This window comes from Rhynchophorus ferrugineus, unplaced genomic scaffold (assembly GCF_030347505.1).
Source record: "Rhynchophorus ferrugineus isolate W39M unplaced genomic scaffold, kcgeb_rfMv2 rfM4, whole genome shotgun sequence".
In the NCBI taxonomy this organism is placed as follows: domain Eukaryota; kingdom Metazoa; phylum Arthropoda; class Insecta; order Coleoptera; family Curculionidae; genus Rhynchophorus; species Rhynchophorus ferrugineus.
The window spans coordinates 49,782,967-50,038,826 of record NW_027472583.1 but is presented as its reverse complement, the minus strand read 5'-3'; the positions used below and the strand labels follow the sequence as shown (position 1 = coordinate 50,038,826).

At 32.5% G+C, this 255,860-nt stretch overlaps 10 protein-coding genes, 3 long non-coding RNA genes and 1 other non-coding gene across 32 annotated transcripts; 5 read left to right on the top strand and 9 right to left on the bottom strand.

Moving 5' to 3' along the window:
• Positions 1–28,240: 28,240 nt before the first annotated feature.
• Positions 28,241–35,353, bottom strand: LOC143196393 (uncharacterized). Of its 2 annotated transcripts, none has more exons than XM_076404052.1 (10): positions 35,261–35,353; positions 35,131–35,182; positions 34,943–35,055; positions 31,828–34,889; positions 30,645–30,883; positions 29,803–30,074; positions 29,535–29,747; positions 28,927–29,069; positions 28,657–28,864; positions 28,241–28,604 (listed from the first exon to the last, which is right to left on the bottom strand). In XM_076404052.1, exons 1-10 carry the CDS (start codon positions 35,275–35,277, stop codon positions 28,352–28,354), a joined length of 4,572 nt encoding a protein of 1,523 aa, XP_076260167.1. In that variant the 5' UTR covers positions 35,278–35,353; the 3' UTR covers positions 28,241–28,351. The 2 variants fall into 2 exon arrangements, with proteins under 2 accessions (XP_076260167.1, XP_076260168.1); XM_076404053.1 differs by having other exon boundaries at positions 30,777–30,883.
• A 3,170-nt stretch (positions 35,354–38,523) lies between these two features.
• LOC143196491 (NPC intracellular cholesterol transporter 1 homolog 1b) lies at positions 38,524–50,867 on the top strand. 2 transcript variants are annotated; one of them, XM_076404204.1, is made up of 24 exons: positions 38,524–38,666; positions 40,745–40,978; positions 41,068–41,259; positions 41,464–41,614; positions 41,671–41,797; positions 43,430–43,628; positions 43,691–43,777; positions 43,832–44,049; positions 44,107–44,208; positions 44,268–44,461; positions 44,516–44,692; positions 44,747–44,948; positions 45,004–45,197; positions 48,106–48,209; positions 48,281–48,408; positions 48,467–48,576; positions 48,641–48,779; positions 48,924–49,087; positions 49,150–49,405; positions 49,457–49,638; positions 49,774–50,005; positions 50,067–50,180; positions 50,234–50,396; positions 50,448–50,867. In XM_076404204.1, the coding sequence occupies exons 1-24, from the start codon at positions 38,663–38,665 to the stop codon at positions 50,474–50,476; spliced, it is 3,702 nt and encodes a 1,233-aa protein (XP_076260319.1). In that variant the 5' UTR covers positions 38,524–38,662; the 3' UTR covers positions 50,477–50,867. The 2 variants fall into 2 exon arrangements, with proteins under 2 accessions (XP_076260319.1, XP_076260320.1); XM_076404205.1 differs by lacking the exons at positions 38,524–38,666; positions 40,745–40,978; positions 41,068–41,259; positions 41,464–41,614; positions 41,671–41,797 and adding an exon at positions 42,644–42,798.
• Positions 50,626–147,728, top strand: Fak (protein tyrosine kinase 2 Fak). 11 transcript variants are annotated; one of them, XM_076404197.1, is made up of 15 exons: positions 50,626–50,812; positions 82,885–83,011; positions 123,366–123,521; positions 130,630–130,797; positions 132,677–133,307; positions 133,366–133,401; positions 134,252–134,371; positions 134,432–134,611; positions 135,648–136,058; positions 136,163–136,495; positions 137,651–138,402; positions 141,383–141,538; positions 143,589–143,858; positions 145,002–145,333; positions 146,456–147,728. In XM_076404197.1, exons 2-15 carry the CDS (start codon positions 82,952–82,954, stop codon positions 146,754–146,756), a joined length of 3,906 nt encoding a protein of 1,301 aa, XP_076260312.1. In that variant the 5' UTR covers positions 50,626–50,812; positions 82,885–82,951; the 3' UTR covers positions 146,757–147,728. The 11 variants fall into 11 exon arrangements, with proteins under 11 accessions (XP_076260312.1, XP_076260318.1, XP_076260313.1 ...); XM_076404196.1 differs by lacking the exon at positions 50,626–50,812 and adding an exon at positions 52,758–52,913; XM_076404195.1 differs by lacking the exon at positions 50,626–50,812 and adding an exon at positions 63,399–63,637.
• On the top strand, positions 90,170–96,659 carry LOC143196495 (uncharacterized). Its single transcript, XR_013005755.1, has 3 exons — positions 90,170–90,298; positions 90,437–90,527; positions 96,526–96,659. It is a non-coding gene; the product is annotated as an uncharacterized LOC143196495 (long non-coding RNA).
• A 2,686-nt stretch (positions 147,729–150,414) lies between the features above and the next one.
• On the bottom strand, positions 150,415–155,756 carry LOC143196494 (PX domain-containing protein kinase-like protein). 3 transcript variants are annotated; one of them, XM_076404210.1, is made up of 11 exons: positions 155,671–155,756; positions 155,216–155,523; positions 154,916–155,104; positions 154,763–154,859; positions 152,630–152,856; positions 152,332–152,575; positions 152,037–152,279; positions 151,364–151,656; positions 151,177–151,306; positions 150,907–151,119; positions 150,415–150,702 (listed from the first exon to the last, which is right to left on the bottom strand). In XM_076404210.1, the coding sequence occupies exons 2-10, from the start codon at positions 155,315–155,317 to the stop codon at positions 150,908–150,910; spliced, it is 1,737 nt and encodes a 578-aa protein (XP_076260325.1). In that variant the 5' UTR covers positions 155,318–155,523; positions 155,671–155,756; the 3' UTR covers positions 150,415–150,702; position 150,907. The 3 variants fall into 3 exon arrangements, with proteins under 3 accessions (XP_076260325.1, XP_076260324.1, XP_076260326.1); XM_076404209.1 differs by having other exon boundaries at positions 150,415–151,119; XM_076404211.1 differs by lacking the exon at positions 155,671–155,756 and having other exon boundaries at positions 150,415–151,119; positions 154,763–154,794; positions 155,216–155,440.
• Positions 155,757–156,002: 246 nt separating this feature from the next.
• LOC143196493 (integrin alpha-4) lies at positions 156,003–191,360 on the bottom strand. Of its 2 annotated transcripts, none has more exons than XM_076404207.1 (20): positions 191,065–191,360; positions 179,815–179,936; positions 172,354–172,454; positions 172,176–172,290; positions 169,399–169,472; positions 166,908–167,049; positions 164,434–164,549; positions 164,048–164,381; positions 161,984–162,166; positions 161,751–161,918; positions 161,288–161,696; positions 158,211–158,412; positions 157,993–158,159; positions 157,864–157,930; positions 157,659–157,812; positions 157,379–157,606; positions 156,504–156,582; positions 156,298–156,427; positions 156,194–156,244; positions 156,003–156,134 (listed from the first exon to the last, which is right to left on the bottom strand). In XM_076404207.1, the coding sequence occupies exons 1-20, from the start codon at positions 191,235–191,237 to the stop codon at positions 156,018–156,020; spliced, it is 3,132 nt and encodes a 1,043-aa protein (XP_076260322.1). In that variant the 5' UTR covers positions 191,238–191,360; the 3' UTR covers positions 156,003–156,017. The 2 variants fall into 2 exon arrangements, with proteins under 2 accessions (XP_076260322.1, XP_076260321.1); XM_076404206.1 differs by having other exon boundaries at positions 156,003–156,137; positions 191,065–191,358.
• Positions 191,361–192,754: 1,394 nt separating this feature from the next.
• LOC143196113 (DDB1- and CUL4-associated factor 5) lies at positions 192,755–198,764 on the top strand. The gene is made up of 11 exons (XM_076403721.1): positions 192,755–193,026; positions 193,408–193,588; positions 193,647–193,786; positions 193,909–194,038; positions 194,103–194,377; positions 196,092–196,229; positions 196,293–196,390; positions 196,454–196,544; positions 196,599–196,926; positions 196,988–197,364; positions 198,011–198,764. The coding sequence occupies exons 1-11, from the start codon at positions 192,831–192,833 to the stop codon at positions 198,400–198,402; spliced, it is 2,346 nt and encodes a 781-aa protein (XP_076259836.1). The 5' UTR covers positions 192,755–192,830; the 3' UTR covers positions 198,403–198,764.
• Positions 198,765–203,965: 5,201 nt separating this feature from the next.
• LOC143196762 (U6 spliceosomal RNA) lies at positions 203,966–204,073 on the bottom strand. The gene has a single exon (XR_013005830.1). It is a non-coding gene; the product is annotated as a U6 spliceosomal RNA (small nuclear RNA).
• A 103-nt stretch (positions 204,074–204,176) lies between these two features.
• LOC143196038 (uncharacterized) lies at positions 204,177–211,045 on the bottom strand. Of its 3 annotated transcripts, none has more exons than XM_076403625.1 (11): positions 210,787–211,045; positions 210,647–210,689; positions 210,471–210,559; positions 210,333–210,415; positions 209,954–210,078; positions 209,577–209,894; positions 209,232–209,393; positions 205,061–205,990; positions 204,719–204,820; positions 204,549–204,650; positions 204,177–204,483 (listed from the first exon to the last, which is right to left on the bottom strand). In XM_076403625.1, exons 2-11 carry the CDS (start codon positions 210,668–210,670, stop codon positions 204,469–204,471), a joined length of 1,950 nt encoding a protein of 649 aa, XP_076259740.1. In that variant the 5' UTR covers positions 210,671–210,689; positions 210,787–211,045; the 3' UTR covers positions 204,177–204,468. The 3 variants fall into 3 exon arrangements, with proteins under 3 accessions (XP_076259740.1, XP_076259742.1, XP_076259741.1); XM_076403627.1 differs by having other exon boundaries at positions 210,647–210,706; positions 210,787–211,035; XM_076403626.1 differs by lacking the exon at positions 210,787–211,045 and having other exon boundaries at positions 210,647–210,780.
• Positions 211,046–211,613: 568 nt separating this feature from the next.
• Adss (Adenylosuccinate synthetase) lies at positions 211,614–218,911 on the top strand. The gene is made up of 10 exons (XM_076404190.1): positions 211,614–211,898; positions 213,568–213,670; positions 215,915–216,017; positions 216,072–216,254; positions 216,927–217,132; positions 217,195–217,349; positions 217,463–217,631; positions 217,689–217,771; positions 218,340–218,460; positions 218,525–218,911. The coding sequence occupies exons 1-10, from the start codon at positions 211,752–211,754 to the stop codon at positions 218,575–218,577; spliced, it is 1,323 nt and encodes a 440-aa protein (XP_076260305.1). The 5' UTR covers positions 211,614–211,751; the 3' UTR covers positions 218,578–218,911.
• A 380-nt stretch (positions 218,912–219,291) lies between these two features.
• On the bottom strand, positions 219,292–229,524 carry LOC143196488 (odorant receptor Or2). The gene is made up of 7 exons (XM_076404191.1): positions 229,304–229,524; positions 224,357–224,515; positions 221,154–221,558; positions 221,004–221,103; positions 220,819–220,920; positions 219,540–219,695; positions 219,292–219,477 (listed from the first exon to the last, which is right to left on the bottom strand). The coding sequence occupies exons 1-7, from the start codon at positions 229,513–229,515 to the stop codon at positions 219,427–219,429; spliced, it is 1,185 nt and encodes a 394-aa protein (XP_076260306.1). The 5' UTR covers positions 229,516–229,524; the 3' UTR covers positions 219,292–219,426.
• A 2,599-nt stretch (positions 229,525–232,123) lies between these two features.
• Positions 232,124–235,155, bottom strand: LOC143195772 (homeobox protein MSX-1). The gene is made up of 2 exons (XM_076403215.1): positions 234,691–235,155; positions 232,124–232,720 (listed from the first exon to the last, which is right to left on the bottom strand). Exons 1-2 carry the CDS (start codon positions 234,905–234,907, stop codon positions 232,257–232,259), a joined length of 681 nt encoding a protein of 226 aa, XP_076259330.1. The 5' UTR covers positions 234,908–235,155; the 3' UTR covers positions 232,124–232,256.
• Positions 235,156–243,940: 8,785 nt separating this feature from the next.
• Positions 243,941–245,754, bottom strand: LOC143195411 (uncharacterized). Of its 2 annotated transcripts, none has more exons than XR_013005528.1 (3): positions 245,257–245,754; positions 244,143–245,202; positions 243,941–244,102 (listed from the first exon to the last, which is right to left on the bottom strand). It is a non-coding gene; the product is annotated as an uncharacterized LOC143195411 (long non-coding RNA). The 2 variants fall into 2 exon arrangements; XR_013005529.1 differs by having other exon boundaries at positions 243,941–244,083.
• An 8,756-nt stretch (positions 245,755–254,510) lies between these two features.
• On the bottom strand, positions 254,511–255,039 carry LOC143196699 (uncharacterized). Its single transcript, XR_013005791.1, has 3 exons — positions 254,901–255,039; positions 254,736–254,844; positions 254,511–254,641 (listed from the first exon to the last, which is right to left on the bottom strand). It is a non-coding gene; the product is annotated as an uncharacterized LOC143196699 (long non-coding RNA).
• Positions 255,040–255,860: the final 821 nt, after the last annotated feature.

The following is a 255,860-nucleotide window of genomic DNA, read 5'->3' as shown; positions in this document are numbered from 1 at the left end:
GCGTTTTCAAAAAACTTGAGCTGAGTTGTTCTTTGTGGAATGATTGAGATATGAAGTGCTTGATTTCTGGAGTGTCAGTTTCCCCATGATTTAGATTTTTTCTGACAAACCGTAGAGCATTTAAGATTCTCCTGAGGAGCTTATTTTCGAAAACTTCAAGCTGTTTCATCTGATTGGGTGTAACAAACTTGAAGTAGACTAGATCCGTAGAGGAGTAAGGGCCGAAATAACATTTTGTAAAATAAACATTTGATAGGGATGGGAATTCTGCTAGAAGGGCATATCAGAGAAGATAGTAGGTTTGCTATGGCCGAACCTTTCTGAATTGCTTTCTGTATTTGGAAATGTCAACCGAACCGTCGGTCGAAGTGGAGACCTAGGTGCGTGACTTGTGATGTCGATCTTAAATTGCGAGACGCGCAGTGCGTAACGCTTCTTATGGAAAATGATTGCCTGGGTTTTCGGGGAGTTGATTTGCAACCTCGAACTTGAATTGTAACCTTGAAAACCTTGAATTGTAACCTCGAACTTGGAGGCCGTGAAGAAAGCAGTGTCGACAGAATAAAATGCGACGTCAATGTGCTCATTTCTCGGCACATCTGAAAAAAAAAGAGTTTAAATAAGGATGGGTCCAGCGTGGAACCTTGATGTACGCCAGCGTCGATTTGTTTTCGACTGGAAAGTGATTTCCTAATCTTGACCTTGAAAGACCTGTCCGATAGATAGGACTTGATGAGAGTGGTTAGGTCTTCTGGGAGACTTAACCGCACGCATTTTGCGATCTGACCGTCGAGCCAGACCTTGTCGAAGACTTTAGTTAGGTCCAGGATGACTGCTCCAAGATTTTTACGTTGGTCAAGGGCGTGATGGATATATGCGGCCAGACGGGAGCTTTCTTAATTGGGTAATCGATATTCCGTCGAAATCTGAAAAAAAGGAATAGTAAAGCGCGAAGAGATATGCACGTTTATATCATTTTTATTGTTTTCCGCTCTGGTTTCTACTGCATAAGTGGAGAGTATATATCCTCCCGATTATAAAAAGAAAAACTGACAAAGTTAAAAGACTTTATTTACATTACATTTATTAATTACAAATACAGACGGGTATACAGGATTAGTGACGATAACCTTCACACAGTCAAATTGGCTGTGTTCTTCGAAGACTCAGAGCTAGATTAGACGGATATATCGCATTTTATCCCCTATCGTTCCCCCCTTGAGGACCGAGACCTTACCGAGAAAGTAAGCTGGTTTAATAGTCCTTCTCGCAACCGGACCAGTAGTTATTTTCAGGAGGGGTTATTTTCAGTTTACTTTCAATGATAATTTTCTTGTACCGGTAAAAATATGCATCCAAAAATTGCCTGAAATTCACCTTTCCAATGTTAACACATTCCGTCTGATATTTGGCGTCGGCACTCTTTTTATCTTATTCGGTCCCAAATATGCCTGTCATCTCATACCTAATTTTTCAGGCTTTTAGATGATCGATAACTTAGTTTATCTAAAGGTTCCGAACCAATGTACATGTGTTTCCAGTTTATTTCGTTGTCGTAAATAAATCTGACAATAAACTATAGTCTATTCAAAGTTGGTGCGAACATACGTCATCTAAATTTATTACGTCAAAACGTCGCAATGTTGCCGTATCAACTCTGAGTTTTAGTTCATTTTGGCTTTGATATATAACAAAATTCTAATTTAAATAATGAAATAAAAATGTTATCACATATATACAGTTTATTTTAACATTATAGTACATAATTATAATGCATATATTATTGAATAATTTAAACTACAGTTAATTATACAGCCACAAAGATTTATAGGTCAGAGTTGCTTTATATATATTGTTATGTTGTATATTATATTTACATTTAACACCTTTCCGCACCACCCATGAGGTAGAGTTCTAGGCGCGTTTTTTATGTAGCGGTATCCCCGCGGAGGTCTAATGTACCTAATTAACAATAGTATATCAAATTAATGTATTTTATTTTCATTAATGAGCATATTTACCATTTTACGTTTAGTTTTTGTTTCCTTCTATGGCGTGTTTCCTTGTCCAGTCATTTTAATATCACTGTATTTTTTATTCCTTCTGCTACTACCTGTGTACACCGTTCTTGATAAAATTAATCACTGAATTCTCCTTAATGCATTTGCCATATCTGTAAAACAGTAGGTATATTTTCTCTTCTCGCAAATTTGAACCAAATACTCATGTATATTCTGAACAATTACAACACATATCTAATGGACATAAATCTTTCAAACTCTAGAATACTATTTCCTACAATTAGAGTATATTAATTATATACTCACCTTTAATTGTCTCCACTCTCATCACCCTGTCTCAAAAATTGGCAGCATTGAATCATATCATCTTCAGAAAGTTTCACTCAAGTGAATAATTAAGCTGTTAATTTTTAATCTATCGAACGTTTGTTCACGATTCCATCATTTCTCAATTTCTTCTTTAATGTGTCTGATCAAGGTCATTCAAAACGAAGTCTTAACCTTTCCTGTTTGCAGCTGTTACGCTGTATACATGTTATGACTAATAAAACCTAATTAATTGTTATTTCCAGGTTTACCTTTTTCGATCAACTTTAGTTGTCTTAACACAATTTTTGTTATCATCTTGCCATGAGAGACCGTTGGGCATATTGGTCTCAGTCTGAAATATCCTCATCTAAATACAAAATTTGAAATAATCAATTTTTTGATTTTATTATATGCCTTTGAAAATGGTATTCTTTTAAAAGCAATACCTGGAAGTTCCATTGGAACTCTTCGATAATTTTCAGACTAACAGTTTTCTCTGAAATAATTGTATTAAATTATCTTTACATTGACAAAAATACTCACTGTTTTTATACATTTCGTATATTTGATATCTGGTATTGCTAACATCAAGCTGATCTTAATTCGTCACCCGCTTCGTATGAGGACGGTTTCTTTTTGGTGAATCCAAGATTGTTTTTCATTTTTTGAGATATTTCAGTGACCATATCCATACTAATATTCGGTGAAAACACGCGAAATTTTTTTTAATAAAACCACAATAAATTATTTTTTAACAGTAAAAGTACCTCTCTGAGGAATTTTATGCCAAGTGGGGGCCTCCATTATCTCGTTCCTGTTCGAAGTAAATGATTAGAGGCAATTAGACAATCTGTTCTGTCTGGCATTATCATTTTAATCAGAGTAATAATAAGGAGCTATTTGAAATTTATCAAAACAAGCAAAACATTAAGACAACTTTGCCGGTTTATAACCTCTTATCACTATTGTTTTAAAGAATTTTGCATACGTTTGACAATCGGACGACTTTCCGGCTAGTTTATTTACGTGTTCGAACTTATCATACAACATTGTATATCTTTTTAAGTAGAATAAAATGAGAAGGAATATATTGTCTTATTCTAAAACTAATTTACAAATTGCGGCAGGTAATACATTTAACAAATTGATGATGTATGTTCACAGCAACTTTGGATATACTATAATTTCTACAGCATACAATATTGGGATGTTGAACATGTTCTCCTAAAATGTATAAATTCTTCAGGCATCTTACAGTGGTACCATAAGCTGTATGCGAGTGAGAAATGAGTGATCTTGACTTGACGATATTTATCAACGAGCTATTAAGCTTATTAGGAACTGATTCAATTTGTCCATTTAATGATTCCAAATTACCAGGGTGCTATGCACATAGCTAGAACCAGGTAGAAGGTAGGAGGTTTCAGTAAGGTATTGGATAGTGCATTGATCTCATTAATTATATCTCGGGCGCTTTATATGTGGTTCTGAAAAACAAAATAGTGTTGAATAGATTAGGTAATTTGAGTAGGTATATTGTGGATAAATTACAATATTATTTTTTAGAAATAAAAGAATTAACACGCTATCTAAACGAAAAATACATTTTGGTGTCCAATTCCATCATCAAACCAAATGCTTCGAATCCCATACCACAAATTTGTTACAAAAGAGTTGGAGTTGTGTTAGATGGAGATTGCAAAGGAGCATCGCATGTGCTATATCAAGTAAACATTATAGAAGTTTGAAAGTATTACTTTTGGAATTAAGTTTTGTAAAATATATGGGTATATGTAAATAACGAAGTAACTAAATAGGTATAATGAAAGGGATATGACTAGATGAGATGTACAAAAAACGGTTGAAGTAAAATAAGTAAAATAATAGTAAATTCAAGTAAAAAGTGTAGAAGGAACAAAAAGTTTATTGAAGATTTTTTATAGTAAAATATTAATGAATATTATGAAGATAAATATTAAGGTATATTAAAACCACAAGCAGACAAAGATTATTGACTATAGAAAACAACTGTCGGGTGTTATACATAAGCAGTTGCAGATAAAATAAATAAGCAAATGCATAATTTAAAAATACACAACACGTTAATTAAAAATACATAAAATATTAAAAACACAGAATTAGAAAGAAAAGGAAACCAGAAGCTATTAGTTGAAAAGTTGGTGGATTTTGAGTTGTTATGGTCAAGTACCATTATGATAGCAAATGGATCAACGCAAAACGAAACACAATGAAAGTTATTTGTATATATGTTTGTGAAGTTAAGGTGGTGCAAAGTTTATGATCATTAGTTTAAAATCTAGTTGTGGTAAATCTGATTAAAGCTGATTAACAATTAAGCAAATATATGTACTTTTGGAAATACACAAAATATTCCTAATATTTTAAATAATTCAAGCCATCACGGCCCTATAAGTATCGTGCGACTCATTAACATCAAATTAAACACAAAATAAATTATTTAGGAAAGCCGCCTCTATTCCCATACGTCACACATTATAATTCAAGGTCGAAATATCATTAGAAAAGCATCAGATTTAATAAACCATGAACCACCAAAAAGTAAACACAAGCCACCATACAACAATACATTTCAACACCAAACTCTTGCTTTACAAGTGTTCTTTATGTGGTGTTACTCTTGCGAATACTTTGAAGAGTGTGGCGGCTAACTTGGAACTTCAGAGGCATTATAGTACAGGCTAAAGGACCATATTTGCATATACTTAATAAAGATTTCTAGTCATTACCAACAAGCTAGTATATAAACGGTCTAAAGTTTAATAAAGGAAGTACAATTTTACGGGAATTAATATATTTTGAAGTAGGTCTAAAAGACAATCCGTTAAATAAATTGTTAACTTGGTAAAGATCAACGGATGAATCATATGAAGAACATGTTTTAAATATTCCGTATATTTATGAATAAACTGCAATATTTAGTTCCTAAATTTATATTATCTGTAGGGCTGTTTTAAAACCCAGGGCGTAAAATAAAATTTATATTTAGAAAAACAATATAAAATAATCAAACATCTGAAATATATAAAAATAGAGATCAAAATAAATGATATAACAACTACTTATTCAATAAATGGCAAAATAAATAATGCAAATCAGCGTGCTAGATCTTGATATTCGAGGTGGTCGGGTGATAATTCTGCAAACATAATAAAACGTACCTGAGTAACCAATTTTTAATGACAAGGGTGAAATATAATTGACATATTACGTAGATAGATGCTTCTATTGTCAGGTAATTAACATATAATGGTAATGGCAGTTATAATAATGGTATGGATAAACGAATATATCGCCAAATACTGGTAACGGATGGTATTGATAATCTCAAATAAAGGCGAAGACAATGGTAGGCAGTAAATGATAGATTAACCAGGACGGTTAGCAATAATCTTAGTCCATAGTAGGCAATAATTGACGGACAATCATTATGAAAACAGACAATAACGGTAACTGATAGCAATATTAAACTATGCGTCAGATAGTCAATGAACCATATATTATGGATCTATATAGCCAACAAATAACATATAATGGACGATAACGATATTAGCGATAATTGATAGCAATGATAAACTGTGCTTGGACGAAGTATGACATGTGCAAACGGTACGAAGGAAAAGTGCGCGGCGTACCAGCTTATATCCTAATACTAACAATAATGACGTGTAATGAAATCAAGGGGTAACGCCCAAGATCTGCTGTCACTAAGATTAATAGACGTCGTTAGGATTAAGCTAAATTTTTAAAATAAATCAACAAATAAATAAATGAACAGTACCATTACTAGTGCAGTCACTTCTCCAGCTCCAGCTATGATGGACGTGCAATGCGTACAAGAGCCAGCAGAAACCAATTTCGGTGGCCTTTATGTATACTTCAAGTTATCCATAGATCATAACTACGCATCAGTAAATTTAGCCACTTTGACGTTAGTTTCTGGATCATAAAATTGTTATAATTTATATTTGCAGTTGCAACCATAAAACTATTATATTTCATTTGCCTTAATCTAAGAATTATGGAGAATATGCGACGGGTCAAAGAAATAATAAAATAGAGTAGAATAAAAGATATAACGATGGATATAGATGAATAATTAAAAAAGTAGAGCATAATGAATAGAGAATAATAAGTATAAAATACTAAATAGAGAATTATAAATTAGCAATAATAAATGGAATATAATAAATAGAATATGAGAAATGAACGCTAATAAATATAAAATAATAATTAGAACATAATAAATTGAGATTTAATAAATAATAAATGATAAATAAAAGGAGAAAACTGGAATACCCAGTGAACAAACTCACCATTTGATGAAACTCAGCTTGGACGGCACAAAACACAATAGAAACGTCTTTAGAAACGAACTTTTATGAAGTTGTAACGTCCCTAGGACGTGATCACATCTGGTAAATACAACCCCCAAGGAAACTCTACACTGTTGCCATTCGTGATAATTATTTTTGTTGATAAGTGTTCACAATGGTGATGTTGAATCATATAATTAAAAGGAAGCGGCAATCCCGCCCAGTTCCGTTTTATGTTATCGTTCAAACCTTTTTTTTTAAATACGTGAACTAGCCAAAAATTAAAAGGTCTAAAATATCGAACTACGAGATGAAATTCTAAGTACCATAGATTGTTAAATTTTCTGTTAATTGTATAAACTAATTATTAAATAAACTATTAATTTGGAACGATTTATGATTTCCTTGAATGCTATGTGTCTGTATCTGTATTTCAGGGAAAATTCGATAAAATATAAACAAAGAAAACTCGGTTTTACATATCTAACAAGCAAATTTTAGAAAAAATATGTTATCGAGGAAAAAGTAATTTGAGTTTTTTTTTAATAAAATACTTTTAATAAAGCTTAATATAGCTTTTTGCGCGATTTAGGATTGTGTAACTTCCTTTGCCACTTATATTCAAATTTACTTGCCTTTTATTTAAAACCTTGAAAGGATCTCAATATATGCTCAATATAATCTCAATAATACAACAATGTAATACAAGAAAAATAACAAAAAAGGTATCAATTAAAATAATACGTGTTAGAGTTTGTAGTTTTTATGGTTAAATTAACTTTAAAAAAACATGAATAAAACTGAAATTCCTTTTTCGCAAACACATTATTTGAGAGAAGAAATAAAAAGAATTACATGATTTATTTATTTTAGTGTGGCCTTGACAGAAACTTCGACCTGAAATACCATTGGCTTATATTTACATCGCACTCTAATTATTCTGTTCTTTTTAATGGAGTTAACATAAATATTGATGTAAATATCAGGGTGGCATATCCTACACTTGCGAGCCTTGGCAGCGATGCTGAATTTATTATCGATGATGTTTACAATCCTGCATTTAACAGAGGTGGCACTTTGATTAAGGAGGTTGTTGGTCAATATGATGGATCCAAGTATCAAGTCAAACAACAAACGAATAAGTTTTGGGATAGGCGAAATTTAACAGGGATTACGTTTAGGACTATGACTGTGGTATGTTTATAGTATTCTAGATGTAGTGATTTATTTAGTTTATTATTCCTTGGTTTGGTTTGGTGAATGAATTATTGCTACTACAGTTATTTATTATGATTTTAACACAATGTTATCATTACACAATAACGGTGGATACACGCCTGAAAATTCAGGGCGAATGAACACAGAAAATTCAAAATACCCATAAGCAGAACTGCATTCAAAGTTGTATTGCTTAGTTCCAGTTTTTGACGCATAACTTTCAGCGCTTGGCGACGAACGGAATTTCGTCTCAGGAGCCGCGAATTGGGCCAAGAAATTTGAGCCACAGTGGGAAAACTGGCGGTATTACGAATTACATAGGTTTTATTTTCTATAAAATAACCCTGTCCTTTCCTTATAATTTAATTATTACTACAAAGATTTTTTTGAAACATTATAAAAAACATTTATATTATATAAAAATATAATATATATATAATAATATTATATATAAATATATATAAAAATTAAAATATTTATATTTTCATTGAAAGAATCTTGTTATGAAAATTGAAATAGTAGTTAACTTACTACATTTCTATTTTACAATTACATAAAAATAAAATATGTCTTAAAAATATGAGCTATTTTTTCCTTATTTTTCATTGAATTGAAGGCAATTACATTTATAAAAAAAGATTTTCTATTCTTTACACATATTGATACCCTTAGAAGCACAAAACAAAGTCAAATAATATAGAAAAACTATTTCACAACTGGTGAGGGAAAATATATAGATAAGACGTTAACGTAACGACGTAACGTAATCATATTTTTGCCTCAATAAAATTTCCTATAAGATGTCATTGACTCCAATGGATGCTCCCGCGTGTACTCTTAAATTAAATTGACGAACTAGGGTGTTTTGAACTGGCTCAGAATCTTTCAGAAACCTCACTTGTACTTTCAAGTGAAAATCAATCATTTGTAGAGTACCGGTTTGTCGATTAGTGTATTTCTGATGAACCAGTGAGCTTTCAGGATCATCCGCAGTATAATATTCTGTGGCATGGAATATGTGGTAGATACTTTAGCTGGACTGATGTGACGAAGCTATATCAAACTTAGAACACGTACAATTACCCTGATCTGGCCTAGAACTTTTTATGTTTATGAACTAATGTTTTGGATGCACTGAAGACACCACTTTACTTATAAATTCAGAGACAGATGTGATGAGCAACACCATTTCGTTTGCATATCGCTAGTTGAATCTATACGGACTATTGAACAGTAGAAGTGTAAACCAAGATACGTGACGTTCTGAAGAAAAATGATGGAGAATTTCAATCAATCATCTTGAATATTTGAATGTCCCTCTTCCGACTGAAGACGATTGCTCAAGTTTTGTTTTGACCAGAAGTCTCCACAATGCGAGCCATTTGACCGTGTCACTTAGACAACTGTCGGCTAACAAAATAGTACATCACCTTATTCCTCATCGGGAAGTCAACCATATAGAGATTGAATAGGGTCCAATGGAGAGGCCTGTAGGATCCCCGCCCTTGGTTCCTTCTCGGTTGATAATAATGAATTAGCCTTGACTTGAAACGACCTGTTTTTCAGGTAAAGCTTGACTAATGTAATTAAATCGCGAGATATTAACAGTTCAATTGCTTTTTAAAGTAGATCTTTGTAGCAGACCTTATCGATAGCCTTGGTAAGATAAACTGCTCGTTTGGTAAAATCTCTTGATCTTTGAAAGCCTGTAGGAGAGCATGGAGGATCGCTTTTTCAGCAATTTTTCCTGGGAGGCTTAAACAACTAATTAACCTGAAGTCTGTATGGGATGATTTCGCTATCCTTAGAGATTACAATGATGATATGATTTGAATATATAGGTAGTAATGATTATATTTTAATCTTCCCAGAAATATTTTTCATTTCATTTTATTTGAAATGAACAATTTTATGCCCATTTATATTTTACAATTACTAAATGGTTTATAAAAGTAACTTTAAATAATCTAATAAATTATACTCCTAAACCGCCTTAAACGAATCTTACATACTTTCCAAATTTAAAGGTACACATTTAGTACCAATAGTAAAGAAAGCCCTTGAAATTTAACAATTTATAAATAAACTTCGTTGCGTCGCAACAGCATCAACTATTCGGGTGGTTTGAAGCTGTGGGACAACAGATAAAATATGAATTCAACACATCATTCATTGATCACTTTCAGAAATATAAAGCCATAAAAAATTAATACTAAGTGGAATTATTGGCTCGACTGACTGAATGAGGGAATAATGAAACATCCTTAAACAAAAAAGAAAACTTAAATTGTTCTACAAATGAGTCTAACGAACTGGAGTAGCACTGAACTGAAAGTATCAATCTTGAAGGAGAATATCTTAATGTATAAAAGTGAATTTTGCCCATAATTGAATTTTCTTGTTTTATTAATTATGACAAAGACCAAAATTATTCTGGAACTTATTCTTTCGAAAAGTCTTGAGCTTTTTCTCGATTTAAATTCAAGTATGGTTGTAAAGAGGCATCTGTGGATGCCTCGTTATTGATCAGTAAGTAGAAGCAAAAGTAACAAGATACATTTTTTAAAAAAAAATTGTTTGTTTTCTTTTTTATATTTGGATACCACTACTTATTATGCTAGATAAAAATTTCCAAATATATAACCTATAAAATAAGGGTTATATGTAATTTAGGGCTATTCGGTTATTAATACGTGAACCGGTGTTAAAGTAATCCATATAAACTTTGCCCCTATAAATGTTTCAAAACACGTGGATTATTTTATGATATAATAAGTAAATAATAAGTCAAGTCATAATGTTCAAGTAAATTTTAGTTCGATTATTAACGATTAGTTTTGGATTTAATTTTAAATATTCTATTGGATTGTACTGAATTAACGGCTTTATCATTTTCTAAATATATGGACTTAAGTTATCTCTTGAACACTGACATTGAAACGTTATTTTTAATTTATATTATTTTACCAAATGTTTTCTATGTTTTTTAATATATGAAAAAATCATTCATTATATTTTAAATTTTAATGAATGAATGAGAAATCTTTGGTACACATTTTTTTAATATTTTGATATGATTAAGTAAAACGTTTACCTAAGATGGCTGTGACAATAATTGTATAGCAAATGTATAAAAAATACATTATATTATTGTGACCAAACTTTCAACAACGCCTATTATTTGAGTGTATTTTTTGCTATTTGTCTCAACTGGTCAGAATAATGGGTACAGAACTTTTTTACCATTAATGCGACTTTTCATAAAGCATTGGTTTATATAAAATGGATCAACATATCAAACAGTAACTTCAGATTGCGAAAAATAACCATAATACCAAAACTCGCTGATTAGTTAAGAAAATGTAGAGTGAGCATATAAGATCGCGAGAAACTGGGATTATATGCATATACTCTCCAACCTCACCCTGTTGGCTAGTGTAATACCTTACCTATTCTAAGTACAAGGGAAATAAAAGACCTATAAACTTAAAAAGAAATTTTTAATCCATTAAATTAAATTATACTGTTCAGAAACTTAATGATAATTTTCGGAAATTCGACTGCATGAGTATGCAGACACACACAGGTATTTAAGATGCCGTACTTCGAAAATTAAGCCCTGGAAGCATTTCTCCAATCAACTCATACTTGGAGGATAGATCCTTACAAGTAAAGATCGGCGATGCAGTCTCCTCTTTGCAACATATCTCTGCAGGAATCACGCAAATTTTCGCGACTGCGAACGCTATTTGCAAAGTCAATGACGTGTACAGCCTACTATTCCCACTCCTCTGCAGAAAAAGCAAACTCCCAATCCGAGAGATACCTTGCATTACTCCAAATGTTCTAATCTAAAAATGTCCGCGCATTACTCGATGCCTCATGGCTTATGAGTAACGCGACCACGCATCCCGTTCGTAAACAGCTTCACGAACATACTCAGTGTGAGGTTCTCCTTTGGCGCCTTACAACACGAAAATAAGCTGATCAATTCCGTACCCATCCATCAACCTTGGTGGTTAAACCAAATACAGCAATTCCAGTCTGGGTATAGTGTATCCCAGGGTCTCTGTCTCCTACAAAACCTAATTTTCCTGAACCCGAAGCGACATCAGCAAAATTCTATTTGATCCTAGTTGGCCATCTTGCAAAAAGAAAACAAAATAAAAACAAGCTCTAGAAGCATTCTGTATGGGAAGCTACTTCGTATATACTCTCATTAACATGAACATGAACAGAACTAGAATCCGAACAAGTAATTCAGGATTTTCAGATATAAGCGCTGCAAAACGTTAGAATTACATAATTATGAATACGGTCGTTCTACGTACTTTTTTTTCATTTTGCGAATCGAGATAATCACGCGAGGCCTAGTGAATACGGCTACGAATTGTTGCTTCCCAAAAATTTACGAATACGTAATGAATACGATCATTAATCCTTCCTTTAATCGCTATATCCCGTCATCTTCATGGTTATTTTAGAATTCTTAGCATTCATAAGAGTAAACATCAAAAACTAGTCACTAAAAAGCATTAAGTATTCACCGAAAGTTATATTTAAGATTTTCAGGTTTTTGTTGCTCGTTCAACCAATCTTATAACAAAATTTGATGATGTGTATTTTTTCAAAGCATTAAAAGTACTTGAAATTTTGATTGATAAAGCATTTTTCCACAGTTTCACGAGGGTAATTGGAACGGAACTCCAGAAGAATACTTGGAGAGTAACGAGCATAAGGAGAAGAACACTTATAGTAGATTTCATGGACGATTGATGAGTTATTGTACAAAACACTATGGGTATAGGTAAATATAATGTTACTAATAATTAGTAATTAGTAAATTATCTTTTTCATTTTTTCATTGGATGCTTGATTTCAATTAATGAATTGTAAAGTATTGAAGGCCTTATAGTTGGTTCTGTTCTGTTCTGACATCCAAGTAAGACATATTCAAAGTCTAAATAAAACATTAAATGGGACAAATTAAGTTATTTGTAATATTTAAATAAGTCATATAATCGTCCTAATATTCAATCAATTTGCCAGGATAACAAATTCCTTCAACATGTTTTGATAACAATACCAGTATACCGAAAAGTGATCACCGCTTTTTTACTGGTTACATTTTGTCTATGTTTCAGGAAATTTATAGTTGCCATCCCTAAAAAACTCTTTGTCCTTTGAGCAAAACCATTCATCAAGCCATTTTCTCACCTCTTCAAAATTAGGGAAGTTCTGCTCTGCAAGCGCGTGTCCCATTAATGCTAAAAGATGATAGTCGAACGGGGCAAGATCGATAATATTTCCCATCCAAGTGCTTTCCTTGACGGGTTTTGCTTTATGAGACGGCGTATTATCGTGCTGTAAAATCATTTCACCGTCTGTTCGGGCCCATTCTGGACGTTTTTCGATCAATGCATGGTTTAAAATGATTATTTGTTGTTGGTAACGATCACTGTTAATTTTTTCGTCAGGTTTCAATAGTTTGTAAAACACCACGCCACTCTGGTCTCACCAAACATAGAGCATTGTCTTGCGACCAAAACTATTTGGCCTTGGATCAGCTTCGCCAGGTGATCAGACTTCCGATCATACCTTTGAAGCAATATTTGACAGACGATTCGATTTTCCATTTGTCTGCCATTCAATTGATGTAGCACCCATTTCCCCATCTTTTAAATTTTCTCCATTGCTCGTAATCGGTCTAGTTGTTTCTTGGGCTACATTTTAAAACTTCTGCTTCAATTGTTTTTGAGTTTGGATTGGGTCCTCATCAAATAACTCTTTCAGTTTTGCATCTTCAAACTTTTTCGGTCTACCAAAACGTTCTTAGCTTTGCACATCGAAATCGCTACTTTTGAATTTTTGATACCACGCCTCGCGTCATTTTGAAGTTAGAGCATGGTTACCGTAAGTTTCTACCAGCAAACGATAACTTTTGGTGTTTTTTTTTATTTGATTAAAGAAGAATAGTATTACGTGTCGCAAATGCACTTTTCAGGTACGAAACTTGACATTTTTAAAGAGGTATAAATCTATGATGGTGTTACCTTCGCAAAATATAACATGACTAGCTTTGAAGCTTGATGTCAGTATTGACTTTCCGGTATAGCTGGTAAATTAATACTGTACAACTTTTTAAGAATTCGACTTTTTAAACTTATTTTGGGTGTATGAACCAAATCAGTTTCAAAATCCATTGCCATTCCTAACCAGAATGCTTTCTAAAATGTCTCTATTTGATTATCAAAAAATAATAATAATAAAAACTGCTAGCAAAAGGAGAAATTGAAAAATTTTAAATGAAGAATTTAAAAAAGCGTAAAAAATCATTTTAATAACTTCAAAGTCATGGATTAGTATAGGAAAACCTAGCAGCCCGAACATTGATACACCACTTCATAGAATGTTCAGCTATTAGTGCATATATTGTTGAGCTGCACTGTACAAATGTTTGTATAAACTTAAGTAATAAAATAATTAAACCGTTGGTAATTCACTAAAATTGATGTTTTGTTACTTGTTTATAACTTACAATCACAAATATCTTTAAGGCATTGTTAAAATAAATTAAAGCATTGGATAGGGATATTAAAAAGTGTATTAAGTGTATATAAACCAGAAATTTTATTTTTCATTATTCCTTTTTTTTAGAAAAAGCAATTTAATAATGATTAAAAGATGAAAATTATTTATTTCTAATCTATATAAAAAAACGTAGATTTCTGTTTAACTTACTTAATAACCTCATAGGCTAAATATATCATGGCTCACTGATTACGGATATAAATCTATCAATGGCGTTATGGTTGGACTTAGTGGAGAGTTGCAAAAAGGTACAATCGATTTCGGATTATCCGCCTTGTCCGCTAGAATGGATAGAGTTAGAGCAATGACGCTAGGCCGACATACATGGAAACTAAGGTAAGATAAAGTTATGTTTGAATGTTTTTATTTATTATAATTCCCACTGTTCATTTTTCTTTTCTATAGCAATTCCTATACTTGTATCATATACAAACAAACAATTTTAAAAATCTAGTTATCTGTTATGTTTCTAGATTGTAAGTTAAATTTGAAGGATTAAGTAGACGGATGGATAACGTAAGTTATGTTATTACCACATAAAATATTTCTGTACCTATGTTCCGATATAAATTCAGCTCGATTTAGTTTAAATAACAACCCAATCAAGCTCTTTTTGCGAAACATATGTAGAGTAAAATTTCAGTTAGGGTTTAACTTTTTAACACTTAGTGGTTCTGCTCAATGAACAATAAGTATTTCTTATGATATTATGGTATTCTGTCCATTTGTCAACATTGGATCTAGTTTCGATTGAGTTCGCGCATGGTGGCAGCACTGCGCTCTTATAACTGCTGTCAGCACTCAACTGGAACTATTTTTTGTGCTGTTATTTTGATTCGAAACGTATGAAAATACTGAGACAACGTTGCAAAGTGATTCAAAATAACATTTATTTTCTATCCTATTTGCATAAATTAAGATTTAGACGAGTGTATTTAATTAAAAATTAAAAACTAATAGAGAAAAATATTTGTAAGAAAACATTTTAATTGCTATTGCAATAATAATATAATTATTATGGTGAAGATAGGGGTTTCGTTACGTCCAAGAAACAGTGGAGCAGACTTCTTTCTCTTCGCCGACTTTTTCAATTATGTCAAATACAATACAAATTCAGTGTCACAGCTAGGATGGCAAAGTCAGAACGCCAAATAGCCGGTATAACACTAGTGACAAATATTTCATTCGAATAAAATAGCAGCTATTGAAAATAGTACTGAAAATAGAAATATGTGGTAATCAAAAATAAATAAATAAACAATCTTTACAAAACTTGTCTTGTCCAAATTTATCTCATTACCTTATAGAAAATAAAAATAAATATTTAATCGGTATGAAATTGTGTAATTATATAGTATATTTTTTCAGATCAGCATTCATTTTTAAGAACCCAAAATCAAAAAATTCATTTGAATTGTTCATTCGACCCATGACATTCAAAGTATGGATAGTTCTGGTACTATCTCTGTTATTAGCTACTTTCATCACCAGAACATGTAGCACATTCGACTACAGTGTTAACGACATTTCGTGGACAGTATCTTGTTTATCCATTATAGCTAGTTTGAGTCAACAAGGTGGGAAACATAAGAACAAAGCGTATGAATAAAATACAACAACGATTTGTGTTCTCCAAGGTCTCTTGATAGTTCCAAGACGAACACCAGCCAGAATATGTGTTTTGTCGACACTGCTGTTGACCACAATGGTATACCTCTTCTATTCCGGCTGTTTGGTCTCATCACTGTTAAATGTACCACTTTTAACGGTAAAAACTATACAAGATCTTCTAGACCTTGATTTAAAAATTGCATTGGAAAACGTTACGCTCAATAAAGAGTATTTCAAGGTATTTAAGCCAGTTTTGAAGCTAATCTCCCAATTAATGGAATCTACAGTTTGCAGACGATGACGCTTCGAAGGAGATGTATCGTCAATGGATCCATGGTAGGGAAAATAGTGCCTACATGAACCCAACTGATGGGTTGGAGTTAGCAAAAGCGGGAACGCTAGCTTTTCACGTCGAAATAGATAAAGCTTATACTTTCTTAAGAGAGAACTGTGATGACGAGGAGGTATGCGAATTTAAGGAAGTTCAACTTTTTAGGCCGAGAAATATGTATGCTACGTATCCTAAACATTCACCTTTTCGTGATATGATTGATGTTTGGTAAGTATTTTTATGCATAAACCATGTTGTCCAGCTAGTACCATGCGGTCTTTTACTAGTGCCGCTTTTTATTTAGGAATTTTGACCGTGAATGGTGAGATGAGTAGAATTAGCGGAGTGAAACGTTGTAGGGCAGAACTGTTACGAATCACTTATGATTCGGGGCGGGACAGAATTAATAACACCGCTTTGGAACAAAAAAGAAAATATTTTTATCGTTAGTCTTATATATTTTTGAACATACTAGATGCGAATTATAGCGCACTCTACTAGTTGTTCTTCTTTTCTACATCGGCTCTTGTTTCGACATAAATTATATATCTAACAGGAACCTCACACTGAGCATATGGGTGTTGGCCACCGAGAAAAATATCGATATTTCAATATTTAAAAAAATATCGATACATTAAACCGTTAAATTAAAATTAAGTACCAATTCAGGTTTATTAAAAATAATTAAATAGTTTTTATTGAAATTGACTATCGACTATTTAATAACTGACTACTTTTTACTATCGACTGTTTCAGTCGCTAATTTCGGTCAGACTGATTTTGTTACTATTTACTATCGACTATTTCAGACCTACTTTTAGTTACTATTTTAGGTTCTACTTGTTTCATTCAACTGATTTTTAACGTTCTGGCTCTGTCGTCCTAGCCGCGACCTTGACAAAAATGTACCCAATTTATGCTTACATGGATTTATATGTAATATATGTAGATTTGTGATTTTTTTGGCAGTTTGCTTGTAAATAACAATGTATTGTGTATTAATATTATAACATTTTAGAACGATATTTTTCAAGATTGTTAATGTGATAGGGTAAAAAGGTTAAAATTGGGAATGATAAATAGTAAAATATTTTGACTGTTTTTATGGCAATAATAGGTAATATTTCGATTACTCTCTCGATGTTTGTTAAATATTTCCGTTCAATAATAAATAAAGCATTTATATTATTTCATTCAGATCATTTTTAATTATGTCATGAATTAGTTTTTTTCCTATTTTTTAAATATATGTTATTAGTATAGGCAATTTTTATATAGTATTTGTGGTTATTGTACATCTTTAGTTTTTAGATTTTGTTTTATGTTCTATTGTATTGTTTATATTTGTTATAGTATATTATTTAAAAATAGCAATTAACACATTAAAATACAATAAAAGATTTGTGGGGTATATTCCATCCCATAGAAAAATTCCATTCCTTTCTACAGATCCACAGAACATTAAAATATAAAAGTAATTTTACTTCGTTTAAAATTAAATTATAAGTTACATATTATGTATTATTATTGTTATAGTATTCAGTAATTATTTTTTTCCTTTACTTTTTTAAAGTTAGTTCGTGAGGGAATTTATACATCTCTAAATATAAAAGGAAAATATAAAATTAGAGTTGGGAACTATCGACTGAAAACAGTCGGAACAGTCGATAGTCGCAAAACAGTCCATAGTCAAAAAAACAGCGACTGAAAATAGTAATTACTATTTTCACCCATATGGAAGGTTCGACTGTTTTTTTTTTTTCGTGATGTCAGACGAAGATGTACGAATCCTTGTCTGTATAAATTATGAGATAGGAAAGGACAGAGATAATTGCTCTAAACAGTTAATTTTAAATATGTTTATATTTTCCAACGTTTATATTACCCTACGAGAGAGAGATGAATATATATTCATTCACGTGGTAACTTTAAAAAAGAAAAGGAAAAAAAATAATAATTTCTATTAACATGTAATAAATAATATAATTTTAAAGGAAGTAAGATTACTTTTATACTGAATATTCTGTGGATTTGTAAAAAGGAATGGAATAATAACACCACTATTTTTAAATAACATAGTATAATAAATATAAATAGTACAATAGAACGTAAACAAAACCTAAAAACTAAAGATGTTCAACAACCATAAATACTAAATAAAATGTAAACGTATACCTAATTGAGAAATCTAATCCATGACGAACCCAAAATAATTGTACAATAACTACCAGACCCTTTTTAAATAAAAGTTTTATTTATTTTTGAACGCAAATATGATTAAATTACTCAGGAATATTATCATGTTCAACTTTTCTCCTTTGGGCAGATTTCTTCGATCTTTAGTTATTTGCCCCCAGATTTTGAAAAAACTCGTTCCGAGGGGACAGATGTTGCAGGTATACAGGAATATTTTACACGTAACTGATATAATGCACGTAGTGTCATTTTATGGGCTCGCCAAAAATCCAGTGGGTTTTCTAAACACCCAATAATTGGCATTTCCAAATACTGCTTAATCTGTAATGTTGCTGCAGTACTTGGAGTAATTACTTCTTTCATTCTAGCTATTTTTTTTTATCAAAATATCTTTAGATGTCAATACATTCTTGGTCAGTAGTTGTGTTTTGAATTTCGATTTGTGGGACTATATTTGTATATTTCAATATTTATTGGCAATACCAAATCCTGCTTTTTTAAATCTAGGATTTAAAATTTTCCGCATATCGTGTTTATTTCTAAAATTGCCAGTCTCTTATTGATGACATCTAATAGACAATTTTGAAAAATTTTTCCCCATTCACAGTCCTCTTATTAACGGTATAATTAAAGACATCGTGGGATATCTTTTACCAAATAACTCGGTGGTCATTATTTCAAGAGGCTTTAAAAGTTGAACACATTTTGTTAAGATAGTCCATTCGTCAACAAATAAAAACTGCGGTGGTCTTCTTAATAGCCATCAAAATAAACAGTTGTTGAATATTAAAGTAGAATTTTACTATCAGAAAATGTATTTATTACAAATATTTAATATACTTTATTCACCTCTTTACTGTTAATATTTGTAAAAGAAATTTAACAATTGTTACTCCAAAAACTTCTTCAAATCTTTTGGAGTGGACCTAAAGTGTAGTGAATACGTGTTTACGTGACCAGACAAAAGGACTGCATCTCATTTTTATTAGTATTTAAAATAATTTCATCTTATTTTACAACAGTCCTTTTGAAATTCATTTATTGTATTTATAGTAAAAAACTAGTGCTAAAATAACGTAAGTGAAAAATGAAGTGCGTGAAATAAACAATGTATTTATTTTATTTTTTTTATCCTCTGGAAGTAAATTAAATAAAATATTAAAAATTAAAAAATGGCAAACAATAGCGATTCAACCAAATCACCTGCACACTTTGATATAAGATTAGAACAAACAGCAATAACGCAAACTCCACCATCAGAATGGACTACAGTCGTTAACAAAAAACGATTGAGAAGTCCAGAAGAAGAAATCGCGAGGAAACAAACAAGAATCAGTGACTATTGGTTGCAGAAACCGATAGAGACAAAAAACAGTTTTAGCAACCTGTCGGAAGAAATTGAAGAGAACATACAACCAAGCCCTGAAAAAGTTGTTCCCAAACCACCACCAATAACAGTCTATAAGGTACGAATAATAAAAAACATCCATGATTTATTAAAAACCATTACTACGAACTACACAATTAAAACAGTGAGCTATGAAACAATTAAAATCCAATTGTTCGAAGCGGATCACTTTAAAGTTCTTATAAAAGAATTAGATGAAAGAAACACCCAATACCATACATTCAGGCCAAAATCCGAGAGAACATTTAAATTCGTATTAAAAGGATTACATCACGGGACGGACTTTAACACCATCAAGGTAGCACTAGCTGAAAAAGGCCACGAGGTCGTAAATATTCACAATATACGACATCACACGACAAAAAAACCTCTGCCTATGTTTTATATAGACATAAAACCTAATGGAAACAATAAGGCGGTGTATGAAATCACCAAATTGGAAAATAATATTATTAAATGCGAACCACCACATATAAAAAGAAATATACCACAATGCACAAGGTGTCAAGCGCACGGGCACACAAAGACTTACTGTCGCAAATCATATAGATGCGTAAAATGTGCAGGAGAACATAAGACAGGAGATTGTACTCGTAAAGTTCGCTATGAAAAAGTGAAATGTGTCAACTGTAACGGAAATCATCCAGCGAACTACAAGGGTTGCGCAGTTCACAAGCAACTACAGCAGAAACTCTATCCTGCCTTAAGGGAAAAAAGGCATCAACAAAAACAATCCACTACTACCAATCTACCACTACCCACCAGAACAAGTCAACCAGACATAACTTATGCCCAAATAGTTGAAAATGGTTCAGCACAAAAACGAGAGACAATACCTCAACCTACTGAAACTAGCAACATCTCAAGATTAGAAAATATGATGGCCAAACTAATGGATCAAATGAGTACGATGCTTGGTCTACTCACAACCGTCGTAAGCAAACTTGCCTAATGCCTGAAACCAATAGCTACAAAATCGCCGTCTGGAATGCCAATGAGCTCCAACAACATGCCAGGGAACTAAAAATGTTCGTAATTGAACAAAATATTGACGTTATGATGGTTTCCGAAACACACTTTACGGACAAAAATTATTTGAAAGTTCCTAAATATAAGCTTTATCATACAAATCACCCTGATGATAAAGCACATGGAGGTACAGCCATAATAATTCGAGATGATATAAAGCATTTCGAAAAAGAAAAATTCCGCAAAGACTACCTGCAAGCCACCAGTATAACCATAGAGGAAGCCCATGGACCATTAACAATTTCTGCGATTTATTGCCCACCCAAACATAACAACAAGGCAGAACAATTTCAAGAATTCTTCCGTACGCTAGGTAATAGATTTATAGCAGGAGGAGATTATAATGCAAAACATTTAATGTGGGGTTCAAGAATAATAACCTCAAAAGGTAGAGAACTGCTCAAAGCCATAAGGATAGATAACTTACAACATATCTCTACTGGTGAACCAACATATTGGCCTTCAGACAGAAATAAAAAACCAGATACAATAGATTTCTGTATTACAAAAAATATTGATCCAAAAAAGTGTCAGGCAGAATCATGTTTCGACCTGTCTTCTGATCATTCACCAATAATAGTAACAATTTCTTCAAAAATTACCATCAAAGATAAACCCCCTTCTCTGTGCAATAATAGAACTAACTGGCCCTCATTTAGAGAAAACTTAGACCAAAATATCTCTCTAAACTTACCGTTACAAACTGAAATGGATATAGAAATAGCAGCAATAAATCTTACAAAAAATATACAGAAGGCAGCATATTCCGCGACTCCCAACATTGAAACATTTCCAAGAAAAAATACACATATATCATGTACAATGCAGAAAAAGATAGCAGAAAAAAGAAGGTTACGACGAAATTGGCAACAGCAAAGGACTGAAGAGAATAAAAGAAAATTTAATAGGGCCATAAAAGAGCTGAGAGATCTAATCCAAATCGAACAGAACCAAGGCATTCAAGAATACCTAGAAAACTTGACATCAACTGAGGCTACAGACTATTCGTTGTGGAAAGCAACAAAAAAGCTTAGGAGATCCCAGCAGCATAACCCACCTATTAAAACAAGCGAAAATAATTGGGCGAGAAGCAATAAAGAGAAGGCCGACATTTTCTCAAAACACTTAAAAAATGTTTTTAAACCTTTCCAGTCTCAGCTACATAAAGATGACGAAAATAAAATTACTAGCTTTCTAGATTCGCCATTTCAAATGGATTTACCGCACGAGAAATTAACGGTCAAAAAAGTTAAACATACAATAATGAGAGAGATTAATATTAAAAAAGCTCCTGGTTATGACTTAATTACTGGCAAAATTTTAAAAGAACTATCAGAAAAGGCTATAAAACTATTAACATATATATTTAATGCTATGCTACGAATTAATTACTTCCCTAGTATCTGGAAAGTAGCTAAAATATTAATGATACTTAAACCAGGAAAAATACCAGAAGATGTGACCTCCTACCGACCTATAAGTTTATTACCAATAATCTCGAAAGTTTTCGAGAAGTTATACATAAAAAAACTAAACTATATAATAGAAAAAAGAAAAATTATTCCAGAACATCAGTTTGGCTTTCGCAATAAGCATGGGACTATAGAACAAGTGCATAGACTTGTAAACCAAATAAACGCTGACCTAAATGCCAAAAGATATTGTTCGGCTGCTTTCCTAGACATATCTCAGGCTTTTGACAAAGTATGGCATACGGGCTTGCAGGTTAAACTAAAGAAACTTCTCCCTCATCCGGACTATCAGCTACTAAAATCGTATCTCACTGACAGACACTTTATTGTAAATCAAGGCGATGAACATACCGAATTAAATCCCATATATTCAGGAGTTCCGCAAGGTAGTGTACTGGGTCCAGTACTGTATCTTCTGTATACGGCTGATCTGCCCACCACAAAAATAACTACTGTGGCAACATATGCAGACGATACAGCAATCTTAGCATCCCATGAAGATCCAGTCACAGCATCAATAAACCTACAAACCCACCTGGAGCAAATACAATTATGGTTGAAGACATGGCGCATTAAAGCCAATGAATCAAAATCCACGCATATAACGTTTACCCTGCGTAGAAGAACATGTCCACCAGTAAATATCAATCATCGCCAACTCCCCCAAGCAGACCATGTTAAATATCTTGGTATGCATTTAGATCGACGCCTAACCTGGAAGAAGCACATACTCTCTAAACGGAAACAACTAGGACTAAAATTATATCAAATGTATTGGCTCATTGGGCGCAAATCCAAGTTATCATTAGATAACAAGGTATTGCTGTATGAGTCTATACTCAAGCCCATTTGGACATATGGAATTCAACTATGGGGTACCGCTAGCAAATCCAATATATCCATCATTCAACGGTTCCAAAATAAGGTGTTGCGTGCCATTGTTGATGCTCCGTACTATATTTCAAATAAAGTGATACAACGCGATATTCCACTAGAACCTATAACGAGTGTAATCCAACGTGTTTGTGTGAAGTACTTCGAAAGAGTGTCAGTGCATCCCAATGTACTCGCTAATCAGCTAAATATGCGACGTGATAGTGAAGTGCGTAGACTAAAACGTTTAACACCATCTGATCTGATTACTGGACATATGTAGAGTTTAGAATAAGCATTAGAATAAGACTAATTAATTAAGATAATATTTTATACAGAAGATTGCTTAATGAAGTGATTTTCTACATGCCATGTATATATAATATAAACAGAAGAAATACTTATTGCCAATAGGGCAGATTGTGGACTCACGAAGAGTAATAATAAAAAAAAAAAAAAATCTTTTGGAATCGATGCAATTTCTGAAACCTTTGGAATCTAATTTTAGTTTTCAAGATTTTAGGAAAAAAGTTTTGACAAACAAAAGGCTTGGACAAAAATCGTGAAAGTTTATTAAAAAAGTATTACCTATTATATCAGCCAAAAGTACTACCTATTATGCCACTCAAAAGTATCTTACTATTTTTTATTTACAATTTTATTTGCCCTCGAAAACTAGCTTTCCAAAATGCTGCCATATTAATTTACAATATATAGTAATTCACAAGCAAACAACGAAAAAACATAAAACCACATATATTACATATAAATCTATATAAGCATAAATTCGGCGCATTACTTTCAAGGTCGCGGTTATGACGACAGAGCCACATTGTTAAAAATCAATCGATTGAACTAATAGAACCGAAAATAGTAACTAAAAGTAAACGACTGAAACAGTTGATAGTAAATAGTAATAAGATCAGTCGGACCGAAAATAGCGACTGAAAACAGTCGATAGTAAAAAGTAGACAATTACTAAACAGTCGATAGTCGATTTCAGTCGATTGTTCCCAACACTATATAAAATTAACTGCCCCGTTTACACAGTTTTGCGACTATCGACTGTTTTCAGTCAATAGTTCCCAACGCTATTTTTTATAATGTTTAAGTAATATATTTAATTTTTTTGAAAAAATATCCATATTTTATTTAAAAAAAAGTTTTTTTCTTTCAAAAAATATCGATATATCAATATTTCTGGGCATCTCTAACTGAGCATAGACTTTTTGCTCGGTGCTCCATAGAGGCAGACCAACATTTTATATAAGATTACTTTATGAGCAATTGGGAGTGTTCTATTTCCGCAAAGTGGTGGAAATAAAATGCTGTCGGATTTGAGGTGACCACTGGAACCTACGGTCGAAAGGGAAACCGTAATGATATGTGGCTTTCTAGAGACAGGGGGTAGGAACTTTTTCTATTTGAAGGTGGTACGCGCATGTAAAAATTGAACAGAGTCGGGCCTAATTGAGAACTTTTTTTTTTCTTTTTAGAGAATGGCCAGCTAGTTATGATACTTAAGTTTTGCGGGCGACAGAGGCCCTGGAATGCGACTGGGATTGTCGTATTTGGTTTAACTAATGGGGTTTATGAATGGGTCAGGGTTTGATCCGTCTGTTATCATGTTGTAAGGCACCAAGAGAGAACCTCACACTGACCCTGTTCGTGAAAATTTTCACGAACGGGATGTTTGATTCTAGATGGGTATTCGTATTCCTCGTGGATGGACACTGAGTAACACGAGGACTTTTTTGAGAGACGTACCTGCATCACACCAGTGTTCCGTAGAGGCAGATTAGGCGGACCAACATTTTGTACATAGTCTCTTTCTGGGGTATTAGAATGTTTTTCTGCAGAGGAATGGAAATAATGTATACTCCGTTGCATTACCAAATACCGTGCTTAATTTGGGCTGACCATTGGAACCTGCGATCAAATTGGAGACCAAGGTTGATACGTTCTGGAGCCAAGGGATAGAGACTTTTTCGATTTGGAGGGGGTATGCGCCGAACTTCTTGTAATGGAACAGAATAACCTAAATTTTGGTTGAGTTGAACCTGAGGTCCGGCGTCGGGACTGTAACCAGTGGTGAAGAAAGGAGAACCTTGTGGAACAACTGCGAAGATTTCTCTCCGAGGGCAATTTGATTGATTTTTGATGATTTGATTATTACTGTAAATGAATTTTTTATTGCCGCATATCCAATATAAATTGCATAACCATAGTGACAGTTTTTTAACATGATTGCTATTAATTATTCCGGAAACTTGTTACGCCTAACTAATATATAATATAATTTCAGTAAATATGACAACGAAAAATGATTAGTACAGTATATCCCCAGGCTTTTAAATTATCACTACAGAGCCGGCCTCCATAAATTATATCTCATAAACATACCGAAAGAGATACAGATTTGCAAAACTCGAACGACAAAACTTATTGTATAACTTAGTAAAGAGACCAATAATCCCAAATTTTATAACAGTGAAATAAATCATTTATACTTTTATAAACTAAGTAAGACGAATAAATTAAACAATTCATACTTTTTTTGTAGCTTGCAAAGAATCGCTGAAGCTGGTGTACTGGAAAAAGAATACCAGTTTTGGAGAGCCACAAAACCAATATGTGTGTATAGATATCACTTAAACATGGGTATGGCTGAATTCTACCCTGTATTAATTTTTGTACCATTAGGAATATTAATGAGCTTGCTCATTCTTCTGATAGAAATAATTACTTACAGATACAATATTCGATATCTGATTTTTATTAATTAGTTTATCCAGATTATCAGTAGCACTTTATTAGATATAATATTAAATGTAGTAGATATGCCATTAAATAAATGCAATATGAATATTTTTATGTACATAGTATCATTTCTATATAATCTGGGCCGGTTACAAATAGATAGCTGTCTGAGTTATAATGAAATTATGAACATAATTCTATTCTATCTTCTTATAGACATATGTATCTGTTATGTAACACAGCTCTGACTATACAGCCATGTTTTAAAATAAATTACCAGAAAGGTGAACAAGTGAGACAGCTTAGTCTGTTTTTTAGTAGATAAGAATGTGTCGTTTTGTATCGCCGTTCAATAAGTCGCTTCTTCTTTCCGTAAAATAAAACATTTTTTTTAATTACATTAATAGTATTTATTTTCTAAATCCTTTAACATTTTATAACTTATCTTCTTTGGCATTGTGTTAAACCGTGACTGAATTGCCTCATCACATGTCTCCTGAGAAACACAAAAAACCTTGTATGCTACGAGTATTCATTTCTTCCATTACCAATGAAAAATTTTAATTCTATGGTGTGTTTGTTTTGTCCCACTTTCTATGTCCATGACGAGAAGAGTACGTTTAGCATTTTATTTTACGGTACCTACAAGCAGTGTATGGGTAGACGCTCTTCTCAGGTGCTATAGATGAATTATTTTGAAAGTATTTCAGAGAAAAGGTGAATGCGCCGGGTTTTTTTAAAATTCGTAACATAGCGTGCCATGCACACACTCTTTTCACACTTTTCCATGTAAGCAGTATTATTAGGGAAATCCTAGATATTGATATATTATTAAAAAGTTCCCACTTCACATATAAATTTATTTATAATGTAAAGACTTGATAAGTAAAATCATGTAATAATCAAAAATAATTAAATGTTTCAATCCATTTTTGAAGGAAATACTGAATATCAGTTCAAGTGTTTAATTATGTAACAAAATGCCTAATTCTTCCATTGTAATTGTGGTATAGAAAAAACAAAAGCACATGTTGATGAGTTTTCACTGAATCTATAACGAACGCCCATCGCGTTTAAAGTATTCTTGCAACAGTTTCTCTTAGAGTAAATTATACTTCCACTCCTTTGTCGGGAACGTCACTTTCATAAATAGATCAAATGATAACGAAATTCTTATTAAAACAGCTCGTTGGGTTCGAGTACAAAGCCTGCGTAATTCACAATACAATAAAAACAGTAGGTTGTCTCCCTGTTGATTTCGAATGTATTATTTTAAACACTTATGAAGTTTTCTACATACAGATTCAAGTAAAATACATGACGTAGTTTAACGAAACACAGAGCATCCGAATAGAACGCAAAAGACTGCAAAACAAGTGAAAAAGTTGAAGCCTTTAAAAAGCTATCGTTTACGCCTCATTATTTCTACATTCTTAGAAAACCCTCACCTTAAGAGAATTAAATTTTCCTTCCAAACATTAGAACACCTCAAGAAGAATTAGAAATGCAAATGGTGGGCAAATTTGAGATAAACACATGTAAGGAACGACACTTGATCAATCAGGCGATGTACCCGCATCGCGATCTCTAGGCTACGCTATAAGTGGTTTCGTTTTCAGGACCACGTCACACGAATACACTTAGTTAAAGGGCTCATTTATTATTTGTTTTAATGCTTTGAGTATCGCCACTACGGGTGGTATACTATTTTGTATTAGTTTAGAATAAATCGTTGGCCAGTTTAAACCTTTTATTTTCATTATTGATCTTTTGGTGAGTTCATTATTATTAAGAATTTATCGTTTACACACATACGTGGGAAAAAGTTAATGTAGATCTTGTTAAGAGTGTTCTGTAAGCTAGATTTGATATAACTTTATGAGATTTAGCAGCATCTCCTTCCTACTGAAAATTTTAAAATTAATAAAACAGACAGTTCATAGACATATTTAAAATATGGACATAACATATAAAAATAATGAATTATTTATTTACAGACACAATAATTATATATAATATATAACCTTTGTTAGTTAAACTAACTAAACTCGCAATAACAATATATATACGATATAACATTTAATATATTACATACAAAACTTATCACAAAAAACTACAAAATTAAATTTTATATAAATAATTTCTTATTATATGGCACGCCATCGTTCACTTCCCCTTCACTTCATATTCACGTTCTTGAACATAATCTGTGTACGTTTAAAGTACTCAATAACTTTCCCGATGAAAACTCTCAAACTATGCACATTATTTTCTGTGTTCCTACCAATCTGTCTAATGTGTTCCTCGTTGACTTTACCAAATCGCGATTGCACCGTTACACTGTCCGATTGAATTTGGTACAGTGGTAACATCCTCAGATTTACACACCACCAAATAGGCGGCTTCGTACACAATATTTCGAATGAGATGCTGTAATAAGTAACATTAGCACAATATGACGAAAGAACCGTCTGTTAAATACCTGAAATCATCTTGAATCATTAACGTCGAATGATCTTTCTGTAGCATCAAAAACTCCTCATGAAATTGTTTACTGTTCTCTACGATAACGCAAATATAATCCAGTAATGACAGGATATCAAAATGTGATCCCAAATGTGACTTAAGATCATTCAGTTTTAGTTTATTCATAATGTCGTTGGTGATAAAACGAACAAGCATTGCTGATTCTACAAAACAATTTACATCTAGAACCTAGCAATTATCTTCAAATAGTTAATTAATAAAATACCTTTAACACAAGCATCACACATTAGGTCGACAACATGATTATCCTCTGGGTGAAGGCGCACAAATATAATCACCAACTCGTACACCGCTTTAAAAATATAGCAGTTGTTCTTATAAAGATCCAATTTTAGTACATTGTTTGATCTAGAATCATTTAGAATATGTGATTATATAATACCGTTAGGTAATAGGATTATTTGGATTATAGTAGTTGGTTACAACATAATGAATGATTTAATTGTAACATTAATATTAGGAATTCCAGAAAAACTAATACAAGTTGGATTCAATCAAAATATTTTCCCAAATTGTTACAAATGTTTCTCATGTTAAAACTTTTTATCCACTCATTTTCTATCGGAGTACGAATTTTCGCATTAAATTAGAGAATGAGTGTCTAAAATATTTCTAATAACTATGTTTAATCTTATTGAATTGTAGTGATTGAGTCTTTGTAATTTTTGTGGATTTCTATAAAATAAAAGTGATTTAGTCAGTGTTTAAGGTCATCTAATATAGAGCATCATTAAACCTCAAATCACAGTAATGATAATAGTTTCTATTATAATAAATCTTTATATAAGGTATAAGAAAAAATCATCACAATACCTTTCGCATAATTCAGCTACAATATCATTTAAACTCTTAGATACCGTCACTGAAGATTCGTGACAATTATCTTCATAGGTTTCACTACTATCGGAACCATGATGTGTTGAACTATCACTAAGTCTGTATATACCCGTTAAATCGTCGCTAGTAACGCCCAAGCTTCTTCTTTTATCATTCTCCTCTAGATCGAAAGATTTAATATCCAATGGGCTACAAAACACGTATACAACCTACGTTTCTAAACGTTGAGTTTTTTGGCACTTACCGATATTCTTTGAGTAAAGTCTCTAGTTTCGCGCGTACCTCTTGGCTCTCTTGTATCTTTGCCTGTACCTGCCCAAAATTGAACGGCGGAAAATCATCTTTGATCAAGATATGTTCGATGTTATTCAGGATACTTTGGGCCTTGATTGTTTCACTCATAACGTGTTCTACCAGCGGCTGGGTGACATTGGTGGTAATATTGAATTCCGGTAAATGTGTTGAATTGTTTTTTTCGTCTTCGATGCACTGGAAGGAGGGTTTTGAAAATGTTGCCTGTAAGCACAAAAAAATCCGTTTTATTTCGTGTATTTTAAAAATTATTGCAACGACCAAAAAAACTCTAGATAAAAACAATAAATTTCAGTAAACAACTGTAAAAATTGTTGCTGTTCGAACAATCCTGAATTAACATCGTATTTTTCTCAAGTGTGTTTGTTTCTCATTTTTGTCACTTACATGCAAAACAACGCACTTTTGTGTCGAGTTCCGATTTTCTTGTTCAATCAAGAAAAAAACATGGATTAATCGTGGAAACTTTTACTGACAACGTTTTTACGCAAGAGGCCCATCTACATTGAGTTGGGCAATTTTAACTATATCTCACGAACATATCAAGAAATACTTCAACAATTACGAAGATATACAAATTTAGATTGATGACTGAACCACCACCAAAAAATTCCGCTACATCTAGTATGTATTTCAACTGTTTTTTTATCTTTCGCGTTACATTTATAAACGTTTAGTATATTAGCATCAGGCATTTCAAGAAATTTTATCACAAAATAATCGTTAAAACGTGTATTTAAATTTTACGTAAATATTATAAAACTTCCAAATTACTTGTATTAGTTGCTGCGTATCCTCCATGGTGAGCGTACTATTAAAATTGAAGAAGTTCAGTCCGGAGGCGTGCATAGAAACCGAGTCCGTCACAGGTGTTGTAGTGACCATCATAGGTTCTGAGTATATTACCTTATTCGTGGGGTGTTTCGTGTAACTGACTATTTTTTCAGGATTTTCTTCGGCGGGAAGTTCCTTGATAAACGACGAATCTTCTCTAATTGAAGGCCCATCGACATCTGCAATAAAATCAAATCAATTTAACAAAAACACTGTAAACATTGCCTTAGAAAATTATTACGTTACATTTGCCGGTTACAATTAATTAAAGCGATGATGACATCGGTCAGTTGATCGCGTTGGCGGTTCATTAAGCAACTGTCGCTTGTTAATTATTGGGTTGTTTAGATACTGTCGGTTTTATTTTATACCTATTTATTTGTGACTGTTTTATAATAAAGTATTTTCGTTTATATAAGGTTCCTTTCACCCTGTATTTCTAGGCTGACAATCTTACTTTTTAGGTTAAGTTATTGTTTGTGGATTTGATTATAAAAATATGAATGAAAAAACGTCTTTTGAATGAGTTCAAAGTAAGTTATAAAACAAGAGCTCAACATCAATATCTGATGGAATGGAAAAGATAAACATATGCTACAATGCTGGTTTCAAGAATTTGTCAATGAGACTTGAAGATAAGCAAAGTCGTGAATGGAAAACAGACAAATTAGAACAAATTTTCCAAATGAAACAATTTCTAATTAACCTCTCTAGAAATTGGAACAATACTTTTTTCGGATGGATATATTATACGACAACCGATAATACTCAACTTGTTAGCTGTATCTCGAGCTGGGTAATACATCCCAATGTGACAAAAGTGTATGGTAATTGTTTTGCGATGCGGAAATGACTTGGACAACTCGACGAAATATCTAGAATTCTTCATTCAATGTCTTCGATCAAAAACTGAAAGGATAAACTACAAAAACTTGATTTAGCCACAACACTTGCCAAATCCTTAATCTCAACAATCACACGCGCAAAAGATGCCTGACGAGATTAAAATTGTCTTATATAAACCGATTTTATACTCTTCAGGAACACTACATAAAATATTTTAATCATTTAATTTCGATTAAAAATTATTATATTTGAAATACCTTAATATGTGATATATTACCTTCATATTTACTATTGAAATATGTACTGGACAAATGCTTCAATTCTGTTTCATCCAAACTAGGTAGGCTGTCCACCAAACTGCATTCTTCCTTGTAAATGCTCATTTTATTGAAATCCGCAGACATATCAGAAGTAACAAAATCGGAAGGTGCAACTTTATCTACACCCAACCTGATAGATTGGCTTGATAAATCTACCGCCGCAGAACTGTTATACCTTACTGAATCTAGAACATTTTCTATAGTCAAATTCTGATCTTTTAAAAGTAACGGTTTCTGAAATGTATTTGTACTTTGGTAGTCCAAGTCCCCAGTAATACTACCAGAAATAACACTCTTAGAAGAATTTATATTACTAGCTTGGTGATCTAGTGTGATTTCTTTTTCAGTATCCTGTTTAAATCTCTCTATTTTTTGACAGGATAGATCTATAGGTTGTTTGTGTTCATTCTTTTTTACAAATTCACTTTTATTATACTCCATGAAAGTAACTTCTGGACCTATTGCAACATGTGTATTATTAAAGCTATTTACCTTATTTGGTTTGATTATATCTTTGTCAATTTGCATATCAATGCTAGATTCCATTACTTTTGGTATACTACCAACACTGCATATATTTTGAGATTTTTTACACCCTGTAGCATTAATACTCATCGTATTATTAATGCTTTGATCAGATTCATCTACCGCAATTGGAATTTGTCTAAAAATTGCTGTTTTCTGAGGCTTTTTGAATTGGAACTCATTCATATTCATTGAAGCATTCACGCTTTGATCAGTTATATCTACTGCTATTGGTATTCCACCAAAAATTTGTACTTTATTAGGTTTTTCACTTTGAGTGTCATTTGTTTTAAGTTGAAAGGTGATATTCTGATCTGATAAATCTGTTGCAATTGGAATACCTCCAAAGACTGTAGTTTTCTGAGGTTCTTTGAATTTAACTTCACTCATATTAATTTCTGTGTTTACACTTTGATCAGTTACATCCAGTGCTATTGGAATGCCACCAATAACTTCTACTTTTTTGTTTTGATTTGCATTTGTGTCACTTTTACAGTTAATGTGCTGATTAGGCAGATTGGTTTCATTCATATTGTTTTGATCAGTTAAATCAACTGCTAGTGGTACATTACCAAAAATTGCAATTTTGTCAGATTGTCTAGTTTGAGTTTTATTCTGGATAGTGATGTTTTGATATGATTCATCTGCTGCTATTGGAACAGTTCCAAAAAGTACTGTTTTTAAAGGTTTTTTGGACAAGGTCTCACTTATGCTGTTTTGCTCATTTAGACTTTGATCAGTTATATCTACAGCTATAGGGATTCCACCAATAACTTGCATTTTAGGAGGTTTTTGGCACTGCATTTCAAATATTTCACTTTGAGAATTAAGAGTTTGATCTTTTACAATTGTAGTTGATGTAATATTACTCTCTGATGTTTTATCCACTGTTTTCTCCCGAATTCCACCCTCTTTAGTTTGCATATCAATGCCTTCGTTAGTTAAATTTGATATAAGTGAATCACTGACAACTTCTATTTTTTGAGGCTTTTGATGTTCAATTTCATATATTTCTCTTTGAGTATTAATGGTTTGATCTTTTATAGATGTAGTTGATGTAATATTACCCTTTGATGTCTTTTCTATTGTTCTCTCCTGAATTCCACTCCCTTCAGTTTGCATATCAATGCCTTGGTTAGTTAAATTTGATATAATTGAACCAGTAATAACTTCCATTTTATGAGGCTTTTGATGAATTTTATATATTTCTCTTTGATTATTAATGGTTTGATCTTCTATAAATGTAATTGATGTAATATTACCCCCTGATGCTTTATCTACTGTTCTCTGCTGAATTCCACTCTCTTCAGTTAGCATATCAATGCATTTGTTAGTTAAATTTGATATAATTGAACCACCAATAACTTCCATTTTACAAGGTTTTTGATGTTGATTTTCATATATTTCTTTTTGAATATTAATGGTTTTATCTTTTAAAAATGTAGTTGATGTAACATTACCCCCTGATGGTTTATCTACTGTTCTCTCTTGAGTTCCACTTTTGTTAGTTTGCAGATCAATGCTTTCGTTAGTTAGATCTGATGCAATTGGGATTCCACTAAAAGTGTACACATTGCTAGCATCTCCTTTGTGAGTTTGAGCACTCTGAGACTGACTTATATTTGTAACAAACTTTGAATTTATTGTACTATTAGGTACATTGAAAATACTGTTTGTTTCTTTGTTTACTCTTTCATTTGAATATGTAAGATCATTAAACATATTAACTTTAGATGAATTTACTGGAACTGCATCTCCACTAATCATTGTTTTCATGTGCTGTCTTGATTTTTTCACTGATAAAGAAGAATTGGTAATATGATTAGTATAATCCCTGGTAATTGTATCATTTCCAAAAGATTTGATATCGGCTATCTTGTTTATAGAATGAGACAATGGAATAACTGAAGTGCTATGTACTGTATAGTTCTCTTTGTTCTCCACATCCACAGGGTGTGTAATAATAGTCTTTTGTAAATTGTACTGACATGTAAATTCCATCGATTCATCCTGTAGTATTGATTGATTCAACACAGGTGCTCTTGCTATTATATTTGATGGCAAATTATAGTTGCACGTCATTTCCATTCCTGATTCATCTAAATTAGTTTTATTCATGAAATTCAGTTCAGTATTGTCACTTTGTGGAAGTATTTTCTTTTGAAGCTGACATATAATTCTCTTGTCAACTGTTTGATTTACACAAGTCAGTTCCATATCCAACAAAGTTTGCCCATAAGTGGTACTAGTTGTATTCACTATTTCTTTTGTGCCTTTTAGTGCATTATCCTCTAATGTAAATTCCATATCCATTTCACTCTGGTCAAATATGACAGTTTTATTTAAAACTTTTGACTGAATTACAGGCTCAGGCACATCATTTTGTGAGTGACTATAACATAATTCTGATTTTGCTGAATCAGCAGTACTCTCTATTTGTTCTTCATAGGTGTTATCCCATATAGTATTTTTTTCTGGGTCATCAATGAATGGTCTAAAAGGTAAATAAAATTAAAATTTCATATTTACATTATATTCTAAAATTACTTGACATAATTGCTTGCAGCAAAACTAACTCTTCTGGGAGGAGGTAAAATAGTTGTCTCCATATTCTCTTCATCTTGATCCACTGGTGCATTTGACTTTCTGACTTTCTTAAGCTATAATACAAAACATATACAGAAACCCAAATTTAAGTTTAATAAATAATATGGTGTTTTCATATAATAACTTACCGAAGAGCGTAATTTATAACGATTTCTATTTTCCATTACGCTTGATTCACAACTAAAATAAATACATAGTATAAATAAAACCAAAATATAGCACTGCACTGATAACAGGTATTTAAAATTAACGACTCACTCATTCCTGTAATCCATACTTTAAAAAAATTATATATTTTGTTTATAAAACTGATAAAATATCCGACTTTTTCAAACATTCATGACATTTGTAACGGCAAAATATTCAAACATGCATGCGTTACCTCTTTCTATTATTGAGCTAGAAAAGGATAGACACATAAATAATGTCATATTCTTCTTTTCTCTTGTATTAAAACTAGAAACGTCGACCCGCGGAGTAACTATCGATATTTTAAAACAATTTCGATATATACCAGAATAAAAATAATATAAAAAAATTTATATCGTTTCAAATAATTTTGATAATTTTTAAATATTTTTTAAACCGAACCTTTAAAATTAAGTGAGAAAATTTTAATTTTAAAAGTATGTTATATATTACATTTTTATATAATTTATTGTTTATATATATTATATATTTGATTTTTTTTAGTCACAAAAATTATCAATATATCCTAATAAAAACTACAAAATATAGAGAACTATTGCACTTTATTATTTTGTGCCAAAAATTCATATGATGTGTTAAAAATTAATTCCTCTTTATATCATACATACAATTAGAAATAAGTTAACCCAATTATTTTGTTAGTTGAGCAATTAACATCATCTAGAATTTACATTTTGTATTTAATTATTTTGAAGCAGAATTAAAATGCGTATGGGGACGGATATTAAAATGAAAATGACTATAATTCGATTAAAAGTATTCAATTTATTAATATCTGAAATAATTAATAAGTACCTCCAGTAGTAAAATATAGCAAATGAAGAAGAATGAATCAATAAATCTAATTCCTATGAGATTGAAATAAACACTTGATTCGTTTTGAGACTTTTCGGCTGAAATATTCATTGAGAAACAAACGTATGAAACTATAATTGGATAAATAATTTAATAAATTGAATTGTTCTTAAATTTTTACTATTTACTAATTTAGAATCATTTGTTGGACTGGGCCACTACTGCTTGTAGCCGTAGCCGGCTCTGAACCAATGCCCTCGACATTAAACAACTTGGAGATCATTACCAAAGACATCCGGTCTTACCGAACCTGGTTACTGAAGTGACTGGTATGGTTTTCCTTGTCGGATTTTAAATTTTCGCCTATGGATAGTCACAACCCAAATAGTTGCAAATATAAATCATCACAATGTCTCGGAGGGATTGTAGGAGGTAGGAGAGAACACTAGGAGGCCCGTCCTGTCGCTTTAGCCAAAGGTGTTATGAAATCATACGTTGCCATCTAGGGAACCAATTTTGATTACCGGAACGAAACAGTACATAACCAGAATATGTTTAAAACTATTTTGAATCATTTCACATGGTGTGTGTCATGTGGCACCATCTCGTTGAAACTATATGTATGGTTCTTATAATAATACAGCCAAAGCACATCATCAAAAATTATAATGCAACGTTGCTGCACCAAACTTAAGTTTTCGTTTATTTTGACTCTAACAACAAAATATTAATGTAAATAAAATAATGAAACAAAAACAACCTTATAAAATATATATTTCTTAACATTATAGTACATCTAATGCATGTTTACTGAAGGACTTAAAGTAAAGTTAATTAAACAACAATAGTTCGTAGGTTAGACTTGATTTATTACGTTTCTATTGACATATGACATCGGTGTCGACCAGTATCAACACAAATTTTATACACCGATTTGGTTATAATCATTTGGCTTCAGATTTCATTCTCTCTCTTTTTAACAAGTCAATTGAAAAGTCCCCGGCCTACCATAATAAAACACATTTTTTTGGCAAAATTAGTTTTTTTATTCAATATAATTCCCTTCAAGGGTGATACACTGATACACTGATAGCGACCCTCCAACTTTTCGATACCATTTTTGTCGTACGATTTTTCCTTTGCTTCAAAATAGGCCTCAGTTTCGGCGATCAACTCTTCATTCGACGAAAATTTCTTCCCAGCAAGCATTCTTTTGAGATCTGAGAACAGGAAATAGTCGCTGGGGGCCAGATCTGGAGAACAGGGTCGATGAGGAAGCAATTCGAAGCCCAATTCATGGATTTTTGCCATTGTTTCCACTGACTTGCGATACGGTGCATTGTCTTAGTGAAGCAGCACTTTCTTTTCTTCAAATGCGGCCGTTTTTTGCCGATTTCGTCCTTCAAACGATCCAATAATAGTCGCTGTTGATAGTCCTTCCTTTTTCAAGGTAGTCAATGAAAATTATTCCATGCACATTCCAAAATACAGACGCCATAACCTCGCCAGCCGACTGTTGCGTTTTCCCACGCTTTGGAGCGGATTCATCGTGTGCAGTCCACTTGCATGACTGTCCTGGACTTCGGAGTGAAATGATGGAACCATGTTTCATAAATTGTCACATATCGACGCAAAAACTCGGGTTTATTACGCTTGATCATCTTCAAACACTGCTCCGAATCATCAACTCGTGCTACTGATGCTATAATTCTCAAACTAATGATCCGACAGCTGTCAAATTTATACACGCATCTTTTGAGGGTTAGGGCTAACTAAAAAACATATGGATTTAATTCTAGTAGCGCCATATATGTGTCAGGCCGACTTTCCATTTAATCTGTTAACTCGATCAAACGAGAAAGAAAAAAGCTCCGACTTTAACAAAGAATTTACGTTTTTATAAACTAAATTTGGCAATACGTTTAACGGTATTGATGACATGCATTGGCTGTCTTATTGGAGGATCTATATGCAAAATATGTGATGTCATCCAATGGTCACTGTTAGCTTAGGCATACATTTTAGGGAACGTCATAAAAAACTGAGTCACATATTGATTGATAGTTATCATCTTAGATCAATCTACACAAAAAATTGTAAATGTAAATTTTTATTTCATGAACACCTGTGATTTATTAACAATTATTGATTAAGAGACAAGTTTCAGATAATCATGCTGATACAAATCAATAGGAATACAATGTTGCTTTGTATTATAATAGCATATTTTATTTGTATTATATATTTATATATGTACATATATATATATATATATATATATATATGTATATATATGTACATATATATATATATATTATGTTAGTGAGAAATGTGCTTTTACTTATATTAAAATTGTTTGTGTTTCTAAACACCCTATAGAATATTTTAAATGAAATGATAAGATTTCAATAAGAACAGATACTCTAGACAAGATATTTGATACGATGTTTGGGTTAATGAAATTTGGTCTTATCAAATAAATAGCTTATCATTTCGTGTCCGAAATCGTAACAAGCAATTGTTTTATGAACACCTGCACGTCTTGAGCAGACATGTTTAAAAGCGGAGGACAGAAATTATATTTGTGATAATTTTAAAGAGCATCAATAACTTACAAGGGTTATATGTATCATCAATCCAAAAGCGGTTAGAAACATGGGTAAGGTTCATATATATGTTTTATAAGATATTACAAATATTTCGTTGATTTGATTATGTGAAAAATAGATTTTCAAAAATTTGTGTTATAATTTTTTGACAATTGATATTTAACACAATTAGGTTAATTTACAAGTAACATAGAATGAGGAAATATATTGTATGACAAGCAAATTGTCAATTATGCTATATATGTTATTTCTTGGTTTAAACATTTTTTTTTCATTGTTTTAGTAAATCTAAATGAAATACTAATTATTAAGAGAGCTTCTTTTATAAATAATGTTAAAACGTGAAGTTGTATTGTAGTTGCATAACTACTGATTGTCATTAATCAAAATTAGTTCACAATTAAAAAAGATAATTCGCACTGTTAATAATTGCTTAAGAAAATGTAGTTTAATACGTGTATTTTTGTCTCAACCTCTTAAATTTTTAGTGAAATGTAAATATTAAATAATTCACATAGTAGTGAAAATCAACGAATTATTAAAGAACTTGTTTCATGTGCAGTGTCGTACCTCATGCTGATAATATTTTACCATAAAATAGCATATACTACATCCACAGCATTTTTTTGCAAGTATTTACCATTAAATTTGTATAAAATATTGCAGTGTTGGGCCTAATTGACATTTTACAATATATAATCGTTTTATATAACCAAATGATAATTCAAATTAGCACTACGCTTTCAAGAAGACACTTTTATATATATAGGTAATAATCTGAAACATATGTCATATTCGTCAATTCTTCTTTTTCAATTTTTTTTCTTTTTTGTTGCATTGACATGTTTAAATAATCCAAATATTTTTCAATCCAAGTATTTATATATATTCAACACAAAAATGTATAACTTAACAAATCTTATCTTCATTTTTCCTTCACTTTTCACGTTTTTCTGCCAAATTTCTTTCACATTTATTCACAAAATTGAAATAAAATGTAAATAAACTAATTACTAGTTTAATTTAGAATTTGAGTAATGTATAGAGTGAATTATTTGTTAGTTTTTGATTAATTGAATTTCTAAATGATTGATTTCTTCAGGAGAGTTAACATAATTTTGCTGCTAAACTTATTTTGCACATATATTGGAGATATTTATCAAACATTTTTCATTTTACTTAGTAAAACTAACATATAATATATGTATCAACATCAGGCGCGACGTTGCCAATTCAAATAACATATATTTCAAAAATAAATGAAAAACAAAAGATTTTAGAACAACGGATGTCGTTGTTTGTTAATCAATATTTGCCATTTTGCATTAACAATAGTTCGATAAAATAGCCAACGCACGTCATCAAAATTTATAATACAACGTTTTCGCACAGAATTTAAGTTTTCCTTTATTTTGACTTAGGCAACAGAATACCAATGTAAATAAAGTAATGAAACAACCGGCTTGGTTGGCACAGTGGCGACAGAATGGTCAACCTACTGTTGCGAGTCGCGAGTGTGTATCCTCCTGGGGCTTGGTCGTAAATGTTTGTTTGTGATTGTTTGATATTTGTGATTTTCCTAGGCAAGAGTGTAAAATCCAATAAGGAAAATGATCCCATTCACGCCAGTAACTAGGCTGCGTAACACCGGATGTCTTCTGGGATGATTTCTAAGTTGGTCACTCGCCAGTTGTTTGATAATGAAACATAAATAACGTTATAAAATATAATTTATTTTAACATTATAGTACATCTAATGCATTGTTATTGAAGAATTACAGATTATTAAACAATCACAATAATTTTTATGTTAGAGGAGTTTTATTATATTTACATTAACATGTGACAACGGTCTCGACCAATACAAATACCAAATCAATTTTGTGACGATCAAATTTTATTGACCGGTTCGGTTACATATTGGAACTAATCAGACCTCAGTCTCTCTCTTTTTAACTAAAGCAATACTAATTAGTAAAATGAGAAAGAAAAATACTCCGAGTTTAAAAGGGATTTTAGGTTTTTATGAACTGAACTTGGCAATACGTTTGATGACGCGCATTTGCTGTTTTATTGGAAGGATTACATATAAAGGTGGTGAATTAATAATAAGATTACTTTTTTTCAGATTACTGGAACATTCTTCTTTTTTTATGCATAATAGGAATATGCAACGCTGATAACCGCCCTGAACCAAAATGTAGTCTTTTGCATGTCTGTAACATTGACGACAAAGGTCATGGGCAAAATTGTGTTGAAGAAACCGCACCGATGCCTTTTGATAATACCACTGAGGACGCGGAGAGTACTAGATTAAAGCTGAAACAGTATTGTCCATTTTTCTTTGAAGGGGATTCTACAGGTCAGACGTTATGATGTATATTTGGTATCATCATTAGGATTTTTAAATTTGAACGAAATTTAATAATAAAATATATTTAATTTTTATAGTTCCCGTGGATTTGTGTTGTGACAATGAACAAATTGAATTTATGACTGATGGATTTTCAAATACTGCACCGTTTGCGAGATGTCCTACATGCGTAAAAAACATTCAAAAGTTTTTCTGTCTGGTGTCTTGTTCTCCTTATCAGAAATATTTAATTAAATCTTTCACTACAAAAACCAACAATGAGGGTAAAAGTACGTATCAAGTACTACTGGATTTTTGAAACCAAATCTGCAATAATTAATTTAAATACAATTTTCAAGATAAAACGCTACGTATTTAACATCTTTTCGTGGTCCTATTTTTTTTCAATAAAGTTAATTTTATGTTATTTCCTAAATTATTAAAGATGTTTTTAATGAATACGAAAGATCTTTAAAAAAAGTGAACTGTTTTAGCTTACGCGGATACGGCAACAGTAATAGCACCAAAAAATGTGATTGATGACGTTTACGATTCCTGTAGAGACGTATCATTACCAAGTACCGGAGAACCGGTATTACAAAGCGCCTGTGGAAACTACGGCGCCATTTGGTGCAATTCTCTACGGTGGGTTGTGCTAAATTTAATGCGAATATAGGATTGCTAATTTGTATTGCTTTCAGATGGTTCCTGTATATGAACGATCCCGATCAAAATCCGTTCGCGCCGTTTAAAGTATATTTTGACACGAATCCAACAACTTACACACCATTTGATGAGTTCAATGTTCTAAACTGCAGTGAGGCTTATGTATGTAAAATGTTCGGTGTGATTGAATTTACTTAGTCTATCCAATAAAACAGCCAATGCACGTCATCATAATTTATGACGTTAGCACGTCGCAATGTTGCCGCATTAATTTAAAATTTTGTTTTATAACGTCTGCCGGTTTGTAAACTTTCGGTATTATCACTAATGTTTTGAAGAATTTTGTACACATTTGACAACAGGGTCGATGCACCAACACAAATCGAATTATACCGACTGATTCACTTACATGTTCCAACGCATCAAAATGTATTCTGTCTCTTTTTGACTAGGATAAATGCGAAGGAAAAATCTGCTCCGAGTTTAAAACAAATTTTATATTTTTATGAATTGCATTTGGTAATATATTCACTGTCACCTATGACGTGCATTGGCTGTTCTATTGAAAGGACTATAGAGTATCTCCGATAAAACGTGTATTAACATGCCATCAAAATTTATAATGCAACGATGCCGCACCAAATTTAAGTTTTCTTATTTAAGGCTCTTATAAAATAACGATACAAAAATAACTAATAAATAATATTATATTTACATTGACATATAACAGTACCAACAGAAATCGAATTTTATAAACCGATTTGGTTACATATTCGAACGCATCATTCTGCCTCTTTTTAATTAAAGTCATGCCGATTAGTAAAATATTAGTAATTAGTTAGTAAACTAAATTTGGCAATACGTTCGACGGTGTTGATGACGTGCATTGGCTGTTTTATTGGAAGGGCATTATGTGTTTGTATATACATTTTGACAGTGTATAACCTTATATGCAAAATTAAGTTCACTTTGACATTAAATAATGATTCTAACCTATAAAAGGGTCATTTAATGACAGTGCCAATGTTAGATAATTTAATTTATACAAATATAATTTCCAGAATGTTAGTTGAATAAAAAGTAATTTCAGTTATTGCCCATGAATGGCTTTAACTATGGCGCGTGTTAAGGATGTCAGTCCATGGAACATACTGGATATAATGGTAGCGTCATTCGTTGACTATTAAAATGATTGACTTTCTAAAATAGAGTTTCCAAACGTCATTTTTTGCAAAAGTCGTTTTATATTTATGGTAAATATATAATGACTAAATGATACTTGGATACCATATAAATTAATGATCAGTAATTTAGTGCGTTGAGAGAAACATTGTTGAAATCTAAATGAGAAGTAGATCTTGTATAACAATGTGTGAGGAAGATAGAGAAATCCGAAGGAGCTTCACAAACGGTTGCAATGCTCGTTTTGACACCAAGGACAGTTAAAACACTAAATATGGGTGAGATTGAAAGCGAATTATTCATTTATGAGCTGCTCGAACTGGCAAATAATTAATTCAACAACAATTGATCACAAGGAAAGGTAAATGCTATCTTCCAACACGAAATTGGCCTGAAAATTTTATGCATCCACCATATAGCTCGGTTCTTGCCTCGTCTAATCGCCCTTTGATTTTCGCCTATATATTTTACAAGTTCTACAGAGACGGAATTGATTTTACCAGAAAAGTGGTAAAAGGTCATCATTAAAATTTGCACATATTCCGCCGATTAGTGTTTAAAATTTACTTTAATAAATTCGCTTGCTTTCTTCAATCAAACTATTATGTTTAGGAAGGTTCTTCGGCTTGTAGCTGTTCAGATTGCCCAGTCAATTGCCCTGCAAATACGTTTGATGAAATTGACGAGCCTTATTATATCTTCGAAAATATTAACACTACTTCATTTTGTCTAGCGATGGTGCTTCTATTTACAGCTACCTTGATGTGTATGTTATTGTTTTTAATTAGAAAAACGAACTTCTTGATGAAATGTAAGTTTACCGGGCATTATTGTATAAGATGTATAGTATAAGTTAGTTTTATTCAAATTTAGGTCAGTCAGGGCCTGAAGCCAAGAAGAAATTGTTTGGAGAAAAAATCCATAAACAATTATATGACTTATTTTATGTTTTAGGAAAAAGTTAGTAATAGTATAACTTTAATGTCATTTGATATTAATCGATTTAAATTGTAGCGATTTCTTCGCGACCTATCACCGTATTGGTCGTGAGCGCTATTATAATGGGAATCTGCTCTGTTGGTTGCATATACCTCCAAATTACTACAGACCCGATCGAGCTCTGGGCCTCCCCCTCAAGTCAGAGTCGCAAGGAGAAAGATTATTTCGATCAGTACTTTACACCATTTTATAGGACCAATCAAGTGTTCATCAAGACTTCTCATCTGAGCTCGGTAAGATTGTTTATTCGTTATGGTGATCAGGCTGAGAATAGATAGGGTTATTTCTAGTTTTCTTTTAACTCTACTTATGGAGGTAATATTTTACTTGGACCAGCGTTTCACAGTGAATTCCTACTTGAGGTGTTCAATCTCCAGAAAAAAATAGAAAATGTGAGTTTTTTATGGCCAAAAAAGTTTAATTTGAAACTTTATTTTATAAACTGTTCTAGATCACAGTAGAAGTTAATGGTAAAACCATTGGATTGAAAGATATATGTTACACTCCGTTGAGAAATCCGTTTTATGGTGAAAGAACTTTGGAACAATGTACTGTGATGTCACTATTGGGATACTTTGCTAATGACATCGACCAATATAATGAAAATATTCATAGTAGCACAGAAAAAATAATTGGGTGTTTGCAGTAAGCCAAGCCAGCGTTTATTTTAAACAAGTAAACCAACATTAATTTTTACAGGGCTCCATCCGGTCTCAATTGTTTAGCTCCGTACGGTGGTCCAATTTTACCGGGAGTTGCAATGGGTGGAGCCACACAGGAAGACTATCTGGATGCCATAGGAGTTACGTTAACTTTCATTGTCGAGAATAAGCTTGACACGTCTGAATTAGAAGCCACATATAGTTGGGAGAAAGCGTAAGATACACTGATTCAAAATAATCACAATATGCTTTGAAAACCAATTCTTAGTTTTATCGAATTCATGGAAAAATGGGATGAGAAAGAACGTCCAAGTAACATGCGAGTGGCTTTCTCCGCTGAGAGATCCATACAGGATGAGATCGAAAGGTTATCAGAGTCAGAAGTAATGACTGTGGTCATAAGCTATGTGGTGATGTTCATTTACATAGCTGTGGCCTTAGGTCGAATAGTTAACATCAAACAATTGATGGTAATGGTGACGTAGTGATTGTGAATGAATCATATGGTATTACTTATTTTTTCAGTTGGAAACTAAAATGATGCTTGGAGTGGGTGGAGTGTTCATTGTGGGATTCTCAGTCACTTCGGCCATAGGACTTTGTTCCTATTTCGGTATCAAAACGACTATGTTAACAATTGAAGTTATACCGTTCTTGGTGCTTGCTGTTGGAGTAGATAACATATTTATTATCGTCCAAACGCATCAAAGAAAGACAAGGTAAGGCAGAGCAGTATAAGTAAACTATATTTTCATTATCATTTTTAAATTAATTTATTTACTTGTGATGATCGAAATTTACTTCAACAAAACACAAAAGTACAAACAAAACTTAAAACATTCGCAGCCGATCTGGGATCAAATACTTATCCTAGAAGCCGACTACGTTTTTTCTGATTACAACAATAATATATTCCTAATAACGCTTTTAACGGGTGTCCAATCTCGATTGTAATATTTTCTGACAATTTTTTTTTGTCACGCACCAGAGCGTGATCGGCATTGAGGTCAAATTTTCTTGCCGATGGCCGCATAACGCGTGGCGAATTAAAATGGACAGGATAGAGAAATACAATGTTGATTAGAAGATATATTATAAAATAGTATAAGAAAATTATATATATATATATATATATATATATATATATATATATATATATATAATGGGAATGAATCAACTACTAAAATAAGATAAAAAAATATTCAGAAGAAAAACGAGAAAAAATAACTAAGTGAATTTTACTACAAACGAACAAAATATCTATTCAAGTAAATTGAGAAGCCAATAGAAATAAAAGACCATAAGCTGGTATAAATTTTCACTAAAACTCACAAAATAAATAAAATCTCTATTTAGAATCCAAAGAGGTCACTCGACTAATTTTTGCGCAGTCTAAACAGTAACCAGGATATCCAGGACATGCAGTGCATACATAAATAGTGTCTTTTCATTTTTGTAAATAACAATTTTTACATCGCTTTCTTATTTCCAATCCTGCTTTCTTCTCCTCTCGTATTTTCAAAACATGTTTGATGATAACCGCTCTGGAAATAGGTTTGGGCGAAACCTTTAGTAACCTTTCTATGACTGACAAAGGAAAGTCGTAAATTGGAATACGATTGCTTGAATATTTATTGTAAAGTTAGGGCACGTTTCATTTCTATTTTCCACTTTTAGGACGAGAAGGCCCTAAACATATCAATATAGTTTCCCGCCATATGCAATTTTGTAATACATATGAATCAAAAAGGAAAAATCGAAACCAAGCACGTAGATGACTCACCTATAGTCTTCAGATAATGCCGATACAACTGTACGGACACATTGCTAATGACGAACTAAACACAAGGCTTAGAAAGACCACCGCACATATAACACGCGAAAGCGTAATTGGCGTCCCAAGAAAGCTGCACATTACGCGCTAGCGCTTTATTGCCAGCGAACGTGTTAACAGTGAAATTCATCCATTTTTAGAAAGCATTAGGGAACAAAAGTCTCGCGACTATTCTGGCTCTGGATGCTGTTATCCTGCTAGTCTTCAGATCGCTCCTTATAATCCAGAACTTTTGGGAGCGTTCGTTTCTATCGACCTTTTATCCCACATTATTACATTCATAATTTGTCTGAAGCATCATATTTAAAATACTCCAAGCTTACAAGTGTCAAATTATAACAGTTCAATTGAATAGTCCCCGGTCTGATACATAGATGGCGCTACTAGATTAAATCCATATGTTTTTAGTTAGCCCTAACCCTCCAAAAATACGTGTTTAAATTTGACAGCTGTCGGATCATTGGTTTATAAATTATAGCATTTTAAGTGAACAAACTTTTGTTATTGTGAAAAAAAGTGGATAAAAAGGAATTTCGCGTGTTGATAAAATATTGCTTTTTGAAGGGAAAAAATACAGTTGAAGGAAAAAGTTGGCTTGATGCCGAGTTTCTGGACACTACCCCAGGAAAATCAACCATCAAGAATTGGTATGCTAAGTTTAGAGGTGGTGAAATGAGCACCGAAGACGATGAACACAGTGCAAGCTTGAAAAGATTGTTACCGATGAAAACATTTAAAAAATCCACAAAATGATTTTGAATTACCGTAAATTGAAATTTAATGAAATAGCAGATACTCTAAAGATATCAACTGAACGTGTACAACATATCATTCACAAATATTTGGATATGAGAAAGCTCTGTGCAAAGTGGGTGCCGCGCGAGCTCACTTTTGACCAAAAACCACGACGAGTCGATGATTCGGGGCAGTGTTTGAAGATAATCAAGTGTAATAAAACCGAGTTTTTGCGCCGATTTGTGACAATGGATGAAACATGGCTCCATCATTTCACTCCGAAGTCCAAACGACAGTCATCCGAGTGGACTGCACACGATAAACCCGCTCCAAAGCGGGGGAAAACGCAACAGTCTGCAGGCAAGGTTATGGCATCTGTATTATGGGATGCGCATGGAATAATTTTCATTGACTACCTTGAAAAAGGAAGGACCATTAACAGCGACTATTACATAGCGTTAGTGGGCCGTTAGCAGGACGAAATCGCCAAAAAGCGACCGCATTTGAAGAAAAAGAAAGTGCTGCTTCACCAAGACAATGCACCGGGTCACAAATCATTGAACTGGGCTTCGAATTACTTCCTTATCCACCGTATTCTCCAGATCTGGCCTGCAGCGACTATTTCCTGCCCTCAGATCTCAAGAATGCTTGCTGGGAAGAAATTTTCTTCGAATGAAGAGGTGATCGCCGAAACTGAGGCCTATTTTGAAGCAAAGGACAAATCGTACTACAAAAATGGTATCGAAAAGTTGAAGGTTCGCTATAATCAGTATATCACCTTTGAAGGGAATTATGTTAAATAAAAAAATAATTTTGACAAAAAAATGTGTTTTCTATGGTAGGCCGGGGATTTTTCAATTGACCTGTTAAACAATGCCCAAGTCTCGAAGCCATGCAGAAAAATTTGATCTTGGTCTTGATTCCAACATTTCCCGTCTTTTACAAGCACCATCTGCTTGGTCGACTCGGCGTATTACTTTTTATATCATTGTCCCCAATAACTCATCTCCTCGATCTAACCAGATACCGAGAATAATATTAAAATTATCATCCATTAGAATTCCAGAGAGTACAATTGAAGAAAGCATTGGTGATACTGTAGGAAAGGTAGGACCTAGTATGTTGTTAACAAGTACCTCTGAAATACTCTGCTTTGCTATAGGTAAGTGAAACATTTCAAAAGTTCAACATATATTAATTCATTTTTATTACTATAACAAATTATAACTGTAGGATCCCTTTCTTCGATGCCAGCGGTCCATACATTTGCAGCTTATGCAGCTCTGGCTGTTGCTTTCGACTTCCTCTATCAAATAACAGTATTCATCGCGTTGCTTGCGCTTGACCAAGAGAGGTATGAGGTAAGCGAATACAATGAATATATTCATCGGATAGAAATGTTCATTGCAAATGTTTTAGAGTAATAGAGCAGATATATTTTTCTGTATCAGGATAAAGACAGAAAAGAGTATTAAACCACCTTTAATACATACATTCTGGAAAGAGATGTTTACACCATTCATAATGAAGTAAACTCATCACCATAAAAAATATTAAAACGTTACTTCAAATATTTCATTTTTCAATTTCCAGACTGCCGATTCGTATAACTATCATGATAATTTTTCTTGCTAGTACCTGTTTATGCATAATGATTGTGCCATCAGTGGAATTAGGTTTAGATCAAGAACTATCCATGCCTAGGGACAGTTATGTCCTGACATATTTTCAGGTAATGTAATTTATTTCATTTCTTTGCGGTAAATAATAAAACACATTGACAACAAACACATAATTTGGATAAGAAAGTGTTGATAGTCAATTATGTACAAAATATATAATATAAATTACCATTCAAATAACGGTCTACTTGTAGTATCTCAAAGTGATGTTAGGCATAGGGGCCCCCGTATTTTGGGTTATAAAAGGTGACATCAATTACTCCAACAGTAATATTAGCAATACACTATGTGGTGGTGTAGGGTGTTTGAAAAATTCCCTATCAACCCAGCTTTATTTAGCTGCCAAATCTTCAAACGTGTAAATATATAGCAGCATGTATAGTTGGGAACTAAGACTGATCTAGTGCTTTTCTATTATAGGACATATATATCTACACAAGCCAACTCGTGGATCGACGACTTCAATGACTGGTCTGATACAGATGGTTGCTGTAAATATTTCAATTCTAACTCATCTTTCTGCCCACACACTTATTCTAATAGTCTCTGTTCATCATGTGCTTATGCAACTCTAAATATATCCAGGACAGACTACTTCAACAAATATTTGCCATATTTTTTAGGAGACAATCCAGATTTTACATGTGCAAAAGGAGGGCATGCTTCTTATTATGAAGTAAAAGAATTAACACAGTATTTTATAGATAATAACATATGCTTCTTTAAGGGTATGTCATATATTACAAATGATGAAGGGCTAGTTACAGTAGAAGCATCCAGAGTCATGTCTTACCATACTGTACTAAAAACATCGAAAGATTATATTGAAGCACTTAAGTATGCTAGATATATTGCAAAAAAACTGACTGAAGCTCTTAATTTAGAAGGAGTTGAAATATTTCCATATAGGTAAGATATATGAGGTGTTTATTTTAATAAAAATGTTTTAAATTTCATTTATTGAGTTAAACTTACTCACTCACTTCAATATTTAATAATAAATTTAGTAGCTGCACTATGAAATAACATATTATATATTTTCAGTGTGTTCTATGTGTATTATGAGCAATACTTAACAATTTGGACTGATTTATTTGAAAATTTAGGTTACTCCCTCTTAATTGTCTTCGTAGTATCCTTACTTTTAACAGGCTTCAGTTTTTTCTCAGCTACAGTTATTTTAGTAACTGTGACAATGATTATCTTACATATGTTGGGATTGATGTATATATGGAACATTACATTAAATGCTATATCACTAGTAAATCTCATTATGGTATGTATTTAACAACTACCTAAATTAATTTGTTATATTTATTGGATAATTGTGTTTTTAGAGTGTAGGTATAGCTGTTGAATTTTGTGGACATTTTGTCCATTCCTTTGAACGATCAGAAGAAATCGGATCATTAGATAGAGCTAAAGATGCTTTGGCAAATACTGGAAGCTCTGTAAATTATTATTTATTTTATTAGGTGAAACATATAACCAGTTTATGTTTCAGATATTATCAGGAATAACTCTTACGAAATTTTCTGGTATAATAGTGCTGGCGTTTTCTAGATCGCAGGTTTTCGAAATATTTTACTTTAGAATGTACTTAGGCATCGTTCTAATCGGAGCAGTACATGGATTAATATTTTTGCCAGCATTTCTAAGTTTCATAGGTAACAATAACTTGTACTACTTGAACACTCTAATGCCTTTTATTTTCTTAGGTTATGTTAAATACCCAACCAAAGACTGAGGAGTGATGATCTTCTGATAAAATCCATTAATTATATTTATATATGATGTACATAATTAATAAGAATTTTCTGCAATATTTATGTAAAACTAACCTTAATTATAATTAGTATCATAAACGAATCTATATTATCGCCCGATGAAAAAGAAGAAGAACTGCTAAGTTAAGAATTTATTTAACAGCGTCAAGTGTCAGTTTGTGTGGGATCTTGAACGGTTTTTAAGGTTCTTTTTTTATTTTAAAACATTTATTTTTAAATAAAATACTGTTATAGTGACTAGTATAGAGTGCGTAACAATGTATCGGTGTTCCTTCTTTGGATATTCTTATTTTGATGTAAGTACCATTTGTTTTCCGGTGATATTATTTGGAAATATACCTGGAAGGTTTTTGGGTTTGTTTTTATTTGCATATATTTGTTAGTGTTAGATATTTGTAATTTAAACGAAAAGCGGCATAATCATATCGTTAATAATATTATTAATGCATGTATTTTTATACATTAAATAAATAATATAAACTGTGACATCTGTTTATTTTATATTTATTTTTATATAGGAAATTTTAATTGGGTTAGTATATAGTATGGGTAAAAGTGTTTATCTTTTCGGTACGAATTAACCTTTTAATTATAGACCAATGTAATAGATCAATGTAGACTAAATAAATTGACGGTTAGTGATTTTTGACAATTATTTTCACTGATGCCTATGTAGCAGTTTATGAATTATTATGAACTGTTTACATGTGTACTTCTGAAAATTATATACAATTTGCATAACAATTATAATACCGTTGTCATAAATGACGTGTAATGTCTATTGTTTTTTTGGAAAAAGGAATTTATAATTGTATGTGGTAAATAAATGATAGAAAATAAACAACGCTTCATTATAGCTACTAGGGCAATTGAATGACTAATCAATTATCTCTTATTTAGGAGAATAGTTTATTTTAAGCAACATACGAAATATACAAAATAACAATTAATAATCATTAGATAAACTAGTTTGAGGCAATCTATTTTTATTTCATGTTGACTTGTGGAGCCATATATATATTCCATTTAGCACATTCTATATTTAAATAACTAACGTCAGGTAATAACTATACCTCCATATTCTTTTATTCCTCAGGAATTATAGAAAATCCTTAAGATCGAAAAGTTTCGCGGTTATAAACAGACAAACCTGTTGAGTGTGTTTGTGTGTGTGGTGTATTAATATATGTTTTATCAAAATGCATATTAAAACCTTTTCACATATAATAATCTCTTTAGTCTTAAATATGTTTACTTTTTAATTACCGGTATATTTTTACCTATTATCTGAAGGCGAAGTAAAATTTGATACTGCTTGTATGTTTATATTGTTTGGTAGCTTAACAATTAACATACTATTAGGTAAAATATCCAGTAAGGTCTGTCGAAGGATTTATTGATTGAGATATTGATTTACTAACATAACATGAGCTTCAGCAAATGATATTAAATGAATAGGATATTAAATAATATTTATCTACTGTTATTAAAATATGTTATTGGTTCAATAAATATTTGGTACTAAATTAGATAAAGAAAAATAGGCATTTTAATTAATTTTATAAATAGCACTGAACTTATTTTATCATAGGACATAATGATATATTTGTTTCTATAGTATTTAATGTATTGTCAATTAATTAATAAATGTTTATGTTTAAATATTAATAGATAATATGATACCTATATTTAAAATCTATTCATTCATAATATTGATATTGAATTTGTTTATATGTTAAATATTTTTTGCGGTTTTAATATTCAAAATGTTATGAATAATTGTATACTACTATTTGATGTTAAACATATGTTATAAATGATGCTGAACCAGTGATGATAGCAAGTCACATCTGTATTTTAGTTCAATATTAAGTTAGTTTAGTATTAGGTATTGTTAGTGTCAGCAAGAACATTTTTTTATCAATTATATTTCCTATGGTTAATATTGCTCAGTACCATATGGGTGTAATTTGGCGAGACCTCGAACTAGACAAGGGATAACGATAAAAAACAACCCCTTTACGTTTTAAGGGTGGTAACGTGTAACGATTAGGGTGCAATGATGGTGTACGCACGCGCACCGTTCCTCCGAAGGTTTTGATCCGTCCGTTTTGCAGCGGGCGACGCTTTCCGCACGGAATCGACTTGAAATCGTTTGTGTGTTCGAGTCCGTATGATCATGGCGACCGTTCCCAGATCGTTCATCGCGAACGGGTCGTGTTAAAAGCACGCCACCCGGACAAAACATGATCGAAAAGATTCCGGCGACGAATCGCATGTTTTGGCATTTCTGGCGCCTTCGTCCCACGATTTCCGGTCCGAACCATCGAAGCTCCAGATCCAGAAAGTGCCCATGTATCGCAAACCGGTTTACAGGATCTTTCAATACCTGGAAACGTAAGTTGCTGTTGTGCTGTGTTGTGTGGTGGGTTATGGATTGAAGTGGGCCTTGGTCAGTGGCCGACAGTAAAATAATAAGAACACCGAGTCTGCTGCGTTTTTTGTTCTCGTGGACATGGAATTTTTCCAGGAAGCGATTCCTACCATGTTTTTATTTTTATATTTTGCTTAAATTTTGTGACAAAAATTGTTAAAAGTGCACTCAAAACATTTCCCATTACTTTCTACTATTGTTTTCCACCTTTTTAGAAACTTAGCCATAACCTGTCGGTTTTAAGGACATTTACAAGGTGATCATTATTTATATTTCACATCAGAGTGAGACATCTAAGGAATTACGTAGAAAAATACTCGTTTATATGTTACTAAATTTTGTAATATGCAATGGCATCTAATATCTAGGCAATTATTTTACATTTGTCGGCAGAGAAAGTTAATTTCAAAATAACGGGTCTATTTTTCTAGTAGGTATGAAGCTGGATTACCAGAATATTTTAAAACTGCAACACTCAGCTGTGTTCTTTGACCTCTCCACGTTCATTATTGAAAAGTCTCTCTCAGTGTTACTTTCAGCTTGATACCAGTTAGTGATTATTTTGTAATGGTGTGGCAAATAAGCGAAAACTCATAGAACAATTGTGTTCTTTGGCTGCTGCTTAGAAATTCTTATGCTATTAGTAAATCAACCCTTTTTTGACTTCAAACATAGATGCTTTTCTCGAATTTGCCCATTCCAAGACTTTAACTAAGACTTTTCTTAACTTGTTAGTTTCTTGCGATTTTGCTAGTAGTTTGTAGATCATTCTCTGTCATGTTACAATTTATCTTGGAGGCGAATAGTTTCGTTTGTTTAACACAGCTCCATGACAAGTACTTGCTTCTTGGTGCATCACATTTAATCATAGTTCAATGTAAGATTTTATTAATCTTCAAAAATATATTTTCAAAGGCTTTAACATTTTTTAATATTATTGCTCAGATATTATATTTGAATACTGTAGATTTATAAATTTTAATTTGTTCTTATATTAGGTATGTTTAGTACTCAATTTACTAATTTATTTTTTGCTGTACTCACTTCAACACGCAAGCAAGACCAGCACGGGATAAATATATCAATATTTATACGTAGTTTGGGTCGTTTCAATCTTCTGACTTCCTGCGTGTTGTCCAGTAGCTGTATTACTTCCACTTTGCTGTGATTTAGTAACATTGGTTCCTTAGTTAACTTTAGTAGTTTTAATGCGAAATCTTGGATAATTTCGTAAATGGATTTAATTTCGAGCTCATCGTAGAGTTTCCTCGTGTTTTCCCATGTTGTAGTGTTGCCCCATGTCTTAGTGCAACCCTATATCTGCATTCCATAACTTCAAATAGGCTTTATAATTAATTGCTGCTCTAACGTTATGTTATGTAAAAAATGAATACATTTTCACAGTGATCAAATCAATTGCCTTGTGAATTTTGTGATTCCGTAAAGGCTACAATTTCTAATTGGTTTTTATTCGATCTATTTGCGAAAACAATACATTTTAGTCTCACTGAGGACGTTGAGACTGATAGTTCAAAAGCGTTCCATATGTTAATTATGCTACTGTATTGCCGGTCTGGTGCCTAGTTGAAGAATGACAGATGGTGAATTTTGTCTGGAGAACAAAGAAACCTCGATGGTGAACCAATTTAGGTTTGGCATTTTCAGTCAATCTTTGCGATTTTCTTCTAAAGAAACATGTGGAAACAAACAAACATTTTTGGTGAACTAATTCTTTAAGTTATCAATGATTTGGTCATATGTAAATTTCTGTATGTATTTTACAACGTGAACTATACGTTACTAAGCCGGCTCTTTTCGGTTGGAGTTTCTTTTGTTTCTTTTCGTTCTGTTAAATTAATCATGGTCTAATCATTGCCCATTGCATAATAATTTTTTATCATATCAATAATTTTTAATTACCTAATAATGACCAATAATGGAGTTCGAGCACAAGTTTTTGAGGAATTGTTGAAAAGATGTCGCCTTATGTGTTTTTTGTCAGAACAAGCTATAAAGTGTTAACATGTTGCTCTTTCAAATTTTTAATATTAATATTAAATTGGCCGAACCAAAATATTGTAGTTGTTTTGCAAAATCTAAAGTGATTTTTGTTAACTACAAAAGCAAGCTCGAACGTATTATTACTTGTTCTTTACTAAAAAAAAAACTATATAAAAAACAGTGAAAATGTTTGAGACTTATTCTGATGTAAAATCATTATAAAAAGTACTGAATAGCTCTAGTTTTAAAGATACTAGTTTTTTAAAATAATTATTGATATAATATTACTTATTATTAAAACTAAGTACCCCTTGGTGCTTACTTAGTCTCTAATAAAATGAAATAAAGGTTAGTAGAACTTTTCAGTGTTTTTACAGTTTAGTGCATTCGACTACATAAACAAGTGTCATTCAATAGTTGCAGCTTTTCAGTGTTTATGTGGGAGTGGAGTCTTTCCTTATATATTGTTGCAAATCACATAATTTCCTCTATGATAGTTGGAACTTGGGTTTCGGTATAAGTAACTCTTCCTGTAGTGTCCGGGTGCATCTACAATACGTTTTCGCACTTTTTAGATTTTGAAATACTTGTATTATGTTGATATTATTTCTTGCAGAACATTGCCATAACTGAGTCTAAATGTTCGTCTTGTCGGTCGGAATATGTGGATGTCGACGCGGTCGTTTATCGGAACACTCACTACTATTTTGTGGAAAGAATTAGTACGGAAACAGAAAACACTGGTTGAATAAAAACTTGCTTATTTCGATCTTATAATACATGTGATCAACGGGAGAATATTAAGATATTAGGTTAGGTAAAGGAAGTACGGAAGCGCTACGGAAGTTACAAGGGGTAGAGAAAGAGAGAGAGAGAGAGGCGTCGTCATGATGGTTTTTTATCGCCGGGAACCGTATGGTACCAATCCATCAGCATTGTCAACCTTTGAATTTAATGTATATGTAGTAGTGGTGGCCTAAAGGGTTGTAGCGGTCGCTACATCACTCCCCTCCTAGTGGAGCTGCCGTGGAACGTACCATGTGGTGCAGGTTTCTGAGCACACCCGAAATCACGCAATCAAATCGCCCAGAGACTACTTATGAGATGGAGATCCAACCTTAATCAGGAGTTTTATGGGATCAGACCGAAGGAGGACGTCGTTCGTCTTGAGGCGTTCCGATTTGTTTTATGGTACCTATAAGTGTGGAGCCTTACGTGTCCCGTTTCGTGATGCAAGGGTGTTCATGCGTTGATGTTATATATGATGGGCTTCTTCGGTCTTCGTCCATCGCGTTACTCTCGTGGGACAACGTCGACTATGTGATGTTGATGGGTTCCTCACGCTATCCTTCCATGAACGTATCGAGCACCTGTCGAGGGGCTATGTTAAGAGATAAACCAGTTAGCCACTGCGATTAAGTCGGGGTCACCAATTGTAGGAATGTTTGCCTTGTCGGTCGGAATGTGTGGCTGTCGACGCGACCGTTCACTCTATCGGCACTCACTAATATTTTTATGGAAGGAATTCGCACGAGAACAGAAAATACTGGTTAGAATAAAATCTTGTTGATTTCGATCTTAAATAATACATTTGGTCAACGGGAGAATGGACAGGGTATTAGGTTGGGTAAAGGAATTAGGGAAGTGGTACTGTTACAAAGGGTAGAGAAAGAGAGAGAGAGAGGCGTCGTCGCGATGATCTATTATAACCGGGAACCGTATGGTACCAAACCATCAGCATTGTCAATTTTCGAATGTAATGTAGATGTAATAGTGGTGGCCTAAAGGGTTGTAGCGGTCGCTATATGAGTTTCGGAGGTCTGTATAGATTTTAGTATCTGCTTGTGTAGCAGAAACTTATTATGTACGAATAATTTAGATCTTGTTTTAAATAGCCAATACATTTTTTGTATTTTAGTTTGAATTATTTTCTTTTTTACCCAGAGATACATGTGACGTTTTATATATCCTATATTCTACATTTTCAGATTATTGCAAATTTGTTTTCCTATATTCAGATATATGTAAACTATTAAATACTGTTTATAACTGGTGATACTGTTGTTTGAACGGCGATTTTTATAGTATTTTTTGGTGTAATTGGTGCAATATATATTGTTTAGAATATTCAATATTGTAAAGAGATATTACATATATATGCATAATTTTGAGGTGAAATTAAATTTTCCTAGTGCTCAATTTGATGCCTTCTTTGTATAGAATTAGTTCTAGTAGAATTTTAGCAGATATTTGTTATAGAATTTAGAGATTTTATTATAGAATTAGTTTAGTATTTTGATACGAATTTACGTAAGACGACCAGGATAAGTCCTAGGCGTCACATATATGTTGCAAGTCATGTTGAGCATGTTACGAGCTGATGGCTAATGGATAAAAGAATCTTCAGTGAATTTTGAGGTGCATTTTTTAAGAAGGATCTACAAACGGGATTGGTAATAAAGCAAAGCAATAATGATATATCTAAATCTTCACTGTGCTATTCGTCTAGTTCTACATTCAGATAGTTTCTACTCAATACCAACACTATGAGTTGGAAGAAGATATCAAAGTTACTATCCGGAACAAAAACAGCAGAACGCATAAATCGATAGCATCTTCTGCAGAATTATGCTAAGATCTCTTCTAGAAATAGGTTTAACAATATATAATGTAAATGTCATTAAAAACATTACGGAATAAACAAACTCTTAATAAGACTTTGACTTATTGAGTGAAGAGCAGTGTAATGGATTTTCTTTCCATTATTTAAGATTATTTTTACAGTATGCACATTTTTGTGGAATCTGAATGTTCAGGTAGTATACTGAAATCTCTAGTTATCATTGCTTGTGATAAGCAGAAGATAATGGGTTTTCGAAGATTGTTTTGATGTTGAGACTTCTTATTTAATTCGTCAATAATTTTATCAAATTACGAGGTATATCTTTACACGTTGCATTAGTAAATATTTGTTTCTTTTATCATTTTTTATGAGCTCTGTAAGTGATAGTATTGATAAGTTCTAACATGGTTTTGAATATGATTGGGACTACAAATAAATAACCGTTGTTTAGGAAAAGAAGTAATAGTACTGGTACTATTAAAGAAACAAGTAGACTTATTTGTATATACAATAATTTAGGGTCTCATGGATGTTTGTATAAAAAATATTAATTTATAATAAAAAATATAATAAAAACATTAAATCATTACTAGAATTGATTTTAAAAGGAAGTTCTGTGTTTCAATCTTAATTTTTTTAAATATATTAAGTTTAGTTTTCAAAGTTTTAGTTTGGTTTCCCTTAACTTTAGTTTTTTTAGTGGTCTTACTTAACCCACTTTTAGATTGCAATTACTGTTAATTAATCTTGCTAGATATAACTGGAATATTCGTATAAGTTTGACATTTAATGTCTTGATGCGTTATAATGTTATTGAGTTGGATATCATACATCTACAAAGGATTCATAATTTGCTATTGTGAAATAAAGTGAAAAAAAAACATTTCTTCTTTGTTAAGTCCTTTTTTTAGTTTAACATTCTTTTTTTATTATTTGTTTATTTAGTTTTGAATTATGTCTATGCACGATGTTTGTTCAAATATCGAATTTTTGGATAGAAAGATCTTTCTTTCAAAGTACCTTTTTCGAGCGTTCCTCCTTTAGGGTAAATGATGTGGCTCGATTAATGGAGGTAAAACGAAATGAAAGGGTGGTGTTTACATTATGTGACCGTTATTTATTGAAGTAATATAAAAGTACAAATGATTAAACGGATGGCAGCGGTGTTACCTGGCGACGAGGCTTGGACAGTCGATGGTGACACGTCCAAACCAAACGAAGGTCGGTTACTGAATGATGGGAAATACCCTTCAATAACGTCCCAGATAAACGTCTCGGGGTTGCCAGCTATTCGTTATCGGGTTCTAGTTGGCGCTGCTGGCACCCCGCCCGTGTTCAACACCTGGGATTATATTTCTGGGTATTTTGTAGACCGTTATTCCACGATGTAAAATTCGACATGCCTCAAGGTCGCTACAGTTTGATTAAGATTTCGGTGTAAACAATCGTTTTCTTTTGTAGCGAATTGAGGCATGTCGAATTTTACATCGTAGAATAACGGTCTACAAAATACCCAGAAATATAATCCCAGATGTTGAACACGGGCGGGGTGCCAATTGGAACCCGACACCGAATAGCTGGCGGCAACCCCGAGACGTTTATCTGGGATATTATTGAAGGGTATTTCGGTGATTCAGTGCTCAACCCTCGTTTGGTTTAGACGTGCCACCATCGACTGCCCAAGCCTCGTCTTCAGGTAACTCCGCTGCCATTCGTTTTATTTATTTGTATTTTCACATTTTTTATTTTGCCAATAAATAACGGTCACATCATGTAAACACCACTGTTTCATTTCGATTTACCTCCATTCACCGAGCCACATCATTTTACCCTACACTTTCTTCGTTTTTTTTAAATTAGCTTATCGTTTCCAAATTTTAGAAGGGTAGTGTATGTTGTATTGTATGTAGTATTGCAGATGGCTTGATAATTAATGCGGAAATGACTAAAGCATTAACAGCTGTCAGATCTATTGCTATCGTAAATCTCAACGAGCTACAGTTAGAGTTCGCGCAAAAGTTCAGGCAAATGAGGCTTTTAGAGGCTAAATAAGGATCTTTCTAGATAAATACATAGTTGTTAAGTTACTGTAAAGTGAGACTGTTCTTGCTGTACTGTTCTTGTAAGTTCTTGGGAGTTATGTCCAGAGGATGACGAATTTGTTATCGAAGGCACTTGATGATTGGAAGAATGTGGTAGGAATCAAGATTAATCATCGCTTACATTATTTCCCTTAAGCGACCGGGTTTATGTATAGGGAACCCCAAAAGAACCCTACGATCCGGACTGTCTGCCTCCTAATTTAGGATTGTTTATGTGGCTCGGTGAATGGAGGTAAAACGCATTGAAACATGGTGTGACCGTTATTTATTGACGATTTAAAAATGTAGAAATAACAATTGATAAAAGGGGATCGGAACTGGGCATACCTGATGACTAGGCTTGGGCAGTTGATGGTGGCACGTCCGAACTGAACGATAGTCAGACACTGAGTGAATGAAAGTACCCTTCAATAATCTCCCAGATAAACGTCTCGGAGTTGCCAGATATTCGATATCGTGTATTAGTTGGCGCTGCTAGCACCCCGCTCCTGCGGATTATATTTCCTGGGCATTTTGTAGACGGTTATTCCACGATGTAAAATTCGATATATCTCAAGGTCGCTAAGCTACAGTCAAGCATGCGAGAGACTTTCTCATTTACATCACTGGTCGGATTATTGCAAATGAATATCTCGACATCCACAGTGATTGAGTTATGAATAACATATTGAACAGAATACTGCCATATTCCGAGATGAGATTAAGATCATAATACACACAGCCAAAGCCAAATGATTCAGTTTTGGGTTGAGGAGCGTCAAAATATCATCAAACATCTTCCCTGGTCAGCACAATTGCCAAACTTCAACATATTTAACCGTTATGGAGAGTTTTGGATTAGGGAGTGAGTAGTAGATTTTCATTTTCAGGATTATTGAGACAATTGTCCGATCACTGGACCATTTAGAGACTCTACGGATCTATTCCACGAGGAGTTGGAGCTGTTTTCAGAGGAAACAGTGGCCCCAGTAATGGCCAGTTATTAGTAAATATTGTGTTGATATTATTTTGTCCATCCCTGTATATATATTTTATAGTAACAGAATGCCACATTTGTTCGGCCACATCTTGTAAAATAATTGAAAGGCCCCCCCCCCCCCACGTGTTATATCTACCAGTCAAAAAAGTCATAAAATATCTAACACGTTGACTGCCAACTACAAGTTATCTCGCCCTGTGTTTATTTGCCATTTGTGCACCTACGACTAAACTCGAAATATCTCAGTACTGATATCGGTAGGTGGCTTCTGGAAAAACGACAAAAATTAATACTGGCTTACATGAAGGGAAGATGTAATAAAAAACGAACAAAAAAATATAATTATAAAAATTAGTTAAAATTCAAAAAATTAAAATAATATTAAATAAAACACATTTTTTATGATAACTATGTATTAGAATTAGTTATTTTATCCCAAATTTATTAAAATTGTGGCATTCAATGTGTTAATGTACTGTAATAAAACAAAAAATATTTTATCTAAGCCCTTGTTAAATTGAAACTACAGTGTAAACAACGAGAGTGAACGGAAATTTGATATTGTTTTGGTTTTAAAATCAATTCCCTAGTCACATCGTTAGGCTTCTTGTAAATATAATTATCTGACACAGCAATGAAAAGGTTTCTATATACGCTTGCGTGTCAACAATCATCGATTGTCTATCGATACTACAAGCTGCTATCGAGTTTAGATTGCTGCAAGGAACGCGTTATTTGTTTTTTTTTATTATGCCTCTGTCGGTTTTATCAACAACACATTATTTTATGTCCTAGCAGGAACTGCCATTTAGTGGATCGATACTGTGGATATTGCTTGTGTTCTACACGCTTTCGTTATTACCAAAACAGATAAGAATATATTACTGTGATTGTGAATTAATTTCGTTTCATTTGTAATAGACGTTGTGACTTAAGGTACGGTACCTTGTATGGAGTAATTATAAATATCCATACTGTTGCTATTTATATTTTGAGCCTAATAATATAAAGATAATGATTTATTAACAAATCCATTATATTATGTTGTGTTAATATTGATAATATTACTTACAGCCATATTACGTTTAGAAGACCCTATCAATTTAAGATAGTTAAAGTAGTAAATACCTGCAATAGAATGGTCTTCACATCAATAAATTACCGATGTTCAAGCTATACCGACTAGTTCGTGCCTTGCAATATTTAAAAACATTTCTCCAACTTTTTTCTGTCTTGGAACGAAAATACAAAATTTATTTGGAGTTTTTATCGATGTATAACAGGTCAATTGAAAAGTCCTCGGCCTACCATAGTCAAACAGTTTTCTGGCAATATTTTTTTTCAAGATAATTCCGTTCAAAGGTAACACACCTGTTATAGCGACCCTCCAACTTTTGAATACCATTTTTATAGTACGATTTGACCTTTGCTTCAAAACATGCCTCAGTTTCGACGATCACCTCTTCATTCGACCAAAATTTCTTCCCAGCGAGCATTTTTTTGAGATCTGAGAGCAGGAAATAGTCGCTGGGGGCCAGATCTGGAGAATACGCTGGATGAGGAACCAATTCGAAGGCCAATTCGAAGTCGCTGTTGATGATCCTTCCTTTTTTAAGGTTGTCAATGAAAATTATTCGATGCGCATAGCAAAATACAGGCACCATCATCTTGCCAGCCGACTGTTGCGTTTTCCCACGCTTTGGAGCGGGTTCATCGTGTGCAGTCCACTCGGATGAAACTCCAACTGTCGATTGGACTTCGGAGTAAAATAATGGAGCCATGTTTCATCCACTGTCACATATCGACGCAAAAACTCGGGTTTATTATGCTTGATCATATTCAAACACTGCTCCGAATCATCAACTTGTCGTTGTTTTTGGTCAAAAGTGAGCTCACTTTTGCGTGGCACCCACTTTGCACATAGCTTTCTCGTACCCAAATATTCGTGAATGATATGATGTACATGTTCAGTTGATATCTTTAGAGTGCATGCTATTGCATTCAATTTCAATTTACCACGTCTAAACTTAGCATACCAATCCTTGTTGGTTGATTTTTCTGGGGCAGTGTCCGGAAACCGGCCCAAGTTTTTGCTTCAACTCTATTTTTTCCCTTCAAAAAGCAATATTTTATCAACACGCGAAATTCCTTTTTATCAATTTTTTTCACAATAACAAAAGTTGCTTCACTCAAGATGCCATAATTCACAAACTAATGATCCGACAGCTGTCAAATTTATACACGCATCTTTTGAGGGTTAGGGCTAACTAAAAAACATATGGATTTAATTCTAATAGCGCCATCTATGTGCCAGTCTGGGGTCTTTTCAATTGACCTGTTAGTGCTCATTTGAAATAACTTTATTTCAAACTTCAATTTTTCTTTCCTTACTTCCTTTTTTCGTAGAAATAATTTTTGTTCCGGGTAAGGTAAGTAGTTTTTTTTCATAGTGCCCGTTGCGTAAGTAACAATTCGGTGTAAGGATTCCATTGTAAGGATTATCAGGGGTGATGCTAAGAGGAAGCATGACGCTACCAAACCACTTAGTTTGTTTATTCCGGTGCGATAGGGTCGCTCGACGTCACTCAAGATAAAGTAAAGCAAATATACCTCAGTATTAGTGCGGATCATCTCAGTTTTTTTATTATTGTCGGACGGCGGTTCGATCGTTCGTTAAACTAAGCTCCCGTTAAATTAATGCAGCTGATTGTGAACCGGCATTTTGTTCATGCGGTGTTGTAATTGTTCGAGTGATCCGTGTTGACGCGTCTGGAAGCGGAAGTCCAATTGGGAACCGCGCGTTATTGAGGTCGTTAATTTGGTGCAATTTTTTCAAGGTTGTTCGTTTGTCTCCTCTTCCTCTAAGTGCTAGGGTACAGTGGACACGGCGGGTTTGATGAATTATTTTCGTTCTATGTCAAACAGGATTATAATCTGTTTAAAGCCTTGGTTGAATAATGGAGTGTTTATACGACAAATGAGGTAAATATATTTTTGCATTGTTTGTTAGGTACGTGAGTAGATGTACGTCTTTGTTCCCGCCGGTGTTTGTCGTTGGCTATCAACTTATTTTATCTTTCTGATGCCTATGAATTCCTTGTTGAAAAAACGAAAAACATACGAATAAGTTGCATTTTTTACTTCTTTAAAATACCGGAAATACTGGCCAATTACAGGGGATAAACAAAATAATATGAATTAACAATATGTTGAGTCACTATTTACTTTTAAGGCAGCTGTAATAATTCGCGGAATAGCTTTGTAGTGAATAGTTTCCCGTGGAATGTTGTCCCATTCTTGTTCCAAAACATCCGCTAAGTGCTTCAATGATGTTGGAAATAGAAATCTACTCTTTACTCTTTGTTCTAAAACTTCCCATAACGGTACAATTATGTTAAGGTATGTCAAATGTGTTGGGCAGGCAAGATGCTTGATGACATTCAGTTTAAAATGCGCTTCAAGTCAAGACTGAATCATGTCGGCTTTTGGCAGCAATAAAATAAAAATAAAATAGTAGTAGAAGGAACTTTAACGTTTTAGCGATTTTACTATAGTAGGCCGGGGACTTTTCAATTGGCCTGTTAGTATTACTCCAGTGAGTGAGTTCTGCTATCACTTTTGCCGTGATTACTCCTCTCTCTCCTCTTCGCCAACAATGTTTTATTATGTTTTGTGTATATTGTCATGAAGTCATACCGTGGATACTGTCGCTTGTGCAATGTTTAAACAAGCTCCAACGGTTTGCTCTCTTCACCGATAGCTTGTTTTAACGATCACATAACAAAGCGTGTAATGTATTGAAATATAATCTGCAAGAGTTGGCACTTAAACTGAGAAATACATAAGCGTTGTATTATTTATACGGAACCAGTGTTGCCAACATGCAACAGAATTAGGATCCATTAAAATCATCGTGGTCCGGTAGCTTGAATAGACTGCGCAGACGCGTGCGTCCCCACAGTTAGAAATGTTTGAATATTCTCAGTGTTGCCTTGGAAAATCGTGGGTGGCTCTGTGTCTTAATTATAACCAAACTTCTGATATCGGCATAGTATTAGTCTTCAAGACGTAAAATATCCTCTGTATTTTTTAAATTAAATGGTAATGTTCAAACGTTTTATAGGAGGTAAAAAGAAAAATACAGCATAATATTAAATTTTTAATTATAAATTAAAGGATATAAAACAACGAACCTTAACTATGCCATAAATATTTATTAGACTACCACATATTTGGATAATACAAATTTATTATATATAAATTAAATTTACTAACACTTCCTACTTATTTACTAATTAATTACAATACAATAAAAGTTGCAATAGAACATTTTTCCAAATAAAGGCAACTTTAATCGAAAAAGGGCTTATTCACTAATACACCCCCACCATATTTAATGAAATCAAGACTCAAGCACCTCAATGATGTTAATATTTTGTGTTTTATTTTTAGTATATTTTTTAGTACCTTTCAAGTATTTTCTTTTATTTCTTATTAGATCTGCTTTTCTTTTCTTTGATATTTTGGCAGATCACTCTTCTTTATCAACCAATCATACAGCTGTAGCAAGTACAATACTTCCCCAAATAACTACCCTTTCAGGATTAATGGTATGCTTCTGCACTTCTGCAATGCCTATAAACTGGACGATTAATTGATATTACTTAATTATATAATTCTCTATTACCTTGTCAAAATTCAATGATGAGACAGATTCTGAGATTCATATTGGCTACTTGTACTTGCCTCAATATTGAGCATTCTTAACATATATGTGTATACTGAAAAATTCTTTAAGCAATATTTTTTTCTTTATCGTCCTGTGCCTTCGGACTTTCAAAGCCTTACAAATTCTTAAAATAAAGATTAGATTGTTCAACATTTGTCTTATGGATCAGACAAAGATGCTGCCGAAATTCAGTAGTATGTATGGATACTAAAATCATTAAGTTGAGGACACAGAGAAGGCACAGGAAGATCCTTTTTGTCATCGGCTTTAGTTGCAGCGAGCTCGTAGTGAAATGCATATATCTGTTTCTTTCTCTTTCAACTAAGTATGTCTTATTGCAAACTTGATATATTAATTTACTTACACTACAAAATTTAAGTCATTTAATTAATTTATCTTATTTGTAACAACTGAAACTGAATCCTATTAAAATTCTAAAATGTTAAAGTAAATGGCCTTCTTTTTAAGTAAAAAGGAACGTCAAAATATAACCGTTTAAAAAGCCATATCAAACGCTTTAATATTTAAACAAATAAATGCCCAACGTTTAATCAGAATCAAACTTTTTCGGTCTACCAGAACGTTCTTTTTATTGCACATCGAAATCAACACTTGTAAACTTTCTAACAGCAAACGATGACTTTTATCGGTTTTTTTTCTTTTTATTAAATCACTATGAACCAAACTATGATTATGTTACTTACTTTCGCAAAATATAACAAATGTAGCTTTGAAGCTTGATGGTATTAGAATAACAGCTAATACTTATAAGCCTAGCGACATCTATTAGGAAAATCTGTAGTGACTTTCCGGTACATCTTGTATAGAGCAGCAGGTCTTGATTTTCGCAAAATTGCGACATATTTCGTCTGGCGATTGGCGTCGCCGCCATTCTTATCTTGAGTACGCTCGATAATGTATTAAATATAATTTAGGGTAAATTAGATGGCTTTGTGAATGGAGGTAAAACGAAATGAAACAGTGGTGTTTACATTATGTGACCGTTATTTATTGAAGTAATATAAAAATGTGGAAAATACAAAATAGATAAAACGGATGACAGCGGTATTACCTGGAGACGAGGCTTGGGCAGTCTAAACCAAACGATGGTCGAGTACTGAATGAATGGAAATATCCTTCAATAACATCCCAAATCAACGTCTCGGAGTTGGCAGCTATTCGTTATTGTGTTCTAGTAGGCGCTGCTAGCGCCCCGTCCGTGTTCAACGCCTGGGATTATATTTCTGGGTATTTTATAGACCGTTATTCCACTATATAAAATTCGACATGCCTCAAGGTCGCTACAATAATAAATTAATGCGATTATAAATTTTGTTCTTGTCAAAAATGCATCATATGACCCGTTATAAAAATGTACATTTTCAGTTTTATTCGAACATTTTTTACCTTCAGCCTTAAGATTTCCATAAAATTCCATGAGCTTAAGCTGCGGATTTCTTTATATCTAAGTAGAAAATTTAAATATTTAGGTTAAACAATATAAAACAGTAGAAGTACAATACACTATACAAATTCGTGTGGTTTGGTTCAGTCTTATGCTTTTCTGGGCGTTGGCTAGTGGTTGTATAGCATTCACTAGGGATATCGAAAACATTTCGATATATCGCTATTTTGGCCGATATATCTTTATCAGCCGATTTTTTTCGAAATTTTTTAAAATTGTTAAATTTTATACTAGTAAATAATTATTTATTTAATTAATGATATTTTTGAAATCCTTTAGTTTGAAAGGTTTAGTGTATTTTAGTACTTAATTTTAAAGCAATTTTGAAAATATCGGTATTCTCTTTTTCTTCTTCCGAAATGTCAATATTTTTCATGCCGGCCGACACACCTAACGTTCACGTTGTTGTGATTTATTATTTATTTTCTTTTATGTTTACGAGTCTTGAATAACTTCGTGGACCCATTTAGAATTCATCATGTAAGTTTGTCTTGGTAGCATTCGATTACTACTAGATATGATGATTTAGCGATGCCTCTAGTAAATCAACCTTTTTGATCTTAGGTTGCATAAACTAACCGGCTCAGTTGTTTAATTTCGAGTTTGATCTACTTCGTTCTTAGTCTATTATGATGTGTGATAGGTTTGTGTCATTTAACCGTAACGCAAAATTGACATGGACATATTAAGAGTTAGTAAGCTGTATTTTACAGTCTCCAGTCCGGTTTTGGTTCTCCTTGACTTTCACCTGTTAAAAGTGTAAGGCTCAAGAATGATATCTGTATATAGATTAGTCATATAAACATACAAGAGATGTCAGCGTCATGGGTCACGGGAAATTTACGTTTGATTTCTCCGAACTTATGTAAATACGTAAGGTCGTGTTTGCGCTTCATATTGAAAATTCAATAGCATTAATTTATTTATCACTCTTACAAATTAAAATAAAGTATCTGAAGCCAATTCTTTTTTTATAGTTTTTAAAAATACGAGTGTTTTGATTTTTTTCTCTGTATGTTACTTGCTACTGCGTTTTAAATTGCATCGGGTACATTTGTAACCAAATACACATTTTTCAGCAGTTGTCATTTCGTCGATGTATGAACAAAAACATTTTTCACTGAGTTGAAACTTATGACAATCATGCTCCCTCGATTTCAACATGTGAATACCGGTTTCGATGTATTAAAACTTGTGATTTTGACACCGAAGACAGCCAAAGTTCTGGACAGCCAAAACATTTAAAGACAAGGATTTTAAGGCATTACGCGGAAAAGTTATAAACGTGGATTGACTGGTACAATTGATGCGTTTTAACCAAGCACTGCGTGAAAAACGGTTATAATACGAGCAACGTTATTTATCAGCATTATAACGCTCGACCACCTGGTGCAAAATCGGTGAAAACATACTGAATGTTTGTTGAATAAATGTTTTCAAATTAAAATGGGAAGTGCTACCCCACCTGCCGTATTCTCCAGATCTTAATCCTTCTGATTATTACATGTTCCCACATATGAGCTGTGACCTATCCAATCAACGCAAAAAATGGGTTAATTTGTATATAACATCAAAATATACTATGGATGGGTAGTACTTTAGGAAAAGGGACATTAAATAGATTTTATTTTTTATTACAGTGCCAGTCTCGATATTTTGAAGTAACCCCTCTCAATATATTAATGACAAAATACATGAATTAAATTTACCTAATTTTGCAATGTTCGTGTATGTATATATGTGGTTAATCAGCCTGGGTTGATTACTAATAAACTATAAATGCGCGGTTAGTAATACGTCAGACAATATTTATATATTTCACAGTAAAAATTATTTGGTGGTTTTCTAACAATAATACAGTATAATATAAGAAAGCGACTACTGGTATTTTTATTATTTATTCTAATCTTATTCACTTATAATTTATAATTACCTTAGTGATATTTCATGACTGAGGATGAAGTTAATAACGTTGTATATGTTGATGAATATTATTCATTTAGTATTTTAGGTAACCTTAATCTGATAGCACTAGATATCTGCAGTATTTGGTGATTATCTTGAATGTTAGTCGGTATTAATCCTTTAATTGTACTGCATCCATTTTGATCTACGTTTTAACTAATATATTTGCTAAACAACTTTTATCTCTATGTGTGATGATAACGTGTAATGTTTGAATAATCGTGTACATCTTTTTCGATAAAAAGGATCTGTGCATGTTGTTGGTAAGTAATTTGCAAACTTCAATGTTTAAAATACCGTATATATGAAATACGTGTATTGAATAAGTCACCGATTATCAACTTGTAGCGACCTTGAGGCATGTCGAATTTTACATCGTGGAATAACGGTCTACAAAATACCCAAAAATATAATCCCAGGTGTTGAACACGGGCGGGGTGCCAGCAGCGCCAACTAGAACCCGATAACGAATAGCTGGCAACCCCGAGACGTTTATCTGGGACGTTATTGAAGGGTATTTCCCATCATTCAGTAACCGACCTTCGTTTGGTTTGGACGTGTCACCATCGACTGTCCAAGCCTCGTCTCCTGGTAACACCGCTGCCATTCGTTTTATCTATTTTATATTTTCCACACTTTTATATTACTTCAATAAATAACGGTCACATAATGTAAACACCACCGTTTCATTTCGTTTTACCTCCATTCACCGAGCCATCTCAATTTACCCTAAAGTGGTGACCCCGACGTGATCTATCGCAAAATTGGGTTTGGACTCGTGAATGGAGGGTACGTGCAACATGGTGTATTTTACGTGGCGGTTATATTTTTTGTTTCAACATTTTCAATATTTTTAATTCGATTCGTTTTCGTTTTTACCGTTATACCTTCAACATTACATTCATTCAAACATTTGTTCCTCATTAAATTTTATTTTAGTGCTGGAACAGTGAACCTTAAATTTCATTTCATTACTTCTAATTCATTTTTTTTAAATTTTTTTGTCCAAATTTTATTTCTTTCACAATATTTTGAACTCTTAGAGATTTTTACATCACTGATTAATCATCAGCGTCTCGGCTAAACATTGCTTTCAGCGCTGTTTAAATCATAATGTCTTCCTTCGCTCACTGTCTCCGTCATAATGCCAGACATTTTGGTTTGAAAGGCTTTGGGCAGCTTCGGTCGGATACCGTCATTATTTGTTTTTTCTGAATTACCGTAACGTATGTGACTACGGATTAGTCACAGAGGAGCTCCAGAAGCTAGGTACCGATTGCAATCACCGTAGACTCGTCATGTCTTCGCCGAGGTACCAGAATTGCCAACGTCTCATCGTCGAAGAAAATAAGCTACCACGTCGTCGAACAATCGATCCTCCCACAGCGTCGATTACGGGAGCCCTGTCCAAAAAAATAACTTGTTTTCAACGTCGTGCATGGACCACATTCAAGTGCCAAAGCGACGATGAAGCAACGGTATCTGTAGGACCGGAAGATATCATTAGCCGCACCAGATCGCAACCGTACCAACCACAACCGTTTCGATTTATCATATGTTTCAAAGCCCTTTTCACGCAGCACATTTTGTTTGGTATATAATTTTTTTTTGTATTTGATTTTTTTCATATATTTTTGCATTTTTATTTGTTTAAAATATTTGTATGTAAAATTCTGGCAGGGGAGTATTGTAGCGATCTTGAGGCATGTCGAATTTTAAATAGTGGAATAATGGTCTACAAAATACCCAGATTTTGAACACGGGCGGGGTGTCAGCAGCGCCATCTAGTACCCGATAACGAATAGCTGGCAACCCCGAGACCTTTATCTGGGATGTTATTGAAGGGTATTTCCATTGATTCAGTAACCGACCACCCTTTGGTTCAGACGTGCCACTATCGACTGCCCAAGTCTCGTCACCAGATAACACCGCTGCCATCCGTTTTATCTATTTTGTAATTTCACCTTTTTATATAAGATTAATAAATAACAGTCACATAATGTAAACACCACTGTTTCATTTCGATTTACCTCCATTCACCGTGCCATATCAATTTACCCTAAAGGTTTAATGAATATTGATATTGATATATTATTAAATCGAGTAAATGCTGCAAATAGAAAGACTGCAAAAGCATACTAGATTATTTAATTTCATGAAGATTTATATATTCAGTATCTTTTCCTTGAAAATGGTTTCCAAAAAAGTAGTTTTAAGTGTAAGAAGAGCCGAGCATTAGATGGAGTTGAGTCTGGCGAATAATTTGGATTTTGACATTTTAAAATGCTTTTTCTCGATGTATATGAGTGGTCCAAAAGTTTACGATAATAATCTGAGTTTACTGTTTCAATAGTTTAGAGATAATCTGTGAACAAAATTCCAATAAGCTAATTAATTTGGTTTCATTCAATACTTTCGCGGTCGGTTTCTAAACACAAACACGATTAGGTACTGAAGAAAAGATTCACAGACCCAAATCGTAATCAGATTTCTTTTAATGAGTTTTAAATGTTTTTTTCTTAAATTTGAAGCTTTATTATAAATAATCGGTACGATTTATTTTATCCAAAAAATTGTCCTTGGATAGCTGCTACTTGTTCCCATCTTTCAGGCAAGTTATGGATTTGATCTCGAAAGGACGATGTATCTTTTAACGCTATCCAGGAACCGGCCCATTTTTTGGTTTCTTCATAAGAAGTGAAGCACTGCTCAGACAGAAAACAGAAGTATGTTTTCACCGGTTTTGTAACATATGGTCGAGCGTTCACATTTTTTCGTCAAAAAATGCGTCAATTATAGTTGATAGTGGTCCCCACTGATGCTGTCATTGATAATAGCCGTCCAGGACGTTCTTTGTCATCACCACTTTTAAAATGTCTAAACCATTATTCACAGTCACACGATGTCGCATGGTTGCCGTAAGCTTCACAGACATTCGATGACCTTCCGCTATATTTTTCTTCAAATTGACGTAAAAAGTAAAACTTCCCACAAATATGATTTACTCGGTACAAATTACGATTTTTTTAACGCATTGAAAAAAATTTTTGTTCACACTTCGACGAAATGAGGCTTCAACATGAAGTTCGTTATAAATGTACCCGATGCGATTTAATTGCAAAGATCTGTTGTCAATCCTTTAAAATTAATTTATAGGCCTGATAATTTGACTCATATACTATTTATGTTCTTTAATTATTATGTCAACATACGCCTGTAAATCTGTTGAAATCCTAAACAAAGTACAATGTCCGAAAAATTAATCCATCTTTACTGTGATGAGAAATCTGTATACTCAGTCCGCCCTACACCACATATTGCCCGCTAGTTTGTAATATATGTTAGTTCTAAAAAGAGCATTTTATTATTTGCTTAATGGCTCGTTAAAACCTATCTCTTTCATTTCACGTCAATACGGTACGTAAAATACAAGCAAACAGTTAACTGAAAGGAAGACAGTTTAGTTTCAACAAGAGCGTGATTGTTTTTAAACAATCACATTGGTAGCTTTAGACTAGTCAGTTTTAATATTTATAAATAAAAATATGCATATAAATTTAATTTAAACACAAACAATCTTGTTTAAATATTAAATGTGTGGAATATGTTATTTTAGTTTTAGATTTTCTTGGCTCGTGTAAATTTTACTTCTTTTTTGTTGATTGAATCTCCAGATGAAGTTATTGTTTGTGTTAGTTTCACTGTTCTTTTTGAATAAAACGTTTTATGTGATAGATAATTGAAGTATCTGGCATTTGGTGCTTGCACGTGCTTATAAAATTTATAGGACGAAAACTCAACTCAAAATATCAAAGGACTTTCAGGCAGCTTAACGATGGCTGAATTAATTGTTTTCAGATGTTTACATATGATGGAAAAGTTCTAAAAGGAGGGAAAATGACTGACTCACGAATTAGCTGGCTTATTGCGACTGGCGATACAATACATATACATATTAACCGACAACATTCATGGTATAAAGACTGCTGTTCACTTAGGATCAGTAAGGTATTATCAGCAGCTAAAATTGAATGAAACTGTTCCTGTAGATGTCAGCTAATGTCAGTTGAACAAATTAAAGCATTTGGGTTGAATAAAAAAGACCAGCAAAAGCGAGTATCAGAAGTCAGTATGACAATACTCGGTCACACGTTGTAAGAGTTGGGGATTGTAAGAACACCATGTTGCAACTTGAATGATTTTAGCCCAACGCACCCACCAGATATAGCACCTTCTGATTAAGCGCATGACCTGGTAGCAAACGATTTGAAATTGCTAAAGAAGTGTGAAATGGATCAAGGACTCGATTTCTAATAAATGAAGATTTGATTAATATATATTATAGCAAATTTTCTCAATATATGGCTTTTTAAACTGAAAAAATAAAATTTAAATTAATTTTATTATGTATTTTTCTTTTTAAAGAGGAAGTGGATTATATTTTATATACTAGTTTTGAGGAATTAATTTTTTTACCTAATTAAAAGTTGAGTCAATTTTTTTTCCAATATTTTTTTGTTGTGACATAATATAATTGTATAGCAGATTTTAGGGCATTGTGCATGGATAGCCACTACTTTTTCTATAACAGCCGACTGTTGCATTTTCCCACGCTTTGGAGCGGGTTCATCGCGTGCAGTCCACTTGGATGACAGTGGATTGGACTTCGGAGTGAAATGATGGAGCCATGTTGAAACATTGTCACATATCAACGCAAAAACTCGGGTTTGTTACGCTTGATCATCTTCAAACACTGCTCCGAATCATCGACTCGTCGTTATTTTGGTCAAAAGTGAGCTCGCGTGTACCCACTTTGCACAAAGCTTTTTCATACCCAAATATTCGAGAATGATGTGATGTATACGTTCATTTGATATCTTTAGAGTGTCTGCTATTTCATTCAATTTCAATTTACGGTAATTCAAAATCATTTTGTGGGTTTTTTAACGTTTTCGTCGGTAACAACCTCTTTTGGGCGTCCACTGCGTTCACCATCTTCGCTGCTCATTTCACCACGCCTAAACTTAGCATATCAATCCTTGATGGTTGATTTTCCTGTCCGGAAACTCGGCATCAAGCCAAGTTTTTGCTTCAACTGTATTTTTTTCCTTCAAAAAGCAATATTTTATCAACCCGCGAAATTCCTTTTTATCCATTTTTTCACAATAATTCACAAACTAATGATCCGACAGCTGTCAAATTTATAAACACATCTTTTGAGGGTTAGGGCTAACTAAAAAACACGTGGATTTAATTCTAGTAGCACCATCTATGTGTCATGCCGGGGACTTTTCAATTGACCTGTTACAATAACGTTTTAATTCGGTTTTACTAGTTCGTAATGTATTACATCTTGCATAACAATCCTACCAAATGCCTAACAATACAGAAACAGTTGATTTATTAACTACTAACCTACCTGAAAGTTCTTTGAGAGTTATACACAGTTTGAGGGTTCCTTGTGTATTTTTTGATATCGGTTCAATTTTTTTGTTAAAAATATTTTATTTCATATTCGTTTTCGGAAATTCTCGTTTTATTTCCGCACAAATTAGTGAACAGTAATATAATCGTGACTAAATAAGTTTGTTCATTTTCAAGAAATGTTATATCTAGAGTTTACAGTTCATTCTGATTAAAGTAAACTGAGATATTTAAACGTGACTAATAGCGTGTGCGTTTTTATTCAGACTCATTCAAGTTATATCTTTAATCGTTTAAATGTTTCATATAATATTTATTCAGAGCCCTTCTTATCTGTGTTTTAAACGCATCACATTTTTGCATATTAAACACAACTAATGATAAAATAGCTTAATTATTATCAGTCACTCACGTTTATCCACATTTTAAACAGCAGTAATTAATTGTTTGTTTTATCTCGTTTCAAACGGTTCTTGTTGAAACTTTTAACAAACAAAATATACTACTAGCTGGCCGTTTATCATACTTGAACTGATATCTCTGTTGGTTTTGTTTATTAATAAACAATGTTAATCGTAAATAACACTAATAAGATTACATAGTGGAAGATTCTATTTTAGTTTGAATAAATATTCGTTTTATTTTTATGTTTATTCGGGATTGATATTATATTACAATTAAACGAAATTCAGGAGATTTTTACGTAGATATTTATCGAATAGTTAGTATTCCAAATGTTGTAGATTAAAACTCAACAAAGTTTACACAAATTATAATTAAATTATTATCTAATTATCTCAAAAAGATAACGTTAAGTATTCTTAAACTGTCTGATAAATAATTTTGAAGGTAATTATATTTATTATAAACCACATTTTGTATTATTTATTATCAGAATCTCACTAATAAGCTATTTCATCATTCTATTTTATCAATAAGCTCAAGTCATCATCATTTAGGAACGGGAGGACCTCAACATCAACGTGTTGATGCAACCTCCGTTCATGTCTTTGGGCATAGTCCTCGATAAAGTTATCGACAGTTTCTACCTTCAGGTACTTATACAGATTGTCATCACGAATATACCACACCAATATACCAAATCTACAATGCAACAATACCTCGCAGTAACTTGTTTTGGAATCTTTATATGGCTTTTATGTTACTTTGGTTGGTACAACCTCCAGAGTTGAACACCATAAATCCACACTGGTTTCAAGGTACTTGTCGGTAAAGCTACCATATAACCAGTACATTTAGTACAGTACAGAGTTTAACATCAAGGTTATGCCATTGTCATTGATTATTACATTGTCTGTATTTCCATATTGGACCACTTGCTGATTTATATGTACTGGCTGGTGCTTAGTTCTTTTGTTGGTGATATATTCACTGGTTTATTTTTATTCTTTTTGATTTAAAAGCCTCGATAAGGTTTGGCATGAAGGCCTTGTTCATAAATTACAGAAAATACTATCACAACAACTCACCGAACTATTAAAATCATAAATTAAAATCAGAATGTTTAGAGTCAAACAAGAAGAAGCTTACTCTACAACAAAAGAAGCTAAAGCAGGTGTACCACAAGGAAGTTTACTGGGACCAATGCTTTATATATTCTACACTTGTGATATACCACAAATGGAGAATATTACGATGGCTACATTTGCTGATGATACTAAGATTTTAGCTGTCGGAGACAATAGTGAAGAAGCCTCACGAAAATTACAACAGGCAAGTTACAATATAAATAATTCGATACAAGCTTGGAAAATAAGAATTAATGAAAGTAAATCTGTACATGTGCAGTTCACCTATAAACAGACCTTACAAGCACCAATAATATTAAATAATACTCCATTAATCATTCATATAGCAACAACGCTAAATATCTCGGAATGAATCTTGATGCAAAATTTCGCTGGAAGGAACATAAAAAGAAGAAAAGAAAAGAACTGGAATTGAAATATAAGAAAATGTACTGGCTAATTGGAAGAAAATCGCAATTATCAGTACATAATAAATTGCTATTATATAAGCAAATACTGAAACCTATATGGACATACGAAGTTCAATTATGGAGATGTTCTACAAAGAGTAACATAAATAAAATACAATTTTTTCAGAACAAAGTCCGGAGAGGTATTGTGGGCGCACCCAAATAGTATCCCAATACAATACGTAGACATCTTCTTATTAGGCTCTGAAGTATCGGTCAGTTACATATTCTTCTAGTAGATTGGTCTATAATATTGGCGATGACAATGGTAGTGACATTAGGTCTGTAAACCTGATCAATAATAGGGATCGTATGGGATGATTTGTAAGTTAGTCACTCATCAGTCGGTAGATTTAATTATTAAGACCGTGGTTCGGTGCCCACGTTAAGTAATAAGTACAGAGCGCAAAAGTTATTTTTATTATTTTTTAAACAAAGAAATACAATGAACCTTCAACGAATACGTTCTATTTAACATAATATATTCATCATATCAATCTAAAAATTATATATACAGTCTTATAATATTAGAAGAACTTAGTAATCCTAATTTTGAAATAAATAATTTTAATTTGAACTTAATAATGTATTGTTATAATATTTAAAAAACTGGAGATATAACGTAAAATATGTACCTTAATAATTGAATTTATAGATATTTATAGAAGAATTGGAGATATTTATCTTTTTATAATACCAAGAAATATATAGATTATTAATATGTTTTAGACATAAAAAATAAATAAAAATAACCTTCCAGGAATACGTAGCAGCAACATTTGCTTTTGTATTGAATTAAGGCGAAATGTAATTCGTTAAAATTTTGACACAATGGATAATTTTCACAGTCATTAATAAACTTAACCTTGGATTTGTTTAATATTGTAAAAATTATACTTGTCGTTATTAATAATGTAATTGATAATGTAGTTAAAAATTCATGTGAAATTAAAAAAAATATATGAAAAATATATTTGTTATAATTATTACTGTAATAAATAAAATAATTTGAGGTGAATAAATAAAATCAACCATGAAATATATTTTATTATTATTTAGATTGAATAGTTTTCATATTGAACAATTCATATCATATTGTTGATAATTAACAATTTAAATCAACAATTCATGGTTTCCCTTTTAATACAATAAAATAAAAACCTTTACTGAAGTTGCTTTTATTTTAATGTGTAATTTAATGAATGAAGATTAAAATTAATTTTTTTTTCAAAATTTTAGACACAAGCAAGGTCTTAAGTGCGAATATTTTGAATTATATTTTATTTATTAATGACTTATTTGGAAGAAGGAGCCAAATTTTGTCTTTATAAGTTTTTAATTTTCAAAATAATGATTTAGAATTAACATATAAAATAATATCTTGCATTAATATTTGTTTTTGTGTTGAATTAAAGTGACTAAGGTAACTTAATTCGTGTTTTAAAGGCTAGTGTATAATATTTAAAAAATATATATTCATAAAATAGTGAATAATTAATAATTATTTAAAAAAATTTAATACATTTTAAATAAATTTAAATTTTTTTCTATATATTAATAAGTAAAGCGAAAAATCGGATATTTTTTTAAGGATATTGCATACAAATCTTAGTGTGAAATTGAGCAAATATAAATTTTATGTGCGTTTATAACAAATAGCGCAATTATTTGCCATAGCACCTTCACCATTTCCTGAAAGATATTTATTAATAAAGTATGAACTGATAATATTTAATTAATACAATTATCGTCATCGACTATGTTAGTTCCCGAATTTATGTTGCCTCAGTACAAAATATAACCGTTAGACATTTGTATAAATGTTGATATTTTTAATAAATACCCTTTAAAATATTGTTCCAAATTTTTGGATAGTTTTTGTGTGTGGGGTTTCGTTATATGAAACATATTCCATTGTATAACGTCTTCTACTCTGTGTTTTTTTGGTCAAAATAACACAGTTTCATAGAATACATATTAAAAAAGTAAACGGATAATTTGAATTAACTTTAGTTTCGCTTAATGGCCTCTGTCATTTCTCCATAAATACGTTTTATTATGGAAAAGGTTAAAGCCATTTTGGTGTTTGGTAGTTGGTATCAACTGACTGTTGACAAAACATGTGAGGAATTTTTTTAACAGTGAGGTTTCAAGGCAATGAGAGATTTTAGTAATTTTATATTGAGTTTGTATCAGTATTTAGCAAATCTAACTAACCTAAACTATTTTGAACTGCTTAATTTTTATTAATATATTTTTCAAAATCAATGTTTTGTGTGAAATTAATTATTCGAATATTATAAAGCAGGATATAATAGTTAAAGACATTTTGTAAATACAAATACACAAAAACATTTACACAGATATTTTGAATAATTAAATTATATTATAAAATAAAATATATAATTGCCAAATAATTGTATCAAAAAATAAGTACAAATGTGCTTTCGTTCGCATGATAATGATCACATGGTGATGACGTATTTACAACTGCACGAGTCTTTTAAGAAGGCGTGTACGTGCTAATGTGTGTTTTAGTCATGTGAATACGCTCTATTAAATACGTTAACTATTTCACAATAATTATAGACTGCATCTTTAGGATGGGTGGATCTCTGATACTGTATACAATATATACAGAATATGTCGATATTAGGAGCTTCTGTGTATTTTGAGTCGTAATATTTGTTGGTGAAAACACGAAGCAATTATCAGAGTGAACAACTGTTTAACAACCTAAATGGCTTCAATGGCTTTGAGATTTTCCTACGTAAAATAACAGTTTTGTTTTTAGAATTATTGAGTTATTAAATGTATTCACACCTTTATTATGGAACGCTAAAATTGTATTTTCGAAATTCATTACTTTTATGGTTTAATTTGAAAGAAAAAGAAATTTGCCCCTGAAGATGACGCTACTTCATCATATCCTACTTTCTCTTTTTCGACGATCTTGATGTCATTGATAAAGGACAGCCTGGAGGCTCAACTCTCAACCCACCTCAAATTGTGTGACTGCTGATGAAAAGTGGAACTAAAATGGAAATAACGTACCTATTTTTCTCAACCTATCAAATACAATACATCATAAATTTACTCACAGTTAATGGAATAGAACAAAATCAAGAAAAAAATTATGATCAAGAACGTACAAAAATAATAAATAATAATTATTCCTGTTTTACAAAAAGAGAGTTAATTAATTGTGGTCAAATTTCAAACCATTGATTGTCGGTTACTAGTATGGATTAAATAAATTAAACTCAAATAAAGCTTACCTACACTATATATGTAATTTTCAAATATAATTTTATATTTAAAATAACATTAACCTTTAAAATAACATCTTGTAATTATTAATAATAAATTAGGTGTTTAGAATCTACATTAATATATGGGTTTTCTTAATAAGTATCAAAATAATAATTATATGAATTAAAGAAATTAAAATTAAATAATAGATAATATATATTGTAAATACTGTTGCGATAGTCGCGGGTTCGAATCCTGCTGGGACATGGTCGCACATTTATGTTTGTGATTGTTTACTACACGTGTTAGTTTGTGTCACGCCAGTAACCAGGCTGGGTAAGACCTGATGTCTTCTGGGATGATTTCCAACTTGGTCACTCGCCAGGCGGTAGGGTTAATGCCGAGGACTGTGGTTCGGAGCCCACGTTAGACTGTAGATCCAGTCCAGATAAACCCTCGTTGGTAAAAAGGAGACTTTAAGATATATGTATTTAAAAAAATTCGAATGCTTATTTATTTATGATTACCTTTTTAAAATAACATTTACCTTTAAAATAATATCCTGTATACTATTGATTTTTATATTATTTTCTTTATTAATTACATCTTACATTCGATATGCTTAGTACAATCTTAATTTACACATTAATTTATTACTACAGTTCTGTTGTACTTGCATTAATATACAAGCAACACGTGTACGGGATTACTACATCAGCATGTATTTCCCAAATTAGAATAAAACTAATCTACTTAAGATAAAATTAAAAATACACTTATACACTAAACTAGTTCGTGTGGTTTGGTTCGCTTCAATCTTCTGATTTCCTGTGTGTTGTCCAGTAGTTGTATTGCTTCCACGTTGCTGTGATTTAGCAACCTCGTTTCATATTTTAGGGCGAAACCTTGGATCATTTCGTGTATACATTTGATTCCGGGGTCCTGGTGCAGCTCTTCGTTGGTTACGTAGCGATAAGCATTGGCAATTAAACGTAGAACTTTGTTTTGGGTGCGTTGGATTATTAGTTGGTTTGATGTTTTAGTGCAATTCCATATTTGCACCCCATAGGTCAAAATAGAATTTATGATTGACTGATTAATTTATGAATGAACTATGAATTTATTATATTGTAATACTCAGAGAAATAAATCTAAACTTTTGCAATGTGCAGTAACTTTTACCTTCAAACTGTCATTATTAATTTTATAAAGACTACTAATGAATACATTAATTGTTACTATACAATATTCATGTCGATTACATAAAAAATTATGTGTTTACAACCCACAATGATCTGGTAGATCTTAATAAGTATCAAAATAATTATTTTTGTTTTACAACAGAAGCTTAATTAACTTAATGAATTGTGGTCGAATTTCAACCATTATCTGGCGATTACTTATATGTATTAATTGTAATTATTGAAAAAATATTAGGATTAACAAATAACGTTTAATTTTCACAATTCCAATGTATATCTTGATTATTTAATATTTAAAATAATATTATCCTTTAAAATAAATATCCATTTAAACTTTTAAATTTTATTTTAAAATGATAATTTTAATTTCCAACCTTTAAATGATTATCTATTAAATTGAATTAATATTTATTTTAAGATGAATTACCAATGTATTAACATAAAATCAAATAATATACACGTAATGTTGATGTACTGTATGGAATAAAGCTGGCCTTCAAGTTTGCACTCTACAGTAATTTTTACCTTTACACTGTCATTATTAATTTTATAAAGACTACCAATTAATAAATTAATTATTACTATACAATATTAGTGTCGCTTACTTAAAAAAAAATGGGAGTTTACAACCTACAATGATCTCTAGCGGATCTTAATAAGTATTAAAATAACTATTACTGTTTTACAAAAGAAGCTTAATTAACTTAATAAATTATGGTCCAATTTCAACCATTATTTGGCGATTACTTGTATGTATTAAAAAAATTAAAATTAAATTATAAATAAAAATATAATTATTATATCTATTTATAATTTAATGCTTAAAATAACATTAACATTTAAAATAATATCATGTAATTAACATTTTTTATTTTTGTTTTAAAATAAAAACATTTAAAATATATTATATTTAATTATTAGTTATTTCAAACCTTTAAATTATTTTCCATTAAATTGCATATAAATTAAATATTATAAGAAATAAAATTAACTTTCAGTTTTACAATTCCAGTAAATTTTATCTTTCCAATTCCTTTATTAATTTTATAAAAACTACCAATTAATAAATTAACTATTACAACACAATATTGATATAGAGTACATAAAATACTAGGTGTTTACAACCCACAATGATCTCTGGCAGATTTTAATAAATTATGTTTTTGGTCCAGATTCCCTTCCAGACTGTATCGTTATTTACAGGTAAAAGACACCGACCGAAACGGATCGCATTTACACGCGCCAACTTTCTAAGCCATTAGAAAATCGCCCGTCTTTCGTGGCTCATTAAGCGAGACCCTCATCGATGGAGACGACTCAAAAGATCGATAGTAAATTCGATTTTAATGATCGCGGCATATCCGATACGCCTACCAGTCGATATCCTACCTTTTTTTTTATTATTGTGAACTGTGTGTTCGGATGGTATTAGGCAACATCAGTCGCTCGTTAGACGGTGCGTCGTCGAGTTCAGTCGCCGTCTTATTCTTTGTGTGTTTGTGCGAACGCAGCACGCGCCACTCTTTTTGCGGAAGAAGAATCCGCGATAAGAAGAATTAGAACGTTATTTTTTCTCGTCGCCAACTTGAGGTCGTCTTTTATAGTGTCTTGTTGATTTTATATCATTTCGGTCTGACGCTTTTGATTAAGTGCAGTGTGTCCTACATTACGCAATCGTTGAGTGCGTGCCTGTTTGTACGACGAGATTCGAATTTCCTCGACGCGGACATGACGGTTCTTGTTCGGTACTCGACGGGTTCGGACGGGATGTCTTCACGACCATCTTTCGGCCGATAACGTTGAACGTCCTACCCGGGAAATCGGCTTCCTGTCTTTAGTTGAGCGCAGAATACCAATGAAATAGGTTCCGCGGTTACTGTCGCCGTAATCTCCTCGTAGAATACAAGCAGTGTTTACGATCATGTTGGATGTGGTGAAGCGTATCAGTATATTCGGTAATAGCAACGTTTCGGGCAATCAGAATCACGTGAAGCGTCGGAAGAAAACTCGCGAGAATGTCGTCCGTATCAGACCGAGGAGTTTGTTGTGTAACGATCCCCCCGAGAAGGGTTACAACGACTGTAACACCTGGAAATACTACAAAGAGCGCCCGAAGTCGTTTAGGTTAATTTCGTTCATTTCCTTTTTGATACGTTTGCGTGGACAGCGATAACGGGCTTGTTTTTGTTTCAGTGATGTTCCTGCGGCACCCCATGTGAGCCAGGGCTCACCTGTGCGGTGTGCCCCCTCCAAAACTAACATGGAAAGCCCGAAGAAGTCGCCGCAGAACAGTCCGGCACCAGACAAGTCGACAGTTAAGGTCAGTACTAGAAAAAAAATAATGATTATTTATGAGCAATCGATGTTCACTCGTCAACTGGGTCTTGTTTATATATCAATCTCTTTAAATGATAACAAGCAATAATACATCGGGTCATTATTTATTATTTTCAATTCTTTATCTTAATTTCTTAATATATATTATATTTTTATTGTCATCATGGGGCTATATTGATTTGAGTTTATATCCGCATTGTCTTATACATCTACGCAAATGGCCTGTACAGAAAAACATACTATTAGGCCTATAAATCATGTTGAAGCTTCACTGCTGAACTTCACATTTTTCAGTATGTGTAATTGACGTCGAAGTGTGAACAAAGCTTTTTTTCGATACGTTGAGGGTGTCTGAATTTTGGGGACGATGAAAACTGGTTTCGTCGTTTTAAAAGTGACTACTTTGACATCGAAGACAAAGAGTGATGTGAAGTGCTAACAAAATTTAAAAAGGAGGATTTGAGGGCATTTCTCAATGATGAACCGTGTAAACCGCAAGAAGAATATGCAGAATAGTTGGGAGTAACACAAGAAACTATTGGCAGTTGCATGAAGAACATAGGAATTATACAAAAGCTTGGATATTTTGTGAAGACGTTTGGTCATGTGTGTAATGCGGCTTTAACGGCAAAATCGGAAAATTTTTTTGCCCCGTATTGTCACTGGTGATGAAAGGTGGATCCATTATGATAAACCAAAGCAAAAAAAAATCATTGAAACTACATGGTCATGTATCAATATCAAAGGCAATACCGAATATCCATCATTATAAACTATGTATATATTATAAACTATACTATATTATATACACTGTATTTGGTAGCCTGGTGCCTGGTGTGGTATACTGTGAGATGTGTGTAAAATATAATCATACCAACAATGGAGATCGCTATAGACTATAATTGATGCATTTGGTTCTAGTACTGCGCGAAAAAATGGTTCGAATACGAGAAGACACAACAATGTTATTCGTCAGCGTGACAACATTTGACCACATGTTGCAAAACCAGTGAAAACGTAGTCCAAGCAGCGCTTCACTTCTACCAATACTGGGTTACCAAAAATTGTCCCAATTCATGGATAACCTCAAAAGATGCCTGGAATCTGTAAATTGCCTGAAAGTTGGGGAAAAAGTAGTGACGATGCAATAAAGTTTCAAATTAAAAAAATCTTTAAAATTAATCTATAGGCTTAATATGTTGATTAACTTTCATCTTCTAACGCATTTTTTTTCACCACGATTTCCCTGTACTGATAATTTATTTTGAATGATTTTTCTGGCTGCATTTTGAAATATACATTATGTACATTATTATATATTGATGTATTGCCTATGTTAAACGTTACTTTTCCCTCATCTTTTCAGCAGTACTTAAATTCATCCACATTTCGAAAATACCGTATTTCGATTGGCTTTTGAGTATTTGCTTAAAAATTGATATGTTATTCAACCAGGCTACGAAATTACTTTCATATGTTTTTGCTTTTTTAACTAATAATTATTTCAATCTTCGGCTCAAACAGGTCAGATGCAATTGACAGCCAATTTTCATTGTGGTTTCGATTTGAGGTTTTTGTTGAGCGTGATTTTCTTCGTCAGCTGTCTCAGAATTCAGTGACTCGAAGACACTGGATGTTTTCAGCATTTTTTTCTTTCCTTTGTTGGTTGTAGTTTGATTGTATCGAAGCCTTTTTTTTTGCCCATTTTTTTGCAATAACTTAAAAACTATTTATATATCTAGGAGAAATGGTTGGTCTTTACTTAGTGTCTATAATATTCATATTTTCACTAACACTACTGTTTTTTCTGTTAACACATTGCACTACAAGATCAAATGGTTTGATCGAATGTTTTCCTAGAATAGAGTTTCCTTCCGTGCCTGATATCTCTTTTCAATTTTATTGATTTCTTGAGTAACAGTCGGCATCTGGGAACACGATTTTGTTCTGAAAAATTTGCTAGCTCCATTTAACCAATACGTTTTATATTATTTCATACCTTTGAACTGAATTTTGCATCAAAGTTCATTCCAAGATTAGCCATTAGCGTTGTTGTTATATGGGATGACTTATTCATTCTTATACTTGTGTTTGCTGTTCGATTATAAGTAAATTCAATATGCACCGATTTGCTTTGGTTCCCTAAGTCTTTCATAGTTATTTATGTTGTTCTCGCCTGTTGCAATTCTTGGTTCTTCGTTATTGTCTCCAACGGTAAATACGCAGTTTCAATGTAGCCATGTTGAGATTTTCAATTTATGGTATATCACAATATTCTTCTGTGACATCCTGTCTGAGATGAAAGAGTTTAGGGAGTTCAGAGTGCTGATTTGGTCACATGTTTTGAAGTTTCTTGATAAGTTCCGCATGCCAAAACTTTTTGAAGGCTTGAGCTATATCTAATAATATATGTAAGCAGAATTTTATGAATTGCTATTCTCTGTACCTTATTAATTGTTAATTCTTTGATTGTTTGTTCATAAACACAAACTGATGGTACGTATTAGATTTTGAATGATTTTGTATGATTTAGAATCATACGCGCATAGTCTTATTATAGAGCTTTGGTCCTATTCCTATATAACTCAAAATTAATTCACAGTATACTGTCCTAAAATAAATCATATCAAAACCTTAATATCCCATTTGTTTTATCGGAATCCTTCAGATCGTATTATTATAGCGTGATCGCTATCATCAATCCTTTTCATATTCTGTGACTTGCGAGTATATGACTGTATATCTGGAGTAGTTCTAATTGTTTTGCAATATATTTGTCAAGTATCGCTCGTCAACTCTTATTTTACTCCTGTGGCAGATTTAACGAAAGCAATCATTAGGGTTTTTAAAACTTTGTCCCATTTTATATATTTTTTGTAAGAGCATTTAATGAAATGTTTTAATCCGTCATCCATCTACAATGAATAGTCGTTAATAAAATCAAAGCAGGTGTTATCTATTCAATATTGTCATGACAAAAAAGTAAACAACTAAAATATGGCTGGAATTATATAGTTTCTTCATACTTTCTTTCTTCTTCGTTTCTAGACATATATACCATCACGGTGACAATAATATTGTTTCAAATGTAGCAACACAGCCCGCAAAATTTAAAATTTCCCGTTGCTTTTTGTAGTCAGCTGATTCCAAGTATCAAAATTCACAACAAACAAAACACATCAAAATTTACAGAACCCAAACCAATACGTTAAACAAAATATTTTCAACAAATAAATTGAAGCGATTTTAAAAAATAAATAATGAACTCACTAAAAAGTAAAAAATAAATCAAACTTAGATAATCAAAGATTTTTAACACAAAAAAAAGGTTTTAAAATAAAACATGCATATAATAATCGTTGTAATAACTAAATAAAAATAAACAAAAACCTTATTTAAGCTATCTACTACACGTATTATTCTACTATATACACACAATTTAGCTTAATACCTACCTAAACCTATGGCTTGGTTCCCATAGAACCACTTCGGAAGTGCATTCTTTCGAATAAAAAAATATTTTGAAAATCGGTCCATAAATGACGGAGAAATCGGCGGGCGTAGATTTAAAAAAATACATACAGTCGCACATAGAACCTCCTTTCTTGAAGCCGGTTAAAAAGCAGCTTGAAGGTATACATGAATGAATGATTAAGATCAATAAAATGAATTAGAAATTTACGCTTGTTAATAATCTGTTTATGAGTAAGCTTTCTTAAGAAACCTCATGGATGATTCAGTTTTCTGTATTTGTTGATCATTCATATGTTCTTTATGCCGGAATCGATGTCTCTATTGTGCAAGTTTTCAGCTGCAAATGTTTACGAGATATAATCGAAAACTATCTATAATTACCTTCATTTTGCATTGATTTTTATGTTTTTTTTTAATCAAGAGATCTGTGTTTTCACAATAATGCTATTATATAACGCAGTAAGCATTCTTATTATTATTTCTCTACTCACTCAAACAAGTATGTCGTGTCACTAGTATACAAATATGATTCCTCCTTTTTCGGCAAATACATGATTTTTCTTCATGTTTCTTTCATGTTTTATTCATGTTTTTTTAGAGATATTTTTTTATGAAGCCTAATTGCATGTTATTGAGATAGAACTGACTATTTCAATATCAATAACTTTATGATTTTAAGTGGCAACGGCTAGTGAAGATGTCGAATGGCGTATCACTTCATCGAATCTTCTTCATGAATCTTCATTGAGGAATTCGTCTAATGCCCTATCTTATTTTCGGCATTACAACTTTCTGAAAATGTTTATTTTATTAAACTTGCATTTACAGTAAATTAATGTAGTAGTATTAGTCGGGTCTATTTAAACAATAATAATTGTTTTCTTAATTTTAAAACAGATTATAAAATCTTAATAAAGATACTAACTATATATGTTTCATGTTTAATGGTTAGGCATGTGCTGTGAAAGAGAGTATCTGAGCTTTCACTTGTTTTTGTGGGCACTCGTCCAAAACGTATACAACCTTTTCTATTTTGTATAGGAAATGTCACAATTTACTTCTACAAAGCAATATTTGCCGGAAGTTCTTTTACATTTTAAATTTTTATTGAAACGCATTGATACGTAACGATAGAAATGTGAACTTACGAAGAATAGTAACTTTAAAAAGATAATTGGTTAGGCTCAGTTAAAACAGTTTATATTAGGTTATTATATTAATATTAGGCATGTCTCTACGTAAAATAACAGTTTTAGTTTCATTTAGTATAATTGAGCATTCCGTGCTAGGGGAGCCTTCTACATCAACATTCAATCGAATAATTAGGGCAATAAAGTCTTACGGTAAATACGACGGGCTCTACAAGGTCTAGTGCTCTACGAACTGCTAAAACAGTATTAAACTATGGCTGCAGATATGTACCGATGGTAATTGAACAAATTGAACGATATATTGTTGCAAAAGGACCAGTTATAGCGATTAATATACGCAAAGTAATTCTCTTGCATGGTAACACTCGGTAATACGTTGCTAAAGTTGAGCTAAAGAGAAGTTCTGCAATATGCAAACTCTCTCAAAATGCTGATGAAGTTCGAAAGTAAATCTGTAATCGCTGCCAAACCAACATTGTTCTTTCTACAGGATATCGCCATGTTACCAGATAGATGGGAAAAGTGGAAAGTGATGAAAAATATTTTAATTGATACATGTTCTAGCAATTCTCTCAATAAATGCTTTTTTAAAGTGAGAAAATATAGCAGAATACATACAAGAACTTACAATACAATTACAATACAAAAAGAGAGAAATTACATTATAATACAAGAGAAAAACACAAAGAACTTTTTTAATGAAGATCTACGTTAAAGGCACTCCAAGTTTATTTAATTAATAATTATTTGTCTTTCTAGAATCATCTACCACAGTTATATCAATTTAAAAAGCATATTAGAAGCCAGTGACAATCAAAATATGATAGTTAATTTATACTTCAAAGATGGTAGAGTTTAACAACAACTTGATCTAATACATGATGACAAATCCATACTACAAAACATATCAAGAAATATTTAGAATTAGGTTGGGACGTTGTGGTTCCAATATTATTAAAATATAACACGCTGTCGAGTAAGTTATCGCCTTTATTGACTTTATTAGCAACACAAAAGACTAATTATCTTAAAAAACGTCAAATTGATACTGATAGAAGTAATTTGACAGCAATTTTACAACAAAGAAATATATCAAAAGAAATCACATAAATTCAATATATCTATCAATAAATCTGTTGGTACATAACGACCTTCACTGAAATGAGAAAAACAAGATTATTTACAAATAGGTCATTTAAGACAATAATAACACAGAAATGAAAGAACTTGACATTCCTATTGTATTTTGAGTTCAAGCTGATACTGCATCAAGAACGATAAATATATTGTAGAAATAAATGTTTATTTTTTAATATAAATGAATTTGCATTAAAATTTCGAATAGGTAATATAATATTATTTATTGGTATTCGTGTATAAATTGAATTCAACTTCAAAGTTGATGAAGATGATGAAGCAAATGATTGAAAATTATGAAGAAGTGGAAATTGTCAAGTTTGTGAGCAAGAAAATCAAAAGCATGTTTTCTACTGATGTTGAATTACTTAATATTATCTATGTATATTATCTATAGTGTTCTATTTACAGTAGCGGTAACAGCTTCTATTTGTTTCCTTATAGAACTTGAGAATTTTCTTCTCGATTAGTAAAATTACAGCAGAAGTAATAGATTAGACCAAGAAGGCTTACTATCTGAAATAACCATTTTATAATTAAATAAATATTTAATATAAGTTAAGTGTTATTTAAGAGTTACAATACTTCTATATTAACATGAGATTGAAGTATGTCCTCTTTTAACTACTCTCCGTGTCTCTTTACTATTCTCTTATTTTCCTGGATGACAGTCGGTATCTAAAGGTTTCAGTGTAGGTAACCATTCCTATAGAATCTGGATATATCTATATGCCAGTATCTCTTAGAACTTTTTTTCTGAAACATTTATATATGGGTTTTCGAATTTCTTAATATAACAGCAACTTATGTACTGTTGAGATAATTGAGATTTTCTTCCAATTAACCAACATTTTTTTATGTTTCAAATTCAGTTATTTTTTCTTTATAATGTGATTCACAGACCGAAATATAGAAGAAAACGAAGCAATTAACATTCATTTATTCATAGAGGCTTCTAGAATTGTATTGGGAGAACCTGCCGTCATCTTGATTACTGGGCTACCGACTAATTTCTCGATTTATTTTACTATATGACAGTATAGTACTAAGTATACTATATTAATCATCGATTCTCAATAATACGTCTAATTATTCCCAAAAGTTATTGACGCAAATAAATGGCCAATAAACAACCAGCATTGTGGAAGATTAAATTTCATAGTAGCTTTTTTTACTAGTGTTTAAATAAGTGGGCCCATTTTATTATTCTCATTTCGAACGTGTCCATTAAACCAACATAAAAACATTTACTTTGAACAGCTGCTAACCGAATATGAGTCGAAATAAAATATCGCATATGCTAGTTGACATCGTAGGGTATGGTGCTAGTTAAAAGTTTCGGTCCGTTGTGTAATTAAAACAGATCATCATTGTTTATTTAAACGTAAAAATGAGTGAATTTTGCCAAAACATAGTGGTATATTGTCAAAAGTTCGTTGGATCGCTTCATTTGTTTTTCTGTGTGATTCAGTTCGAAAATATATAAACCGTTTCTTGTTTATGATTAGGTGTGGTATTTAGATTCAAAGCAATTATTAAATTATATTAAATATTAATTCAATTATTTTAATTAAAGTTGATTTTTATATTATTTTTTATCTTCGACCTTTTTAATAGAATAAAAAAATGACTTGTGGCTGTTGTAGGTTATATGTTATTAGTCGATACAAACGATATCAAAATGGCCGGTATATATGGTGAGTGAATAGGATGTCCTACGAAAGGTCTTTATATCAGGTATGTCGGTAATTACTTCTCAGTTTTTGTAACATATTTTACGAGTCATAAGTATGCAATGTTTCATTTGATGCATATATCATTTTATTCTACTGACATTAACCTGAAATCTACTCAAATTTCATTCCGTGAATATAACAGCGTTATAACTTTATCATTTTTTATAAAATGTCAAGTGTTGAGCCTGGAAATGTGCGTTTGCAGTACGCGTTACTGTTCTTAGTCCATCAAAAAAAAGTCAGTGAAACTCATCATTTGCTGGTGTAGATATATATAGAAGAGTAAGAGTTTTTGTTGAAAACGCAACACAAACTCAAAAACATTGGGCAGAAAAGTTGAATGTGAACCGAGTCGCAATTTGTAAACGGTTAGAAGCGGTGGGAAAGACTCAAAATATGGGAAGATGGTTGCCACATGAAGTGAAGGACAGACTAAGAAAATGAAAGAGAATTAGAAAATCGAACATTCGTCAAAGAAAGGCTCCTTCAAAAAAATTAAAGGACGTCATATCTGCGTCGAATAGTAACGGTTAATGAAAAATTGATTTATTTCGGAAAACCGAAGCGAAAAAATTATGGTTAACACCTGACGAATCCGATCCATCGCTTTGGTTCCAAGACCATGCTCTGTGTCTGTCGGGACCAGGTTGGTATCGCGTGTCGTATATTAGGAGTTGTTAAAACCTTGAGAAACAGTTACACTGATTGCTACCGACAATAAATGATTAGTTGATACTGTGCATTGATCAAAAACTTCTGAAGAATAGTAACTTTAATATGATAAATTGGGCATTGGATAGATTTGTTTAAAACTCGGTGAAAACGGTTTATATTAGGTTATTATATTAATATTAGATGTAGATAAAATAGATGCCATTTTGTTTAGATATATCTTATAATCGTTAAATTCGACGGTTTTGTACATGTCTCTACGTAAAATAACAGTTTTAGTTTCATTTAGTATAATTGCTTGGGGATACTCATACTTATTCAATCGAATAATTAGGGCAATAAAGTCTTACGGTAAATATGGCAGGATCTACAAGGGCTAGCACCCTACGAACTGCTAAAACAGATGGTAATTGAACAAATTCAACGATATATTGCTGCAAAAAAACCAGCTATAGCTATTAATATATGCATAGTCATTCTCTCGCGTGACAACACTCGGTAATATGTTGCTAAAGTTGAGTTACAGCTCTAAAGAGAAGTTCTGCAATATGCTGATGAAGTTCGAAAGTAAATCCGTAATCGCTGCCAAACCAACATTGTTCTGTCGAACATTCGTCAAAGAAAGGCTCCTTCAAAAGAATTAAAGGAAGTCATATCTGCCTCGAATAGTAACGGTAAATGAATAATTGATTTATGCGAAAAATTATGGTTATCACCTGACGAATCCGATCCATCGCTTTGGTTCCAAGACCATGCTCTGTGTCTGGCGGGACCAGGTTGGTGTCACGTATCGTATATTATGAGTTGTTGAAACCTTGAGAGACAGTTAACACTGATTGCTATCGATAATAAATGATCAGTTGATACTGTGCATTAATCAAAAATATCCAAAGAAAGTGAGAAAGAGTTCTCAAAGACAAAGACTTTGCATTATGATAACTCGCTGTCTAGTGCATCAAAACCAGTCAAAGCATTGTGGAAATTTTTTGGCACCCGCCGTACTCTCCAGACCTGGCTCCATCCGGCTACCACCTTTTCGTATCGATGGAGCACGCGCTTGCAAAGCAGCATTTCGGCCATTTCGAAGATTTCTAAGTTAAAAAATGGCTCGGTAAATGGTTTAGCTCAAAGGAGAAATTGTTCTATTGGAAGGGCATCCATAAATTACTTGAGATACTAATATATACTCTGAAAATATGAATCCATCGTAAGTAGCGTGTTTTCTTAAGCGAAAAAATTGGAAAGGAATTACTTAACACACCTGGTATTTATTTGTTAGGCGCTGTGTCGTATCATTCAATAGGCTCCAACCTAATAACAAGAATTTTTAGATTTATATTGTATTAAAAATATATTCATTGCTGTATTAGACAACATTCACCAGCTATCAATTTATTCCAATGATCATTTATGTTTCTTTTCAATTTCTTTTAGTATAGAATGATTTGTTTTTGGGCCCTTTGAAGTACCTTCACTGGCAGCTGGCAATATTTGTATTTACAGTATATATAGGCAATATAAATATTCATAATAATGGATTTATGTTTCTATGTTCCATTCAGGTCACTGTCCACTAACTACTTTGTCGATCTTTTTTTGGTCCTTCGAAGCGAATACCGAGTTTGGTCGATCAGACAATTCAGCATTATTGGTGTTCACACAGCCCATAATAGTTAATTTTTCTGATCTGATGCCCACAGCATTTACTAAGCTAGCTTCTAAATGACTTTTGTCTTTTAATTTTGTTGGATCCTATGCTATCATCATATTTTCCTTCTTTCTGATAAAAGTCTTATTTTTTATATTTGGAAACTTCTTCTTGATCATTCGCTTACAGGCGCTCTTTGAAGTTGTTTCTAAATATACTAAGCTTATACCTAAATGTTGAACTTCAAAAATGGTTGTTTATTCTAAATTTTAATCAGCATATTATAGTAGTTCAATTTATAAGATGTTACTCAAAAAACAAGTTGTTTAAATTGAACCTGACATTCATTTGCCACATTATTCTTCCGATTTGGAATTTTAATATTTCCTGACAGATAATATAAAATACCAATAATACCTAAATATGGACTGGACTGAAAAGTCCTGGAAGTAATAAAGAAAACTCGTTTTTTTGTTCAAAATTGGCTTTACTCATCATCGTAATCCCCATCAAAAGCCACACAATCATTCCAGCGCCACTCTCCAACATTTCAATACCACTTTTGTAGAACGATTTATCTTTTGCCTCAAAATAGGCCTGTCGCCAATTGCTGTCCACTCAGATGACGATCGTTTTGATTCTGGAGTGAACTGACGGATCCATGTTTCACCCATTGTCACATACCGATGCAAGAAACACTGCTCAGAATCACCAACACGTTCTTCTTTTTGGTCAACAGTGAGCAAACGCGGCACCCACTTTGAACAGAGCCTTCTTATAGTAAAATACTGATGCAATGAACCAACAACACGTTCTTTTGATATCTTTACGATGTTAGCTAACTCACGCAACTTCACTTTTCAATCACAAACGATTGTAGGATTTTTTTATGTTTTCTGGTGTTACCACCTCATTTGGACGTCCACAGCGTTCTGCATCATCGGTGTCTCTGCGACCACGTTTGGAGTCAGCAAACCAATGCTTTATTGTTGTTTCTGATGGAGCGGAGTCCTTATAACACTTTTCAAACCATTGCTTCGCTTGAAAAGTATTTTTTCCCATCAAGAAGCAGTGTAAAATTAAAACACGAAATTGTTTTTTTTAGATCCATTGTTTTTAAAATAAGAAAAGTAGTGTCACTCTTAGCACTATAACTTACAAACTTATGAGTAGAATATCATGGAATTTTAGCAGCTTTCTTTGGAGCTTAGTTCTAACTGAAAAAGCGGTAAATGCAATAACTAGTGTAATGACTAGTGCTAGCGTTGGGAACTATCGACTGAAAACAGTCGAAACAGTCGATAGTCGCAAAACAGTCGTAACAGTCGATAGTCAAAAAACGTGTTAATAATAACTAAAAATACGCGACTGAAACATCGATAGTAAATAGTAACAAAATCAGTCAGGCTGAAAATAGCTAGTGAAAACAGTCGATAGTCGATTTCAGTCGATAGTTCCATCACTAACTAGTGCCATCTATGTGTTAGGCCCGAGACTTTTCAGCACATCTGAAATTACTTGAAATAATTATATCATAATATACACAATTCTTCAAACAAGCCTTAAATAAAAAAAAACTCCAAAAAAGTTATTTCACACTCCATATAAATTTTAATAAATACATTTTAGTCAATGACCAAAATTAATAATGTCTATGACGTATGATGTATCGGAACTTCCGACTCAGACAGTTTTTATTAGGACTTCAAATATGGTGTGTGACAGGATGCTAATTACTTCTCACATTACATTAATCAATATGTCAGTGTATAACAATAGGTAAAACAAAAATTATTTGATGAATAGATTTGTTAATTTTACTAAGTTTCTTAATATTTCAAGAAAGAATTTAGGAAAAAATAGCACATCGTTATTCTTCTTAACCAGATGACCTAAACATTACTCGGAAACTATATTCAGGCGCCATCGCAACCATTTGTCATTCTTTAAAAGTTATTCATTCGAAATAGTTACGATATTAACAAAACAAAACAAAATTCTAAAAAATAGTCATGTCTTAATGTATAATATGTCGTTTACGTTTATTTATTTTAGTTTCTTTCAATTAAATATTAAGATTATTGTTTCTATACTATCGAAAAATTTGTTGAATATTGAATTGCTTCGAAATATATATAATTGTTTCGCCTCCAAATTTATTCGTTGACGGCTATCAGAAATCTTTCGGAATATCGCTATCGGCATCTATAGGTCAAGCCTTGTATTTTTCAGCCGACGTATTATATACGCGAAGAATAATAAATTGACAATAAAATATGAAGAAAATGTTTACCCATAATAGAGAAAACTATAAATTACGACCGGATACCGACAACTCCCATAGCAATCAATTTTATTGTGGGTAGCAGATAGCCTACATGTCGAAAACACTCGATAGACGCGGACCATTCCCCACAAGAGGAGATAGAAAAAATCTATCGGCCAACAACTGGCCGAAAGAGAAAAATTAATTAATAAACGGAAGGTCGGTGCAGGTTGTAATAAAAGAAACAGCCGAACAATATGAATTAGCATAACGTTAACAGCAAATGTTAATAACCTTTCGCCGTTACATTCAGTAGGTAAAAGAATTTTTATCTGAACGATCGTTGTGTGTAAATATTAATTGATTGTTTTCCAAGTCTGCCTGGTCTGTGTCTATATTACACGCTTGTTATGATTAATATTCAAGGTTTAAGTTGAATTATGAGAACTGTGAATGAATTTTCAACGAGCTGGACTATGACATTTCACATTATCGATCGTCGAACTACAAGCCAACCGCTAGGCCTGATGTAAGGGCAATATATTCATTACTTAAATACTTAATTAAGCGAAATTTTTAACCGACTTCGGAAAAGGAGGATGTTCTAACAGGTCAATTGAGTCCCCGGCCTACCATAGTAAAACACATTTTTTGGCAAAATATTTTTTTTTATTCAATATAATTCCATTCAAGGGTGATACACTGATTATAGCGACCCTCCAACTTTTCGATACCATTTTTGTAGCACAATTTGTCCTTTGATTCAAAATAGTTTCGGCGATCACCTCTTCATTCGACGATAATTTCTTCCCAGCGAGCATTCTTTTGAGATCTGAGAACAGGAAATAGCCGCTGGGGGCCAGATCTGGAGAATACGGTAGATGAGGAAGCAATTCGAAGCCCAATTTATGGATGTTTGCCGTCGTTTTCACTGACTTGTGACACGGTGCATTGTCTTGGTGAAGCAGCACTTTCTTTTTCTTCAAATGCGGCCGTTTTTCGGCGATTTCGTCTTTCAAACGGCGACCTCAGTTGGTAGTGTTAATGTCGAAGATCGTGATTCCGACAAGTAGGCTCAACCCAGACAAATCCTAATTGGGGTAACCAAAAAGGTATAAATGAATATATATTCACGTGCCGTGAAGGTTAAAATAAAAACACTTTAATAAAAATGACCAAACAATAAAAAATTAGAATAAATACAGAATAGGCTTCTATTAAAAAAAAATTTTCGATCCTTCGATCGATCGATTTTAATTAGTCGGAATACTAGATTTTTCTCTAGATTTTTAGCATAAAATTTATATTGAACATTTTTTAATCACTTAAGATATTCGGAAACGTCTCCATAATACACCTACGATAGTTGGTTCGCACCTAATTTAAAAATAGATAACACAAATATTATTTTAGAATCTGGTGAAAGCTTTATTTACGGGCTGATGACCGCTGGTTTAATACGAAAAACATTATGGCGATTATGGATAAATATAGAAGAAAGAGATAAGATAATACAAGTTTCCGTGATGGTTATCAGTCAAATTTGAGGACAATCTCAAACAATGGTTTAAAGATAAGTATACGCTAGCCCAAAATATTTTTAGTTGATAGCAAAAGTTTGGTTTCTTTACATTTTATCAGCTGAGAGATAATTTATGAACGATGTGGTTGACAGAGGCAATAATATCTTGATGTTTTAATATAGCAAGCGCAATTTTTTAAGGTTTTTTTTCAAATATTAAATGTAATATACTGGTATTCCGGATTCCCATGTTAAAAGAAAAAGTTAAACATGAAAATGATTTGGCTACCAGGTACACATTCCAGTCTTCCAACTTATAACAAAATAAATATATGTATATTTAAACAGATTATTGTTTGTTGTTTGCTTAGTTATATTAAATATAAATTGATTATTATAAAAAAAATTATTAATACCTGTTTTGTCTTGTTTTGATGAAAACCTACAGACCCATAAAGCAGAATTGTCAATAATACAAGGAATTGTGAAATACCCAAATCTTTTATCTGTTATCCTATTTATTAATTGCTTACAGTTTAATAGTTCCTACTCCACCCTATATTTATGACATGAAAGTAGAAAATGGAAACAGTGTGGAAGAAGATGAATTCCAAATCCCAAGACACTGGCTTTAAATAACAATATTATCAGCAGCATAGATTGAGCTAATTAATTGGGTTAAGCGATCCTATTCAAGATCGTTTTTTATCAGAGATAATATCATTATACAAAAATCTTAATAATCGTTGGTATACCTTAGTATTTTAAAAACCAGATCAACAAAGACCCCTAAATAACATCAAAGCCAATCTGACAATACTTTGGATGGTATCTCTTTTTGGGGTAGTTAGGTCATCATTGTGTAAAAGTTTTATTGGAACTGAAGAACACCAATGAGTAGAATATTTGTAATTGTAGGAAAATCGAAATAAAAGTATTCATTGAACAAAAATTATCAGTTTGTAATGGGATGTTGCCTCATTTTTTGTAAATCATTTTTGGTCTAAAAGTCTCTTTAACGTGTAAATGCATACAAAACCTTTTTGTTTATTGCAAACGTACCCCCCATATATAATATATGTAAAAACTTTCAGGAAAGTACAGGAAATCTTCATACATACATATAGCTGACTTTTGAGTTTTTGCTTTACAAAAGTTTAATTTTTTTGTTAAAAAACATCAAGGATGCATTTAGATAAAACATTAGTCGTAAGTGAAGTGAAAGACATCGTTAAAGAATACTCATCAAAACCTTTTCTAAATTTCATTATATTTTGTTTTATATTATTTAATAACAAATGTTAACCACTTCCATCTGCTAATCACCCTATTCTACTACAGATACCTTACGATTTTCTACTTCTAATGTATAAGTTTTAAGTAGAAAATAAGGACAGTATAGTAGAATACCTCAACATTGAAAGACAATTATTTTAAAAAACAAGATAATCATCCGTATGGATATGAAATCTTCTGCAGAATTATGTGAGGATGATATAACAATTGAACTGTTGTTAACATATGCAATTAATATTTACTATTCTCTTGAAAACTACTGAACAGCTAGATCTAATAAATAAACAACTTTCTCTGTCATATGCGCTTTTTCCAACCTAAAGCTAGTAAGGATTGAAACGTTCAATGTTTTTGTTGGGCAATGTAATTCTACACTCATTATCTTTATATTGTTTATTATTATATTCGCTCGTTTCCCCGGTTTTTAATAACTTTAATTAATGTAACAGACTCGCTGGTAATTAACTCCTTTCGCACAATGGATACAATTTCAGGCCAAAAGAACTGCGGGCTTTTTAAGCTCTGGATTGGTGGTTTCCACTAGGTTGTAAATTTTCTAGATAATAACGAAATATTGAAACTAACGTTGGAAACTATCGACTAAAAACAGTCGAGACAGTCGATAATCGCAAAATAGTCGAAACAGTCGATAGTCAAAAAAATAGCGACTGAAAATAGTAATTACTATTTTCAGTCAAATGCACGGTTCGACTGTTTTTTTCCAATCGTGATGTCAGACGAAAATGTACGAATTCTTGTCTGTATAAAATGTAAGATAGGAAAGGACGGAGATAAATGCTTGGAGCAGTTAATTTTAAATGTCTTTATATTCTCCAATGGTAGTATAAGCGAGACAGAGATGTATATATATTCATTCACCAGATAACTTTAAAAAAGAAAAGGAAAAAAAAACTAATTTCTATTATCGTGTAATAAATAATATAATTTTAAACGAAGTAGGATTACTTTTATACTGAATGTTCTGGGGATGTGTAAAAAGGAATGGAATAATAACACCACAAATGTTTTATCGTGTTTTAATATATTAATTGCTATTTTTAAATAACATAGCATAATAAATATAAATAGTACAATATAACTTAAATAAAACTTAAGAACTAATGATTTTCAATAACCATAACTACTAAATAAAATGTAAACCTAATCATTGAAAAATCTAATCCATGATGAACCTAAAAATGATCGTACAATAACTACCAGATTCTTTTTAAATAAAAGTCTTATTTATTTTTGAACAGAAATATTTTTAAATTTCTGTGAATATTATCGTGTTCAACTTTTCTCCCTTTCATCGATCGTTATTTGCCCAGATTTTGAAAAAACTCGCTCGCAGGGGACAGATGTTGTGGGTATAGAAAAATATTTTACTTGTAACTGATATAATTCAGGTAGTTTCATTTTATGTGTTTGCTAAAAATCTAATGGGTTTTCTAAACGCCCAATAAGTGGAATTTCCAAATACTGCCGAATCTGTGAAGTTGCTGCAATACTTGGAGTAATTACTTCTTTCATTCTAGCCATTTTTTTATCAAAATGTCTCCAGATGTCAATACATCCTTGGTCAGTAGTTTTGTCTTGAATTTCGAATTGTGGAACTATATTTGTATTTTTTGAAGTTAGAATGGAAGATACCTCTTTTGTGATAACTTTTTGTATCGCCTCAGCTTTATTTGCAATAACAAATCTTGCTTTTTTAAATCCAGGATCTAAAAATGTGAATTTCCCGCATATCGTATTTATTTCTAAAATTGCCAGTCTTATTGGTGACATCTAATAGACAATTTTGTAATTTTTTTCCCCATTCACTTGTTAAAATCCTGGATTTGTTGGAATGTTGCAGTCCTCTTATTAACGGTATAATAAAGACATCGTTGGGATATCTTTCACCAGATAACTCGGTGGTCATTATTTCAATGGGTTTTAAAAGTTGAACACATTCTGTTAAGATAATCCATTCGTTAACAAATAAAAACTGTGGTGCTCTTCTTAATAGCCAACAAAATATGAAAGTAGAGATTTCCTATCAGAAAATGTATTTATTACAAATATTTAATATACTTTATTCACTTCTTTATCGTTAATATTTTTAAAAGAAATTTAACAACTGCTATAAAAAAATCTTTTGGATCTATACAATTTCTGAAACCCTTAAAACCTAATTTTAGTTTTCAAGATTTTAGGAAAAAAGTTTCGACAAACAAGAGGCTTGGACAAAAATCGTGAAAGTTTATCAAAAAAGTATTACCTATTATTCCAGTCCAAAGTATTACCTATTATGCCAGTCAAAAGTATCTTACTATTTATCATTTACAATTTAATTTTTTTGCCCTCGGACACTAGCGTTCCAAAATGCTGCTATATTAATTTACAATATATATAGTTATTCACAAGCAAACTACAAAAAAAACATAAAACCACATATATTACATATAAATCTATTATATAAGCATAAATTCGGCGCATTACTTTGAAGGTGGTGGCTAGGACGGAAGGCCAGAACGTTAAAAATCAGTCAGTCGAATGAACTAGTAGAACCGAAAATAGTAACTAAAAGTAAACGACTGAAACAGTCGATAGTAAATAGTAATAAAATCAGTCGGACCGAAAATAGCGACTGAAAACAGTTACTAGTAAAAACAGTCGAACCAAAAATAGCGACTGAAATAGTCGATAGTAAAAAGTAAGCAATTACTGAACAGTCGATAGTCGATATCAGTCGATTGTTCCCAACACTAATTGAAACCATGTTTTGCGGCTGCAGCAACTGTTGCTCTTTTAAAAAATTGCTTTTCGCAAGTAAGACATCAAGCACTGCAAAATAAACGTATAAAACACATAATAATTAGTTTTAATTTGCATTCGTTTTGATCACTAGAAAATTTGTTATTAGTCGACGTATGTCAAAATGAAATTTCATATGTCATATTTCTAGTTTGTCAAGTCAAAATTGAGACTTTTTGATTATTAATATTAGTAAGGTTATCGTTTGTTTTAATTTATTTTTGTTTTTTAGCTATGAAATGCCATTTGGTCTGCATTGCTCAGATATTTGTAATATTTAAGTCAGTCAGATTATTGTGTTCATTTTCCTTACACACAGCATAAGTCTCATCAATTCATCACTGGTACTTTTACTGTGGGGGAGATGAGATTTGAAAAGTCATTGTATTAGAACATAAATACATATTTTAAAATATTTTTACCAGAAGCTGTTATTCTGAAATGGACTTACGGCTTAACGTGAGCTTTAAACTCCTCTCTCTCTCTCTTGTTTTAAACTCACATCTGAGAAGTGAACAATTTAGAAACCATCCCAGAAGGCATCGGTTACTCAACCTGATTACTGGCTAACTCTGATGGTTATTCCTTCTCGGATTTTACACCCTTTCCTGCAGTCAACCAGAAATATAGACAGTCGGCTACTCGAAGGTGGTCTTAATATCTTCGTTCTATCATGACTTTTTGAGTCCAAGCTTCGAAGACTTTTTTAACACAGCTTCTGGATTATTAAACATATATTTCAAATGCTTATTAACCATTATTTAATAAAGAAATGTCGACCATTGTTTTGTTGACGGGAAGTACTGCCACCGGTGCACACAATATCTTCGGTCAAGTCTATAAATTAATTTTAAAGGTGCTATGTGTATTAAATGGCTATGGTGCTACTGTGTATGGTGCTACGATGGTGCTACTGTGTATTAAATCGCACTGGGTACATTTGTAACCAACTTCATGTTAAGGAGTGATTGACAGACTTCTCTTTTCAATATGTGTCATTTTGTCGAAGTGTGAACAAAAAATGTTTTCAGTATCTTGAAAATGTCTGAATTTTTACCGAATAAATCACATTTGTCGGAAATTTTACTTTTTTACTTCATTTTTTCAGCTTCAATTTTTGAATATAATATATATTATATTATTGCTATAGCAATAAGTCATATCAATAATTAATTCAATTTGAAGCTTTTAGCTTATACAATAAGTGCGTGAAGCTTATAGCAACCATGCTCCATGTTTTGAAGGTGGTGATTTTAACAATGAAGACAAAGTGTTCTGAACATCCAAAAAAAACATTGAATTCATTACTCGAGGAAACAACTTTGACACAACAATGTTATTATTCAGCATGACAACACTCGACCACACATTCTTGCAAAACTATTGAAAATATACTTGAAAACATTAAAATGGGAAGTACTACTCTATCCACCGTTTTCTCCAGACTTTGCTTCTTCTGATTACTTTACTTCACTTCATTTCTTATGAAGATACCAAAAATGGATCGATTGGATACCAAAATTGGAAAGATACATCGTTCTTTCGAGATGGAATACGTAAATTGCCTGAAGGGTGGAGAAGGGTAGTGGTTATCGATGGATAATACTTTGAATAAAATACATTTTTTCGTTTTTTTCACAAAAAAACTTTAAATTAAAGAAAAATCTTTTGAAACTAATGTCTAATAATTTTAAGTTTTTTTTTAAATTTTGCAGTATTTTAATGTTGTTATTTAAAAAATATATTATAGCATTCATAAATGATTTCTGTTTTTATTATCGACTTTATGCATGGAAAGCAATAAATGATATGAATAAGATCGAAAAGGAAACATATGCACAGTAGGTAAATATTAATTCTGACTGATAAAGTTGCTATATGTAATTAAACTTAATAACTAACAGGAATCAGAAAGTCGCATTACGGAATACGTATAATTAAAAGGTGACAAGAGGATGTTCCGCTTCCTGTTTACTGTAGTCTGTCAGACCAGTATGGACGGCTTGTCGAGGATTAGGGTCCCTAGATAAATAGACGATAATGGCACTTCACCAGCGCAAGTGGATGGATAAATGATAATTTCATTGCATAATATTCGTTCTATAATCTACCTAGTCTGTACGGAAATAATTTGTGATAAAGTTTTCCCATTTTGTCTTTGTTTTCTTTATCGAAAATTTATATTGTTTTATTGTAGATCGAAAAAAAAACTGTTTTATTCGGAAATATAAATCCCAATAAAAACTTATTAGCACATTATGCGAAGGTACGGCGATTGCAATTTTATATATCGCTAATTATATGATAACTAGCGACCCGCCCCGGCTTCGCGCGGCTGCAATGCTGATACTAAATTAAATACACTACGGAAAAAATATGAACGTTGTATATAAAAACATAGCGGCCCGCTCCGACTTTGCACGGGCATAAAATATATATGCCTATGTCACTCAATGAAAACATGATTAAAATCGATCCAGTATTTTTGGTTCATTCATTACTGCCCGTGGCCTGCACGCATTAAATTTGGAGTAAAACAATTCCTCTTCCCCTATACTTACTATGAAGATTTCCTGCTATCTTTGGAATATCTAAATTCATACAATTTTTATTACATTACACATTTTTAAACGCAAATTTTAAATTTGTAATATCTCCGAAAATATTTGTTTAATTTACATGCTGTAAGGAACCATATTGATCTATATTAATTGCACATTGTATTTAAGGTACTTAATTCGATAAGGATTAATGCCGTATTGCTTAAAATAGCTTCGTAAATAAGCCATTTTCTCACGTAAAAAGTAAACAATAAAAATGGTTAATGTGGGTTATCCCTAAAAGATAAACATATACCATCGCGGACTTTTTTGTAGACCTTTTTATGGTGTACAATACTGTAGTACATTAATTTGATCTAACTCGTAGGGTTAGGCAGCGTTTTTGCTAATTGCTAAATAAGCCTAAAAAAGTAGGTTAATTTACGACATCACGTTAGAAACCTCTAAAATTAGCGATGTTGCCTTAGTATATTATGCATGTATTATACGTATAAACCTTCCTCTTGAATCACTCTATCTATTGAAAAAAACCGCATCAAAATCCGTTGCGTAGTTTTAAAGATTTAAGCGCACATAGGGATATAGGGACAGAAAAGGCGACTTTGTTTTATACTATGTAGTGATGTGATCCTTTTGCTTAATATGATGTCCGCTTGTACTTTCTATACTCCAATGCGGGGTCTTTTCTTTGACGATCAAAAAATGGCAAGTAGTCGATTTCTCCCAGTAGCATGGTTTCCTTGGCCAGTAGTCTACTTCTCACCAGCATCCTCATTTCCTGGTCGATGAGCTTTCGTTGCATTAGTCCAAAATAAATTCCTAAGTCCATTACTATTGTACCTAGTTTCCCAGTTCCAATTACTGCGGCAATGTGACCTTATTCCTTTTATAGATGGGCTTGAAACCCTCCCTTGGTTCAATATGATGCGACCAATTGTTAGCCAAACTGATGTTTGCTAATGCTAGGGCCTATATTCGTTGATACAGATGCTGAAACTAGGACTGACGCTGCTATTTTAAATCTCACTAGTATGCGGTCAGAGCAAATGCAGGAGTATGATGGTATTTGGGATCATAAAATATTTTTAGCAAAAAAATTGAAACGACTTCAAAAATTAAATAAGCAATACATTAAATTTGTTTTGTTCGTAATTTGATTTTGTGTATATGTCACAAAATTTTATTATTATTTTTGTATCGTTTGGGCTCATCACCGACTTCAATCTGATCAGTTGGTAGTAGTTAAAATAATATTGTAAATAGATAAATATAAAATAAAAAATATAAAATACGTGTAATACATAGGCTAAATAAGTTTTTTGTTTAGTTTTATTTAGTTATCACAACGACAATTATGTACATATTTTATTTTGAAACGTTTTTTTTTTGTGTTACAAATCTAAATTTTATTATTTTTTTCATTTTTAGTGAGTTCCTTATTTATTTTTTGAAGTCGTTTAATTTTTTTTTGCTAAAAATATTTCATTTTGCTCTTTTTAGTGTTAGATATTTACTCAATAAACTATTAATTTACGTAATAAATTACGCAGTTATTTTATTAAATATTACAGTGGATAGCCCAATTAAAAGTGCAACCCGTAGAATAAAGAAACAATTGTAGCGACCTTGAGCATGTCGAATTTTACATCGTGGAATAGCGGTCTACAAAATACCCAGAAATATAATCCCAGATGTTGAACACGGGCGGGGTGCCAACTGGAACCCGACAACGAATAGCTGGCGGCAACCCCGAGACGTTTATCTGGGATATTATTGAAGGGTATTTCGGTCATTCAGTGCTCAACCCTCGTTTGGTTAAGACGTGCCACCATCGACTGCCCAAGCCTCGTCTTCAGGTAACTCCGCTGCCATCCGTTTTATTTATTTGTATTTTCATATTTTTTTATATTGCCAATAAATAACGGCCACATTATGTAAACACCACTGTTTCATTTCGATTTACCTCCATTCACCGAGCCACATCATTTTAACCCTAAAGTGGTGACCCCGACGTGATCTTTCGCAAAATTGGGTTTGGACTCGTGAATGGAGGGTACGTAGAAAATGGTGTATTTTACGTGACCGTTATATCTTTTTTTTGTTTCAAAATTTTAAATATTTTTAATTCGATTCCTTTTCAATTTTACATTCAAGATTCATTTTCATTTTATTCCGATTAATTTCATTATTTCCAATTAATTTTTTAAAATTTTTTTTGTCAAAATTTTTATTTCACAATCTTTTGGAATATTTTTATATCACTGCTTAATCATCAGCGTCTCGGCTAAACATTTCTTTCGGCGCTATGTTTAAATCATAATGTCTTCCTTCGCTCGCCGTCTCCGTCATAATGGCAGATATTTTGATTTAAAAGGCTTTGGGCAGCTTCGGTCGGATACCGTCGTTATTTGTTTTTTCTGAATTAACCTAACGTATGTGACTACGGATTAGTCACAGAGCAGCTCCAGAAGCTAGGTACCGATTGCAGTCACCGTAGACTCGTTATGTCTTCGCCGAAGTACCAGAATTGCTAACGTCTCGTCGCCGAAGAAAATAAGCTACCACGTCGTCGAACAGTCAATCCTCCCACAGCGTCGATTACGGGAGCCCTGTCTGAAAAATAGCTTGTTTTCAACGTCGTCAATGGACCACATTCAAGTGCCAAAGCGACGATGATGCAACGGTATCTGTAGGACCGGAAGATATCAACAGCCGTACCAGATCGCAACCGTACCAACCACAACCGTTTCGAACTATCATATTTGTCAAGCCCATTTTACACAGCACATTTTGTTTGAAATAATTTTATGTAAAATTCTGGCAGGGGAGTATTGTAGCGACCTTGAGCATGTCGAATTTTACATCGTGGAATAGCGGTCTACAAAATACCCAGAAATATAATCCCAGATGTTGAACACGGGCGGGCTGCCAACGAATAGCTGGCGGCAACCCCGAGACGTTTATCTGGGATATTATTGAAGGATATTTCGGTCATTCAGTGCTCAACCCTCGTTTGGTTAAGACGTGCCACCATCGACTGCCCAAGCCTCGTCTTCAGGTAACTCCGCTGCCATCCGTTTTATTTATTTGTATTTTCATATTTTTTTATATTGCCAATAAATAACGGCCACATTATGTAAACACCACTGTTTCATTTCGATTTACCTCCATTCACCGAGCCACATCATTTTAACCCTAAACAATTATTAGATAAAAAAGATTAAAAATAATGGACGTTTCAGGCTCCGGGGTTCGCTACCTAGTGTAAGTGATTTGATAAATTTTCTAACCAAACTAGAACAAAAAACTTTGCTACCCCCGTTAGGAATCGAAGCCGCGTCCTTCGTATGTGAGCTTAACGTTCTAACCGTTACACTATAAAAAATATAATATGGTTAGTGATTAAAAACCAAATTGAATGGCTTTTACACTAAACTACTTCCGATTTTCGTCACATCAGTTCATCAATAACATTATATACAAATATCTGATTATTTTAGATAAAAAATATATGAAAACTTTGTACATGCCTTTGAAATTTGAGGCTTTCCCTCGATTTCCCCCTTTCCCCCCATCAGATTCTTACTTGGTTCTAATGGGACCACCTCGGAAGTGCACTCTTTCGAATAAAAAAGAATTTTGAAAATCAGAGGGAGAAATCAGATCAGAGAAAGTAAGAGTTCAGTTTTTCTAAATTACAAACCAATATATGTAACCTATTTGTTGATACCCAGTTTTTAATTCATAAAAGAGTACTTTTAATTTGAACTGAATGAGAAGTTGAATAATGTCTTGCCAACAGACAGTTTTACTTTATTGTATGTGCCTACAATATTTCAAAGATTCGACCAACGAGTTTTACAGCCAACGAGTTTTACATCTGCTATGTTATTTTTTAAATTACTACATCTGCAAATATTTTTAAATGATTGTTTAAAGGATTACAACTTTCGACAATTTATGAAACACAATATCAAATGACTGCAGCTACTGTCTTGGCAGTTACCCATAATTTTAACCTAATTTTGCGACACACTGTCGATTGTTTATTTTATAAATAACACGATACATAGTTTTCTTAAGTGTTCTTTCAACATCTGCCACCTTTCTAATGGCCACTATTTCCAAAATGACCATGGACCAAACTTAGCTCGAGAAGGATCGATTACTACTCGCCTGGTGTGGCAAATTGTATCATTAAATCTAATTATTCTAATAGATGTCACAAGAAATCAGTTCGAATAAGTCTATAAGGCATTCAGAATTGGACAATTCTGTTCTTGGCAATTCTACTCTTTCCTATATAAATTATTTTTTACAAGAAAATTGGACCGACTTCAAAAAATAAATAAGGAACTCGCTAAAAATTAAAAAATACTCAAATTTGGATTTTTAACCAAAAAAAAACATTTTAAAATAAAATATGTACATAATAATCGTTGAAATAACTAAATAAAAATAAACAAAAGCCTTATTTAACCTATCTACTACATGTATTGTATATTCTACTATATACACACAATTTAGCTTAATACCTACCTATACCTATTTATCTATTTACAATATTATTTTAACTACTACCAACTAATCACTTTGAAATCGGTGCCGAGCCAAAAAAATACAAAAATAATAATATAATTTTGTGACATATACAAAAATTTAATTACCAACAAAACAAATCTAAATTAATATTACTGTTCGGATTTTTTGAAGTCGGTTCAATGTTTTTGATAAAAATATTTAATTTTTATCTTTTTAGTGTTAGATATTTACCCAATAAATTATGCAGTTATTTATTTAAAATATTACAATGAGTAGTCAAATAAAGGTGCAGCCCCTATGAGCCTCATCCTCGCCGGGTATCGAACCCGCGGCCTCCGTTTCGGAGCTAAATTAAACTTTAACCTTCTTAAAAGCAATTTAAAAATCATCAGAAACAGCCGAACATAAAACTTCCTCCTTTTTCGAAGTAGGGTAATAAAAATCGTGTTCTATCTAAAATAGAAAACACAAAATAGAAAAATAGGAAGCACAAAATTTATTTTTCATCGCATTTTTAACTCGATATACTTTCCCAAGCACTGAATCAGTCTTCAGTATCCTTCATACCCTTTTATAATGAGAATTTTCGAGTTCCTTAAAATAGCCTTCAAGCGTAGACTCAATGCCATATTTTCAAGTTAGGAAAGAGAAAATAATCCAAAGAGGCAAATCCTGATGAATAGGGTGCTTGGCGATTTTACGGCCGTTTTTGTTGAATTACCCACTCAAACATTGCAGTATATTTTCCTGATACATCAGTTGCTTTTTCTTATTCCCAATGGAGTACAAATTAGTTTCTGCGTTTATATTAAATTCTATATAATAATAAAATGAATGAATAGATTTAATGAAAGTACCATTTGACACGAACTTTCCAGTCACACAGGCAATTTGCGGGCTTCATTTCAAATAAAATGCCGGTTTTTTGAAGTATCCCGGTTAGGGTTTTCGGAAAAAAGTAAACCGTTGGAACATACACTACTCAGAAGTAACAAGGTCTGGCGAATATAGCGGTGAAGCCGTATCTTATATGTAATTAGCCAGAGAGCTAAATGAGGAAAATTATTAATTATATTTATAAAATTTTAATAGTTATTTCCTAATATACCGCTTTTATAAAATCTGAATTTTTATAGATATATGGTGGTATTTTGGGTCGGTGGCAGATAAGCCCCTGACTTATTTGGAATATGGAAAAATCTTTATAATTGGCCATTGGCTAGAAGAGAAGGTGATTGGAAGATAGAGTATGCTTTCCTTTGGCACCTAAAATAGGGCGAATCGAGGGATTCTATTCCATTCACTACGATTCACAACTGTCGCAATTCGCAATAATTCGTAATTCAGGGAAGTCTAGATATAAAGATCCAAGTTAAAGATCGCCTTGGTTCCTTTATAATTACTGCAAATAAAGTAAATAGTGCAAAATAAAAATGTTTCATTAATTCGCAAGAAACTCTAGCTGAAATCGTCAGCTGTGAGCAACCAGTGCGCAAAGTGAATCATCAATAATAAACAAATAAAATGGCTCCAAACGCAGTTTGCTGCGGGAGCTATCGAAGAAGTTCTCAAACGACGAAGAGAGAACTAATTTTTTTGTCTTATATATTATATTTATATTTTAGGTATTTTTTCAAATGAAATAAAGTTACAGTTTTTTACAGTAATGCATTCTCATTTTCATTTTTTTGGCATATCCGAATTTTTTAAAAATAGTAACACTGTGCGATAGAAAAATATATTAGAGAAGACCCACACAAATCAATATCAAGTAAATCGGTTCTGTTCAATTTTAGACATCATGTCAAAGGTCTCGAAAAAAGTAGTTTCGAGAAGAACACGTTCATAGCTTCATTTTTAGATGCCGCGTCACAAAAAGAGCTATATCTCCAGAAATAATTTAATAAATAATAATTTAAAATTCTATATTACATTGACGGCTTAAGTTAAAATATAAAAGGTTTAAAAACAAAAACGTTCGTTTCACTTTGATTATGTCTGGACATCTGGCTCATCGACTCTTTGAGGTCTAACATATTGCCTTGTTTTTTGAACAACCAGGGCCATATCAGTCGCGCAATATAACTCCTCCCTCACCCAAAGAAATGATCAAAGGGAATTGCGTGATTGTTGTCCCATCTGAACAACTTATAGTTATATTAAAATTATTTGTGAATATTGCTTGTACGTTCATCGTAACTGAGTTACTTTGTTCCACTTTTGGTACTCTGAACTACAGCATCTGTCCAAATTCCAAGAGACTATATAAGTTCACATCAACTTCAATCCGCCTTTGTTGGCCTTATACCCTCAACTGCGAATAAACCAGGGCCATATCAGTCGCGCAATATAACTCCTCTCTCACCCAAAGAGACGATCAAAGGGAATTACATGATTGTTGTCCCATCTGAACAACTTATAGTTATATTAAAATTATTTGTGAATATTGCTTGTACGTTCATCGTAACTGAGTTACTTTGTTCCACCTTCGGTACTCTGAACTACAGCATCTGTCCAAATGCCAATAGACTATGTAAGTTCACATCAACTTCAATCTTCAATGCTAGGAATCCACGGCTTAGGGGTGTTTTTCAAAGCATAGATGGTTCCTAATTATAAGAGTTTATGGCTAGGTGACTTTATATAATCTTCAGTATACCTCTTGTGACCTTTCTGTAATATTTTTTAGTAACTGTATCAAGGAATGTTTCAAATATCTATTGATTGCCAATCCAATTGCGCCAGTTATGAAATATGAAGGAGTTTAAAACTATAAAACCTTTATTTTACTTTGAAAACTATTTTATTTAAAGAAATAAAGAGACATTCTCCTGAAGAAGCATGAGAAGCACCTGGTACAAAAACGATTTTGTGTTAATCTGTTCAAGATTTCTGTTTTATTTATTTATTTTTTAAATGTGTAAATTGTAGACAGTAATTTGTCACAACATCAACAACCTAAAATCATGAACTAAATCAGGCGAATATTATGGTAAATGTATTTCACTGATTTTTTCTGACGTACATTTTTAAGTTATACGATTACTAAAAAAGAAAATTAAAAAAAAAACGCCAAAAACTGTATAAACTTTTAAGTCAAGGATGGACAGAGACTATTGTCATCTCCTGAATGGTGGTTAATGTGATATCTAATCTTTATTCTATATTTTTGATTCTGAACGTGTTCTTTCCGGTATTTATAAACCTCATTGTACTCCACAAAATGCGAAATGTGTTTGGGAAAACCGATAGTTATCTCCTGCATAATCATGCATATTCCAGGACATCTAATAATAATACAAAATTAAAAGAAAATCGTACATAACACTTAGTCCGATGACTTCTTTGGCACCACACCAAAACGTATTTCTTCGTTGCCGATATCAAAAGGCTGCACCGCTGTTGGCCTACTGCCAAATCAGCCGCATCATTAAAAATAATACCTTTGTTTACTGTGACTGCTGACTCGATAATTCCACTCGCCTGCATTGTAATAGATATTCGGCTGTCCCCAAATAATGTCAGTGTTTGTATTGCTGCATTAAGTGATTGTTATTCGAAATTAAATTACGATAGGTTATTTAATACATTGTATCGATTTCATGGCTTGAAATGCATTTTATTATTCAATGTAATATTCCTGAACTACAGTTGTTTGTATCAGTGATCTTCCTAATTTCCTAAAGTAAGATTGTCGAAATATACTTTAACGGTTCTATTCTATCGATAAACTAGAGATAGATAAAACAGCCTAGGAATCAAATACGTTGAAGTATCAAATAAGTGTAAAGGTTTGATGTTATTAGTACTTTTAATTCACTGATTAATTTTTTTATGTAAACCAAATTTTCTCGCTAGTTTTTAGATCTATCGGGCTTCTAAGTAGAAGTTCAACTTCGGAAAAAGTAAATCACAATAATCCAGTTTTTTTTATCGGCAAAGACATTATCTTTGGAAACAGATTTACTGAAGAATACATCTTGTTTGCGTAATTTTGCATTTTCTTGCTGACTTTACGAATTACTTCAATATTTTAAATTTCAAATTACAAGACATTATTTAATTTAAGACAATTTGAGACAAAAGACACCAAATATCGTCATCGAAGCACGAATCTAGAATTAGATGCGTATTAGTTATTTGAAAATTGATTTCAGGACTTTGAAAGCAACAAACATGAACTGTTTGTGAATTCCTTAATAATCAGTTTGACTCAAATATCCTGCAAATGTCTAATTAAAACTCACTGAACAGCAAAACTATTTTGCACTAAAATTTTTAACTATTTTTTGTCAAAAATATTTTTTTGACGAAGAATTTTCCTGTCATGACATACTTGGTTTTGAAATTATTAAGTAGTTTAGGATCAACATATGTTTGTTATTAATATAACAATTAATGTCAATATGTGATTTGATTCCTAATATAAAAAGAAAGATTACAACAGAATCAATGTCAGAAATCACGCGGATTATAAAAATTACGTAACTTAGTTTTTATTTGGATTTTGATGTAAGATGTATACATACAATTATAGTTCCTTACTTATCATAAGATGCTGTTTCTTTCGTTATTTTAATAAACAATTATAGTCCGAAATATTTTAGTTTACTACAAAAGCCTAAAAAGTAACTAAAATAATCGTCAGAGGCCCGCTAAAATTTTCTATATCGTTTGTTTGGCCCAACTGATAATACGTTGTGCGACTTTGTATTATATAATTTTTATAAGATTTTTATAAACTCTCCGCTAAACAGTAGGATAATTTCACTATTTACCAAACTATATTTAAATTTTATTATAATCATGTCAAATGGTCATCACGTAGAAATCTAGAAGGTGAGCCATCATTTTTGGAATGCGTGTTATTGTGACATTTGCAACGCATAGCAAAAGGAAATAGACATGATTAAGGTTAATAAAGCAGGGAATAGATAAAATAATGAATGATAATTTAAATGGTAGGAGAAATATTATGACAAATTATCTTTACTCTGCAAAGTAACACCGTATAACTGCCCTTACAAGCTCATTTCATTTCATAAATTTTCCTCCTCAATCCCTTTTTAAATGAAAGCTTTTACTGCTGACTCGCAGAGGTTAGAGCTGTTTAAGTCGGGTTGCTTTTTATCAGAAAATATGCTCGCACTGAGCCCTATAACTGATGTTTTACTTTTTTACATTGCTGATTTTAACGTATAATCTTCTAAAAACACTATATTAAAGCAGACTAAATTAACGATTATTCTGGAATTTCCATCATCCATGTATATTGTGAACAGAGCTGCAGTGTTCTTAAAAACTTTCATGAAACGTGTCCAAACGCTCAAAGACGTATCCGAAATTATCATTCTTATATTATTTCATATATTTAATCGCTGGATTGATTTTAATAAAAACTTAAGTTGTGTGTTTGTGAATTCGAGAATAGTTTAGATTCATAACCGGGCCCGGTAGATGGCGCTGCGTTAGGTTTCCAAGATTATTTATCTTTTGAACTTTGTTCGATTATAGGGATATATCACAGCAAAATCACTAATTGGGTATTATTATGCTAATCTTATAGTATTTGTTTTATTTACGAAATTAATTAGTCCATCCAAACAAAAAGCCAATCTTCCTGCAAGACAACGTCTATTGGATCTGCTAGTAGTTTTATATTTCTGATAGTTCATGCCAATAAGAAAATTGTTAAAAATTTAAGATGCTATAAGTCCTTAAGATGGTCCCAATCATTTAGGTAATATCTTAACAAAAGACAGTGTACTGTGATCAGAGCTGCGGATGAAAACAGCAGGAAGGTTGGGTAAATAGATTAACGATCAAAGTATGTTAATAAATATAATGCTGGAGTTGTTAACATTTTAATGAAAATTGGTTGAGCATGCCTGAAGGAGTGACACTTAAGATATTTTTAATGATTCACTACTAAAAATTTCTTTATTTATTTCTGCGTTTAGGAACTGTCTTTTAATAAACTGCATTTTATTTCTGCAAGTCATTTTCTTATTATTTTGCTGAATATAACGCATAACATTTATTCATGGTATGGGTTTATATCCCGCAGTCCCAAATCAGTGACGCATAAGTCATCGAAAATTCTTCATCGTAGTCGGTAATTTAAAAATGTAAATATTCGGTTCCTTTTTCACATGTTTGTAATTAAAACCACTTGCCTACGTAAAACAAATCATATTAAATCATGTGAAATGTATAAAATCATGTCAAAAATATTATCAAATATAATTTATTTTAACATTATAGTGCTTCTAAAAACTACTGTTAATTATACAGCCACAATAGTTTATAGGTTAGAATTATAACCTCTTATCACTATTGGTTTCAAGAGTTTTTCATACATCTGACAAGCGGATGACTTTGACAGGCTCATTCATTGACGTGTTCGAACTTATCAAACAGCATCGTGTCTCTTTTTAACTGTAATAAAATGAGAAGGAAAATATTATCTGATTGTAAAACGAATTTACAAATTGCGGCAGGCAATACATTAAACATTTTGATGACGTATGTTCACAGCAACTTTGGATAGACTATACGTATACGTTAACAGTGGGCACCATTTTAACTTTTCATTTCTCACACCGCTCACTCAAATTCGGAAATTAAAATACAAATTATTTCAAAATCCAACTTATTCGCAATTCTCAAAAGCTACACCTAAAATGTTTTTGAGAATTTTCATTAAACTAATAACTGGTAGAAATTTGCATTTCGGAAAATTCATCAATAAATTGGAGGAACTATTAAGTTTATTTTTATTTTGCTATTTTTTCCACTATAAAAAGGTATTTATTATAAAAAAAACTATAAAATTGTATATAATATATATCAATTAAAATATTTTCCAAACATTTTGTTGAAACTCTTCGCATCTTTCAAGCAACATGACATGTCAACATGATATCATCTCGAAAAATCTTAGAATAGATCAGAAGGCATATGACAGAACTTCCCATCCGAACCGCATCAGAGTTGCCATTCATTGCAACATTTTTCACAACTTTTGCAACGGAACTCCATTTGGATCTTCTCCACCACATGTAAACGTCTGGAAACAATTGATTCATCAACTGCTAAACTTTCTGAGAGTAATTTGAGAGTTTGATGTGAATTTTTGTCCAATAAGTCGTGCAATTACTTATCTTCGAACTTTATTGGTCCTCTGAATTGCTCTTAATCGTTGACATCAAAATTACCACTTCTAAATCGGTAAAATCAAAACTGACAATGAGAATATCACGGAACGTCATATTTCACTTGAAATTTTTTGAAAAACGAAGGAGAGCAATAAAATTTCCTGCAATAATACCAATATCTATATATATTTTTCTATAATATATTCTTTTCACGAAATATAGCATGTATATATGAAATATAAGAATATTAAAATAGTTTTTTTTTAACATTTCTGTGAAATGATATTAACGTAATTATGAACCAAATAAACACAAAGAATATTTGATTGAAAAACTTGGCAACTATAAAAGGACATGCTTGTTTTACCGTTGACTATTTGATGTATCTATTCGAGATATCTTTGGTATTTCCTTGTAGGTATACAATGGACTAGGATGTTTTTTTGACATGCGAAGGTTTTTTTTTAAACAAACGTGTCACTTACGCAACCTTGTCTTATCTATTTATATTCCGATCATATTCCACGGTTTTAATTTCAAATACATTTATGCACCAGAACAATTAACAAAGAAATGTACAGATTTGGTAATGGTCAATGTTTCGACACTAACCGTTTATTCGTCAGTGTTTGTTATGGTATACGTTTCTATTTTAGTGCCCTGTACTTGAGTTTAAAAGAATGTCTTCTAATCAGGTAGTAGAGGGTTGCCTTTTATATTTCGGAATTGTGCTAAACTAATATTGTTGGATGTTTGTTGGGAGCTATTGAGAATAATTGATAAACAATCAACAATATAATATTCGGCCTTTCAAAATCGATTAACATATTGATAGATGTTGATTTAAATAATGAGTGTGCGGCTTATCGATGCCAGAATTTATTTTGAAACAGTGTATTATTGACTATCAATACATGCTTAACAAAATAGATCATTCTCCACCACAACAAGCAACTCATTGCATAGTCATAAATTAGTAACTAATACATCCCACAATGGGTTAACCAGTATAACAGCAACCTTTAGGCGAATTTTATTCAAGATAAGTAAACAATAGATAATATAGCCCTTTTGTAGCGTTTACATGAATACCACTTAATCGTAGAATTAAAATTCTATTATTTGAGAATTAAATAATAAAATGTTTAAATGAAATGTTTTTAATGAAAAATGTTTAGTGTGCTGAAGTTTTGTCGTGGAGTATATGTTTAAAAGTCACTAGAATGGCATAAATAGGACAACACTTAGAATAATGCACTCATTATCACATCGCATCTGATATATTTATTCTGATATTATTGTTTACAATAAAAATGATTTATGATAATTTTAGTACGGGTTTTAATCAAATAAATCATCGGTCATCAGACATATAATATAGGTGCGTTTTTACCTTGTACATAATCCTTATGTAAGATGTATTTATTTATTATCATCTATTATGTATGAAATTGTGTAACGAGATGTTGCAAAATACTACTGGTATGTTTATTCCGACATATTTCAGATAAGGAACTACTATTTTGGTTTATTTATCTCAAATTTAGTATACATATATAGATAATACGATGTATTAAACACCTAAAAAGATTAATAATTGCGTAATTATACTGTAATGTACTTAAGTGCTTAATTACTAAATGTATAAAGATTTCTGATTGGTGATGTTACTAATATTTAGTACCGTTTTCGACCATTATGCTGTAAGAGGATGACTTTTTTGCAACAATATGTAACAAATGGGGCTAAAGTCCCGCTATCATTTTGTTTGCGTGCCATCTTGGTTATGTGACGTTTAGCTCAGTTTCGCTTTAACCATTGTGTTTTGTAGACGTCCAAACTTTATTATGGATAAATATACGTCACAAGAACAAGAAGAAATAGTGACAATATTTATTTAAAATAAACGTTTCATTATTGCCACTCAAGGGAAATTGCATCAGAAATATCCTAATACTCCAGTGCCTCACAAAACCACAATTTATCGTTTCATAGCAAACAGGCCTCGTTCTGGAAGAAAACGGACGTCTCGTAACGCTGATAATGTGGCTCTGGTGCGCGATAGTGTTGCAGTCTCCAAAAACATCAATTTGGAAACGTGGTTCCCACTTATAACATTTCTGCACGCAGTTTAAGATGAATTTTGAGAACTAATTTGAAAATTTTCCCGTACAATTAGTCCAAAAATTGCTACCGAGAGATCCTGATCAACGAGTTGAGTACAGTAATGCAATCCTAAGGCTGTCTGGTGGAATTGAAGATTTTTCGTCTAAATTAATAATGATCGAAGAAGCCCATTTTCTTCTTAGTGGCCACATCAATAAGCAGAACAGTCAGTTTTGCATTCACTAAAATCAACTGTATGATGTGGTATTCATGCTGGAAACATCATTGATCCCTATTTTTTTGAAAATGACCAAAGTGTTGCAGTTACTGTTACTGCTGAATGGTACCAAGACATGACAATTTTCTTGTGTCTGTAATGAAAGAGCAATGACGGACATGTGGTTTCAGAAAGATGAGGCCACAGCACACATAGCCCGTTCAACAATTCAATTATTGAATGACGTTTTTCCACGAAGACAAATTTCGCGAAGTGGCGATTTAGCATGGCCAGCCAGATCCCCGGATTTAACAGCCCCAGACTTTTTCTTATGGAGTTATTTAAAATCAAAAGTTTATGTGAATAAGCCCCAAATGATTCAACATTTTAAAGATAATATTCGTCACGAAATTGAAAAAATTCATCCTTAGACGTTGCTGGATGTCATGAAAAATGCCTTAAAAAGATCCGAAAGTTGTATAGCGAATCGCGGTCACCATTTAGCCGATATAATGTTTCAATCATAACGAAAAAAAAATGTAAGGGCCAAGTAAACTTTTTATGAAAACCCAACTTACTTATCTTGTCTTTGAGTAAAGTTGTAGGCAATTAAAATGGTAGCGAGACTTTTGCCCCATATTGTGGTTCAATTTGTTCAAATGATATCGGTACGCATCTGAAGTAATAGTTTCATTCGGTTTTGATACAACATACATACAAACTTCGAGTGTATACTCACCAGACATTCGCCTTTTGATTACCACTAGTTCAGGTTGATGCCCCATGATTTGGTCCGAAGTGTGCAAATGCTGCCATAAAAATAATATATAACAGTATTAATACACATAATACCAATTCAATTAATACATTTTTCTCATTAAATACCTTTTTAAAGTTAAAAAATTATCAGAATACATGCAAGCATCTAACAATTATAATGAATCTTCGGACACATGATGCACCGTGATGAAACTAATAGCACACATTTTCCTTGACCTATTATTTGAAAAACAGATTAACGGTAATATAATCGAGAAGGAGTATTTTACAATAATTCATTGCATAATTTCACACGCTATGAAAAATATCAATAAATCAGAGAACAAGAAAACCGGTCAGCGCAAGAATGCACATAGCTCATAACAAACGTTCGATATGTATTGTATATCTGATTTGGTGAGCAATACCTTGAGAAATAATTTTGAAATAGTTAAATAGCTTTAATTATACTGGACTTAGTTAACTATAAAAATATGATAAGTGATATTTTCTTGGCCAATGTACTAGCTTGTTCAATGAGTACAGGGCAATGAAACGGAAATAAAAAAGAGGATTAAAAGTTCTAAAAATTCTAAAAGTTCTAAAGAGTCTAGTTTACACCGCTCCATATCCTTCCTTTTGATTCAGAAACATGATGGTAGAATATTCCATCTATAGTAATGAAATCCTTTGAATTATTTTAAAAGCCGCTATCGTATATATTTTTATGTAATTTTTTTTTTGTTGGTATTAATTGTTGTTGTCAATTTATGATACAACTTGATTATGTTTTTTTGGGTGCTTGCGTATAATTTGGTCATCAATATCTATTTGCACAAATATCACGAAGTATCAGTGTAGTGACCGATCAGATCGATACAAATCTTGAATTTAACTAACTCCGTTTAATACTTTTGACAAAATTTAAGACAAAATCGAATACTGCAAACAAACTAATGGTGACGTTAAAACGCTGCATCAATATTGTGTCAACTTAGCGACAAAAAAATTTAATTGAAAAAAACTCCTTTCAGCGGATTTTTTAAATTATCAATTCCTGATAGAATGTGCTAAAAAAGTCCACTTACAAGTACTTACAAGCGAGATTTTGCACTGAGTTTGGAATATATATATATATATATATATATATATATATATATATATATATATATATATATATATATACCATATATATATGTCATATATATATATATATATATATGTTTGTCGCATACTTTCTAGACACGCTGAAGGTTTGCACTCAGATTTGCAGAGCTATTTCAGCCTTATTTGCTATCCAATTAGATCAAATTACTTATAGCCCGTCCAATAAAACAGCCAATGACGTCAGCAATGTTGCCGCATTGACTTGAAAGTTAGTTTACATTTGCCGGTTTATAACCTCCAATTATTATCACTAATGTTACATAGGCAACATAGTCCACCAGTATCAATTCAAATCGAATTTTAAAGGCTGATTCAGTTACATGTTCCTACCCATCAGATAATAATATATTTCAATATTATATTAGCAATATACATGTGATTCACTATTCAGATTGGGTGGCGCTATTTTATGACAATATCCTTACTATAGTCAGCGTCGCCATATTTAACACCAACCCGAGCATTGCTATCGTTTGCAACAGTTACCTTGATACAACCACGATTTTTCGGACAGTATATGCTTTATCTATTTTATTTATTTTTAAATTTATAGTCTTCGTAATAGACAGTATCATGCAACATTTATAAATAGATATAAAAGCAGTAGTGAAGTATACATGAGCAAATACATAAATAGATTGGTTTAGTAAGGGTAACACTGACAGAGTTATATAAAATAGTTAAAAGGACAACAGAAATATGGTAGTCAAATATCACATTGAAAGCCAAGAATATGGAGGAATCTATAGCCCGTACAATAAAACAGACAATGCACGAACATAAACATTAATACTTACCTAAAGTAAAGTCAGTGCCGAGCTACAAATTAGATTTGCTTTGTTCGTAATTTAATTTTGTGTATGTCAGAAAATTATATTATTATTTTTGTATTGTTTAGGCTCGGCACCGACTTCAAACTGATCAGCTGGTAATAGTTAAAATACGTGTATTAGATAGATTAAATAAGTTTTTTTGTTTATTTTTATTTAGTTATTACAACGATTATTATGTACATATTTTATTTTAAAAGGTTTTTGTTGTTGGCAAGTTTGATTATTTTTTACTTTTTAGTGAGTTCCTTATTTATTTTTTGAAGCTGATTCAATTTTTTTGATAAAAATATTTTATTTTCTCATTTTAATGTTAGATATTTACTCAATAAATTACGCAGTTATTTTATTAAATATTACAATGGGTAGCCCAAGTAAATTACAGCCCGTAAGAGGAAAAATAGGAATAAAGAAACAATAATTGAAAATAAGGATCGTTTCAGGCCCTTGGGTCCGCTACCTAATCTAGATGATTTGTCAAATGTTCCAATCAAACTAGAACAAAAATAGTTGCTGCCCTGTTGGGAATCCATGATCTCCGCGTATGAGCTCAACGCAAACTGATTAAAAAAGGCTTCGAACCAATCACATAAAATCAAATGTCATAATATTTACACGTAAGTAATGTTTCCAACATGCAACAAGACGTGCTATATTGCATGGAGTTATTTTATTTATATTTAGTCTATCCTCTGTATAATGTACAGTAATATAGGATGATCCTTCGTTAGGCTTAACACTAAACTTCCTAATGAGGAATACTTTCACTCATGAAGAATATTGTAACGAAGTTCGTATTCATCTTGCATATTGCAGAACGGAAATTCTGGTTTAGCGTTCCGCAAACCCACATGTTACGTCAGAGAATAATGGCATTGAAAATGCATTAGAATAAATGTGGACTGTGCTACAAAAACAAGATAACTGATTTTTTGTTATCAATATTAGATAATTTAGAATATTTTATTTCCAACAGGATGAAGCTATCAGTTCTTTTGCAAACGTTCATTGGTCGATACGCAGAAGTAGTTTGATACCGTTTTTTTTTTATAGAATTGTTTTAAAAACCAATGTTGCCCATCAATCATCCGTCGAGCTATTGATTAAATGAAATTATGAACAATTAACAGACTAAGCTGATACATAACTGAAATTGTCTTTCATGAATAAATTATTCTCTGGAATAAGCCAAAAATTATTTTAAAATATTCACAGGTGTTTCAAGAGTAAGTTGCTTAAAGCAATAGTTTTTCCAATGAAATATATACTTATTTTACATACAATATATAACGATCAAATTGGTTATTAATTTATTTAGCACTTGTTTGAATCTAGAATAATTATGACCCAACGTTTTTTTTATATATAACCTGATCGATATGCACAAGAATGCTCAAGTTTATGGGAAACCCACGTGTTTAACTTATTTGCATATACCCGATTTCTTCAGACAACCCGTCACCTCTGAAAATCCGTTATTGTGGGAGTACAAAGCATAAAAATCCATCCTCTACGTACATTTGTCCAACGGCCGAATACTTCTGCGTTCGTTACTCCAGTGAAAATCCATCATCTGTTAACGAATGTAAAAAATATTTTCGCATGACAAATAGATAAAATTAGAACAAACCCATCGCCAACGGCGTGTCCTTTCTTAGTCAAGGCTAACTATTGCGTTACTTTAATTTTTTTCTAATATTTAATGAATCAGATTTAGTGAATATACAGTGTATATAGAAAACCGACAGAAGAATACCAGATGTACCGGAAAGTCGGTACCGGTTTTTCAAACACATGTCATTTTATTCTACTGGTATTTATTACTTTTCTTATTTAATCACAAAAATGCGGCGGAAAGTCATCGTTTGTTGATAAAAACTTACGGTGTTCATGCTCTAACCGTAAAAACATGTGAGGCGTGGTTTCGAAAATGGTGATTTCGATGTGCACGACACAGAACGTTCTGGTAGACCAAAAAAGTTTGATGATGCGAAACTGCAAGAGTTTTTTAAATGTGGTCCAATAAATGATTAGCAACCAATTACTAGCAATACGGAAAATTCAAAAGATGGTAAGATAGGTGCCCCATCATCTGAATGACAGCAAAAATGGAAAATCAAAAAATCATCTGTGAAATTATATTTCTTCATTTCTGCATCGAATAGTAACGGTTGATGATAAGTGGATATATTTTGAAAACCCAAAGAGAAAGCATCTTTGTTATCCAACCAGAGTGGCGTAGTGTATTACGAACTGTTGAAACCTGCTGAAACAGTTAATAGTGATCGCTACAGACAACAAATGATCAATTTGAACCATGCATCGATCGAAAAATGTCCAGAATGGGACCGAATGCACGGAAGTGATTTTATAACACAATAACGCGGCGTCTCATAAAACAAAACTGGCCAAGGAAGTGTTGAAAGCACTTGGATAGGACATTTTATGGCACCCGCCACAATCTCCAGGCCTTATTCTGTCCGACTATCAACTTTTCGCATCAATGGAACATGCGCTTGTAGAGCGACACTTCGCCAATTTCGAAGAAGTTAGAAAATGGCTCGATGAATGGTTTTGCTCAAAGGACAAACAGTTTTTTTGGGATGGCATCCACAAATTGCCTAAAAAACGGGCAAGATGTATAGAATTGTAGCGATATTGAGGCATGTCGAATTTTACATCGTGGAATAACGGTCTACAAAATACCCAGAAATATAATCCCAGATGTTGAACACGGGCGGAGTGCCAGCAGCGCCAACTAGAACCCGATAACGAATAGCTGGCAACCCCTAGACGTTTATCTGGGATGTTATTGAGGAGTATTTCCATTCATTCAGTACTCGACCATCGTTTGGTTTAGACGTGCCACCATCGACTGTCCAAGCCTCGTCTCCAGGTAACACCGCTGCGCTAGCCTTTTTTTTATCATTTGTATTTTTACATTATTATATTACTTCAATAAATAACGGTCACATAATGTAAACACCACTGTTTCATTTCGTTTTACCTCCATTCACCGAGCCACATCTAATTTACCCTAAAGAATCAAATCACCAATACTTTGAATAAATAAAATTTTCCATTGTCTTGAAAATTATGTTATGCTAACATTCCCACTATAAATAAAATGGATGCTGTTTGTATTTTATAAATTTTTAAAATGTAATCTTACATTCTACACAAGTTTTCTAAATAACTACATTCTACACAATTATTTTTCTATATAACGTATACTCAGAATAATGGCAAACCAATGAATTAAACCATGGTACTAATTAAATTACCTTTTTTCAGGTCCATTTGCCAAATGGAGGCTTTAATGTCATTCGGTATGGAGACAGTATCGACATTAAAGGCATTATATCCACCGTGACTGAACGACTTTCGACTGGTGAAAGAGATTACAAAGGACTTTACGCTATGAGACTCACTAGACCGCCTTCCGGAGATGTAAGTACTGCTAATAAACGTTTAGAATATTTACAAAAATTCAATTAGCTTTTGGATTGGAAGTTTTTACCAATTTATGAATCACTACTGTCAACTTTCATGGACAAACCCTATTTAGCTAACTTAATGAAACCGTTAATAGTGTAAACCCTATTAACGGTTTCATTAAGTTTTAACAGCTCATAGCATACGCAACCAAGCTAATACATTAGGAGGCATGTCTATTCGGTTTTGCATGAACATGTGGTCCCCATATTTTTTTTCGCTTTATCCACTGATTGGTCATTGACAATACAATGCAAGAAATCTTTCTAATTTTGCCGTTAAAACATGTTCATTTAACACATGACCAAACACCTTGGCTGTCTCTTGGCTTCCATTTATAGGGCAGAAAATATCCAAGCTTTTGGATCATTCCTATATTCTTCAATCGAGTGGAAATGGTTTCTTGTGTTATTTTCAACAATTCTGCATATTCTTATTGCATTTTACATTTGTCATCATCGAGTAATACCTTTAAATCTTAGTCTTCAAATTTTTGTTCTTGTCCAGAACGCTCTTTGTCTTCGGTATCACAATTACCACTTTTGATTATGGTTGGGTATTTGCCGTAAATGCGATTTACTTGGTATAAATTCAGAAATTTTCAAAAAAAATTGTTCACACTTTCAAAAGTGAAACCTGTTAAGTAAGGTTTCAACATGATGTTGGTTAGAAATGTACCCGATGCCATTTAATACACAGTAACGCCATCTGTTGTAAATCCTTTAAAATTAAACAATTACTTAAAAACAAGTTTATTCAAATGCAAACGCCTACTTTCCTTACCTGTTTAGTTTTAACCTTCTAAATTAGATAAAAATGTACATTTTTTTAAATTTGGGATTTTTATGATTCCAAATAAGGATTCTCAATGTTTATAACTAGACAGTCACAAAATTTATGTTGAAAAATAAACAACAACGTATATAATCTTGCCAATATTTTCCTGTATTTTCTATGACCATTTACCTTCTCTTAGGTACCAGGTGTGCCGGTAATTATTTTTCGCTGAAAATGCGCCAGTCACAATGGATAATTAAAAAAGTATATTTATCTAAAGTATTGGCCATTTGATTCCATATATTTTGTCAGATTTCAGAACAGTTTGTGCTTTGAACTAAACCACTGTTTGTCTTCAAAATCGGTGCTGGTGTGGAGCAGTGCGTGCCCTATCGAGGCAAGAAGATGGACCTGATTGGTCTGGAAAATACTTCAGATGGTATAAAACGATGATCAATCAAGAATTTTATCCAATCTTAAAGTGTATTGTGGATGTTTTTCCATTAACATATAGTTCAAATTGATCGTTTGTTGTCGGTAGGATTAGTATTAATTGTTTCTCCAGGTTTCAACATTTTCTAATATACGACACCAACCTGATCCGAAGGGACACAGAGCATGATCTCTTGCAACGTCAACTTCTTCGCATCTTCTTCTGATTGTAACATTCCACAGTCTGACTAGCACCAGCAGTTCGTAACAGAGAACACCCTTATGGCCCACCAGACACATTAGAATACATTTCAATTGAATGCTATATTTTTCAACGATATACTGGGTTTTCAGGATCTACTCATGATTACGTTTGGAATTCACTTAGTAAATATTAGATTTTAGAGATAATCAGTGAAAATATTCATACGTTCACCTAGATTGTGTCCAGTCAGCGTCATGAAACTCACATTCCAATTTTTTAATGTGTTCCCATTTGGTTCAAATAGGCTCTTAATCTCCAAGATAGAGTGCAAAAATGAAGTAATACGACGATTGCTATTTATATTTTGAGTTTTGGAAAATACTAAGTATCGTTAGGCTCCATTTGACGTTTCCAATTGGAAGTTTGAACTTTTCAACCATAATCTTCTTCAGAGCACTTTATCATTTGGGCACAACGTGTATTGTATACAATGACTTGAAAATATTGTATCAGTGCAAAAATTCAGTTAATTCGTGAATATTTTCGTTCGATGATTTTTTACGACTTTCCACATCATTTCACACCATTACGTCATCAATAAGATTTAATTTGTTGAAGAAGAAAGTGTTATGAACATTACTTCAAGCGCATACAAAATTGCATTAATCATCATGAAGAATACTTTGAAAAACAATAAAGCCAAATCCGTTAATATATTACTATTTTCATTATTAGACTCAAAATGTAGATAGCAACCCTTATACATATAAGTAATCTGATTTCTGATCTACAATAATATAATTTGGAGTTACAATTATAGTTCAAGTTAAATCAATTAAATAATATTATATAATATTATTTAATAATTAATTATATATTTAATATTTACCTTTTTAGTGCGAATGACAACTTATGATTAATGAAAACAGAAGAAAGAATTTAGCTAGCCATGTAAAACAAATATTTATTTATTGAATAATACTGCCTTTTATTTGTCCTTGTCGATTTAGATTATGAAATTCATATGAATCGTGTTAATAATCATCTATTGTCGACAAAATAGTTATGGCATACATTTCAGATAATTATTTATTGTAATTTCGACAAACATATGAGTTACATAAAAGCGAGAAGAAAGTTTCGAAAGAAATCAATATTTAAATATTTCGTATCAGCATTATCCTCGCTTTGTAGATGGTATATATAAGTATACAGATTTGCACTTAATTAAACAACCCTTCCTCCCCTTAATTTTAACTGCTGTTAACTCCAAGAAATTGTCAACACAATCGTAGACGAGAACAAGCGATTTTCCTATCGCATACTAGAGCCCAAACAAAAGAAAGAAATCCGGCTGTATTCCAGTATCTAACCGATTTATAAAAGTATGGCATACAAAATCTGTCAATTGGTGCATAACTTTAAATATACTGAATGATAAAGCATGAGAAACTTGAGTGTGGATACATGAAGATGAGAGAATCTCTAACATGTTAAAAACAGTAAACAATATAAAAACTTATTAATTCTCCAGCCATAAGGCTTTCCTGCTATATCATGAGGAGTGCTGGAAACTTCAACATCTGTATCAGGGAAAATTATATCGGTCAACGAGTGTGTAGCATCATATTGAATGCCATGTTTGTTTTATAATATACTATTCTGTTTATAATAACTTCTCCCATAAATGTATCCACTATTACGTTGAAAAGCAGTGTAGAGACGGACTTATCGAACACGGGCAGATGTCAGTGATGTGAGTTTAATAAATCAATTTGCACGATTTTGCACAAAATTAAGAAGAAGAAGAACTAAGAACCGAAATGCATGAAAAAGATTAGCAATTTTTAGGGAACATGTTCAACTTCCAAAGGTTTCCACACTTAATACGTTCCTCCATCAGCTAGCGTAGCACAAGAATCTACGGAATCTCCTTGGAGTCTAAAACCCGCCTGTTCTTCTCGGTTTGTCTCCTCATGTGCCCCTAAGGTGTCATTTGTATGAATGACACGTGAAGCCATTGAGACAATGTTTCACCACCAGCCGTCATTTAGTCGACTCAGCGGTCTTATCTCACTTTAATTTTTATTGACGCTCGCAATTATGGCTCATCATCAGGAAATGAAGTTTCTGGAATGTTAATTACTGACAGAATTCCTAAACCATGTAGCTTGTCATAATTAAGCTGCATGAGTGCCTACCATCTGTAAGCATTGGTATAGCTATATTTTATATCGAACTGGTAGATATACTTTAGTAACATATTGAACATTGCAAACAAGATTGTTTTAAAATGCCTAAAAATGCTGAAAACTTACAAGTCGTCTATATGCCACAATTCGACTTTAACACGAAAAGTGGTCTACGCACTAATACCTTCCCAGTGCCCTTTACTTATACATTTTAGAAACTGAGACTACTAAGATTTCGAAAAATTTTTTCTAGTGCACCTGTATAACATAAACATTACCATTCAAATTTGTCTTCTGAATCAGATTCAGAACTAAATTCCAGTTTACTCATTATTTCATTATCGTTATTCATCATGTCCAGTATTAGATTATTTAGGCTTGTGTCAACTTGGATTCCAACGGAGTAATGAAGCCGCTAGTCTTTTTTTGGACACCTGAGGGACATTGATACCGTACTATTTCATATAATTCTTTCTGAAATGATAAAAACAGCATCGTATAGGAACTTATGCAAACAATTATTTCTTAGAATAATCGATAATTATTTGGCTACTGTCCTCAGTAAAGTTCCAGCAAGAAAAACGAACCTAAAAATATTTACAAGCAAGTCAATCAGACGAATATATTAATACCACTGTTTATTCATAGTATTATTCAAGGAAGCTGGCTCAAAGCTGAATTATGGACGAACAAATTCTTAAATTTATCAATTTTTTTTTATTAATTGAATCTTACACTTGATATCCTTAGTATTATCTTAATTTACAATTAATTTATATATATATATATATATATATATATATATATATATATATATATATATATATATATATATATATATATATAAGCTAAAGTTAAAAATTCAGTTAATACTTGCGTGTGGTTTGATACTTTATTTTGGGTGCGTTGAATTACTAGTTCGCTTGATGTCTTAGTGCAACCCCATATTTGGTCCAAATTGGCTTTATGTTTGACTGATAAACCAATCTCTTTGATTTTAGGTCAAGTTAAGAGTATGTTCCGACTAACCAGTACAGTTGCTTGGCTTTGAGTCTAATCTGCTCTGCTTTTTATCTAACGTGATATTTCCAATTTAACCTACCATCGAAATATATTCCGAGGTATTTAGTTGATTCTGTTTGAAGAATCGGGCATCCATCAAGTGATATAATTAGGTTTTTGTCATTTCGCCGCAACGCAAAATTAACATGGGCAGATTTGGAGCTGTTAAGCTGTATTTTCCAGTCTCTAGTCCAATTGTAGATTTTATTGACCTCTACTTGTGCTTTTTCTACAGCCTTAGACAGAAATACATCTTTTGCCATAATAACTGTGTAGTCGGCAAATGTTCCAAGGACTGTTTCTTTTGTTGTTGGGACATCAAAACACTACCCTGTTGAACTCCAGCCGAAATAGGTAATTAGGTGTTGAGAAAGCCCCCCGAAGATATGATTTCAGCAGTAGACAGTAATTCTTCGGTAGCAATTTGCTCATTTTGTTTGTTAATACCCAGTCAAAAGCTTGTGAGGCGTCCAGGAATATTACAGGGCAAATATTTTCTTCGAATGCCTTTTCAACAATCGCTGTTACTCTGTGCACTTGGTCGATAGTCCAGTAATGATTTCGAAATCCAAACTGGAAAACTGGTATTTCTATAAATAGTTTAATACGTTTTAACAGCAGTTTCTCAAATAATTTTGATATCGCAGATAGCAGCAAAATTGGTTTATAATATCCAACTTGTTCTGCCGATTTGTCAGGTATTTTCTCAATGAGAATTTTATAAGAAGTTACTTTGGACATACTGAATACAAATTTGCACCAATCTTTCTATTCGCAATCATTCTAGCTTGACCTTCGTATGTCTTATTAACTATTGTAGTTCATATACCGATCATTAACAATTAATGTATTTAAATTTCTTTCATATATTTATTTACATATGTATTGGCCCAAATCTGACCAGTAAAGTAGCCCATACGTTACTACTTATTTCATCATATACTCTTTAACTTTAAATTTTTTATTCCCCTAATTTACTATTAACCACTTGTTCAGTGTAGATTTAAACAGTTTTATACATTTATCTGTAATAACCATTATATTAAACCATAACTCCAATACCATAGCTATTTATTATTCCATATATTTTCATATATTATATATTTTATTTATTTAATAATATATTCATTTGCATTCATTATAATTTATTTACGAGTTACGAGTATAAACCTTTTTAATATTCCACATTAACCATTGCGGTTCATAGACCATTCATCCTAGAATCTCTAATACCAAGAGATTATTTAAATATTAATAACCATGCAGGAACACAAGTTAAGAATCCCACGTCATATAATTATGAATCAGAAATACTGCAATTTAAAAATATCAGGCTTATAGACCAATTTTAAAGGATTTACATCAGATGGTGCTACTATGCATTAAATTGCATCATCATTTGTAACCAGCTTCGTGCTGAAACCTCACTAGCAGGCTTCACATTTCAGTATCTGTTATTTCGCCGAAGTGTGAATAAAACATTTTTTTTCAGTGCGTCGAAAATGTTTAAATTTGTACCGACTCGTAATCGTATTTGGGGAAAGTTGGAAATCAACTATTTTACTTCTTGAGGACAAAGGCGGCTGACGATCACCGAATGCTGTGCGACGCTTAAGACAATGTTGCAGAGCCGGTGAAAACACTTGCAAATATTAAAATGGGCGCAAACTAACGCGCCGTATTATCCAGACTTTTCTCCTTTTGATGGAACTACTTGTTCCAACATATGAGTCGTGACCTGTTTGGGCGATGCTTCACTTTTTATAAAGAAAATGAGCCGATTAGTGGATATCCTCAAAAGATACATCGTTCTTTCATACTGTTCAGAGTATATTTTGAATGAAATACATTGTACCTAATATTTTCAAAGAGGGAATGTTTTATCCGATAGTTACGTATGCCCAAAGGACATTCAGAGATATAGCATCAAAAATACTTTTAATATGATCAAAGTCAGAAGATCCAGGACAATTAGTATCCCAGATTGACCTCTGATGATAAATGTATTTTGCACATATTCCTTAACTGCTACTTACACTTGACTAAATTGTGCAATTACTTTTGCTACGCATTTAATTTGCGATGTTTAAATTACATTATCTGCGAAAGTGTAAAAAATACCAACTCACAAAACCACATCACCATATCTCCTTATCTCTTTTTATGGTTAATAATGAAGAATCATAAAAGGCAAATAATTATAATTCAGAGAATACGTTGGTTTAATTTGTAGAGGATATCACAAGTTATAATAAATATAAAACAGAAATTTTTTAACGTTTATTTCTTCTAATATATAAAATAATTTAATTAAAGCTTGACTTTTAATTTAAATATCGTTTTTTTGTTGTTGTTGGATAACAATATGTCTCCAATGTTATAATTAACTTTTCAGATCTATTGGTTACATCAGGACATAACAATGCAACAGGTGTATGAAAAATACCTTAAAAAACATCCGAATGCTGAATGGCGCTACGACCTCAGAATTAGATACATCCCAACGAATCTACGAAAACTGTACGAAAAGGATAAAGTGACTTTCCACTACTATTACGACCAGGTAATAATTCATTATGTGGTCTATCTAAAGCAGCAGTGAACTCACGTCATCTGAATTTATGACGTCAAAACATATAACGTTATGACGACATTTAATTTATTTTATAATATATAAAATATGTATATATAAAATGTTATAAAATATAATATATTTTAACATTACAGTCCATCTAATGCATATATTATCAAAGGACTTAAACTACAGTTAATTTAACAGCCACAATAGTTTGTACGTTATAGTTATTCGATTATATTTACTGTTATATAACTCTTGTCTAAACCACCTATGGTATCCTCTGGAGGCTTAATCCACCTAACAAATAATTGTACACCCAAGTAATATATTTTATTTTCATTAGTGAGCATATTTATATTTTTATATACAAATCTTATTGCCTTCGTTACTGTCTTTTCTTGTCAAGTCATTTTGATATCATTGTATTTCTCCTTAATTTCTTCGTTACTACCTGTGTACATTTTTCTTGATAAAAAAAATTTAATCACTGCATTCTCCCTAATGTATTCGCCATATCTGCAAAACAGTTATTATTCATTCTCTCCTCGTACATTTTAAACATATACTCATATGTTCTGAACAAATACATACGTATCTATGCACAAAATCAATCACACTCTACAAACGATTTTATAAGCTTATCTTATATTAAGTATATACTCACCTTTAGTTGCTTCCATTCTCACCATCCTGTCCTGGTATTATTGAATCATAATCCCACCTTCAGAAAGATTCATTCATTCACTGTCATATTTTGAGCTACTAGTCAAGTCAATAACTAAGCTGTTAATTCCAATCTAACACTAGTTCACAATTCCACCATTTGTTAATTTCTTCTAATGGAGTTCATCCATACCGAAAGGTGTTATTGTAGATAATCCTTACCACGTATCTAAACAGTTTTCTATTAAAAAATTATATTATAAAAAAGTATTATGATTTGCAAAACCTAACCAAATGTTATTCTAATGTTTTCCTTTTTCCATCAACTTTTGTTATATTTACACTCTTTTTATTAGCGTCTTGCCAAGGGTGTCCTAATGTTCAATTTTGAAATACCTATATGTATATACTAATTGGAATGACAAGTCTCCCTTAATTTTATTATATACTTTTATAATTGTATTCATTTGTTGCATTGGACCTCTTCGTGGATTATCTTTATTAAATCCTATGTTTCCTAACACTGTTTGAGTGGATGGTTAATATACCTCAAAGAGCTGCATATATCCAAGTTTTCTATGGGTACTTTTCATACTAAAAGTGTTTTATGAATTGCATTAAATTATATTTATGTTAAAAAAACTACTCACCGTTTTTATACATTTCATAAATTTAATCTCACATAACATCAAAGTAGGTAGATTTTTTTAGGTAAATCCTTAATTATGTTATTGTTTTTTTTTTGAGAGATTATAGTCATAATAATATTCAGTGCAGCTGCAAAACCATAAAAACCCTTAAGCAGCTTAATATTTAATAGTATCATTACTTACCTCTCTATCGTAGTATACTGGTAAGAACAGTCCCTCATTACCTCGTTCCTGTTCGAAGTTTTTGATTAGAGACGTAATCTGTTTCTATTATCACTAATGTTTTGAAGAATTTTACAGGCATTTGACAACCGAATGACTTACAGACTCATCGGTTACATGTTCAAACGTATCACACTAATCCGCAACATATCTCTTTTTAACTAGAATACAATCAGAAAGAAAACTTTGTCTGCTGTTCAAAACGAATTTACAAAATGCAATAGCAATATTGCAATGTTGCAATACATTATACATATTGATGAGGAGAGTTCATTGTTACTTTGGATAGGCCCTACGTCACAGTTCTTTACCCAATTAATTGCTTATAGGTTCGAAGCGACTATCACTCTGATTTGTACAAAAAAGTCGACCAAGACGTAGCCGTACAACTTTGCTGTTTAGAAATACGTAAATACTTGAAAGACATGCCCCCTTGTAGCCTAGACAAAAAATCGACACTGGAATACGTAGATCGCGAGGTGGGCATGCAAAAATTCATCCCCTCCAGTATGCTAGAGAAGATCAAATCAAAATCGCTGAAGAAGAGCATCCAGGCCCATTTTAAAAAGTACGGACACCTCACCGAGTTCGAGTGCATGAACCAGTACATGAGGATCATCAAGGAGAACAGTAACTACGATCAGGAGATATTCAAGGTCGATTATGGAAGCAGCTTTACTGTACCCGTCGAGTTGGTAATAGGGCCATACATAGGAATTTGTTGCATTGGCGCCTCCACAAGCAAAAGTATTGACTTCAATCACATTCAAGCTATCCAGACATTGGTGAGCGATTGCGAGGAACACTCGAAGGCAACGCTGCAGTTGAAGGTGGCCACAACTCAGGAGGTGTTGTTCTTCACGTGTCCCAACGTGGACGTTGCTGAAAGTTTAGCGGATTTAATTGATGGTTATTGTAAGCTGCATTCAGGAACAGATAACTCAATTTGGAACAAAAAAGGTATTTTTATGCATTATCTATAATTTCATGAATTAAATGTTTCTTATCCTTTTGCAAGCAACCATTTGGAAACAGTTTCCTTGTCCATGTAAAGGTCAGTTTTTTGAAAGTAAAAATATTGAATAATAATAAAATTGTTTGAGAGATCAATAAACCAAATCATAAACGCTAGTAAAACAGATATGTCACGAATCACTATCTTATCTTTCATATTACATACGTCTAATCTCATTTAAAATTGACTGCTTTCCAACGAGTTTCTAATATCGACACTGTTTTAGATATAACAACTTGTTGCAACCAAATAGATCATCTTTGAAGAATCATTGATTAATTATGTATGTGCCTATATTTTGCTGTGTTTTTTTAATAATATGCTCATTGAAGGCATTTGATTGGTTTAAAGTATTTCGTATTAAATTAATTATTGCGAGCTCGTTATATTTTATTCACTTTCTTTAAGACAGTAAGTACAAATCATCATGCTTGAGACCTTTCAGACCAAGTTATCAGTTCTGCTAAATGAACTTTTTTAACAGTGAATCAGCACTGAATATATGGAAACTATCAATTTTAAATAACTAGGTGAATACGAGGGTATATTAGCCAAAAGTGTCAGAAAGAAAATCGAATTAATCTGCTTAATTTACCTACCTAATTCTATATTGATTGTAATTATTATATCCTGTAATTAAAATTAACTTAAATATTAGCAAACATCAATATAAAATCTGTAAGATAATATAAAATATCATAATTATGGATAAAAATGTAATCGACAAAATCTAAAAAAAAACAAAAGATATTCAAGTCGCCTCAAAGATTCGACACAGAAAATAAAATAATGAAAGAGTCACTATTGATAAAGTTATCTCAAAAATTCATTTATTTTTTACAATTATAAGATAGTGAAATGTTATTAAATCCTTTTTGTTTATTTTTAGACTCCAACCAAGTTAAAAGTAAAATAGGTAAAGATAGAGGTTGTATAAATTCTACGGGCACTATGCTGTCTGAAGATTATGCTGAAATAGTCGAAGAAGGCGATTATTCAGTACCGACAGGTAAGTTATTATTTACATTATATTGATGTCATTGCGTTACATTGATTATGTTGATTTCAGTAAAAAACTACGAACTAGACCGGAACCAAATTGAATTGGGTGATATTCTTGGCGAAGGACAGTTCGGCGATGTCCACAAGGGCATAGTTAAAACCAAAGATACCAGTATACCAGTGGCTGTGAAAACGTGTAAAGGTGATGCGGATTTAGCCACCACCGAAAAATTTCTGGAAGAAGCTTGTAAGTTTTTTAATTATATAAGTACGTCATAAATTATTAAATATTGTATAAATTTACACTGGTAATATTCTGAATGATGACTATTGAAATTATTATATTATATAGCTATATACTATATTAATAAAACTATTTCATTCTTGTCTAAATTTTATGATTTATCAGTATTTAGGCCCTTACAATATATTACATAATAAAGTAATGTCTTTTTCTGTAATAGTTCTATAGTTTTAGTTATATTACTTTGTATTTAAGTGCTTACATGTATTCTGATATTTTTCACCTTTGGAAAGCATTTATTGAGAAAAATTGGTGCAATATATATTAATCAAAATATTTTTCTTCATTTTCTACAATTTTTTCTCGCCTAAGTCATGACTTTTTGGACTTCTTTTGATTGGCAAATGATGAAACCGTGTTGTACCCATTTTCCCTCCTTTTGGTCTTGTCCATGCCATGTAAACGCCTGGAATCACTTGATTCTACAATTATTAATCTACCAAAAATTCTTCGAGAGTTTGAGCTAGGCTTTTATCCAATAAGTCACGAACTTTAACTAGTTAACAGTAGTTTACTTTGATACTTCGCATTTTCACCAATATATATCGTTTCCGTGTATTTGGAAGCACCTAATAAAATGAATTATTTAAAAAAAAATTACTATACTCAGGTCAAATAAAACAGAAGCGAATTGTTTGTTTTTTCAAAATTACTTCATCTCTTTCAAAATAATCTTCCTTTGATGCAATGCATCTGCCAACCTTTTTCATTGTATTCAATTTCTGGCTTCTTTAAAGTCCTCTTTGGTTTTAATTTCAATATCCTCAGTAAATTCAAAACTATACGCTGGGAGCGGTTTATTTATTTTACGGAATACTTAGAAGTCCCACTGATCTAAATCCAGCGAATAAGGAATAGGGGGACTCTTCCGTAATTCCCATCACCCTTTTTTGAATAAAGAACGATATTATTTGTTGGATATATATTTCCCTTTGAAATAAAAAACATTCAATTATTCAGTACCTTTTTATTATTGCAGATACAATGCAACGGTTTGACCACCCGCATATCATAAAACTGATTGGGTTCTGTTCAGATTCACCCGTCTGGATAGTAATGGAGCTGGCCAAGCTCGGTGAATTACGAGCTTATCTCCAAAACAATAAAAACCGTTTGGATCTGTCTATTTTACTTTCCTACGCCTATCAACTTTCAACAGCGTTAAGCTACCTAGAGTCGAAAAAGTACGTCCATAGGGATATTGCAGCTCGAAATGTATTGGTTAGCTCCGATAGATGCGTAAAACTGGCTGACTTTGGTCTGTCAAGGTGGATGGGTGAAGATCAAAGTTATTATAAAGCATCCAAGGGAAAGTTGCCTATCAAGTGGATGAGCCCAGAGAGCATCAACTTCAGAAGATTTACAACATCGAGTGATGTATGGATGTTTGGTAAGTTTCATACAAAATAAAAAATCAACACTTGCTTAATTTTTTTCAACATTGTCAATATGTTTTATTAACCTATGTTCAGATAAATATTTCTTCTATTACAGGAGTGTGCATGTGGGAAATTCTCATGCTTGGTGTAAAACCGTTCCAAGGAGTAAAAAATAATGACGTAATCGGGAAGATAGAAAACGGCGAAAGACTAGCTCTACCCCCTAACTGTCCCCCTCGTCTCTATTCGCTAATGTCACAGTGCTGGTCCTATGAACCGAGCAAACGACCCAGCTTTAAAGAAATCAAGGAGATTATGCAGGAAATTTTATTCGAGGAAAATCAAGCACAGCGAGACACCTTGCGGCGAGAAAATAGACGAGCAGCAGCTATGTCATGGGGTCCTACAGACGACCCACCCCCGAAACCTATTCGACATCCACTACAAGGTAATAAAATACAATCAGCATCAATATTCAAATAAATGGGTTCCTCCTTTTATCACAATAATATTGCAAAATATAGCACAGTCTTTCATTAATTTGCTTTCCACTTCAAAGCATAAACAACTTTCCAAGAATTAACATTGAATTATTTTCACAGGTCCAATTTAACATGTTAGTTGTATTACAAAACTAAAACATGTTATTCTTGTTTAAATATATATAGGTTAGAGTTGTTTTATTATATTTGCATTGAACTCTTTTCTACACCACCCATGAAGTAGAGTTCTAGGCGCGTAAAGTACGTAATGTAATTAACCATTCCAAGAACAACAAAAACACTACATCTGCAATGAATTATTAATAAGTGTTATAACTATTAATATCTAATCAATTGTTATTCCAACGTTTATCTTTTACCATCAACTTTTATTGTCTTAACACTTTCTATTATTATCTTACCCTAAGTGACCCAATGTCCCATTGTGAAATATCCATGTCTCTTCTAAATACACAAATTGAAATAATAAGTCTTCCTTGATTTTATTATATGCTTTTAAAAATTGTACTGGCAATTAATTAAAGAAAATTTGATCTCATAACAATTTACTTAGTAACATATAGTCTGTAAAAAATCATAATAAACTTTACTTTGTTTTTGCAGTAACTTTGCGGTAGTCAGTATTTTAAAAAGTTGTCTTTTGATTATCTATATTTTACATTCGATATTTTGGTAAGTTTTGCACTACATTCATATGTGTAATGAAATACATATTGGTGTGTCTAAATAAGTTTAAAAGCCTTCATAGCCTTCATATGCTTCACAATAGCAATATACCCCTCTCTCACATACAACAAACGCTTTTAAACAAATGCACTTTTAATTCAATTGATGAATTCATTATAAATCTAGATCTAATTGTATCATGAGTTATGGTATCTTAGCTAAATATATTTCTTATTTTACGTGCAGTTTGCGTTTTCCTAACTCAACTAAATAATAGTTTTGTAGATCCCTTTAACTTAAAAAAATATATTTATATATAAATAATTACAATATATCAAAAAACTTATATAGATAACCTTTGTATTTTAAACGGCACGCAATATCTCTACTTAAGTGTAAGAAAAGTGTTTTAATCATGTTTCTTTCTTTTACAGCTTTGGATTCCTCATCGTTAGCGTCCCTCGATATGAACAACCCAGCACCTCAAACTTATATCGTGGCACAGAACCCTGAGGTGTTGGCGCACCTGATGAAGGAGAACGAGAACAGAGGCATCACACCAGCAATGTATACAGTACCAGCATCGGTATTTAATACGGTAGCCGTAGATTTCGAAAAAAAAGATGACATCCCCGAACCCGTCCTCAAAACATGTCCAATCCCTGTCCAAAACCTTCAAAAACTCGACCCCGAGGTCCCGGATGACCCTCAACAGGGGGCGGTCGCCAGATCGGCAAGCTTGGAGCGTACACCTTCACGCACCAGTACCGATGGTTCGGCGTCCAAAATGGGTTCGTTAGAACGTCGCCCTCCCGATCCCGCCTCTTCCTCGCCCAAATTAAACTCCCTCGAACGCAATGCCGCCCAAGACAAGACGGGCATGTTTAGTCCGAAACTGGGCTCTTTGGAGCGCCAATCTAGGACTTCGTCGCCCAAGTTTGGATCGTTGGAGCGAGCGCAGGGACAGTTTTCTCGCAAAAGCTCCACCGAGCACGTGATGCATCAAGTGCGCGATATTGTCGATTCCCTGCCAAACTACCATCCCGATCCCGTTATGTACCATGTGGAAGACAACCCGAAGCATTTCGAAGAGAGCATTTACGATTTCGGTGGCGCCAATGTGAAGACTTGCGCGCACAAGCAACAGTTCTTCGTCAAATCGCACCAAGTCGAATACAAGCCCCAGGTTTGATCTTACAGAGCATGACACAATGATCTATTGATTTTTTAAATTACTTTTATTGGCATTATTTTTTGGTTTAATTCGTTTTATTTTGGTTTAAGCATGTGTATCGCATGTAGATCACAAGAATGCATTGCCCTGCTAACTTATCCATCTATCATCAGGATACTAATTAATATTCGTTGATAATTTATTATTTTATATTGCTTGGAAAGCCATTTTGATATGAATGGTTAGAAAATAATGTTATTAAATTGTTTTATTACTAGTAGGTTGACATCTCATTTTAATTAAAACTTTAGAAATATTAAGATATCTCCTGATATACACAGTTTAAACAATAAATTTTTGATCATTCGACCCTCAACAGAACAACTAAAAGGTGCATATTTAAATTTTTATATATTGCAATATATTTTAACATCTTATTTTACATTATCACAACTAATATATTTATTAACGTAAACTTAACAATCGATTTCATTAATACATCATAAGTTGTATATTAGATCATCATTAATTACACATATATATTTCACATAATTAATTTAAAGAAAAGTTCTTTTTTAGAAAGTGGGCTGTAACTGTATTATATATCATGTACAATCAGTGATTTCATTTGTTTTTTAAAATTATATAATTTTATTAATGTAATTCTGGGTTATCGATTTTATTTATTGGTTTCATACTAATTAGTATATTTTCAAACACAAAATTTGATAAAATTATTTCATTGTCTTATATTATTGATAATTAAGATAAGTGATTTTACGACTAATGACAGTGATTAGCACGGCACATCTTTGTATCGTAGTATATATTATATATATATATATATATATATATATATATGAACATGCTGGACATTAAACTTGAAGATCTCAAAACATGCACATTTATGGCATTGGAGCCTTCTTATAATATTATATATTTTATAAATGGAAGGGTAACCCGCGATATTAATCATTATGTTACACTTTAGTAATTTGATGTAAATTCCACTCTAAAATAATATTAGTGTGGAGGGGGCGGGGAATTTCACAGACTTTTTGCTTAATCATCAAACTAAGCACAAGAGCTATAATTTCGTCGCTTGCTAATGTACTAACGACTATTAAGAATTAGTTCTACTTAAGAATGTACATGAACTTATAGCGCGTTAATGACATGTACCGAAATTTGGAAAATGCTTCGACTGAAGGGTTGAAGAAGCCTATAGATGAGATTTATTAATTAAGGATAGTGATTCTGGCGCCGTAGCCTGTGAAAGACGCCAAATTGAAAGTTAAACCCTGCTAAATTATCATGGAAAATCGCTATAAATCAAAATTGATACCTTTAAATGAAGCATTGACGTTTGTTCAAGTGATGTTACAACATTAGAACGTTAAATCACACCTTGGAACTTGGTTACCTACCCTACTCGCCGTATTTACCAAATATTGTTCCTTCTGACTACCATTTGTTTCAATCAATGACTCATTATTTTACAAGACGAAAACAATTTTCAATTCGGAACCTGTCTAAAAGATAGAGAAGCGATAGCGAAGAACTTCTAATAATAAAAACACCAAAACTGGTTTATATCGTTTATAGAACAATAATATATGCCATCAAAGTTGTGCATTAAATAAAATAAGATAAAGATCCGTACTACTTGTTTATTTAAGATAAGTAATTTGTTAATCTTGGAATAATAAACTATTATTGATAAATTTATGAAATATGCATCAATGGTTCAGTAATTTCTGAAAATTACCGTGTACAACTGTTTCATCAAATTTTTAACATTTTCCAGTTGTTTTTCTTTGAATAGCAACACGTATTGAATACCCGCAATAATTTATCCGCTTAGCGATGGGGAGATAGTAACAGAAGTAAAAAGATATTACTGATTTTCGGTGTTTTTTGTGCGGTTCAAATAATTAACTTCTCTTTTTATAATTAAATGGCAATGATTTAGGTACATGCGTACAACAAACTACATTTTATAATCACTAGATAACAATGTCAGTCGATAAGATTTTCAAATCAGCCCGGCAGTTATTCGCAATGAAAGTCGAATCGGGTAAAGGATTGTTTAGAATGTCAATTTGTAGTTGTTGTTATTCGTCTGATGATCTCGAAGAATTGGATACATCCTCCATAGTATATACCAGCGTGAATAATGTGAATGAATGTGAGGACTCTCATAAAAATCACTCGGACAAACGGAACAAAGAAAAATCAACGAGTTCTTTATGTATATTGAAAACTCAGGTAAACATCCGACAATATTTCATTTAGTTTTTTTTTTTCAGACTATTAACAACACAATTTAATTAACAGCAATAGAAACAAATATTTGTAATATTTGCAAATTACTTTTAAACAGCCTATTTGGATTAATTTGTAATTGAGATAACGGGGGAGTTACTTAAATCTAATTTATAAATCGATCCAATCCTACCCATCCTTGATCACTTCCTGCTAAATTTAGATATTTATTATGTTTATGTACTTTTGGCCATTTTTATTTTGTATATATTATGGTATGTCATCTTTTTATTTATTTATTTTGTGTAGATTTTCAACAAAATAACTTGAATTCAATATTGCACTAATAATTCTGTTCTGTATATTGCTAATACTAATACATAAATACTGAAATAAATGGCTTAAGTCGTACTTGACCAAAACATGTCAAATCAAACAATATGTATCAGCTTTTTCGACTCACTTAAATTCAGCTTATGCATTAAAACATACAAAAATATGTTGTACATAAAAGTATATATGTACTATAAAATTAACTGTGACAAAATTTGTTATAACAACGTGAAGCCGAAAAATCATTAAGTAACAGAAATGGACGTTGATTTTTTTTCATATCTGAATAGTTTTTAAACCTGATGGAATTAAAATGTGCCGAAAGTTAGTGCAATATTAATCCAAATTTTGGAAGCCTATTTAGAACTTTTACTAAACGAGTTTCTCTGTATAGCCGACATCGTCACTCTATGGTAACCAACTTTTGGAACACCCCAAGCAGTATGCGTTTTCTAACATCAATCACAACATACTCGAACAACGACTCAGACAACAACAGCTAGAGTCCGAGGAGGATTCCAGATGGTTGGCGGAATCTGAAATAAATTTGGTGAGTAATGAGCTTTTGCAGCTATATTTAGGACTAATTCATTACATTTCCTTATCTATTTGATAATAAAGTGTTTTATATAATATAATCTATATTTCTACCGTTTGTTAACATATCAATAAAATTATGAAATAGATTGTAAATACCAGTATTTCGGGTTTGGGAGGTGGTAATCTCGTTTGCATCAACTGTACATTCAGCTTCAAATTAGTTTAACATCAACCGTTTTTAAATAAATTTAAATATATTTGTATCATATGTACAAACACCATTTGTAATAAGCAAATCTTTTAAATGCTCACGTTATATAAATAGTTATAACTTTTTAAATATGAGTTAGAAATTGTATGGTATTTACCATATGATTAATTATTCTCTTGATGATTATTAACCTTGGATGTTGAATAAAATGTCGATCTATCATATTAAGTATGCGTATTTATTTAAGCTCAAGTTCTGTATTCAATCCTTGAGTTCATAAAGTTTGGTTTAATCAATCATTTCCGATCAAAGGCAAACTATTTCTGTAGTACTAAACATATTAAAATTCATGAGTACAAGAGTTACTTGTAGGATTTTTACTAGTATATTCAATTTACTCAGATGAACTCACTCAAATGAACTTTAAATGGAAATTCTACACCACTGACCAGTGTAAATAACACTATGTAAAATATCCGTATGAAAATAGATCGGCTCATTAGCTAATATGAGAAGGTGTCAAAAAACATGTCGTTTTTCCAACGTGGAGCTGAAATACTGTCAGAAAAATTTAAGAAAGTTGTAACCATCTATGAACAATATTACAGTAGTATCTTTTTCTAAAAATGACACTCCCTCGTCATTTATTATCATCATTTCATATTTGTGTAAACTTTCCGAAGTTGTGGGATTATACATACTTGGTCAGAATTTTGAGAGAATTTTATTATTTATACATAAGTAATAATTTTATTTAAAAGTTACATAATTGAATTTGTATTCTTACCTTCTAACCTATTGTTGCCGTGCATTTTGAATACACAACACTATAGCATTGTATAATTGAATTCTTATGTAATCCAACATTTATTATAGGCTGTATCAAGAAGTTTTAAGCGTTTTTTATAAATTTTATTCCGAGAATGGAGTAGATTATAATAGATTTAATTCTATGCTGATCCCACCAAATGCACAGCATTAGCTTATTGTCAATGAATGTTCGCTTTGGGCAAATTAATGAAATGAAAAAAGGCATTCGATGCCATTTAAGTTAAGTTTATGGGAAACGCAATTTCGCTTATTTGAAATCAATATTAAATCACTCCCAAGATTTTAACTGGCTTGTTTTAAAATGACCTGAAAAAAGACGGGTATGTTTCCCATATACTTCATACAGCTATCGATGTTCATCATTGCCAATTTTCTTCAGATTAAAACAAAAAGAGGCCCTTCCCGAAAATTTTATTTTGTTAGCATATAGATTAACATGTTTGCGAATGAATTAAGATCGTGATATTAATCATATCATGATCTGATTGTTATTTATCGCTAGAATTAAATCTTAAAGCGTAAGGAAAAAGAGGGAACGTGGCAATGTTGCCTGAGAGACGCTTAGGCAGTCAATGGTAGCACGTCTGTGCTAAACGATGGTCAGTGGAGTATCCCCAAATGATACCCGAGATCAACGTCTCAGGGTTGCCAGATCTTCGTTTCCATTGGCTTTCCGTCGTTGCTGGCGCATGTGTTAACCATCTGGGATAATATATTTAGGTATTCTATAGACCACCATTATAAAACATAAAATTCAATATGCCTCAAGGCCACGTCACGGTCACATGATTTATGGGCAAGGAAGGTATGTTGTATTCATCTCTGCAGAATGACACGTACTTAATTTTAGAGGGAAATTATAATACTTTAGCATCAATACATTTTAATACTAGTTACACCATCCTTTGTAAGTTGTGCAAAACTTATTTGCTGACCTAATTGTAAAGATATATTGAAACCAATACTATTTAAATATATTCTATAATTACTGTTATAATATAAAGATATGTTGTTACAGAGAAAGAGGCTGAGTACTGCTCCACCTGACCTAGTGGAGGCAGATGATCTGGCACAACACCAAAAATCGTTACCCACAAGTCCCTTGAGTCTGTCCAATCCTCAACTGGTCACTGGGTTGGCAGACCTGTCCCTGAATCAAGCCGGTAATGGGCTTCAGAGCAGTACTGGATCATTATCCAGTAGCAAGAGCCATTCACCAGCGGCATCATTATCTAATACGCTCGTCAACCAACAGTTTGATTATGGAAATGATACTGATAAACCGAAGGTACATAGTATAACAATTACTTAAATATATTCCCTAGATTTATTTAATTTATTATCTTTTGTTTGCATATGTATTCCACTTTTGTTCAAGTTTGTTCATAGAAATAGCATATTTCATTATCGTTGAGAATTAAAAATACCGTGATATTAGATGAGTTTTATTCTACTAAATAGTATTTCACTATAAAAAAAATTGATAAAAACACTTATTTAATTACTGATATATTGTTTTTAACCGTTGTCGATTTACCTGCAACGTTACTATGATCTTTTCAAACCTATTGGTGCTTACTTATTGTATAAAGCAATATTTTTTTATTTGGGTCCACATTTATTTTGAAATTTAATAATTTGTTTGTCGGTTTATTATAATAATTTTCGATATATAATAAAGTAAGATGTTATGTACAACGTCTTTTAAGTTATTAATTACAAATTAATTATAATAGTATATTTAGTAGAAAATCCAAGCTTTAAATACACTTCCCTACGTAACTACATAAAATCAAAGACTAGTTCTCTTAATTCCATTGGTTACTGTTCACAAAACATCCAATTTGATATTTCACTTTGGTATAATCATTTTAAAGTAGTTTTGAATCAAGATCCAAGTTAAAGTCGCTGTATTGAGTGATATAAGAGCAGTTTCATTATGTTACAATTACTTATATTGTTATTTACGTATTGGAAGTGTCTGGCTATTTCTTCTTTATTGTTTCCAGTAGCAAGGATCACAGTATCATCACCAAGTATAACCATAGTGGCATTTTTCATTAATGATGTTTCCTTAGAGTAAAGATTTCCTATATATTGCCTTCTTCTTATTTGGTTTTTTCCACTTTTGTTTATTTTATTAATGATTAATCTTTTTCTTATTTGACGCTAAATATCCCAGCTGAGAGTTCAGCGTATTGCTTTAATGGTATTTTCTGTAACTCGTGGACTATTTCTTTTTATTTTTTTCTAGACTCTTTTTCTTGATAAAAGGTTAAAATGAATAATAATCGCATGGAGTGATATCTGGAAAATCGATAAACTACACAATAAAACTATCCCTCCCCCGGTAATCGTAGCTCTATCTATGCTCTATTTTATTTTGTCAAAAATGTGTAACAATGAATAATCACACTTTCATAATTTACAGGAAGTTCAACCAAATGCAACTGCAAACTTGGATCGTACCAATGACAAGATATACGCTTGCACTACCGACGTAGTGAGGGCGGTGATGTCGTTATCGCAGGGAGTACAACAATCTCAAGCTGATCAGTACTTGGAGCTGGTACGAAAGGTTGGCTTAGCTCTACGAACCCTCCTAGCCAGTGTAGATGAAATTGTTCCGATGTTTCCACCATCAGATATCAAGCAAGTGGAAATGGCTCATAAGGTTTTATCCAAGGACATGAGGGACTTAGTAAACACGATGAAGCTGGCGTTACAGTATAGTAAAACAACACTCGATGGTGAATACAGGAGGTGAGAATTAATTACATTCTATATATGACGGAATTATTTTAGGAATATCTGTGAATGTTAATGATCACAAAAGAATACATTTATAATTGTAATTTAAAATATTTTAGTATTTGCCTAACTACCGTTAACTGAAATAGTTCCATCCAATCACAACAAACAATAATAAGGTATTTGAAAAAAACTGATAAAAGTATTATATACTCCATTGAACTTAGTTACTATACATAGCATATATCAACGATCAATGTTCATGGTTCATGTTAATATGAGAATGATCTCTTATAATTAAAAACTGTCATATGGTAGAACATGTTATTCAGTTGCACCCGCTTATATATAGCACAATATATGTTAAAATCACTGAAATAAAATAAAACAAGAAAGAGCTTTACAAATCTAGAATTACCTTATAAATGTCTAACTAATATATTAGGTTGATCAATAAATTTGTGGAGCACTATCTGTTGATCAACAGTAGAACTAAAAAAATTATGCCAATTTAATATTTATCTTTCATTAGAACATAATCAAAATTTCATGATTAAATAGTCACAGTGTGTGCAATACTCTCATTATTCATTAACGATGTTGTAAATAATGTTGTATATGAGACTGATGAGACTTCAGTCAAAAAGACTATGCAGTCAGTTAGCGCCAAAGGACTTTTACCGATATTGATACAAATTAAGAGATTATACTTTTTAATTCTCAAAAACATTTGTCATTTAGTATTTCCAGCTATCTTAAAAACAGGATACAAGGGCCTTTTGAGGATTAACTGCTTACAGAGCGAAAGAATAAGAAAGTCGTAAAACAACGTGCATTCAAAACGACGTGAATTTTTTATCATGATCATATACTTTTGAGCTAACACTGTTTTAAAAAAACTATTGCTAAAGTATGTGAGGTACGAAATTTTTACAACCACTAGTTTATTGACAGATTTAGCTCCCTTTGACTTTTAGCTCTATTCATAACCCAAATTATTAAGGGCCCTAGTAATATTTTTGTATTTTTTTCCAAGAATGTTGAATTAACATTGAAAAATACCCTTTGCAACAATATGCAATAGTTTTGAATAGTAATGTATTTCAATATTTCACTAAATATGAATATTTTTAGGGGAATGCTAGGTGCCGCTCACGTATTAGCTATGGACTCAAAGAATCTCTTAGATGTTGTGGACTCTTTAAGAATCCGACATCCCCAAGTAGACCAACAGCTTTTCAAACAAGGCGACTACATTCAAGAACTCTCCGACCATGAAGCCGGTGCCCCGGAGAAAGGCGATGCCGAGAAAGTAACCGAGATAGTTGAAGCTCCATTGTCACCAACGCCAGTAACCTGCAGTTTCGTGTACAGCAACAATATACAAACCCCTACGGTCGCGTCCAGCTTAAGCGCGAACCAAATCGACAGCTAGTTGAATTTAAAAGATGATATAATTAGGGAGTAATAAACCTGATGTCATACGATGACGTCGACAGCTTTATTGAAATATATAGCGCGGCAATCTTTTTTAAACTTGCTGAGTATAATTGATGAGTGGTCGCTTGATTTTTTCCTCCAGTTACTGTTTGCTATAATAAAAGAAATAAATCCAGACATTGAATAATCCCCACAAATAACAGACTAAATGTAACGATAGAATTAAAGTATATTGTTTGTAGCATTTAGATCTTCAGACTCTCACATTTTGACTCTTCGTTTTCGTCTTACGTGTATTTTAAATGATAAACTTTCATCCAGCATACATTCCCCTTTAAAGGACAGAATCCGAAGAATATGTTTAATTTCATAACTGTTTTTGTGATCCACTTTTTCTTTTTTTTACGTTAAATGATATTATTGTGGTTTGTTTTTAGCTACATAGCTCGTATATTTATTTGCCAGTTGCTCAATTAATTATCTGGCATATGTTTAGTAGCGGTTTATATTGTACGCGATACGCCAGAATATGTTCCCAGGCTGTAATTTGAAGAAAGATAAAGATATTATTTGCTTTTTTGAAGGTTAATTAGTAGTTAGTCAGCTATTAGCCGATATAAAAAAGTACATTAACAAGTAATGCTTTTAATACTTTTTTAAAAATTTATCGTAAAAAATATGGATTAAATTTATGTACAGAAAGGATTTTTATTGCGAAATCAATTTGTTCCTTTCAGTTGTGGACAGCTTTTTCTCATTTTTTTGTTTTACAAAAATCTTGTACGATGTCAAGCTAAGTTTGTAAAGACTGCATAGGATATTACTTCTGTAATGTTAATAACAGATTTTTTTTATAGTATTACATAATTTATTATACATCAGAATTTCAATGGTTTTTATCAAATTTTTTCATTGTAAATATTTTAAATTTTATGTATAAAAATACAAAATTATATTTTAAACACCATTTTTGTTTTATTTAGTGCTTAAATTCTGTACTGTTTAATGGCCCCATATATGGATGACTGATTGGAATGCTTGCATTTTGAATGAGTTTGAGGGAATCACCGACAATTGTACTAAAATATAGGTATTCAAAAATATTGAAAAACTGATGTTTATTGTACTTTATTAAATCTTTGATCTTTATAGTCTTGGAGAAGCACTGTGATTCATCTAATTACTTCAGCAGTATGTAATTTCTGCACTTGCTCTAACTTGATCACTTTGGGATTTACAAAACTCTTTTCTTCATTAATTCTCAATCCATTTGGCTCTACTGTCTAATCTAAATCATCAGCGAACATCAGATCAGTCAAGGAGTTCGTAGCATCATATTGAACGTCATGTCTGTTTTTTAAAACCTTTCGTATCTACTATGTTAAAAAATTCAAAGACGACATCCCCTCGACGAATATAATTTCGGATTTAAAATGTTTATATATTTAAATTATCATATTTGTTCTTCGTTCTCGCTTCAATTTCATTTTCTGTAACACCGTTTACATCGCAATGATGTACATTAACATGCGCTTTATGAATAATTAAACACTCCACTGTCGCCTATACTTTTATTAGTTTTTGAAACCTTTATATAATTTGGCACTGAGTTGGAAACGTTTTGAAGTAAAAATTCAGGCAAATGAATTCAGATATTCCTAACTGTTCTGGTTCTCTACCACTAAACATCGTATCAATCATACTTTTTATGACAAGTTTTCATACTCAGGTAAGGTAAGATTAATAAGGTGGATTGTAGTAGTGGAAGTAACTTGAGCTCGCCCTTAGCTCGTGACAGTCTTAATACTGAGGACCTTTATCTCACATGCTTGTATAAGAGAAAGTAGCCCATATTTTTTTCTTAATTTCTAGAATCTGATTGTCAACAAAAACTTATTTATTTTTAACAGAAATTAACAGTTTAAAAATTCAATTAAGAAATTGGCACATCACAATAGAATTAGTATCCCACCTCGCTGAACATGACTAATATACTAGTGGGTCTTCTAATTTTTCGGTCAATTCAAATAATATAAAATCAATTGTGTAATATACTCCATACCTGTTTAAGAACCAAATTATGGATCAAACATCCATTTTTCAACACTACTCCAATATAGGATGACATTTTTTCTATGGGTGACATCCTTAAATTATTTATACTTCAATTATGGTTAAGCTTTAATAAAATTAGATGCCACCTAAGATCTTTCGTCACAAGCAATAAGTCTAAGCAATAAAAAGCCATGGACGAAGCCAAAACATAATATTGTAAATGAAACAATATTCAATTAAAACACTTTATATTTTAATAATAAATTGCATTCTAAAGAGAGGAAAACAGTATATGTATGATTAATAACAAGAATAACAGATAGCATGAGACTTCTCTTCATCTATAAGAAAAGCACAGTTCTTGCAATAATACTCATCACATTTAGTACAGAGCTGACTACATCCTATGCAAATTATTTTATCACAATAAAAACATTTAATCTCACTTGAAATCGATTTGTGACACTGAGTACATGCAGCATTAGGCAGACTTTCATTCAATTCACCAATGTTTTCTTTGGACGAAAATTGCTTTGATGCTCCTTGGAAGAGTAACTGAAGAGCTCTTTCAGCAGATAATGATTTTATTTGTCGTCCTTTATTGCCATGCAGTGTTTCCTGTTTTTTGATTGCTTGTTCATCATCCGTGAACGGACAGAGACGTTTGGGCATTATTACAATATCAAAAAACAATAAATAAAAATTAACCTTAAACTAAGTATATATACGAGCGAAAATATCGATACATTTTTGGATCGATATTTTTTCATTAACTCCAAAATGTTTCAGACTCATGACCTCTTCTATGTCATAAAACAAGAAAATATTATCTTTATTTTTTTCAGCTTGTGGCATGTCTATGTATAGTGTCATCTTTTTATTTTTTATACCGCCATTCCATCATAGTCTCCTATGGTTGATAATTGTTGTGGTTAAAGTAAAATAGCACAGATGGCGCTATTAAAAATCCAAATTGATAAAATCCGTAAGGTTTTAGAAGAATCCTAACATTGGCATAATTCATTTTAGTTATTTTTACCTTTTAGTCTTTATTAATTTTTTTAGTATAATTAATAATAATCCGACATCCATTGTAAAATTTAAATATGTACTAACAAAAATTTTAAAACCACAATTTGACAGAAATGAGATTATTTGCACGGTTTAGTTGAACACACCGCGTATCAATGAAAAATACGTATTTCTTTTATTTTAAATTATATAAAGAACAGATAAATACATATCGAATACATTGTAGAGCTGGAATTCCAGTCGGTAGTATCCAGATTGAATAAAATCCGTGTAGTAATAGTCCCAACATAATGTAATAGCTAATGTTAAATATTGATTAGACAGGGACATCTATGAAAATAATATTTAATTAAAGACACATACTTATTGAAATAAAATTTGGCATATCTGATAATCCTAGCCAAGCGGATGTCTTCTGTAAGACCACCGGGCGAGGACCGTGGTTTGAAGCCCATATTTAATTAGTAGATCCGGCCAAGATAAACTCTGCTGGGTTTAAAATGGGGATTTCAAACACCAATTTTTACTTCAAATGTTATATATGGGAAAAAGCAAAAAAAAACATCTTTTATATATCTGTATGTATTTTCTAATAATTATTATTACAAATAGTGGAATCATTATGTAGTTATAGGTCATTATCACTGTACAGAAACATTTACACATAACACGAATATATATCTTCAAAATATGACTAGCGCATTTTTATCTAAATTTCTTATACCTTAGGATGAGAAAAATATTTAATGTTTTTGTTGCAAATTTCCTTTTCGATATCTATTTACACCGTAGCGTTAGATTTGGTTGGCACTATCGCAGTAGGCTCGTAACAAGAGAGAATGTAAAAAGACCCTCTGAAACGAGACAAGTGGAGACAAATAACTATTACAACAGGAGAGGAGTTCACATATTAACACAGATTAACAAATAGGTATTAATGAGTAGGAAGGTGTTAACATATACTGACACATGAAAAATATCCATATACAAAATAATAATGTGGCCCCAAAATTCAGATCTTCTTCAGTTCAGATTGAAGTAGAGACATTTAACTATACCTTATATATCGACTGGTCCGCTTTGGGAAACCCTTTTCAGAGCACTCTTATTGAAATTCGTTATGGCACTCAATAATGCTGATCGGTCCTTAGACGGTGCGCTACTATTGTCGCTGGTGCCATTCGCCAAAGGAGGTGAAGAAAGCGGGGGATCCATCGACTCTAAGACTGTGGGTGGTGGTGGTGGAGGAGGAGGTGTCGGCACCGTGGAACCTACAGTTTAAACTCACAACTTAAAAGCACTAGTAATCCTACAGGAACCAGATTTACCTGTCACCGATGGTGGAGTTGTGGTACCGACGGACGTAGCGGCACTACTATTCACACTATCGGATCTATCAACTCCATTGTTTTTCTTCCCGTCTTTGCTCTTTTGCTCTTTCAATAGCCTCTCGTGTTTCTGCAAAACAGTAGCACACTACTTAAATCGAACCTCATCAGAGTAAAATAAAAATACCATTCGATTTCGATGCTTCTTCCGCTCCTCTTCGCTACTCATCAGCTCCTGTACTTTGGTCAATCGCTTCTGACTTCGCACGACCTTTTGCTCCCCTCTCAGTCTCTCTTCGATCTTGGTTACAACAGTTTTCAGGTGTTCTTTGGCGACAGTTGGTATCTTGAAGTGTGCTTTATCATTCTGATTTAGGTTTAAATGAACTTTAGCAAAGAAATGATCAGCTAGCAAGGTGTCGATAGAAGGTAATCCGTTCTTGCAAGCATCATGAGATAATATGGACTCCAAAATTTTCCCTATAAAAAATAGTAACGAAAAATCAAGATTCGGAATCCCAGATTCCAACAATTAGTTATATTAGTAATTTTATGTGTAAATAAACCGTAAATATGAATTGTATAAAGTACAATTATTGTGGTAACTGTCCAACGCTACATCAAAAAAGATATATTATTGTTGATTTCGTTATTCTTCTAACCACCGTGTAATTAGTCCACTAAAACGCCATAAAAATCGATACTAAAATGCATACATCTTTTAATTCCGAAAATATCAGAGTATTGGAATTTATCTGGGGTCAGTACTGGTTTTAAAAACATGCTTCGATGTTGCGACCATTAAGAATATCATTGACCCAACATATAGAATATAGTAAAATAGTTAAGAGATGTCATACTTATTTCAGAAGGACAATCTGGTATATCTTCTAACATAACACTTTCATGCAATGGTGATCCTATTGCCATTTCATATAAAACATGCCCGAAACAATATACATCAATGGCCTCAACAGTACTGATTTTCTTGTGCTGCATGAAATAAGGCCTGTAATACGATGGCACGCCCAAAACTCCATTTTCTATATCCAACAGTTTAATTCGATCATTCTCTATTAGAATATTTCCACTGTGCAAGTGACCTGAAAATAAACTGGTTTATGAAAACTAATAACAATACGGTATCCTGCATACCATATGGAAATCCCTTTTCATGTAAAAACCTTAGAGCTTCCAATATTTGCCGACCATATAAGGCTATTTCTTCCGCACTAAGAAGCTTGTGACCTTTTGGATTGCCATATTTTTTCAGGAAGGAGAGCTTAGGTTTTGAACCGCATAAGAGATCTCGTAAGGATCCGTTTTTATTGAAATTCCTAACTACAAGACCTCCCAAGTCAGTACACAGGCATAGAGTAATGTGCTCAACATATGGGTGCTAAAAAAGTTAAATAAATAAGCTTCTACGAAAACTCATATGTAAAGAACTAACTTGTATCTGATGCAAGCTTTTAAAGACTGAGTGCATATCCTTGTCGTCTAGATATTTGTCTGGTCCATAGTCAGTCCAACTGCCTATAAATTCCTCCTTAGGTATGGACTTACACTTAAGTGAGTAAAAGTGTTTTCTGATCCTCCAGCCAATCTCAGCTAAAGGACCCACTACTTCCCAACCTACTTCTCCGCGTAATGCCAAAGACACGTGTTGTAATGCTAACTCTGAAAATTGATAAGTATCCAATAGTAGCATTTTTTAAATCGCATTATGTTTTTGTACTACATGTTTAATAAAATCTATCTCAAGACATGTTGAAAATATAGTTATTAATCTAGAGTATAAAAAGTGTTTAAGGATAAACTTATTACAAATAACATTATACAATTTACAACTAAACATGCAGTAGGTCAGCAAGAAAATAATTTGGAATATGCAGTGTGTAATCAATCAGCCGTATTTTTTAAATATAAAATATGAACTTATCGGTACAACTTCCAAATCAGCTAAACTAAAAAATCCAACTGTATTATTAAAAATCGAATTCCATAAGCTAAATTGTCACAAAAACACGATTAGATCAATTTAATCAACCTTTATTATTCCTTTAAAAGGCACCTAGCAAGCTTGATCGGAATACGGTATACACAGCGTCCTATATATCAGAGTCTAATAACTATCATCTGTCCAATATCATGGATTGCAAAAGTTGAAAGGTTTGTTAATGTTTAAGGCCGACTTTTTAAATATTTAAACACACCTAGATAATTCTTTTTCCGCTAAATGAAGAAAAATTATTTTTTAGATTCTTTTAAATTCAAAATCAGAATATTGTATGAAAGGTTTCTAAATTTTGATTTTCCTGCGCCCTAGAATCCTCTGCGGATCACCACCAAATTTTGTCATAAGTTAACGAATACAATTAACATAAGAAAATTCGAGAACACATATACTCTTTAGCTGTTAACGAGTAATTTATGAAGAATAGCGTGTCACCGATGTCTGCCAAACCTTCCGGATGACATTGCCCGATATTTTCTCTCATATCAAACGAAGACTGAAGGAAGCGTAATCTGGGGATATTGAAAGGAGTAAAAAATGCTTCGACATGTTGTGTAAAGGCTATTCCACCCACTGCCTTCAGGATTGGCAGACATGCTACCAAAAATACGACGTTAGAGGGACTTGCCTTAAGGCATTTTAATAAAATAAGTGGACATTTTGGAAACTTTTACAGTTAATATAATCATCAAAATTCCGATATCCCATTCATAATTAACTGAAGCCAGTTTCTTCTGTTATCTATGAATTTTTAATAGTTATTTCATTCTTTAATTAAGAATAATGGTTGAAACTAAAATTTTCTCTAAACAGCAACATACAAAATTAGGCATAGTCCTGTTATAACCTAAATATAATAATTGATGTGAAATCTCAAAGGGGAAAAGAGAATAACAAAATTTTATTCAAAAGTAAAATCACTTTCTTGCTATGTTAAATATTGTTGTTTAAGGTAGCTCCATGTCTTGACATATAAATTATCTGGGAGGAAAATTGAGCTGGAACAAAAAATACAATTACATATTTTAAATATTCTGTGACAAAAGTTTATTAGTTACTAATAATAATTGATATAAAATTAAAAAGTAGCATGTAAAAAATTATATTAATATTTACCTTTTATTCACATATATGCTTCTCCTTGTTCCCACATTTTTCTTTTTAATATAACTTTAGCAATGGTTTTATATCCATAACTTTTCAGTATACAATTTATTATAATTTTAAAAAATTGTTACATTCATAATAATCCTTAAATACAATTTATACTCATTAATAATTGCATATATCACTATATGGAATCCCAAAAAGCCCATAGTAAGTTGTTAACAACACAACATTATTTCATTAAAACATACAAGTCACAATTGGTAATTAGTTTATATTTGACCATAATGGCATATTTCAAGACTAATTTAAAGTATAGTGTATTATAGTGATGATATAAATATTTTGATAAATATTCCATAAATAACATAATCAGCTGTGATAAACATAAAGCTGCTATAATTATCATAAAGTATATAGATGTAAAAAATTAACAATAAACTGTTGGTTACAGATACCTACCTCCAAATGGTTGACAGTAATTAGCAGGATCTACAAAAGATCGTGCCGGTAAAGAAGAAACTAGAATGGGATTCATTAGGATGCTATTTAGATACCTCTGAAACATAAATCTAATTCGTGTCAACAATAATAACCTGACAAAATGTTACTTACCTGTAAGCCCCTTTGTCGTTCACTGATAAAATGTGGGTCCATGTTGCCAATGAGTCTTTTAGGTGGCAACTCGAGGGGTATACCGGATATTTGCAACGATTGATGGAGTTTAAAAAAATCATTATACCGCTTGTTAATTTTCCAAGTTTGATCAGAAAATGGCCCTCTGTGAACTTTAATAATAAATTCCTAAAAATATTTAAGACTGAGTATACTCACGGCATTGCTTATAATGGATTCATTACTAACAACAATGACTAACAAGTGTGCGGATATCGCCTAATTGAGTACAATACTTACAGTATGACCGTCGACGTTTTGCCAATTCTCTATTTGGCACGTTATAGGTTCGGTATCATCTAACAACACTTTTTTGTTGATTTGCCGCTCAAAAATAGCCATTTGATTGTGACCATTTGTAAATTACTTCTTCGCAAATCCATTACATTGACCTTTTTCGATAAGCTCGTCTTGTTTATACCAAGAAACGAACAGACATTTTCAACACAACTGTCAATATAACTTGAAGGTCGAAGAAGAAGAATCATAAACGTCAGTGAATCACTTATTTTTGTTATGAGATGGCGTACATTGGATTTTGAAAATATCTGTAAATGAAGGCTTTAAATATTCAAATTGATTTATATATATATATATATATATATATATATATATATATATATATATATATATATATATATATATATATATATATATATATATCTATTATAATCAATAAGGTACTTAAGCCATACATGCGGTATTTGCTAAACGTTTGTTTTATAATCCTATATTGCATTGGTTACTTTTATACTGTTCATTGGACCCACTATCACTATATAAAAGATCTTTTTTATCTATATTGTTTTATGTTATTCAGTTCCTATTATTCATTTATACTGTTTCCGTACATTCATAGTACGGGGTTCTTAATTTTTGTAATTACTTTCTATGAAAACTACGGTGGGTTTCAAGATTTTAGAAATGTCTATTTTTTAAAAAGTTAATTGCTGATAATAAAACACGTAAATGTTTATATATTACTTAGGAGGCTCTTTCTTTATATATGAAATAAAACTACAGGAAATTAGAAATAAAGTTACTATAATTGCATATCTTTTTCTTCTATAGTTTCTCCAAAAAATTTGCTATGCTCATCAATATCGTCTTTGGTCATTTCTTTTTTGATCATTTCATCCATCAAGCGTTCTTCTTCTAACTGCTGAAAAAATGAAAATTGAATAAGTAAATCAAACCATTTGTTTTAATAATGCTTGCCTCTTTAAGAGCCATTAGTTTTTCATGCTCTTTCCTTTTAAAGAAACCCGCCTAAAATAAAAATAAAAATGAATACATATTTATATAATAGTAAATATAAATACCTTAGCTAGGCCAATTGTCAAACATATTAGTATCACAAAGCCAGCTATCACAGAACCAATTAGTATCCACAATGATAGAGTATAATCTTTATAAATGATTATAACATTTTGTATTTCAGTAAAATCAGTTCTAAAAGACAAATTCATTTAGACATTATTCATTCATTCATTCATATTAAAATGCATAAAAAATGTGTAGAGCTTACTTATTTCCACTTTGAGTGAAATCCATAGATAGATTAGCATTGAGTAAAACTTGAATAGATTCCTTGAAGTTGAGCATATCTGCAATAATATATAATAATATAAATATATTGTTATAATGACTTCGAATAATATCTATCTGTTTATTTCTGTGAAAAATAAATGTTTTATGTAGTAACGGATCCAGGATTTTGGATTGCGGAAGCTTTAAAACTCATAATAAATTTATTGAAAGGTTTTTTGTTACATTTTGGACTCTTCTTTTTACTAACTAGAGTTTAACTAGATTGGTCTTACGTAGACTCATTAAGTCTATCGACAGACTAAGGTAGGGCGGAGACCTACGAGGCTACCGGTTGGCGAGTGGCCAACTTAGAGATTATCTAGTTTCAACATTTCAGCATTCAAACCCATGACTGGCAACAATAGGAGGTCAGACGAATTGATGACTGCGCCAACCAAGCCGGCATTTTAAGGATTTGTCACGGGAATACTCTGGTGTTTTTGTGGAGAGGGGGTGATCAGATTGTGCCTGGATTAGTTACTAGTTTTATTCAGCTACTTTTCTGATAAAATTAGAATTCTACTATTCTATTTCTAGTTAAAAAAATGACTGCTATACAAAATAAATCTAAACAGAAGGGAATGAAATAGTTCTATAACTTGAGCAGCTTAGTAACATTTTTCGGTAATACATTATTTTATTCAGTCAACTTTTTTGTAATGAAAAGTAACGTTTCTGGTATTATATGTTATTTACATAATTTTATATAGTTGGACAACATTACCAGCGCATTCACCATAACGTTACATTTTATTTTAGACGGTTTGGATGTTTTTTGTCATCCTACATTATACTCTCAAACCCTTTGTTTACCTTCAATGTGTGTAAAATCAACATCCATCTCAATTGATATTTCAGCATGTTTTATAGCACCAGAGAATGGTCCTAAGTTACACTCGATACATTCGCAATCAATTGTTTTAGAACAATTTAAAAACAAGGTCTTCCCTGATGATAATGATGCAGTAGTATTGTAACCGCTATTGTCAAAAAAAGCCAGCCGTTGTGGCCTTTTAGCCGGTAGGTTTGATCGTGTATTGACTAAAAATGTATGTTGAAATAAAAGTTACTCTTAATTTCCCTTCCAACTTACTACAGCCACGAGTACAATGCATAAATTGGGTATTCGAACTGCCACCATTAGTTGTTATTGATGTTGTAAAGTTGTTTTTTGAGCCTGTAATTCTATATGGAATTTCAATGAATGCCTTAATGATTGGCACTGGGCTAGGACCGAACTTATCGATCTTCAAATAATTAGATTAAAATATGAAATTTTACTTTATGCTCGCTATTACCTTTAAGATATTTCTGATTTTTGTAGTTCGCTCCTGATCAATACTATAGGTGAACTCTTTAGATTCCCTAGAAAACAATATATAGTTATGGATTTATTCATTTCAAGAGGGAAAATGATGAATTTTTACCCAATAATTGAGAAATCCGCTACCCGTTTTAATTTCAGTCGCAGGGTAGTACCTTTCATATCACCGGAGGTTTGAGTAATAGTGGATGTGTTGAAAAAAAAAGTCAGTTCGCCTTCTTCGCCTATATCGTTGATGTTTTTCATATTCAACTCAAAGACTGTGGTTACCTTAAAAAACTGTTCATAAAATCGCTCGAGTTGTTGATTTAAAATACGTACATGTTTTTCTAATTGTTCGCCTAAATCGCACATAGTAAAATTGTAATCTGTATCTTCGCAGTTTACACGACCCATTCTGAAAGTTATTCCATCGGGCAGGATGATCTTCAATTGAGGAGAAAGAGCTGTGTCTCCTTCGTTCCAAACTGTGACATTAATATAGAGGGAATTATTGGAACTCAAGATGAATGTATCTGCTATGCTAAAAAAGACAAGGCATATAAAAATTGATATACACAAGTTCAATGTTATTTCTTTATAATATGAGCTTTGTACCTAATAGACTTTTAATACAGAATAAACAAAACCTTTCTAAAAATTTATTTAATTTTTGCAGAGGCTAGATTTCGGCAGGGTAGTGACTTGGAGCCATTCCTGTATCTGCTCTACACTGCTGATATCCCAACAACAAGAAACCCTATTTAGCCGACGAAACACATTGTACAGATATATGAGATTCCAATATTAGACACGGGAAAATACAACTTAACAGCTCGAAATCTATTCATTTCAAATTTGAGTTGCGGGGAAAAAATAGAAACCTAATTATATCACTTAAGGGATAAAGGCTATTTGTATTTATGGTGTAAATATGGGTGCGAAAATATACACTGAGACATCAAACTGACTAGTAATCCACTGCACGATGACTTGAATAAAGTCGAAGCAATAAAAATATTGACAATGTACAGGAAATTAAAAGAATGAAGGGAACCGAATCACACGAACTTACAGTATATTCTTTAAGTGTACTCTTAACTTTAGCTTAAGTGATGTTTTTACACCACACCCGTCTTGCATGTAAATTGATGCAAATACAACACAACAATAATAAAGAAAAATTACTGTTAAGGTAATTTATATGAAATAATAAGGGATGTAATCCAAGGTCTCAAATAATTTATAAAGTAACTTTAATCATAAATTTTAAAAATGTGTGTTTTTAAACGAGTTTAAAAGGTATTTTAATTCAGATTGATTTTCAGCTGTAGCATAATTTTTTTAAATGGTTTTTCTACAGATGGATCAACAGTCATGTAGAAAACACAATGCTCATTACTCACATTTACTGAGTTTTTCAAATTACAAATGATTTTTTAACGAAATATGAATTTAACATTTCCTTCAAATCGCTTTAGGCTAAATCCTCATTTTGAATGAGGCCTCAACCTCGAGCAATTCTTGAATGTCACTATCAAGTTATTATCTGTTCAATGTTTTATCATCATCGATTCATCGATTAAATGTCTTCCTATTCAATTAGCAACTTGAGTAATGTGCACAGTTAAAGACTAAATGATTTATATGGTTCCAATTCCACTTGAGATTATTTTATATTAATAAATTTAGTAATATCAGCACTTTAGCGCTTATAAAGCGCAACAAAGTCTTAGAAAAATTAAATATTGCTTCTGGCGAATAAAGCAAACAATAGTTTTATAAAATTACATTTAGAGCAGCTGCTAATGATATTGGCATATCAAGTGGCCCATTTTATATTGTTTTCGAATATTTTCGGGACAGTGCGTTTAGATTTTTATAACGTTTAGAGATGAATTATTAGATCATTAGTATATATAAGTTGGCAATACAATAAATAGAGTATATTCCTGATCTAGGAGGTGTTGTGTACACGAATGCACAGATAGTAAAGAAATGCAGAATCATTATCTTTCAAAGAAGTGTTTGACCCTCTTTAAAAAAAGATTGATAATGTTAAAAATCCCAAACGTACTGAATTAAGTATCAACTATATTTATGATTGTTACAGCGTGTTTTGTTGTTGTAAGTTGGGATAAGTTTATTCATATTAATAATCATATAAAATATGAAATATTTATTTTTTAATTTTCCCTTCGAAAGAAGCTATTCAAACAGCGATATATTTTTATTCTTTGTTCAATTATTTGATATTTGCAACTCCACCAAAATAATTCCTCCCGAATGCAAACCTTTTAAGAGAATATTAACCGTAAGTTCAACACACAACGAATTTTGGTGCAAAGCGATTCAAGACTTAAATAGTGCTTAAATTTTATTGCCCAAGTAAGAACAATTTTGTAAAAATGCCATCAATTAAAATCAATCAGTCAATTAAATGCTTGAGGGGGTTCATTTCATTAAAGAAAAAAATTTATGTAATTATCCGAATAAATATATTGGCTTAAGGCTACTTAGACAAGATTGGATTTTTTTTGGATCTATTAGAACTTATGGATTCAGGAATATACATGCTTCAGATAGTATGTTTGAAAAATCGTTTAAAACGCTCATCACAAGTTTTTTTTTCCATCTCATTCGCCTTTTTGAAATTGTGAAGATAACATGAGGGCCACTTAGATAATTTACATTCCATACTAACGGGGGATGTATAACTAGAAGTTGAGAAATTGCAACTTGACTCAAATCTTCAATCCACATGTTCCTCTATGACCAAATGAGGCAAGGCAATATCTTATGTCCCAGACTCCAAACGAACTTGTTTTATTATACTGTCAGTAGATCTTTCAGGTACAATATACTATATACTTTTGGATAAAACAGATAAACAGAATTTTAACAGGAAAAGACTCAGAGTTTGCTTTCAGTATCAGAAAACAAAAAGGCAGAACTAATAGATTCTATTAAATTGATGACACTAAATATGAAAAAGGAAATAGGAAAATACGGAAAACATAATTTTGATTTGCCATGCACCAAAGTTATTTATTTTTATATTTTATGGATATATTTATTTGTGCACATTATATTTATTTTTATATATTGAGATTAATTTTATTTAATAAATTTATTTGAGAAATTAAATTGTTTTTTTATTTAAATTTCATTGGTCAATTAAACGTGACGTCGGGGCTCTCACGTACCGCACTTGAGAGTTGCACTACCAACTTTCAGCACTCCAAGCTTTATCAGAGTCAATTAAAATTCTTCACTGCAAAATGTTTTTCTTACAGGTGCCCGATAATGGAGATTTAAATTGACCAATCTAATTACTTGAATGGCCTATTGAGTTTTCTCTTTATTACTCTGTGATTTAAATGAAATGTTAACTGTCAACCACTGTTACTTTCATTTACCTTAAGTTTAGGAAATTTACAGCGATGTCCATTTTCGCTTGGCAGGGTCGCCGTACTTGATTTGGACCTAAACAAGAATAATCCCAGTTTATCTGCTTCGTCAGTGTCGTGATTGACTTTCTCCTCAGCATCGGGCAGAATCGGCAAAACGAATCATTTCCGATAACTCCGTCTTTTGTGATAAACACTTCGGTCTGATTACTGACGTTTGCTGCCTTAACCAACTCATATGTCAAAGTAATTGGTATAGGGTCCTTGAAATTCATTTTGCTTCTCTTGCTTTTGACTACCTGTAAAGATTCACAGTACTCTCTCCTTATTACCATGGAGATGGTTCTCGTTTCTAAACTACTGTTCGATAAAGAGAACCTTCTTAGTTCTTCATCTAGTAGCAGTTTTCTCACGATATCTGTAAATACAATCTGTCATATTAAACAAAGAAGAAAATGGCAGCGTAACTTACTTAAGGTTGGACCGGTGTAGTCTGAATAGCTGAAACACGCCTTGACAGGAAATTCTTGGAGGGAAGTATTGATGAACATTGGTGCTTCCAATCTTTTGTTGATAGCAACCATTGGCTTGGAACGAAGAAGGACGACGTGACCGGAAATTGGGGCACCAATAGCAATATCTGTAAAATGGGTATGCGTAATTCCTTCATCAAAAAAGGATCAATATTTCTGTTTTGTTAATTACCATCGAAGGAGTTTTCGTCGATATCTCGTGGTTTCGAGAAACTCATTCCGAATCCTCTCAGATCTGAATGGATGAAACTGGCAGCTATTCTTTGAGTCATGATCATACTTCTGGCCACTTTGTCATACGAGTAGATGTAGACGACTCCAGAACGATTTTCATGAGGAGCGCTGATTGCCACTTCTGAAAAAGTTTAGTTTTAGAGTAGTGGCTAGTTCTGGAGAATCCTAAACGCTTTCGATGAATTTCAGTAATTTCCGCCTAATTTTGCGACGTTGCGGATCTAACGAATTTCAGCGGCCATTTTTAATTCTGACCCTGGCACTGGTTTACCTTGCTTCATTAGGTTTTGTTTATAGTTTATTTGTTGTGCCGTTCATATTTTGATGTTACAATGGATAAATCGTGTGAATATTGTTAAAACAGTTCTTGTAACACCTCTAATTTGAACAGGTATATGAGAACTTTTCATCCGTGCGTTCTATTCAATTTTGATTTTAATTTTGTAATTTTTTAAAAATGTTTAAATTTCAGTTCTACACTATATTCGTTATATTTTAGGCACAGTTGACCCTACATAGGTCAATGTACAGATAAATATGCCTCTATACCCTTTATGTGACCATACCTCATCAAAATCACAGCTCATTAAAATTGAGTAACTTGTTCTGATTTCGATTCAAGTATCAAATGGAATATATGTAAACGTATACATTTATTAGCAAGGAATTTAAAGACATTCTATTTTATATATATTTTCTTACAGCAAAAAACTTCTAGACCCAATTATACAAGAAATATTTTGAGGTATTTTTTAAAAATCATAAGGTAATAGGGTTATGTGGTTTTGATTTGGTTTATTTTATTTATAGTTGCTTATACAACTCTAATATTCAGTTTTAATCATTATTTTTCAATATAATTATTTTCATCTTGGGCTTGGTTAGGAGTAGTAAATCTTGTCATTGAGTTATTAATTTTTATATTATGATAATTATTAATATTATAATTTTTAGATGTATTACACGAACAGCAAAATGAGTCTAAATTGTATGGAATATTAGAGCCATCGTCCATTGCTGAAACCCCTATAAAGTTCACAGTATGTTGTTACATACTGAAATTCTTTTAAAAAAATTCGAAACAGTCGAACAATTTGAGGTAATTAAAAATGCACTATGTCCAATTGAACTAACACTATTCTTCAATATAATTATTTTCATCTTGGGCTTGGTTAAGAGTAGTAAATCTTGTCATTGAGTTATTAATTTTTATATTATGATAATTATTAATATTATAATTTTAGATGTATTACACGAACAGTAAAATGAGTCTAAATTGTATGGAATATTAGAGCCATCGTCCATTGCTAAAACCCCTATAAAGCTCACAGTATGTTGATACATACTGAAATTCTTTTAAAAAAATTCGAAACAGTCGAACAACTTGAGGTAATTAAAAATGAACTATGTCCAATTGAACTAACACTAAAGGCTGTAAAATGTAATATAAAAGAAACAACTCAGCCAAATAAAAATAAAGTTAATGTGAAGAAAAATATTGTACCCCAGAGAAATTTTTTTGCTACTGGAAAGAAAAACTTTTCCAAGAAAGAAAATAGAGTTGAGTGTTTTTGAACAATCCAATCCAAAATGATGACAAATCAGACAATGTCTTTAATTAATATCACCGGCTGAATGGAGCCGAATTGTAACTGGAGAAAATATTTTAGTATTTTATGATTACATAATTCTTTTTTGGGAGATTCCCTAGTTTTTTTTTGGGAGCTCTGCAGTCCCGCTGCGCTTATGCAGTAGCCGCTATTGCAAAGAACACTAGAAAATTGGGACGTGGGACCTATCCAATTGAATTGGAAAATATTAAAAATAAACAAAGACAGTGAAAAATAAATATAAACTGGGTGAATCGAAAGAAATAATATATATTAATGAGAATATATTTAAACACAACGAAAAAAAGGAATAAAGAGAAAAAATAGAGTGAGAGCATAACTGCAAATTGAATCATACCAAAAAAACATAACAGATATATTTTTATACATACCGCAGGTTCCGTCCTTGTCTAAATCGCCCAAAAACATAATAGTGGCACCAAATAGACCCCCACTCGAAGTCCCATCCACTCTGATAGCAGACTCCATCACCAAATTGCTCTTGGTGAAGATATAGACACTACCGTGATCGAAACCATCTCTGTCGTTCTGTCGATATGGTGCTCCCACTAGCAAATCGTCTAGCCCGTCTCGATCCAGATCACCAGCAGCTAGCGAATAGCCGAAATATTCGCCCATTTGGGTACCCATGATGATACGGATAATTTCGGTATTAAAATGGAGCGGTTTTGTCTCTTCAAAATACTTGAAGCTGAACACGGCCACCTGAAACCAAAACAGTTGATTTAAGATATTCAACATTCAGGAAGGCCATTACCGATCCCAAAAGAACGCCCCTCATCTTATCTGGACTATTTTTTTGACCTCTTGGTATTCCAACAGCGTAATATGTCTTTCCATCATTTTGAAAGTGACCAGACGTCAATGAATATCCTAGAACATATTGACAATAACATAGCTGTTGAAGGGTATCTCTCTTCTTTACATAAATAAATATACAAATACTCATATAAGTTTAATAGTCTTTCTTATGACACATCTTAGATGTAAGGTACAGAATGAAAAAAATCTAAATTAATATTACACATCAATTATTGAATTCAAACATTGAATTTTCGTTCAATTCGAACAATTATTAACCAATCAATTGTCAATGATGGACGGATTTTTAAAATTATTTTTTATTCGAAAGTGCACTTACGAGGTGGTCCTATTGGAACCAAGTCAGAATCTGATTGAAATAATGTACATAATTTGTATATAATGTTTAAGCTGAAGTAATGTGACGGAAGACCGGAAGTCGTTCAGTTTGCTTTTTAAGCACTAACCGTATTATATGGGAAGCCGTAGAAATATTGCAAGAAATTCCTATTATGGTGTAGTGGTTAGAGCATTCAGTTCACACGCGGTGGTCGTGAATTCGATTCCCGGTGGAGGCAACGACGAAGGAAAAAGAAGAAAATGAATTACAGAACGGAAACTGAGCTTTACGAGCACATAGAAGAAAGAAAGAAGCATAATAGAAGACAAGTTTTTTATTATTTAAGATACTTATTGATACTATAAAGTTTTTGAAGGCGGACACATGACAATAGATAAGGGAAGATGGATGAGAGACCAGGGAAAAAAATAAGAGAATAAAAAGTGTGAATAAATTAATTAAGAGGGACATGATGAGGAATAAGATTGATTATATGGAATGAACAGAACATGAGATCAAATGTAGTTGTTCAAGGATTAGCTGTGAATTGAAAAATGACATGCAGACATCCATGAAAACCCATCTGATTATTGAAGTATTACCAAAGAACCACTGGCGACTCCTGATAAATGTTTTAAGGTGTTCTTCAAGTTTTGCAAAAAAACTTGTGTGACAAAAACGTGTCTCCTACATTGTTTACCATTAAAAATTTTAGAAAAATTAGTGCACCATTTAATGATCTAGAATAATTTCTTGAATAATTAAGAAACTTCTTCTATGGTATAGTGGTTAGAGATCTTTTGTTGTTGCACTAGTCTGGTTTGGTTAAACCACCTAGGTAGAGGGCCCCGAAGCCTGAAGCGTTCCTTATTTTCAATCATTGTTCCTTTACTCCTATTTTTCCTCATATGGGCTACAACTTTACTTGGTCTACCCATTGTGATACTTAATAAAATAACTGCGTAATTTATTGAGTAAATAACTAACACTAAAAAGAGAAAAATAAAATAATTTTTAATAGAAAAAATTGAACCGACTTCAAAAAAAATAAATAAGGAACTCACTAAAAAATAAAAAATAATCAAACTTATATTTTTAATACAGAAACGTTTTAAAATAAAATATACACATAATAGTCGTTGTAATAACCAAATAAAAATAAACAAAAACCGTATTTAACTTATCTATTACATGTATTTTATATTGTACTATATACACACAATTTAGCTTAATACCTACCTAAACCTATTTATCTATTTATAATTTTTTTTTATATATATTTTAGTCTCTTTTTACCAACTATGGGTTTATCTGGACTGGGCATTAAGCCTACCGACTGGCGAGTGACCAACTTTAGAAATCATCCCAGAATACATCCGGTCTTACCCAGCCTGGTTACTGGCGTGACTGTGATCATTTTCCTTGTCGGATTTTACACTCTTGCCTTGAACATTCAAAAACATTAAACAATTACAAACATAAATTTACGACCATGCCCCAGCAGGATTCGAACCCGCGGCTATCGCAACAGTAGGAGGACCATCGCCTTTACCACTGCGCCACCAAGCCGGCAAAAATTATTATATTAATATTTACAAATTTATTTGAACTACTGCTAACTGATCACTTGGTGCGGAGCCCAAGCAATACAAAAATAATAATATAATTTTGCGACATATACATAAAATTAAATTACGAACAAAATAAATCTCATTAGTTGCTTGTACGGACTTCAGTAGTAGTGCAGTAGTATTGGTAGTAGTATAATTTTTTACTTTTTAGTGAGTTCCTTATTTATTTCTTGAGGTCTGTTAAATTTTTTTGCTAAAAATATTTTAGCGTAGTATTAAAATCGATCCAGCTGTTCTTGAGCTATAAATGGTGTAACTAATCCGACTTAGTTCATTATAAACTAAGTTTGCATACAATATCCGCGTTTTAACTGGGACTTGATGTCATTTCCGCCAGAACTTATCTGTTAACCAAACTTCCACATGGTGTTGTAACCAAGACCACAGATAATGCGATATAAGAATGAACATCCGCTTACGGCATAAAACCCAAATTAGGTCTGCTAGACTACTACGTACCCAGATATTCGTTATACCGTCCCTCTGGTTCTGCAACATGGTAGTTCCATGTATCTTTAGGCTTTTGAAAGCCCTTTATATCCATAACGGTCCCGATGAAGTTGTATACACCTGGTGCACCTAATAGAAGGTTCTCGCCATTCTAAATATTTTAGAGAAGACAGTAACTTTAAAGTATAGATTATGTCCAAAGTGACATTTTAAAATTTAGTAATAAGGAATAAATTGTTAGTCATATGACTTAATTTTTATAGACTTTACGTCTTAAAAATAAATTTAAAATCGATATATATTGCGGTCTTTTTTTGTAAAATTAGGACCTGTTTCCAAATGCGGTTCTAGGAATTAAATATACAGATTGATTAGTGACAAATTTAGAAATTTCACAAACATTCGAACCCGTGTTAGCAACAGATATCAAAGCAGATGCTTATACGCAGATTGGCCAGCAAGAAAACTTCTTCCATCCTTATAGATAAAGTTAGGTTTAATGAGGAATTTTGTCCATTATAGAGCTGTTGGTAATGAGCCTGAAAGATGGTTCCATCAAGATATTTGTGCATTGATTGCAGATTACTACTGATTTAAGCATAGAGATGCTCCAGTGGACACTTAAGAAAGAAAATTAGACTAACTCGTATGGTGTTCTTTTAACAATATTGAACGTAAAAGACAATAAAAATGGAACAACCACAGCTTAAATGTTATTAAATGATTATGTAATTAATAGCTACCAGTTTTTTAAATGAAAACTGTCATCTTTTATGTATCACATATGCATATATTAGTTTTTCTTCACCAATACAATTAATAAAATTTGTCTCCTAAAGGGACGGTTGTAATTTTTTTGACCAAATTAAGGCTGTTCAAATAAAACGAATGTCTACGAAATAATCCAAAATCATCAGAATATATATACAGCCCTAAAAGAAAAGACTGTATATGTGGAAATTTCACTATGAGGTGGACTAACTAATAATGCCATAAGTTAAGAATATTACCTTTATCTGGTGGCATAAAATTTATAAATGAAGTCATGAGGCAATACATCCGTCAAAGATATTTATATTCTATAAATCTAATTACTGTTTTGAAGGTGAAGTATGTGTTAACTGTGTTTAAATGATTTCAGACACAACGCTATGTAGTATGAAAAAACAAAAATTGACCTGTACAAGATAATTTGGATGGAATTGACCGTCGTCTTTATAGAAATATACTATGCTAGTATCTTTTCAAATTATAAACTCAAAAATAAACTTGATAACAAGCGCATTTGAGACATATCTTGGAAAAAATGAGGGAATAACATCTTGAAACCGTAGTGATATAATTGCTCTCTAAAGAATAACATAAGTAAGGGACTCTTCCACGGTTATTACTGTATGTAATGAATTCTACTATATGTTTTATGTCAAAAATATGATAGTCTTTTTGGAAAGAAGCCAAAAAAACCAATTGTTCAGTTTAGGGATGATTATTTTTACATGTCGATGTGTTTGGTACATTTTAAAATGTTTGTTTTCTTCTATGAATTAAATAAAATTAGTAGCAATATGACATTGTTGTATTTTTAACCTTTTTTTTAATTGCTATTTCTAGTATTTACAAAACTTTCATATTGAAAAATAATGTTCTAACAGCCCTTGACAAACTTAATTCTTAATAATTATTTAATTAAGTTTATTATTTAACATCTTTCCTCTCACCGATTGCGAAATAGTTTTCCATACTATTTGACAAACTTTGTGCTACAAAGAGTATGAATTAATGCAATTCCCTTCAATTCTATGAAAAATAAGAAAAACAACTCAAATTTTTAAGATTTTTTTTTGATAATTGCAATTTGCAAGAGAGAAATCGAAGTGAAATATTATTTCAGATTTCATAATAAGATTCTAGCAAGGAAAATATAAATATTTGTATTTTTCATGTTTTTGTATAACGTTTTTATATAATTATATGTTTTATTATTTATCATTAATAGATATTAAGCACATATGTATCATTCAAAAAATCTTTGTAGTAATAATTAAATTACAAGCAAATAAACAGGGTTATTTTCTCGAAAACAGAACCTATGTCATTCATATTCGCACCAATTTATCCTATTCTCGCTCAAATTTGTTGGCCCGAGCTGCGTCTCCTGGAACAACGTTCTGTTCGTCGCCAAGCGCTGAAAATCATGCGGTGAACACTGAAACTAAGCAAAGTATGCGCACTACGACTTTGAACCAAAAATATTTGAAACCTGTTCGGTACGAATATTCACCGAATTCAGTTCTGCTCATACGCATTTTTTAATTTGCCTCGAAATTCGCCCCGAATGCTCAGGTCTGTACCCACCATAAGAGATGACGAAAGAAATATTGGAAAATATTTCCAAGATTAAATACTAAATGTATCGATCTGTAAAAATTAAGTCATATTCCTAATATTTCGTAATTTTATAATTTTTTTAAAAGTCACGTCAGTAAATTATCAAACTTACCGACGTAATATGTACAGCAAATCCTCCCATCGCACGAGCAAAGTATGGCAAATTGTTATTAATTAAGTCCTGGCCTATAAACAATAAACTAATCATAAAAGTGACGATGGTTATATATTAGATGTGTTTGAAAGTAAACGATAGCGTTTCAAAATAGTATTTGTTTGTAGCGCCATCTTTTGTTGACTTTAATTAGAAATATATACTATTCATGAACGTTTCAAGCTCAACCTTTATTTTTTTGTATATCTTAAAGTCTTCTTTTTACCAACGAGGCTTTATCTGGACTGGACCTACAGTTTAACGTGAGCTCCCAACCACGGTCCTAGGCATTAAGCCTACCGACTGGTGAGTGACCAACTTAGAAATCATCCCAGAAGACATCCGGTCTTACCCAGCCTGATTACTGGCGTGACTGGGATCATTTTCCTTGTCGGATTTTACACTCTTGCCTAGGACAATTACAAATATTAATCGCATATTAACGCAACAGTAGGTGGACCGTCCTGTCGCCTTTACCACTGCTCCAACCAAGCCGGCCAACCTTTATTTTGTAGCAGATTCCCCGAAGCATTCAGGCTCTAAAATGACGTAAATAATCGATTGATCAATCAAGATATGTAGGACCGAGCATATGATCTAGATCATCTTTTGCAATTCTGTCAACATCAACGTCTAGCAGTTAGCTGTTGCTAGCAGCTAGACGCAGTGATGCTTAAATGATGTGTCTGTCAATGAAGACCTGTATTTCGATTCAACAATGAAGTTTATAACTTCATTGGTGAATATGCACTTTCATAAAGATAGGTATTGACATTTTTAGGTCCAAATTCGTCGGTTTAGGGAAACGTTCAACAATGGGCTTAAATACTTTAATTTCTGATTCTGTTCTGCCCTTATTAAAGGAGTCTGACTGCAGATAACACAGTTCTGGTTGATAATCTTCACGCTTTCAACTGCGATCGTTAATGGATGAGTGAAGAGTGCTATATCACCTTCATTTTTTTTAATCTACGAATCGCTGCTCAAATTCCATTGATTTTCCATCTCTAAATAATGTTCTTTAGAATTTGGAAAAAAAAGAAAAATAATTTTGTTCTAGGGACGTTTTGAACAATTTCAGTTTGCTTCTAAATCCATTCACACGACGTACTAAAGTTCACTATATTATGTTTTTTGCCTTGCAAATTTAAATTCAATTCTTTCAAGTGTTGCGTTATATCAGTTAAGAATGGAAGATCAGCCAGGAAATGAGCGTCTTGCATTTTATTTTTTAGTTCAGAAGTGTTAGATGCTATTTCATTTTTTAGAAATGAAGGTATCTCTTTTCTTAAAGTGAAAAAGCGCCTCAAGCAATGTTCAGAACTTAGCCATCTGATTTCGTATCGTAGAATGTAATAATAAATCTCCATAGGTAGCATCAATTTCACTTAAAAAGTCTCCTAATTTTTAATGTGGCAATGCCATGTTTCCACTTCTAATAAAATTGGTTATCGTAACAACTTTCACAGTATTCATTTGACGCAAAGACTGTCCACATAAAGCCTCTTGGTGAATGATGCAGTGGAATAACGGGCAATCAATGTCATTTTGTTTTAAAAGTCGCGCATAAATCCTGTTACTGTCCCTGTCATAGATCATAACCCATCGGTCACAATACAAGAACATTTACGAAATCCTCCGTACTCCATAACAGTTTTGTTAATTGTTTCAAATATATAACTGTCTTTAGTTGTTCCATGTAATGGCACCACCACAATATTAATTGACCAATATCTATCTGGTCGCTACTTTCATCTAAACATATTGAATAGTACTCGTAATCTACAAAGTGATCACATATACTTTTCAAAATATAATCACCCATGTCATCTATTCGTCGTTCCACAGTTTGATTTCGGCTGCATGAAGCATTGAGACATTGCAACTGCCGCATTTTTTATTAAAATTACATCACTAAATGGCTTATTAGCCCTGGCTAATTGTAATGAGACTTCATATGATGCAGCCAAACTCGGCTGAATTAGTTTTTTGTTTGTACTCAACTACCATAACTTTTCTTGCTTCACCATGTTTTTTATACTTTTCTTCATGTAAAGAAGTATAGTGTCGTTTAGCATCAAATTTTTTATTTACAGACAAAACTTGTATACAAATCAAACACTGAATTTTATTGTTATTGTTGGAGATAAAATAGTCTAATTCCCATTTCTCATTGAATCGTTTTCTTCGCTTTTCAACAACTTGTTGCCAGAAGAGAAAATAATTTACTCATCAAATAATTTGGAATTATAAAAAAAATCAAGTTATAATATTCTATCTATAAAAAATTTGTTATTTAAATAAAAAATGGTTTGGACAGCTCTGATATAGACTCCACCAAAATCTGTGTTGAATTCATTGGCAAATGACGAAAATTAGGAAGACATTTTTAAGGAATCAAAAAAGAATCACATTTTCTTGTATATCATCATCATTATTAATATAATTAAAATATGCTCCAGGAAATTTTGGTCTAATGAAGAAGTGATTGGTGAAATTGAAACCCATTTTAAGCGCAAAAACAAATAAAACTATAAAAAAGAGCTATATTAATCTTTGTTAAATTCACTGGCATATGGTGAAAATTAGGAACACATATTCAAGGAATCAAAAAAGAATCACATTTCAATCAATCCAGCGCCCAGCGTAGGATTGCACATTGAAATTCCAAACAATGGAGTTAAAACACATCTAATAAATAAAATACTTCAGCAATGTTATAGTGGAAAAAATACCTTGGAACGGGGCAGTGGTTTCACGTGATTTATTCTTGATATTTTCCACAATTATTCCACCGCGGATTTTTGGACTTTTCTGCGTATCGAAATAGTGCCAGTTGCTAGCTCCGATCTAGAAAATTAAAAGCCATTATTTCAAAACAAACAAGGAAAAGACTACCAGATTTATACGCACTACAAGTGTTTTTGAGCTATAATCGACGTCCATGGAGGCACCCAACAAAGAATCGGCCAGATTATGCCTGTCCTTATATGTACTGCTAAAAATATTGGTAGCTGAAAAACAATTACATCGATTAACTAAAACATTTAAATTATTTGAAACATGAGCAGGTTGTCTGTTGGTTTATTTTTGAGGTACAGTATGACTCTTTCAAATTACAAAGTGTTATAGAAAGGATGGAGTCAAAACCTAAACATTTTTAATAGTTAAAAAAAATTAAAAGAAAAAATATATAATTATAGACACATGACATCATTAATGGTGAAAAAGTAATAGATGGATGGAAACACCTTAGGTGTACCGAGTGCAAATAGTACAAATTTGGAAGTACAAATACCTTCAGGAATTGTTTTGTCCACTGGAAACTGAAAAAATATACCGACAAAAAAGAAAGTAAAATAAGAATATAGAGGAGATAAACAATGAATAATTAAAGAGTATACTGAGGAAACTGATACGGCTTATTCAATCGGTAGCTGTTATTTTCTTCTCCTGTATTATTGAGCCGTTGAAATTTACACGAGCAGGCGATCTGTCAGTTATATACCACGTGGGTTTCGTTATCTATCTTATCAGACCAGGTGGGTTATCCCATACGTACTTCGTACGCCTAGAAAAGAAAAACGAAAATTTTGGAAAAGTGAGCACTTATTTTTGAACATAGTCTCATTTTAGCTCGATACACTTGACTCAGCGATGCTCCAACTTCTTTAACTCGTTTGATAAATACCTTTTTGTCGAGGTCTGCAAGGTGGGCCTCCGTGGCGGCGCTGACCTTCTTATTCGACTCAAATTTATGTCCGAAAAATTACTTTTTCAAGTTCAGAACGTTCGGAACGTTTTCAAGGAACAAAAAGAAGTCGCACGGAGCCAAATCTGGATAATAAATGGGTGTAGAAGCAGATCGTAGCTTACTTTCGTGGTGGTTGTGGCGAGTACGGAGCTGTTTTTTTCTGCAATTCGTAGTCGAATCGGCCCAATAATTCGGTATAATATAGTCCTGTGACTGTTTTGTCCTTCTCGAGGTAGTGGATGTAGAGCATACCTTGTGAATTCCAGGAAAAGATACCCAACGCCTTTCCGGACAATTGAACAGTTTTAGACTTTTTCGAATCGTTAATAAAACCTTCGGTTTGGATGAACTCGATCAGACATACTGAAGAAGAAACTGACAAATGATGGAACAATTGGAAATTCGCAGCTTACTTATTCACTTGAACGAAACCTTCTAAATATGATATGATTCAATGTTGACAATTTCTAATACAGGGCGATGAGAATGAAACCAAATAAAGGAGAGTATATAATTAATATAAGATAACTGTAGAAAATGTTATTGTAGAGTGTGGAAGATTTATGTGCACAGATATGTGTGTAAATTTTTCAGAATATACATGAGCATTTGGTTAAAATGTGAGGAGTGAAAGAATACTAATTGTTTTGCAAATATGGAAAATTCATTAGGGAGACTGCAGTGGATTAAAATTAGTTTTATTAAGAAATATGTATAGAAGTAGTAGCAGAACAGACTAAGGAGATATACAGTGATATCAAAAAGTCTTGGTCTCTAAGGAGTGTAAAATACATTAGTTGGATATACAATCGTTAATCAGGTGGATTAAGCCTTCAGGGGATATAACTACATAAAAAGGCACTTAAATCTCTAACTCCTAAGTGGTATGGAAAAAAGTTAAATGTAAATATAATCAAACACAACCCTATCCTACAAACTGTTATAACTGTGTACTTAATTGTAGTTTTAAGTCCTTTGATAAAATATGCATTAGATTTACTATAATGTTAAAATCAGCGAACATCAGATCGGCCAAGAAGTTTGTGCATGTCGTTTGAAGCTTCTCGCATGCACCTAACGAAACCACCGTAAGATGCACCTGTCTAAAGTGAGAACTAGTATGTACTTTCGATTTTCGAACAGCGAAAATCAATAAAAGGTATAGAGTATAAAAGTTCTGAAGGGTCCAACGTATGAATCACCACTTTTAAGATATTTAATCACAAGAGCTTGTCTGACCTTGAGGGGGCGACAAAGACTACCCTACATTAACCGTAGCTACACAATCTAAACTTAATGTATGTAATTTCTCACTGGACAACTTGTTTGAGAATTTCCATATTAATAAGTGAATCACACTCTAGATATAAAAGTATTAAATAGCTGTCGCAAGAATCGTACACACTTAACGAACAAATATAGTAATATTATATTCGGAGGGTATTCACCCTTAATATAATGTATCAAATGATTGGCCAATTCCGCGAAAAAAAACCTTTCACCAAAATTACGTATTTCAATAGATTTTTTATAACATCTTTATTAGATACGCTTAGTACAATCTTAATTTACAATTAATTCATTACTACTTTTCCTATGTACTTAGATTAATTCACGAGCAAGACTAGTGTGAGAAAAAACATTAATATATATTCTTCAATTATAAAATTATAATAGCTTATAGCTATAGTTTACACCAAAGGTATACACTTTATATAAGTTCGTATGGTTTTGTTCGCTTCAATCTCCTGAGATCCTGCGCGCTGTCCAGCAATTACTTCCACGTATGATTTAGTATTCTTCTTTCGTGTTTCAAGGTGAAATCTTGGATAACTTCGCAAATCCATTTGATTCCAGGTCTGATTTCCAGGTCATCGTGCAGTTCTTCGTTGGTTACGTAGCGATGAGCATTGGTAATCAATCGAAGAACCTTGTTTTGACAGGGTGGTATGATTAGTTGGTTTGATGTTTTAGTGCAACCCTATATTTGCATCCATAGGTCCAAATTGGTTTTATAATTGTATTATAGATCAACCTCTTTGATGTTAGATCGAGTTGAGAGTATCTTCCGATTAATCAGTATAGTTGTTTTATTTTGGTTCTAATGTGTTTTGCTTTTTGTCTAACGTGATGTTTACAATTTAATCTATCGTTAAGATAGATTCCAAGGTATTTAGCTGATTCTGCTTGAGGAATCGGGCATTCTTTCGCCCATTTTTTAAGTTAGTACTAAACATCAAACAAACAAAATAGTTTTGAATAATCGAAAAGTGAAGTTGCGTGAGTTAGCCACCATCGTAATGATATCAAATGAATGGGCTGGTTTTATGTTGCATGGGCATTTTACTATAGAAAGCTCTGTTCAAAGTGGGTGCCGCGTTTGCTCAATGTTGACTAAAAATAAGAACGTGTAGATGATTCTGGCCATGTTTAAATCTAACAATCCGACACTTTACGTCGATATATGACAATGGATGAGACGTGGATCCATCACTAAACTCCGGAATCAAAACGATCGTCATCTGAGTGGACAAGCAACTGATGACAGGCTTATTTTGAGGCAAAAGATAAATCGTTATACAAAAGTGGTACTGATTTGTTAGGACGGCGCTGGGGATGATTGTATGGTTTTTGATGGAGATACCTTTATTAATAATACCAATTTTGAACAAAAAAACTGCGTTTTCTTTCAGGTTTACTTTCAGGTCTCTTCTCTCGTCTAAAACAGGAAATGAGATTTCTAAATCACAGTAACCTAGAAACTATACAGCTACTACACAACACGCAGGAAATCAGAAGATTGAAGCGAACCAAACCACACGAACTTGTTTAATGTATAAGCGTATTCTTAACTTTAGCTTAAGTAGTTTAGTTTTATTTGAATTCGAGAAATACGTGTTGATGTATTAATCCCGTACTAATCTTGCTTGTGTGTTAAAAAAGTACAACAGAACAGTAACAAGAACTTAATTGTGAATTAAGATTGTGCTAAGCATATCTCGAATGCTTTAAGCAATCGAAATGCAGGGATACCTTGGAATTCTTATGACATGTTATCCCGCACCAATAATCCTTATACCTTGTGAAAAAACCCATAGTTATCATTACTCGGTTCTAAATGTACTGTTCTGTGACACGTTTTGTGCATTAGCTACGTCAGTTTAATGCGAGCCATTATTTTTGAAAGCAAAACAGATAATTTTAGAATACCGATCACGACTGAAGCTAAATAAAGGAAAAATGTGTTATTTTTTAAATTGTAGTGATGATACGTTAACGTACTTTTTTATGTTTACCGTTTTATTTATGACACAGGTCTGCTAAAAGAGGTAGTTTTTGTGGCTTAATATCCCAATTAAAATCTCGAATCTTCATGTTTTTGGGTGTGCTCAATCCAATAAATGACTTCCTTTTAACACTCAATATTCGTACCAAGTGTACCGGAAAGTCATTACCGGTTTTTCTGGTAGATTTCGCTAGACATGTATGTATGACATGTATGTTACGCTCGGAATCCCCGTGTGAGGGCGCTTACGCATGCGCCGTATGACACTTAGTTACTGCGGGAAATTTTAAAATGTATAGTAATAAATTTTAGCGGGAAATTTCAAAAAATTCTTTTAATTTTACTGGGAAAGTCAAATAATAAATATATTTAAATATATTTTATTGAGATATTACAATTACATTAATTTTCCTTGACCAAAAAGACATTGATATAATCACAGAGATATCTCCACTACCCAAAACACGTGATCCACTGATATTATCTTCTCTCTAATATTTAAAACAAATATTAAAATAAGATAATATAACTATTAATGGTTCTGTTGTATTATTTTTTAGAATCAACTAAAATAACAACCTACCTAAATTGAGGTATATTTTATCAAATATGACAACTGCAGTTCGGTCTATACAGTCAAGTTTCTGAACTAATGACCAAAATTAGAGGTTACTACTCCAGCAGCAAAAAGGAACCGTCTTCTAGAATGCAAGAAGAATATCTTCGATAACAGTTTATATCATCTGCCACAGCACTTTATTAAGGATAAAGCCATTATTTTTGATCCAACCTCAAGCGAAACTGATGGGACAGGCTGAGTTATATGTAAATGAACATATAAATTTCAAGTTAGAACCTCCATTTTCTAATAATAAACATAAGTTTCTTATTATATATTTAATTCTGGGTCTTGTTGGGGTAGAAGAATCTCCTATATATCTATGAGCTTCAAAAAACTTATGTGATTTAATATTGCCATTGGGGGCATATGTTCCTTGTTTTGTTGTAAAGGTAAAGAATCTTAATAAGTATTGCTTAATTATTTTAATGCAATAAATCATTATTATTTAACAAAATACTTACTGTCACCTGACCAAAATGGCCGTTAACTACTCTAGGTTAGAATTATTAATACCGAGGTCGAACGAGAGAGAAACATACATATAGCTGTTGCATTTTTCATTTACATTGGGCCGCGTAACGGGGATTCCGAAAAACTTAAACGTGGGACCCGATTTTTCCATATAACTTTTACTTCTCAATTTCTTTATTTTTACAAATATGATTGACATCAAGCTTCAAATCTATTCATACAGAGAAATTACTCTGTGACTATACATATTATATTTTTCGAAATACAAATGTTTGGAAATATCAAGTTTCGTGCCTGAAAAACGTGCACTTGCGGCATGCATTACTTTTATTATTTAATCAAAAGGAAAAAGCTGCTGAAAGTCGTCGTTTGCTGGTAGAAACTTACAGTGAGCATCTAACTGCAAAAACATTTGAGGCGTGGTTTTGAACATTCAAAAGTGGTGATTTCAACGTGCAAGGCAAAGAAGGTTCTGGTAGATAGAAAAGGTTTGAAGATGCGAAGCAAACTCAAAAACTATTAGCAGAAACGGTAAATGTGGTCCAAGAAACGATTTGCGACTGATTACGAGCTATGGGGAAAATCCAAAAGATGGGGGGATTTCCATGACACTTCCATGAAAGGCAAATAGAAAATCGAGAAATCGTCTGTGATATGCTACTTCAAAGGTATGATCGGAAGTCATTTCTGCAGCGAATAGAAGCGAGTGATGAAAATTATATCTATTTTGAAAACCTTAAACGCAAAAAAAATTATGGCTATCATCTGGCGAAACCGGCCTAATCAAACAAGGCCAAATCGTTTTGTTCGCAATTACGAACTTCTGAAATATGGTAAAATGGCGATTGAAAAACATCCAGAATGGACAAAGAAAGCGTTGAAAGCATTTGTATGGGACATATTGTGGCACCCGCCGTATTCCATCTAGAAGAAGTTAGAAAACGGTTTTGATCAAAGGACAAACAGTTTTTTTGGTATGCCATCCATAAATTGCCTGGAAGATGGGCAAGATGGATAGAAATAGCCAATACCTTGAATAAATACATTTTTCCATTTTCTTAAAAATTATGTAGTTTTTTTTTTTTTTTTTAAAAACAGTACTAACTTTCCGATACACCCATTGATTATTTACAATCATCACCCACCCTTTACAGTATTTTCCACATTCGTAATTTTTGTTATTTTATTTGAGGAAATCTGTTAGCGAAACCCATCAAACAGTTTTAAAATCTTATGGTCGGACCGTATCAGTATAGCGGTTTCTTTGGGTGTCAGGGAAAAAGAAAAGTTCTCAGTGAAGTATTGTGACAGGCGATTAACAGTGGACATATTCCATTCAGTTGCATGACAATGCTCGGCAACACGTTGCAAGAGTAATGCGAAAGTGGTTCGCTGCCATATTATCATGGTTCTTTCGACACGATATCGCCAAGTTGCCAGAAAGATGGGAAATAGTTCTCGAAGTGATGGAAAATAGTTTCAAGCAGATGTTCTCCTAGGCCTTCTTATTATCAATTTCATATTCTGATGTTGAACAACTTCTTTTACATATAACCGATTTTGTTCAATTATATTTCGGGTTTGCTGTTCTCAAGACCATCTATACTGTCGGGTTTTACGTTTAAATTGATTTGTCCCTGCATTATAAGCCTAAACGTGTCACAGTTAGTAAATTTGTTAGTAAGATTGGGCTTTTTGTTTTTTTTTTCAGGATTGTCGTAACTAGTGTTAACAATACTAGAGTGTGATCAGATGATAATTCGCCTAAGATTTTTATTTCATTTGATAAGATGCCTTCAATGCATTTCAATGTAAAAATTCAGTAGGTAAGAATCTTCATTACTTGTATAATCATCTTCTGCGGTAGTCTGTTCTAATCTATAGCTTAAATAAAAGTACTTTACTTTGTTTGTAAAATATGAATTAATCATTGATATAATAGTGATGTTAATCATGAAGAAATATTTACAGTAGTAGTTTCAGTAACTTAATCAAAAATAAACCAACAGGTTATATATTAATGATAATTAAAATAATATTGTGCCTTTCTATTTATAATAAACCAGTTTCAGTTCCACATTAACAGACTACTTAAATGTTTTAGTGAGAGTCACCGAAAGTTGAAAAAAGGTTTCCATCGAATGGCAAAAAATCCATAAGATCTTTTTTGATGATATCATTCACTGCAGCTTGAATTACTTGAAAATACTTCGATTGCCTTTCAATGTTACATTGACTTACAGTTGTATTGGAGTGGTACCAAAGTGCATTTCTCCATAAAAGGACATTGATATACCAGGCCGGAATTTTGCACAGTTTTTCCTTGTTGGGAAAAACTTCCTTTGGGCGCCCCAACCCTGATCCTGAAATGAAAACGAGGTTAAATTCTATATAAATTATTCCTAAGAGGAGGTATTATTAAATATTGTTTTGATATCCAAAAAAAACATTTTCAACAGGGATTACTTTCATATGTTATAAAAATTTAAAAATTTTACTGAAAAGTATCCTTTGCTATTTTTTTATTATTTAATTATTACATTATTACTAGTCGTTTCCAACTAACCTACAATTTGCCTTTATGATAACTTAAATCTAGGTATATAACTAGGAGGACCCGTCGACTCTATCTCAGTCTCTGGTGAAATAATGTTTATACATGTCACTGCTGAATTTTTTATTAACTGCACCTCACTACACAACACTACACAAGATCAGATGGTTTAATTCTTTTGAGTCTGTGTCCTGCTCTGGTGGTATCCAAAAGTTGCAATACTTCAATATTCTCATGAGAATGGAGTCTTTCTTCATGTCCTCTTACAATTCTCCTGATTTCTTGAGTTACTATGGGTATCTGAGGTCTCCATGTAGGTAGTCAATCCTGTGGTATTTGGGTGCGCCCACAATACTTCTCAGGACTTTGTTCTGAGAAATTTGTATTTTGTTTATGTTACTCTTTGCAGAACATCGCCAAAATTGAACTCCGTATGCCCATATAGGTTTCAGTATTTGCTTATATAATAGCATTTGATCATGTACTGATAATTGTGATTTTCTACCAATTAGCCAATACATTTTCCTACAATTCTAGTTCTTTTCTTTTCTTCTTTATGTTCCTTCCAGCGAAGTTTTACATCAAGATTCATTCCGAGATATTTAGTGTTGTTGCTACATGGAATGATAGTATTATTTAATGTTATTGGTGCTTGTACGGTCTGTTTAGAGGTGAACTGCACATGTACAGATATACTTTCATTAATTCTTATTTTCCAGGATTCTGTCCAATTATTTATATTGTCACATACCTGTTGTAATTTTCGGGAGGCTTCTTCACTATTGTCTCCAACAGCTATAATCGCAGTATCATCAGCAAATGTAGCCATCGTGATATTTTCCATTTGTGGTATATCACAAGTGTAAAGTAGATAAAGCATTGGTCCCAGTACACTTCCTTGTGGTACACCTGTTTTAGCTTCTTTTATTGTAGAGTAAGCTTCTTCTTGTTTAACTCTAAACAATCTGGCTATAATGTACGATTTTAGTAGTTCGGTGTGTTGTCCGAATCGACCCTTACCGTGCTTCATCTAAGAATATTGCTGAGCATACTTTTTTAATTTCGTAGGTCTTTCTAATAACATCTGTTATTCTGTGGACCTGGTCAATTGTTGAATGCTTGTTAATAAACCCAAACTACTGTGTTGGTATTGGGTTTTTCTCTCTATGACTTTGCTAATTGAAACTTTGCAGTTGTTGTGTAGGAAGTTGCTTTCGTTGCTGCTAATAAAGATATATAATAAATATCTCCGCTTCTACAGAGCTTTCTAAGTCTTCTGGAGTGAACCAATGTTGTTGACACTCTATGTTGAATTATTTGGTGCAATTCATTAGATATTAATTGGAACACTGGTTCAATAAAGTTATTAATTCAATTCAATTAATAAATCATAACCCGCGTGTCCAGTTCGAACGGCCATCGTCCATCGACCTTTTGTCTACCAATTCTATCCAGCTTGAAGGGTTAAATTGAATTAATTTGTGTAATTCATAAAATAATAATAGGGTTAATTATGAAGTCGTCCTGAAGACTACCACCAGTGATTCACAAAACTGATATCAATTAGTTCCTTGAGTATTTACTATTTTACTTGAAATAAAAGTAACTGTAGCTATGGATTTTATAATAATTATTCTTACAGTTACAATATAATATATAGAATGAAATACCCGAATTATCTTCAATCATACGGATCGATCTGACTTGAACCATAATTTACATTATGCTGCAGTGCTGGGTACACACCTGGACGGAATTCAATTTTAATAATTATATATATATATATATATATATATATATATATATATATATATATTTAATTTTAAAAATAAAAAGAGAAAACATATAACGTAACAATTATTTATCAATATATAAAAACACGGGCATCCGTTTATCTTTACCATTACTCAATAATATATCCTTGCCTGTAATGGAAATGTAATGTAATATAATACTGCCTTTAATCGTTAAGCCTGTGTAGAATATACACGTGTACATATTCTACATATTCTTCTAAAATTTCATGTTGTCCTTTACTTACTATAATGAACATGAAACCCAGAAACTAAGATTGTGGCTTATATAACACACATCTTGTATTTTTTGCCTTACTTACCCATGCTTCGACATTTCTGGCATCGCTTTTATTTGTACCTGTGGAATTCAATCGATTTGCTTGTTGAATATTATATAAATCTTTATGAGTCGATAAATCCTGCTTTTCCAAATTGCCACTATTTTAATTATCTCGGGTTTCATCGAATTTATCGTCCATTGGAATTTTAGTAGCTAGTTTGGTTGCAATCACTCACCCTTTGGTACTCTTTTGAATGAATTCCTGATCAATTACCATAACAGGAACCTTCAAAAAACCTTCAAGCGAACCAAACAATTTTCTTGTTCAATTTTAATACTGTGGACTATATGATCAACGAGCTGTGATTTTGATGAGAAATACTCACATAAAGCACATCGAGTTATATATATATATATATATATATATATATATATATATATAAATACAAAATTAAAATTGAATTCCGTCCAGGTGTGTACCCAGCACTGCAGCATAATGTAAATTATGGTTCAAGTCAGATCGATCCGTATGATTGAAGATAATTCGGGTATTTCATTCTATATATTATATTGTAACTGTAAGAATAATTATTATAAAATCCGTAGCTACAGTTACTTTTATTTCAAGTAAAATAGTAAATACTCAAGGAACTAATTGATATCAGTTTTGTGAATCACTGGTGGTAGTCTTCAGGACGACTTCATAATTAACCCTATTATTATTTTATGAATTACACAAATTAATTCAACTTAACCCTTCAAGCTGGATAGAATTGGCAGACAAAAGGTCGATGGACGATGGCCGTTCGAACTGGACACGCGGGTTATGATTTATTAATTGAATTGAATTAATAACTTTATTGAACCAGTGTTCCAATTAATATCTAATGAATTGCACCAAATAATTCAACATAGAGTGTCAACAACATTGGTTCACTCCAGAAGACTTAGAAAGCTCTGTAGAAGCGGAGATATTTATTATATATCTTTATTAGCAGCAACGAAAGCAACTTCCTACACAACAACTGCAAAGTTTCAATTAGCAAAGTCATAGAGAGAAAAACCCAATACCAACACAGTAGTTTGGGTTTATTAACAAGCATTCAACAATTGACCAGGTCCACAGAATAACAGATGTTATTAGAAAAACCTACGAAATTAAAAAAGTATGCTCAGCAATATTCTTAGATGAAGCACGGTAAGGGTCGATTCGGACAACACACCGAACTACTAAAATCGTACATTATAGCCAGATTGTTTAGAGTTAAACAAGAAGAAGCTTACTCTACAATAAAAGAAGCTAAAACAGGTGTACCACAAGGAAGTGTACTGGGACCAATGCTTTATCTACTTTACACTTGTGATATACCACAAATGGAAAATATCACGATGGCTACATTTGCTGATGATACTGCGATTATAGCTGTTGGAGACAATAGTGAAGAAGCCTCCCGAAAATTACAACAGGTATGTGACAATATAAATAATTGGACAGAATCCTGGAAAATAAGAATTAATGAAAGTATATCTGTACATGTGCAGTTCACCTCTAAACAGACCGTACAAGCACCAATAACATTAAATAATACTATCATTCCATGTAGCAACAACACTAAATATCTCGGAATGAATCTTGATGTAAAACTTCGCTGGAAGGAACATAAAGAAGAAAAGAAAAGAACTAGAATTGTAGGAAAATGTATTGGCTAATTGGTAGAAAATCACAATTATCAGTACATGATCAAATGCTATTATATAAGCAAATACTGAAACCTATATGGGCATACGGAGTTCAATTTTGGCGATGTTCTGCAAAGAGTAACATAAACAAAATACAAATTTCTCAGAACAAAGTCCTGAGAAGTATTGTGGGCGCACCCAAATACCACAGGATTGACTACCTACATGGAGACCTCAGATACCCATAGTAACTCAAGAAATCAGGAGAATTGTAAGAGGACATGAAGAAAGACTCCATTCTCATGAGAATATTGAAGTATTGCAACTTTTGGATACCACCAGAGCAGGACACAGACTCAAAAGAATTAAACCATCTGATCTTGTGTAGTGTTGTGTAGAGAGGTGCAGTTAATAAAAAATTCAGCAGTGACATGTATAAACATTATTTCACCAGAGACTGAGATAGAGTCGACGGGTCCTCCTAGTTATATACCTAGATTTAAGTTATCATAAAGGCAAATTGTAGGTTAGTTGGAAACGACTAGTAATAATGTAATAATTAAATAATAAAAAAATAGCAAAGGATACTTTTCAGTAAAATTTTTAAATTTTTATAACATATGAAAGTAATCCCTGTTGAAAATGTTTTTTTTTTTTGGATATCAAAACAATATTTAATAATACCTCCTCTTATAAGGATATATTATTGAGTAATGGTAAAGATAAACGGATGCCCGTGTTTTTATATATTGATAAATAATTGTTACGTTATATGTTTTCTCTTTTTATTTTTAAAATTGTTCGTTTAATGTTGTTCGTTAGTCTCGCTAAAACTATAGAACGGCTGAACCGATTTGGAATATTTTGGTCTTGAATTATTGGTGGAAGTCCAGGAAAGGTTTAAAAGGTGACTAAATATGAAAATGCTTGAAATTACAATTAATTAAAATTTACGATGTCGAGGAGAAGACAACCTGACTTAGGCCCTCGCAGTCAATCAAATGTGCGAAGAACTATCTCAAGTGCTAACCGCACTGATGATCAGAGAGAGACAGATCAATAAAATAATCGTATTGCTATGTCAGAATTGCGTTCTTTAGAGAGTGACAATGAAGTAGATAGGATTCTAAGGAACGAGTTCCTGCACATCAAACATAACAATAGCGAGCACGACATAATGAAGTTGAGCAATTCCGCAGACACAGTGCTCCTGTGATCCTGAAACGAGCTGCATTCCACTATGATGCGGCAATAGATTATTGTGCTGACAAATCGGTAACAATTGATTTCCCCAATTCCAAATCCAACAATAATTTGTAAATATTGCAAGGCGTTAAAATACAGTGGGGAATATACTTGATTATGTTGTGCTGGAAGCAAAGTAAACTTGCCGCAATTGATCCCACCACCAGATCTTTTACGCTCTTTAGTTTCTGGGATTGGAAATGATTGTAAGCACTTCTTGGCCAACATTCAGAAATATAACAGCTCTTTCCAGATGACTTTCCCACAGTTGACCCAAAATTGCATTCAGTAGTTACCAAACACGTGATACATGGACCTTGAGGAGTTTTCAACTACAATTCACCCTGTATGGTTGACGGCAAGAGTTCCAAGCGATGCCCAAGAGACCTGATTGCTGAAACCATAACGGAAAATGATGGATACCCATTGTATCGTCGGCGATCAGTTGCGGACAATAAGCGATCGGTAGTTGTGACGGTAAGAGAACAAACCGTTGGACCGTGCCAAACTAGCCAATTTTATCCAAAGCTTTTGACACTCACATCAATGTGGAATATTGTAACTTTGTGAAGTTGATAAAGTATATATGTAAATATGTTAACAAAGGTAGCGATATGTCCGTCTTCGCTGTAAGCAATGCAAATGACGAAATATCACAGTACCAGATGAATCGCTATGTAAGTAGCAACGAAGCAATTTGACGTATCTTTTAAATTGCGATCCATGAAAGACACCCTACAGTAGTCCATTTGGCAGTATATTTAGAAAATGGTCAGGAGGAAAAAAAGTCGAGGATTCGAAATTATCGAGGGTCACAATGCGACCATTCAGAAATTTTTTCAGGTACAGTTGGTTTCCTTCAAATCAGTCGACACCGTTATGAACCAGGACGACATAGTCAACTATCCCACGGAGTTTTTAAATTCATTGAAATTGCCTGGATTACCACCTCACAATTTGAAGTTAAAATTAGGATCAGTTGTCATCATGCTGCGTAACATTAATCAACCTCGAATGTGCAATGGAACAAGGCTGACTGTGAAAAAGATTATGAATAACGTCATTGAGGCAACAATCATAAAAGGAAAATACAAAGGAGAGAATGTCTTGATCCCGCGTATACCGATGATTCCAACGGATTTACCATTCGATTTTAAACGTTTACAATTTCCAGTACGTCTGGCCTTTGCGATGATCATAAATATCAAGGGTAGTCGTTGGAAATTTGCTGAATCAACTTGGAGTTTCCGTTTCGCGCATGGACAATTATAGATCGCGTGTTCAAAACAAAACAAAAAATATAGTTTATCAGAAAGCTTTAAATTAATTAACAAACTGTATCATTACTGTGAGTGTCTGTAAATATCTAATTGAAACCTTATAAATAGCCAGTATTTCAGGAAAATTCTGTTTTTTAAGTATCATCATGTGTAATTAATAGAAAATAATAACAAAAATTCATTCATACCGAGCATTTTTTAAATTAAATACGGATTATTAGGTCTCTTATTTATCGATTGAGGCAGTACGAAGTCTGCCGGGTCAGCTAGTATGTATATAAAAAGTTAAATGACTTAGACATATAATATATAAACTTAAATAATACAGAGTAAATTTAGTTAAATTTGAACTTGAGTTTCAAGTGAGATTTTGGTTAATTTGTAAATTCGAAAATATCTACCATACTCTTCAAGTATACGAATAATGTACAAGAAGTATAACATTGGTTTTTGCGCATTTTTACTGTTAAATATTAATTTACTGCGATTTTTATTGAAAATATTTTTATTTTTATTGTGTGTTGCAGCTGCACTATATATTACTGTCGGCACGGTCACTGAAATATCTCAAAAAATTAAAAAAATAATCTTTTATTCACTGAAAATAAAACTGTCCTCATACGAAGTGTGTGACGCATCAAGATCACCTTGATGTTAGCTCTATCAGAGATTAAATATATGAAATGTATAAAAAACAGCGAGTAGTTTTTTAATACAAACATAATTTAATACAATTATTTAAAAGGAAATTATTAGTCTGAAAAATATCAAAAAGGTGTAATGGAACTTCCGGATACCACTTTTAAAAGAATACAATTTTTTAAAGTATAATATAAAATTAAGGAAGTCTTATTATTTCAATTTATGTATTTAGTGAGACATGGATATTTAAGAACGGGACCAATATACCCCAACGGTCACTCATGGCAAGATGATAACAAAAATTGTGTTATGATAACAAAAGTTGATGGAAAAAGGTAACGTTGGAATAACAATTGATAAGAATTGGATGAACTCGATTAGAAATATTGAAGAAGAAATTGACAAATGATGAAATTGTAAACAAATGTTAGATACATTGAAAATTAACAGCTTAGTTATTCACTTGAATGAAACTTTCTGAATATGATATGATTCAATGCTGTTAATTTCTAAGACAGGGTAATGAGAGTGAAAATAATTAATATATGACAACTGTAGGAAATGTTAATGTAGAGTTGAAAAGATTTATATGTACACAGTTATGTGTACAGTGTGTAATTGTTCAGAATATACATGAGCATTTAGTTAAAATATGCCAGAAGAGAAATAATAGCAACTGTTTTACAGAAATGGCAAATGCATTAAGGGGAATGCAGTGATTAAATATAGTTTTATCAAGAAAGATGTATACAGATATTAACAGAACAAACTAAAGTAAAATACAGTGATATCATAATGTTTTTACAAGGAAACTTTTTTTAAATATGCTCTCTAATGAAAGTAAAATATATTACTGTGATATACAATCGTTAATTAGGTGGATTAGGCCTCCAGGGGATAGAACTATATAAAAAACGCGCCTAAAACTCTAACTCATGGGCGGTATGGAAAAGAGTTCAATGTAAATATAATCAAACATAACGCTAACCTACAAACTATTATAACCGTATACTTAATTATAGTTTTCAAGTCCTTCGATGATATATATGTAGATTATACATAGATAGATTTATTATAATGTTAAATTAAATTATATTTGATAACAGTATTTTTGTTTAATTATTTTAATTAGATTAGAATTTTGTTGTATGTCGAAGCCAAACTAAACTAAAACTCAGAGTTGATACGGCAACATTGCGACGTTTTGACGTCACAAATTTAGATGACGTACGTACAAAACTTCTTTGGATATACAACCAAACTATTAACTGAGAAGCCAATTGTGTTAAAAATGACACAGGTAGTTAAAAATGTAATCAAATATTTACATTAGGTAACAGTAGGTTTTACCGCATTACTTATCTAGAGCTTTGTGTATTTTCCTCTTTCGTAATCTATTTATCTTTTCGTTGAAAAAACAATATTTATATGAATGCAATGAATGAAATGTCTCGTTGAATATTATTTATTTGTTTAGAACATTAATAAATAATTGGTTTTTCCGTTTATATTATTTCTAACCACTCTTTTTTCACTTTTTCTATTAATATTCACGTTCTTAACAATAGCATTAACTAAATTACGTCGCATTGATGGAAAAAATTGAAAGAATTTTTCAGTGAATCAAAGGGCAAAAGTATAATTTAATTTTAATAAAAAATAATGTTTAATAGCAGTTTTGCAATGGTAATTATTTAAAAAAATATATAAAATCTTCGAAATCTTATAAGTCCCTTAAAACCCATAGTTCTAGTGTAGTAGTAGCCATAATGACTGACATTGAGTACGATTAGCATTTTTGTACCTTCATTATAATCACTATTATTTGACTACAACGTATCTTCATTCTCAAAAGTGTTGCGTATCCAGTGTATGCGCGAAAATAAAAGATCAGACGTCGTGTTCATTGGAAGAAACAGCCTAAGTTGGCTGGATTAAGACTATGTGTGTGACTTAGTATTGTTTTACCTGATACGTAAACAATTATTTATATAGAGCATTTGTATTCATATATATTGTTATTTACAGGAATACAACAGAAGAAATCATGTCTCCAAATTGGGCGATAGCAAAATCACATTGAAGGTAATTGTAGTTATACTACATGAAAAGTTTTTTGATATCCTTTATAAAGTTGTTTCTAGAGTGCTATCAATTAAAGATTTAATTATTCTGAAGGGGTTCATTTACTTGAAACAAATGTATATTGATTAAGATACTTATAATTATTTTCGCTTAATGCTCTTTAACCGAGATGACTTTTTCAAAAAGGATGTTAAAAAATACATTAATATAAAATAAAATAATACAATCTGTAAACCAACATGATGGCTAGATTTTGCAGATCTATCTCATGATTGTTTTATTATATTGTTAATAGATCCTTAAGTTATCTCTTTAACTCCTCGATTATACCATAATAAAAGCATAGCGGCAATTTTGATATATGTCATATATTTTAATTTTTTTTTTCTATTTTTTAAAGTATTGCTTTTTGGTATGTTTTCTCCATTCTGTTGTATATCATAACGGTTTTAATTATCCGCTCCACAATTTTCAAAATAACATTGTAAAAATAATTATAACTTGTCTCAATAATGTTTCAAACATGTAAATAAAGTATTAACACACATACTTTCATCTGTGCTGCTCTGCTTTCAGTATGAAGAAACAAAAAGGAAACTTTAATACATCTTATTTAATGTTTATGATTAATGATACTTTATAATATTTGTATTTATATAAAATTACATTTTAATAAATCGTTTTGAAATTTAATTGGCCAGTAGAATATGACGTCAGAGGTTGGTCACATGACGCGTATGAAATTCTCAAACAATTAAATGCTTTCTTAATAAAATATTTTCATTACAGGTCCCTGTAATGATAATTTAAACTAACCAGTGAAATTCAACGAAATGACGTTATCAGCGCCTTCCTGCTGAGACCACGCAAAACAATTTTTAAAATTATTATTCATTAATTATTAAGTTCAAGAAATTATTTGTATTAACACTCTCTATATTACTCTATGGATCTGCACTGTTAAATTCGGCATTTTTGATATTTAACTATCACGTGTGACATTTTAATCGACATTAATAGTGTTTTATAACTTTTTACTGCATGTTTAGGATTACATTTCCCATATTCATCGCTTTTTTTGTTTTATCTGATGAAATTGGCATCGGAAGTGTATCAAACACTTGTAGAAGCTTAGGAGGATTTTCTTCTGCCATATCCCGATGGTCCTTTTTGCGGATCTACTTATTATTTAAGTTGATAAATTAACAGTTGGAAAACGTTGGGAACTTGGGTTATATCAAAAAAGACAGAATATTAACAATTTGGCTAAAAAGGTCATCTGGTACCACAAGAAATATTACTGCAAATCGATACTAGGTGCAGATAAAGAGGTAACTTATATGCGAAGATTTTATCGTGAGTTTAATATGCAACAACTTTCAGGTTGTAAAAAATATGAGACTCCTGACTTCGAAAATACTAAATACATAGCTTTAAATCCGGTACATTTTCATGCTCATCATGTTACTATCTTGTCAGAAATATAGAACAGAGTTAATAAGAGATAAACGATGGAAACTATTTGAAATGAGTTAAACTTGTATAATTTTTTCTTAATAAAGTTGAGCGGCCCAATGACAACAATTAATTCTTGGCGTCGCTATAAGGTGCCAGATACTGTAAAATGCGCTTGTTAGCCGGCAAAAATAGATATTATTTATGAAATAGCCTATAATATAACACGATATCTACAAAGTAACCGCAACTGTACTATTTATAAAACGCATCTTTAATGAATTATCGATCCTAGGGTGGGTTTTACCAATGTATCATGATGCTAAAATACACTAGTAGAAAATAAAAAGGACGCATTCTTTCTAGCAAAGATAACGCCTTATCAGCGCGAAACAAAGAAAACAAGATAACCTTATCAGCTCAAGACGTTTTAAAAATATAAACACAAACAAATACTATTTTTCTGTTTCTTACCATTTTTCGCCGGTATCGATGTCGGTATATAGAACAAGAGATCGTCCAAATTGGGAAGAATCTGATCCAGGATCGACTAAAATTACCGGGTGAATCCAGTCCAGATTAAAACCGTTAGTCACACCGAAAAGTAAGCAGCATATCGATTGAAAGAATGTTACCGCGTTCACCATCGTTGTGAAACTGCCACTGTGTCGAAGAACTATATTATTACTTAAAAAAAGGATGTTGTGGTTCGATTTACGCTTGCCTGAACTCAACACTACCCCAAATTAGTTTTCAGGCAACAGTGTTTCCGTTGTTGATATAGACCCCGTGCTATGAATTAGAATGCCCCTTGCACAAAGAATGGACGGCCTTATATTGATGTATACCATTTATGTCTTGCTCGACGTCACAGTCGGAGGAAATCGATGGAACGTATTTGTTTTATTGTTTTAATATTTCACTTGGAACCCTCATTCTTGGACATATTAAAATATTTACATTTTCCTAGCTCAACCCCTTTAATCGATTAATTATGTTATAACGTTTCTGATTTATCCTATATAATACCAGCCAAAATTAATAAAACAATGTAGATTTCTTCATTTATCAATTATTTGAAATAAAAATATTATGAAATTTGTCTTAAATCTAATTAATATCTGCGATTATAGAGAAGGTATGTTTTATTTTAGTGAAATTTATATCTGAGATATTATAAACTGACCCAAATCAATATCCAAAGATAAGTAATAAACACAAACCAAATATCCATTATCATTTTTTGTGGTCACAAATGACTCAAAATTAAAGCATACTATTTAATTTTAAATTGATTTGTGTAATAATAATGTCAGAAAATGACAAAATGCGTTTTTTTTTAATTTGAGATAAAGTCACTTCATATCCAGAAAACGTTGCAAAGATCATATGCACCAATACCTAGTGGTTACCAAAACCGAAGAAAAACCGTTGGAAAGTAACCAATTATCTAATTTCATGAGCTAAGATTAAATTATACAAATGCATTACTTACGTCCATTGTAAATCAAGAATTTTAATTTTTTCTATGAACAGGATTAACGAATATTTGTAAAAAATACTCTATTTAAACTTTAATTATATATTAAGTTAAATAATTCATTTATTTCTCCTAAATCTCAATTGATGAACAAAAATAACGCTACGCCGGTATTTAAATCATAATTTAAAAATTTCAGTCGAATCAAAAAAGAACCGTCAGACAAACTATAATTTAAAAGTCATTTCAAGCTAATTTACACAGTTAAAACAGCTGATTATCCCTCATCTAGCAAGCTAAATTTTGACTGTGCTAAAGCTCGAATAGAAATGCGCACCTCCCAACGAATTCACGATGGTTTTACTACTCCATGAATTACTCTATGCAGTAAACGAATCTAATTTTCCTCTACCTATTTTATCACCTGCCCCAACGAAAACAAGCTTCCGTGGCAAATTCCTCTCAAGTTACGCCATTATATATATATTTTTTCTTTATCTGTCTGATTGAATAGAAAAGAGTAAATGCTATAATCGTATATATGAAATATGTCATCAATTAATAGCACCAACCTACCCCGGTTATATCTATCTCTATTTTTTCTAAAGGAAAACGTTAATAGAGGTTGATGTCGATCTGAACGGAATGTTTTCATTTAATAAACAGCTGATTGTGACATTTTGCAGTCCATTTTTGACGTTGTTCGGGATTTTTGTCAACAAAAGCGTTTAGCGGACCTGCTAGGTCCAAGTAAAGTTAAATGGCTGGTTTATCAGTTCTAAATCCCTTAAGATACATCGTAGATCGGCAATACAAGGGTGGTTGCGTGATAAAATCCCGAATTTTCAAAGAACGACTGGCACACGCTAGAAATTTTTTCCGAAAAGATTTGTGTTCGCACTATGGGTGTGTGAATGCTATCGAATTTTCTGCTGAAGGAGAGCTTTTAGTATCAGGTAAAGGCAATTGAAGCTTTCTAGTTTTTCTATTCCTCGTTTCAATTTCAAAAAATCTTATGTTTTTAACTAGATCGTTGTAAACCGGACATTTTAGAACGTGTCGTTTATTTTTATCCTTCATCGTTTGATAATGATGTTATTTTCGTATCTATTAATTTCGGATCATAATCAGAAGTACGGTCCTTAGAGGTGACACAGAATCTAAATATGTTATCGTTTTTCTTTCTAGAGTTCTGATACAGCAAAAATATGATTTTCTTGCTTACTTTTATTTCATTATTTTTTTAACATTCTTGTCTAATGCAGTTATATCATTGAACTATACAAGGCTAACCGCAATGTATACTTGAATTTAACTAATATATATATTATTTTTAGGTGGAGATGACAGGAGAGTGCTGTTATGGTCACTGCCAAAAGCGATATATGGCGAGGGAGCGCCCCTTTCGATGAAAAAAACACATAATAGTAACATTTTTTGTGTGGCCTTTGACTCGAATAATAAAAAAATCTTCTCGGGCGGAAATGATGATCAAGTGATAATACATGATATTTATTCGTAAGAACCTGCTGCTACACTTTTAAAATACTCACCTCACCTGCTTTTTTTGTTTTAGAGGAAATGCAATTACCACAATACCTCATAGAAAACCTGTATATGGCCTAAGTGTTAATCCACAAAATGATGAGATTATTTCAACAGCAGGTGAAGATGGTAGACTACTACTTTATGATATTCGAGAGGCTCCTCATCAAGGTATAACTAATTTTCAGTACTAATCTATTTTAGGCACAATTAAAACTCATTAATAAATCCAGGTCATAATCCCAACAATATATTTTACTTTGCATTGATCTAATCTCAATTTAATTTCTTAGAAGCTCAGGTCCTCGCTAAACAAAAGACTGCTTTTCATTCTGTGATGTTTAACCCCACCAAACCTCGATATCTTGTATCAGCCAATTCTGAAGAGGGCATTGCTTTGTGGGATTGCCGTAATCCGCGAGAGTGAGTACAAAATCACTAAAATTTCTAAAAGCTTGTTAATGTTAAATTTGATATTTTTTCTTAGGGAGCTTATAAAATATGATGCAAATTCTGGCAAAACTAGCGGTATTAGTGCCTGTTTCGATTCCAGCGGAACTAAGGTACTTGCTTTAAGGCGTCGGCTGCCCCCAGTTCTCTACAATCTCCATGAGGAACAGGCAATATGTCAGTTTTATCACCCACAGTACTACAATAGCTGCACAATGAAGACTTGTTCATTTGCTGGTGATGATGATGAATATGTACTAAGCGGATCAGATGATTTCAATTTGTATATGTGGAAAGTACCAAAAGATAATGGTAAGTGATATAGAAATCAGCTAGGTCGCCATGATAATATGACAATCACTGATGAAAATCCCATTTGTGGCATACAAGTTTCTAATTTATGTTTGTGATTGTCTATAACAGTGGTTCCTGAAATTTTAAGGTAACGGAAAACTCACCAAATCCCTTTCATTTTATGGAACCTGATGTCATTTACAAGTCCAAGACAGTTTTACAAATAATTACAAGTCAAAGTCAATAAAAACAAAAACAAATATTTTTATATCAATAGAGTTATTTTAAAAGTGAAAAAACTTCATTCTAAGCTTTTAATGTGAGGAATGAAACTTTTTTTACTTGGTTGATCAGCTGAGCAGTATTTCCTTGCTGATATTAGGGGGAACTACAACCCTAACGGGCGATTAGATCTCCTGCATGGAAATATATGTTGGGGAGTTAGCAGCGATTTAATACCTCCAACAGCGATTTGGTGTACAGGTTTTGGGACTGTTTAGTGTCTATATGGAATTTTTGAATAACGATTTTATGAAATGCTGATGAGGTACCATTAGCATTAAATTTTGTTCTGCACTACCTGATGTTACTCCATCTGCACAGGACTAATGTATCCTGACTTTTGATAAGTGGATTTTGTATACATTTGTCACTAATGTACTACCACGAAATTAATCACAATTAAGATTTACCAAATATTGTAATTCTTTAAAAATTTATTTGGTAATTACAATGTGTTTTCTCAAAACATATTCTCTTTCAACATAAATGTGGTTCTTGGATTTTCTTGGGAAAAGTATAATAATTTTGCTGGCCTTTTCATACTTTTCTAGTCAATAATCTTTGTCTTTAAACAATTCTTCCTTAATCGTATGGGTTTTCAAAAGCCAGCATGAATTTTATTTATTTATTTTACTGAAATAAATATCTATCATGACTTCAAAGAAAATTGATTAATTATTAAACTTAACTTTTGGTGGTCTAAACGATAACGATAATGATGACTTTTGTATTAAACACAAATTTACTAGAACAAAATTGATGGAATTCGATAGAAACTAGATGTTTTGATATTCCCAAGATAATATACCATCACTCTTTAGAAACAGAAACTTTTTAGAAACTCGCTAAGAAATGTATAGCTTTGGATGGGAGATTTTGGATGTCTGAAGAATTGACATTTTTCTTGGTGTTAAGGGTCAAAATTCGCAAACAACTGTAATCATGTCACTGCAATTGTCATTACCTTTTGGACATCTATAAAAAGTAAATAGTTTTTCAATAAGGGCGGGTCAGTGTCGAATTGAAATGAAACAGGATTTGTAAAAACAAGGCATGTCATTTTGTATAGGACATATTAACGTCATTTTCCTCACTCACCAATGTTATTTTAGACATATCGGGCCAATAATGCCATGGGACCAAAAATGCTCATCGCCACTACATTTTCGACCAAAATTGTGGTTTCGTTTCGATAATAAAATTTTAACAATTGGATGTGCTGATTAATCATGCAATTTACCACGGTGATTTAGCATCAGTGACCAATACAAGCAATAGGCTAAGCAGACACTACCTATATCGACCTGCCTTTACTGAAAACTTTCTATTTAAAGGTTATAAACGTTCATTATTTGTTTACATAACTAAAATTGTTTGAACCTGGATATATTTAACTTAATTTATATTTTCATAAACTGAGATGAAATAATCTATCTTTAATTCTTTTAAGCTGAATGGGGTTTATCTCATATGGTTCTTCGAGGGCACAGATCCATAGTCAACCAAGTCAGATACAACAAACACAACAATCTTATTGCCTCATCTGGGGTTGAAAAGATGGTGAAACTTTGGAGTACCATACCTATAGGTCAATACAATTATTATGTTAATTTAAAAGGGTCATATTAAATACTTTCTTGCTTTGGTTTAGGAACCTGGACAGGATCTCTATTAAAGGAGCACACAGATTCCACTCGAAAAGTTTTTACTCACCAGGAATATGCACAATTAGTTGGGAGCAGCGGAGAAGTATGTTCACTACAATCTATAGTTACTTCATCACATTTCTTGATTATTTTATTTTATTTCTAGAGGATATCTCATGATTATAGTGACCAGTCTACCACAGAGGATATTAAAATGATGGCCTTTTTTGATTCTTTGATTCAAAGAGAAATTGAAGGTTGGTGAATGTGACTAAATTTCTTGAAGCTCTTTAATTGACTGTCCTTTCAAGGGTGGATTTCAAGCCCGGAAGCTCAAACTACCGACAGCGATTCCGATCAGGAACAAGACTGGTCCAAGTTGGTTCAGAAGATGTTCAGAAATGGCAAAAACAACTCGGACGAAATTAAGCGATTGAAAGGCAACAAGATCGCGCGCCTTATATCGAAAAAACGAGGTCGTTTAGCCCTAATGGCGCATAGTAAATCATCGAGTTCGTTGAAGAGACGAGGAGAGAAGAGAAGAAAGAGGGAACGTCGTAATGGGTCGTGTAAAAAATTGACAAAAAAAGTGTCCGGTTATTTGGAAACGAGGCGCATGAATTCAGAGGAAACGCTTAGGTAAGTCAATAGGAGAAATATCCTACAGACCATCTGAAAGTGCTCCCATATTCAAATTCAGATTGAGATACAGAACACGGCAATACCTCCGTGAAGCTTGTGAACATGCCGGCCTCGGTGTTTTACTGGACACTCCCAGTACCAGCACGGGCATTACCAATTCCAACTCGTCTATGTATCGCGTGTTGGAGCAGGATTCCGAAGAGGAGGCTTTGCAGAGCCCGATTGAACAAGAAGACGATGAAGAACAATCACCTGAGGTAGAAAATCTGGTGAATATTTTGCCAACCCCTCTGAATGGCACCCAGGAACATGTCTTCAATGGTATAGAAATGTCTGGTAATGGACAAACATCGAATACTAGGTCCTCATCAAATGGAGTTGGATCATATAGAAACAGTCGTCAAGAATTTAATAATGGGGCATCTACTAGTAGAGGTAAGTTGAATAAAAATATCTGAATTGTTTTCAAATGTAGTTCAAAATTCCACTACTTGTGTTCAAGAGCAAATTAGAGATCTCATTTAAATGTTCAAATTGACTTTGTGATACAAATTTTGTAGTTACATTTTAGGAATTGTTCCATTTGAACACATTTTGAGTTTATACTTGGGGCAATATTTCTACAACTATCGATCGCCTATTTGTTAGTAACAAGATGAAAAATAGGTTAAGTTTCTAAAAAACAGTATATGTTTATATATCTCAAACGCTCTACATATACCTACCAAGTAAAAACATAATACAGACTTAATTCAGATAATTTAGAGTTGTTTACACGACATATCTTTTAAATTGTAGCCAGAACGCACCATAGAAACGAAATGAACCAATCAAATGCCTTTGTGGCTTTTAGCACTCGTTCAAAAAGTTCAAAGTAGTGACATCTAGGTATTGCACGTCACAAAACATTTCTCCAAAATGTTTCCTAAGTTAAACCTTTATTTTCTCATATATATAATCAACAAACAGTCATAATGTTTACAAAAACTAATAATTTTCAATGCTGTGAGGGCCAACTCTTGGTTGTTAGGCATATAGTGGTTGTTAAACTGGATTGAACAATAAATTATGTATATTTCAGGTACCGTTCAGAACTGCCTCAAAAGGAAAACGCCTCCAGGACATTTAAAGTCTTCAGACGATAGTTTGCCATCAACAAGTTCAGCCAATGGTCACTGGTCGGTTCCTCAGGAGCCGTGTACTACGTCTTCAAGCGACGAAGATTACGAATTCGACTATCGGACGCCCACGAAGAAGCTACGCGTCGGTGATCAGTCTGCGGACAGTGGTTGCGGTACGGGTCCTAGTAGTTCCAAGCGATCGCGAGGGGTTTACTTCGTGAAGAAGCTAGCTCACACGCCGAAGGAATTCAGCAGCGACGAGGAGGTGCGAACGGAAAAGTTCCGAAAAAGAGTGAGGAAGACCCAGTTAAATTTACGGAGAAACATGTGCGCGGACTCAGATTCGAATTGACTAAAAACACGCAGACTAAAAATCCAATTTTACTCCACTTGTACATATAGTTTAATTTTTTAATAGTGATTGAAGAAGTGAGTGATCTTAAAGAACATATACTATTTAAAAAATGAATCGTGTACCGCCGTTTCAACATCAGTGTTCCTTTTGACGAGTCGGGCGGTTTTCCCACCCTATTGCTATTCAGTTCGTCAAACGCGAGATAGCTTTTTCTTTAATTATTGCCCTATTTTTTCTGTTCTTTGGAAAAAAATATAGTTTTAGTCGGAATATTAATAAAACAAATCTAAAATTATTTTAGAATGATTATCTTATATATGGTTTCGTTATATCCGACAAAAATAAAATTTAATTACCAACATGATGTTTTTTCTTATATTTAATGACTGTCAGTCGTTAACCGGACCTTGGACAGTGCTTCCGTATCCCAATTGTCGGATTTGGTTTCGAGGATTTTTATGTTAATGGCAAAGAACGACCTGGTGAACCAAAAAAGTTGCTGCTGCTCTATTGCTGATCTCACTCGTTTTGTCTTGTTTGTTTTACGGATTCATATTTAGAACTTAAATGCTAACTTATGTAAACTCGCTAGATAATGTAAAGATATTTCTGGTTTTCAACGGTGACTATATATTTTGTCGGAACTAATATAATTGGCCAAAATAATTATGCAAAACTATTGTAAGAAAATCGTTTCGTCACAAACACTTTGTAGAATTTCCTAAAAGGAAATGTCTTAAGACATTGGATCTATTTCAGTTATGTTAGATATTTTGACAAATAAAAATAAATGATTTAATCTTATATCAAAATTAATGATTTAACCAGTATACCAGTGATGCAACTGAATAGTTTCTTTTGGTTGATACAATATATTAATAACAATTGACTAATTTGTATTACATTCGACGACTATCAACAAACAGTTAACATGGAAAATATAACAGGTATCAGATGTTGGAAAAAGTAATTTCGGTTATTATGTTTTGGAAATGGAGATTTCTGAAGGTTGTTTTCATCAGATATGGCTTTTTATATTTCAGTGGTGTGATGTTTATAATGGGCAAGCCCCAGCGCCAAAAAGGGCAATCGTCTGGCACGACATATATATGATTGCTTAATGTATATGAATAAATTTGATAAAACTTGAAAAAAAGATAATTAAATCCAACTTTATCCTCAATCGACTTCAGAGTTGCGAAATTATCTGTCGTGCTTTTAATGATAATCGATTTCATTTAATAGGCACTCTGTACTTTGATAATTGGGAAGTTACTGTAGAAACTTTATATTGAAATAAACAGTTTTTTTTCAAAACTAGAGATAGATTATCAGAAACTTCAGAATCTTCAGTAGTAATCTATTTTACTTTTTGGACTTTTTTCCTTGTCTTGTTGAAATCGTTTGGAAAGTGTAAAATTTACTTTATTTAGCGTCAGCGGACTTGAAAATACTGAGATTATTTTTTTTCTGCTTGAGGAATCGGGCATCCATCAAGTGATATAATTAAGTTTTTGTCAATTAGTCGCAACACAAAATTTGCATCAACAGATTTGGAGCTATTAAGTTTCTTCCAGTCTCTAGTCCATTTATAGATCTTGTTGGCCGCTACTTGTACTTATTCTATAGCCTTAAACAGAGATTCATTTTTTGCCATTATAACTGTGTCGTCAGCAAAGTACTGTTTCTTTTGTTGATGGGATATTAGCAGTATAGAGTAGATATAGAAATTGTCTCAAGCCCCTTGTGGAACTCCAGCCGAAATAGGTTTAAGTGTTGAGAATGCCCCTTAATGCGAGACTCTAAATTTTCTTTCGAAAAGATATGATTCCAGCAGTCGACAGGAATTCCGCGGTAGCAATTTGCTCATTTTGTAAATTAATCCCAAATGCCATACCCGAATAAAAGCTTGTGAGGCATCCAGGAATATTGCAGGGTAGAATTTCTTTTCTTCGAATGCCTTTTTAACTAAATGGTTTAATGCGTTTTAACGGAAATTTCTTAAATAATTTTGATATCGCAGGCAGCAGCGAAATAGGCCTGTAAGATCCAACTTGTTCTGCCGGTTTGTCAGGATTTTTAAGCATAAATATTCAAGCAACCTTAAGACATTCCGCAACATGGACATGGTTCAGTCTCAAACAGACATTAAATATATATGTCAACATGGTTATTGCTTTTCGTGGCAGTTCTTTTGTAACGCAGGTGAAATATCATCAATTCCAAGAGCCTTTTTAGGATTGAGGCTGTTGTCAATATCTGTGGCAACTTCCATTGTAAAAATCAGATGTACAGGTACATTGGGCCCTACTAACAAATAACGTAAATATCACCTCATGGACAGAAGAAATTATGCCCAACAAAAAATATATGACGAATGAAACATCTATCATGAAAAATGTAATATCTTTAATCAAATAGGCTTAATTCAGTTCTTTATCAATACAGACTTAATTATAAATTAATTTATTACTACTTATCATTTGTACTTGGATCAGCCACGTTGGTGCGATTACTTCCTTGTGTGAACCCCTCGCTTTTATATCTTTTTCTTTTTAATCATTATTATTATTTACGCTTAAAAAGTCCTTTATTGAAATAAAAATAAAAGTTAAAAGTTAAGTACAATCAAAATAGGTTCTATCACTTTTTAAATCTTTACTCATTCTTCTGGTGTCCATTTATCTTGTGAAATTAATAAATTCTTGTCTTGCAATACATTCTTCAAAGATATCCAACTTTTCAGCAAAAATCAAACACGCTTTGTATCAGATTATATATTAATTTTTACTTGAGAACTTTTAAATATTTTATAATGTCCTTCAAAAAAGCCATAACTAGCATATCACACTCATGTTTATGAATTCCAAGTGCTTGACGTTTAGCCAAGAAAACGTTCATTGTTGCATTGCCGCCATATGATGAGATTAATTTACAAGTAATGAAAACAGCATTGAAAACAGTGAAAACTGCAGCATTGCTCGCCATTTAACTTAACAAATCATATAAGTCGTAAATATTTACTCATATATATAATACCCTCGGTATCGCGACTTGTTACCTTAGAAATCCATACTTCCGACGGCCTAGAAAAATGTGCTTGATGAGCTGACTGTGACATCGGCCACATAGGGGTCGGCCTCGTCCGTTCAACAAGTATTCCTGGGTAGTCTGCATTGCCCAATCCGCATTCGAGCGAGGATACTCAATAATGTTATTGATGTTGGGAAGCTGGCGAAAGAGCCTCTTGATCTCCCATCATTTATTGTTCGTAATAAGAAGATTCCAGTTTAGTTGATCCAATTGTTTATAGAGAGCTATGTTTTAGCGAGAAGAGCCGTTTTGCTATAGAGACTGATTGTTTCTTTTTGCAGAACCTTCATGGATAAGTCTATAGGTATACTCGAGAACTGCAATATTGATATAACCGTGATTCTGTTGTCTACAGCAAGGATCACAATCATAAGTCGATTGCAAGCCCTCCGAAAAATTGACACATTGACGACGGACATGTATTCTTTTGTGTTGTGGAGATGTTGTTTGTGTTCTCAGAGAAGAAAGAGACAAACTGGCTGAATTCAGGGTGAAATTTAAGGGAGCTTACGTAATTCATAAGTACGAGTTCTCACCGTGAGCCGAGTGATGGGATCTCTGCCTCACATTGTAGGTTTTCAACCGGGCTAGTGTGGAATGCTCCCAATATAATTCACAAGGCGGTGTTTTGAATTGGGTCTAGTTTCTTGACTTAATCTGCGGATTGCGGTGATATAGCACTGACTTCCATAGTTTAGCTTAGTTCTTATCAATGTCTTGTATATATTGCTTAGCGATGTTCGATGTGCTCTCCAGTAGTGATTGGAGAGAGTTTTAAGTAAGTGTATGTCTGGTAAACACTTTCCCTTAATGTCGTTTATGAGTGAAAACCAGTTTAGTCTATGGTCAAATTCCAGATCAAGGAATTTATGTTCCGATTTATTTGTCAAGTTATTCCGGGCAATTCCTATGTCTGCAAAAGTGGACACTTATAGACTTCTCGGCTGAGAACTTTAGACCATATTGTTCAGCCCACATAGGTATTTCACTGAGGCAGTTCTGTATTCATAAGTACGAGTTCTCACCGTGAGCCGAGTGATGGGATCTCTGCCTCACATTGTAGGTTTTCAACCGGGCTAGTGTGGAATGCTCCCAATATAATTCACAAGGCGGTGTTTTGAATTGGGTCTAGTTTCTTGACTTAATCTGCGGATTGCGGTGATATAGCACTGACTTCCATAGTTTAGCTTAGTTCTTATCAATGTCTTGTATATATTGCTTAGCGATGTTCGATGTGCTCTCCAGTAGTGATTGGAGAGAGTCTTAAGTAAGTGTATGTCTGATAAACACTTTCCCTTAATGTCGTTTATGAGTGAAAACCAGTTTAGTCTATGGTCAAATTCCAGATCAAGGAATTTATGTTCCGATTTATTTGTCAAGTTATTCCGGGCAATTCCTATGTCTGCAAAAGTGGACACTTATAGACTTCTCGGCTGAGAACTTTAGACCATATTGTTCAGCCCACATAGGTATTTCACTGAGGCAGTTCTGTAGGAGGTACTGGCTATACTTATGACCTGAATGTCTGTGACATATAATTAATTACATCATCCGCATAAATCCGAGCGTTAATGTGTGCAGGGATAATCTCGTTTATTGAGTTCATAGCAAACGATAAACAATAACGGACTAATACATGATTCCAAATCAAGAAAGACAGCAGTCGCGTGTTGTCCCGAGTTGAGGGCTTCACAGAGATCCTCCTGAAACCCGATCAGGTTATCGAGTGTTGAGTATCCTCATAAGAAGCCTAGCTGACGCTCATTTAGCAGTCTCTGCCTTCTAATTATATGTTAGCCTATTGCAAACCATGCGCTCCAGCACTTTGCACAAGAGGTTGATAGCTAGTGACTGAATGCCGCGGTTTACCTGGCTTATGAATACGGACTAAAAGTGACTGCTTCCACGATAAAGGTAAATGCCCCTTCCTCCAAACTTCGTTGTATATGTTGAGTAAGTATTGTATTGTAAGTATAGTTGGTCAAGTCCACAAGATGTGTCCCTTCCCCCACTTATAGCTCTATTGAGCTCCTCCACTGAGAATGGATCATCCAAGCAGTCATACGCATTTATACTTGCCCCAGTAATGTTGTTCATATTCTCTTCTTTATACGTGTTTATAGAAAGGAGTGATGGTGTGTCGCAGACAAGTCTCAATTTGATGATCCCCATCTACCATCACTGGAATTTTGGACGGCGGGATGCCTTTCAACATCCACACCTTGCTCCACACAGCATGGGATGAGGTCTGCGGAGTGAGGCTGCTGGTAAATTTTCTTCAAGAGCTGCTTTTTACTTGTCGGGTGGTTCTCTTGCTAATGCTTTTTATCTTTTATAGTTTATGAAGTGTTTGTATGTTGGATTTAGTTTCAATCCATTCAGGGCCTTCTTCCAGTCCTTCACCACCCTGGCACAGTCATCATTCCATCACGGTACAGGAAGTTTGCTTGTTTTTAAGTGTTAGTGGAAAAATGTGGAACGGTTCACGTTTTTGCAGGTCATCCTTACATAGGGGCCATGTCAGTCTTCTCTGTATCGTTCCAATTTTAGTATATGTACCACCGAACCGAGATTCTACATGAATTTCAAGTGTATATAATCATATACATCAACGCTATAAATGGACGAATGGGATATAGTTTGACCTTAATTCTAGAACAAATACAATTATACAACCATTTCAATTACATAGATTTAATCGTTTAAAAGCTCAGTGCAATATTTAACAATAACAATATTGTGAAACTTGTATATTACCAACATTGTACAATATAAAAAATAACTCGAAAAATAAAAAAAGACCATATGAGATTCATATATAAAAACTATATATAAATATGTAAGTATTAAATAAACAAGGCTTGTTTACTTTTAAATAGGCATAATAGCTAGCACCATTAAATTTGTCTAAGTTGTCTACCTCCTGTTAGCTGAACGTGGAAGCTGAATTTTGTCGATATGTTGTGGGCTTCAATGACGTTGATCCTGTGAGAAATGTTAAGTTTGTGAAAAATTACATTGAAAAATAATTAAAAATTATATATTTTTACCTGTCTCTGGAAAAGAGAACCAGCTAAGGATCCCAATAGACCCCCCATGCTACCCAAACCCCCAACAGAGGGTCCTCCTCCAAGTTGGGGCCCTTGTGGTTGCTTTTTGAAAGAAAAAAATTAATATCACGCTTTTTGTTCAATATCAATGTTTGGTTCAATATCAATACCTGAGGCTGAGCACCACCACCCCCTGACAGCAAGCCTGATAACAACGATTCCACTGGTCCTTTCTGCTCCTGCTGGGGAGGATGAGGATACTGTCCATATTGCTACGCATAAGGTTATTTGATTTAATATACAGTTAAATAGCCATATGGAATAATATTTCTAAATTAATTTGGAGACAACGGCTCAATTTTGAATTTTGATAAAAATTAACATACTTTTAATACCTTAATACCAGAACCTTTGTATTAATGATATGAGGCATATACAAATTAATAAGCGGTAAAAGTGTTAGGAATATTGCTATATAACAATTTAAAGTCGTCTATGGATTGTATACTTACCTGCGGAGGGCCTTGGGGTACAGCAGCAGGATCTGGTGGACCACCAGGTCCTCCATAGGCCGGATTCTCTTGAATCGGCCTGGTCATATTATGTTGATCGCCGGCCTTGCTCAATAAACCTTGCAGAAGGTTGGTTAGAAGCTCCGTGTTATTACTTGACGGATTTTGGTTACTTTGCTGTTGGTTAAGAGGTGGGGGAGGGAGATTTTGTCCCGCAGGACCTGACTGTCCACCTCCGGAGATGAGACTTTGAAGAATGCCACTAAGGGCGTCGTTGTTCCCGGTTTGATTTTGACTAGGAGGTGGAACTTGGGCATTGTATTGTGGGAGAGATGCGTTAGGGCCTTGTTGATTTTGATTCGAAGCCAAAAGATTAGACAATATTCCGGCCAGGACGTCTGAGGTCGCCCCTTGTCCCTGTTGATTTGTGGGAGGCGGAGGATTTTGGGATTGTTGTTGTTTATCGTTACTGTTCAAGAGACTTTGTAAAATTCCTGTTAGCACTTCAGATCCACCGCCTTGCTGTTGTTGCTGCTGCGATACTGGTGGTGCTTGTCCTCCAGTGGGTTGATTTTGAGAATTACCGCTCAAAAGACTAGATAATAAACCCGATATAAGTTCAGAACCACCAGACTGAGTTGCTCCAGTAGCTCCACCACCAGATTGTCCACCACCACCTCCCAGCAAATTAAGCAACATACTCTCAACCGGTCCCGGTTGATTTTGAGCTTCTCCCCCAACACCTGGCGGCGGAGGATTACCGGGACCTTGCGGAGGTAGAGGAGGTCCAGCTGGCGGAATTTGAGATCCCGAAGTGATGGTACCACCAGATTCGGCGATGAGATTACTTAAAGTCGAGTCTTGGGCGTTAGAGGCGGCCTGAACGTTTGAGTTTTCTTGAGTAGGCAGGCTGGGGTATAAACCGTATCTCTGAAGGAGAAAATACCGGTATTTGTTTCTTTATTACCTCATCACTAACACGAATCCTAAATAAACAATCACCTCTTTCTGATAATCTCGCTTAAAAAAATAATTATAATCTTAATAAAATCATTCAGCAATAAAAGATAAAATATATTCTATAATGGTTGTAACCTTAACTAACAATATTTTTAATCATTTGAGAATATTTTAGGACGAATTCTGACAGGGCAACAAGAAAGTTAACAGGAACCTATTTTTCAACCTCAAGCATATGTCTTGGAAAGGGTTTTATACAATCCAACAAACCTATTGAATCTTAAATTAGAACATCTATAAAATAGTGTAAGCGGAAATAAGCTATCTATTAAGAGGTTAATTGAAAAGTCCCGGCCTACCATAGTAATTTTTTGGTAAAATAATTTCTTTTTATTCAACATAATTCCCTTCAACAGTGATTCGAAGCAAAGCAAATTCGAAGCCCCATTCATGGATTTTTGACACGGTGCATTGTCTTGGTGAAGCAGCACTTTCTTTTTCTTCAAATGCGGCCGTTTATCGGCGATTGTGTCCTTCAAACGGTCCAATAAGGCTATGTAATAGTCGCTGTTGATGGTCCTTCCTTTTTCAGGGTAGTCAATGAAAATTATTCCATGCGCATCCCAAAATACAAACGCCATAACCTTGCCAGTCGACTGTTGCGTTTTCTCACGATTTGGGGCGGGTTCATCGTGTGCAGTCCACTCGGATGACTGTCGATTGGACTTCAGAGTGAAATGATGGAGCCATGTTTCATCCTTTGTCACATATAAACGCAAAAATCGGGTTTATTATGCTTGATCATCTTCAAACCCTGCTCCAAATCATCAACTTGTCGTTGTTTTTCGTCAAAAGTGAGCTCGCGCGGCACCCACTTTGCACAGAACTTTCTCATATCCAAATATTCATGAATGATATGATGTACACGTTCAGTTGATATTTTTAGAGTGTCTGCTATTTCATTCAATTTCAATTTACGGTCATTTAAAATCATTTTGTAATTTTTTTTAATGTTTTCGTCGGTAACAACTTCTTTGGGCGTCCACTGCGTTCACCGTCATCAGTGCTCATTTCACCTCGTCTAAACTTAGCATACTTGATGGTTGATTTTCCTGGGGCAGCGTCCGGAAAGTTTTTTCTTCAAATATATTTGTTTCCTTCAAATAGCAATATTTTATCAACATGCCAAATTCCTTTTTATCCATTTTTTCATAATAACACAAGTTGCTTCATTCAAAAAACTATAATTCACAAACTAATGATCCCACAGCTGTCAAATTTATACACGCATCTTTTGATGGTTAGGGCTAACTAAAAAACATATGGATTTAATTCTAGTGGCGCCATCTATGTGTCAGGGCGGGAACTTTTCAATTGACCTGTTATATTAGGTTTGATAAAAAAGGTAATCCACGTTTTTAACGTTTAAATCATTGTACATTATGTGCATGTTATATCTTATTAAATAGACTTCTTATGTATAAGGCCTTATATATAGCCTGCTATGTCATGTTATTGATATTCTCTATATTCCATGATGTTTCGTTAATATTAATTTTTAAGTAGGCCATGAAAAATTCTATTTTTTTCTGAAGTGAAGTTTCTTGTTTTCTTGTAACATGCCTTATTCTAGTTGGTCTAGCTGCTTATAAATATCAGCTGCTCTATGACAGAATGTGATTAAATGCGATAGAACTAGAATTTTCTCCCACCAAAAGATCTGTACATTCATTCCAATATATGTCAGAATAAGAAGCAATTCATACAAAAGTAAATAACCTATTGGTTGACAATCACACAGCTGAGTGTTTTAGAATAGGAACACCAAGCGTGTGGCCGGAAAGAATGGCGTTTTGATTAAAAATATCACAAGAAGTTATATGCAACATATTACGTGTTGCTAGCCAAATTATTATTGTTATACATTTTTTCTTTCACTCTACCTACTATCCAAATCTTCTCAAGTTATCATAATGATATTATTTTTGAACTGTAACAAATAATTCACAGTTGTAAACACATTTTTCTTCTTTAGTTAACTAATGTTGTATCATTAAAAAATGGCAAATTATATTAAGGTTAGCAACATATAAACATTATTTTATTGTTGATGAGTTAGTGTCATGCTCATTTCACAGACCTTGAGGGAGGGTTATTACGTTTAATCCGTGGCCTATTTTCTAGATACTCATTACTACCTTTTGAATCAATGGTACCTAATTTTACATCAAGGTTTAAATTGCTCTCAAGTGATACAACACTGTATGTACTGTAAAACAAATGCAAAAGCAATATGGACTGTAAAACTCTGAACTGTAAAGCAAACCTGCCAATAATATTGGTGTAAATAATTTTAAATGGGAGAAAACATGTAAAATTCGTTCTTTAAATAAAATATATAGATTAGAAATTAAAAGTTTTAAAGGATCATACAAAAAATACTAGTTACAAAACGTGGATTACATTCTTGCGCATCTAATACACTATTTTTGCAAAGGAAGCAAACATCACAAAGCGATATCAATTACATAATTATTATAATAATTAGCCAATCAGCTCAAGAAGTAATTTCAATTGTTCGTTATGACATCATTTGCACGCAATGAACGATAAACATTACGTTACATTTCCTCTATGAGCTTATGGGTATTTATTTTGATACTAGTTAATATTATAATATCTCAAATATATCAAAATTATTCCACCATTTATGTTTCAAATATGATTATTTATTTGTAATAGTATTTATGAGGTTTTCCTATAAATAGTAGTGTTTGTGCATTTAATACTTAGTCACTTCATAATTATATATCAACAGTATATTATCTACATTAGATAATTATTGTATAATACCATTGAGTGAATTTATATAAATATTTAATTATATTGCATGGATATACATTTGACCTAAAGCACATTATTTACTAATTATTAATATTCATCGACTCAAGAATAATTATCTTAAAGAAAACATTAAAATTAATTAACAATAAGATGTTATACCTATTTTTTCTTATACCCATAATATTTTTATGTTTATCTAAAAATAGCCTTAACATAACATGCAAAACTGTAGTTAATCTTATAGTTAGACACAAACATGCTTTTGCAAAAAAAATAAAATAAAAAAAAATATAGCCAATGATGATTGTTTATTTAAAATTTGGTTTTTGTGATTAAAGCTAATTAATATGGGAATGTTAAAACTCACCGCATTCTGATGAGCATAGCCTGCCTGTTGTTGAGGTTGTTCTGCACCACTTGGATGGAGGATACTCCCCAACAATTTTTCAGCAGCTCCTGATTTAATAGCTCCAGCAAGGATATCTTGGGCTTGCTCTAAAAAGCCACCGAATTCCGACTGAGGCTCCGCCTGTACATCAGATACTAAATTTTACAATATAGGTTTGTTGCTTGGTTATTACTATATAGTTATGGGAATTTTTTCTGTATTTATAGTGATGAAGTTATAGCAATTATAATTTCAAGAAATTATTAGAGTTAAAAAAATTATTAGTAAGCCAAATTATCATAGTATTGAAAAAATAATACTTACACCAGGTGGTGGTGGTGGACCATAGCCTCCATAATTTGGTGGAGGACCATAGTTTCCTTGTGGAGGAGGGCCATAACCACCTTGTGGAGGAGGGCCATAACCACCCTGTGGAGGAGGGCCATAGTTTCCTGCAGGTGGGCCAAATTGTTGCTCAGCATTTAGAGGAGCCGCATTAGCAGCACTCTCACCTCCACCAAGAACAATACCCTCAAAAGAAATCAAGGTAATAGATACATCACCATCAATTAGTAAGTGGGTGATACTCTCAAATGGTAGTCGATGCTTGAATTCTGAAAAGTGTTGCCCATTGACTGCTATCTATAAATAGAATTAATAATACTAACCAATTTTAAATTCTATTAATTAGCATGCCTTACTTTAAAATGATCAGGATCAACAAGCAACAGAATTTCAAAGCTCTGTGCTGGTCCAATGGGTAGTTTTCCTTTACCTTCTTCTTTATCCCAAGCTTGGTTTCTGTAACTATTTCTAGCTATATATCCTGCAAAAAATTATAGTACAATATAAATTTGAGCCAATATGAGAAGAAAGGATGTACATGTTAATTTTAATTTTTAGCCCTAAACATCATTTGACTAAGTTTAGATGTGATGTAATTAAAAATCTAAAATCAGCATCTTAGTCATCTTGAAGCTAAATAAAACATGCCAAGAAATAAATCTTATATGTTTTAAAATTACTAAAATAAAAATTAACAACTTAAATAAAATTCTATAGTATCAGCAATTTTTTTACCTTGATTTAGTCTCACTGAAACATGAAGTGCAGTATCATCTCTGGGTTTGTTGTTAGGACCAGTAGCTAGATTCACATTGAATCTTAAAAACATAAAACAATTAATATATATATTTGCTAAAAAATATATATCAATACCTGTCACTATTAGGATGTGTAACACCTTGTATCCTAATTAATTTTCCTGGCTGCAAACCTCCAGACACTTCCCCAACAAAAGGAATTTCCTTGAAATTAAAATAACATACACTAAATATTCACTTTTCATATTTGTAATAATTCTTATGTTGTAACTCGCCACAAATATTACTTACAGGATTTACAATTGGTTGAGCCATCACAAGCACACACACAAATCTAGAAAAGTTAATTAACTAAGTCAATATAAACACTATAAATAAAACGCACTTCTTCGAATCAATCTACAATATTTTGGATAAAAGTGGGGACTTACTAGCAAATATTTGAGTATGATGTAATATCTATTTATATATAAATAAATAAATATGTTTCAAGACCATAGATGAGACGATATCTTTGGCATCTATTTGAAAGATGTCGAGGACACAAATAATTATTCGAGTATTTAATATGAACAGCACAAGTATTTAATTACAATCGTGAAACACGGAGACTCAAAAGTAAATCAATTACTATGACACAATTTTAAAAATAGTTCTATGTAGTTTGTATTGAAACATATGTTTTTGACAAAAACTCATATAATGGTGCCATCTACTCAAGTTTTTTCATATCGAAAGACAACATATATAAGATTTCTTTGATTATTTTTCGATGTATACATAAAATCGACAATCATAGAATATTTGGTTGCATATATATAGATTAAGTTGTATAAATATATATTATAGATGTAATTCTACTTTTTACTAAGACCATCTCGAATTATAATTCAAATATATATATTAAGATATTTATTTTTAATATTATATAATTGCACGTGATAAATGTCAATTATTGCAAAATTATTTGCTTTTACAAATTTCTTTTTAAAATTGTAAATATTTGTGAACTGCGGGAAAATACTCAAATCAATTGTATCGTTTCTCACGATTTAGTTTAGTTGAATTAAGTATCTTAAATAATTAAAATGTATGTTGCTTTATTATAGTACTTGGTGTAAATTCTGCCGACGTAGATATCTTGAATATTCATTAATTAATTAATAATATTTTGAATAATGGGAATATGTTGAACAATGTTGTCAAACGTTTGACCATCTAGATGTTCCCAACGGACGTATCTGAAATAGTCCGACTAAAATGGAAACATGACAACAGCGTACGTTTGGGCTAAAAATGGCGGCGATCACATTATCCCGGTGCAGTCCGTTAATCGTTTAAGCTTGCTCCACACGGAACTTAACCTCTCTGTTCCAACGAGGAACCAATTTTAAGAATGAGCGAGTCGCCAAGAAAGAAACCGCGTACGGAACTACATCAAAATAAAGTAACCGTTGTTTTGGGCGCACAATGGGGCGACGAAGGCAAGGGTAAAGTCGTGGATCTCCTCGCTAGTTTAGCTGATGTTGTTTGTCGTTGTCAGGTAACAAATAAAACACAATTTGTTATAATTTGTACATAGTGTTATTAGAGTGTCGTTAGGGCGGGAACGCTTTCTTTTGTGTATGTAAACATGACATACGTCATGGGGTGTTATCCCTTGGGAATACAATAACAATTAATTCTTTATTACCTCTGGCATTCATTACGCGATCTACAAAGCACATGTGATCGCAGCTTGCAGTATTTTTAGACTAATGGAAATCCGAATCTAGGTTGCAAAAATCACCACCACCGCTCTGATTTTTTTTCTCAACTTACGCCAAAGGTGACATGTGCCTCGAGGCCCGTTTACTATCAATCAACCTTACATAATAGTACAGTTTTCCATCAGGAGGGGGGCGTTTTTTTTTATTTGTTTATAGTCATTTGTTTTTGCCATCACGTGCCCCGGTGTAGCAGTATTTTTAGTATTCTATTATGTTTTATCTATAAATTGTGTTTTTAATTTAAAACGTTGTCTCTGTGTCAAACAACAAGCTGAGCGCAGCCAACTTTTATTAGGACACTAAAACATAGTCCTATCATTTTGATAATGTTTGACATTATCAATTCAACAGATATATAACTGTATTATACAATATCTAAAAAAGGTTTTTCTTTTTAATATTTTTACCTCTCAAATTTATATCATTATCATTGATTAGTTTCGCATTCTTAATAATTTTCAGAACATTTAATTTAATCAAAAATTGTTTCACTGCCGGTTGTCAGGACTGTTATTTTTTATTCAATATATTTCCATTTCAATTTTTCTTGCATATATTTTTACGACGATTTAGCAACAGGTCAAGTAATTAAAACATATCTAATGTTTCTATGCACATGTTGCTAAATTAAACCAGTTTTTTGGGGAAATCAAATAAATATGTGAATTAAATCGTGTACGAGTTTCATAAAATTAATCGCTCTAATTAGTTGAGTGATCATATTGTTGGTTTTTACATAACGCAAGTGTTTGGGTACATAACCATTTTATTATATGACTATAATATATTTCATCATTATAATGACTGACTCTTAAGGTTTATAAATAGGCATTGAGATACATAAACTTCTTATATAGTGAGTTAGGAAGAGTAATTTCAGTTTCTTTTATATTTTTCAAAGCGTATTTATTCATCTACGTTTTACATAATAATTAATGATTTATCAAAACTTTTATTTATTTTGAATAATCAAAACGATGATTTTTTGCCACTTTTCTGGTAAAACCTTATTTCCACCACTATAGACTGAGAGAGATCTAGGCAAAATACTTAAAATGCTTTTCGCAAGCCTCTTTTGAGATCAACATTATGGCACTAAGAGACTTTTGTAAGGTCGGAACAAACGGCCATGGAACGAATGGATTTTTCAATTAATCTCCCTCAATTTTTGCGTAACCACTATATATGTATGTGGTCTAGCATTTTCTGAAAATCAATATTTTCCGTGTTGATCAGTTTTGGTTGTTTAGCCAGGTTCAAACAGCCCATGATTCCCTTCGATGGCCCAAAACAGTTTCTATGTCGATGAACGTGCTCCGTAATTTTACCTTTTCGGCAGTAATCTGGACTTAGTATTGATTATTAAGGCCCAAGGAAAAACCAATATTACTTCTCAACAACTAATAATTTTTCCGAAATAAGTAATATGGATATATTTTTTAGGGAGGCAACAATGCTGGACATACAGTTGTTGTTGATGGAGTTGAATACGATTTCCATTTGTTGCCAAGTGGAGTAATACAAGACAATACAATATCAGTTATTGGTAAGTTATATATTACAAGCGTGAAAATTTTTATGTTCTTCAAAATAAATTCGCAGAAAATTAAGTAAGTAATAGTATTCCTTGATAATAAAAATTTAGCTCTTAATATTAATTGCATGAAATAATGTCTGGACTGTGGTGCATGCGATCAAACCTTCTGTACAGTCACTTCAATTTCTTGGTGAAACTCTAAAATGTGTAATAGGCAGCAAAATATTTTAAGTATTTTTGTGGCATCCTAGAGTAATCCTGAACAATTAATTTTCATAATACCGAATAAGCTACGAATTTTGTTTTCCACAGTTACATGAGGCATTTTAAATAAAAGGTAATGACGATTTCCTATGATTGCTGCATCATAATTTTAAGCAAGGCAAATTTCTGAAAATATCGAAACAATTTCGGCTCATCTTTAAAGATTTCCATCACTTTTAAATCAACGGAACTAAAATCTGACTGTTTAAACATACAAAAAATATGTACAAATTATTCTCTATACAAAATAGATGCATAATAGGCAAGACAACAGAAAACGAGGACTACTTTATCAGGCGCCTAATGGATTAGGTCTTTATCGTTTTTAACATAAACTCTTTTCCTATTGATTATTTCTACCCCTGCTATCTATTAGCGATCTGAGCTGAATTAAGGGTCTGCAATGGTAAATGACTTGTACCAGCAGGTACGTATCCATTGCCGATTGCATTAGATACACCAAGACAAAATGGTTCGCTCGGCAATGTTCTGTTCGTGACATCAATATAAATCTATTTATACTGTAACATTAATTATTACTGGAAATATCCTATTTTCATTGAAATATATTTGTTTTGTCATCGATGACCTTGCGAGACGTTTATGACCTTTTAAGTTCCGTTGAATAGATCTTTCAAACTGGCCGCTATTAATATTAGGCATTTTTTTTTAATAAATACTTTTTTTTAATGTATCAATTGTTATCCGTTTGTCGTTAATTAATATATTGTTTACTGCTTCGTTGGTATTTTAAATTATCTAGAATGGAATTTTAATTTTTACTCCATTATTAAAATTTTCTATTAACTACAAATTACATTAGAAAAGTATTATCAGTATTCCAAGAAACATACTGATTCTTAACACACTTAATACTGCCAGTAACATTTAGGTTAGGTTTTTCTGTATATTTTACATTTTTGTTATTTTTATTGAAGGAAATCAATCCGCTGAGACTCGCAAATAATTTTGTGAAATGTATGTCGATTACGTAACAGAACGCACGTGTCCAAATTGTATTTATATATGTACGATTTTGTTATAGACATTTTTCATTAAATAATAACAGAGTAAAAACCTCAGTTCTACAGTATTATTATTTGTCAGATAAAAAGGAATGGAAAATTCAAAACACAAACTTAGAAAGATTCAAATCAGAATCAAAGAAATCGTAGCAGAAGGTAATTGAAAATGGATTGGAATAGAGTGGATTTTGAGAAGCTCTTAAAATACTAGAGAAATATATGTCTATTAGTTTGGTTCTTATATATAAAAAATAAGACTCTGCCTGGGAATGACACAGGAGAATAAACAACATATCTGTCTATATTTTTATTATTGTATTCAGCTGCCTGGACGTTTGCCAAAACACGTGTTTTGATCTTGAGATTTTTTCGCTGTTTACTTTATCCCATATAACGTTAGAGAGAGAGGAGAGATTTGGAACTATTGTAATTTGTAAAACTCGCATACAGTTTTGTTGCCCTTGGCCCTTATCTTTTACTCAAGGGTCACCCTCCTTTTTCCCTTTATTTAATTCTTAATACTTGCTGAAATGTGTATCAGAACTACCAAATTACAGACCACGGACAGATACTCGATTACAGACTAGTATATTTAATTCGAACATATGGAATATGATTAGATCTTAGATCTTAATTTCTGTATCCCATTTGTATTTATAATCTGTTGTCATGTTATTTCATCATTCCTTTTTATCTACGATTTCTACTTTATTTCAATTAATTTCAGTGAATCAACAAACAAACTATTTTCCGTAACTGGGATTCGATCCTATTCCCATCTGATATATTGTTCTAAACCAGCAACTTTACATAACATTCTTTAATATATGTTTTCTTATAATTCTATGTTATCCCGTCATAAGAATATACTGCACATTCTCTGAATGCTTAATTTATTTTGAAGAATTATTTTTCATAATTCTTCAAATTAACTCATAATTCTTTTCATGATTTTTGTGTTCAGGTAATGGCGTTGTCATACATCTACCTCAATTTTTCGATGAAATCGAGAAAAATGAGAAAAAAGGCATGAAAAACTGGGAAAAACGACTGATTATATCCGATAGGTACGTCCATAAAAATTGATTGATTGATCGTGGCTACTTTTCTGTCTAATATAGGGCTCACTTGGTATTCGATTTCCACCAAGCTGTTGATGGCCTTCAGGAGCAAGAAAATAACCAGAAAGGTCAAGGACTTGGTACTACTAAGAAAGGAATCGGCCCGACATATTCATCCAAAGCTACACGAAACGGCATCCGAGTTGGTGACCTGTTGGGAGATTTTGAAAAGTTCAGGGAAAAGTAAGTATGAAGGTAAACACGTTAAAACTGGAATACGTAAGGGGTGGACTTATCTCTGAGATTATATCAAAATAATAAAATTTTCATAATAATTCAAATAGTAATCATAATAAACGACGAATGACGAAAAACTATCTCTCTTGTACATACGGATTTGCTATAGTTAAAAAAGACCATTAAAAATATAAACATTTAAATATATCTTAAATAAACGTTGCAGGATCATTTATATATAGAGAATATTTGTTATTTGAATGCATTGTATACTTGAAAAAAATTGTAATATTTTACTAGAGCCTTGTAAATAATACTTTGTGCAAGATAAGATATGATTATTAAACTAGTCTCAGATATGATGGAATTATGGTTACCATCATGACTAAGGTGGTACAAGGTTACTGTTCTATATAATATTGATAGACATGCATGATTAATCTCAAACGGCCATTAAGAAATAATTGCCTTGAAATAGATTTTTCTCGTTTACTCGAATATTAATTTATTAATCTAGTTATCTTCCATTAGTAATATATATTTTATGGTGTTCTCGTTATTATTATATAAGTTTTTTTATTACAAATTATTATAGGGCCTAACAAAACAATTTTCAGTGATAAATATCTTGTAATATTTAATTTTTAAAATTCTAATAATATTTTTTTCATTCATTAGGTTCAAAGCCTTGGTTGGTATGCAGATCAGAATGTTTTCCAATCTGCAGGTTGATATAGATGATGAGCTGATAAGATATGAAAAATATGCAACCAAAATTCGTCCCCTCGTTTACGACACTGTCTCCTACTTGGATCAAGCTATTAAGGATGGAAAGAAAGTTCTAGTTGAAGGAGCCAACGCCGCTATGTTAGATATTGATTTTGGTATGGAACACTTTATTTTTGATTTACTTGAACTAATATTATTATTAATGCCGCCTTTTCAGGCACATATCCATATGTAACATCTTCAAACTGTACTGTTGGAGGTGTCTGCACTGGTTTAGGAATATCGCCTATGAAAATTGGTGAAGTAATTGGAGTGGTTAAGGCGTACACTACTAGAGTCGGAGATGGACCTTTTCCAACCGAACTTAAAGATGTAAGTAAAACAAACATATTATTGAAAATCATTAATAGTATTCCATGTTGAAAACTACGTTTACTAAAAACTAACCAAGACTTATTTTGATGTATATTAGTTACTTCTTGCAGAGTATCGGTGATTTGATGCAGCAGAGAGGTTGCGAAATAGGAGTGACAACAAAAAGAAAAAGGAGGTGTGGTTGGCTTGATGTTTTCCTTCTGCAATATACCAACAAAATTAATGGTTACACGGCGCTTTGTGTCACAAAATTGGATATACTGGATACCCTCAAAGAAGGTATCTGTTACATTTACCCTAATTAAATCCGTTTCTAATTGATATTTTTATTTTTAGTCAAGTTGGCTGTGGGATATAAATTGAACGGGAAGAAGATTAACTATATGCCATCAACAGCTGGAGATTTAGCCAAAGTTGAAGTGAGTATAGTGTTTTTTGTGGTATTAATATTTAAAAAGAACAAGGTGTCAAAAGAATTCAAGTGTCAAAAAGAAAGTATTTTTATTGGAATGGTTTAAAAAGGATTTAAAAAAATGGTTATTAAAGTACACCATTTGGGAATTTATTTAATAAAAATAATATCCAAACATAAACCATTGCAACAATGATTTAGTTAAACAAAAACATTTCTTATGGCCATTTTGTGATATTTTCTGGTCACAAACCGATTTGAGATGATCCTTTCTTGGAGACCATGTTTAAGCTCGTGTAAAAAGTTATGTAATGATAAACTATGCTTATTTTAAAGTATTTGTTCGTTTTGCAATTGAAAAGTTCGAACAGTTGTGAACCGACAGATTAACAGTCCAATTTTTCGCCCAAATTTTGGAGCCAAATATACATAAAGTGATTGACGTTGTGTTCACGCACTAAGTTAAACAAAAAAAATGTATTTGAGATATCTTGTACACTCAATGAATGTTAATATGACAATATTTATCGTTTGGTTCAAATATTTGGTAAATAAATTCAACTTAATTTTTTTAGTGTGAGTATGTAACTATGCCAGGATGGCAGACCAGTACGGAGGGCGTTCGAGAATTCGGAGATTTACCGGAAAACGCGAAAAATTACATAAATAAAATCGAAGAATGTGTTGGTGTACCAAGTAAGTTGCTTTTCAAAAACATAGCCAAATGTAATTTTATAATGTTATTTTATTTTTATTCTAGTTAAATGGATAGGAGTCGGAAAAGGACGCGAATCCATCATTAAAATAAATTAATAAAATAAATACAATAATATATGAGCCTTAAGTATTTTATAAATAAGAACTAATAGCGGGTACTTAATTAGGTCCCTCTTCTCCATAGTTTTCGGACATGTTAACTGTGATTGATTTTAAAAGAATTTTGTCTGTTTCAATATTTGACGGGGCTTAAAGGCTTTTCACAGGTCAGTGCCTTGAACAAAATAAAAACAAAACAACCAAGCCCACAATGTACCATGCACAATTTCGTAATCTAATTCAATAAATGTATGTTTTCTCGTTAAGTTTCAAGTGTTTTTCTTTTATAGTTCAAATTAAAAGCTCCAAAAATAAAGATATTTTCTTTTTATTGGGTTGTGTTGAATTATTTAATTGACCTGACCAATTAGATATATTTTTCTATTTTTTATAATATATTATTTTAGTGTGAAGAAGTTTCTGGTATTTTCATTTATGTTGTGAAAAAATCTTGAAAGTTTGTTGATTGTATAAACTCGTTGTTGAAGTTCAAAATTTTAATGGGAGAAGGATTGAGATTGTTAAGATGCCAGATCATGATGCCACTCTACATCATGAGTGCGAGGCGCATTTTAATATATGGAAATGATTAAAAAAAAGGGAATTTCTGATGAATATGACAATGCTATTTAAAGAATTTGTTATTTAACTGATTAGTATTGATAAACTTGTATCATATTCACGAATCTTAAAATATGGTTACAATATTCTCTCAAATCATTCTTATGATCTATAACCACATTAGGGAAATCCCAAAAAAATGACTGTTGCTTCTTCATTTTATTTTATTTGCTCGTAAACTACAAGTGCAGTTGTGTGTTAATTTACTTCAGTTCTATTTTATATCTACTGAACATTGGTCATAAGTGTTACATATGAATATGCAACGTTCATAATCTGAAATAAAAATGTATATACATATTAGTTATAGTGGATATTATATGGTGATAATAAAATACTTTTAACCCAGTTTGTGTAGTCAGTGGATTAAATGGTCCTATGGTGAGTACCAGTGGCCTTTGGGCTTGCATCATCATGAGCCTTACTAGTTTTTTTGCATTTTCGTCGAATTCATACCATTCACTTTGGTATAAGGCATCAGCCACTAAATAGCTCTGTAACAATTGTTTTTATTTGTGCTTTTAAAATATTTTTAGATATATTATTACTAGTTGTTGCCGATTAACGTACAATTTGTCTCTACAGTTACTTAAAATTATATATTTATCTAGCAAGATCCATTGGTCCTTACTTAGTATCTAATTAAAAAAGAAGTTAGTAGTACTTTTCAGTATTTTTACCAATTAGTACGCTTCACTACATATTTAGTCAAGATCATACGATTTGGTTTCTCGAGTGTGCGTCCTAATTCAGTCTTGTTCAATAGTTCCAGCAGTTTGGAGTTTACATGGGAGTGGAGTCTGTCCTCATGGCTTGTTACAAATCTCTTAATTTCCTCTATGACAGTTAGAATCTCGATGTAAGTAGTTGGTTGCTGTAGTATTTGGGTGTATCCACAATATTTCTCAGAACTTTATTCAGAAACACTCGTATTATGTTGATTTTACTTCAGCAGCAACTTATTATGTGCGGATAATTTATAGATTTTCATCCAAATAACCAATACATTTTTTATATTTTAATTCCTGTTCTTTTTTTGATATTCAACTTCCAACGAAGTTTTGCGTCAATATTCATCCCAAGTTACATCGTATTGTTACCGTATGGGATAATAGATTGTTCATATTTATTAGTATGTGAACAGTTTGGTTGTAGGTGAATTCAACATGTTCTGATTTACGGTCTTTGATTCTCCATGTCTGGGTCCACTTATTATTATTACTTGCGTGTTGCAGTTTTCTGGTTGCTTCTTTGCTGTTATTTCCTATAGCAAGTATAGCAGTGTCATCCGCAAATGTAGCCATAGTAATATTTTCTATTTGTGGTATGTTACATGTATAGAGAAGGTAAAGAACAGGATCCAAGGCACTGCCTTGCGGAACACCTGCTTTTGTTTCTTTCATTGTTGAGTAAGCTTGTTCTTGTTTAACTTTAAGCATCGTGGCTGATATGTAAGAGTTTAAGAATTCAACGTATTGCTTCGGTAATATTTTGTTTTACATCAGTCCCTTATGCTAGATTTCTTTAAATGTGATTATGTAATAAATAATATTTAAATGTAATAATTTATGGTGACTGTAATGGTACATTAAATTTAAGAAAGTTATTGCGACTTACCTTTTCCATAATATTATTTGCTGTGTAGCTAAGAGAAAAAGTCTGTATGGTCAAAATAAAAATATATAAAACCCAAAATACACCTTCTGTCGTATTCTCAGCCTAAAAATGAATTAATTGATACATTGATGAAAATTAATTAATGCAAAAGTTCTTAAAAAAATTAAAGTATAAAAAATTCAGACCTTAGTCGCATTCACAGCTACAGTGGCAACATTTAAAGATAACAAAATGAACTGCATGAGTATCACATAGCGTACAGCCGAATTTAATGTATTTGTAAATCTTCAAGTAAAGAGTATTTTATATACAATATTATAAAACCACACACTTACTTTATTAAAAATTTTTGCTGTTTAATATAGTTCTTTAACATGTCCGTTATGGTCTGTTGACCCATGGTACCTTTCAACTGTTTCACTCGAAAGCACAATACTTGGAAATGGATCGTTGGAAAGGTCATCATAGTAAGGAGAATCATCTGAACAATTGCATATGTTGCAGCCCCGATGGGTGATGCCACTAAATTGATGACAGTCACCGTTAAAGCGTGTTCATTTTTGTCTATGGGCAACCACAGTTCTAAACCGAAATCGAACATGGCTTGAATATTCTTGTTGTTGGTCGCATTAGTATATTTTATGAGAGTACCCAAATCCAGAATTAAACTAGTGCCTCCGCAAATAGAGAATAGTACCATATTTAAAATTTTGCAGTAACGGACTTCTCTTTGATAGATTCTGAAAGGTAATATTTTAAAAACTTAACAGGTCAATTGAAAAGTCCCCGGCCTACCATAGTAAAACACATTTTTTTGGCTAAATTAGTTTTTTTTATTCAACATAATCCCCTTCAAGGGTGATACACTGATTGTAGCGACCCTCCAACTTTTTGATACCATTTTTGTAGTATGATTTGTCCCTTGCTAAAAAATAGGCCTCAGTTTCGGCGATCACCTCTTCATTCGACGAAAATTTCTTCCCAGCGAGCTTTCTTTTGAGATCCGAGAAAAAGAAATAGTCGCTGGGGGCCAGATTTGGAGAATACGGTGGAACAGGAAGCAATTCGAAGCCCAATTCATGAATTTTACCATCGTTTTTATCGACTTGTGACACGGTGCATTATCATGCTGAAGCAGTAGTTTCTTTTTCTTCAAAGGCGGCCGTATTTCGGCGATTTCGTCCTTCAAACGGTGCAATAATAACGCTATGTAATAGTCGCTGTTGATGATCCTTCCCTTTTCAAGGTAGTCAATAAAATTATTCCATGCGCATCCCAAAATACAGACGCCATAACTTTGCCAGCCGACTGTTGCGTCTTCCCACGTTTTAGAGCGGGTTCATTGTGTACAATCCACTCGGATGACTGTCGATTGGACTACGGAGTGAAATGATAGAGCCGTGTTTCATCTATTGTGACATATTGATGCAAAAACTCGGGTTTATTACGCTTGATCATCTTCAAACACTGCTCCGAATTATCAACTTGTCGTTGTTTTTGGTCAAAAGTGAGCTCGCGCGGCACCGAATTTGCACAGAGCTTTCTCATACCCAAATATTCATGAATGATATCATGTACACGTTTAGTTGATATCTTTAGAGTGTCTACCATTTTATTCAATTTCAATTTACGATAATTCAAAATCATTTTGTGAATTTTTTAATGTTTTCGTCGGTAACAACCTTTTTTGGGCGTCCAGTGCGTCCAGTGCGTTCACCGTCTTCGTTGCTCATTTCATATGTCTAAATTTAGCATACCAATCCTTGATAGTTGATTTTCCTGGGGCAGTGTCCGGAAACTCGACATCGACATCAAGTCAAGTTTTTGCTTCAACTGTATTTTTTCCCGTCAAAAAGCGTTACTTTATCAACACGTGAAATTCCTTTTTATCCATTTTTTTACAATAACAAAAGTTGCTTCACTCGAAATGCTATAATTCACAAACTAACGGTTCGATAGCTGTCAAATTTATACACGTATCTTTTGAGGGTTAGGGCTAACTAAAACACACGGTCACAGAAACATCTCAAAAATGAAAAGTATGATCTTGAATTCATCCAAAAAAAATCGGCCTCATACGAAGTGGCTGATAAATCAGCTTGATGTCAGCTCTATCGGAGTTTAAAAATATGAAATGTAAAAAAACCGTTAATAGGTTTTCAATACAAACATATTTTAATACAATTATTTCAAAGGAAACTGTTAGTCTGAAAAGTATGGAAGAGGTCTAATGAACTTCCGGATATTGTTTTTAAAAGAATACAATATTTAAAGGTATATAATAAAATGAAGGAAGACTTATACTTAAATTTATGTATTTAGATGAGATATTGATATTTCAGAGTGGGACCAATATACCCATTGGTCACTCATGGCAAGATGCCAATAAAAATAGTATTATGATACCAAATGTTGATGGAAAAAGGTAAACGCTAGAATAACAATTGATTAGGTTTTATTAGTCATAACTTTTATTAAAAGTTCATTGCAAATATATGGTACTTCATTCTGGAAACAGGAATGGTTAAAACACCTTCGGTTTAGATGAACTCGATCAGAAACATTGAAGAATAACTTGACAAATGATGGAATTTTGATCAAACGTTAGATAGATTGGAAATTAACAGATTAGTTATTCACTTGAATGAAACTTTCTGAACATGATATTATTCAATGCTGCCAATTTCTGAGCCAGGGTGATGAGAGTGGAAACAAGTAAAGGTGAGTATATAATTAATATATGCTAACTGTAGGAAATCTTATTGTGTGACTGTAAAAAAAATATGTGCACAGATATGTGTGTAATTGTTCAGAATATACATGAGCATTTAGTTAAAATATGTCAGGAGAGAAATAATAGTAACTGTTTTGCAGATATGGTAAATGCAATAAGGAGAATGAAGTGATAAAATCTAGTTTTATCAAGAAAGATGTATACAAGTGTTAATAGAACAAACGAAGGAGAAATACAGTGATATCAAAAGTTTTTACAAGGAAACACTCTACCGAAGGACACAATTAATTAAGGTAACATATATAAGTTGGATATACAATTGTCAATTAGGTAGATTAGGCCTCCAAGGGATACAACTACAAACGCGCCTAGAACTCTAACTTATAGGTGGTATGCAAAAGATTAGATCTACAATAATTTTAAAATAAATTATATTTGATAACAGTATTTTTGTTTAATTATTTTATTTAGATTAGACTCTTGTTGTATGTCAAAGCCAAACTGAACTAAAACTCATAGTTGATACGGCAACATTGCGACGTTTTGACGTCACAAATTTAGATAACGCATGTACAAAACTTCTTTGTACTGTACTTCTTTTGAAACTAAGTTTTAGTAAGATATTTTTAAATTATTCTCTTTACTCTATTATGGGAGAAACATGATTAACTTAATACATTGTGGCCGAATTTCAACCACACTAGTCATAATTAATTCATAATTATCGATATCTGATAGGAAACGATATTACTGTATACTGTATTTCATAACATATTAGAAATATAATAATTCACTTCATTGTACCTGATCACTTCGGGTTCCTTGGATTCTATTACCAACTTTTCCTTGTTTTGCATTACGTCCAGCATTTCAAGCACGTTATTCTTTTTGTACACAATGATGATAACGATACTCTCACAATAAGAAATCACAAAAGCTCCATTTTTTATTAATCTGTCGGGTCTAAAACATATAACGAGAAGTTATGTTTGAATCTATTGTTTTAGTTATGCGAGATCAATTAAATAAGTCAGTGTTTATTTGAATGGAAAATATTTTTCCCCCAAAAAACATTATTTGTCAAGTTACATTATTTAGTACTTTATTTAGTCAAGCGTTGTCCTATTGTTTTCTTATTCCTTTAAGTTTGGAAACAGGAAATAGTCAGGAAGAACTAAATTTGGAGAATATGCTGGATGAGGTAGCAGTTCGTAGCCTAATTTAGGGATTTTTCGCATGATGTGTACCCGTTCATTGTCTTGATGGAACAACAGTTATTTCTTCACCAAGTGCAGCCGTTTTTTCTTCAAATTAAGATAACCACTGAAGATAATCGATACAACATCGCCAAGCACTCCTTTGAAGAGGTCCATCATGCGGATAGCTTTCTCATATCCAAATATTCATGTAAAATGTGATCAACCTTCTCAATTGAGATGCATTTCAGCTTCAACTATCTCGCGTACTTTCATTCTCCGATCCTCCAATATTATTCCATTAATTGTATCGATGACTTTTGGGGCGACGATCTAAACTTTCGGTGTCATTTGTGCTGGCACGGTACTACGGAACTCACTAAACCTTAACCACTCTTAACCATCGAAGTTGATGGTGCAGAGTCCCCATGATATCTATCAAGCCTTCTTCGTTTTGATGATGTTGTTTTTGCGCATAACTTTTTCAAACAATTCAATCAGTGTCAAATAATTTAAATGAGCTAGCAGAAAATCTCGCAACAGTCTATTAATAGATGACAATTGAGGAAAGGACGGATTGTGTGGGATATTCAAAAAGTCACTGACTTATCAAAGTATTCTCGTATCCTTGCATTTTGAGTTAACCTGGAAAAAACGATAAATATATAGTAATAACCTAACTAACATGATATTCGTTTAGAATATTATTTATATTAATGCAGCAGTAACTTCTTGTAACGCTCTTTGAATATGTCAAAAGGGTATTGTTAAATGACTTTTTTTTGTTTAATTATTTAGATTTATTTTAACTTAACTCGATTTATACCGGTGAAGAGCTTTCTGTTGAGAGAGATACTTTTCTGTGGAGTCAGAAGTAATAATTAATGTTGGTTTCTTTTGTATTGTTGGTTGAACAAGTGATAATCAGAAGGTGGTATGTTTGGCGTGTACGGTATGTGTGACAGAACTTAGACCAACGTATGGCCGAGTTTTATTATATAATAAGATATTATTCTAATAACAATACTTTGTTCTTCAATGTCTGTTCAACTGACGTCGGTAGATATCTGCATTAGGTTCATTCGGTTTTAGCAGCTCGTAACACACTAGATCTTGTTGATCCCATTATATGCTGAGCAAGACTTTTTGGTCATGGGTCTTCCGTTTCGGTGTAGACGTTGATGGCTCTCTTGGACTTCCTCATGACTTTTTGGGCTTGGGATTGTCTTAGTTGATCTGCTTTTAATCGCTAGTCATAATATAAGTTATGGGTTAGTCCAAATAATCAGAATACGTGCGATACTTAAACTACACCACCCAGTAATTTCATTTTAATTTAAATTTCAAGTTTCTCACCTTTCAAAATTTTTGGGTTGATATATATTAATTCTTATATGTAACACATTGGCTGAAAAGTCCCGGACGTAACAAAGAAAACGCGGATTTTACCTTAAAATAGGCCTCTCACCAGTTATCCATGTTTCATCCGTTGTCACATATCGACACAAAATTTCCGGTTTGTTACGTTTGGACATGGTCAAACACTGCTCAGAATCATCAATACGTTCTTGTTTTTGGTCAACAGTGAGCAAACGCGACACCTACTTTGAATAGAGCTTTCTCATGGTCAGATGCTCATGCAATGCCAAACCTACACGTTCTTTTGACATCTTTACGATGCTAGCTAACGCACGCAACTTCAATTTTCGATCATTCAAAACCATTTTGTTGATTTTTTTATGCTTCTGGTGTTACCACCTCATTTGAACGTCCACTGCGTTCTGCATCATCGGTGTCTCTACGAATACATTTCAGATCACCAAACCAACGTTTTATTGTTGTTTCTGATGGAGCGGAGTCCTTATAACACATTTCAAGTCTTTGCTTCACTTCAACGGTATTTTTTTCACACCAAGAAACAGTGTAAAATTAAAACACGAAATTGTTTTTGATCGACTGTTTTAAAAATAATAGAAGTAGTGTCACTCTTAGCACAATAACTCACAAACTTATTAATATATTATATTAACTGAAAATCAGTCCAATTAATTTAGTTGTATTATTTCCCCAGTGGTTAATGGGAAGATTGTTTACTTTAAAAAACGACAAATTTTTTTGAACAGAATCCAGTAAATGGTGTGTTAAACAAATGCACGTCTTCACAAGATTTTCATTTAAAGAACATCGTTTTATTTTACCTGCTATAAACTTTATCATTATCTTTGTATTTTATTGTTTTTTCTATATTATTTTAATAATTTTTAAATTACGAAATATTATCATATCACTCTCTATATATATGTAAAAAATACCTTACCATGCAATTAATATTGGATGTATGCAAGAGTTCTCGTCGTTTTCAAAATATCATTTCAAGTTAAATTTTCATACCTTTTTGCCGGAATACCTTGTATAACATATTAATTGATGGAAACAAGTGGTAGTAAGATGAGGTTAAGTCTGAACTACACATAGGTGCAATCTAACTTCATTTTATGTTTTCAAATTGATGGGTTTTTAACTGATATAGTACACTTGAACCACGGAAAATGAATGTCTCGTCTGGTCTGCCTATTTCTTGCAGTAATTTAATGAACTGGTGTCGGTAGTGCTTAGCTTTAACGGGTCCATTCGGTTTAAACAGCACATAATACAACATATAGTCTACCCAAAGTTATTTTGTACATTCGTCATCAAGATGTTTAATGTACTGCCTGCCGCAATTTGTAAATTAATTTTAGAATCAGACAATATTTTCCTTCACATTCTATTCTAGTTAAAAAGAAACAAAATACTTTCTGATAAGTTCGAACGTGTAACCGAACTAGCCTGCCAAAGTCGTCCAGTTGTTAAACGTACGCAAACTTCTTCAAAACAATAGTTATATGAGGTTATAAACCGGGAAACGTTATTTTAATGCTTTAGTTGTTTTGATAAATTTCAAATCGCTGCTTATTATTACTCTGATTGACAATTCCGAAGCCAAGCGAAACCCCCCCGAAAAAATGGAGGCCCCCTCTTGCCAAAAAGGTTAAAATTCGCTAGAGAGGTAAGAATTTTTACTGTTAAATATTAATTTTCTTCGATTTTTATTGAACATATTTTTAGCGTGTTGCAGCTGCATTGAATATTAATATGGAAGCGGTCAGTGAAATCTCAAAAAATTAAAAACATAATCAAGATTCATTCAAGGTTGATGTTAGTTCTACCAGAGATTGAATATATGAAATGTATAAAAACAGTGAGTAGTTTTAGAATACAAACATAATTTGATACAATTATTTTAAAGAAAACTGTTAGTCTGAAAAGTATCGAAAAGGTCTATTGGAACTTCCGGATATTGCTGTTAAAAGAATACAATTTTTAAAAGCATATAATAAAATGAAGCAAAACTTATTATTTCAATTAATGTATTTAGATGAGACATGGATATTTCAAAATGGGACCAATATATATATTGGTCACTCATGGCAAGATGATAACAAAACTAATGTTAAGACAACAAAAGTTGATGGATAAAGGTAAACGTTGGAATAACTATTGATTAGGTTTTATAACATTTACTATAATTCATTGTAGATATATTGTACTTTATGCTGGAAACAAGAATGGTTAATAACACCTTCCGTTTGGATGAACAGAAATGTGTGTAATTGTTCAGAATATACATGAGCATTTGATTAAAATGTGCTAGAAGAGAAAGAATAGTAACTGTTAGTGATTAAATCTATTTTTATCAACAAAAATGTTTACAGGTATTAACAGAACAAACTAAGAAGAAATACAGTGATATCAAAATGTCTTTACAAGGAAACACTATATAGAAGGACACAAGAACCAAGCATAAAAGGTAAATATGCACTCTAATGAAAGTAAAACGTATTACTTGGATATACAATTGTTAATTAGGTAACAAACACAACCCTTACAAGCTATTATAACTGTGCACCTAATTGTAGTTTTAAGTCCTTTAATGGTACCTGCATTAAATTTACTATAATGTTAAATTAACTTATATCTGATAACATCATTTTTGTTTAATTATTTTATTTAACTTAAAATTTTGTTGTACGTCAAAGCCAAAGTGCACTAAAACTCAGAGTTGATACGGCAACATTGCGACGTTTTGACGTCACAAATTTAGATGACGTATATATTTAGGTATGTACAAAATAATTCTGGATAGACTGTACCTGGCGATTCCACCAGTTCTTCAACGAACATTACCTCAAGAACGTGAATATGCATCTTGGGCGTTAATTTTGTTGGGCTTAGGGCTTCACATATAACTTTCTTGTTAGACGTATGGGTGTCAATTTAAGTGGCACCCAGTATCCTTGCCTTTAAATCGTTTCAGTGACTGTCTGGAATGTCTGGAAATAATTCATTGATAAACGTTTCAACCAACAAAGTCAACTAGTTGTCAAACCGCGGGAACTTATGCATACATCCAATACCTAAAATTCAAAAATCATAAAACTCTTGTAATTTTTTTAGTCGATTGAAGTCCGTGATTAATATGTATCATCATTTTTCTCAGGCTATCGAAAATTACTTGTCCTTGGAGTCGAAACTAATTATTTCTTGACCGAATTCTATCATAAACAATGCCACCAATATCAGAAAAATACATTTTAGAATTTCCACATATGCACGGTATAATATATTCCAAAAGCGGCGTTGAAATGGTCTATGCCAGAGACCACATATGATCAGGTATATTTTTATTGTATTTAGTAACAAGGTATCGTCGACTACTTCCGCCATCTTTGGTTATCGCCGATGACTAATTGATATGAGAACTGTTTTGACAGCTTATATAAGTGTCCCTATTTTGTAATGGCACCTTGTAATTTCTCGCTTTTGTGTCATGTATGTTGCGATGATGGTTATTATAATCCATTTACTTTTAACTCGTACAGCCAACACCGTGGCAAATAACACCTTTGTATTTGCAACATATGCAAATTGTTGTTTAAATTATTACATGTTCGTTTATTCATTAGTTCGTACTTCAATAAATATATATTCATAAACACACCATGTTATCATTTTATATATCTAATTAGTACTGGCGGCAATATGGAAATAAGTAAAATAAAATTCTAACGTTAAAGTTTAATGTTCTACTTGATGTGCTAATTGGTTATTGTTTAATTAAATAACAACCAAAAAAGTTATCAAATACGCCATATATCATACGCCAGATATACTAAATTAATATAATAAATTTGATGACTTCAATCATTTACATTCATTCGAGTCTCTCTGTATATAAAGTGAAGAACTACGGAATAGACCTTAAAAAAAAGCTTCTGCATGCCATTATAATTTATAACGCAATGTTGCAGCACCAAATTTAAATTATCTTTTATTTTGGCTTTGGCAGCAAAATACTTTTTTTTTGTTCTGGCCTAAAACCAGGTGGTGGAATGCATGACGGATAAGTTGGACATAAGTTGGACCGGGGGGTTATGTGGGACTGCCTCTGGGCTTACCAATACACTAAACCGAAACCGCCTCACAGTTGACCCCTGTGGATCGCTACTGCTACAGCATTAAATTTGGCGATAAAGCACCCGCTGATCGGGCAGCCGTTATTGGGCACGAGGACCCGGCGATTGCCGTATGGAGACAAAAGTTATGATTGCAGCGACGGATGAGATCGTTTCAGCCTGGAAAAGGGGGAGGTTAGCGGTGACGCGGTGCTAAGCTCCCAGCATGTCGACCAGCTCGCGAACAAACGCGTTTTCAGAAGAACTTGAGCTGAGTTGTTGTTTCTGGAATGGTTGAGATATGAAGTGCTTGATTTCTGGAGTGTCAGTTTCCCTATGAATTTGATTATTTCTGACAAACTATGGGGCGTTTAAGATTCTCCCTAGGAGCTTATTTTGGAAAACTTGAAGCCGTTTCACCTGGTTGGAAGTAACAAACTTGGAGTAGACATTAGATCCGTAGAGGAGTACGGACTGAATTAACATCTTGTAAAATAAGCATTTGATGGAGATGGGAAGTCTGCTAGAAGGGCAGATCAGACAAAATACTAATGTATATATTTTAAGATTATTATATATCTAATGCATATTTATAGAAGGACTTAAATTACAGTTAATAAAACAACCACAATAGTTTGTAGCTTAGAGTTCAGGGATTTTCGTTTTTATAAACTGAATTTGGCAATACTTTCGACGGTATTGATGAATGCATGTCGTGGTTGTTTTATTGGGTTATATTTATAAATATTGTAATAATTTATAGTTCAACTATAGTCTGTTTAAAATATCAGTGAATTCATCTCATCAAGATATTTAATGTATTGCCTGCCGAAATTTATTAATTCGTTTTAGAATTAGACGATATTTTCCTTCTCATTTTATTCGAGTTAAAAAGGGAAAGAACGTTGTCAAATATTTGCAAAATTTTTCAAAATATTAGTTATAAAAATCACAGGCTATAAACCGACAAACGTTGTTTTAATAACAAAGGGTATAAAAAGGGTAGAATGGAATATTGGGCCATTCAAGGCAAGAAGATAATAAAAAGTGTTAAGACAATAAAAGTTGATGGAAAAAGGTAAACGTTGGAATAACAATTGATTAGATATTATTAGTCATAACATTTATTAATAACATCACATATATTATTCTTGTTATTCTTAGAATTGTTGATTTGGAATGGTTAATAACACCTTTGGTTTGGTTGAACTCGACACATTGAAGAATCAAATGACAAAAAATAAAATTTCGAACAAATGTTAGATAGGTTGGATTTAACAGCATAGTTATTGACTTGAATTAAACTTTCTAAATGGGTGATTATGATTTAATGCTGATAATTTCCAAGACAGGGCGATGAGAGTGGAAACAACTAAAAGTGAAGAGAAGAAATAATCTCCCAAAAATTATAAGATACTGATATTTAATCTTTTCATTCGCAAGATAATTTAGGATCGCTCAGCTCAAAATGGGAAGGTGCTCAAAATGTTTGGATTAAATTTGAAAGACTGTATTGTTAACCAGAAACTAAGGAAGAAATCGGAGTCATAGATTTTATAAATAATACATCGGAAATCATAAAAACTTTGAATATGATGTTCAGCAGTGGCTTTAATGGATGAGTCGCATTCTATTGTTATCATGGAAAATCATATATGTTTTTGATTCTTTTAACGTAAGAGTAATAATTCTAATTCCTAATATATAGAACAATAACTTTTTAGTTTAATATTTTAAATGTTTTATACTTTTAGATAATTTATATATGGATTTTAAGATTTTATTATGGACTTTGGTGTTCAAATCATGAAAAAAGTGACGTTATTATTCATAAAAAATATAAAACGAAATATAATAATAAATAAAATTGGTTCTTCATTTACATATATACAAATTATATACAACATTATAAGAAATACTTATAAATTTACATGGTTATATTATATAATTTTGGATGATTTAATTCAGCTAATACAGAGAACTAACTAATTTTTTAAACCTAACGTGTCACTGTCAGGTATCGTTACTGGATGGTACAGGATGAAATTGTAGCAGCGGTAAAAAAATTGGCATCATTCTTTGATGATGTAGAGTTTCATTGATATAAAAATAACGATTTTCGGTTGGATTGTCCTCTATTTTCACTTTTAACTCTTGACCTTTAGATAAACTATCATGAACTTCGCTATTAGTATGGTCTTCATGTAGTTCTCCGTTATTTTCAGTTGGCGATATGTTACTCCCTTTGGGTAAACCGTTTCTTTCACGTCGTTCTCTGGCCCGACGATTTTGGAACCAAATTTTTACCCTTATATCGGCCAGATTTAGTTTCTTCGACAGATCGATGACTTGTTCGCTGCTCAGGTATGGACTTTCCTTGAACTTTTGTTCCAGGAGCGATAGTTGATAACTAGTGAATGGTATCCTTGGATGGCGGCCAAGCTGGCGTCTTTGGAAGCCTTCTTTCTTTGGTATCCCTATGAAAAAAAACATGTGTATAATTATATTGGAATTTCTATTGATTAACGGAATTATTGAATAAAAATCTCATGCTATATCTTTGTGTGTAGGGTGTACAATAGCTAGGGATAACAATAAGTTTTTGAGTAATTTTGAAGCTTTATTCATAAAAAAACTATATAACGTATTTTGTACAAGGCTTTGTTTATTATTAGCTACGACTTTTCCCTTTATTTCAAGCACCATACGAATTATGCGTTGAAAAAATAATTGCCAATTTCTCTACATGAAATAATAGTGTCCTATTTAGAATTATTGAGTTATTCAATATGTCAATTGAAAAGTCTCCGGCCTACCATTGTAAAACACATTTTTTGGCTAAATTAGTTTTTTTTATTCAACATAATTCCATTCAAGGATGATTATAGAGACACTGATTATAGAGACCCTCCAACATTTCGATATCATTTTTGTAGTACGATTTGTCTTTTGCTTCAAAATAGGCCCCAGTTTCGTCAATCACCCCTTCCTTCGACGAGGATTTCTTCCCAGCGAGCATCTTTGAGATCTGAGAACAGAAAATAGTCGCTGGGGGCCAGATTTGGAGAATACGGTGGATGAGGAAGCAATTCGAAGCCCAATTTATGGATTTTTGACACGGTGCATTGTCTTGGTGAAGCAGAACTTTCTTTTTCTTCAAATGCGGCCGTTTTTCGGCGATTTTGTCCTTCAAACGGTCCAATAATGCTATGTAATAGTCGCTGTTGATGGTACTTCCTTTTTCAAGGTAGTCAATAAAAACTATTCATGCGCATCCCAAAATATAGACGCCATAACCTTGACTATGACTATGATAACCATCGCCTTACTATGACTATCCCAAGCGCAAGAGGTTATGGGTTAGTCCAAGAGGACTATTTGCACAAAGGTCGAAGCGAACTATCCATCGCTATAAACTATTACTGTACATATAGTTACGAGCTGCTAAAACCGAATGAAACTATCACTGCAGATATATACCAACGCCAATCGAGAAATTTGAATGACTTATTGTTACAAAAAATACCAGCAATAGAGAGTAACAGATGTAAAGTCATTATCTTACATAACAACGCTCGCCCAAACGTTGCAAAAGTTGTGGAGGATATGTTTGCAGTTCAAATGAGAATTTGCAGCATCGCTTGGTCAGCACACGGTTTTGAAATGCTGAAGAAGTGTGAAGATGGATCGATGATTGGATAACTGATTGGATAGCTAAAATATATTGAACCCGCTTTTCTCAACAAATGCCTTTTTAAAGTGAAAAATTGATTGGAATAAATGCAAGAAACTAATATTGCAACGTTGCTACATATAGCTAAATATCAGAGGAACGAAAGAAAGAATGGGTTGACACAATGTTATAACAGTTCAAGCAGCTATTATTAATTCTTATTTTGTTTGTTTGTATTAGTATCATCTATAACATCCATTCAAATAATTAATCAATATTATGATTCTATTTAAAAGCAATTAACATGTTTAAGCATAATGAGCTAACTGAAGACACTTCACTAAAGGTTTGTAAAGATTTTTCAAGAATATTTTAATAAACAAAAATATTAATTAAATTCTAAGATTTAATAACCATGAAGGCAGAGTACAAATGGTACTAAAAAGAGAACTTTGAAATAAATTTTTAATTAATCCAAATGAAGATGTAAATGAAACACCTCTAATATTAATAGATTTGAAAACAAATTAATTGTATTATGAGAACGCAAAGCTTCGCGCAATTTTCGTAAGATGTGTGATGTTATTAGAATATGTAAAGAAAATTAATATATTTTTTATAAATTATAAGAAGAGGCGTAGTTAATAAACAATTAATCCTCTTCAAAATACATATGCCATCGATATAAAAACAATAAAATCTATCAGAGATTTATCAATAGTATTGCGAAACAAAACAGACGGATAGAAACATCACTTATCACTAGTCACTTACTGGGTATTCTTGGAGGGCAATATCTCGAGCAATCCAACCACTGATATCTCTCCACCATAGTCTCTGGGTTCTTCTTAGAGCTGTTGCCGGCCCTGTTAAGGATGTGATCGATGCTGAAATCAGACGGTTTCACTGATTGATCCGCATCCATGTTGGGCGTCATGACTGTGATAGTGCCCATTACCCATGGGGTTGTATTTATCTCTCTCCCCACCATCGCGATGGGCGTGTTCGTTGAGATACCCTCGGTGGTTACGTCTTTGGGGTAATTAAGCGGAAAATGGGGTTTTCTGTATTGTGTTTGGTTGCCACCGTCAGTGGTCTGATGTTACCGCAGCCGATTATTGTTCGGCCCTTTTGAGCTCTACTAATCGTATCTGTTTATTATGTAAAGTGGTCTCCATTTTCGACAAGAGTATGTGTTTCAATAGGTCGCATAAAATACTATTAAAATTACAACTGACAATTTATTTTATATTGATTTAATATTAGATTGGTAAAAAGCGTCATCATTTACATTTTTATAGTACCGCCAATCATCAAATAGAATTAATTTATAGCACTTTATTTTTAGATGGTCGAAATTTCATTTTTATTATTTAAAAATTATTAAATTAAATATTTCTAAACTTCATTCCAAATGATCCCATAGATTCTCAATTTGATTCAAATTAGGTTTTTATGGCGGAAATGTCAATACAGAAATGTTCTTTTAGATAGAAGATAGTGTTATTACATTGTTTCTATATCTGGAGTAAATGTTATGTTGATAATTTCAACCCAAAGGCGTTTCTTTTGCGTCTCTTTGCCGTGTTTTTTATTTGCGGTTTTTCAACTGGCCCTTAATTTTCTTTCTATTCGTTAATCAATTATTAATTACTCACACAATATGGGATTTCCACTAAAACATGTCCAGACGTTTTGAAGATGACGATCCCAAAACATGGAAAATCACCACCAAAATTAAATAAAAGCCTATAGACCTATCTCACTGCTGCTAGAATATCTCAGGTATTTAAAAAACTCTCGTTGAAAATAATAAAACCGATTACACAGAGAAAAAAACTAAAACCCACACATCAGTTTGAGTTTGTTATTCACCAGGTGTATAGAATAACAGATGTAATTGAAAAAGCCTATGAAGGTCTTGACTGTCATCTTGTTCATAAGCTACAGAAAATGTTACCGAAACAATACACTAAGCTGTTGAAATCTTAGTACAACCAGAATGTTTATAGTCAAACAAGAGGAAGCTTATTTCAAAAAATCAAACCATTTGATCTTGTGTAATATAGTGTACTGTGGTGCATTTAATAGAAAAACAGCAGTGTTAATATATAAACATTATTACTCCAGATACTAAGATGGGTCTTCCTACATTTATACTTAGATTTAGTTTATTGTAAAGACAAATTGTAGATATTAGTCGGCAATGACTAGTTACAATGTAATAAATAAAATTGAAAAAAAAAATCTTTTAAATTACTATCGCCAAATCAGTTTTGGTAGTAAAACCAAAGTATCATTACTAACCTAGGATATCATTCTGAAAGTATTGAATACTCTATCTCAGTTAGCTAATGAAAAAAACTATGGATGGCGGAACACTGAACTAAGTAATCCATTTGATGTGTTAGAAATTGCTGATACTTCTAACTTTTTTTATTAATTACATCTTACATTAGATATGCTTAGTATAATCTTAATTAATCTTAATTAACAAGTTCGTGTGATTTAGTTGGCTTCAATCTTCTGATTTATAGAGTGTTATCCAATAGTAGCTGTATTATTTCCACGTTGATATTAATTTAGCAAACTTATTTCATGTTTTAAGCCTAAATTTTGGATCACTTCGTATATCCATTTGATTTCGTGCAACTTCTCGTTGGTTACCTAGCGATAAGCTTTAGCAATTATTCGTAGAATTTTATTTTAACTGCGTTGGATTACTAGTGGCGTTGATGTTTTAGTGCATCCTTATATTTGCATTTTGCATCTTATGTCTGATTGAACCTTTAATTGAATATAGTTTTCAAGCAAGTTTCTGAATATAGAAATAATCCTTTTGTCTTAACATTTTTTATTACCCATAGTAGTTCTACAATCTGCTCAGAGGACAATAAGTATTTGTTATGTTTATATTAAGTGATCTAATGTACAAAATACTATTTTTACTCTTGTTTTAAAGCTTATTCTAAAGTCTATATATGCCCAATAATCAGATCGGATGGTGTTAGACGTTTTAATCTACGCGCTTCACTGCCACTTCGCATATTTAGCTGATTAGCAAGTACATTGTGGTGCCTGACAGTCTTTCGAAGTACTTCACATAAACACGTTGAATTACACTAGTTATTGGATATAGAGGAATATCGCGTTATATTACTTAATTTGAAACATAGTACGTAACATCGACAATGGCACGCAACACTTTATTTTGATTTCACGATGGATTACTTTGTTGATGGATATATTAGACTTGCTAGCGGTTCCCCATAGTTGGATTCCATATGCCCAAATAGGCTTGAGTATAGATTTATACAATAATATCTTGTTATCTAATGATAACTTGGATTTGTGCCCGATAAGCCAATAAATTTGGTAGAGTTTAAGTCCAAGTTGTTTCCGTTTAGCGACTATGTACTTCTTCCATGTTAGGTGTCGATCTAGGAGCATATCAAGATATTTAGTACCCTCTGCTTGCGGGAGTTGACAATTATTGATATAGACTGATGGACATGTTCTTCTACGCAGCGTAAAATTTAAATGACTGGATTTTGTTTCGTTGGTTTTTATACGCCATCTTTTCAACCACATTTGTATTTGATTTAGGTAAAAAGCTGCCGTGTTGTCTGCGTATGTTATTTGTGTTGTAAGTAGATCAACTGTGTACAGAATATATAGTACTGGACCCAGTAAACTACCTTGCAGAACCCCTGAATACATTGCATTTAATTCGGTATGTTCATTGCCTTGTTTTACTGTAAAATGACGATCTGTGCGATAAGATTTTAGTAGGTCATAATCCGGATGAGGGAGAAGTTTCTTTAATTTAATCTGCAATCCCGTATGTACTACTTTATCAAAAGTCTGAAATATGTCTAGGAACGCAGCTGAAGAATATCTTTTAGCGTTTAAGTCCATATTTATTTTGTTAACTTAACTATTAAGTCTATGCACTTATTCAATTGTTCCATGCTTATTGCGAAATCCAAAATGGTATTCTGGAATGATCATTCTTTTTTCTATCATATAATTGAGCTCTTTATGTACAGTTTCTCAAAAACTTTTAAGATTATCGGTAATAAACTCATAGCCTGAGAGGAGGTGACATCTTCTGGTGTTTTCTTTGGTTTGAGAGAACCATTATTATTTGAAATATTTTCCAGATGCTAGGAAAATAATTAGTTCATAATATAGCATTAAATACGAATGTTAGTAATTTTAACCCCTTTTCTGATAGTTCCTGTAATATTTTTCCGTTGTAATATTAGATCATATCCAGGTGCTTTCTACATTTAATGTTTCTGATTATGATTTGTCGAGCTTCTTTGACGGTGAATTTTTTATGTGGTAAATCCATTTGAAATGGCGAATTTAGGAAGCTAGCATTTGTATTTTCGTCATCTTGAGATAGCTCAGCCGGAAAAGGTTTAAAAATATTTTTTAAATACTCTGAGAAGATGTCGGCCTTTCCTTTATTGGTTCTAGCCCAATTATATTAATCTATTTTAATAGGAGGGTTATGCTGTTGGGGCCTTTTGAGACTTAATATGAACTACCCAATTAAAAAAGAAGAACTACATAGTTATTTAACTTTCCTTCACCCTACCTCACAGTAACAACGATTTTCCCATTGCGCATTTTAAATATCCAATATAAACGTACTATATAAAAATCCTCCATGGGATTAGTGAAAACTACGCGACATTCGACGCATTTTACCAACTATTATCGACAATACGATCGCAGTCTCGCAAATAGGAACACAATCGCCCTAATAGCTGTTAAACGACGTTAAAATAGAATTGTTAGACCGCATAGGTACAAAAACCACTTATTAGACAACAACGGGCCACTTAAAATCGCAAAGCCTGATTCCGAAAATGCGATAAGGCCACCGCGATAGACATCAGAGGGATGTTTTCAAAACAGTGGCTGTGCTTCGAGTTCCGTTCGCGTTCAATTGTCGTACGAAGGCAGATGAGTTACAATCAGACGTATTGTGATCAAGTAAAAGATTTCTTTACCGCGTCAACCACATATAGTACCGGTCATATATGGAGATGGATAAGTTTTAACATTTATACAATATTATAATTCATACAAGGAAATATATTATTGAAAATATTCCTTCTGGTATTTTTCATGTTAATCTATTCCTTCTTCAGTTGGTTTAATATTTAGCCTGATGTTGTAATTATAATCGTTCCTTCTTATTTTATTCAAGTTAAAAATAGACAGAATACTGTCTAATGCGTCGGAACATGTAACCGAAGCAATCTATAAAATTGGATTTGTGTTAGTACTCGTTAACCCTGTGGTTAGATGTGTAAAAAATTCTTCAAAATCTTAGTGATAAAAGTCCAATTTGATGTGGCACTGTTGTGACGTCCTGGCGTCAATAATGTTGATGACGTACATGGGCAATTTTATCAGATATACTATATAATTCCCCAGAAACAAGGTTTTAATAAATATTATTCTCTATATTTATGGCTTGTATCAAATTATGTTGTATTCGTTTTTCTTAGATCGATACCTATAGTTTCTAGTTTGTGATCTTACTCTAATAAGTTATTCATAGACGTTATTTTATCTTGAAATGCTGATTTACCACTATATATTAAATTTTCGACAGACTTCTTTATTAACTTTGGATTATGTCATTTGTACTCACCAGAACCTTGGTCAGCTTTAATTACGTCACATATTAGGTGTTTGCATATAACAGGTCAATTGAAAAGTCCCCGGCCTGACACATCCTCAAAAGAATCGTGTATAAATTTGACAGCTGTCGGATCATTAGTTTGTGAATTATAGCATTTCGAGAGAAGCAACTTTTGTTATTGTTAAAATAATGTTAAATAACGACGAGTTGATGATTCAGAACAGTGTTTGAAGATAATCAAGCGTAATAAACCCGAGTTTTGAAGTTCCATGATTTCACTCTGAAGTCCAATCGACAGTCATCCGAGTCAACTGCACACGATGAACCCACTCCAAAGCGTGGGAAAACGCAACAGTTGGCTGGCAAGGTTATAGCGCCTGTATTTTGGGATGCGCATGGGATATTTTTCATTGGCTACCTTGAAAAGGGAAGGACCATAAACAGCGACTAGCACATAGCCTTATTGGACCGTTTGAAGGACGAAATCGCCGAAAAGCGGCCGTATTTGAAGAAAAAGGAATTACTCATTCACCAAGACAATGCACAGTGTCACAAGTCAGTGAAAACGATGGCAAAAATACATGAATTGGGCTTCGAATTGCTTCCTCATCTTCTGCAATTCTTCGAATTGCTTCGAATTGCTTTAGTTTGTGAGTATAGCATTTTCAATGAAGCAACTTTTGCTATTGTGAATAAAATGGATAAAAAGGAATTTCGCGTGTTGATAAAATATTGCTTTTTGACGGGAAAAAGTACAGTTGAAACAAAAACTTGTCTTAATGTCGAATTTCCGGACACAACCCCAGGAAAATCAACCATCAAGGATTGGTATGCTAAGTTTAGACCTGGTGAAATGAGCAACGAAGACGGTGAACGCAATGGACGCCCATGAGAGATTGTTACCGACGAAAACATTTAAAATATCCACAAAATGATTTTGAATAACCGTAAATTGAAATTGAATGAAATATGAGACGCTCTAAAGATATCAACTGAACGTATACATCTTATTATTCACGAATATTTGGGTATGAGAAAACTCTGTGCAAAATGGGTGCCGAAGTCCAATCGACAGTCATTCGAGTGTACTGCACACGATGAACCCGCTCCAAAGCGTGGGAAAACGCAACAGTTTGCTGGCAAGGTTATGGCGCCTGTATTTTGGGATGCGCATGGAATATTTTTCAATGGTTACCTTGAAAAGGGAAGGACCATAAACAGCGACTATCACATAGCCTTATTGGACCGTTTGAAGGACGAAATCGCCGAAAAGCGACCGTATTTGAAGAAAAAGGAATTGCTCATTCACCAAGACAATGCACAGCGTCGCAAGTCAGTGAAAACGATGGCAAAAATACATGAATTGGGCTTCGAATTTTTTTTATTGATATAAATTCGTATAATAATAATTAATCAAAATATTTTTCATGAATTTACTTAACTCTTTCTCCTCTTTCTGACAAAAGGCGGGACTATGTCGAAAGGATGATGTACGTTTGGCAGCATGAATTCATTTGTACGCTTTTTACTGATTATCAAATTTCGATACCATGGGCCAGTCAAAAAGCATCGATATGGGCGTGAGTCGCCCATATCGATGCTTTTGCGATCGTGATTAGAGGGCGCAAAGTCTGGTGAGTAGGCTGGGTGTGGCAAAACTTACCACTCCAGCTTCAATGGTGTATCCTTCACAACTTTGCAACGCGAGGCCGAGAGGATGACTTTTCGCATTTGGTGATGACTCCGTATTGCTGGTCTTTCTTGCAACAATCCATTTAGTTCATTACTTAGCTCATATTACGCTATACCTTATTGATTTCATCGTTATGAATAATCCGCTTTGGTGTTGATGTGGATGGCTCCCCTGGACTAACCCTAAATTTTTGGGCTTGGATCATCACTTTAATTTATGAAGTAGCAAAAGCTATTATACAATTAAAATTCATAAATGACAAAAAGTTAAGAGTAATAATAATAATTTTAACGTATGCTAAACTATTATACATTGGATATACCAAAATAATTACAAAACCACTAAAAAAGTTAATATTAAACTGTATTTTATTAACAACGACATTTTTTTAATGATTATTCTATTGTGATAAAAATCATCGATATAGATAAACTTAAGAACCAAAATATCGTATTCCACGACAACTGCTTGTTACAGTTTTAGGCAGGTGAGCAATTCATGATCGCTCAACTGATGTAAACTGTTAATCCGCACCGAAAAGGGTTAGCAGAAGAAGTAACCCGACACCTGAGGCTTTGTGCAGTCGACTGGCGATTTTTTTTACCCCTTAGGGTACCGTCAGAGGATTTGGTTCCATTTTTGTTTAGGCCAGAAGCTGTCTACCTCATCAAAACAAGAATATCGACTTTTACGGATGATTTAAGCTGTTATAATGTATTGTCATAACCGAGCACGTTTTTCAATATCAAACCTTGAAACAAAATCAGTCTCGTAACAGCATTTAAAATAATTGATCATTTGTTTTTCATTTATATTACATTTTATTTTTATCTGTAATACGAAATATGCATTAATGTGCTCTATAAGACGTACTAATGAGCTTTTATTATTTGATTTATAGGATAACTTTAAAGTTTCCTTCAGAGAAATTATTTTTATTATCCAACACTTTCAGTTCATATAATTTTTACTTCTTCGTAAGAAGTGTTCAGCCAAGTGGTGAGCCATAGATCAGAAGTGGTGGTTGCAAGCACCAATGTTTGGCATATACGGAGAATGAAATAGGGCCTTTCGTTTAAGTATTTTTATGAATATTACAAAGTGTAACCAAACAGTTCATATGCTGCAAAAACAGTTTGACACCAAGTGTAGTCCGAATGAGATGATTTTACACACTTGATATATATTTTTATTAATCTCTTAGAACTTCAACAATCTGCCCGTGGGCAATAAGTATTGTTATATGATTTCTGTTATAAATATATAACAATCCTGACATGTAGAAGATCGCTTCAGTAAGTGATCTGCTGTACAACTTACAATAATCTAATTCTTATTCTAGATATTATTCTAACTTATTTTAAAGTCTATTCTAACTTATTCTAAAGACTTATTCTAGAGATTATTAAATCTCACTCTATGTGTTTAATAATCAGTTCGTATGGTAATTTGCGTTTGGGCCTATGCACTACACTGTCATCGCGGCGTGGCACACCCTACTGAGTGTTAAATTGAAAAAGCTTTTGCCCCATACGCACTTTCAACTGCTGAAATCATAGGATACATTGCTCCACAACATCTCCGGATTTGGGCATGTGCACTTCCTGCATAGAACAAATCATAAAAAAGAATAAACTATATGAAACTATATTGTCTTCCTTTTTTAATGGCAGTCCATTCTTTTCTAGTCGATCGGTACGATCATATCAGAAAACAACAAAAAGCTAGAATATTTAGATTATGTCTTATATTAATAATTTTATAGTAATAATAATAAAATTGTTGTGTTATTCTTGGTGGTCTAACATATATTGGTTTTAAATAACTTTAATGGCATCTCTGGTTTTTTATACATTCTTGAACAGACTCGATACAAATTATAGGACCATCTACTAGTTGTTCTTCTTCTTCTTTTCTACATTGGCTGTTGTATCGATATAAGTAAGTATAAAATAAATTTCAAAGCCTATTTGGTGACACGTAACTCAACAATAGGGTAATACTAGCAAAGGACTCAAAGTAGATGTGTTAGTGCATTTTTAAAAATGAAAAAATTAAACATTATGTTTCAACTAAAATAATGAACCTGCTCATACGGCTATAAAACTGTTAGTAAAATAAATGATTTCAAGTATGAATTGTTTCAACAACCTCCATATACCTCAAATACTTATACCTCAAAACAGTCAGAAACACAAAACCAAAATTCGGTAAATGAAGAGGTAATATAATATTGTATTTTATAGTCCTTTCGAAAAACCATTACAGGTCAATTTATTTTACTATTCATCCGTTTTTTAGAATGTATTGACCACGCTAGTATATATTTTAAATTGAGATTCTGGTTATAGTACAGAATATTATATTAAATTATTATAGTACAGGAAATCACTTACTGCCTTGATTTTCTTTTCGTTTTGTATTAATCAGTATCATAATTAATCTTCATTACCGAATGATATATATTCAAAGGTTTTTAAACTATGCGCCATGGATATTTGTGACGTCGAAACAATGTACTGTTGCCGTATCAACTCTGAGTTTTATTTAAGTTTGTCATTGACATACAACAAAATTCTAATCTGAATAAAATAATTGAGCAAAAATGTTATTAAATATAATTTATTTTAACATTATAGTACATCTAATACATATATTATCGAACGACTTAAAACTACAATTAAGAACACAGGTATAATAGTTTGTAGGTTAAATTTGTTTTGTTTACATTGAACTCTTTTCCACACCACCCATGAAGAAGAGTTTCTAAGCGCGTTCTTTTATGTATCCCCATGGAGGCCTAATCCACCTAATTAACAATTGTATATCTGTGAAACGTATTTTACTTTCATTCGAGAGCATATTTACCTTTTTACGTTTATTTCTTGTTTCCTTCGATGGTGCGTTTATTTGTCAAGTCCTTTGGTATCACTGTATATTTTATTTCTTCTACTACTATATAGTGTACATCATTTTTCATAAAATTAATCAATGTAATATGTCTAATGCATTTACCATATCACGCGCTCTAACCTAATGCTCATGTTTAATTTTGAACAATTACAATCATATCTGTGCACACAAATCTTTCACGCCCTACAATACCATTTTCTATAGTTATATTCAATTAATTATGTGCATACCTTTAGTTGTTTCCACTCTCATCATTCTGTCTCAGGAATTTCCAGCATTGCACAACATTATCACGTATCCCGAAAGTTTCCTTCAGTAACTTTCACTTTCTGACTCACTGTCCAATTCACTCACTAAACTGTTAATTTCTAAGCTGTCCAAAACATGTTCACGATTCCACCATTTATGAACTACTTCCTCTGTGTGTATTATCGAGTTCATCCAAATCGAAGGTGTTATGGTTGACAATGCTTCCTTCCACATATCCAAACAGTTTTTGATGGAATATTCTTCTCGACCGTCAATATATCTGTAATTAATTATTAATAAATATAATGACTAACAAAACCTATTGTAACTCATGTAATCGAGAGCTATTGTAACTTTTACCTTTTTCCATCAATTTTTGTTGTCTTTACAATTTTTTTGTCACTGTCCTTGGCAAGTGCCACAAAGAACCATCTTGAAATATTAAAGTTTTATTAAGATACACAAATTCCACTAGTTCATCTTCATTGGTCTTATTTTATGCCTTTACAAATTTTAAGGCAATGTCTGGAAGTTCCATTAAACCTCTACGAGGGTTACACCAATTAAACCCTATGCCCTGTAAGTTACTGTTCTTATACATTTCGTATATTTGGTCTCGAATAGAGCCAATATCAAGATGGTCAAGATTCGTCACCCACTTTGTATGTAGACAGGTTTTCTTGGGACAATCTAACGTATTATTCTTCATTTTGTAGGCGATGTTATTCGCAGTACCCACACTAATATTTAGCGAGGCAGCAACCCGCTAAAAACATTTTCAATAAAATTGTAGGGAGTTATTTTATTCTTCAATAATTACCTCTATAATGGAAATTATAGGCAAAGAAAGGCCTCCATTATCTCGGCCTTTTCGAAATAACCTACTAAAGCCGCAATCAATTTGTGACCCTGAATATCTATTGTTTTCGGCATTTTCAAACAAAGTAATAGATACATTACGCAGAACTTTAAATTTATCAAAATAATCAAAGCTCTAAAATAAAGTTTGTCGGTTTTTAATCTGTAGTAATAATAACTAATATTTTGAATAATTTTGAGTACTTCTGACAACCGGCCGTCCGTTTGTCAGGCGTATGTAAAATTCTTTAATGCAATAGTGTTAAGAGGTTTTAACTCTTACTTATTAATTATTGTAGCTGTATAATTAACTGTAGTTTTCAGATATACTATAATGTTAAAATAAATTATATTTGATAACATTTTTGTTCAATTATTATATATAGAATAGAATTTTCTTGCATGTCAAAGCCAACTGAGTTAAAACTCAGAGTTTATGCGGCAACATGCAATGTTTCGAGGTCATGAATATCCATGATGCATTACTAAAAAAACTTTGAATAGACTATATAGTATATTCAAAGTTTTTTTTTATTATATTATTTATCATTATTTTATTTTTATTATATTATATTTTGTTTTTAGTGTATATGTAATTTTTTCAGGAAAATGTTCTATACAATGAAGCTATTGTTAACTTAATCAAAAATTAGCAATAACATACGGTAATCGAAAATCACCAAAATCATCTGAAGCTTGTTAAGAAGCTCATTATTTCATATGAATTAATATTTCATAATTAATTTATATTTTTAATATATCCTTAAATCTATTTCACCATTAGAAGGAAATAAAGCGTACACGATCTGATAGAAAATAAGATAAAGGGAGGGCAATCATTATAGCTAAAGAGGTGGCACTAATACAAAGTAGCAACCGCCTATTTCCCATGGCGTTGAACAACCGTCGGACCTTTTACATTGGGTTTTTATTATGTAATTGATACTTCCATGGGGCGCAGCGTTTCTAATATTTAATTTTTCGCTTGTCTGGACCGCTGGTCTTCGAAACATTTAAATAATCGTACGGATATGTCGACAAGGGAATGGTCCATGTGGAGTTTGACAAGCTTCATAGCGCTTCATGCTATTAATTAACATTGTTTATTGGAATAGCTGGTAGTGGGCATGTTTATTTCTTTGTCCTATATTTATATATTACTTTTTTAAAGTAAAAGGGAAATATCTATTCTACAGTATTCTGAAAAAAAATTATAACATTTTTATTAGATACGCTTAGTACAATATTAATTTACAAATTAATTTATTACTACATTTCATTTGTACTTGGATTAATTCACGAGCAAGACGAGAGCGAGAAAATACATCAATATATATTCCTCAATTGTAAAATTATAATAATTTCTAGCTTTATTTTGCACCACAGGTATACACCTTATATAAGTTCGTATGGTTTGGTTCGCTTGAATCTCCTGACATCCTGCGCGCTGTGCAGCAGTTGTATTGCTTCCACGTTAGTATGATTTAGTAATATTCTTTCATGTTTCAAGGCGAAATCTTGGATAACTTCGCAAATCCACTTGATTTCCAGGTCATCGTGAAATTCTTCGTTGGTTACGTAGCGATAGGCATTGATAATCAATCGAAGAACCTTGTTTTGACAGCGTTGTATGACTAGTTGATTTGAATTTTTAGTGCAACCCCATGTTTGCACCCCATACGTCCAAATTGGCTTTATAACTGTCTTATAGATCAAGCTCTTTGATTTTAGATCAAGTTGAGAGTATCTTCCGATTTACCAGTATAGTTGTTTTATTTTGGTTCTAATGTGCTTTGCTTTTTGTCTAACGTGATATTTCCAATTTAATCTACCGTCAAGATGGATTCTGAGGTATATAGTTGATTCTGCTTGAGGAATCGGTCATTCATTGAGTGATACAATTCAGTTTTTATTATTTCTCCGCAATGCAAAATTAACGTGGAGAGATTTGGAGCTATTAAGTTGAATTTACCAATCTTTCGTCCATTTGTAAATTCCGTTGACTGCCACTTGTACTTTTTCTATTGCCCTAGGCAGAGATATATCTTTTGCCATAATAATTGTGTCGTCAGCAAAGGTTCGAAGTAGTGTTTCTTTTGTTGTTGGAATGTCAGCAGTGTAGAGCAGATGTAGGAGAGGTCCTAAGACGCTACATTGTGGAACCCCAGCCGAAATAGTTTTCAAGGTAGAGAATGCCATTTCGTGAGATACTCTAAATTTTCTTCCGAAAAGATATGACTCCAGCAATTGACAATAATTACGCACTAACAATTTGTTCATCTAACAGATTAATTCCAAATGCCAAACCCGATCAAAAGCTTGTGAGACATCTAGGAATATTGCAGGGCAGTATTTCTTTTCCTCAATCGCTTTTTCAATAGCCGCAGTTACTCTATGCACTTGATCGATTGTTGAATGATGATTTCGAAAACTAAATCGGAAATCCGGTGTTATTATAAAACTTTTAATACGTTTAAATATTAGTTTCTCAAATAGCTTTGATATTGCAGGTTGTAGCAAACTAGGCCTGTAAGATTGGACTTGTTCTACAGGTTTGTTGGGTTTTTTGAACATAATTATTTGTACCACCGTAAAGAATTTCGGAACATGCTTCAGCCTTAAACAGGCATTAAATATATATGTCAACATGATGATTGCATTTCGTGGCAATTCTTTCAAGAATCCAGGTGAAATGTCATCTATACCAGGTTCCTTTTTAGGATTGAGGTTATCGATTTCAGTAGGAACTTCCAATGGAGAAATTATATTTAGATTTACACAGGGTTGATAAGCAGGAGATGTATCCATTGTAGATTCTATATCATTAGGTTGAAATAGTTAGGTATTATGCGAGCAATTCAGCTTTTTCATCGTTGCGTCGAACCCATTCATTTCGATCATTTTTAATTGGCTTTATTCGAATAATTGGTCCTTTAAATCTTCGAGTTGTTTTCATATATTTGAAAGCAATTGCGTTGCAAGAAAGCTGGTGCGATCTAATATCTGATCACATTCCAGTATTAAGCAAAAAAGCCTAATCTTATACTGACTGGGACAAATTCAGATTAATACTGCAGGAACCAATCAATTTAAAAGTAGGACTTAAAAGTATAGATGATCTTGAGCAACAAACCAAAAATATAATTGAACAAATTCGCTGCAAAAGCTGCAAAAGATGCTACCCCAATAGCAAAAGAGAAATCAGAATATGAAGTAATTTACCCCCGCGAAATTAGAGAAATGATAAAAGAAAGGCGAAAAGCTAAAAAAGTATGGCACAGAACCAGAAATCCTACAGACAAAAATATTTTTAACAGAATTAGTAATCAGATAAATCAAAAGATCAAAGAATATAAAATAAAATGTTACCATTTTTATGTATTTTATTATCTTGCCACTTGTACAACGGTATCTTTAGCTTTCTCGTAATAATTTATCACAAAATTATATTATTTAAGAACTTTGGAACAAATCATAATTACTTCTTCATTCTTTTCCCTTTTCCATATTTGTTTAGTGCCGTCAATTTAATATATTAGATATCTATCAGAGTTCTGTCTTTTTGTTTTCTTATACTGAAAGCAAACTTTGAGTCTTTCCCTGTTAAAATTCTGTTTACTCAAAATTACATAGCGCATCTTATTCTTTGTAATATTCTCTCTCGTAATATTGTTCGTAATATCTTTAGAATCTTAGATATTAGGATCATGTGTTTTCCACCCATCAGAAAATGGCAACTAACAGTTCAATTGATAAGTCCTCGGTCTACCATAGTAAAACACAATTTTTGGCAAAATTATTTTTTTTTTATTCAACATAATTCCTTTCAAGGATGATACACTGATTATAGCGACCCTTCAACTTTCCGATACCATTTTTGTAGTACGATTTGTCCTTCAAATAAGGCCTTAGTTTCGGCGATCACCTCTTCATTCGACGAAAATTTCTTCCCAGCGAGCATTCTTTTGAAATCTGAGAACAGGAAATAGTCGCTGGGGGCCAGATCTGGACAATACGGTGGATGAGGAAGCAATTCGAATCCCGATTCATGGATTTTTGCCATCGTTTTCACTGACTGTGCATTGTCTTGGTGAGGCAGCACTTTCTTTTTCTTCAAATGCGGCCGTTTTTCGGCGCTTTCGTCTTTCAAATGGTCCAATAACGCTATGTAATAGTTGTTGTTGATGATGACTGTCGATTGGACTTCGGCACCCATTTTGCACAGAGCTTTCTCATACCCAAATATTCGTGAATAATAAGATGTACACGTTCATTTGATATCTTTAGAGCGTCTGATATTTCATTCAATATCAATTTACGGTTATTCAAAATCATTTTGTGGATATTTTAAATGTTTTCGTCGGTAACAATCTCTCATGGGCGTCCATTGCGTTCACCGTCTTCGTTGCTCATTTCAGCACGTCTAAACTTAGCATACCAATCCTTGATGGTTGATTTTCCTAGGGTAGTGTCCGGAAACTCGATATCAAGACAAGTTTTTGTTTCAACTATACTTTTTCCTTTCAAAAAGCAATATTTTATCAACACGCGAAATTCCTTTTTATCCATTTGTTTCACAATAACAAAAGTTGCTTCACTCAAAATGTTATACTCACAAACTAATGATCCGACAGCTCTCAAATTTATACCCACATCTTTGGTTGGGGCGAACTAAAAAACATATGGATATAATTCTAGTAGCACCATCTATGTGTCAGGCCGGAGCCTTTCCAATTGACCTGTTACTTTGGAAATTATTTTATGAAGTCTCAGGGTGATTATTGTGAATTAAATAAATAATTTGTATTAAATTAATTGGTCAGTGCTCTCAACATTTCCTTATGTTTTATATATTTCCGATAACCACGAAATGCACCTTGTCCAGGTGAACAAATATATGAAAATTAAGTAGCCCTAAAATAATGAAAACCTAATCATGAATTTCTAAATTATAAAAAATCTAACTAAATTTTCATTCACTATTTATTAATTTTTTAAATAGATATTTTATGAAGAAATTTCAATGGAGTTATTACGAAAAACACGACGTATTAACGATATTGTAAGTTTTAAGGGTTCTTTATACAAGCACAATATTTTGACAGGAACATAACATTGGCACGGGAATCGTATCAAGGGGGCTTTTCCGTCGGCCCCTTTGACCACGCCCCCCTGCGGTGTCACGTTACTTAAGCGGCAATGGTTGCGTAATCGTTTAGTAATGAATACAAGTCGGGTATCAAAAGGCTTTGAAGATGAGCTTTTGCGGGCCGCTTTTGCCCTTTTGGCTGCCGATCAGCTTCTCAGTAATCGATACGTGTGGCGTCGAATGAATGCGAGCCGGAGAATGAGTAACATCATCTCGCAGATTCCCTCTTTTGCTTAGGAATTAGCCGAATACCGGGGGCTTCCCATCAATGGGAATCGTTTTAAGTGGTACCGCGACTTAAATAAGACGTAAATCTAAACATAACCACAACAGCTATATAGAATGTCTTTTTGTGTTGGGGATTTCGAAGGAATTCGCCAAGTATCAATGGATTTGGAAAATTTCGACAAGAATTATTAAACAAATAAATGGTTACAGCAGATACATTTATATTGCATTCATTAAAATTCACAAGACTGTATATATTTCCTCATCAAAGATTCAGTTACTTTTGAGCAAATAATAAATTACTATATTCTATTCAAAATAACCATGAACTCACGTCAACAAGATGTTTAATGAATTGCCTGTCGCAATTTGTAAATTCGTTTTAAAATAGGACAATATTTTCCCTCTTATTTTATTATAGTTAAAAAAAGACACAATACTGTCTGATAAGTTCGAACGTATAAGCGAACCAACCTGTAAAAGTCGTCCGGTTGTCAAACCCCTGCAAAATTCCTCATAATCTTAACTATAATAGCTACAGGTTATAAAACTGTCAACGTTGATTTAACACTTTGCTTGTTTTGATGAATTTCAAATCGCCGCTTATTATTAATCTAATTGAAAATGCCGAAACCATACAAAATAGATCGCGTCTCTAATCAGTTACTTTGAACCACAAAACACAGAGGAATTAGAAGTGTATCTCCATATATAACCCATAGAGATTCTTCTTCAGAGATTTAACTTAGGAAACATAGGAAATGTTGGCGAAATGTTTCGCGACGTCCAACATGTAGATGTCGCTACGTTTAACATATTACTTGTTTTATTCGTTATGTTAAGAGCCGCGACGAAATCTGATTGCTTCATTTCGTTCTTCATTTTAAAAGTGCCCTATATTGAGAACAGTGTGGTTAGCCTTTTGAAACGTTTACATATTACATTATTATTTTATTTTATTAGTATATACAAGTCGGTAGTTCTTAGAACGAGAATGCATCTCGTTCTAAGAAGTGTTGTGTGCCCGGATACAGAGATACTGAAGAAATGAATCATCGTTTTCCGTTAAAAAAGCGATCTTTAAGAAATGAGTAGAAAAAATCCTAAACTGGTTGGGTTAAACATGTAACAGATTTATGATCGTTACCATGTGAGACATATTTGTGATACATTTAAACTTTTCTTTAAGTACTTATGAACAATTTAGTGATGGTGGAAATAATATCACGAGCCCAGAATATGTACCAATGGAAGAGGATCAAAATCAAAATTATATAGAAGGTAAATTGAAGGAGTCAGTCACATTTCTGATCATAATTGTTACCATTAAGATCTAAACTGTATTCGTAGTCCATATTTGTATCCATCGTTCCAGGCCCACAACCAGGGTGTTCGAAGCAAGTATCATTGACATTTGAACAAACTCCAGAAAGTAATGGTAAAATTTGTATTCATTCAGCCAGTATCCTTCTTTCTGCTCATTCTTACTGTTAATTACTTGACTCTGTAACTTTAGTCCAGATGTTCCTATAAGAGCAAACAAAGTTTTACGTTGTACCGTAGTGTACATCTCAGGTTATTTAGTAAAACTTTTAAAAAAGAAATGAAGTATGTTTTTTATTTACATATTATTATGAATAAATCAGTAGACCCAGAAATTGAGACTGATTTTATAGAGGCAAGACAATATGACAGACTCTAACAAAATTGTTTTATTATACTGTCAGTAGCTATGTCTTATTTTATTCAGCGATTTTGCCACGTCGATAATATAAAATTTTTGTTACATGTTTAAAAAAAAGTAAATTTAACCTTTCAATTGTACATTCTATAATGATATTTCGAATAAAATATTAAAAGTACTAACGGAAAGATGGAAGAGATAATTTTGATTTGAAATGCAGCAAAGTATTTTGCTTATGTTTTTATATATATGCATATAATATTTACATTTTATAGATATATTTATTTTTATATTATATTTATATTTTGTATATAAATTTACATTATAAATTTATATTTATTCAATTTAAATTTATATTTATAATTTATATTTATTTATTTTTACAGATTATATTTATATTTATTTATTTGTAAATATTATATTTGTATGTATATTTAATTGAATTTAATTTAATAAATTTATTTCAGAAAAAAATTGTTTTTTATTTAAATTTCATTGGTCAATTAAACATGACGTCAAGGCTGTCACGTGCCAAACATTACTAGTGAGCCAATAAAATGTCTTCACAGTAAAATGTTTTTCTTACAGGTGCCTATAATAGAGATTTAAATTGACCAATCAAATTACTTAAATAGCCCATTATGGCTCTCTCTGGATGTTGGGCAAAGCAAAACTTTGCGCCAGAGTCCCCTATTGAGCTGCATCTCTATTACTCTATGACTGTACTGTCGCTTTAACCACTTATTAGAAGAGTCATAATTATTTCTGATTTTAATCAATTATTATTTTTCATAAAGAACATTTTAATTAAAAGAATATTATTTTAAATGATACATGACACGCCAAAATAACAGGTCTAAATGGTCGCTCATAGCGAGATGATGATAATAAAAATAGCGTTAAGACAACAAAAATTGATAGAAAAAGGTAAACATTGAAATAACAATTGATTAGGTTTTATTAGCCTTAACATTTATTAATAATTCATTGCAGATATATTGGACTTCATGCTGGAAACAGGAATGGTTAATAATACCTTCGGTTTGGATGAAATCGATCAGGCACATTGAAAAAGAAATTGACAAATGACGGAATTTTGAACAAATGTTAGATCAGGGGTGTGCAACTACAATGGTAAGTAGTGGGGCAAAGTTTCGCTTAGTCCAATCATTGGCGGCGCTGACAACGCGAATTTGATTGGTTAGTTTAAAATAGTTATGTAGAAACCTGTAAGGAAAATACTTTGCTTTGATTGGTCTGCCATTTCCCCTGATTATTTTGTGACGTCACATTTATTGGCCAATAGTATTTAAATAAAAATCAAATTTAAATTTTAAAATTAATTTATTAGAATAAAATCCTACACAAATATACATAAGTGTAAATAATATAAATATATATAAACAAAAAGCAAAAAAAAAAACAATTATGAACTCTATTCTAGGCAATATTAAAATATCTATAATTCTTCTATAAGGCCTTCCCATATATGTTTAGTGCCATCAATTTTATGGGATCTATTAGAGTTCTAACTTATCTTGATATATTGAAGGTAAACTTTAAATCCTTTCCTGTTGATATTACATTAACTTCATTAAACCAAAAATACAATCAAACCTCAAAATAACTTAAAATTTTGTCTTGAAAATCATTATGGATTGGACAGTCGAAACACTAAAAATTTATGTGTTTTTTAAAAATATTTAGATTTTAGAGTATTTAATCTGTGGAACTACTTAATATAGAATATAGACAAATATTGCATGTTGTCTCTTTTTCAGAAGTTTTGTTAAATAGCCTGAAATAAGACTAAAATACAATATTAGACTTTTGTTTTCCTCAGAGCAAAATTCTCTGGAACTGAAAATATAGACTCAACTGGTGATTTAACAACCTCAAGTGGTACTAGATCTCCCGTTAAAAAAGAATATAAGTTATCTAACATGTTCATCTTCTTCACAATTTTCTCTGGGAGAATGATGTGAAAAAATTGAAATGATGAGCCCTTTTAAAAATTTCTCGAACATACTAGGGGAGGATGCTGTTTCTACCTCTATGACCTCTAATAGATCCAACAAAAATCTTCAAGCAATCTTGGTTAAGATTTGTTAAACAAATGTAGTTATTTGTAAATTTATACAAAATAGATTTCTTGAAGTTAATAAATCCCCTAAAAGTAGCAATTAAATTTTTAATTGATGGCACCATAACAAATATTTTCTTAACAAGGCAATCAAATTTAAATATATAATTCCTCTACTATAAAATGATTGAACACTGATTGTTCTAAAAAGTTAAAGTATTGCAAATATTTTAAGGATATTTTATAATTAAAAGTAGTATTTATTACTACTAATTATCCAGTTATATTAATTATTACCTTCTTGTAAGACTTCTTTATGTAGAGACATCACACTGACAACATACGCACAACTTGGTAGATTAATTGAATTTTATTACTACTAACATCTTCATAAGTTTTTGAATTTCTGTAAACAAACAATATATAAACAGACATGTAGTAGATAGATAATTTTATATGTACCTGATAAAACCAATGATGGATATGCATTTACCCAAATACCTGTTCGTGAAGGAAGGATAATTCTAAATTTTTCACTAATATGTCCATAACAAACACCATGACGTTGATATATTTGCATTGTGGTTTATCCAGGTAACTTGCTACTATTTACTTGATCAACCCATTTTTGGAAAGGAGCGAGATCATTCTTTGGGAAACGATGTCTAATTTCCGTAGTAGAATTTTACCCCGGTACACTACATCTTTTAATACACTGACGTATTGTCATCAATTTTTATATTATTACCCCATAATAATTAATGTAAAACAGAAAATATGCACAACGTAAAACGAAAATTTCGTGATCTAAACAAAAACCATAACCTACAAACAACAAACATAAAAATGGACGGCCATAGAAAATGCTGATTTCACACAATTTGATCGACCAATCACATTTCATGTTAGTGGCGGCACCTGGAATTTAAACTGCCAATCACAATTTGCGATCGCAACGCTACAGTTGATTGAACTAAACAAAACATTTCCCCAAGGTCGCCTATACCGTGAAATTTCTATTTTTTCTATGATGTTAGATAGATTGAACATGAATAGCTTATTATTCACTTGAATGAAACTTTATGAATATGATATGATTCAATGCTGCCAATTCTAAGACAGGGTGATGAGAGTGGAAACAACTAAAGGTGGGTATAACCGTTGGAATTATTGGAATGTGCGGTGCGATGTTTTGACGTCGCAAATTTAGATGCATATGCATGATATATTACTTTATAATTTGATGACGTATGTGACAATGACAAAACTTCTTTGGATAGACATAAAAATAGTCTAGGATAGACTATAAATACATCAGCTACAGCGTCACTTGCTCTAGAAATATTTCTCGTAGTAAAATTGTAAGGTGTGTTAAAATTCAACATATTTGATAAAATATCATGTTATTGTTATTTATTCCTT

Coding starts and splice junctions, on each gene's coding strand:
- LOC143196393 (XM_076404052.1), bottom strand. Junction 29,070..29,534: donor GTAGCTGAATTATGCGAAAG/GTATTGTGATGA, acceptor AAATGATTCTAG/ATCAAACAATGTACTAAAAT. Junction 28,865..28,926: donor GTGTGATGCTTGTGTTAAAG/GTATTTTATTAA, acceptor ATTGTTTTGTAG/AATCAGCAATGCTTGTTCGT.
- LOC143196491 (XM_076404204.1), top strand. Junction 43,629..43,690: donor AACGAACTTCTTGATGAAAT/GTAAGTTTACCG, acceptor ATTCAAATTTAG/GTCAGTCAGGGCCTGAAGCC. Junction 49,639..49,773: donor GTTGAAATATTTCCATATAG/GTAAGATATATG, acceptor ATATATTTTCAG/TGTGTTCTATGTGTATTATG.
- Fak (XM_076404192.1), top strand. CDS start 82,613: ATGTTGGATGTGGTGAAGCGTATCAGTATATTCGGTAATAGCAACGTT. Junction 130,798..132,676: donor TCCACTACTATTACGACCAG/GTAATAATTCAT, acceptor AATTGCTTATAG/GTTCGAAGCGACTATCACTC. Junction 138,403..141,382: donor AAGTCGAATACAAGCCCCAG/GTTTGATCTTAC, acceptor TTCTCTGTATAG/CCGACATCGTCACTCTATGG.
- LOC143196494 (XM_076404209.1), bottom strand. CDS start 155,317: ATGGCTATTTTTGAGCGGCAAATCAACAAAAAAGTGTTGTTAGATGAT. Junction 155,105..155,215: donor AAAACGTCGACGGTCATACT/GTAAGTATTGTA, acceptor AAATATTTTTAG/GAATTTATTATTAAAGTTCA. Junction 151,120..151,176: donor AACTCCACCATCGGTGACAG/GTAAATCTGGTT, acceptor TTTAAACTGTAG/GTTCCACGGTGCCGACACCT.
- LOC143196493 (XM_076404206.1), bottom strand. CDS start 191,237: ATGGTGAACGCGGTAACATTCTTTCAATCGATATGCTGCTTACTTTTC. Junction 172,291..172,353: donor ATAGCTCAAAAACACTTGTA/GTGCGTATAAAT, acceptor TTAATTTTCTAG/ATCGGAGCTAGCAACTGGCA. Junction 164,382..164,433: donor GGGGCGTTCTTTTGGGATCG/GTAATGGCCTTC, acceptor TTTTGGTTTCAG/GTGGCCGTGTTCAGCTTCAA.
- LOC143196113 (XM_076403721.1), top strand. CDS start 192,831: ATGGCTGGTTTATCAGTTCTAAATCCCTTAAGATACATCGTAGATCGG. Junction 196,391..196,453: donor TAGTTGGGAGCAGCGGAGAA/GTATGTTCACTA, acceptor TTTTATTTCTAG/AGGATATCTCATGATTATAG. Junction 197,365..198,010: donor TGGGGCATCTACTAGTAGAG/GTAAGTTGAATA, acceptor TGTATATTTCAG/GTACCGTTCAGAACTGCCTC.
- LOC143196038 (XM_076403625.1), bottom strand. CDS start 210,670: ATGGCTCAACCAATTGTAAATCCT. Junction 210,079..210,332: donor TTCAGTGAGACTAAATCAAG/GTAAAAAAATTG, acceptor AATTTTTTGCAG/GATATATAGCTAGAAATAGT. Junction 205,991..209,231: donor GCTATGCTCATCAGAATGCG/GTGAGTTTTAAC, acceptor TTTCTCCTTCAG/AGATACGGTTTATACCCCAG.
- Adss (XM_076404190.1), top strand. CDS start 211,752: ATGAGCGAGTCGCCAAGAAAGAAACCGCGTACGGAACTACATCAAAAT. Junction 211,899..213,567: donor ATGTTGTTTGTCGTTGTCAG/GTAACAAATAAA, acceptor TATATTTTTTAG/GGAGGCAACAATGCTGGACA. Junction 216,018..216,071: donor CGACTGATTATATCCGATAG/GTACGTCCATAA, acceptor TGTCTAATATAG/GGCTCACTTGGTATTCGATT.
- LOC143196488 (XM_076404191.1), bottom strand. CDS start 229,515: ATGGCGGAAGTAGTCGACGATACCTTGTTACTAAATACAATAAAAATA. Junction 224,516..229,303: donor AGTTTCGACTCCAAGGACAA/GTAATTTTCGAT, acceptor TATATGTTTTAG/ACCCGACAGATTAATAAAAA. Junction 219,478..219,539: donor CTACACAAACTGGGTTAAAA/GTATTTTATTAT, acceptor TTTTTATTTCAG/ATTATGAACGTTGCATATTC.
- LOC143195772 (XM_076403215.1), bottom strand. CDS start 234,907: ATGGTGGGGAGAGAGATAAATACAACCCCATGGGTAATGGGCACTATC. Junction 232,721..234,690: donor TTGCCCTCCAAGAATACCCA/GTAAGTGACTAG, acceptor TTTTTTTCATAG/GGATACCAAAGAAAGAAGGC.